Source organism: Hydractinia symbiolongicarpus, chromosome 2 (genome assembly GCF_029227915.1).
Source record: "Hydractinia symbiolongicarpus strain clone_291-10 chromosome 2, HSymV2.1, whole genome shotgun sequence".
Classification (NCBI taxonomy): domain Eukaryota; kingdom Metazoa; phylum Cnidaria; class Hydrozoa; order Anthoathecata; family Hydractiniidae; genus Hydractinia; species Hydractinia symbiolongicarpus.
In genome coordinates, this window is record NC_079876.1 from 21,443,934 (window position 1) to 21,732,291 (window position 288,358).

General features: G+C 37.4%; 6 protein-coding genes and 3 long non-coding RNA genes across 18 annotated transcripts in view; 5 read left to right on the forward strand and 4 right to left on the reverse strand.

Moving 5' to 3' along the window:
* The window catches only part of LOC130630177 (uncharacterized), a 5,003-nt gene extending 4,988 nt beyond the window's left edge, over positions 1 to 15 (forward strand). Inside the window, exon 2 of the mRNA XM_057443576.1 lies at positions 1 to 15. This exon is cut by the window's left edge and continues 688 nt beyond it. The gene's annotated coding sequence lies outside the window, so the exon portion shown is untranslated.
* A 9,915-nt stretch (positions 16 to 9,930) lies between these two features.
* On the reverse strand, positions 9,931 to 22,494 carry LOC130630175 (uncharacterized). 5 transcript variants are annotated; one of them, XR_008982041.1, is made up of 12 exons: positions 21,290 to 21,539; positions 17,666 to 17,719; positions 17,275 to 17,352; positions 17,117 to 17,197; positions 16,962 to 17,039; positions 16,806 to 16,883; positions 16,494 to 16,571; positions 16,352 to 16,420; positions 16,124 to 16,224; positions 15,898 to 16,044; positions 12,734 to 15,808; positions 9,931 to 12,628 (listed from the first exon to the last, which is right to left on the reverse strand). XR_008982041.1 is itself a non-coding variant. In XM_057443569.1 (12 exons), the coding sequence occupies exons 2-12, from the start codon at positions 21,313 to 21,315 to the stop codon at positions 14,169 to 14,171; spliced, it is 2,430 nt and encodes an 809-aa protein (XP_057299552.1). In that variant the 5' UTR covers positions 21,316 to 21,361; positions 21,558 to 22,494; the 3' UTR covers positions 9,931 to 14,168. The 5 variants fall into 5 exon arrangements, 4 of the variants coding, with proteins under 4 accessions (XP_057299552.1, XP_057299551.1, XP_057299550.1 ...); XM_057443569.1 differs by adding an exon at positions 21,558 to 22,494 and having other exon boundaries at positions 9,931 to 15,808; positions 21,290 to 21,361; XM_057443568.1 differs by lacking the exon at positions 16,806 to 16,883 and adding an exon at positions 16,650 to 16,727 and having other exon boundaries at positions 9,931 to 15,808.
* LOC130630178 (uncharacterized) lies at positions 18,170 to 19,831 on the forward strand. The gene is made up of 2 exons (XR_008982042.1): positions 18,170 to 19,378; positions 19,623 to 19,831. It is a non-coding gene; the product is annotated as an uncharacterized LOC130630178 (long non-coding RNA).
* A 51-nt stretch (positions 22,495 to 22,545) lies between the features above and the next one.
* On the forward strand, positions 22,546 to 146,234 carry LOC130630176 (tetratricopeptide repeat protein 39B-like). 5 transcript variants are annotated; one of them, XM_057443572.1, is made up of 19 exons: positions 22,563 to 26,288; positions 28,634 to 28,709; positions 61,626 to 61,681; positions 67,739 to 67,815; positions 76,723 to 76,790; positions 76,912 to 76,976; positions 86,413 to 86,518; positions 90,043 to 90,108; positions 90,303 to 90,411; positions 90,494 to 90,561; positions 110,070 to 110,129; positions 124,215 to 124,306; positions 126,650 to 126,719; positions 127,361 to 127,485; positions 142,780 to 142,894; positions 143,420 to 143,531; positions 143,640 to 143,754; positions 144,153 to 144,278; positions 144,807 to 146,234. In XM_057443572.1, exons 1-19 carry the CDS (start codon positions 26,185 to 26,187, stop codon positions 145,369 to 145,371), a joined length of 2,175 nt encoding a protein of 724 aa, XP_057299555.1. In that variant the 5' UTR covers positions 22,563 to 26,184; the 3' UTR covers positions 145,372 to 146,234. The 5 variants fall into 5 exon arrangements, with proteins under 5 accessions (XP_057299558.1, XP_057299555.1, XP_057299554.1 ...); XM_057443571.1 differs by having other exon boundaries at positions 22,566 to 26,288; positions 143,637 to 143,754; XM_057443575.1 differs by lacking the exons at positions 144,153 to 144,278; positions 144,807 to 146,234 and adding an exon at positions 143,977 to 144,146 and having other exon boundaries at positions 22,546 to 26,288; positions 143,637 to 143,754.
* On the forward strand, positions 67,823 to 73,578 carry LOC130630179 (uncharacterized). The gene is made up of 2 exons (XR_008982043.1): positions 67,823 to 68,525; positions 69,525 to 73,578. It is a non-coding gene; the product is annotated as an uncharacterized LOC130630179 (long non-coding RNA).
* LOC130630174 (metabotropic glutamate receptor 3-like) lies at positions 117,214 to 122,049 on the reverse strand. The gene is made up of 3 exons (XM_057443566.1): positions 121,865 to 122,049; positions 120,771 to 121,228; positions 117,214 to 120,688 (listed from the first exon to the last, which is right to left on the reverse strand). Exons 1-3 carry the CDS (start codon positions 121,936 to 121,938, stop codon positions 118,029 to 118,031), a joined length of 3,192 nt encoding a protein of 1,063 aa, XP_057299549.1. The 5' UTR covers positions 121,939 to 122,049; the 3' UTR covers positions 117,214 to 118,028.
* Positions 146,235 to 174,185: 27,951 nt separating the features above from the next.
* LOC130630180 (uncharacterized) lies at positions 174,186 to 176,821 on the reverse strand. Its single transcript, XM_057443577.1, has 2 exons — positions 176,111 to 176,821; positions 174,186 to 175,958 (listed from the first exon to the last, which is right to left on the reverse strand). Exons 1-2 carry the CDS (start codon positions 176,638 to 176,640, stop codon positions 175,313 to 175,315), a joined length of 1,176 nt encoding a protein of 391 aa, XP_057299560.1. The 5' UTR covers positions 176,641 to 176,821; the 3' UTR covers positions 174,186 to 175,312.
* A 528-nt stretch (positions 176,822 to 177,349) lies between these two features.
* LOC130630181 (delta(3,5)-Delta(2,4)-dienoyl-CoA isomerase, mitochondrial-like) lies at positions 177,350 to 202,807 on the forward strand. 2 transcript variants are annotated; one of them, XM_057443578.1, is made up of 8 exons: positions 177,350 to 177,496; positions 187,898 to 188,027; positions 194,032 to 194,120; positions 199,154 to 199,392; positions 199,570 to 199,640; positions 199,821 to 199,892; positions 200,294 to 200,444; positions 201,593 to 202,807. In XM_057443578.1, exons 1-8 carry the CDS (start codon positions 177,430 to 177,432, stop codon positions 201,698 to 201,700), a joined length of 927 nt encoding a protein of 308 aa, XP_057299561.1. In that variant the 5' UTR covers positions 177,350 to 177,429; the 3' UTR covers positions 201,701 to 202,807. The 2 variants fall into 2 exon arrangements, with proteins under 2 accessions (XP_057299561.1, XP_057299562.1); XM_057443579.1 differs by lacking the exon at positions 177,350 to 177,496 and adding an exon at positions 186,097 to 186,759.
* A 45,569-nt stretch (positions 202,808 to 248,376) lies between these two features.
* On the reverse strand, positions 248,377 to 255,354 carry LOC130630182 (uncharacterized). The gene is made up of 4 exons (XR_008982044.1): positions 254,953 to 255,354; positions 251,129 to 254,770; positions 248,763 to 250,946; positions 248,377 to 248,580 (listed from the first exon to the last, which is right to left on the reverse strand). It is a non-coding gene; the product is annotated as an uncharacterized LOC130630182 (long non-coding RNA).
* Positions 255,355 to 288,358: the final 33,004 nt, after the last annotated feature.

Consider the following 288,358-nt stretch of genomic DNA (forward strand, 5'->3'; position numbering starts at 1 on the left):
CTATTTACAATGCAATTTGTGTTGTTGTTGTTGCTTATTTCTCTATCTTTCTCCTTTTTGATGTGATTAAATGTTTCAAATAGAATAAATATCAAAAGTTTTATTAGTAATAGATACCGTTTTGCATGTCTTTTACAGAATATAGTTTCTCCAAATTTATAGCCTGAATATTGCCCAAAAACAATTATATGCACCAATAACTTGCGAAAACAAGCCTGCAAATATTTTTTGAATGTGGAAAAAAGTTTTTCTGGCTAGCTAAGTATAGTGTATTATAAGATTAAAAAGGGAAAACACGAGGCCAAATTTTCACGCAGATACAATTCACTATATACAGGTTGGAGCAGGATCGTATCATGATCGTCTATCGCGGTGAATGAACATAAACAACACTATACATAACATAACGAGTTATCATAATGGCAACCTGGCTACAAGGTTGGCATTACTTGTATAAAAGCCATAATGGCTCTAGGGAAGATGCTTTATCCAAAATGCCATTCCGTGGTTTTAAATTATTATTAGAATTACGTCATTCAAATATGACGTATTGTTGCGTAATACCAAAATGCATTGGGTGCGCATTTAGCAGAGTTCGCGGAAAAAGCCTGGAGGCACACGCACGTGTTTTTGAGATTTTGTATACCGTTAAAGTTTTCAACTAAAATAAAACCTTTCGAACTGTAATCATCGTTCAATAATGGAAATAAATAAAACGAATAATGAAAATCTAGATGGTAAGTTGTCAAAGTTTTTTTTTTATTATTTTGGATATTATAAAGAAAAAATAAAAGCTAAAAATAAATCAAAATCGAAATTTTTTTTCCACTGGATACTTTGTAGATTGTAAAGAGAAACAGAAATATATATTCGAATCCATGGAAGATGTCGATGCAGCAGTTAGAAATCTCGAGATAAAATCATTATCCCATTTCTCTGTTTATCAAAAAGATAAATCATTCGGAGTTGCTGGTGAGTTTTAAGTTATAATAAAAAAGATTGATCTTTTGACCAAGAGAAACAAAAAGCAGTAGTCTTCTTTAAAAAAGAAAATCTTTGTGTGTGTTACCAACTTAATTTTTTAGATATTAATTTAAAAAATCACAAGATTCTCTTCGAAGATATCAAAAACAAGGAGTCACCCCAACAAATCCTTTGGTACGGAACTCCTTTTGTGGTTGTTGGAAAAAAGTCGCTAGATTGCACGCACGGCGTAGATCATGGCATATCAAAAAAGAAGAAAAGACAGGATGAAAAAGTCAAAGGAAAAGTATGTTTTACCTTTGCTTTAAAATCTGAATAGGAAAAAGAAAGCAAAAATAATAACCTTTTTCTTATCTATAGGATTCTCAAACACATCGCAAAGATTTGATATTCTACAGAGGGTACGGTGAAGTTGTAGACAAAAACGATAGTAAGCATGATATTCTCCTTCACGACGAAGAAAATGTGGAAGAAGTAAATGTAAGTGCGCTAAGCCGTTGAATACGAAGGAAAAATAGAACAGATCAACTCATTCCACTATTCAAATGTATCTTGTCATAGGTAAAGCGATTGGCGACACGGCAACAGCTCCTGTTTGTCCATCAAAATCCATTTCAAAGACGCTTATTGAATCGTTATGGCAACGAAATATGTCTGTTGGATGCTACATACAAGACCACTAAGTACGCTATACCGCTCTTCTTCTTGGCTATCAAGACAAATGTGGACTATCAAGTTGTTGGATCGTTTGCACTGCAAGATGAAACAACTGAAGCAATTTCGGAGGCCATCTCTATCCTTAGTAAATGGAACGATTTCTGGAGACCTAAGCTATTCATGGTCGACAATTGCGAAGAAAAAATCAACGCCATCGAAAAAAATTTTCCTGGTATGTTCTTAATAAACTATATATGAAACCTTGCTTTCTTACGACAAAATTTCATGTTACATTTTCATTTACTTTTCATTTTAATATTTCTTTTAGATTGCAAGGTAATATTGTGCGACTTCCATCGAGAGCAAGCGTAACAAGCCATACAAGTTTACAAAGCATTGTATCGATAGGCTTAGTTCAGCGTCTTCAATACAAAAGGATTGGATAAAAATCGCTGATGATGTGAAAAAAACCTTTTTGGTACGAAGTTCTGTCCCGGTTGATAACTACACGGTTTGTTTGGGTGACGAAAACAACTATACGTCATGTACTTGCTTGGATTGTCGTAAAATCTTGTTGCCCTGTAAGCACATCCTATCCGTCATTAGTGGCAATGTCGCAGATGTATCCTGTAAATCTTTATCGTCGCGATACACTTTATCTCCTTTTTTCATTTTGGATCATGAAGTTGTTGTTAGCAAAGAGGTTACTTTAGAAGATAACCAAATGAAGAACGATTTTATTGACATTAATGATGTCGAAACCGAGTCCGTTTTATTGGATTCTATTCCTAAAAAATGTTTTCCAAATAGGTCCAAGGCCTCGTCTTGCAGAGAAATTTTAAACCAAATCAAGAGCTTGTCATTCATAGTGTATGATAATGATGCACTAGACCACCTTCATGAAACCTTGACTCAGGCTTTAAATGATCTATCATTTCATGCTCCCAAGGAAGAATTTGGTTGTTGAAAGAAAAGTTATAGGATCAACATATTTAAGTAAAAAATTCCAACCTCTCCCAACACTAAAACCAAAAAAATCGGCGTTTTCGGGAAGAGTCGGTTTGGCTGCTGAAAAAAAAAAGTTTTCATCCATAATCAACATTGTCTCTAAAAAAGAAGAAAATCATGCGACGTCTGTGGTTGAAGAGTTCCCTGAATACGATCCATCTGTCATTTATGATGTACCAATGGAGCAGGAGCAGTTTAATGACACTGGTGCTCAACTACCACAGGACGAAGACACTCCTGAAGATGACGAAGTGATGATAACACATGTGTCTGAGTGTGACACTACTTTGCCGAAAAGAAGGAAGTTACTTTTCTCTAAAGAAGAAAGAAGCGCCATTGTTAACAAACAAATGTTAACTGACGAGTCAATAAACATCGCACAGAGTCTTTTGGTGTCGCAATTCCCAACCATAGGAGGATTTCAAGACACGGTTGTTGGGAAGGCGCAAAGTTTTGACATCGTGAAATACGAAGAAAATTACATCCAGTTGCTTCATGCTGGTTCTTTGCACTGGATATGCGTGGCAAATGTCAACAACAACAAAATTGACAACAGCTATTGCCAAATTTTTGATAGCTTGACAAGTGGAAACGTTTCCGTAGATGTTGCAAATCAAATTGCCGCCTTTTCTTACTGCCAATCAGAAGAACTTGTTATCGATGTTATGCCTGTTCAGCAACAGAAAAATGAAGTTGACTGCGGCCTGTTTTCGATTGCTTTTGCTACATCATTAGCATTCGGGGAAAACCCATGCGATAAGATATATGACAATGATTCTCTTCGTCCACACCTTCTGTCATGTCTAGATGCTGGTCAAATGACTCCCTTTCCAAGTAAGCTACGCGCAAGAAAGAGAACTCTAAGGCCGAAAAAAACAAATATGGTAGAAATATATTGCGATTGCCGTATGCCATACAATACGGACGATGAAATGGTGGAATGTTCAAAGTGCATGGAGTGGTTTCACGATAAATGTGCAAACATTGCGAATGTCCAAGCTTTGTCACGAAGGAAATGGTTTTGTAAAAAATGTAAATAAATTTCTTCCAAAAAAACACATCATTATTCAACATTTCTTTCCTGTTTTACCCAAATATCTACTTCCGCAATAAAATCTGGGTAAATCGGGGATCTGGGTAATAAGTGCGACTAAAGGAAGCCATATTTAATGCCGAAGTATTTTTAATAAGAGTTAATTTTAAACCACGGAATGGCATTTTGGATAAAGCATCTTCCTGGCTCTAGGGTGGTTAAAAAGTGACAGTTTCTGGGCTCCTAACATGATATAATATATAAAATGAAACAAACCGACCTGGCTACATGCAATATCTGTCCTGCAGAAATATCTGAAGGTTTCTCCTGATACCAGGGGTACATGATCCAAAATTTGCTAGAGTCATTGGTTGTCATTGGATGCGCTGCCATTAGCTATAGTAATTGAAGCCAAAAGATGGAGTTGATGATATTAGTAGGTTGCAGTGATAGATGCTTCTTGAAAACGTGGAGCTAGCTTAAAATTATTTCAGTTAAGGAAGTTATTGCTACTACTGGTGAGAAGCTAAATCAGAGTGACTCCCTCCTATTTATAGGGCCCCTGGATTGTTGATTGGCTAATAGAACCTCCTAATATGGACATACTATACCCAAACCTTTAGTCCCCAACTCTAAAGTATCAACAACAAGAAAGTTGCTTCAAGTTATGACACATAGCTTTGATTTGCTTAATTGGGATAAAGATGCCTTGGGTGAGCAAGACAACCTTGTCTACCCTTAATGATGCATCTGCATAGCAACTATCAAGTATTGGGAACTGCAATTAACATGAGCTAAACTGTGTTTAGCTCCATGATAAAATTGAGAGTGGCGAGAATGAAGATCTACTTGATTTGAACATTGTTCCTGTACCTGATATCGAACAGAACAAGCAAGTTTTTTCAATCAGTTATTTAGTGATGAAAAATCGTGCTGCAATATCACAATTTGGAGAAGGACTAAAAAGTATATGTCCAGAATTTATGTTACAATCCAATTGTCACACTATGAAAGCTTTTTTATTGCCAGATGAAAAGATCTTAACTCTTGATGAGCTTCTTGTTATTCTATGCTTTCACAACGAAGAAATTGGTTCTAATTTACACCGTGATATTTCCAATGCCATTTGTGACTGTGAGCTGTTTTTAGCTGATGTTGCTAATGGAAACTATGATGAGATATCTCTTAAAGACATACTGTTTTTATTCACTGGAATGGATAAAATTCCCAGAAAGGGTGTGGATAAAAACATTGATATTTTTTTTAACTGTGATTTCAACTTTCCAAAAATTTCTACATGTGGACTTAATGCCACTCTACCAACAAAAAAAGTTGAGCATAATCTGAAGATTGCTGCTAAATTCGGAGGGACTGGATTTGGTGTTGTTTAAAATATTCATGTTTTGTATCATATATTATTGAAAAAATGTTTTTAGTCTTTTTTTAAATGAAAATTTTGTTATCAAGTTTTTTGGTAATCACTTTTTTTAGGACTCTTTAGGATTCTTTAGGACTTTTTAGTGTAACCTTATAACCCCCAAGAGATCTCAGTTCTTCATATACGTTTCATTGAAATTTTTTTGAATTTGTTAAAGTGCTCCCAGTGAAAACGAGCGAATTTCGCCTCTTTTATGATATTGGAAAATTTATTGATTGTTATTCTCATGATTTATATGTGATATTTTGTTTGGATATGTTATGTTTCATCAAAGAGACTTAGTATATAAATGTTTCTTTTTGTTTAGCTTGTTAAACTATAAACCCGTCATTCCTTAAGAATCCTAGTAATTGCACATATGTTTCCAATGATTGTTGTGCGTCCATGGGTGCTTGCAAGTGATGTATCCCCATATAACAAATCAATAAATCATGCAAATCTTTATTTTTGAAAACTGGATGATGAACAATTCCCATAACATTTTCAGCGACAGATATTTCAGTGCTATCCACAAGCATCCCTTGATTTAAATAGCCACTTGCTGACGGAATATGAAACAATAGTTCTGGACGACCTCCTGGCGCGCTTGATGACTGGCGTACGTTTCTTGAATTCCATGTGATGATAAAATCATTAAATTCTCTCTGTAAAACGGGAATATAACAAAGAAATAAGGCTTCTCTATGGGTTGGTAATTCGGGGTCATATACGAGTGTTGATGTGAGATGTTTGAAATAATTTATCCACCAATTAAGTTTGTACAACTTGAGGCGAGACCAAAATGCTTCTATTCTCTGGTTTCCCGTTGAACGACCGTACTTAAAACTATCGCTGTTACCAGTGAAAAATTCTTGTAAATCCGCACAATAAATAATTTCCGTCCCTCGGTCCATTCTCAGTATACGCGGACATACACCGTATCTCTTCACGCATTGCAAAAACAAATTTCTGATTACAAGTGGATCATTATTTGTTGTTGAAACAACCAGCCATAGTAATTTACGGCTGAAACCATCAATACCACCGTGTATTGCCAATCCCAATCTTTTTAATTTGTCATTTCCATCTATATGATATATGTCACAAGGACCTTTGGTATCATATATACGTCGTGTAATCACTTTTCCAAGCCTTTTTTCTACTCCTGACGGATCCGCCTCCTTCAATATAGTTCGCACAGTCTCCTTAGCAACAATCACGTCAAACTTCAATGCTATCAATTCTGTCATTTGCCGGTAACCGAAACTTGAAGATGACACTTGCAACTCATTCTTAAAAATATCTACCAGGATACTGCGAGAAACATTGCTAGTTCGACGTAAGCCCAATCTTGTGCATATTGATTGACACTTTCTCATAGATAATGACTTGTGATGACGTTTGTTAACCACCATACATATTTCCAAATACTTCAACTTAGGTCGTAGGCTATGATAATATGCCACTAAATCTTCCAATGACACATCGACACCGACTGGCATAGCATCCATCTTGCACTACGAGTAAACACGTTTTCGCCATTGAACGGTGGTAACTCTCAGGACCACATCGAATCACATCTCAAGGAAAACTGCCCGGCCGCGTCATTTACCGCCTGTTTTACCTTGAAATTAGCGGCAAAATCAGCGGCAAAAAGCGCGGCCGCGTATTTTAGCACCTGTTTTAACTTTGACATTCTGCAGACCAGATTTAGAAACTGGCGGTAAAACTGGCGGTAAAACACGCGCCCGCTCCTAAAAACACGCGGCTGCGCTTTGAAAAACGCGGCCGCGCATAATTTTACGCGGCCGCGTCTTTATACTGTGCGCCTATATTAAATGAAAACAAAACGTTGTAATCAGCCACGGTATCTAAGGAAGCAAAAATTGAAATATAAATAAATTAATAACAAGAAAGCAAGAGATGCCACTTATAAAAAATTGATTTTTAGATCTTTTATACATAACGTTTTCTGGACATAAAAAGAAACAAAATAATGATTATTACAGATTGTCCGCAACAACGATGTACCGAAGATTCCTTTCTCATGTTTTATAATTTTATTATCCATTTTCATCTTACCAATCATAGTGTGTATAATAAAATGATTAACAGTAATGGAGAGGACAAAGTTTTATGTGCCTTATTAATTGTATTTTTTAATTTTTTTTACATTTTTTGTGGCCACCTGTTGTTCGAAAGTAACGAATAGAAAAAAAGGAAAGAAAGAAAAATATCATTCAAACTTAATTTTAACATATTTTACTATTTCTAACAGCATTTATCAATTTAGTCCTGGGTACTAGGTTGTGAAATATATACATGTCAGTAACACCTAAAATTGATACCTGCCATACTATTACCAGAAGCAAATCATTTCAATATGCTCAATGTGATTGAAAAGATATAAATAGATTAGAATAACAATCAACATAACAGAAAAATTGATTTCCAGAATTTTGTTTTAGAGAGAGTGAGAAAATCGTTGTTGAGAGAAAAAAATAAAGCACGTAAATAAAGCGAGGTCATTGAGTATTGGGTTTTTTAAAAAAACTTCGTTCAGATTAAATTTTAAATGTGTGTTATTTGGACAAAACTTCCAATAGATTTCCGTCTTGGTCGGACATTTCCATTTGTTTAGATCTCAGAATTATTGAATAGTTCTAGTCCTTCTAATCCACGAGCAAGCCTATTCATAGCCAGCCTGACCATCTTAGCTAATTCACTGACTGCTGACTTAGTTAAAAGAACGACGTAGACATGAATCCCTAATGCCTGGCCCCTTCGCTGGACAAAATGACAGGTTAAAATTGTTTGGATCAGGTAGTCTGCTGTTTAGAGCTTAAAGTAATGTACATATAGTTCGTTTACTTTCATTATTTACTTCATCAAATTTGTCATACAATCTAGGTAATTATTAACATTTAACAATAATATAGGATAATAGCATGTATCTGTAGACCTTAGTTGCTTAATTTTGATAGCTATCTGTTTGTCTAAATTGGTGATATATTGGCATATATATACTTCCAGTAATTAAGTGTAACTTATTCTTCAAACAACATTTGTAAAAATAACAATAAGTAGGATATCACTAACAATGATTTTAAAATAATAGTTGGCCTATTGTGAGGGATGTATTGTTCCGGCGAAAATGGGAGGCCTTGGTTTGATAAATGTTGTTGAGATCTCGAAAATGGAATATGAATTTTCAAAACTTGTCACTTACGAACTTACGAAAGAGATAAAGCATCAAAATTTGATGATGACAACAACTGCTTTGACGAGCAAACAAATTAAGTCAAAGGTTTCCAGGGAAAAGAATTGTATTCTATGTAAATAAGCTAAAAGATGTGACGACACGATTATCCCAAGATGAAGCAAAATTTAACGAAATTGCAAGGTCGACTGGTGCTTCTAGCTGGTTAACAACTCTACCATCAAAAGACCATGGATTTTGCCTGAATAAGCGTGAATTTGTCGACAGCGTTTTTCTACGTTATGGATGGAGTATTAAAGGATTGCCACTAATTTGTGCATGTGGCAAACAAAATTCGATTGGGCATGCATTGTCATGTCATGTTGGAGGTTTTGTGAATATTCGTCACAACGAACTACGTGATTTGATGGCTACTTTACTGCAGGAGGTATGCAGAGATATACGATGTGAACCATCCCTGATTCCCCTGACCACTGAAAAAACTGATTTTCCAAGTTCAGCATTTACAGACGCTGAAGCAAGAGCAGATATAAGTGTACGAAGTTGTTGGCAGAGAGGACAACGAGCTTTTTTAGATGTAAGGTTTTTAATCCCATCGCTCCAAGTTAACGACGCCAAACAATCATTATTTGCGTCATCATTATTTGCTTCTCAAGAAAAAGAGAAAAAAGATCTTATAACAGACGCATTATAGGTGTCGAACAAGGGACGTTTACACCTTTGATATTTAGCATCAACGGGGTTAGGAGTCGAGAAACAAGTGTTTTTATATTCAGACTAGCCGACATGATGGCGGAAAAAAGAGATGAAACAAAGGGAGAACTTGTAGCGTGGCTGAGACGCAAAATTTCGTTTAGTTTGGTGCGTTCGGCAATTGTATGTCTGCGTGGTTCCAAAAGTTATTCTATCCGTAGTGCGACGACAACGTGCTGATTAAAAATGAGTTGGCAATTATCCGAGAAAATTGAACTGTTAAATCGATATTTTAGTTTATGTAATGTCAACTAATGTTTTGTTATCTTTCCACGTTTAACGTCTACGTCCTTTAGTGTTATATTGCAAAAAAATAAAAATAGTTAGTTAATAAATATCATGGTTTAAAGAAAAACTCGTACCTTAAAACCTAGAGCTCAGTTTAGTTGAACAAAATCCGCCTCGTTAAAAACATAACTGGAAATGAAAATTTAAAGGAACATCTAGCATAGCTCATTAAATAATATTAAAGTACCAGTCTATTACAATATGTTTGATCAAATTCGTAACGCGGTCTTTATTCATTCCCAATTTTACGAATTATAAAATACGCACACAGACTGGCGTAGAGCTAGGACGCGGGGCCAATTTGGACTTTGAAAGTCGTGACGTTACGGCAATCCGTTAAAAAATCGGTCGAAGAAAACGGAGAAGAAAAAGACCGCCAATTTTGATAAGATCTCGGATATAATCCGAAATCTTAATTAGAATAAACTTACTATGTTGTAGCGAAGTTCTTAAAAGAACTGTTAATAATAAAATTTACTTGATGAATAACTTATATATAAGCTTTATTAACTCTTTTCAGGGGCGGATACAGGATTTTTTTCTCCTTAGGTGGATTTGCGAAGCGAAGCCCACGCGAAATTTTTGCGTAGCAAAAATTGCGCGTGATAAAACAGCTGGGGGTCTGGGGCGAAGCCCCAGAAGCTTTAGCTTATTTATCTATTTCAGCACTCAAAAATGCAGCAGACAGGACCTTCACATGTCCATTTCTTATATGTTATTGGAAAAAAAAACAACCATAAAATTCATAAATAAAAGCCAAATAATGTTTTCAGAAAAATTAAGGCTAAAATTAGCCAGCCAGCAAAATTTCTTCTTTCTTCCAGATTCACATCCAGATAAATGAAATCCAAAAATAACATTTTTTAAAGATTAGAGGATTAAATTAATAATCCAGTAAAAATCTTCTTTCTTCATTCAAAATCTTCTTTCTTCTTTCTTCCAGCTTGCACATCAGGTAATATAACCAACCATGAACAAAATGAATCTGTCATGAAATGAGTCAAATTGATCAATTGTCAAAACCAGTACATCTTTTCGAGATGTATGTAGCATTCTTACTGGCAGATTGTAAATGTTCTTTTAATACATTGTCTCCTGCACGTACCCTAAAGTTTAAAATTTCACGAAAATTTCCAGCCCCCCCTTGCGAGTATTCCCCTATTTTTGGTTGTGAATCAGGACCATCTCTGTGGCCACGCAAAGCTATGCCAATTCGCCCACACAAAATAATTGTATCAATGATTGGAATCAGTTTTTGCCTGTTATCGTTAATACTTTTCTGTAAATTTTGGTCAATCAATGTGTCAATTGATGGCCTTGCCCCAGACATATTATCAATAAAAGAATTGAAGAGAAGAGAAGTATTTACATGTAAACCCTGCTTAGACGAACAATGACGTTTAAAAGAAGGTACTGCATCTGGCCAATGTTTTTGAGGTTCAGAAAAAAGTTTGGTGACCTTATAAGATTTACTGGGAAATCTGTCTCCAAATAGGACACAAGGAAGACAAAATGCACCATCCATAGTAGGCGAATATGCCAGCCATGAAAAATCAGAAAGCCATTTATACTGAAATTTCCTGTTACTGACAGGGAAATTGTAAGTGTTATCTGGAATGAATAAATTTGTAATAAGTTTACGAATATCACTTTCCTTTAATTTAGCAACTTTTTTTCAAAAAGATCCAACATCATTTTCACAAACATAAACCATTTCAGGTTCTGTACTATCAACAGTGGAACAATTTTTGGAAATTGTGCTAATACTGGAAGTTATAGCAGGTGATTCATATGTTTTAACTATAGGTTTTGTTAAGAAATTAAGTTTTGTCTGTAATTTACCACCTACACACATATTACCGTCAGTAAATACTTTTTTAGGAAAACATAATTTAAGTGATTGATCAGTCTTTCGTTTTAAAGAAGAATGAACGAGAGGCACGAAATGGTTGGACTGAAATTTTGAAGATAACATAAGGCCTTCATAACAAAACATTATGTGTAGATCAGCCTTCATTGAAACATGCTTACGGGGAATTATTTTTTGGTTCATACAAACCTTAAACTTTTCCTCTCCAATATCAGGGTAATATGAGAATATAATTCTCCCTGTAACTGGGGACAAAGCTAAAAGGCAAAGGAAACTTGACCAGTTTTTGTCATTTAAATTTAAGACAGCTTCCTCTTTTATAAGCTCTTCCCCCTCTTTATTGCTGTCACAAGCAACATGGGAAACACAGAAAAATAGAATATTTTTCAGAGAACTGAAAGAACCTCTCTGCTCTTGAAAGATGGAAGAAAATAGAGGATGATTGGAATAAAAATTTGGGAAGAGAAAAAGTTCCAACGATACCAGAAGTCGTAGCAAGTCCACCAACATATTGTTACTTCACAAACACAAGAATGCTGAACTGTATAAACAATTTCCAGAAGCTTCAGATCTACAAAAGTGAACATAAAAAATTTGTTCACTTCACTCTACTGCAAATCTACAACAAGAATAACAGCTGGCTCTATTATTGTCATTAAATAGTCTCGATGACCCAAATAGAAACTTTTTGTTTATTGTAGTGAACCCCCTTTTGTTTATTGTTTAAAAGCTTAATAGCGCTTTGTCACCACAATACAATTAATTTATTTTTAAACATTCCTTAGGGATTATCAACAAAAGTAAAAATAGATAGTTATCTCAAAGCGACGAATGCTTTCTCTTTTGCATACCCAGGAATAAAATGTTCAACACTGAAATTTCTGCTTAACAACTTTTTCTCAATCTTTCTCCAATGATCTAATGTTCCAAAATCAGGAAACTCTGTTATTTTATCTTTCAATATCTTATAAAGACTTTTACATTCGCAAATATCATTGCTTTTTACAGCAAGCACAACCCGATCCCGCAAGCTCCCATCAGAAGACATGTTGGATCAGAAAGAACTTCAGAATTGCAGTTGGCCGAAGCTGGCCGAACCCATTAAACAGACCGGCTACCGCGAGGCAATAACAATAGGAAGAGTAAATTATTCCTACGCACCCATCCCCTAATATCAATCTTTCTTTCACCGTAAATTTCGACTAAAAAGAGTCCAAAAGTCCACACTTCGGCGAGATTCTTTTTATATCTGCCCGTACACGACTTGGAATACCATAATTAAGAGCACCTGTCAAGAAATCGTTAAAAGCTGATGTAGCTAGATTATCAGTGTTAATAGTGAGATATGGTATCAGTCTTGAATACCCATCAATGCAGCCATCAATTACAAAGTTCCAACTGTAAAAAGTATAAAAATTTATATTTAACTTTAAAGCAATTCAAAAAAGGGTATCATTTATTTTTAATTAGAATATAAAACAATTGTAAAATAGTGTTACTTACATAATAAGCGCATGGCATGTATCAATATGCCAAAGTGAATTTGGAGTCGGAACACTATACTTTCTTCTAGAAATTGTCTGTGCCCATCTTCTGGCAGTGCCAACTGAATCAATTTTGGACAGAAGTTCTGTAACTCTTCTTCTCTGAACAATGACAGGGGGATCTTCAGACCTCAAGAGAGCTAACATTTCCTGAACACCAGAATTAGGAAATCGGGAAGACAAATCATGCAACTTTGAAGACAAATCATCATCAGTTATGTCAGAGTAATGTTGTCTTGGTGTCTGTATATGGTTGTTACGGATGAAGTTATGCAAGGTGTTTGGATGCACTTTTCCACCAAGTAGTCCCTTCTCTGCAATTGACTTTACGGTAAAACCAAGTGACAAAAAATGGATAACATTTTCCTTTTTAATGTCACAAAATGCATTGCCCTTTTTTTTGTTATTTTTTTTCTGGGCATTTTTTCAACTTCTTTTGAATTGTTACCTTGTATGCTCTTTAAATCCACTTTATGTCTCACAACTTCTATTTCTGATGATATTTGCAAGTATACATCGTTGCTAATGACAGAATTTAATCTTGTTAGATTTCTTTGTATGTCATCAAGGTGTTTTCGACTTGCGTTTGCATTAGCATCTGTAATATTTTCATCATCTGTAATCCTTTTTATCTGTTGAAGTCCATTATGAATAAATTCCAATACATTTTGAACAGATGCAACCCCAGATCTCTCTAAACGATTTTGCATAATGTATATACTTAAATATAATCTAAAAAAATAAAAGCAGATTGTAACCATCTAATTTTAATACAAAAACCTTATTCTTAGAGAATAAAATTGTATTTCAGAAAAAGCTGTTTCAATCTAACACTAAATAAATTTTGTGCTAAATCTTTCTTTAAAACTAATGTGTTGGTATTTCTCATAACTTTATTTCATAATTTTGTGAAAACCTTCACTTTTTGACAATAAAGTACATTTTACATAAAGCAACTCTATTTCTCAAATCAGCTGTTGACTTGACCAAAAAAAAAAAAAAAAAATTCAAATACATTATTATGTTTTGCAATAAAAAATATACAGAATGTTTGTAAAAATACGTTCTTAAAAAATTTACAAAATGCAATAAAAAAAACAAAATCTTTTTATAAAAATATATACAAAATGCAACAAAAAATAGACAAGATCTTTTTAAATATATATATATATATATATATATACTATAAAAAATAGACAAAATCTTTTAAAAATATGTACAAAAAGAAGTCTGAAATAGGTAAAGATTAAACCTCTTTTAGTACTATAAGCCCTGAATTTAACTATTCGTTGAGCTTGGAGAATCAAATGAGTACTACTATTTTGGTACTGTTAAAGTTTTCTAGTGAAATAACTGAATAATATTAAACTTTAAAAACAAATTAAACTATACAGCTAAATCATAGAAAACCCCCAGCTAATCTGGCTTCCTAAAGCAAGTTCCATTGCCTCTACAAAGCTTTCATAACATAAAAAAAATCTTGATAAATGCAATATCGAGGTGCATGTGTGTGCAGTAGGAATCATTTTATGCAAACTTTCTTCTCCATTAAAATCGACATACATTGTATCGTACACCACCTCAAAACCAGTCACAAACTTCAAGAAATGACCAGCTTTAGTGGAATCCAAGGTTTCCACATACATGTGTAAAAAATCAAATACAGTTTCTTCCTGTAATTTTAAATCGTCATCATCACTATATCGTGGTGACAACTTAGATAGAATAGCCGCACCAGATGGAATCAATTTTTCACGGTACTGCAACAAGAGGTCTTCAGTTAAATTGGTTAGGAACTCTTTCACTTCTCCCGTTAACCCTAAACTCATCTTTTGCAATGCGAAGTATGGCTTTTTAACCATCATATACTTAGAAATATTTTTGATACAATTATCAATTGTGCTGGGGGAAGGTAAATACGTACTTTCGTACATTAAGAGTAGTCTAACCAGAGACATCTCTAGTGAGTTATCATAGCAACTCATTTGCTTTGCCTTTAAAATGAGCTGTTTGTTTGTTTCACCTATAACAGACAAGAATGATGTTGCCATGGATTCAGATGATGGTTCTTTGCCAGACAAGATAATGAACAACTGACTATTGTTAATCATCAATGGCAAATATCCTGTCAACAAAAAGCCATGCACAAGAATCATGCCAACTGCCTTTAGCTGAGCATCTGTTAGCACAGGTTCGGGTTGAACAGTAAAATACTTTTGATTTTCTCCTTTTAAGTATTGTTCTGAAAATTTTATCCAAAATGAGGAAAAAAATTCTTTAGTCAAGCCATCAAGGTCATGACCTTCTTCATCCAAAAATTTTATGAAAACTTTACAGTCTAAAATAGAAGTATCTTGGTATTGCTCAAATGCATCTGCAACAAGGTTAGACCTGTCTATTAAGAGCTGTTGTTCTGAATCCAGCGAGAGTAGGAGAGTTTTTCTGTCAACCTCAAATTGGTTTAAGTTATTTCTTGAAAAACTTGGTAAAAGTTGAGACAAAGGGTTTTCTTGAATTGGACCATTTAACCTTGGTGCAATAACTGTTTCAAGTTCTTGTGAAGTCCTTAAATTAGTTTGACTTGTAAGTATTGGGCTGATTGCATTAGTACTAACAGTTGACCTTGAAACATTAGTAGTTAAAGCTGATGTTGAAGGCTGAGTTGCACGATAAGTCAAAACAGACTGTAAAGGTTGAAGTGCATAATCAGAAGACAGTGTAGTGGTATTGAACCTCCTATAAGATTCCTGCAGTGTGCGAGTTTCAATAGTACTGGCTCCATGTTCTGGAAACTCATTAGCATTGGCCACAATAAGGGTTCCCGTGTATTTTATGGTTTTAATATCCGATGGCTTAGTGATATTAGCCTTTCGGTACACTCCACCAGTTGAAAGTGTAAAAAATCCATAATTTTGTGCTAAATGAGGAAACAGCTCGTGTAACAATTCATCAAATTGTTCTTCATTTAAGTGAATACTAATTGACATCTTTTTAATTTTTCTTGTAACAATGTCATAACATGGTCTGGCAAATCCTATAACAAATAAAAAGGAAGGTAGTAAAGTTTCCAAATACGTGTCTATATGCATTTAATTACACAAAAAATATTAAAATAAAAAATACCATATCCACTGTCAAAATGTCTTTTTACTAGGTCGCTGTTTCCTTTACCATATTTTGGTTTGGCAGACGCGCAGGGAAGATGATATAACTTAATATAGATTGATGACACTTCAGGACCTGGTTTTGCTGTTCTTTTTCTCTTTGTACCTAAAACAAATTGGATTTTACATTCTTCTGGATATTTAGAATAAGTCACTAAAAATGTTTGTTAATTTACAAAAATTACTTTTGTGCTGGTATGTAAAATTTCTTAAATTTTGAATTTCTCTTTCAGCAGTTGCAACTTCGACCAATTCATCAAAATTTGGTGGTAAGATATTATCCAATCTTGTTATAAAAATAAAAATGTCTGAATCAAATGCATAAGCCTAAAAAATATGTTACTTAGGTGGAAATTTAAGTTTTTCCCTAACAACATTCGCAGGCCATTTATATATCATTACAAGACACTTACATGGTTAAACTAGATTGAGAAGTAGAAGTTGTGGTAGCAGGTGAAGAGATGTGTCTTGCCATTGCTTGTCTAAGAAAGAAAGACATTTTTAATAAACCACACTTGCACACAGCCTGTTGTGAGCTAACAATATTATAATTACCTAGGTAAAACAACAGATGAATTGGTTGTAATTGTTGAAGATTGTACAGATCTTGATATACTTGACCTTGTAGGTTGTCTAAAACAAATGTAAGTGGTAAAAAGCTGCCACATTTCACAAACTTTGCATGTTGTGAGCCTACAATATTATAATTACCTAGGTAGAACAACAGATGAATTGGTTGTAACTGTTGAAGATTGTACAGATCTTGATATACTTGACCTTGTAGGTTGTCTAAAACAAATGTAAGTGGTAAAAAGCTGCCACATTTCACAAACTTTGCATGTTGTGAGCCTACAATATTATAATTACCTAGGTAGAACAACAGATGAATTGGTTGTAACTGTTGAAGATTGTACAGATCTTGATATACTTGACCTTGTAGGTTGTCTAAAACAAATGTAAGTGGTAAAAAGCTGCCACATTTCACAAACTTTGCATGTTGTGAGCCCACAATATTATAATTACCTAGGTAAACCAACAGATGAATTGGTTGTAACTGTTGAAGATTGTACAGATCTTGATATACTTGACCTTGTAGGTTGTCTAAAACAAATGTAAGTGGTAAAAAATTGCCACACTTTACAAACCTTACATATTTAAGGCTAAAATATTATAATTACCTAGGTAAAACAACAGATGAATTAGTTGTGAATGCTGAAGATTGTACGAATCTTGTGCTTGTGTTTGATCTTATAGGTTGTCTAAAACGAATGTAAGTGGTATAAATTGCCACATTTTACAAATCTAGCATGCTACAAGTCTAAATCAATATAACCACCTAGCCGAGCCAACTGATGAAATTGATGTAACTCTGGAATATGGTACATATCTTGATGTTGTTGTTTCTGTAGTTCTCCTGTAAGAAAATGCATAACTAATGCTTTACACAAGCTGTCATAACCTAATACAGCATTCACTATGTCCACTCGCACAATGCAATGCAAAAAAAGAAACATTAACTGACAGACATAACTGCAGGGGATGGTAAGGACTTGCAAAAATCTCTGTTGTTTATGAATAAATTCCAAATAACTTTTTGGCATCAAATTAAACCAGAATAAATATTTTTGTTGTACTAAGATATACTAAGCATGGGTGTAATACAACAATTTAATTGCATATGCCTGACGTCTTAAAAAGCTCATAAAAGATATAAAATAAATTATTACCTTGGTATCATGGGTGGAAACATCAGTGTAGTCTCAGACGTTGACACAACAGGACTATAAGAAATAAAAACATATCAACTAATGTTAGCAGTTGGCAAACATAAGGTGCTTTTTAATAAAACATCCTTGCCAGAAGCTTGCAACACATTTAGGATCTGAACATGCACAAAATATAATAAAGATAAAGAATATATTGGAACATATATATTGTTGATGGGTATAACTTTATTAGAATGGTTAAACACACAGAAAACAGAAGAACATCAACACACATGGTAAATATTTTTCCTTTTTTCGAGTCAAGAAAAAACAAATACACATTTTTTTTTATAAGAAACAAGTTTATAAGAAACCTACATGTAGAATCTTCAAAAATTAAGAAACTTTTACTGCTACATTCTATGTCTATTTCTTAAGTAAGAAACTTGTTTCTAACTAATTCTTACAATTAATTGAAGATGTGTTACAATCATCACTTTGAGACTTTGAAATGAAAAATGCTTTATTTTTTATTTTAAAACCAACTAGTCCAAAAATTAAAGAAACTTTTAGAGCTAGCCATTTATTTGATATAAGAAACCCTTATTTCACTGGGAAAATTAAGAAACTAAATAAGAAACTTTTGGAACTAAAACATGGAATTTCAGCCTACAAATAAGAAACTTTTAAAACTAGGCCAGGTTTCTTATAAAAAAAAACATGTACTAAGAGAATCACAAGTCATGACTGGTGGGATTGTGGTAAAGTGCTCACTTCCAGTGCAAAAGGGCTTTGGTCCAAACTCCTGCCAAGTGGTGCTGCAGATTAGTGGTTATAGCTCTCGTACTCTGTGCAGGAGACCGGGGTTCGATTCCTCTTGACGGCGATTCAACATGGGCGAGTGAACGTTATCATAGCCCCGGATTAACCCAAGCCATGTGAGGGAAATTGGGGAGATGGCTCCATGTGTGGGCCGTTGGATGTTGCAGGGAATTGTGTAGTAGAGCGCCACAGCTGTTTCGCTACGGTCAAACCGCGGACAAAATTAAAATGGCTTCCACAATTTTTTTTGAAATTTTGTATTTTTATCATTTTTTAAGTTTTTGAAACTTTTTTTGTATTGTTTTAATTTTACTGAAATAAAAAGTATTAAAACGACCTACTTTTCTTCTTTTTTAATATATAAATATGTTATACATTTGTGTTATGGATTTCGAGTTATTTCGTCGAATAAAACACACAAAATTAAAAAAAACATTATTTTTGGCGAAAGTATACCATCTTTCCAACCTCGTGGCAACGCCGCGCTACTAGCTACGGACTTGAAAATTGGTATGGGGGGCCTGGAAACATGGTTCTATTGGCCGGTACCGTGCACCGTTCGTCTCGCAAACTATAAACTACTTAAATTTTAAGTTAAAGTCTTCTTTAGGCGCTAAAAAAGAGGAGAAAAAGTTGCCAAAGTGGTGCACGGCGATTTGATGTAGTGTGATCCCTTTTCTGTCTAATTAAATAATTATCTAAACTTCTAAGAGAGTCATAGCGATGCCATTTAATGTTTTGTTAGGTATGGTTTTTCTCAAAAAAATTACGGCGGCGTGGTGTTTACCTTGGACTTGATTGCTCGACCCGGGAATCCTGGTTCGAAACCGGAATTTTTCGAAAATGTTGGAATAAGCGAGACAACGGTGTCTTTGCAATTTTTTAGCTAGCTAAAGTTTGGCAGAGCACGAGGTAAGGGACAAAACAGGAAACTACTTTATTTTGCAGGGATTTTATTATTATTTTTGTGCTATTAGAGCACCCTTAAGTTTAAGAAATTGTTTTACAGCTTGTAAAACTTTAAGCGTGGATAATTGTTATCTTTTTTAATCTTGCTTCTCCTGTTTTATATTTTTCTGTAAAGAGTAGCTATTTTTTGGTCCTACAGTTTTGCATTTTGTAGCTAAGTAACTTAATACTTCTTTTTTTTATTTAGTTAAGACTTTGGTGGGCTTTCTCAAGATGAAATTGTTAAAATCAAAGATGTTTTTAGCTACCTAGCTAGCTAATCTTGGCTTTAACACAAGATTGGGTGCTATTTTATACAGTTTATAAAGAAACACAAAATGATTGCTTTGTATATATATAATAAATAAAATATTTATGCACAACTTGAGGTATTTTCTTCTAGCATGATAAACTAAAATGTTGAAACCGTCGACTCTGAATGATGTTTTATTTAATATATAGATGTCACATATTTGGCCCGAAAAACCTTAGGACCAAAAGTGACCCTTTGGACAATTTCGGACAGTTTAATATTTCATCTACATCATCTTTAATGGCCTCAGAATCCAAAGTAATGTTTTTTATTTAGTTAATAAACAAACTTTAAGCATACATTAAGGCTCCATAGGCTGTTTTTCACATATTTCACACATTTGGCCCAAAAATAACCCTTTGGACAATTTCGGACAGACTAATATTTCATCTACATCATCCTTAATGGTCTTAGAATCCAAAGCAATGTTTTTTATTCAGTTAATAAATAAACTTTAAGCATATATTAAGGCTCTTAAGGCCGTTTTTCACATAGTTCTCACATTTGGCCCAAATATAACCCTTTGGACAATTTCGGACAGTAATAAAATTAAGTAATTTTCATTCCAGATATTTAACCTAACCTGTGGACCATAAAAAACATGTTTTTTTAACTTTATTCCAGAAATTTTGTGGAAGACATTTATCTAAATGATAATTTTTAAGTCATTTTTAGACATTTTGGCCTAAATTTACCAATTTCGGACAGGTGTCCAAAAAAAAATTTCTTTTAATAATATGGACAATTTATCTAAGATTATTATTCTTTTTACAGAATATAAAAATCTTATTTTGTTCTTGAGATATCCTATTTTAACTGAGAGGGTAAATCGAATTATTTTTTCGTAGCATTTTTGTCCGCTTCGAAACAGCTGTGGCGCGGGCCCTAATTGGGTCTGCGTAGCTCAAAACGAGCATTAAATACTCTAGGACTCTTCATCTAAGCCATGGCCCCTCCTGGAAATAATATATCCCTCAATATTAGTGAGGCTACCCATGTAAAATATGCACATCTATCTATTTAAGTTATACTAGAGACTAAAAGTGTGAATCTATTCTTTCAACTTATCGCTGAGAATAAGATTGATATCTCGCACGACGTTGCTCAAATGGAAGCTTTAAATGCCTTAGCACCCCCTTCGCACAACCCTCATTGATAGCAGTACCAATAGGGACTGAAGACGCTATCCTGGGTAAATAATAAATAAATAATAATAGGTAAGATTCATCAAAAAAAAAATGAAGTTCTTCTACAAAATCAAAATTCAATACAACTTGACATGAAATCAACTCTTTTTGACAAAAAAAAGTTTGGCATGTTTCCAAACACATTCAATTTAAGCTTTAGCTACCTCACACAAAAAAATAAGTTGCTTTTATGGACATTTAAAGTTCTTGTTGGACATACTTGACACTATGGCTCAAAGTCAAAACGTGTCTCAGCTAGCTTTTTAAGGCAATTCGATGAGAATGTTTCCAAGAAACAGCTTTAGCTAGGTATATAGCTAGCTAGCTAGCTTAGCTACATCAATGAAGTTAATAAAAAAATTAGAAACAACTTACTCCAAATTCATTAACCTATCTATCATAGCAGATGTATCAGATAAAGCAGGAAGCACGATTTCGTCGGACGAACTGTTCATAAAAAAGGAAGACATATTTTAAAAAATAACTAACGAGCAGCATAGGCAGTACTTTTATTTACTTGTTACTGTTTTTGTCTTGTTTTGCACGTGCTTACTACAAAGCCACGAGGTTCCTTGTTAAGGTCTGGACATATGTACCAGGTAATCGTTAATTCTCTAGAAATTAACCAAGCTGGGCAACATACCGTACTTCCCGCGTGTTTAAGTTTAAAACGCGTTTTTGTTTCGCATAGTTCTTGAGTAATCTCCAGTTTTCTCGTAATCTTAAGATAACTTTAGTTATCTTAAGATAACTTTAGTTAACTTAAGATAGCGCTAACATCAAAGGTAGAAAAGTCGTTAATGTTACCATGATCAAGAAATCTTACAATATTTTCTCTGATAATTTGTTATCTTAAGATTACTCGAGTTATCTTACAATCAGAACATTAATGTGAATATGCACGCATTCCAAAGTCACATTAATAGAGTTATCTTAAGATAACATTTGTTATCTTAAGATAACTGTATTAATGTGACTGGAGTGCCATAGGCAGCCGCCGAAGTCGACTGTTTTTACGGCAGAAAACAAAGGAATCGAGAGAAACAAAGTCAGCGAAATGCGGCAAAATGTAGTTCGACTACCGTAAGAACCATAGTACTTCGGCAAAGCACATCGAAGGAGAGTCGAGCCTCGGCAAACACTCCTGAGTGGAGATAAGAATATTACCTCGGATCCTGGGCGCAAAGGAATTTTATTAAACGCTTATAATAAAAATTATGCGTTGCTTTAAATCAATTTCTATATTTAGATACACATGATTTTCTCATTGGCAAAATTTCTCCTTAGGCGAGTGCCGAAGTGGCCGAAGTCTAAATCCGCCCCTGCTTTTCTCTTCAAGCGCCTTCTTCAAACTGTCGTCCGCATGGTACAACGAATTGCATTTCGGGAATGCTCCGGGCGAGTTCGGGAAAGTGCAGGCGGTTTCGGAGGACAACCGCCAATTTAATTCGAAAAGTCGCCCGAACTCGCCTTTTGCGGCTTATCGGGACCCTCCTCTTAGAATTTTCAATGCTATGGACATAGGAAAATTCTCAGACAACCCTGGCCAAAATATTATGGGAATTTTGAAAAATTCATATGCCACTATCCCCCATCCCCCAATTTTAATGTTGAGTTGTATCCCTGGCAAACTTTGATAATAAAAATAAACCAAATACAAACCACAACATTGAAGTGGGGGAGAGGGGGTAAAAAATGATATTGTCATTTTCCCCAAAATTTATGACCAGGGTTGTAGCTAGAGTTGTTGTTATTAGGTTAGTTTTTCGATGAACAAGATGTTTCTGCACGTAACGAAGCTAGTATTCTTGAGTATCCAATAGTGCTCTATCTCTCTCTCCATTATCTACTATACTAGAGCCCCTGAGAGGTGACATACTGAGCAACTATTTGGTTCTATTATAATTAGCTTAGCTAGCTATACTGACGCCACTTCATTAAGATCAGTTGGAGACAGAAAAAAGGAAACAGGCTTTACCTCACCTTTGATACCTTTGATAATCATTCAGTCTTCTAGACTTCGTCTACGTCGATGACGCCGGCGACTTCTGTCTGTCTGTCTGTCTGTCTGTCTGTCTGTCTCTCTGTCTCTCTGTCTAACTATCTATTAAAAGGTAGAGCACGAGAAGCAGCAAAGACATGCTGCATCTGTTGAATAATATTTCTTTATGCTTTAATATATTTCTAACTTGAAAAATGAACAACTGTAAAAGTTTACAATCAGCTTATAGTTTATATATGGAACATGCTAGAAAGTACTAGTAAACAAGCTATAGAAGTTTCAAGAAAGTTCAAAATGATGTTCATAATACATGCATGATGTCATGTTTATGCATGTGTAAATGTTCTGGAATAATCCACTATGTTCTAGTATATGGATAGAGTGTATAATTTCAATAACATGTCAACTATGCTGTTAGTATCAGCCACTCCATTTAGAGGCCACATCATAATAGATATTATTACTATTATTATATTAAGGGAGATAGGATGAGAAATGTTTGTAGACTTGACAGAAATAATAGAGTTAATGCCTTTCCAAACCTTGCGAATAGACTGGGTATATTAATAACCCCCTTCCAATCTGATTCACACTGTTAGATCTAAACTCAAATTCCTATGCATCAAGTCTGTCCCAATTATATACCTTTATTTTTGGTCTACATATATATACTAGTTGATAAAGACCCGTGCAAAAATCCACTTAGGCAATAGAACATTGAAAAAGTTGGTTGTTTAAGACGTTTTGCTGAAAAAAAAAATTGCCAAAATTTAGTTTATTTGTTGCCTGTAACATGTAGAGGTTGAAACGCTGATCGAAATAATGTATAGGATCATATCTTTTCTACGAACGACTAAAGACATATAAGGGTTTAAAAATTTTGCTGACATCAGCAATGGCCCGTTAATAATAATAATAATAATATATTTTTTACCAACAATCTACAGTTACAAGTATCCAGTAAATATATAAAGCCTAGAAATATTAATTCATTTTTATATATACTATATGTTAAAGCTTACCTCCTGAGAAAAATCAAGTTGACCTAAATCGATTCATAACATCTTCAGAAAAAACAATTTAACGTTTATTTTGTTAAAATCACTATTGTATTCAAGAAACCAGACAATGTTTACCTCATGTTTTTAAGCCTTCACCTCACTTGTTCGCCATTTTGCAAGTGAGCATTTAAGAGTATAATTATGCGCCTGACGTCACTAGTTAGATGCTCACATTCGGACCCCCGGGATGAGAGGCGAAACTTTGCGGATGTGATGTGATGTGATTTGTAAAAAAAAGTTCAACACGTTGATGAATAAGGACAAATCCTTTTTTTAAATAGTAATATGGCTTCTTGCCCACTTACCTAGTTGTCTTAACCACCAAAAGAAACAAGGTGTATTTTTTTCAACTTTCCCAAAGATCCAAAACAACGAACTATATGGATCAAACTGATCAGGAGAGAGGATACACTTCCAAAGAATTTTAAGATCTGCGAAGCTCATTTTACTTCCGAGTTCTTTGACTTTAGAAAGAAAAAAACAAAAAGGTTAGTAGATTTTTTCATTTTTATCGTCATTCATCGAACTCATGCGCTATTATCTAATTCGAATACGTTTACATATCAAAACTCACTGATCAAATTAAAAATATTTGCGGATTCTAACTCACAATAGCAACGACACTCCGCTTCGCTCGTCATTATCTTACACTTTCCACACTTGCACCACGTCCTTACAGCAACAGCAACACGTGAAGCGACTTCTTCTTGAATAGTATCCTCATCACAGCTCTCCCATCTGAAATCCAAGTCAGTGCTTGGTCTAGTATTTCGCCTGCTCAAATTGAAATTCTACAACATTTTCCCTGTCGCTCTTTTTTTTTTTTTGCATTGTATTGCAATTGAATGATGATTTCTCAACCGAAGTTAGTATTCATTTTCAAAGTTTCCTGATATTTTCACGGGGGTAAACATACTCATTACCAATGAATTTCACTAGTAAAGTTTGAGTAAATAATTCCAATGCGGAAGATGATTTACGATCTACTAACAGGTGACGTCAGAGCACTCAAGGTGAAGAAATTTATAAAACAGCATTGCGGATGTTTTACCTCGTGTCGGAGGTGAATTTTTGAATCTTTGAATAGGCATTATTAACTTATAAGTGCGAATTAAGGAAAATAAACTTTATATTCGTAAATCACGTATGAATATGAGCCAATTTAGGTCAACCTAATTTTTCTCGGGAGGTAAGCTTTAACTATATCTGAGTATATGTTGGAGGGACAGGCCTAGGGAAACGCTAGGTTACACAGACAAACAAATACAAAAAAAATAAATCTAGAACCATGTAGAGTGTGGTACAAAAACGCGAAAATTTTTTTTCATAAATTTATATCCTGTTACCTTCATCATAGACCTTGAAACGATGATCAAGAAAATGTATAGGATCATGTACTTTTGACAAACGGTTGCAGAGATGGGGTTTAAAGGTTTTTTGATGACGTCATCAGCCCATCTATTCCAAAACGGATTGGGAAACCAGGTTTTGGAAAATTACCCAAATTGGTCCTAGGTGCTCACTAGTTACCTACGCGGTGAAAAATCATTGACGTCACCACTTCGTTTCCAAGTTATTTGACCTCTAAGTTTTAGGTGCAATGTAATGGCTTCATTAATTTAAAATAGGATATTGACGTTAAAGTAGTGTTATTGACGTCGCACTGTAACATCAGAAAATCTAACATATTAGACATAAGTCTTTCGGTGAACTCAAAGGAAAATGACGATATCCACTTTGCCTGTTACAAACAGACACAGTCTCTGTATTATTATAAGAGATACAGATTCGTTAAAGCATTCACTTTTCGTAGTGGATAGGAGTTAGAAGTAGTAAAGTCAGGCTCAGTGTTATGTTGTTCCTAGGCACTTCAGTTTCTAATGGTGGATTTGTATGCCATTCATTCTTGCCAACAGATTTTTTGTTGGATTTCAGTAAAGTCTTCAGTGTTCTGCTACCATTGTTAAATAAATTATGCCTTTATGCTGTATAAGAAAGGCTTCACCTGTCTTGTATATTTATTCTATGCTACTATAACAAAACAACAGCATTAGCAACATTTATTTCAAATGTTTCAGTTCTTACAAAAGTATATGTGTGCTGACTTCCTTGCTCTATTTATTGCATCTGTGTGACTAATTTTCTATGCAATTAATCATAGTTCCATAATATTTTAGAAAATAAAAAAAAAAAAGGCTTTCAAAGACATGGGATCTTTAACACTTTCTAAAAGTATCGAAAATGCAGAAAAAGCCCTGGCACTGTGCATGTGCAACAAATTTTTTGAAGCTGAAAGTTTTCTAGAACCATTGTAAGTAATCTTCCTTGTTTACATAATTCATCTTTTCCAGTCTAATATTAGTGCCCCACGCAAACATTTTTCAGTAAATAGGGATTATATTGGTTACTTATAAAGATACAGTACTGGAATCAAGACACCTAACATTGTGAGTGTGCGTCATGCTATTATTTTAAAATTGTGATAATCACAATAGTTCACAATGTTCATGTTGAATCTTAATGTTCATGATACATTCTAATGATCTATAACTTGTAAAGCCAACTTTGTGAATTTTAAAATATGGGTCGTCAAAATTATCAAAAGAGAAATAAATCTTCAAAACTTTTTGAGCGATAGTTGAACGCAATGCAATATTTTGTATTTTTATAATGTTAATTTTAATGGTTAAAAAGTTGTTTCATTTGTTTACTGCCTTTTTTAAACGGTAGGCGATTAAAGTTTAAATTTCCGACAACAAACATTCTTCTTACTTAAAATAATTTTTTATATATTTGTTTCTTTATCTATTTTGCTAACTGCTTTTGTTTTTATTAATTTACTAAAAATGAACAAAATTATAAAGATCGTGAAGGTCACAAAGGTAACAATAATACATGGTGACTACGGTCCTGAAAAATCCTGGGAAAATTAACTTGTCCTGGAAGTTCCTGGAAAATCCTGGGAAAATTAACTTGTCCTGGAAGTTCCTGGAAAATCCTGGAATTTGACAAAAAATTGAAGATGTCCTGGAATTGTCCTGGAAAGTAATTATGTTTGCAATTCCAAATATTTAAATCTTTTTACAAATGTTACAGAAAGGATTTTCTCAAGTAGTAGTTAAAACTTTTTAGCTAGAGGTTTCTTAAACCTCTTTATTTTACATCATTGATCATAATTTTTTAATAATTTTTTATAGGTATCCCATAGTCAATGAATGCAATGTTGTTAAGATTCTAAGTTCTTAGAGACCAATATATTTTAAGTAAGCTTCCAGAACTTCCTCTTTTTAGCTTTGGGTGAAAAAAAATTGATTTTTAATTTTTTTTTCCATTAAGTTTTTCTTTTAGTTCTGAAATTTCCCAGAATTAACATCATAGCATTGCAATTTTGTTGAGATAAATGAAAGGTCACAATGTTTTTCTTTTACATGTGCCTGAAAATGAAGTTCGCATTGTGTAGCCATCAACTTCAACATTTTTTTCGTATAATATTTGTTCCAAACCAATCATAATGGTTAAAATACTTTCCCACATGGTAAGAAGTTTGTTTACAAGGCCAAAATGATAAAAAAACTACTTTAAGTACAATATGCTCTAGACCTAATTTACTGGAGGACCATAAGATTATTTTTCAATGAATTGTTTTCTAAAAATATGAATATAGTGCTAACTCCTCAAAATTTAATACCTGCGAAAACTAATCCTCCAGACGAGGAGTAAAATATTGTATTGAGTTTTAGAGCGAAAGCACATTAGTGAGAAACATTAGTGAGAGAAAAATATTGTAGATCTTGGTGAGGTAAAGTTAGTCCAGTTATACACTCACTGTAACCTCAAAAATAAATTGGCTATATTCCCAGAAAGAAAAATGATAATTTTTGACGTTGCTGCTTCAAGGTAACAAAGCAAGAAAACTACTAAACAATCTTTTGAAACATGGTCCTTTTGTTACTAATTATTTTAGTGTATTTTTTTGTCATCCACAAAATGTCACATGATCTTTTATGTTCCCCAGGAACCATGGATGAAGCTTCAATACCCTCTATTCATCGCTACTTCTCTAACTAAGGCTAATTTATTTTTATTGGATTCTAGCATGAAATCAATTATATTTTTCAAATGGGAAAATGAATCACCTTCTTTGGAAATATTTGGGCAAAATTCAAGGCCTGCACATCAGGGACACAGAGAACCGCTGTACGGGCCACAAGGGTGACAGGGTTAGTTAAAAACAAGGTTTGTAAAATGCTGTGCAGCACAACATATTTGGCTTCCAGTGGTCCACAAATACTTCTAGTTTTCATTGTGTCAAGGCTTGTGATTTTAAGGTTAACAATTTCTCCTGAAATTGTCCTGAAATATCAAAAATTTGTCCAAGAATGTCCTGGAATTTACAATTTAATTTTCTGTGGTCACCATGCAGTAATGTTGTTAAGATCGCAATATATTGTTCATGGTCTAATGTTTATAGTGCTTAAAAATTGCGACAGCATCGTAGATCGTGCGTGTCGACAATGATTACGCTGACCAGGATGTTAGGGCCTGATTCCTGTACTGTATCTTAGAGTACTGTAGATAGGTGAAAAGGCTGAAAAACTTTAATAGATAAGGACCTTTAACAAATGTAAGGTACTAACTGATCTGGTTTACATTCAGGGATGAAAGCTGTATGTATCACACAATTTCAAAGGCAACAATATCATATTTACAAGCACTTCTAACCTATGAACAGGTATATTTATAGTGTGTTTGTTATTGCCAAAATTCTGCAGCAGATCAAAGTATTCCAAAAACTTCCAAACCATATTGGTTTAGTTGCGATTATTATGTTGTAATTTTTATGAGTTGAATTTCTAAAGTGTTTACTCTAGGCGAGTATGAACTGGAGGCAGCTTATGCTCAGATCTATATCCAGACCATTTCGTGAAAGGCGTACTCACTCACAAGCCCCCACACACGCGCAGATTTGTTTACACGTGGGATTGATCGCATGTGCAAATTTTTGTTTTCTTATGTGTGTGATAGCTTTCTGAAATTATTGTAATTACAAAACAGCGAAATATGAAGTTAGAGAATAATTTAAGATGGCTTTGCAACCCTTATCGTTAACTTAAATCTTTTTCATGTACAAAGAAAACTGCGTAGTTAAAAATACATATTTTTATAAATTTGTTAATTCTTTTAATTTAAAGAGATCTAAGGAAGCAAAAATTGAAAAATAAATAAATTAATAACAAAAAAGCAAGAGATGCCACTTATAAAAAATTGATTTTACATCTTTTATACATAACGTTTTCTGGACATAAAAAGAAACAAAATAATGATTATTACAGATTGTCCGCAACAACGATGTACCGAAGATTCCTTTCTCATGTTTTATAATTTTATTATCCATTTTCATCTTACCAATCATAATGTGTATAATATAATGATTAACAGTAATGGAGAGGACAAAGTTTTATGTGCCTTATTAATTGTATTTTTTAATTTTTTTTACATTTTTTGTGGCCACCTGTTGTTTGAAAGTAACGAATAGAAAAAAAGGAAAGAAAGAAAAATATCATTCAAACTTAATTTTAACATATTTTACTATTTCTAACAGCATTTATCAATTTAGTCCTGGGTACTAGGTTGTGAAATATGTACATGTCAGTAACACCTAAAATTGATACCTGCCATACTATTACCAGAAGCAAATCATTTCAATATGCTCAATGTGATTGAAAAGATATAAATAGATTAGAATAACAATCAACATAACAGAAAAATTGATTTCCAGAATCTTGTTTTAGAGTGAGTGAGAAAATCGTTGTTGAGAGAAAAAAATAAAGCACGTAAATAAAGCGAGGTCATTAAGTATTGGGTTTTTTAAAAAAACTTCGTTCAGATTAAATTTTAAATGTGTGTTATTTGGACAAAACTTCCAATAGATTTCCGTCTTGGTCGGACATTTCCATTTGTTTAGATCTCAGAATTATTGAATAGTTCTAGTCCTTCTAATCCACGAGCAAGCCTATTCATAGCCAGCCTGACCATCTTAGCTAATTCACTGACTGCTGACTTAGTTAAAAGAACGACGTAGACATGAATCCCTAATGCCTGGCCCCTTCGCTGGACAAAATGACAGGTTAAAATTGTTTGGATCAGGTAGTCTGCTGTTTAGAGCTTAAAGTAATGTACATATAGTTCGTTTACTTTCATTATTTACTTCATCAAATTTGTCATACAATCTAGGTAATTATTAACATTTAACAATAATATAGGATAATAGCATGTATCTGTAGACCTTAGTTGCTTAATTTTAATAGCTAGCTGTTTGTCTAAATTGGTGATATATTGGCATATATATACTTCCAGTAATTAAGTGTAACTTATTCTTCAAACAACATTTGTAAAAATAACAATAAGTAGGATTTCACTAACAATGATTTTAAAATAATAGTTGACCTATTGTGAGGGATGTATTGTCCCATCTATTTTTTCCAAGTGGGACAACAATGGTATTTTAGCAGTATTTAAAACTCAGGTTTCACACACTTTTGATTTCAGAACTAGGATACTATAATTTGACTTTCTTTTATTATTATTATTATTATTAATCATATTTATACAGGTTTACATCTTCAGTATGATATAATATATCTGCACTGTTATGAACGAGTGACCTGTTAAAACAAAAATAAACAAAGTAAACAAAGAGCCAAAAATTGTTTTTTGTTTTTAAATAATATATATAAAATTATGAGAATGTTGGAAAGAAAGAAAGAAAATAAAATAAGAATCAAATAGCAGACTATGAACAGAAAAATTAGCAAAAATGGGAATTAGAAAAAATTTGAGTTTAGGATTCAAACTTCACAACATTAGAAATCAGAGAAACAATAGCGTATCTCCGAGACACCCTGTAACGTATAGGATCAAGCTAAGGTAAGTTGCCAAAGTCGAATTTGAAAAATAGGATTCTAAAATTCACAAAGCCTTGTAGCTACAGGGTATCTCAGCAAAAAATTAATCAAGCTAAGGTAATAGACCTAGAACTCACTTTGTTTCAAAAACTTTTTAAAATTTATCATACTCTTTTCTTCCCTGATATTAGAGGGGAGACTATTAAAAACTAAAGCTCCTTGATAATACGTAAGCTTCCGACCAGCTTCCGTCTTGATGATAGGTAAGACTAATTTAGATCTATTTCCTCTGGTGTTAATCGAATGGCTAACCAATTTGTAATTGCTTTCAACAGTAATATCGTTAACGGCTTTGAACACATCAATTGCTACTTTCTGTTTTCTTTGAGTGACGAATGTTGACCAATTCTTGCGGGTTTTGATGATGTGCTTAGCTCTTCTCAGCAAGGACTCAAATTTTCCAATCCATGTTTTATTCATTCCACCAAATATGTCGTAGCAGTAAAAGAACAGTGGATGGATCATTGAGTTAGAGATGGTTTCAGCAACATTTGGAGAAATTTTGTAATGTAATTTATATAAAAGTTTGATGCGTGAGGTTATACGCTTGTATGTTTTTTTAAGGTGATGGTTCATGTTAAGGTGAGTATCCAGTTGAATCCCAAGGTATTCGTAATAATCTGGTTGGTTTATATCATTTTGATCGATCACAATATTGACAGAGGCTTGTGGTTTTCGGGACGCAAAGACGACAAATTCTGTTTTGCCTTTTTTTGGATTAAGAATTAGGCAATTTTCCTTCATCCAATCGTGAATGATATTTGCATCCAAATTTATACAATATTCAATTTCATCCAACGACTTGCTTGATGAATATATGACTGTGTCATCAGCATACATCAATACTCGACAGTGTTTCAATTGGCACGGTAAGTCATTGATAAGAAGAATAAATAGCAATGGACCCAGAATGGAACCTTGGGGTACACCATGCGTCATATTTTCAGGATCTGAGTATGCTCCATCAATGAAAACAGTTTGACTTCGATTAAAAAGATAACTGCCTAATCAATCAATTTCAGTGCTAGTAATACCATAATAAGGCAGTTTCTGGAGAAGGCAGCCATGGTTTACGGTATCAAAGGCCTTTCTCAAATCCATGAATAGAGCTCCGGTTGTCTTACTTTTATCCATATTGTATCTTATATCGTCAACAAGTGATTTAACCGCTTCACGTGTAGATCTTTTTCGTCGAAAACCATGTGCTCACTCAATAGATCTTGATTTTCTAAATAATCAGCTAGCTGGTCGTAGACGATTCGTTCGATGACTTTAGACAACACATTTAGTACGGGAATGGGTCGGTAGTTATCTATGTTTGAGCGATCGCCAGATTTATACAATGGTGTTATTTTTGCAGATTTTTCACAGGTTGGAAATGTACCAGTTTCCAAACTCTTGTTTATCAAGAACATGACAGGTGCAGCTAGTTCGTTTGAGATGTCTTTAATTATCCTACCGAGGATAGTGTCAATAACAGCAGCTTTAGCCGTTTTAACCGATTTTAGTACTCTATTCACCTGATTAATTGTCACTGGTTGGAATTTAAATGATACATTCCTTTTATTAATCATGAGTTACGTATGTTGAACAGTTTCCAAGTAAAGTTGGTTATTGATGGTTTCATGAGACTTGAACCAACTTTGGTGAAAAAAGAGCAAAAATTGTTTGCAATTGATCGAATATTGAATGTCACTGTTCCATTGATTACGAATGTTTTGCTCGGACTTGACGAATCTTTAGTAGGGTAGCACGACTTAATTTGTTTCCAGAAATCTCTTGGATTTGCTGAAAATTCTTTCAGAACAGCACGAACGTGGTTTGCCTTTGCAACATGAATGCGATTGGTTACAGAGTTTCGGTAAGATTTATAACTTTCCCAACCTCCGGTAGAATTTGATCGTTTAAAACGGCGATGATGATAATCTCGCGTATTCATTAAGTTTCTGATTTCTCTGGTTATCCAGGGGTTGGATTTTCCACGTACAGTTTTTTCTTTAAGTGGCGCATGTTTATTGATTGCGGTTGATAAGTAGTATTTGAATAAGTTCCATGCTTGGTTTAAGTCGGTGACAGTTAAACAATTCTCCCATGGCACGTTGCGAGATCTTCTTTGTTGTATTTTGAGTAATCACGTGCTTTGATGTTCTTTTGAGGATATCATTTACAGTTTGCTTTTCGGCTGATTCCGATTAGGCAGAGATCGCTGAGAGAGTTAGTGTACACTAAAGAGTCGTTTATTTTTTATTTATCGGTTGTAAAAATTAAATCAATTAGTGTTCTACTTTCTTTTGAAATGCGTGTAGATGATTTAATGACCTGACTGTAGTTATACAGTTTAACCAGATCTTTTATGTTAGAGTGTACTCTTGGGAGATTGTAATCACAATTGAAATCACCACATATAATTGTTTCTTTATTTTCGACTGATATTGTATCCAACATATTATCAAACTTTGAGATGAAGTTTTTATCAAGAAACTTTGAGGAATCCGGGGGTCGATAAGCTGAGCAGAGTAACAAAGATTTTAATTTTGGAATAAATAATTCTATCCACAAAAACTCAATTCCATCGATCTCTAAATCACACCTTCTGCGATATTGTAAATCTTCCCGAATATAAAAAGAAACACCACCATCTCGACCATTCTTGCGATCCTTTCTCTCAAGTATATACCCCGGGACAAATAGCTCCGAATTCAATACAGTGTCGTTTGTGTGTGTCTCAGAGAAACTAACGATATGAAAACAGTTTTTCGCGTCGGATAAAAAAGATTTTATAATATCCAACTTTCCGCAGATCCCATTTATGTTTTGATGTAGAAATTTCATGCCTCTCCTTGCAATTAAGTCTGACATAACAGGATCAAAGGTATACAGAATTTTCGGTTAATCTGGTGGGATACATTCGCTGCAGTAAAATTTCTCTTTGTTTTGATCTATTCTGACTATACGCACGTCTGCCCGTGCTGCCATCTTTCCAGTTCGAATGTCAAAATTCTAAATAAAAGCAAAACATCCGATCTTCTAATGCAAATCGTACATTTCTAACAGTTTTGGGGGATGCAGTGCATGGCTGAAATTCTGGCATTCTTATGCAATAATTCTTATACATAAAATCTACAATATTTTAACTTTTTTGTCATACCACCACTACTAAAACCCTCTTTATAACTGTGTTAACAAGAATTTTATGAAATTCCCAGTTAAAAGCTGTGAAGTCAACATTTTGATGATACATTCTTCAAGCTATGCATTTCGCATGCGTAATTTGCAGAACTAAACGGATATGGAGATAGGTTTCTCTCTACTTTTTTTGGTCTAGAGTTTTCTAGTAATAACACAAGGGAATTCAAGTCAACAAAAATGGTTTTGTTCTTTCCTTAAATTTAAATATACATAAGATGCAAAAAATTATTATCGGTTTAATCTGTATATTAATACGAAAGTTGTGTCCGTCTGTGACCGCCAAAGTGGATATCTTCCTTTCCTTTGATATAGCCAAAAAAGTTATGTCCAATTTGTTAATTTTTCTGACGGTACAGCACAACGTCAATGCTTTTGGACTGACGTCAATGCATTACAGTTATGACTTTGAGGCCAAATAACTTGGAAACGAGGTGGTGACATCAGTCATTTTTTACCGCGTGGGGAACTAAGGACGACCTGAGACCAAATTGGGAAAGTTTCCCAAACTTGAATGCCCGAATCCATTTCAGAATGGACGGGTTGATAACGTCAAGTAGTATAGGACCTGGGGGTACGGGCGCATTTCCGAGAGCACTTTTGTGCGTTAGGAAATTTGCTCGGACACCCACATGTCCTGTACTACTTATCATATGACGTCATCAAGTGAGCTGGAACACCCATGTCCTACACTACTGTGATGTCGGTAACATCTGATGGTCAATGCGTTTAAGACTTAAAAAAATAAACTGTATGTATAGTATAGATAAATAAACTTACAGATAAATAAATCTTGGAGTTAGGTGATGAGGATTTACTTGATTATATAAGGTATCATATGGTTGATTATTGTGGTGATTCAGATCATAAAGATGATATAGATTGTGCTTGTGATGTGGAAAAGATAAAGAGATAACATCATCTACGCTAGTTTGTCTAAAATGTGGTGTAGTTGTGATATTCATGTTTATATATACCTTCATACAGTGTGTTTTGAACGTTGTACCTTTTTGGAAGAAGTGCATATACAAGACTTGAGGCTGTTAGGCCTCAATTGGGAATTTCGATTATGGTCTCCCGGAGGACGGCCCATGGTGGCGTAGGTACCATTTTGAAAATTTTGAAATTCCATGTTCTGAGATGCCTGGAAACAGCCTTTCCCAGCGCATTTTCTTCTAAAACATTGGTTGAATGGTAGCGTTTTTTACTCGCATGCTACCATTTTTAACTTTATATGAAATGCTAACATCACAAAGATTTTTGACTATACGATTTTCCGAAAACTCAGGACCTTCTGCCACTACACCAAATGAATCTTCGTGAGAGAACATTTGCTGTAAAGTCTTGAAGATTGGTACATAGTAAACAACATTTCCATGACAAGTTACTTCAGAATCATAAATGGCTATTTCCTCTGGAGAAATGTAATTGGGTTTAGCTGAAATGTTATTATTTAAGGTTTGACCATTTGAAAATCTTTGGCATTCTCGTTTGGAAGGACTTTTAAAGTTTAAAAGTGTGTTAGTTTCATAATCAATCACAAAATTTTGATGGTTTCTCATTAAGGATGACTTAACTGAGTGTTCAAGCTGTTTACGGTCAATGTCCAAAATGTGGGAAATTTTTTCACTTATAAAACCGACTGCTGTTTGTGACACATTAAAACTTTCACGTAGTTCCAACAATATATCTGCAACAATATCTGCATAATTTGGAAAATGATACATGAAATTGTTATTCAAACCATCACCATTGACATTGTCCATGTCTTCATCATCATTTCCATTTTCCATAATAATGTCATCAATTTCGACATCACTTTCACTACTGAGCTTATCCTGGGGAATTGAGGCTGATGTATTTCTCACCTGGAACGTAGATTCTGTCCCTCCAACAATTTTTTTCATATTGCCATGGTGAAATGATTTGTGTTTTGACTTGATATGGCGCAAAAAACTTCTTTCACTAGTAAATTTAGAATTGCAACCAGAAATGCTACACACAACACTAAAGTTAATCTCTAACGAATGATAAGACCACATATGTTGTATTAACCATCTGAAACAAACACTTCCATAAACACAATTACGAAATTGACATAAAAATTTCATCTCATCTCATCTCAAGTCTTCTGTTAATTTTTTTAAAACTTTTAAACTGGCTTAGCCGCACCTCGGCCCCAGTTTTTTCTTTAAGAGAATAAGTGAGATAACATTAGGGACTGAACAATAGGTAATATAGTTGTTGACTTCCTTCCTTACTGCGCTTAAGCAAAGATGATATTTTACTGATATTAATCAACCTCGCTTTAAACAAAACATGGTAGGTAAAGCTGTTTTACGCTGGCGCTGTGCCTGTGTGTATAGCTAGCCTTCCTTTATCATGGGTTTCTGTCATGTTTGTCAAACATATATACGTTCAGGCATGAAATTGCATGTTGAAAATCACCGTCGGGAATATTTATCTTGCCATCATCACAGATGTAGTTATTGTCACAAAAAATGCATTTCCAACCAAGGCTTAAAGGAGTCATATATGTGAAAAATGTGGTGATAATTGTATTACAAAAATTGGATTGTTGGATCATGATTGCAGTGTTCATGGAGGTCCCAATTTAATATGTGAAAAATGCCAAGGAACCTTTATTTACGCATCAAGTTTGACAAGACACAACAACTATTGTACTGGTACTTGCAGTAAAAGTATTGGAAATTTATTTCTTTGCAAATATTGTTTACCTGATTGTGTACGTTTTAAAGAGAATCGATATTTGCAGGTTAATATCAAGGCCATACATAATCAACTATCTGAGAAATTGGAATATAAATGTTGCTTTTGTATCAAGACGTTTAAATCGAGATCTGGTAAATATTATTGATACTTTTTTTTCACTTGGTAGAAGTTGTTTTTTTTGGTGACATGTCTGGACTTTACATAAGATATTAAAATGTATGGTTAACTTTATAAGATGTTTTGTGGAGTTTGAAAAATTGTATAATACACGTTGTTGTTGTTGTTTTTATAAGAAACCTGAGCATTTAGCTGGAGTTTCTTAAAATTTTGATAGTTTGAACCTCAAATGTTTCTTTATTTGACCCTAAAAAATCTTTTCTTTACAAAGCATTTTTTGAGGTTTGGACTATGGTTTTGGTATATATATATATATGAACAACATTTGCCATGTTTTTTCATATTTCTCCTGTTATGTACAAGTTTCTTAATGTTGGAGATCTCTCTGGTAAAGTTCCTTAAAAGTTTCTTAAAATTTGGCCTTTTGAGCCTAAGGTTTCTTATAAACTAGTTTCTTATAAACAATGTATTGGTAAAAGGCATGGTTTCTACACAGACCGTTTTTATTTTTATCCAAATTCTTGCCAACGTTTCTTGTGACTTAAAGACTTGATATATCGCTACCTTAGTTCTAAAGGGGCCTAAGTCCAGGTCCTCCCCAATTCTAAATGGGCCTAAGTCCAGGTCCCCAACAATTCTAAAGGGGCCTAAGTCCATTTTTATGAAAATTAAGAATTTTGATTTTTCTGAATCTCTGGATCACTGGCTTTCTTTTGATGTGTCTGAAGTATGGGTTTTGAGGTTAGAAAGTCTTGAAAATTGATCACAAACCTTTGATAAATAACATATTTAATTTTAAAAAGGCCTAAGTCCATTAAGGTTTTAGTGCATATGGGCCTAAGTCCATCTGGATGAAATGTTTCCGTTTTAAAAAGGCCTAAGTCCATGGGAAAGGGCCTAAGTCCATATTAAATTCAATTTAAATAAAAAAGGACCTAAGTCCATTTAGAACAGCCCAGCATTATGGTTGGTTGTAAGTAGATGAAAAAATTTAATATAGTGTATTAATGATCTAATGGTGATAAAAAAGAAAAGCAACAAAACCTGCATAGTGTGTTTTCAAATGTGGTTATTAGAAGAAGAATATTTTGGTTTGTATTAGAACTTTTTGGTTACTTTATTCATATTTTCAGCTTTAGTTGAATTCAACCAAGCGAAATTAAATGGGTGCATCTTTATTCCTTTCTAAATATTTCAATTACAGTAGCTGGGGATAAATAAATAAAGACTCCAGAATAAAAGCTCAGAAGACATAACATTAGATTGCAAGACAGACCCAGGATTATAAGTTTGTTCTAAGCTGGTGAATTGATGTGAATGATTCTGTCTGTCCAAAAAAAACTTAAAAAAACAGCTAGAGGGCTTAAAAATGATTGCATTTGGCTGAAACTGGTAAAACTTGAGTGAATATGTGGGGGAACTTTTTTTTTAGCCTCTGTAGTTTTTTTCTTTAAAAGTTTTTTTAGTTTCGTAAGCAAGCCAGTGTGGTTAGCATGTTAGACAATATATTGTTTTAGTTAGTAGAAAAGTAAAAATGGGCACCAGAAGTTGGAATTCTGAAGTAAAGTATAAAGTTGGAGAAAAGTGTCATGTTAGGGCTGGCTATTTTGACAAGAGTGAAGCAGCTGATAAATATAGTGACTTTTTTGTTCACAAAGAAGAGTCACTTCTTGAGGGGAGAATCCTCTCTGTCCACAAAACGTCAGTTAGAGTGAAATTCCTAATTGATGAATCAGTATCAACCATCAAGTTTGAACACATTGTGGCAATAACAGATCAAAAGCTACTCATAACTCAAGACTTGCAGAGATTGCTCTAAAAGTATCTTATCAGTAGATTCAATAATTTATTTTCATTTAGTTTTTTTCAATTTTGGTTTACATTACATTACAATATTGCCTCAAGTTGCCTCAGAGTAGCCTCTAGGCTGCAGTAACTTGCATTGCCTAGCTAAATGTCAATACGATCTAGTCTCAAAAACACTGGTGACACTAGTTACATATCGCTCACTGTCAAGGCTATGTTATAAAACTCTAAGCATACCTGATTAAGTGACTAATGACATAAAAGCACATAACAACTAATTTATTAAAGTTCTATTATATATTTCTTCAACACTGTTCCAGTCTTGTTGATAGCTGATATTGTTCTTGTTGATTAATATTTACTAGTCTAATAATTCCTGTATAATAAATATTAATAGTAAAATTCAAGGAATATTTAAAATATTTAGCTCATACTTCAAATAAAATGTACTTCTACCAGCACTTTTATCAGTCTTATTCAGTTACTCTATTCTAGTTCTCTTCAGGGCTTTAGGAAAAGCATAGAGTTAGGCCTTTTTTATGTTTAATACCTTTCGACCTTTTTTCTACTCAGAATGTGTTTGGACTGCTTTTAGAAATGTTTTGGACTTAGGCCTTTTCACAAAATTGAATTTTGAAGGTATGGACTTAGGCCCCTTTAGTGAAAACATTCATTATGGTGCTAAGTCCTTATAATTTAAAATTAGTAAGCATTAAAGAGGCCTAAGTCCTTTTTGTTGTTTTCACTTGGTGGCACATGATTTATTTACTTTGCCAATAACAGCTTTTGATCCAAGAAACAAAATCATAATCATGGCTTTCAGAAAAGTTTTACTTCCATACCTAAATATTAAAAATGACTTCAGAATCAAGTAAAAAATTAAATCGCAGTTTTCTCAAAATTAAGAAAATGGACTTAGGCCCCTTTAGAATTAAGGCTCTCAGGACTTAGGCCCTTTTAGAATTAAGGCACTTAGGACTTAGGCCCCTTTAGAACTAAGGTAGCGATATTTTCCTTTGTTTCTATGTTTTCATCAGGTTACTGAGTACTCAATTGCTGTATCTGGTCGCTTATAAGACATAGTTTGGTGTGATAATGGATCTAATTATAACATTTTGATTAATAAGCATTGTATATATATAATGCTTTGTAAAACATTTGACAATAAGTCAAGCATATTGAGTAACAAAAATTGTTTTGGATGCACTTAGAACATACAGATTAGGCTTCCATTTTGTACTTCTTCTGAAGTTAATACAACTTGTTTAAAATAAGCTATTATAATTCTACCTGTAAATTATACACCAAAAATATATAACAAAGTACTTCCTTTTGCTTTCAATCATTAATGGTCATCTGCGTGATTGTTGCGACCGCAACCTAAACAGGAAACGAAGTACATAACGAAATTCATAAAGGAACTTGCTAATCAATGTTGTCTGAAACTAAATTAAGAGAACCAAATTTTGTTACCATTTCATGAATAGTTGTGATTTTGTCTCATCTGTAAGACGAGGAATATGTAACAAAGGCCGGCAGTACGATCTAAAAATTATGCAATGATAACGTTTCCTCCCTTGGTTCAATCACATAATAATATGTCACACCTGCAATACAAGTATAAAGGTCATTCTCTCAATTCAGCCATATTGGTGCACTATTTTTGCCGATACTATAGTTGTGCGCATTTTTTTTTTTAAAAGAGCTTCATAAATATGCGTCAAAAAATATGTAGTGTTCGTCTGATGCTAAAAATACAATCAGTTTGCTCATGTATACACTTTTCTTCATATCAGACTCGAAAAGGTTACAGACATCTCGTAAACCAGGTTCCGAAGTATTAAAAGGCGCATTTCTATAATCTCTACCCAAAATGATTGTATCTGAGTGTATTTTCTTATAAAAAAGTCAAACATAGCAGAAATAATTAAGTGCGATATTCCTGATAAAACCTTTTGAGGAATCATATGAGCACACTACACAACAATCATTGAACGCACAACAATCATTGAGCGTAATAATGACTCCTTTCAAGGAGTCAAGCAAAGAATGAAACCCTAAAGGAGTCAAATGAGCACCTCAAAAGGGAGTCATTGTGGGTTGACTCCTTCTTGCGTCTCAATTTGACTCCTTTTTGACTCCCTAAGGGAGTCTTTGTAAAATGATAGCATTTAAGGTTTCATTTGACTCTTCTAAATTTATCAGTGTATTTATATCTGATGGATTAATATAAATGCACTTACTTATAAAAAACAAAATAGTACTTAAGAAAATAGACTTAAAGAGATACCACTTTATTAAAATATGAAATGAATCAAAAAATATCTAAATCTAATATAATGAATAAGAGTTATCTTGAAAAACTCCATAAATCAGAACTCATCAAATTGCTTTTAGGGAAAGAGAAAAAGGAGTCTGTTGAAACTATAAATGATAAACCAGGATATATTAAAAATCCAAAAATGAATAGGTGGAATAAGGTAAATGGACCTACATATAACAAAATCAGACCAATCCCGGCAGCAAGGAAACCAATGGTAGCACCAATAAGACCAGTACCAACACATAGAAAACCTGTTTTTAAACCAGTGTCGGAGCCAAGAAAGTATTTTCCTAAACCAGTACCAGCACCAAAAAAACCAATCCCTGCACCAAGAACTGATAAAGTGCAATTGCAAAAGGCTCTAAGGGATTCAACAAAGTCATTCGAGGTGGGAGTTGTAAATACTAAGGATCCATTAAAACAGCTAACAACTGTAAGAAGTAGTATTGTTCGTTGTCTTAATAGGAAGCTAATTGAACTAAATGGTTTCAAGTATGTTGAGACACTAAAAATTACATTCAAAAATCAACTTGATAAGGATGAAACAACTACCAAAACAGCCTACTTTAACAATAAGGTGATTACGATAATAAATGAAAATGAAATTAATACCGCAGTACATCTAGCATTGGAACAAATAATAAATACTATAGCCCAATGGATTTCTGAGGGATCTGGATGGACTATTGTTTCAGTTGATGCACATTATTTTAACATAACTAAATACAAGCCATTAAAGGGTTCCAGCTATATTAAACTACCAACGGAATTAACAAATAGATCAAATGGACTAATTAATCTTAAGAATCCAGATAATGAATGCTTTCGATGGTGTCATATTAGGCACCTAAACCCACAAAATAAGGATTCCCAATGAATAAAGAAATGTGACAAAGAGTACATTAATAAATTGGATAACTCTGGAATTGAATTCCCAGTAGCCATCAAACAGTATAATAAGATTGAAAAACAAAACAACATCAGAATAAATGTATTTCCTTATGAGAATAAACAACCATTCCCAATATATGTATCAAAAGAGAAATTTGAAGATTATATGGAACTATTGTTAATGACAAAGGGTGAAAACAAACATTATGTTCTTATCAAGGATTTTAATAGTTTCATGTGCAATCAATCAAAACATAAGGAAAGAAAACACTTCTGTATGTACTGTCTAAAATGTTTCTCATCCAATGATATATTAGTAAAACATACTGAAAACTGTATATTTAACAATGGTGAGCAAGCTATAAGAATGCCGGAAAAGGGTAAAAACATATTAAAATTCAAAAATTTTCAAAAAACAGTTGGAAGTACCATTTGTAGTATATGCTAATTTTGAAGGTAATACTGAGAGGTACATGGGTGTGAGCCCAATAATAAGAAATCATATATTGAAACATACCAAAAACATACAGATTGTGGTTATGGTTATAAGGTTGTATGTTGCTATGATGATAAGTACAGCAAGCCAGTGAATACATGTAGGGGTCCCAATGCTGTTAACAGATTCATGGAAGAAATGTTGGAAGAAGTCAAATATTGTAAGAACATCAAAAGTAAGCACTTCAATAAGGACATGGTAATGACTAACACTGATAAACAACAAACAACTGAACACTGATAACACGAACAAACTATGTGTAAACAATAAAACGTCGAAACATAAATCGAACTTCCAATTTGCAAATCGTACATCAAAGCATCGTGTCGGTTAATCTTATGATGTGAACATGAACTTTTTGTTGACCGCACAGTCTTCCTTGGAAGATGTTGATTTGTTGAATGTGGGAATTTTTTGTTAATTGACTGTGGCTGGTGCCTGACCGATAACAGTGTGGGGTGTGGTATGGTAATGAAAGAAGGAACTGGTCAAGGTGTTTTCTCCAGTCTTTGCCTTCCAGAGTTGCTGATTATGGGGACTGAAATGGTGCAATATTCAGACTTTTAAATTCAGACTTCAGACTCTATCATCTTTTCACACTTCAGACTTCAACATTCAGACTTCAGTGTGATTATTCAGACTTCAGACAAACACATTAAGACTTAAAATTAAAATTACCTTAAAACTCTTAAAATTAGCCTAAGATTTGCCGAAAATGCAAGACGAAAGTAATGACACACTAACTAGCAAAGAATCCACTTTAAATTTCTTTGGCAAATTATCATTATTAGTATCAGAACTGCAATTATTTTTTTAGAAAGAGTAGGTAAAGCATTGACGGAATTATACTTGTGCCAATTCAACTTTCCTAACAATTTAGCTATTAATGGTTTAATAGTACAGTTTCACATATTTCATCAAGAACTTGAAAAAGAAATAAGACAGAATGACTCTCGTATAGCTATTTTTCGATGTGAAGCCAAATTTGAGCAAACTGTTGGTGTGACATATCAGAAGAAACATTGATTTACTTTAAGAGCTTAGGTTGTACTTGGAAAGAGATTGCAAATTGGCTGGTAGTATCACATTGGACTATTCAGAGAAGAGTAGTTGAGCTCGGTTTAAATGGTGTACTTGGTTTTTCTATAATTAGTGATAGCGAATTGGACAATATAATATTGTCATATGGTGAGACCAATGGTTTAGCAACCTGAAGGTCAATAATTACTGGCCATTTGCGTTCTCTCGGAATTAGTGTGCAGCAGCATCGTGTAACCGCTTCCCTTCAACAAATTGATCCTGTTGGAAGTAGAATGCATTGGTCTCTCGTAATAAAAAGAAGAAAGTACAGTGTTTCAGTTCCAAATAGCCTGTGGCATTTAGACGACCATCATAGTTTGGTAAATTGGGGTTTCGTTATACACAAATGTATTAATGGATTCTCTAGATTAATAACTTATCTGCAATGTGAGACCAATGGTTTAGCAACCTGAAGGTCAATAATTACTGGCCATTTGCGTTCTCTCGGAATTAGTGTGCAGCAGCATCGTGTAACCGCTTCCCTTCAACAAATTGATCCTGTTGGAAGTAGAATGCATTGGTCTCTCGTAATAAAAAGAAGAAAGTACAGTGTTTCAGTTCCAAATAGCCTGTGGCATTTAGACGACCATCATAGTTTGGTAAATTGGGGTTTCGTTATACACAAATGTATTAATGGATTCTCTAGATTAATAACTTATCTGCAATGTACTACAAACAACTTAGCTACAACTGTGGATTCCTTATTCGTAAAAGCTATTAAAACCTTCTCGAGTTTGCACTGACAAGGGTGGAGAAAACGTTAGTTTGGGAAAAAATGACATTGTTAAGGGGAGAAAATCAAGGTAGTTACTTGCCTGGCTCATCGGTTCATAACCAGAGAATTGAATGTTTGTGGAGAGATGTATGGAGTTATGTCTGTAATAATTTTTACTATACGTTTCAAGCAATGGAATCTTAAGGTAAGAATATCAAGTGTTATTAGATTTTTTACAACGTTTTTTGTTGCAATGTTCCGATGCTTATTTGTACTTATATACGTTTTTTAAAGGCATTTTAGACGTTGATGACCAAGTCCAAAGGTTTATCCTGCATTAGATATATGTTCCAAGAATAAATCATGCTATTAAAAGTTTTATAACAGCATGGAATAATCACCTTTTCAGGACAGAGAAAAACTAGACGCCTGAGAGAATATGGGCAAATGGTATAATAGACATTAGAAACCGCACTATTGGTCACGTTGCTGAGATTCATGATGCAATAGAAGAATTACAGCATGAAGATCTTGAATGGTTTGGGATTGACTGGCATGCCCCAACTCCATACAACGATTGCCTATCTACAGTTGAAGTATTTGATGTTGACAATCCGCTAACTAATGAACAGTTATCTGCACTACGTCAGTCAGTTAACGCTTTATCAGAATCATCACAATACGGGATAGATTTGTTCCTTTTAGCTATTCAAATTATAACTCAAATTCCTGATTCATAAAGGCTATAGAACCGTTAAAAAGTCACATAATACACTTCTTGTACATGTTTTCGATGTATTTTTTTTCATTTTTAAAAACATAACATAATTTACTTTTATATATAAATAACCAAGCCTGGTTTAATACTCTTCAGACATCACTTTGCCCTAGTTTTTCCAAAATATACAACATAACATATAAATCACTGGTAAGACATTATAGCTAAAAATCAAATAACCAAAACCAAAAACATACAAAAAAACCTTTTAACTTTAATAAAGAAACCATTTATTGATCACAATTTTAAGACTACTGGAACTGCAAATCAAGTGAATACACTGTCAATTCAGTTAGTTTCTAATAAACAAAACCACGAAAATCAAGTATAATATTTCAAAATAAAAATAATTTTTTTGTTCTTTTATACTGCATTAAATGCAACAGGATGAGTTGCTAGTGCGCTCATAAACGAAAAGCATCAGGCCATTCCAATTTATTTTTTTTCCCGAGGAATGTACTCACCACCAGTTAAAAATATCACTACTTTTCTTCTTGTGTGTCTTCTTCGTCAATTACAAAGCGGATAATAAAATCTTTCAATAATGCTTTACTCAGTTCAGGAAATAAAGCATTCCAATAACCGACTCTGATGATATCTCTTGTGCAATGAGTAGTTTACTGTCTGGGTATTTTCTCATTTCAGTAAGAACATCCAATGCCTCCAAACTTTTTTTAAATTGGTTCAACGTCACTTTTGGTTTGTTGAATAGGAAATGAACCATAATGCCTTGAGTAATGAGAATTCGATTTTTATCCTGAAAAATCAAGAATTTTATTTACTAACCCTCATGTATATATAATATATATATATATATATATGTAAATAAAAAAAACCACAATTTGTTAATTTTATTTACATCAACAAAAGGTAAAATTGCTATGAATGCCATGTTAAAATGACCTTTCTTACTTTTAAAAGATAATCTTGTGCATGTTTATTTGGTACATCCTGTATCACCATGAAAGGCATTGCACCATGAATGTCTGACACCAAGTACTGGTAAATTGCTCTGAAAAGGTTTGCCATACCAATGCCAGTTTGAACAATGGAATGTGCCACAATTTTGCCAGCTGTTTCTAATAAATCACTGCCTACAATTACTGGATTATAGCATATTTCTTTGGCTGCGTTTTGACCAATAAACAAAGGTGTAAGCCCTTCTGCACCATCTTCAAAGGCACGGAATATTTCGGAATAAAATTGTCTCTTAACACCACCTGCATCTACTCCTGCTTGATTTTTATAAGTTACACATAGTGGATAATGAGCATCAAAGTCATGGTGTTTATAATATCCCAAAGCGTCAGTTAAAATCTATTCAGCTTCTACTGTCAACACTTTGGACAATCATTTAAAATTTTATTTTGCAATTTACTTAGTGATTCATTAAGGCTGCTGCAATGGTTATTATTCATGGCATCTTTTCTTCAGCATTAACCAAATCATTTACCAATTGTTCAAACTCATTTGTAGAAGAAAAATCCTCAGCACTATAAGAATTGCAATTTTCTTGAGGCTCAGCAGCTTCTGAGTCTCTAGAGCAACTGGGCATCATGCTATCAGTATCAAGAGCACTATAATTGCCAGTTAAAACTTCAATATTATCTTTAGTAGCTTGTTCTTCACTATTTTGTGGTCCAGTTCATCATCATGCATAACCAGGAAAGTAGCAGGAACAATGAGCTGAATATATAGTTTTCCTTGCCCTGAAAGTTTTTTTAAATGTTCATATTTTTATTCAAAAGTGTCTGGTACTCCTGGGCCTGTAAGTAAAGTTCTATTACACTTCATAAAATTGAACATATTTGGTGTTGTCAAGGGAAACTTTTTTCTAAATAACTTTTCATTTTTTCTCGAATAGCCATTTCATTATCTTCTGGATTAACATCCAAGTAAAAGTTTGCTAATATTAATTCCTCTCGTAATCTACTTTTATCAGATTTGTGCTCCTCTTCATCCAAAAGAACAACCCCGTAAGTCTTAGGCTTCACTAATTTTGTAGGTTTACTTTGCTTTTTTAGTCGATAAGGATGATTAGGTAAGCTCTAGGTAAACCCTTTTAGAAAATTGAATTGGTGGGGATAATGTGCTAGCTTCTGTAGCACCAGTGTGCCCTCCTGCCTTCTGTTCTGTGTTGTTGTTGCGAGAGTGAAAAAGTGCTGGTGTTGTTAAAGATGGTAGACTCAACTGTGACGTAGCGTGGCTGTTCTTTCATATATATTTGAAGTTCTTTGTTGCTGCTGGCATATACACTGAAAACATGTTGCTTTGATTGGATGCCATTTTGATAAAGATATTCATTAAGCAAAATAGTAAACAAAACCAGGACCCACGCCCTAAGTCTGAACAATGAGTCTAAAGTCTAAATTTGTGCGAAGTCTGAAGTCTGAATTTTTGTGAAGTCTGAAGTCTGAATTTTATAAGTCTGAATATTGCACCATTTGAGCCGCCATAGCTGATAGAATGAATCGATAAGCGTTCTGGTAAATCGTTCTACTTCCCATTTCGTTGCAGCATGTAAGGTAAAGTTGTCCGATGCTTGATGTTTCTGGCTTGAAGGTATTGTTGCAGTTTTTCGGAAACAAACTGTGGACTGTTATCAGTGATGATTTTATCAGGACTTCCAAATTGGGTGAATATGGAATCCAGGTGTCCGATAAGTTTGGTCAATGTGGTGTTCTTGAGTTTGATCACGATAGGATACTTCGATCTGTGATTGATAATCACGAAGAGGTACTCCCCTGTAGGGTACAGTCCTTGTAGATCAGGAGCAAGCACACTCCATGGTTTTTTTAGTTGCATCATGGTCAGTTCTGCATGGTTCATAGTTGCTGGTGACGTCGCTTGGCAAGACAATGGAATACAAGATTTTTGACATCTGTATTGATCGTGTGCGACCATACTTTTTCTCTGAGTAGAGCATTTGTCTGGATGATGCCTTGGAGTCGCTTCGGTATCTGGTTACCTTTTAGTACAATGCCATCATATACTGAAAGTTCATGACAAAACTGCTTAAATGGTTTAGTGACATGAGATTTGTTGCTGTTGATGGCTGAGATGACTGCTTGAAGATCTCTGTGGCGTTTTAAATGTTGACAATGGATACATTCTTTGGTACTGTGTCCATGATTAGGTGTTTGATGTATGCATCTTCGTTTTCTTTCCTGAATAGGTTTGAGCATGGTGATCTGCGGAAGTAATCTGCTGCATTGTTCACACAAGGTTGATAAACAAGAGTGCATTGGTAGGCTTGAAGTCGCAACATCCATCATTGGATCCTGGGTGGTGAACTTGATCGATTTGAGAGGACCTTCAACAGTGGTTTGTGATCTGTGTTGATCGTGAGTTCTTTGTCGTATACAAACTAGTGAAAGTGTTCACATCCGAATAAAACTGCTAGTGCTTTTCATTCTATCTGTGAATACTGTTGTTCTGTTTTGTTGAGCGATCTACTGCCAAATGCAACTGGAAGCATACTCCCATCTCCTTGTTTTGTGACTGAGTATAGCACCCATTTCTACTGGACAAGCATCTACAGTTACGGCCGTTTCAGCTGCTGTGTTGTAATAAGCTAGAACTGTTGCTGTCATGAGTACTTCCTTCAAGTGGTCGAAAGCACTTTGTTGTTCGGTTCCCCACTGAAATACAGAGTTCTTCTTAGTAAGGTTCCGTAGCGGAGCTGTGATGGAGCTGAAGTTGGGAATGAACTTGGAGCAGTAGTTGACTAAACCGAGGAAGCTGCGTACTTTCTTTGGATTTTGTGGAACTTTGAATGAACATACTTTCTTAACTTTCGGATTGTAGGGTAGGATACCTTTGTCAGTCAATGGATATCCAGAGAAAACAATCTCGCTCTTCCTGAATTCACATTTTGCTGGATTCAGACAAAGTCCTTCTTCTTCCAATTTGGTAAAGACATTATCTAGGTTTGAATTGTGTTTCTCGTCTGATGTACCAAGTATGAAGACGTCATCCGAAATGTTTGCAGCATCTGGGCAACCTGCAATCACTCTTTCAATATGTTTCTGGAACTGTTCGAATGCGTTAGATACGCCGTAGATGAGTCGGATATATCTGAATGCCCCTTTGTGAGTGATAAATGTTGTTATATCACAAGAGTCAGGATGTAATTCTATCTAGTGATAGCCATCTTGAAGATCACTTTTAAAGAACACTTTTACATAGTGAGTTGCGGCAGGATTTTGGAATCTGGTGTTTTTCACAGATGATCCCTTCATCTGGTCGTCACATGTCTACACACAATTGTATTTTGCCATTACTTTTCAGAACAGGTACAATTGGTGAGACCCATGTAGTTAGTCCTGTGGCTGGTTCGATGATGTTCAGGTCTAGATATCGATCTATTTCATCCAAAACCTTTTCTCGGGTGTGAAATGGCAATCTTCTTACTGGTTGTTACACTGGCTGTTTGGTACGATCAATGTCTAGTTGCATTTGAAAATCTTTCAATTTACCAATACCTTGAAAGAGCTTTTTGTGTTTATCCAGAACTGCTTGTGTTGAAGCTGGAATCTAAGACAAGTGGTTAATTTCTTTCGGTGGTGGACCAACTAGTAGCAAGTCTAAGGCGATAGCAGTGCTCTGACCAATGAGTGATCCACCTTTTTCTTTTATGACGAAAAACTTTGCATTTGATTGTTTGTCACCTGCTCTGATGATTTCTTGTAAGTTTCCCATGATTTGTAGCGGTTTTGTAGCATTGTATGGGAAGATACATGTAGAGCACGGATGATATGTTGGGTGCGGTTTCATATTTGTAGGTGTCTTCGTCGAGTATGTTTGCTGAACTGCCGGAGTCAATTAACATTTCAATGTTATTACCATGAATGTTCAGGGTATATTTACATGTATCATCTGGTGATAGCTGAAGGAGGTAGATTTCATCGTCATCATCATAAGATGGTTCTTCAACAATTTCCAAGTTGCGGGTCTTGTGGGCTCCCTTGATCCTGCACATTTTCATAAAATGTCAAACTTTCCCACATTCTGCATGTTTTCCTGCAGTCAGTACCTCGGTGTCCTTTGATACCACATCGGCTGCATTCAACTGCTGTATTTCTTTTGTTGTTGCTGTGAGATGATCCACCATTTCATCTTGTTTTTTAACCACCAGACTGGTAATGCCTGTTTTTTGTGAAGCATAGCTTTTTAATCTCACAAGTTAATTCATAAGTACCTTCTTGGGATGCGTCTATGTTTTTAGTCTGTTGGTTAGCCGATTCAATCAGTTGTTCTAGTTTTAAAACTTTCTTGAGAGTGAGATCCTGTTCCATTACCAAGCGTTTTCGAAATTTGTTGGATGTTGTTTTGGCTATCACGACATGTCTAATCAAGTTGTCCTTTTCTCCCTGAAAGTTGCCTGTAGCTGCCAGTGTTGTTAGCCTTACTATGAATTGGTTAATACTTTTGTTTGGTTTTTGATTATCTCTTGTACAATATATTCTTGGTAGTCAGACGTTAAGCCAAGAATGAAGATGAATGGTGAGTCTTAAAATGTCCCTCGAATTTATGAATAGCTGTGGCAAAGTCAGTATCGGTATCAGAGAATGTTTTGAATAATTCCTTACAATCTGGACCCATGAGGTGTAGTAAACAGTTACTGTTCCTTGTCAGTAATTCCACTGGTTAAGAGAAAATAGGTAAAGCTGGCTTTCCATCTCTTCCATCGCTGGGATATAGCGGTTGGTTCACAGGTTGGGTCGCAGTAAGCTGGAGCTGGGAGTTGGAGTGCGGTAGCCATGTTTGTTGACAAGCACACAATCAGGACACAAACCTAGGAGCAGGCTACTAGACATCCTGAGTTTGGAGAATAAAAAGAAAACCTAGAGGAGCAGCGTTTGCAAAATGGTTAGCGCTTGTAGACAGATTAACACACAAACAATATCAATAAACATGAAGTGAGTTCGTGAAGTTTCAAGTTATTTTCAAGTACCCCTTGTAGACTTTAACGTATGCCTTTGCACGAAATGAAGAAGCCAGATAAAATACTTGAAGACTTGTTGCCAATGTTGTGTTATATTATGCATTTCATATGAAGATAAGACCTGTTGTTAGTGACATACCTCAGACTCACTAGGCATCACAACAGCCATCTTTAATGCTTATCTGAACGAACCAGAGTTCCGTGGTTCCAAGGTATAGCCAATATAGTAAGATAAATGGTAGGGGAGCTGCAGCGCAATACTACATGACATACATGATCCTATACATTTTCTTGATCAGCGTTTTAAGATCATACCATGAAGGCAACAGGTATACAATTTTCTAAAAAAGATATTGGTGTTTTTGTGGGTCTTTGCTGACGTTGGCAAAAGTTTTAAACCCTTATATCTTCTTATGCGTTCGTCGAAAACATATGATCCTATACATTATTTTGATCAGCGTTTCAACCTCTGCGTATTACAGGAAACGGATAACTTGTAACTGCACTGCTGACGTCAGCAGAAAATCTAAAACAACCTATTTTTCCATTGTCCTTCTGCCTAAGTGGATTTCTCCACAGGCCTTGTCAACTAGTTGATTATTGATAAATGCTTTCATTATTTTGGAAAATAAAATGACTTTATTATTATTATTATTATTATTATTATTAAACAATATTTATACAGGATTTTTTACACTTCAGTAAAATGAACTACTGCTATCATTGTGTGTCCTGTCAGTAAAATATATAAAAGAAAGAAAAATATAAGCAAAAACTATTATCTACTAAATAACCACTCATAAGTTAGCTAAGAAATTAATATAAAACGCATGTACGTACCAAGAAAAAAGAAAAAGAGAAAAAAGAAAAATGTGAAACTAGAATGCGCAAAAGTTAGAAACAGAAGCTACTTAAATAATTACTAAAAACATATAAAACATGTTTTAAAAGCGAATATTTACATAAAATGTTGATAAACTAATTTTTTGAACTGAAATAAGTTATCGCAACAACGTATTTTTAATGGTAAGTCATTGTATAATGCTGCACCAAGATATTTGAAGGATCTTTTTCCGAACTCCAATTTTATACGTGGTAATTTCACTAACATATTTCGATTCCGTGTGTTAATTGAATGCTCGTTGATAACAAAATAATTATTGAAATTTTCGCAGACAGTGCTCGTCAGACAGCTTTTTACCAAAATGCATGCCCGTCCTTTCATCTTTTCTTCAATACTCCCAATCGTATTTTTTCCTTCAACTATTTGTCCGGCTCGATTTTCTATTGATTGTAACTTTTTTCATTGGGTCATCGTTAATTTTAAATTTAAAAGAGAACTATAAAACAAAATGGGTTCAATTACCATCTGATAGATTTTATATGCAGCTTCAAAACTCAGAAATGGTCGCATTTTTCTAAGAAGGTTCAATCTTCCGGCTGCTTTCTTACTTCTCAAAATTATCAACCAGGGTTAGTGACGAATCCAGTTCGTTTCCCAAATATATGTAAGACGTGGAATGATGAATAGGTTGACCCTGCATTGCCAATTGGATTGTATTTTTGGTATTTTTACGGGATAATCTTTTAGATGTTCCAAATAGCACAGTTTCTGTTTTTCCTTTCTTTAGATTCAGTATGAGTTCATTATCGTTCAAATAAGTGGATACGTTTTCTAATTCATCGTTCAATGTTGTTTCTATTATATAGGGGTCAGCATTTGCAACATAGATGACGGTATCGTCAGCAAATTGAATACACTTACTTTTCTCAAGGTGTTCCGAGAAGTCATTAAAAAATATCAAAAATAGTATAGGACCGAGTATCGATCCTTGCGGCACTCCACTTACAACGTTAAAACTTGCTGATGTTCGATTGCCAACTTCAACAACTTGTGATCGGTTAAAAAGATAATCTGTAAACTACAACAATTCTACATTGTCAACACCGTATGATGAAAGTTTTCTTAAGACTACATCGTGACTGATCGTATCGAACGCTTTACTTAAATCCAGGAACAGCGCTCCAACTAACTTTCCGTTCTCGGCAGCTTGTCTTACTTCGTCAACAAGTAGTGTTGTTGCAAGATGTGTTGAACAATTAGCTCTATAGCCAAATTGGGAGTCATTTAGTAATTTCTCATTTTCTAAAAATTCCATTAATTGTGTGTGTACTGCTTTTTCCACTAATTTAGAGAGTATTGGCAACACTGAAATTGGACGATAATTTTCAGGTTTGTTTGTGTCTCCTGATTTAAAAAGTGGGACGATTTTTGCTTGTTTCCATGCGTTCGGAACTGTACTGGAGCGTAAAGACTGGTTAATAATGTGATGTAACAGAACAATTAAATGTTGCGCATAATCTTTAAGCATTCCAGGAGGGAGTTCATCAAGCCCAGTGGATTTCTTTCTCTTTAATTTCTTTTTAAGAAAATCCTTAATAAAAACTTTAGACACATATTGAAAATTAAAAGATTTTCTAGTTTTGGAGCAAATGTGATTTGGCGGTTTCCAGGTAAAGTTCTTCAATTTAAATGCGGATGACTTCAGATTATTTACGTCTGTTGAAAAGTAATCACGGAAGGCATTGGCGCGAGTTTGATTATCTTTCTCGTTATTAGACGCATTTTTTATGTTAGCCTTTGTCGGAAATATAGTTTTCACTGCTTTCCAGAAAGCTTTGGGATTTGTGCGGTTTTTCGTCTATTAAGTTCTTGTGATGTTTAGCCTTAGCGTTTTTTTGCATATTGTTGCATTTATTTCTTAAGTCCTTATATTTCCTCCAATCAATTGCACTGTTGCTTTTTCTAGCCTTTCGTAAAAGTTGATCACGCTGGTTCATTATTGATTTGAAGTTTTCGTTAAGCCAAGCGCATGGGCGACCTTTCACTCTTTTTTGAATGATCGGCGCATGTTTGTCGAAAATATCTTTTACAATACCATTTAATGTGTTAACAGCGTCATTAACGTTTGATAAAGATAATACCGGCAACCAATTTACTTGTTCAAAATCACGATTCATATTATCAAAATTGTATTTGGCATAATTTCTGGTTTTGACTGTTTTTGACGTGTACTTTTTGTTGTTTAATTCTCGTACGCAACCTACTAAATCATGGTCACTGAGACTAGTAGGTATGACGTCTTGTTCAGCGATTGACCCAGGGTTGTTCGTTGCTATAATGTCGATTAAAGATTTTGTGTCCTGCGTTACACGCGTTGGTTTTTTAATTATTTGTGTTAAACCCTTCTGTTGAATAATTGCTTTAACTTCTCTATTATCTCGTGAATTTAAATAGTTAACATTCATATCTCCTATGAGTATAACATCTTTAGACTCCGCACAACAAAGTGATAATGATGTCTCTAATAACTCATTGTAATTACTCGGCAAGTGTTTTGTGCCGTTTGGAGGCCTATAATGTGTTGCTATAAGAATTTTTAACGACAATTTCTATAACAATGCTTTCGAGTTTACCAATCTCCAAATCTGTTCGCCTAACATAGTTTATGTTGTCATTTATATAAACTGCTACACCTCATCCTTTACCAGTATTACGATTTCTTTTTTCAAAATTATAACCTGGGATATCATACAACTGATCGACATCTTCGGCGGTTGAAATATGAGTTTCCGATAACGTAAACACATCTATGTTTGGATGCGATGAAAAAAGTGCCTGTAAACCACTAAAATTTGCTAATAAGCCACGAACATTTTGATGTAATACATTCAATCCTTTTCTCTTTAACAGTTCTAATAAATCATTCTTTCTTTCGTATTCAACAGTTTCAATATTTCCACAAAACAACAACAGGAATAATAGTAAAGCGTAGAACACGACTGTACTGGCTGCCATCATTGTCATCCTTTTCAAAAAAATAAAATGACTTAGAAGAAGTTGTCATTACTTTTTTTACAGAATCGTTTTAAGCCATCGTGTATACCAAGTAATATTAATTAATGTTTTCTTTATGTATGTTGCAGATCATTTTTTGCCTATTTGCCTTGATTCTAGGAAGTTTTTAAGGATCTGGTAAGTATAGGACCTAAGAATTTGACAGACCGTGTCTGATAGATCAATCACTTCTAACCTGGGTTGCTTATCAAATTGCTTATACTATTGTCACTACATGCAACAAAATAAATGGGTAATATCATATAGAAATAGTATATATTAAAAAACATGGGAAAGAAACAAAAACTATTTTTCGAATTACTACTAAAGTTCATGCTTTCGCAATCGTCAATTGAATAAAGGGACATGTAAACCTTAAACACAATTTTTTTTGTAATTAACTGTACTGTATTGATTGATTGATTTTTGTGTATTCTTGATAAGCATTTACTTTTTACTGGACCTTGTTTCTGGTCAATGCAATTACAATTTTTTTCAATTGCTGTATTCTGGTTATTGATGACTTTATTGTTGTGGATATTTATGTAGACTTTAAAAAGCTGTAAAAAGCTTTTATGTTGCTTGGATTAAATATTTTGTGAAGCCTATGTTGTTTCAGGAAGTGTTTGTCTATTAGAAGTAAGAACAATTTTTGATCTTTGTTGAACCATTTATATTGTAAGAGGGATCCAGGCCTCTGAATAAAGAAAATAGTACCCACAGGATGTAACAAGTACATTAATATAGCTGCGTACATGATCATGTACATACGTAACTTTACTTCACCTATGCAATTTATTTTTTTTCACACCATGAAATTGCTTCATATTTCTTTTGCATAGTAGTGCTCCTATTACAGTTTCCACACTCCCTTTATCACACAATCCAAGAGAACAGTTTTTCTTTTGTCTTATGCTATTCTAATCTATTTATATCTTCGCAATCTCATTGAGCACATTGAAATAATTTGATTCTGGTAATAGAGCAGTATAGTAGGTATCATTTCTAGGTGTTATTAATATGTATTTCACAATCTAGTTCCCAGGACTTAATTATTAATTGTTGTTGAAATTATTGAAAAACAATAAAATTAAATGTATAGATGATGATCTTCTTTTTTTTTTCCACTACATTCAAGCAACAAATGACCACTGAAAATATGAAACATATAATTAATAAGACACATGCAACTATCCTATTCCATTGCTACAATTCATTTTATCATACACATTGTGATTGCTGAGATATAAATGAAAGCTGGGGTAAGGGTAGCTATAGCTAGCTGGCCATAGAATGATCCTAAAAAATCTTCATTCCTAGCCAAAAATCCAAAAAATGGTGCGTTTACGATTTGTACATGGCTAAAAAACGTGACAATATATTTATTTTGACATGTAAGAACACATAGATAACATATATCACAAAATAAAAAGCTTTCAGAAGACAAAAAAGGTCAAACAGACCTTTAAACCCAGCACTGGCCATCACCACTTTCAGAACCAAATGGCCTTCATTATCATGTTCCTTCATTGGCATAGCCAGACCGCAAAAATCCTGGATTGATGTTTCAAAGAATTAGACGTTTTGATTGCCATACTATGTGCGAGCGGTCAAAAAAAAGTAATAAAACTGTCTGGAAAGCTGACCTATTTGTTTTCTGTGGCTCCCGAGCGGAATTGGTGATTGAGATCACAGGGGTAATTATTATTAAAAATGGCGTATTTAAATAATGCGTTCGCTTCAATCACCTAATTTATTTATTTAATTAAGGTTGGTAAATAAAAATAATTAAATTATTTAAGGAAATAAATTAATTTCTGGAATATATTTTAATCAATAATAACATTCTCGATTAAACCCCCTGGCTTTTAAAAATTGCGGAAAGATCAAAGTATTATTGGTAGACATTTTGCGTGATGGATAGACTTATACGGGTATTATAATATAGATAACAAAATTATATAAGTATTACAAAATTTTTTTTTGTATATCACTGTTATGGACAATCCATAATAATTATTATGTTGTTTATAGAATGTGTTAGATCTAAACTCAAAGTCTGTCCTTATTACCTCCTCAAGTCTCTACAATTTCTTACCCAATTATCCTCCTCCATTCTTTTCAAGTGTTCCAACTAACTCAATTTTCTTATCTGGATAACATCTTTAATGCTACGGATAGCTAGCCCGCTACTAGCTCATCTGAACTTTTTCTGTCTCTCTGACTGGCATTACACATCAACCTTACTATTCTCATATCATTCCTTTTTAACCATCAAGATCTTCCTGCTTCACTGTCCATGTCTCACTATCAATGCAACATAACACTTTTTACCAGGCCTCGTACAACCTACCTTTTACCTCAATTGACAAGACTCTGTTAGTCAACAAAGAAAGTAAGAACTTTCTCCAAGCAGAACCTATCCTGCAAGTAACACTTCTTCCAACACCACCTTCACTACCTAACATATCACCAAAGTAACAGAAGTTCTTAACTATCTTTAACAAGCCACTGTTGTACATCATTAAAACTGGAAATACTTCATTGTCTATAATCTCAACTTTGCAAGGCTTGCATACAAACTGAATGTAAGCTCTTAACCTTCCTCCAATACCACTGCACTTCTTATGTACCCAATATTTACAGGTCTGACAAAGATTGAGTTACTACTAACCCCTTGCCGAATGCTGGTTAAAGATCTAAAAATAGTGCGTTTTGAATTAGTTTGTAAAATTGAATAAAATTAATGCACAGGAAAAAACTTAAGAATAAAAAAGGTGAATTAAAAAACCCAGCAAATTTATCTAAATATCAATGTTTTTATTTACGGAATTATTTACAGCGTGCAGGGAAGTGTTTGTGTAGGTTTTATTAAGAGGCCTGCTGTTGAACCCTATCATATTAAGTTCTTACTTTTTATTTTCTGGAAATTCTTTATGTTTTTGATATTTTAGTTTAACATCATGTTCGTATTCCTGAAAGGCCTTCTCACATATAGGGGCAACTTCATTTTCGTTTGAGAAATGCTCAAATAGATGCTGCTCAATGTTGATTGGCGTTTATTTAATGATATTTGGTGGGTGTTTAAACTGAGAATGGATGTATTGAATTAGACTGTCTAGTTTACTGCATGGTTTAAAAGTTCCATTTTTGAGATTTAACATAGTATCTAAAAAATTCACAGTCTTTTTTGCACTCCATAATAATATTTTTAACCCCTTTCTTTAAAGACTGCCTGCATTCTCTTTCTTATGCGTTCCATTCCGTGTCCACTTGTATCTTTAAAAGCAACGAATCCATTGTCATGGTATAATCGGTTGTTTGGATAAATTACATCCATCTTGTTTAATATAAACAATCCAACAAGTTCACAAACTTCAGCACCATAATAAGGCCCATCACCAAGCATTTTCCCTCCCTTCTTTATCCACGTGTGGTTATGGGTGTGGTTTTTGCATAATGCAGAATAGTTTTTTATATTGTGCTCTTTTATCTGTATAATGTTGCCTGAATTGCGTCTGTTAGATAAGCAGTACTTATCTTTTTTACTTTTACCTTTGAACTAATCAATAACTTCTTGGTTGTTTTTCCTTTGGTTTACTTTTGGGATTATTTTACTTATGTGCCCCAGTTCGTTTTTCACTGAATTAAGTCTAAGTTTTGTGTCATTGTAGAAGTTCTCTTTATGATCATTGAGTGTGTTAAAACAGGAGTTACTACTTTTTTTAAAAATTCTGTCAGAAATTTTTTTTCTTATCACAATTTTCTTGATTTCCGCCTTTGCTGCGTTTGTAGAAGTTTACTATGTTAGTTAATTCAGCAAAAGTTAATGCTGAATTAGTACTATTAATTTTTAGTATATCATTTTTATTTGAAGCACCACAGAACTTTACTGTCTTTACGATGTTAAACAAATTCTTAAAATTAGCCAATTCTTGTATTTTGGATAGACCTTCTAATTATCATCACCAGCTATTTTGTTTCGGATGTAAAAATATGCCTTCCATCTTATTTGTTCTATCACAAGATTTTTTGTATTAATTGAATTCTATAACGTCTTTTCACTGGTACTGAAATGTTTTTACACGAGTATTCAAATTGTATTTTTTTTCATTTCAAATAAAACTTGAGTGAAGTGGTCAAAGACAACAGAGCATATATTTTATTCTTTATCTGTGTTTTTAAAATTATATGTGCATGACACATCTAGGTTCATGAACACATGAATACAGTAAATGGTGGAATAACAGCTGCATGTGACTAACAACAATTGTGGAAAACCTGTAATTAATCGGTAACCGGATAATTACAAACAGACTAATTAAGAGAATATACAAATAAAATTTTTTATGCACAGCCTTTTACAAAAAAAAAATGAAAATGTAGTTTATACCTTCATCATTTTGAGATTTATGCTACACTTATTTACGATTTTATGCTTCTTTATGATACGTCATAATTGTTGCAAATAAAAATTTCCTTCATTGAAAATAATACTATTGCAGAACAGAAAAAAGGCATAGTCAAATGTTGACAATTTTTTTTTTAATTTTTGTTGGAAATGTGTATTAAGAAATTTATACCGCTTAATTAATTGTACATTTAATGCTTAATTAATCAACAATCGCAAATTGAGCTAAGTAATGCTGGTTATAAGATTCTCGAAAAGTAAGACTATTAAGTCTGGTTAAGCGTCTCCTCACTTATTTAGGCTACAGTGATTTTTCAAGATGTCAGTTCAACCACTTGATCAATGCCACAGCACTAAATACATTATTTTATCTTTGATAAGCTGAGGAAAATTACATCACAGTTTCTTGTCTATCAGCTGCATGTTTGTGCGTCTGCGTAAAAAAAGTTCATTATTATAAAAAATTTTTTATTATTTTCAACATCTCACCCACAACTAAACCCTAGTCGGACTTTGCAGAATCCGTAACATGGTTTGCTAAGAGACCTTGGCAAATATATAGCAAATATATAGATACAAAAGCGAAGAGGGGGAGTGAGGGTGTTCTGACAAAAGCAGATATCCTTTAAAAGGAATTCTTTTTATGTATTTCCTATTGATTTCGTTTTTTTTTTTGGAGAGAAGAGAACATTAAATACAAGTCGTTTTATTATGCATTTACATTAAATGGAGAATTCTTACTAGTTTGTATCTAGGGAGTTTTTTTGCTAAAAATATCACAATTAGTGTCTGCACAGACATGGGGAGAGTGTTAAGAAGAAATCCTTCTCCAAATGGTTTGAACAATAAAGGTGCAGGAGGTCTAAGAAGACCTGGATACGAGGTCTTTTTCTTACATAATAAACACATTTATAAGGAACACAATGCTGCAGCTATATCCTCCTTTTAACTGTTAACTGACTATGTATTACGTTCTAAAAGGGTACCGTATTTCCTCTATTTAGCGCAGGGCTCTAATAAGCACTGCATCTATAATTTGGAATACAAAATAAGCGCCGCCCTCTATTAAGCGCCGCCCTCTATTAAGCGCCGCCCTCCTAAAAGCGCATCATCAAAGTGCGGCGCTTATTAGAAACACAAAAAAATGACAAAACAACGATTTTTATTCTAATTCTGTTTTTTTTATTCGTAAATTCTTCCACTTCTATCTCTAAATGTGAATATTTTTCTTTTTCATCAATTCCTTTCAATCATTTCAGCTTAAAATGTGAAATTTTTGAAAAAATTATTACACCAGAAACACCATGAACTGTGCGCACTTTACTACATACCATATACCTGTACTAAAGCGCTTTACCTGAATGTGTGGCACAGTTGACGGTTCTTATTCATCACTCATTCTGTTGTTCAACGCGGGGTAACACAGTTATATACTTGTGGCTTAACCCGGCGTTTAAACGGAGTGTATCCTGTGTCATGATTAATTTGTTAGCATTTATGGCAACTTATTCCGCAAAAAAAATAATATTGACTATTTTTTTTTGCTATGACGGGTAGCAACTGGTATTAAGCATAAACACATGTGCAGTGTTAACAACGGCTGTTTCCTGTGTTTCTGTTAAACCGAAGTTGCGAAAAAGTTTTTTTTGAAAAAGGTACTGTACCTACATGAATGTGCGACATTGTTTACCTGTACTAAGCAAGCTGGCCGGAGTAACATTCATTTTTGAACTTTCACCGACATATGTATACCTGTACTAGACTGCTCCACCTGAATGTGTGACACAATTTACGGTTCTTATTTATTGCGTCACAGAGTTTTTAAATGCTGGGTAACACTTTTACTTGTGGCTTACCTCGGCATGTGACGCCGGGTCTCCCGGCTAGCACATCAATATTGTTTTAACGTCAAAGTTTGGTAAATTATAGAACAACTTGTTTTATATATAATGCCCACAAGGAACAAGGTAATATTAACTTGTAGAACTGGCTTGTCATTAAAACAGATTTAAAAAACAAAATGATTAAAAAAATTATTCTATGACCAATGAAAACAGAACACAAAAGAAAACAGATTAAAATCAACAATTTTTCAATAACGTTACTTTCCACTTTAAATGATATTTCCTGTTTGCAGAAATTGTAGAATTTGGTGTTTCACTATTGTTGATGTTTCATACTTGTACAGTGTAATGAGATGAGAGTTTTTATGCAGCATCCACATCTTGTTTTATTTTAAGCTTGTGCTCCTTTATACATGCAATTATCCATATTTGTAGTTAAAATTTTTATTATTGTTTAGGAATATATCGAAAAAGCATATGAAAAAGTAAAGATAGCTTCACACTTATGTGACAGGTAAAGTGTTGACCAGTTTACAAATGGTTCTATTAAGCATGCCACAAAAATCTAACAGATAGAATTTAAAAGCAAAGCTCTTTAACACAAATTAAACTCTTTCTACAAAGTTCTTAACAGCTATCGTCTGAAGTAGTAATTTTGTATCGCTTTCATAACTTTGTATCTCTTAAAAATCCTAGATTTTGATTATTAGATATTCCAGTACACAAAAAGTTGCAGTATGTCACACTGGAAACAACATGACAGTGGGAGCAACTAAATGGATGAATGTAATAATCCGTTTGAGCTCATAAAAATTTACTTGCTAACATGATCAAAAAATGCTGAAAATTGAAAAGACGGAATTAAGAAAAATATGAAATGAAACAGCATGACCCTAAAAATCCAATAAAGTTAAATTTTGAATATGTTATAGCCGATTTATTTTAAGCAACCAGTGAAAATTTCAAACAAATAAGTTGTTCCAATCAAAAGTTATGATTGTGATGCTCCCTAGGAAAATCAGCCACTTCGAAATTAAATGTTAATAAAATGGACGTAAATCACGAAAAAGTGATTATGCAAGCACAAAATCTAAAATTCGTATTCTTAAAAATACGAATTTTGTATATTTATGGATATGACTCATTTTTAATAATACAAAATTTCTGTATTTCATATTTTATAAAATACAAATAACGAAGTGGTCGTTTGCCTGGACAGCATCACAAATATCATCTTTTGCTGATAAAAATTTAATGTAAATCAAACTTACAAGAAAAAAGGAAAATCCATCACAGAGCCATTGGGTCCTCATGCACCAATAATTTCCTTAGAAATTTCGTTTTGTCATACTGTGATCAAAATAATATACATGTTTTAATGAATGGTTATTAGGTTTAAAATATGTTTAACTAGTTGATAAGGCCCATGGAAAAGCCACTTAGGCAGAAGAACAATAGGAAAGATCTGTCATTTAAATTTTGATGACAACAGCAAATATTTCAGTATATTGAATACTGCCCTTTACCAAAAAAATTAAACTGAAAATGCAAAAAAGACCATTTTCAAAAAAGTTTAAAAAATCTAACGCAAAATGTCAAATGTCAAATCGCATGAAATCTTCCTAAGAAAACCTTACACAAAATATAAAAAACAACAGCTTGCAAGGTGTAAAATCTATTTGTTAGAAAGTTAAAACATCTACAGTCACAACACCAACTACAACAACACCAACAACTACAACGCGGATAATAAAAATAAAGTCAGGATTAACACATCTTTAAATATTTACATCTTATTAAGTGATTACGTTGAAAACCTTCAATATTTTAATCTAAAGTGTCAAAAAGCTTGCAACAGCAAGCACAAGTCATTTATTCAGTTGCATACCATCCTGTCCCCCAAAAATATATTACACAAAATGTAAAAATTAAACAGTTAACAACACAAAATTTTATTTTTTTTAATATGAAAAAGCAGTGATCAAGGAGTAAATTTGGAATCAACAAAGATCATTATTTTGGGAAACATTTTATACGGCCCTCCTCCCTAAAGTTTACACAAAATGTAAAACAGATCGGTTTTTAAGGAACACATCCAAATCAACAAAAATTAGTTCACTCAGCATGTTGTATATTGCCATGAACCATAAATATTCAACAAAAAGGTTGTGTAACACATCAAATTATAGAAAAATCAGCCATTTCAGTGCATACAGTCCTTGTCTGTTAGATTACAAAATATAAGAAACAAAAAAAGTTTCAGTCAGACATTTAGTAATTTTATTATTCCCACCAAACACTTATTCCTACAAAAATTTGCAAAATTCTCAACAAAAACAAAAACATAAAGCCATGAAATTTTCCTCCAGCAAAAATGACATCGCGTACAGTTATAGTTCTCCCAAGCAAAAGTTTATAATACTAAATATAAAAAGACGCTGGCTGACACAACAGCTTGCAACAAAAATTTGTTCTTTCAGTATATTGCACAAAAGTTTACACAAAATTTCAAAAAACAGCAGTTTGTAACACAAACAATATAAACATACAACCATATCATCCTCATATAAATTTTTTAACCCAAAGTCATAAACCCATGTAAATCTCCAATCAAATGTCAACAACCCCTGTAGAAATAACCTGGCATTATGTAGGCTGACAAAAGTTTAACAGGATGTCAGAAACAAAACAATAAAAAATTTGTTCCATTTGTCATGTTGCTTGTGGTTCCCTTGTAAAGTTTACAGGAAATGTGAAAAAAATATATTTTTCGGGCATAATGCATCACACTATCCTAAAAGTTTAAGAGGTCTTTGAAAGATTTTGTAGCTAGCTTGTTACATCATAATTTGTGCTCAAAAGAAGAGAAGTTTGACTACTAAGGTAGAACTAAGAGATGAAGGAGGAATAACAACATAACTCATACGTTAGAGCTAGCTATAGGATGGAGCCTTAAAGCTAACATTAGCTAGCTAACAGTAGCTAAGACACCCAGTTAAATATACTTAAACTGGGGATACTTAGCTAGGTCTATAGCAAGCTATTTATGCTTAGTAAAACACATATAAGAGAAAAATAGTAATGTAAAAATGATAACATCACAGTGAGTTCAACAAACCAAAGTTTTCCGTTTGGCTAGCAAATTTGTTTGTTAGCCAGTTAACAGCTTTATGTAGCATTTTGAATTTTAGGACAAATACATTAGTTATGCACCAGAGGATGCATTAATTATGCAAAAAATGTAAACAAATATGCTAGCTTTTTCATAAAAGCGCGGTAAAATATTAAACTTTAGGAATGTGAGACTTTTGTCTGCTTGACAACTTAAAGTATTCTACATAAAAAGTAGCTTACGTGTAACACGTAGCTCTAGCGACATAAAAATCGAACGTCTAAGTTCTTTTTTGTGAATTCAAATATACTTCAAACTCTTGAATTCAAATCCACTTCAAACTCTAGCCTTTACTGTCTACTTCTAACTTTACTTTACTACTTCTAGCTCCACTCTTCACTTCTGAAGTAACTTATCGTGGCTTCCAACTTCACTTTTCTACTTCTAATTCTTCAATTGGCCTTTTTTCATTTTCAAATATGCGTTTTTGAATCACGTTACCTGTTTTTACTTTTTGCACTTTTTTTAAGAGATAAAGGGATCGTTCTTTTGTTGTTTTTTGTGTCGAGAGTAACCATTTTTCAAAAGTTAGCCGTTAAATTTTTATGACAAATCAAATTAAGTTGTTTTCATCACGTGCCAATGTAAACCCACTGGCTAAATGGACATAGTTTTTTAGGCGACGTCAGAGAAAATTTTGGCGACTGCAAAGAAAAATGAACACATCCACTTTGCCTTTCACAGACAGACGCACACACTCCTGGTATCATTATAAGAGATGATGTCATAAACTCTTTTGGTTCTGAAACAGTTAGGTTGCCTCAGTTTTGATCAGAGTTAGTTCAGTTGTAATCCCAAGTTTGTTACCCAGGAGCATTGATTGAGACAATGTTATATTCAAAATGTTGATCAGCGGGACTTTGAAATTCAGTCTTGCATAATATTATTATTCTATTTGAAGTGTAGCCATCAACCACAATACTTTATGTAATTATGTTGAGGAAATATAAACCAATCAGAAAAAGGCAGTCAACTTTTGACTACAGGTTGAACATATTTCTCCTTTCTGCAAGAGCTAATGGGATTTTTTTTAATATAAGGAGAGACAGGTATCCTTTCTAATCACATAGGAGCAAAAACTAACTATCTGCACTATCTTACTATCTGCACTATTTGCTATAGAAAGTTAAACAATTGTCTGTAATAGCAATAAGGGTTTAAAGATAATTAGAAGTGTCCAATATTTAGAAACTCCATTTTTTTGTCTATTTTAGGCCTAAAAACGATCACTGGTTACTTTGAGCTATTAAAAGGGTTTGAGGCACTAGCTAGGTTGTTTACAGACAAATGAAATACACATATTTCTTACTTATAATAAAATCTTTAATTACAGATTGTTTCTTGTGCCGGATCGTCAAGCTTTCCATTTTTTCGCGAATGGCAAGTAAGGAATCTGAATCATCTTTACTCACTCACCCAAACTCAAATTAAACAATGATATAAAAAAGAAGTGTTTAAAATAAAGTAACGCATCTTTGTTTGTTTTGTGTTTGTTTTGTTTGTATTCTTTGTTTGTTTTTTACCCTGTCTGCTAATTAGAAAGAAATTTGAGGAAGAAAGTTCATTTCATGCCAATAAAATTAGCTGCTAATCAGAGTATCCGCTAATTGACTGTCCCTGTTAAAAAAGATTTGTGTGCAGTTTTGACCGTGTGACCTGTGCAAAAGAATTTGTCCGTTAATTGGAGGTGTCCACTAATTGGAGCGCCCGGTAATTGGAGAGTTGACTGTATTTTACATCTAAATCTTGGTATAGGTTACAGGAAATAGCAAAGCATGGTTTCTTTATTACATGGTGTCATTCGTTAAGAGTAAGCTAATGGCACAAATTTCTCAAATCGGTATTAACATGGAAATTCACTGGAGAATGTTTACAAAAAGAGTTCAACTTCGATGTTGTTTGTTGTTGTTATAGCTTAGCTACCCTACATTCAGGATTAAGCTAGTATTTATTAGTTTATACTAAGTGAAATGGGTCAAGTTAGAATATTAAACCTAGCTATAACTAGCTAGAGTAACTATAAAAGGACATTTTCACCATTTTTAGCTGCACCCAAAGTCAAAACTTAACTTTATAGCTACACATATTTGCCTTATATCTGCACATATTTGAGAAGTGTAGGAAGTTTCATTGTTTATCATGTTAACCTCATATGGGTAATACAGAAGATTTCTTTGTAAAAGAACTTGTACTTTCAAGGGAGATTTTTACAAGGATTACTTTCGCGGAATTAAATATTTTGCAAGATAAACTTTTGCGATTTTGCGATTTATAATTTTTCACATTTCTCGCTGAGAAAAAATTTAAGTCTGAAACTAATGTCCCACATAGTGTGGACATTTTTTAATAATAAGCTATGCAACCACTTTTCTTTTCTAAAAAATAAAAACACATTCCGAACCGATTAGTCTCTGCAGCCATTTTGGCGTAACCGTTAAATCACAAGTCAAAGTCCTATAAAGTCAGTAGAAAAATGAAATAATGACTTGAAACTTTTTTAGAAACGTTTTTAGACTGGTTTAATAAAATGAAGCCAAAAAGATTTTCTCACTGCCATTACAGTTCCTGTATTTAGCTATTCTCAGAGATGCCAACAAACTGTTTCTAACAGCATATCAATTTTCACAGGATACATGTGTAGAAAACATTAAAAGTGATTCTCATGATTAAAATAAGTCAAACAGATAAAATGTGTCCCAGGTTTAGGACAAAATAATGTGCTTCTAAAGTTAAGTGCCAAACATTCAATTTAAATTTATGCCGTATAAATGCAAAGTTGTGGGAAAGTTATTTTTATGGTCCACCCAGATCTGCAACACGGTTTATCTGCACTAATCGCTCAACCAGTGCCTCTCACAATTAATTTTTGAACATTCAGAGGAACTTATTATGTAAAATAGAAAATGCTGAACAACTCTATTTGCTTTCCTTAAGTAACAAATTCCTTTCAATGTTAGTTTTTGAAAAAGATTTGCACCCTTAATGCTTTAGTGCTTTAGTGCTATAAGCTCCCCATTAGATTTGTGTTAATGCTAAGTGCCCTACGTGTGACACAGTTTACCCTGTACTAAGTGTTCAACAGGGAGTGAGACTTAGTCTTTCAGCTGCAAAAACAATCAACAAAAATGCCTTATCATTGCAAGAATTTCATAGTGAATGTCACATCTTACTAAAGTTTCCCAAATTTTTAATTTCATTAAAGAAATCTAAAAATTTGCAGACATTTGTATATCAAAAATAGGTTTTTGTTCGCTGTGACAACATACAATACCTTGCATACCTAGCAAGCTAATGTAATGCGATTTTAGCCCTTGAGTGCTAATCCCAATACAGAGGAAAAGTTTTCTTTCACTAGCATTTTTGTGCATGTGTTTATTTTCTATTTTGTACCTTATGCAGGTATCGCAAACGACAGACATGGAGCGAAACTTTTTATAACTTTATGGGAAGACCATTCTTTGATGATTTTACAGAGCGTATGTAAAAAGTTTATATATATTATTGTCTATTACAATGTTTAAGAAACTTGCCTAAATTCTCTAATGCACTGTTTAAGGATACAGTAATCCTTTAAGAGTCAGGGTAATTTTTTTTTACAATATTTTTTTAAATTTTTATTCTTTGGGATATTTTCCTTGAATTTTTAAAGAGATTCAAAAATATTCATTGGTAAGAGAGGGAAAATGTGACGATTCCAGGGAATTTGATAACAAGCTATAATTATCGATAGCTATTTAGCGATAATTAGTTGAAAAAATAATAAAATTATCGCTAAAAGGAAATTGATTAGCCATAAAGCTATATAGCGATAATCAATGCTAAGCTATACTTATTGCTAACTTATTTTTTTTCTCTGCCGATATTGATAATAACGCAATATGGATGACGCATGCATTTTATTGCTAATTATGCAGAAAGCAAGTAGGACACCATTCTTTCAATGTTGCAAAAACGGTTTGCTTGATGTTTTCATAAATAGTATTAATACTCTTTTTAGAATTATGAATATATTTTGCTTGATCGCTGGAAAAAATAAAACATTAATTTAGTTAGTCTCGTTCTGCAAAATACCCCATGCTGTAAACATGCAGCACTGTCCAGAGCCCTTTATTTTAGATTATTCTTTTGCACGCAGTGGCTGCGCTGAAACAAAACTTCAATAAATTAGCTTACTACTTTATAACAAGTAAGAAACATTTTTCTTTTTGTATAAAAGTCTATGCCAATGATTTTACAACTTTTTTTATAACTAAAACAAGTCTGGTTCAGGGGAGCTAGCTAGCTAGCTTGGAATAATTTTAATTGTAATCATTTAATTTGCCAAACTTTCAGTCAGAAAAATTATATTATATCAGCAAATAAAATAAGAAAATACTGCTTAAATGCAAATTTACACAACCAAATTAAGGGGTGTTTTTTTGTGCCACTTAAAGCCCTGTTTACACAAACCACACAACATATAAAACATTACTGGAAAGTCCTGTTTTTAACCATGTTAGATTTTTTTCACTGCTTGCATTCCCAGGAGATTTCTTTATATTTCACAAAATTGCAGTATCAAAAATATCATTTTTAGACACTGGCACAATATAGCTAGTGTGTGGTCATTCTGTAACTAATTCTTCCCACACCTGTCGAATAACGTAACTTTTTGTTAATATTTTTTATGTTTCATGGCAGTGGAATCCTGTATCAGACATTTCATTTATGTGTGAGATGGTGCCGTCAGAAATTTGATATTTTGATACCCAATTTTTGGGTGAAAATTTGCATTGCATATTCCTTTAAATTTAGAATTATGGTGTTACATGGTGAAGAAGAGTTTTGTTTGCTACAGAAAGCTTGATGGTTCCTATGGTCCACTCCTGAATTATATATTTATAGTCGATAAAGCACGTGGAAAAATCCACTCAGGCAGGATAAAAATGAAAATGAAGCGTCATTTGAATTTTGATGACGTCAGCAACCCAACCACAAAAAATAAATAAATTAGAACCTTGTTTTCACGTTGTCTCTATTGCGTAGAGCTTAAACTGCTGATCAAGAAAATGTATATGATCATGTGCTTTTGATAAACAGTTAATGAGATATAAGGATTTAAAAATTTTGCTGACGTCAGCAATGGCCCGCCAAAACCCAAAACTTTTTTTTAGAAATTTGTATACATGTTGCCTTTATCGTATAGATCTTGGAACGCTGGTGAAGAAAATGTATAGGATCATGTACTTTTGACAAACGGTTGAAGAGATGTTGAGGTTAAAAGGTTTTTTGATGACGTCATCAACCCATCCATTCCGAAACGGATTTGGGGACCCAGGTTTGGGAAACTTACCCAAATTGCTCCCAGGTGGTCCCTAGTTACCCACGCGGTGAAAAAAGACTGACATCACCACCTCGTTTCCAAGTTATTTAGCCTCAGAGTTTTAAGTGCATTGTAATGACTTTACTGATCTTAATATACTTTCCTTTGACGTCAATATATTTTAACATCAAAGTTTGGTAATTTACAGAACAAATTTATAGGTGATGTTTTATAGACTTTATCAAAGAAAATTGTGAAGAATATAATCTACTTTGTAAAAGTCACACACAGACACACAGAAGCTTTGTATTATTATAAGAGATACTAATGTATTTTAACCAAAAAAATAAATTTAGCTGCTTCTTTTTGGTCACACAGGATAGTGAAGTTACCTATAAATTAGGGTCTGTCCATACGTCAAAGCTTCATCACGATTTTCTACTTTTTTGCACAAAGTTATTTATAAATAAATCTAGAAAGTAACATTTTTGGATTATGGAAAAAATCATAATTGCACCATTTTGGGCAAAAAAGGGTTTCTTGAGTACAGATCTACAAATTTTATTTGGTCTCGTATGCAGGAAAATTTGATCATTATTATTGTTCATTAGATTTTTTTCACCAAGTTACTTCTCAATAAGGGGAAAGTGACATTCTTGGATTTTTTAGAAAAAATCATAACAATGCTATTTTAAGCTAACAACCCAATATTTGGCACCTGTAAATCCAGCTACTTCGAGAGTAAACTAGTGTTACTGATGATTATTATTACTTTTTTCTATGAATGGTTTTAAACATTATTGCAGATCATTATCTACAAATTTTATTTGGTCACACATGTGGTCTCTGGTTTCAAAATTAGCTAAAAATATGGTTTTTCACATTTTCTTAAAATTGATAAAATATAATCAATCTTACCTGAGAACAAAAGATTATTTACAAATTTCAGTTAATTAATGTTTGAAAAAAAATATGCTACCACCCAAAAGGTTTTTATGTTTGTCTAAAAATTTCATTGTTTATTGTCATATTTGATAATCGAGTGTGGAAGTTAGGATGTAAACTTGTTTTACTGTACAGAAATATTTTTGATATGGTTTACATTTTTAGTAAGTAGCACAATTTAAATTTTAGAAAATTTGTCTTTATTTACGTATATATATATATATATTTTTTTTAATTTTGAGTGTTGTTAATTATAAATTATAATATATCACGAGGAGAGTATTTGCATCCCTAATTTTTGCTTTTTACTTTACATAATATTATGAAATGGAAATGTTTTTGTATTCATTTTAGTTTTACCATGTGTTACCAAATTATTTCCTTATGAGGATGGAATAATTTTTAATTTTATAAAGGAAGAAAGTGTTTGCAGGAGAAACTATGCAGTCAGGAGAAAGTATGCAGCCGTCAGGAAAGATAGAATAATTTAAAAAAAATCTTTCTGAGGAAACAGCAAGATGAAAGAATAATTTTCTGAGGAAACAATGCAAAAACATTTCTGAAAGAAAGACATAGACAATGCGAATTTAAAGGATAATTTTCGGAGTAAAGGTGCACAATTAAAACATAATTGTCTGAGAAAACAATGCAAAATTAAAGAAAACTTTTCAGGAGAAAAACAGCGAAATTAAAAAATAATTTTATGATAATTTTTATAGGTAACATTCATCTTCAATAAGGATGAAAGCATTTCTTTTATTTTTACTAATAGAGCCCTGAAAAATTATAATATAATTTTATTAATGTTCTTAGCACATGTTCAGTTAAAAGGACGTAAAGTGTCAGTATTGTATTCTTTATAAACATGTTTCTTAAATTAGAAAAACAACTATGTTGCCATGGGCTTCATAGCTAACATCCTCTTTCCATGTTCATCTTGATTTTCTCTTCCATCCGTGAAGCTTAGAAGAAAAATACCCTGGATAAAAAACAACCTAAAATATAAAACCCACTAAAATGTCCATTTAAAATGCTTCTCATGTAAGTTGAGAACAAAACGACTTGTATAAACCTCTATTCTCCCCCCAAAGACAACGAAATCAATAAAAAAAATACAAAGACCCTCTTTCCCCCCTCAAATTTGGACGTCGTTTAAGGATGACTCTATACATTATGAAAGAAAAATAGCCAGTGCCCCCTTTCCCAGCCTTGTTACAAAGTTTGTCTGGGATAGAAAGTGACACATTTTATTTATTTGTAACACGAAGTACATGAAACACGCGCCCTATTAAATTCCTTGGTTTACTAATTTTGTTACAAACATTTATCAATAATCCTCTTACTGTTAGCGATATAGCGATAAAGCACATCGATAAGTAAAAATTATCGTTATATGAGATCTTTTTTATCTTTCCCTTTTTTGATATATTTAATTTTTAATAAAATTTATTATTTTTAATAAAAGTTGTTAATTCTTCCACCATGCTTTTTGCAGGTAAATTTTGTTATGATAATTATATGTGACTGTCTAGGAGAATTTGATTTTCATATACCCATGTAGATGTCTCACCTTGAATGTTTATATTTTCTTCTTCACCAGTATCTTTCATTGCTAGTTACTAAAATAACAATTATAATGTCAAGATATTAACATTTGATAACCATCAAATTAGCATTTAATTTTAACGTTACGGCAAACAAAAGTTAAGTAACACTAAATAAAGTTAACTGTAGCATTAGAGCATTAAAATGAGATAACACTATAGTGTTAATTATAATTTCAAAATTGCGCCAATATACGCTAACTAGCCGGGACTCGGCATCGAAACACAGGGTTAAGCCAAAAGTAACTATGTTCACTGACTTTACATAAAAAATCAAATGCTAACACAAAGTCTTTGATAGAGTAACTTCTTAGAATTGCACCTTTTTGTAGAGACAAAAGCGTTAAAACATGGAAAAGTAAGGGATTTGAAAGTTAAACAAAAATACACGGCTGTAATAAAAAATAAACATAAAAAATTCAAATCATCTGAGACAGGTTTGGTCTTTCTTAAGTTTTATTAGTTTAGTGGTGAAATTCTTACAGCATCAAATTTGCCTGAAATTAGTTGAGGACGCACCACATTAGATTAAACAATGTTAAATTGACATATTTCTGTTGCATCCAAGGTCAAATGGCTGTCACAAACACATTATATTGCGTTTTTTTGTATATACAAAATTTGGTTATCACTTAGAAAGTTCTTTTTGGCTAAAATACAAAATTACAGTTGTTCTAAAATGCAGAAACCCATAAAACATATGGATGAAGATCTTGACTCCTTACTTAACAACATCGAATAAATTCACTTTAAGATAGACCACTTACCTAAAGTTGATCCAATGTAATGTAATGTAACCAAAAAAACGAAAAATGACAGAATATCTTTTTGGTGTTTGCAATGAAGTACTGTCAAATAATCCAAAAATGTATAAAGATTTTAGTATACAATGCAATAAATGTGACATCTGGTTTCACTTTCAATGTGCAAATATATTGAAATCTGCTAACTAAGACTAAAAAGAAGACTTGTACTGTCTCAAATGTTTGAAGTAACTTTAATAATAGCTGTATTCTGTTCAAAAGAGTTGTGCCGCAGATTTATTTTGGAAACTCTCGTGTGAAGTGGTGTAAGGTTTGTAGGTCTTCTTTTGACCTTTTTCTCTTTTAAATACTTTGTTTATATAGGAATATTTATTTTCTGTATGTTTATGTTTAAATCATCACGTTTTCTAGCCATGTAAGATTTTGGCTCTAAACGTAGATTTCCAGGTAGCAACCTCTATTCTCAATCTCTTGGTATATTAATGTTTATTTTTATGTTGGGGTTGTTGCTCTCTATCTAGCTTTTAATACCTCTGGTTAAAAAGTGAAAGTAGTAATTTTTAAATCAAGGAAACACAGTGTCTTTGTTTCCACATACTTCCATAGTAAACTTTAAACCTGAACTCGGTGTATTGACAAATGTAAAAAAAAATCATTCAAACGTTTCATGCCATTAACATACACAGTCGTCTATATACAAAATTTCATAAAAATCTGATCCATATACTCCATTATCTATAGAGGAAACAGCAATATTTGCATATAAGCAAGAGTTGGAGCACCTGTAGCCATACCATTTCTTTAGGAGATTATCCTTTCCAAATTTAGAGTTGTTGTTAAATAGACAAATTTCCAGTGCTTTAATCAGAAAATCAGTAGGTAGCTCTTTGTTTAGTATTAATCCATTGCGATTGTCTATGCTGAGATACATGTTAATGTTGTTAAAAGAAACTAAGGATTTACCATTAGGCATTCTATTTGTATTTAAACTGTCAATAATCTGAAGTAAATGATATTCTTTATTCTAATTTTCATCTTCTCAATTAGATATGCTCAAATGACTTTTACGGGCTAGATTTTTAATGGTTGTATCCTGTTTATGTGTTTTATACAAAGTAGCTTTCTTACCACCTCTGTAGGATCGTAGTTTAATTTTGTGAAAGAGCTATGTTCAATCTGTTCATTAGCTTTCATCATATCGACCTTTTTTTCTACAATTAAAAAACGATTGCCTTTATCTTGCTGATGTTTGATAGTTGTACTTTCAGGATTAAACAAATTTTCTTATCTCCACTAGTTAAGACATTTATGTTCATTCATGGAAAGGTTGTCTTTAACAATCTTTTTTTTAGTAACTCCAAATAACTCTCTTTCAACATTAGCTAGGAATGTTTCAATCTCAGAAGTCGTGGTTTTAGGTGCTCTCTATTCAGATGGTATTCTCAGTGATGGCTGTATACTATTCACAGTTGAAGCTGTAAAGCGATTGCTACTGCCAGCAATATCTTAGTTGTTAAAAATAAAGTGTTTTCCTCTTTTAAAATTTTAAAAAATTCAAAGGTATTTATCAATTTAGTAGCATAATCGTTTGCACGCACAATTCCGGCTTGTCACTTTACAGAATAGAAAACAATATTTTGTTGACCATCTGGTTCCATTGAAGGTTCAAGATAAGTAGCGCTGCTAAGGCTTGAGCGTAGACACAAAGTATACAAAAGTATACAGACATATGGGTTACCTTGGTAACTGGTTTGACTGCAGCCAATTGAAAGGAATATTTTGTCAAATTTATATACAGTATTATTAGAAAAAAAGGGGAACAACAACAACAAACAATGGTTACAATTTTGTTTTATTGTCTTTCTATTGCTGCTATGTACAATAAATAAATTCTACAAAGTAATTTAGTAATTACGTAATTTCAATGCAATTATAGACTATTATTTTATTACTATTGTCATTGCTACAGATAATCACATCTTTTTATTCCTATTCCTGTATTGAAAATTAAAAATTCGTTGTTGTAGAATTTTATTAAAATGTGAATATAGGAAAAATATATTATAAAACGTTTGACTTTGCCTTTGTTCATGGAATTTAATAATTGCGGGAAAAAAACCCACTTTCTTATTATAAGAACAAATTTGAACACAAACATTAGATTTTGCAGAGAAATACAAGCAGAAGCTGAAATCGTTGTTTTTAAAGCTAAGAACAACACATTTATGTTTAATAGTGTTGTAGCTGAAAGAAAAATTATTATAAAAAAATTAAATTTTTGACGGGTTGTGACTTATATAGGTTGCATTCCTATTGCAAAGATTACGAAAGATAATGACCTGCAAGTAAAAGCCAACCATACATTCTAGCAAGTTGTGAGGGAAAGGTCTTGGCTTTGTTTACATTATTTGACATGCACTGAAAATCAAGGCTTACCACAAAAAGTCAAAATGACGTAATCTAGCTTGGCCGAGTGCTTTTTAATGTTATAGCGTTATTTTCATGTTAATTGTTGTTATCGTCTTAGCGTTAATATTATTTCAACAAAATTATATTAGCGTTATTTATGTTAAATTTTAGGGCTAAAGCATTAATATTAGTGCTCAAAACACTAAATAATGCTATTTGTTTGTTATCAAGTTTCCCTGGACAATCACATATTTTGTGCTGCAGCACTTGGTTTTTTTAATGTAAAAAGTGAGAAGGCAAGGAGAGTTACTGCTATGTAATGCTTAACAATAGATAAATCAGTCAAAATAACTATTTGACACAAAGTTATAGGTTTGAAAAAGCGAGTTGTTTTTGAAATTAAGCTAAGTTTTTTAGAGATGAATAAGGAATTACATCATCATTATTCTAACGATAATTTATTTGGCTTTCAGAATATATTTATTACTACTATCAGTAGCAAAGGAGATATTTCAAATACTGAATATGCCTTTCAAAGACAGAACTTTAAGGAATTAGAACGAACTGGAAACCTTCACATAGTTATCCCCTCTCGCGTAAAAATAGGGGTGGTTAAAATTTTCCTAGTTAAAAGGGTGGGATAGGTTTTTTTAGACAACAACAACAACAAAATGTCTTGAATACGAGTTCAAATTAATAGGGTGTTTACGTTACATATCCATCACAGGAAGAAGATAATACCTTAACCTCAAAATAATAGAGGGGTTACTCTCAAAATAAGAAGGGTGGGGTTCTTAATAATAGGGGGCTGTTTTAAAAAAAGAGGGTTATGCTTTACCTTGTTATGCTTCAGAAGTAAATACTTTAAATGCTATTTCTGCGTAGTTTCAATTATGTATGAAAAATATGTATTTTTAGGACCCAGTGACATAACATCATTGAGTAGTTATAGACAAAAGTTCTCTTTTTATAAGTATGCGTACTAGTTATGACTGGATCAAAAATTTTTTACAACTATTTATGTTTTGTCATTCAAATTGCCAACTTTAACAGGGTTGAACACACTTTTTTTTGTTTAATTTTTGTTTTGCCAGATCTGAAAGAATTTAAATCTAAAATATAAGATATATTATAGTAATTATAAATGTTAACCAATCATTATTTTCAGTGCTAACAATAATTGAAATAATCACAATCAATTATTGGCAATGTAAAGCTGTGATTACTTTTAAAGATTTTTTCAGTTTTATGTAGGAGTTATGATAATAACAAAGAAACTCATAAATTTAGCTGGTAAGCTATCTTGTTAATTCCTCTTTTTCTGTGTGAAAATGTTTATATTAAATTTTTTGGTTTTAGTGGAGCTGCATGCTGAACTCTGTTATGCAGAATGTTTACTTGAGCGAGCGATGCTGACATTTATTCAGGTATGTATGAAAAGGATATTGAAGGCAAAGCTTGCCGAAATTATGTTGATACAAAGTTGTGTTTTAGAGTCCTATTGTGTTTGACCTTGGGACGAGGCTTACGTTGCAAATATCTATTTAGGATGAGAATTTGATCAGTTTCATAAAAGGAGGATTGAAAATTCGAAGTGCATACAATATGTACAGGTAAGCTATGAAATGCAAAAGATCCATGTTGTGATCCAAAATTTTTCAATTAACTTTAGAATATAGATTTTAAGTTAAGCTAGCATGGGTCAGACAGGGTAAATGACCTTCCAAAAAAGCTAAACTCAACTTAATGCGCCCCAAAAATTAAGGCGGGAAAGCCTTTATTATGGATCCGTGTTCTTAGATTTTGCAAATAACACTTGTACAAACACCACTGTCACTTCCCAACATTTCACCCAAATATCTGAAGTTTTCTTCCATCTCTAAACCACCATGTCTATTTCAAAACTTAACAAGAAACCGCGGTTGGTTTGAAATCACACTTATCAAAAAAACATTTCATAGTACTCATTCTGGCCAAGAATAGAAGAATGTGTCGCTAGGATACTAATCTGGATATTATTAGGGAAAAATAATTAACTGTATCCAGTTGCATCAGTCATACCAGTCAAACCAAATTGTTCATACAAATATTAAAACATGGTGTGTCAAAGGAGAAAGTAAAACTAGTTAAGAATACAAGCCAAACTCTGACATACATTGTGAATAAGATTTGTAAGAAAGCCTCGTTAACGAGGTCGTCAAACTTCTGCGTGCTTTAAAGTTTTTTTAACCGTTCTTATCACTCTGGACAGGTTCTTGTTTTCAAAAAAACACAATTTTTGTATGAGAGCTATTATCTTCTGTGCGTGCGTGAGAGTTTATTTCAAAAAAATATGCAGAAAGAAAAACTGAATATGAGTTGTGCTTTTGTAAAAGCACATGTAAAAAAATCAAATCAAAACGTGAACTTATATTTTTCACAAAATTTGAAACTTTATAATAATACAACATTAATACAACATTCTCCGGTTAAAACACAGGCTAGGTATCCGTAGCATTAAAATGCTATTCAGATAAGAAGATTGAGTTGGTTGGGACACTTGAAAAGAATGGATGAGGATAATTGGGTAAGAAAGTGTAGAGACTTGATAGTTCCTGCGGCAAAGGCCAGAGGCAGACCGAGAAAGACTTGGCAGGAGGTAATAAGGACAGACTTTGAGTTTAGATCTAACACATTCTAGATCAGATTGGAAGAGGGTCATTAATTAACCCTGTCCAACTCATGCTGTCATTGAAAACGGATGTTAAGTTGAGAATGATGATAATGATGAAGATTTACTTCCTTTTTGCTTGTAAAATTTCGGAAATTTAAAGATAGCACAGCAATAACAGCTTCTTTCTCCATCTTAACTAAGGAACGTGCTTCAATAAAAACAGCTAAAGATAAGATGTTCTTTCTTAACTTTATATCAGGAAAGCACAGCAACATCAGCCTTCCCTTTACGTGCGAAAATAGTAGAAAATTTTTGATCCGGTGAAATGAGCATTAACAATGACTCGAATCCAGTGTGATAAAAATGTCCTGAACTTCGCCGTCACCGTGATGAAAGGGTAAACCAACATATCACATTACTTCCTATGTGTTGTTTAATCAATCTCTCCTCTTCCTTATTTCTTTTTTCAAATCCATACCTTACTCCACACCTCCTTACATTTAGTGACTTCCTAAGATGTCCAATAAAGGCAGCATCTAAAATGACAAGCTTGCTGTCTCCAAACTTAAATGTCACTGCTATTAACTCATGTATTATCCCTGGGGATATTAATTGTTATTATTTAAAATAAAACGACCATTGAGATATAAAGTCGATCTTTGAAGGTTATAGTTTTAGAAATTAATAAAGAGTGCTACACAAATTGTGTTTAGTAATAATCTGCAGAGCAGTAGTGATACTGGGAGTGATCATGAACTAATTGGTTGCGTGCAAAAAATAAAGCATATTAAATACCAAGATCATACAATAAAGTGTCCGAATAATGCAAATTATGAGCAAAGAAATCTTTGCAGTCATCTTTTCCGCCGACTACTGTTCAATATAGCAAACCTTGTGTGTACATACAGCCTTCTAATCATTTATGAAAATAGTTACTGACGTATTTGTTAAATAATATGGTTAGCTGCGTACAACATAATGAAGTAATTATTTATGCTAATGGTAATGTTCTCTTCACAACATCTGATGACTTTACTATGATCGAAAACAAATTTAATAAAGATCTTAGCCACCTGAATACATGGTTATCAAGAAACGAATTACTTATCAATCTAAAGAAGGGAAAGACAGAAGTCATGCTCTTTGGTTCTGGAAATGGTTGAATAAAGTTGCTAATCGACATCTTAATGTATCAATTAACAATACTAAGATTACCAATAAAAATAGTTGGAAGCACCTTGGTGTTTCACTTGATTGGACACTAACATTCAACGGTCATTTTGATAACACGTCGAAGAAAGATTCTAGAGTGAACTTGATACAGAGGAAATGCTGTACTTTAATAAATGTGTGCTCTTATCATTTTATCATACTGTTCCATTAAACATTAAAGGAATTTGAAGATTGGAGAGAAGATGTAGAAGAATAGTAGAATAGTGTCATGACATCCTAATTTTTCTCTGAAAATTCCTATGATTTAAAAAATGATAAATAAACGAGTATGTATGATGGTTTTCGATAGTGTGGTGCAGAGAGGTTGCTAATGTAAAAGCATTAGGCACGGCAAGGAAGGGGCACAGCAAGGAAGGGGCACAGCAAAGGCAGGCAAAGAAACGGGAAGAGGAATCAGCAAGGCATGGGTAGGCAAGGCATGGGAGGCACAGGCAAGGGCAGAGTAGGCAGTCACCAGAAAAGACATAGGAAGGGTAGAAAATATTTTAGTGCAAATATTTCAAATTTAAAAGCTCAAAAAAAGGTCTCAAATTTATACCAGGTCAATATACAGTGAATCATGTTAGCAGAATTATGAGCTAATTCCAGTATTTAAACAATCGGTCATAACGCCCTTGGTTCCAATAACAACAACATTAAAATGTCAAGATATAGAAATAATCAGAGAAGTCCATGTGAAAAGCAAAATTTTTTAGTTAAAAAAGCAGGTTTATTGACACAAAACTTTTTAACAAAAAGTGATAGATCGATTACAAAAACAAAGCATCTTTGGGCTCTATAAATTAAAGTGATGAATGTATGCAACTCCCCCCTCTACGACTCAAAAATTGCTATTAAACTCAATATAGCTAATAGCATATACCTATGAATACCTGGTGCAAGATAATTATGTTTTTCCTAGCCGAGTGTCATAACCATTAGACCAACAGGGCATAAATATATATATATATAGATGAAAAACTTTACAGATGCATCTTATATATGCTTACGGATTTAAAGCACACATACTAACTAGACGGGGGAACCAGGTGTGAAAATGTCTGGTTAAGTTACAAGTAACTGTGACCGGACATTAAATATCTGGTCGATTTTTAGGAATTGTAAACTTTGCCACACATGAAGAGCACTTTAGTATAAGTATGCAGTATATCAATAATTTTGTGTAGCGCGCACAGCATTAAGGTGTATCAGGTGTAATATATATTTTTTAAAAAACAACTTTGCTGCAAAAATACAATTTACGTATGTTGTGCCCATTGTATCAAATTTTCTCAAAATGTTCCTGGCCATATTTTAAAAAGGATTTTTAATCCAGGGTGAGCACTTAGTGCAGGTAAACAATGCCGAACATCCACATAATAGCCTAACAAAAAAAAATTGTAGTGCAACTTTAGTTATATAGAAACACAGGTACCAGCCTGACGTTAACATAAGTCCAAGCGCTTAGTATATACAGGTATATTATGTCACCCATCTGTATCGGACAGGCGTAACACATTTTCCAAAAAAACTTATTGCAACTTTATTTAAATAAAAAACAGCAGAAACTCTCTGTCCAGCTAAAAATAAAACAGCAGTATATGTTTATTTTGCACAACAAGTTTTTATGACAGTAGGATTTAAAGCTATTTATAATAGCAATTAATTAGGCTAGCTTGGAACCTAGCTAAAGCTGGAGTTAAGCATGATATCCCACATTGGTGTAAAGATCATGTCAGGTTACAGAAACAGAAATTATTATGACATTATTTCTATACATATCGGGAAATGAAATAAGAGATATATATTTGAAGGTTTTCAAAACATGTTGACAATTGCATAAGAACGACTTGTCAGAATTTACAAAGCCTCTGTAACAGAAAATGTAGATGTTACTGCAAAAAACGTTTTTCGATATATAAATAATTTCTGTTTCTGCAACTTGGCAAACTGGTGCATGCAAAGTAGATTTTCTGACCTACAACATGGCAATGTTTACTACCCTGGGTCTTTTGTTACGTGCATCCAATATGGTTACAATCGTCCACAAAAATATGACTTTCCAATCCGCCTTCATGTCATTCAATGTTACGAAGTGACATTTGTGGCTGAGCAACGTAAACGATTATACGTGACCACATCAACCTTTATATTTAAACTGATCATGAGTGTGCAAAATATGTATAGCTGGCTACTTTTGCTGACTTTGGTAAACTTTTTGACTCTTATGTTTTTGGTATAAAATTGCCAAAGACAACAAATTGTATGGACAATTGTAGCTAGAACCAGCTATGTGTTGGGGCATTCCAACAGTTTAGAATTATCTCACTCACTGTGTAGTATATATAAAGCTACCTAGCTATAGCTAGAAAATCTGTCTGAAAGAATATTTCTATTAGGAAGCTATCTTAGTTCTAAAATAGCTAGCTATATGCTATCTTAAGTTCTGTTATTATTCCAGCTAGGTCGGTAGTGTTATGCTAGGAAGCTTTAGGTGTGAGTAAGACTAAGAAGGAATATGTTAAAAAAGTAATGATATATTAACTATATAAATTAACCTTTCTTCGTTTTCTTGAAAATGCCTTTCCGTCAGTTGCAATAAGGGCGATATTGAGTTTAAGGAGCTATGTACCCGAAAAAAAAATCACGTGATATTACTAAAAATGACCCATGGATCACGTGGCTAAAACTGTACACTGAGTTGCTCTTAACCGGACTCACTGCTAGGCCATCTTTAAAAAACAACAAAAACTGCATCGCCACACTAAAAACACATTGTCTTGCTCAATCAAAAGTTTATGCAAAAAAATGACCAGATTAAACTACTGGGCAACCCTGTCAAAATTTTACCAAAATAAAAAAAATTTATGTAAATCCTTTACACTCTCCTCCGTCCCGTATATTTGGCTTATTTAATGAGTTGTATTTTTGTGAGTTGTTTAAGTACTACTTTAAATTAATACGTCATAAAAAAAATACTTGGAACAATAGCTGTTTGCCCTGTTTATTTTGAAGGTGCCTAAATATTTAATGATTTAACATTATTAATTCGATCATAAAATGAGTGGTTCTTTTTTGACTGAACATGCTTGCTCGTTTTAATTCAATTTTTAATTTATGTACTTGCGTTGTTGTTTTTAATGCTCTTTTCAGTCGTTCCATGTGGGTCTTTTTTTCATGCTTTACATCATTTACGCTTGTCGGTCCATTTGTACCCTGTTTTATTTTGGATATTATATATATATACACACATTCATGTTATTGACTGAATCTTATTTTTTTTTAATATTGTACTAATTTTTTCTAATTTTTGGATACAGGACCCTTTGATAACTTTATTTTTATTTATTAATAGATATATCCTGTATAAAAATTCGATGTAATAATAATAATAATCATAAAACTTATCCTGATCTTTCTCACTGAGTCCACACTGGGGAGCATCAACCGAATCAAAAGTGACAATTGCCTTACTTCCTTCTACAAATCTCATTGAAACCCTTATCCACCTGACTTTCTAAACACAATAAATATAAAAAAATCTATGTTCCAACATCGTTTTATCTACCTTGGAATGTTAAAGGTAGGTCCTAAAGGCTACGTCCTTTAAAATCGTTAGAAATGTATGAATTGTAATTAGAAAATGGAAAACATCATTAGGTTGTTTAATGTTTTCGAAACGACGTCAATATTTCCGTTAGAAAAACAAAACAATCAAAATTTTTTCCAAAAAAATGAAACCAACTTTTTTATTTCGATTTGGCTTCGTTTATTTCAAAAAACAATTAATACATTGGATTTGTTTTGTTTTTATTGCTTGGTTTGTTAATACTCGATTTGGTTTCAGTTTTTTCGTTTTGTTTCACTAATCAAACGATTCTTTGCTTTTGTTAGAATTTTCACTTTAAAAGTTGCGGATCCTGTTCCATTTGTTTTGATTTCACTAAGTTTTGGTTATAAATTGGATTTCTATGCCGCAAATCTTTCATATGTGCACAATTTTAACGTTTTCATGAACACACAAAATTAAAAGGTTGTTTTCAGGTAGCTAAATGCTTGTCGTGATGAGAGTGTGTCAACCTCGTACCCAAGGCTTTGGTCTTTTTTCTATGGGACACTGCAAGACGAAAAAAGTTAGTTGAATTAGTTATTGAAAGGAATGTGTCCTATTTTTGTTTGGCCACCCTTTTATCAGAGAGGGGCAAAATGCCATAGGGCCAAGATTAAAGGGATTTTACTTGTGAATGTGTCAAGGGTGTTATGGGCGAAATATGTCACATTTAATGTAATTATTTTTACCCACCTCCTCCATGTTTTACATCATATAAATCTTCTCAGATGCTTCGATTTTCCCGAGGTCCTTCTTTCCACTTAATAATAGTTCAACAATATATTGGCACACATCCTTTATCTTGTGCATGCCATCTGGCATGACGTTTTCACATCTGAAATTTTTTTGTTTATTTTAAAAAAATTAACAAACTTTGAATATTTAGTAGTAAACTCCCACTTTAACATTTTAAAAGTGAAAATACCAAAAATACGACTTTTAAATTACCCTTTACCGTTCTCCAACCGCATAAACTGATATGTGCCTTTTATTCCGTGCACACTCGCGTAAATCTTCTTTTGATTTGCGATTAATTCTTTCACTAATGGTTTTTCAGAATTAGATGCCAATTCGACTCCACCAGGAAAGTGTACACAGTCGTGACACATAAAAGAATCTTTTTCAGGTACCTTCTCTTTGCAAGATAAACAGTCTTCTTCAAATTACCGTTATGCTGTCCTGGAATATCACACCAGAGACATGCTTTGATAGAACCAGTTGTTGGGACATGTAACACTTTCCCTAGCGCCGGAAAACCAAACACAAAATGAAGGAGTTCTATTTTCAATTCAAATTGGACAGCGGTGTATTTGTTTACTAAGGAACATCCAAATAGCTCAAGTAATTCATCAACCAAGATTCGGATGTATGGCTCCAAGGAATTGGATTTCTTTTACCCATTTCAGGTATGATACCAACCACAAGAAGCGAACCTATTGTTTTTCTGAATGTGGCTGGCTGATTAAGAATTTGGAGAACCATTGGCCACATGGACTGGTTGGATCTTATAGCTCTCCAAGGACAAAGACTGTCTGACGAAAAAGCTAATGCGACTCCGTTCTTGTCACCACTAAAGACGCCATTGTCGCCAAGGCATTCCCTTTTCCACTTGTTGGTGTCATGAATATCACTTAGGCTGTTATTGATGACTTCACTGCTACAATCATGCTGCAGGAGCTTCGCCAAATTAACAGAACGGAAATATCTGGCATCCTGTGACCAAGCGGATAGTATGTGAATGCTCGTTGAGGCTTGTTTCCTCTGATGTATCGTGGCTGATTAAATCTTGTACATACAGTTTAACTTGATGAATTAAAAATCATGCAGTCGTTAATACAAAGTGGTATTTCTCCAGACTCGCTAGGAAGGGTTTGATCAATTCTATAGCAGCGGCGAAAAAAGAAGGCATTTCATTGCCTCTCGGCAAAAATTCTTTATGATCAGTCCTCAAAATATCGGTCATTGCTTCTTTTGACATATACGGATGACACACGAAAGTTTTTAATTGTCTTGTTGGGGAACCCTCATATAACTTTGTGGTGGCTGCCCAGTGGATTTCGTAAAGCGTTTCATCAAAATTTTAAATCCCTCTTGGAACGAAAGTTTTTGTTAAACTCAGAACAACGGTTCTCCTGATCTTCTACCTGGTGTCTAAGGAACACCCTTTTGCATTTTTTATCCCTGCTACATCCACATGTGTTGCAAAAGATTGCGCTAAAAATAATACTGATCTCGTTATTAAGATAATTCTTGTGTTTAAGAACACAACTGTACTTTGCAAAATTATTACCTTATTTGAAAAGATGAAAAGGCTGGGAATAAAGTTGTTAAATAACTGCTGTAGCCGCAACTTAAGACGAATACAGAACTATTCCAATTTCCTAAGTTTTTGTTTAAACTTTTTTTTAATTAAATTACGCCGGATAACTCGATTACTGTTTAACTCATACTTATTTTAACTGAACCCCTATTTTTGCCTCCTGAGCCTATTTACGTCATTGCAAATAACATAATTCTTATGCTAATAATTCGTATGTTATTGTATGTAATTAGAATTACAATTTTTGGTAGCATACACATAAATATAAAATGTTTAAAATTTTTTTCATCATGTGTTGATCTAAATGTACTGTTTTACAAAGTTTTTATTGAACAAAAAATTGCCAAGAATTTATTCTTACTAAATCGTGTTCTAGTTTAAGTAAGTTCAGAAACAACAAGTTTACAAATGCTCTGCCATTTTTATTTCCAGAATTTGTTATTCGCATGCATATGATTAAATTTCTAAAGAATAATGTCATTTTTTTCGATGTGAAACTGACTTAAAATGGCCATATTTTGTTTTTTTCCTGCAGCTACTGTATTTTTTCTCCAATCCAAATAACGCAGAAGAAATAGCAATGTAACTAAAGCAAAAACGCATACAATTAAATTTTTAAATGATTACTGTACCATGTACCCGAAAAATTCAACTGTACAACAACTAAAATTCTTGTCATATAGAGAGTCATTAGGCTAGTTAAAGTCAAAAAAATTATACAATGACCTTCCACGAACTTCTGTGACACTGCAGACTTTTTAATTAAAAAAATTAAATGCTAACTTTTCTTAACTGAAGCATCTCGAACTACAACCTTTCGAATAATGGAGAATTCACTATAAAAACAATCAATAATTATTTTTATAACCTCTTTTCCTTGACTTCTTATTTAAAAACAAAGATTTTCGTCGTTTTGGCAAGATGATCTTGAACTGAAGTATGCACAGTTCATTTACGGCAGGAAATTAAGAAAACAAAAATGGAACTAATTAGCGCGTTTTAAAATGGAGGAGGATAACTGGGTAAGAAATTGTAGAAACTTAGTAGTTCCTTGGACAAAACCCAGACTTGGCAGGATGCAATAAAATCAGACTTGATGCAGAGGAATTCAAGTTTCGTTATAACACAGTCAGATCTGTTTGGAAGCAGGAAATGCTATCATGGAAAATGGATATTAAGCCGAAACTGATGAGACATGGTTTCATTTTTTGTATTTTTATTGTTATGGCAGGAAGATTTAATTTTGTTTTGTAGAAGTTGTATGCATGCATTAGAGCAGAAACCAAAAGCATTAGAAGATTCTGAAAATAAGATCGATTTTGAAAGCGGAGTTTACATGGGAATGGGATCTTTCAATGTGGTAAGTGAATACAAAGTCTCTAATTTAGTTTCCCTTTTTATTTTTTTATTTTAACACATGAGGTTTTCTATAAAGTCTAGGAAATGTTTGAGTTACAAAATTAGGGAGTTCGGAAGTTGCAGATTTTTTCGGAAGCCAATGTTTTTCATCTAGAAAAATTTTGAAAATATAAAATCTGGAAAAAACAAGAACACCATATTAGCTAACATGGCCTCACACTGATTAAAGCATGCTTGAAAAGCGAGCTTCTTCATTCTGGTGCAAAATCTTTGGATAAAGCTTGTTTTATTGCTTTATTGACTGCAGTTAGCTAGGTGGTACTAATATATAAAAGATAGTTTTATGCATGGTAAGCTTTGAGGGTAATGTTTTGTTTGTTTAGTAAAATCGATAAAAGTTGTCTAGTAAAGTTTGCAAGCTTAGCTTGCTGGTTAGCTAACGTTATAAAGCAAAAATAATTTTGAAGCGAGTTAGCTTGTGTATTTTTTGTGTATTGTAACTTCTTAATAACAAACTACATATTTACAATTAGTCAGGAAGAGCCGTTAATTTAGGGTAATGTTGTAGCTAGGGATAGCTTTACAGTTACAAATTTGGCTCATTTGGGTGTTATTTTGCCAATTCAGAATTAGAAAAATTGTTGAGTATGTCAATCAATCAATCAATTTTTAAAAAAGGGCTTTCTAATTCCTATTATGTGTTCTTTCTATCTACAATTAAATTGTGAGGGTCTAATATGCAAATGCTATAAATCCAAAAATTTATTTGAATCGCCAAAGTTTTTTTGAAATATAATGTTGGGGTGTATTTGTGAATTGATATAAATTTAATGATACCACAGAAATTTTAGTGTATATGGACTTTCATCACGTGGCATCTTTATGATTTATCAGCTTTTTGGGATAGATGAACTTTTATTTGATTTCAAATACAGTTTTGTTTCAAATTTGGGTACGTGCTTGCTTCATTAAACCAAATGCAAACTTATACAGCAAAACAGATTAGTGTGAAATCATGTTTGCAGCTTTCCATATATACAAAGATAAAAAATTATCTCTGTTGAAGAAATTTAAACTGAAATGTTCGGATTTACAGTTCCAATGGCTGGTTCATTCTATAACAAAATCCTAACTGTGTGTGTCTGTGACTTTTTGCAAAGATAATGTTTTTTCAGTCTGACAAAGTAGATATTTGTTGCAGGTCCTGATGTAAATAAGAACAAGCACCCTGTCTAAACACAGGAAGTGAAGAAACTCGCGCTTAGGGCCTTTTTATATGAAACTGGGAAACTCGTTCCACGAGATATCCCGCATGACTGAGATCTCAGATATTTGCGGAAAAACGCTGAAAATTTAAATCGTGTTTATATGATGCATATTCGTCTCGCCCCGGCTGAAACGGGAAACTCAGTCAACCGAGATCCCGGGCAAGTGACCAGGGATCCCGGTCAAACGGAATGGATATTTGTCCATGTAAACAGAATAACCTGGTGGCAAAGTGCAGGAAAAAGTTTATGGACGAAAAAACATGGCAGCTTCTCAGGAAGGACCTTGCCCCAAGAAACCAAAAAAGTCATTTCACTGGACAGAAAAAACGCATGATGCGATAATTAATTGCTTGCTAGAATGTAAATCGATATGTGAGTATAATGGTAATGATTTTAATGCTGACAAAGTCAAGCAATCTAAAACTAGCTAGATAAAGTCCATGTGACTGTTTATCATCATTATCACCTAGCTAACCAAGTCAGCCACACTAAGTCAGTAAAGCATCAGAGAGTTAAACAGCTGTAAATTCAATAATGCAAGGTAATAGATATTAAAAAAATACTACAGACAACAACACAGTGTTTTATGTGACATGCCAAACCACAGCAGGTTTGATGAAAGCCCGTCCCTGAGCTTTAGCCCTAGTTGATCTGATTAAAATAAATAACCTTATTAATAGGTTAACTGGAATACTCCTGTCTTAACCAAAATAAGGCTATAAATAATTTCATGAAGTATTAAATGTATCCAGCCAAATATTCAATTACTACAGCTCATGACACTATTTCTACAATGTTCATTTACAATTTCATGCATCTATGTGACTTCTATGCAGGGCTGGTAAACTGACGGATCAGGGCTAGGTCCGAAAATTAGTTCGCAACATTACAGCAGTCGATTGAAGACGTAGGAGGAGAAAAAGAAAACTGCAGCTAGTTTTAAAAAGATCTCTGATATGAAATACAATCTTAATTTTAGTGAAACTTTCTCTATAAGAGAAGAGAATATTTAAGAAGAAACAATTTTCAATGTCTTTTGGATTCTGTGTGCATTCCTGAAATACTATTAATTAGACCATTTAGCTAGCTGCTTTCCTGTTCATAAATTTTTGCAAAAATTTATCCAACTAATTTTTTGATAATTGTCTGTGAAAGGGTGTTTTGCCCAAATTTTAGCGATTCTTGGAACAAACAGTCCAGACAGCCATTAAAATTGCAAACAAACTTGGAAAATTAATTCCACAGACAATCCTGTTTATAAATTTTTGACAAAAATTGGGAAAACAGAATGTTCTGTTGAATGCTCTGCAGGCGAATGGCTTGCACTGTTCTTCTTTTACAGATGTGTAGGGTCTGTGCCGAGAGTTGAAAATGTGCTAGCCACAGCTTCTGCAATGTCCGCATCATGGAACAATTAATGCATTGGCCCGCAAAAGTCGAGAAAACAGAGAAAATAGGTCATGCTGATGTCAGATGCAAGAATTATTGCAATTTGAGGTATCAGATCTAACCAAATAACCTAACATCCTAAGTACTAAGTCTATTGTAAACATTGACAAGTTCAAAGTGTGTTGGTATAATAATGAGACACTCTAAACCATTGCTTGTGGGTATGATCTTCGAAATTAAGCACTTATTCCAATAATTTTTAAAGCATGATAGTACCTGCCACATGTCTTTTCCATTAATATTTCTCTCTTACTCAATTATTAAAATGCAGCTGCTAATTTAGATTTAGTTGTAAACAATTATACAAGCACTTTTAACAGTTAAACTGGCCATATTCACGCCTTTTAAAGGAACTCTCACTCTCCATAGCTAACAAATCACTCCTCAAGTTCTATACTATCTGATACTTGTTCAATTCTTCCTGTAAATGAACTATTATTAACATTTCCTTACCAATGTTTACAGTAAGTCACCTTTGCCTGAACTACTTCAGATACCTTAAGATTCCCATGCATTTCCAATTCATAATTTTGAAAATAGTAGCACTATCGGTAAAATGCTTCTCTTAAAGTAGTTTTTATTAACAAGGTTTTTTTCACATAGCCGACTTTTTTTGTTGTATTTCTGCCCCTGTATTATAATATGTGTCTCTTTTCTGCGTACCTAGCAGTCTGCCACATTGCAGTTAAACAGAACAGCTTTTATTACAGAGAGATTTTTTCCTATCATCCCTACGTTGAAACAGGTTTCTTTTTTATTATTTCCATTTTAAATTTGTTGTGCTCTGATGTTACTGTCTCATGTTTAGCTGCTATCATTGCTTCCCGCTAGAGTTCTCCGGCTGCTTGAATGGGTTGGCTTTTCTGGAAATAAGGTAAAAGGTAATCATCAAGATATTTTACCGCCTCTGATTTAGTCATTTTAAGTCGCGTACATAATCGGTCCTATCAACACAACAACATAAAACACAGGAAAAGTTTGAAAGTTAAGTTTAAACCTTTAAAAGAGGCTTGTATACATGGTGTAAAAAACGGCAGCATTATTTTTATATTATATCAAATATTTTAGGCTAATGGACTAAAATGGTTAAATGATGGTTACCGTTTGAAAGGACTTCGGTCACCAATATGTACAATTACATTACTTGGCTATCAAATAGTCATTTCACCAATTCTAGGCAAGTACCATTGTTCTTCACGATTGGCTTTCTTTGGCTAGATAAATTTCTTTAGAATAAATAACATGCTTTGCTGATGTAGGTATTGGAGATACAGACATACCATATTCACAATCAGTTTTAAATGTTTACCTTGAAAAGTTTCCGAAGGTACTAATAATTTTGTTACTGTTTTTTATTACCTAACCGTGTATTTCAAGCAATTGAATATGATGGAATGTCTATTATGTAAATACTGTTGTACCTTTTGTTTTAAATTATATTTTGTAATCATGAGGAAATTAGTAAGTTTAAAAAATTCATTAAACTAGTTATCAAAAGATCGAAATAAAACGGTTAACAGAATAGTATACAGTAAAAGCACGTCAGATCATCTTAATGGTATAATGGTATATAGTAATTTTACTCAATTTTGTGAGTTTAAAAAATTTTTGTCACCAAGATAATCAATATAGAAAGGGTTGCGGAGCGTGGGACAGTGTCCCCTAGGTTTGCAAACGAAAATTTTGAAGTGGCCCCTATTTAGAAAAGATTCCTTGAATTTTGAAAAGATTCCATGGCAAGACGAACAAGTATAACTGCCTTTCCTAAACATGGCATTTTTGTGATATATAAATGAAAGTGGTTGTTGTAGATGCAAAATAATTACCTTTTTGCTAGCCCTGTCCAGGATTTGAACCTGAATCTCTCATTTGCATGAGTGTCATAGCCTTAGACCAGCAGGGCATAAATTATATATATATATACGAAACTTTACAGGTGAATATTATATACACTTAGGAATTTACAGCGCAAATAGACTAATTAAAATGCAAGTATGAAGTATGTCATAAATGGAAGAAGCAAGTTATGGGGTCATCAGCAAAAAATTAAGATGCCTGGGACAAGCAAACGAGTGTCATTTTGGCAAAAAATTAATCGATTCATCTTTATAATGTCTATGCATTGATAAAGTTTGAATGCACATCCTTCTTTAACAGGTCTAAAATTACTGATGACAGAAAATGTCAAAAATTTGCTATTACTTAAATATGACATCATAATTTATGCAACATAATTAAATCTGAAATTCTTTAAATGTGAATTTCTTGAGAACGAAAAGATCTTTTTAAAAAATTTAAAAAGACTTGTTAGCCAACTTTTTAAGCTCTATAATATAATTCCAACATCATTTGTGACATGGTTTGCGATTTTCGACCGTTTCATTATTATAACGCCGTTATAACGCTGTTATAACGCCCTTATAATGCTTCTACTTCAGTGTTAATTTAACACTTTGATCTTAAATTTACAAGCGTTAAATGGTGATAAGACAACCAGCGTTATAACACGTTAATAACGCTTCTCAATTGTGCGCCGTTTTTAGCGTTATAACGCTTCCCCACTTTCGAATTTGGTTGAAAAAAATTCGATTATGAAACAATAACTTTGACTTAGCGTTCAACAAGTGTCTAATGATTATTTAAAAAGTCAACCTTAGATCAATAATCTTAGCTACTGTTTTATAATGTATTTTCTTATCAAGTTTCGACATTATCGTCTGTATTACCTAACATGCGATTACATTGTTATATAAAACGTTTATTTACATCAACGTGTAATTGTTCCGTTCATGTGTAAGCTTGTTCTGAAACATAGTAGCTACTAATGTTGTTTTTTTCATTAATAACGTTCTTGTCCAAAGGCTTGTTTGACAAATGTGATTAAAATGTGACCCGAAGCTGGCTATTGTTAAATACAAAAAGTATACTAGTTCTCCTGGCTATTCTCAGCCTGATTTGTTCTTATTTTGTTCTGAACACAACCTGAGACTTCAGCCTCATTTCATATTCAAAGAATTTGTGTTTTAGTATCTTGAAAATAATTTATTATGGGCTTTTTCTGCCTTGATATATTGAATTCTATGCACTTTTTAGCCTTAAAAATAGCGGAACTTCAAGAGCGAAAATGTTTACGAGACACACAGCTTTGAATTTTCTCACGCTTTAGAATTTTGAAACAAGGAAAAGAATTAATTTTTTTTATTTATACAGAACTATGCGGGATACTGATTGCGTCATAACGTGGCTGATTTCTAATAAATTATTCATAACTTAAAACAGTGGGCAATGTAAATATAGCGAAAATGACGAGAGAAAAAGAGTTCTAGCTAAACTTTTAAACAATAAATTCACAGGACTTTTATTTCTCAGCAATGACAAATTTCGGAAGTTAATTATTGTATAATTTGAAAGATCCATATGCATTTATAATAAGTCTGCAGCTGCTGTTATTATTCGTTCTATTTTTTGGCATAATCTGAGGCTCACACAAAAAGGTGTAAACAAAGTAAAACAAACAAACAAGTCTTAGTAAGATTTTCTGGTTTTTATAGAACATGTATCTAACAACTAAAACGCAAAAATGTTTAGATCTATAGAGATATTTTTACAATAAATTGTTGTTGCAATGACCAACCGCACATCTGCAAGAGTGTAGTTTTCCGCCATTGTTAAATCACTAATGAGCCTTAATTTTCAAAGCGCGTTTTTATTTACTAATTTCAAGCGTTATAACTGTCAGCGTTAACTGTCAGCGTTTTAGCGTTCGTTTGAGAAAGCGAACAGACCAAATATTCATACTGAAACTATTCAACTAAGTAACTAACAAACAAAAACTAAAATTTATTATAAATTTCCAATCTGCATGCTAATCGACTTGGTCCAGAGAAATAACAAAGCTAAAAGAAAAAAATATATATTAACAAATATTTAGGATTAAAAAAATCAACGGAAAAAGCTTTCAAGTATATGGCGTTAAAACGTCTGCCAAACACTTTAATGATTGGGGATCACTGTGAAGAAGCGTTTTAATGAGTTATAACGGATAGAAGCAGCTTTCAAGTATAGGGGCATTATAACGCCTGCATAACGCTTCAACAATCCATGGTCGCCGTGAAGAAACGTTATAACACGTTATAACGGTTACACAACGTTTATGGAACATCTGATTGAGCAGTGTTCGAAAGTTTTCTACGTTCGAAATTTCAAGAAATACGTAACGCTGTAATTAATGCGTTATAACGCTGCTATTGAAGAGCCAATCAGTTTAAAGAAGCAAGAGAAATTTTAACGCCGTTACAATTTTTACAGTAATAAACCTCAGCGTTATAACGCATATTTTACGCCGTTAAAATGTCAAATAAACTTAAAACCCGAACGGTTGATATTCGCAAACCATGTCACATTTTATACCTCGGGTTCCATTTTAGGTGTTTCGGGTGTATTACATTTTTTCAAAAAACCTAACTTTCCTGCAACTTTAGCTAAAATATAAATACAGTTTACATGTTAGTGCTCCTGTCATAGAAAACATTCGGCAAACCTTTTTTATTTTTCACGGAATCTTCCCGGCAGAACTTAGTACAGGTAAACAATGCTCCACATCCATATAGGTTTAATACCATTTCAAAAAAAAATTAGCGCAACTTCTGTTAAATAGAAACGCAGGTAACAGCTTGTCCTTAACACTGGGCTAAGTGATCAGTACAGGTATACTCTGTTGCACATACGTTTCAGCATAATACCCAGCATAATACCCATTTATCTTAACTTCAGTTTAAATAAACAAACAATTTGTTACCCTACGCAGCTAAACCAATCACTCAGCAATTTTATCTTATGGAAACGTTTTTGTAACATTTAAAAAATAAAAGCTCAGATTATAACCTGTTTTAACCCTCTTAAAAGCAAAAAGAATCCTGCAACATTTTATTGGAAAAGTTCCTGTGAAAGATCGAAAATTATTTGTAACATTCGATAGGCGTAGGACATTGTCCACAAAAACTTATTGCAACGATTTAAATAAAAACAGGGGAAACAGCCCTTTGTTACCCTGTTTAGCTAAAATTTAAATAGCAGTATATGTTTATTTTGTACAGCAATTTCATGAGCGACCTACAAAATCTGTCTGAAAGAATTTTTCTATGATAGCAGTTAGCTATCATGTAGCTAATTGCACGAGAACCACAAAGCCTTTATAACAAAAAATGTAGATGTTGATGTAAAAGTAGGTTATTTGATATAGAAATAATTTATGTTTCTGTAACTTGGCCAGAACTGGTGCATGCTACTGGTAGCTTTAAAAAATTCGACTTCCTGACCTACAACATGGCAATGTCTACTACCCTACTTCCTTTGTGACGTGCCGACAATATAGCTACGATCGTCCAGAAAAATATGTCTCTCAGTCTTTCTGTGGCATTTGATGTTAAAAAGTGCCCATGGGGTCTGAACAGGCAGGGTAAATGATTACACATAACTACGTCAATCTCTGTAAAACATTAATCGTGAGAGACAGGAGGTACTATCTGTACAATATGTAGCTAGCTATGTTCTTCTGCTGATTTTGCTAAACTTTTTGGTCCAAAATTGCCAGAGCCATCTTATTTTTGAAGACAATAGTAGCTTAGAATAAGCTATGTTATGGGAAATTTATACGGAGTAGAATTATCTCACTCATTGTTAAGTATATAGCTATAGCGACCTACAAAATCTGTCTGAAAGAATTTTTCTATGCTAGCAGTTAGCTATCATGTAGCTAATTGTATGCTAGCAAAAAATTGATAGATTTTTGCTAGCTAGCTTTAGGTGTGAGTAAGTGTAGGCTTGGTCTTATTCAGAAAGATTAAATCTGGTTTTCACAACATGTTTTCTAGTCTATCAACAACTGCCACTCCCAGTGTAGGGTCAGAGCTCAGAACCACACAGGGGACTGAGACTAGAGAGCTTTGAACTCCTGCACTGGGCCCCACAAAGCACAAATGAAGGAGAGCTGGGGGGCAAGATGGGGGAAGACACTAAGACAAATATGGCTGTCACTGTCCCATCTTGCCAAGGTCCCATCTTGCCAAGGTCACTACAAATATGTACAAGGTATCTATATATAACATGTATACACAACAGGATTAAAATAACTTCAATAAACAAGAACTCTTTAGCATGATAATTCTGTGCTGCCCACATTCGCTGCAACTTTAAAGATGACATCACTGTCGAACAATCGTCATGGCCAAATCCACTCCAAGTTCTAACCATATTTTCATACAGCAGTGGCACCAGTAAACGTCCACAATCCTCGTATTTTGAAATACAGTTTTTTTTAACGTTGTCACTATTCTCGAACATTGATCATGTTTATCCCTTAATTACGATTATGCTAAACATATACTAGCATGAGATTCTTCGTTATCGTCAACAAGTTGGATGTACTTGAGAGCTAGTTGTAGGTAACTTTCCGCACTTGTCTTCTACTTTCCGAGTTGAGCTTGTTGTTAAATCGTGCTCGTCTTTTTTACATAGTTGAGTTCTTAGAGCAGACAGGTTCTCCTTCATTCAGGTTCTCCTTCATTCAGGTGCCAAATGCATGCAGTTGTACTTTTCCTCCAGTGACTAACGTGCGTAGATTTGGACCCTAATAAGACGGGGTTTCGTCAACACTTAGACTATCCGACCGCCTCAGGCATCTATGTGCACAGTCACTGATTTATCCACAAGATTGTAATGCACCTCCTATTCCAGTTCCATTATAACAGCAAGCATATAATAGAAAAAAAGGGAGATTAAGTATGGTTCACAAGTATCACATTTCCTAAGAAAAGATTAATTTTTCTTATTTTATGGCTTATTTACTCTGCAATGTGGATTTATGGGGGCAAAGGCAAAACGGCTTAGATGAGTAGTACGTATTTCCCTTTTTATCATAGGTAAGCAGTTTTGGTATGGTTTTTTTTTCTAGTGGATTTTCTTGGTTCTGGTAAGGCGCTTTCCCATATATTTGCGTCTATTTAATGGTCATCCATTTCCTCTTCTTCTGTAGTTTCTTCTGCCTCTGTGTCCCTAGATCTGGTATTAGTTTCGTCTCGATCATCATCATCAGTTTCTACCGGATCATCTTCATCTGGTGAACTAACTTTTTCTGGGGTTTCTTTCATCTTTCTTCTCTCCCCTCTCCTCTTCTTTTTTTTTTTGATGGATGACAGTTTTCTCATCAGGTACATTATCTTTCTCTCTTGAATCAGAGTTCGAGGATGATGACGAATTTTCAGGGAGCTCATAGGGTTTTTTTCGATGGTCTCATTTTGATTGGACTAGCCTCTTCGCTTGGTTTTTTCATCAACTGTTCGCATTTCTGGAGAAGATTACGATGCAGTACTTTTATCCTTCCCATTCCATCTTCTTTTTTGATATGGTATACTGAATGTCAGGTTTCTCTTTTTCCACAACCTAAATATCTTTTTCCCAGTATGATCGGAGTTTCCCAGTGCCACCCCGTTCGGAAACATTTTTCATGAGCACTCTGTCACCCACTTGAATTACATTTCCAAATTTTCGTTTATCGTACCTCTGTTTGCCTGAAGCTGCTCTCCCTCGACTGTTTCTTTTAGCAATCTCGTATGCTTCTTCGAGTGACCTTTTCCAATTTGATACAAAGTCCTGATGGTCCAAATCCTTGACTTTTCTGGTCTCTTCATTATCAAAAATGGAATCAATCCGTAGACCCGAACATCAGGAAATGGGGTGAGTATCCAGTTGATCGATGTACAGTGTTGTATGCGAACATCAGATGTTTTACATGATCTTTCCAATTTTCTTTTTGGGTAGTTGTCACTGTCTTTAGCATATTGATTACCGTCCGGTTCATCCTTTCACAAACACCATTTCCCATTGGGTGATAAGGAGTAGTATTGGATGCCTTTATCCCAGTCAGAAAGTGAAGTTGTGTCCATAGCTTATTGTTAAATTCTCAACCATGATCATGATGAATTCTTTGTGGCTAGCCAAATACAAGAACGTACTCATCATCATCATCATCATTCTCGGCTTAACGTCCATTTTCCATGCTAGCATGGGTTGGACGGGGTATATTAATGACCCTCTTCCAATCTGATCTAGACTGTGTTAGATCTAAACTTAACTTCCTCTGTATCAAGTCTTTCTCAGTCTGCCTCTGGGCTTTGCCCCAGGAACTATCAAGTCTTTACACTTTCTTACCCAATTATCCTCCTCCATTCTTTCCAAGTGCCCCAGCCAGTTCAATCTTCTTATCTGGATAACATTTTTAATTCTACGGAGACTTAGCCTGCTTCTTAGCTCATCTGAACTCTTTCTGTCTCTCAGACTAGCGTTACACATTCACCTAACCATTTTCATATCATTCCTTTCTAAACGGTCAAGATCTTCCTGCTTCACTGCCCATGTCTCACTACCATACAACATAACACTTCTTACACAGGCCTCATACAAACTACCTTTTACCTCAATTGACAGGACTCTGCTAGTCAACAAAGGAAGTAACTCTCTGAAGTTTTTCCAAGCAGAACCTATCCTGCAAGTAACACTTCTTCCAACACCCCCTTCACTGCCCAACAAATCACCTAAGTAACAGAAGTTCTCAACTATCTCTAACGAGCCACTGTTGTACATCATTAAAGCTGGAAATACTTCATTCTCTATAATCTCACCTTTGCAACGCTTGCATACAAACTGTATGTCAGCTCTTAACCTTCCACTAATACTACTGCACTTCTTATGTACCCAATGCTTGCAAGTCTGACAAAAAATTGAGTTACTATTAACCCCTCTCCTGCAAACTCCACAAGGCCACTTTCCAACTACAAGGTCACACTTGGCTGCAATGCTACTAATCATGACTTAAGACTTTGCTGTGTTTACCTTTAGCCCTTTCTCTTCTAGTCCTTTCTTCCACTTCTTAAACTTTTTAACTAATTCTTCCATCGACTCTGCTATGAGAACCAAATCATCTGCATACAATAACTCCCATGGACAACCTGTTCTGAACTCCATCGACAGCGCTTCTAATTCTAGAATAAACAACAAAGGACTAAGTACAGAACCCTGATGTACACCAACATTTACACTAAATTCATCACTAAGTGAATCGTTTCTGGCCCTTCTACAACATCATCATCAGACAAATTATCCTCGTCCCAATCAAACTCAGTGTTAAGCAACCTCTGATAATGATTCTTCCAAGCTACCCTTTTCTCCTCCTCTGTGCTAGCCAAAACACCTTCATCATTACGTATACACTTCTCACCTACAATATCTTGATTAGTCTTCTTCATTTGCTTTGCTATCTTGAATACCTCATTGCGCTGGTCTTCCCTTCTTAACACATCTGCGAATCTGTTTCTCTCTGCTTCTGATTTTGCCTTATACACTGCTGTACGAGCGCGACGCTTAGCTTCTAAGTAAATATTTTTACTACCACCTGACTTCCACTCTTTCCAAAGTTTCCTCTTTTCCTTTATACACTGGTCAACCCCATTATTCCACCACCAGGTCTGTCTATGTCTAGCTGGTCCTTTCGTCCACCGACAGGTATCATCAGAAGCTTCTAAAAGACAATTCTTTAAAGTAGTCCAAGTACTTTCAACATTGTCACTATCACATTGACTATTGTAGGCTAACTGCTGAACTATTGCACTAAATTGTCTTGCTACAATCTCTTCCTTCAGCTTCCAGACTTTTCGACGGGGCTTGTACTTTCCCTTGGCTTCTTTAACACTCTTCAAGATAATATCACAAACCAGCAACCTATGCTGGGAAACACACTCTTCCCCCGATATAACTTTCATGTCCTTCACCACTTTCTTGTCTGACTTTCTAACCAGGAAGTAATCTATCTGTGTCTTACAACCACCTGACTCATATGTTATCAGCCTAGTCTGTCTCTTACTGAATGATGTGTTGCAAACCACCATGTCTGTTGCCATTCCAAACTCAAGCAATCTCTCCCCTTCCTTATTTCTGCTCCCAAATCCATAGCCTCCATGCACACCTCTATAACCTTCAGATGACTTCCCAACATGACCATTAAAGTCGCCGCCCACCATGACAAGTTCAGTGTCTCCAAACTTTGATGTGACTGCTATTAACTCATCATAAAACTTATCTTTATCTTCCTCACTGAGTCCACACTGTGGAGCATAAACTGACAGAAAAGTGACAATCCTATTACCTATCAAAAACTTTATCACTATAATACGACTAATAACACGCATAACATCTATTACTTTTTCTACCCACTTCTCTGCAATGAATATGCCAACTCCTCCATATCCATCACTATTACCAATCCAAAAAAGCTTATACCTTGCCCTCCTACCTTCCACAAATTTCACTGAAGCTCCTCTCCACCTGACTTCCTGAACACAACACATATCAACAGATCTACGTTCTAACATTTCAACTACTTCACCTGCTCTACCTCTCAGAGTACCAACATTTACACTAGCCATCCTCAAGCTAGTGTTATCTACCTTGTGATGTGGTAGTTGGGTAACGGTCTGACGATGCTCACACCTGACATCTGTCCTACCGTGCGCGACACCTTCACTCCTTAGAGTTCCAGCCCCGTTTACACAGTTTGTCTGATCAACTATTCTTACGGCCATTAATAAAGAGTTTTGGCATTGTTTTACAGCTGGATTCCCTTCCTAGCGCCAACCTTTCACAGACCGGACTGGGTGTTTTTTAAAGTGACACCATCACTATGTGGCATTTCATGGGACTTGCACAATCGCCCCTTTAAACTAAGGCATGGTGGAGAACGGTCAACTCCTCTCTTGTCTGCCGTTTTGCTGAGTTTGTTTTAGTTGGATATGCTTGCGCAAACTTTGTAAAGGGGTCTACGACCACCAAAAAATAATTAAAGTTTCCTCGACATTGGTCCAAGTGTAAATAATTAATGTATATTATTTCGAATGGTTCTGTTGTTTCACTGACTTTCAGTCGAGCCAATATCATCCCTATCCCTTTAAAACACATACTTTCTAAAAAGATTTTCCACTTCTTTTCTTTGTTTTGATGGTAGGTGATCTAAATCAACAGGTGGCAGCATAGTAGCTCTATTTATTTATTTATTTATTTATTTATTTATTTATTTATTTATTCATTCATTCATTCATTCATTCATTCATTCATTCATTCATTCATTCATTCATTCATTTATTTATTTATTTATTTATCAATATTTATACAGGATAAAACATTTCAGAAAAAATATCTGCTTTACAAATGTATCCTGTTTAAAAAAATGGCTAAAAATACTTAATATTTGATTAAAATTTGAATAAAAACGATATGGGAAAAACAGAAGAAAATGTGAAACAAAGGGCAGAGAAAATGATTGAGTGTGGACACAAACTAGTTCAATTTTACTACTACCAATTTCAGACAAATTATCATATCCACCATTCACACAACACACACACCAACCTCGTCACCATTTACACCACACATATCAACATAGCCACCATGCACACCATACATATCCCTAACTCCACCTATCCTATCAGCGACACTATCACCTCTATCACAACCGATCTCTTCAGCTACACCAACAACACTAACATAACCTACCAACATTTTTCCTTTGAGTGCAACACCTTTGGTGCCTATATTACGCACAGGAACCCTGATATGTTTGGTGTTCGATTGGGTAACTATCACTGGAAACTGGAGATCAGCAGTTATATTTGGGTCTGGCTGAAAGATCCAAGTGTAATTGTGGTTCTCTTTAGGTTTTTGTATGATGCATTTCACGTGCACTAAGGTATCTTGGGGTATGATGACCGATTCGGCTAAAGTGGTATTAAATTCCTTAAAGATGTTTTGGAGTGAACTCACTGTTGGGTCGATACTTTGGTTTGACATAGGAGATCCAGTTTCCAATATAATTGGTATTTCTTGTGGGTCAAATTTATGATTTAAAGCAAGCCTGGATAAGGTTAAATCCAATGATAGGGTGTGGTACTTTTTCCTTGGTGATCATAAACGTTGTGGTAACCACATAGTTTAATGAGGGTAAGGAAAGATTTAACATCACAACACCTTCTAAATCAAATTCTGATTTATTTGCGGCGTGTAGGCTAACAGCAACATTATTCTCAGAAAAAAATTCATCTACAGGGTAAATTTGAGCCTCAGGAAATTCAGTTTTCGGCCAATCAGAACTTATTAAGCTGACCATACTGCCTGTGTCATAAAGACCTTAAAAATTTTTGCCTTGTATGGAAAAATTTAACAGGGGCTTTTTTCCTACAAGCTTAGCTTCATTCGCATTAACGTTTTCAGAAAACAGTTTGATAGAACTAATCATGTCACAGACGATAGCTTTGTGAAATATAACATCAGGACAACGTGAATTAATGCTACAATTCTTAGAAGATACTTCCTTATTATTTTCGACATGTAATTGGTTAGATAAAACGGGAGTAGATACAACCTTAAAATCTAGATCAGAATGACAACAACCACTGTTCTAAAGGAACAAGACACAAACCTCAATTTTTGGGGTGAGCTCTGACATAGAGGCCCCATGTATTTTACTCAAAGAAAAACTAAATAACTGTCTAAAAGCTAAGTCTAATCCCAAGATGTTTTTTGGTAAAAAAAATTTTTAAATATATATTTTTATATACAGTTCAAGTCATTCTTCCCTCCTCGATCGTTTCTCGATATCAAAACAGAGTCCAAAATCATGCATCACATTCCAACTGCACCAGGATATTGATTGACCGCAAGTATTCATTTTCTCCAATCATAACACGGACCACTCGTACATGTCAATCAACACCAGGGAATACCTCTCGAGTCCTCCCAAGTTTCCAATAACCTCATTGATGATCAGGAGACATGACCAAGACAACTTCTCCAACCTTCAAGTCTGCTGTTGCATTCTTCCATTTCCGTGTGGAACTAATTGATGGTAGCCATTCCTTAACCCATCTTTGCCAAAAATGCCTGATCAATTCTTGCACCCTGGTGTTTTCTTTTTTCGACGTTTGCACTCATAACAAGCTCTTTTAACTTCCCTGATTACTTCTCTTGCTGATAAGACCCAATACGTTGCTGATAACTTTGACTATGTATGGTTGGTTCTAGTGTGGTGATCGTCGCTTTTATGTTGATGCTTAACAATTAGCTTGGTGACAATGTGATTTCTTGGTAGGATGATTGGATATCGAACAGCCAGCGGTAGATATTCTGCATTTCTAATTCTCATATTAGCCCGAAGTAACTCGTCTTCATCAATACTTGGCATCAAGCAGGACAATGGACTTTTTGATGTTACATTTTTTTTTCGTGCAATCAGCTTATATTCTTTAGTAAAAGAACTTATTTATGCACCAATAATGATCTTTTCTTCAGCATCTTTTATTTCAGTAGCCAACAGTTCCCCAGTTTGCTTTGTTGCTGCCCCCTGTCTGCAATTGAAGATAAATCTTCTCACCCATGCCAGCAATCTAACCAAGCGCATCCATCTTGAATGGCGTTGTGGATCCAATCTCTCAATACCTTTAATGCTACTACTTTCTACTAAGTATTGATGGTAACTTGTACCATACTTTGTGCGAAGTTCATCAGTCAGGTCTTTTTGGACAAATGGTGTCTCTGATATTTCTTTGTGCAGAAAATCTGGTCCATTCCACCACAATGTGCTTGCATTCCTCTCTGCTGATGTCATTCCATGTGTTAATAAATCTGCTGGGTTTCTTTTTGATAGAACATAATGCCACCTTGCTGGATTTGAGTGTTTTTATATTTCTGCTATACGGTTTCCCACAAATGATTTATAGCGTCTGCTTTTCCAACGAATCCAATGAAGTACACATTTACTATCCACCCAGTATTCAATCACTTCAGTATTCAACTTAAATTCCTCCGCAACATTTTTACCAAGTCGTACTATCAATACAGTTCCTATCAGCTCCATGCGAGGAATGCTTGTTGATGCCAGTGGAGCAACTCTTGTTTTAGAAGCTACAAGTCGTGTCACAATTTTGCCAGATTGATACTTGGTTGTGGCATATATAACAGCACTGTACGCTTTCTCTAAAGCATCACTGAATGAATGCAGAAAGAACTCTGTCATTTCTTCTGGCTGTGGTAAGCATATGCTTCTTTGGATAGAGACTTGCTTTAATTCGTCTAGTTGATCCAACCAGGCGTTAATTTCATTAGTCAATTCAAAGTTTACTGTGGTGTCCCAGTCCAATTCAGCTTCCCAAAATGATTGCATCAAGATTTTTGCTTGTACCACATACGGTGACAGGAATCCAAGTGGGTCGAAAGCAGAAGCCAGTCTTTTCAAGAAATTTCTTTTTGGACATGCCAGCTGTTTATTAATTTTTATTGGATTGTAACGTAACAAATCTTCCTCTGCTAACCACACCATTCCCAAGGTTTTTGCAGTCGGTAATTTTTCTTCATTTATGTTGATTGACGATGCTCGATCCTCTTCAGGGATTTTCTTGAGAACGTCTTGTGAGTTTGATATCCATTTTCTTGCTGCATACCACAACCTTTCAAAGCTCACTTAGCTGATGATACAGTGTGATTGCAGTGTGGTCATCAGGGATGGAATCCATTGTGTCATCCATATATGTAGACTCAAGCACTGATTCTGCGGCCAATGGTAAATCTACAGCACAACTTTCAGCTCGATGCTTCACAACAAATTGTCGTTCAAAGGGTGACGAGTTCGTGCCAAACACCAATCTTTTGAAATCATATCAATCAGGTAGTCTTGTAAGCTCCATATCCTTCCACAGGAACCTGAAAAAAGGTCTGTCAATGTTTTTCTCCTGGATCTGCAGATACATCTCGCTTACATCAATGACAACTGCAACTGGGTGTTTTCTGAAGCGTAACAGTACATTGAATAGATCATTTTGTAGTTTTTGACCTTGATAAATGATGTCATGATAAGTGACTTGTTGTTGTATTTAGCAGAACCATCGAACACTATTCTTGTTTTAGTTGTGACTTTATCTTGTCGCAAAACAGCAAAGTGGGGAAGGTACTAAGTTTTCTCTGGATCTTCTTCCTCGGATGGTAGTTTTCTTACGTATCCCTTGCGTACATATTCTTTGATGATTTTTCCATATTCATCAGCTGCACAAGCATCTTTTCCCAACTTCCTCTTTGTGCAACATAGTCTTTTTACTGCCATATTGTAGTTGGTTTTTATTTTTGAAGCTTCTTTTTTCCATGGGATACACACCTCATACCGATTGTTAGAAATCTTCAAGCTGTCAACCATGCAAAGTGCTTCTTTCTCTTCTAGACTCATCTGAGTTTTGTTTCTGGCAATCAACAGCTTTTAAACTTCCAGTAACTCTCTCTGTTGAACTTGCTGTAAATGGTATGGAAACTTGACTGTCCAAACTTTCAAGTGTCACATCCACTGGCATGGTATCAATTGTCTCTATCTGCCCATTCAATACTTTTACTTGAACTTTTCGAAGCATCCCAGATGGAGCTCCAATTTGTGCAGCAACGTCTCCATTTATGTAAGATTCTGTGCTGCCATCATTCAACAATGCATTCACCACCAGTTTTGATTCTTCGCATTTCAAAACAACAGGAATTGCCCTCAAAGACATCTCATTGTCTTTCCCAACCATCAATGTTGTTTTTTCATCCTTCTTTTGTTGCCTTTCTTTATCATCTTTATTTCTATTTGTTGTGTTGTGATTTACATTCACCAATGCCACAAACTCTTTTACGTGTACAGTCTTTGCTGAGATGATTCTCTCCAAGACAGCAGTAGCACAATTTTTTCTCCTTTGCCATGTTCCACCTTTGTGCAACTTCTAAAGTTTTGAAGACTTTACATGACCATGCTTTGTGAGATTCTCCACAGATCTTGCATCGTTTGTCAGATTCTTTTTCATTACTTTCAGTATGCAGACTTCTGTATCTGGTTTCTTTGTTTTTGTCTGCATCATGACCTTTACTCATGATGCCTTTGATTGTCTCAGCTGCTATAACCTGAAACTCTGCTTCTTTGTTTAACCAGTCACGAAGCTGCACAACGGATTCAAATTTGTCGTTTTCATATATCCAACGGTGGTAATTCGCTAACATTGCTTCTGTCATTTTCCTTTGTAGCTTGACATACAGAGAGCCTGTTCCAAGCTCTTCATATCTTCTACAGGCTTCTAAATTCAGCACAGCAACATCCAGTAAATCAGCAAACTTCTCAACATCCTTTGCATTGGCATGTCGGATTGGTATAAACTGTTCCAATTCTTCAATGTATAGTGCAATTCGTACCGTACTATACCAAATCAGACTATACAAAAGTCTGATGAAGACCTCCAATACGGAGGTCGAAATATTACCATAAAAATATATATGCTGAACGACCATGTATTTGTTTCTTTAAAGTAATTCAGCACTTGTTTGTATGAACACGCTTTTATTTTTAGTGAGCTCATACAGATCTGACAAGCTGTTGATGACCTCTGCCACTTCATCATGATGCTCCTCTAAAATCTGTTGATAATATGTAACATCTTGTGCTTGAACTTTGTCAGCTTGCTCTTCTTGGTTGATTTCGCTCTCTTCAATACAGTTTCTTTTAACTGGTCATCCATTTTGTGGCCAGCAACTACCCTCTGCTACCAAATTGTTCTGAAGGAACAAGACATAAACTTCAGTTTTTGGGGTGAGCTCTGACATGAGGCCCAATGTATTTTACTCAATTAAATATTATACATAAATTGCATCTTAAATAATTTTCTGAATATCCCTAGAGTTAAAAATGCTTTACAAACGAATCATGCCATGGTAAATTAAAGACATGCACAAAATGAATAAATATCATAAAACTAATCTCCTAAGGGACGTAATATACTTAAATCACAGTAATAAAAACTAATAGTCTTTTATTACTTGCATTGTAATCCCTCTGGGCTGTAAAAGTGCATGACTTTATCACCAAGAGAGATTACAATACAAAGAGAAGACAAAACAAGAAAAACTAAATAACTGAGTGTCTAAAAGCTATAAGTCTAATCCTAAGATGTTTTAGTAAACACAAATTTTTAAATATATATTTTTATATACAGTTCAAGTCAACCACAACTTTTGCAGACAAAATTCGCCATCTTTATTGATGTTTTGAAATATTCGCAATCAACTTTTACGGCTCCGATTTTCCCTGCTTCATAAACATTCAAATCCGATTTTTCGTCAAAACATAAACAGGTACTCTTTACAAAAGTTGGTTCCCCCCGTTTTCAGGGCCAATCATTACTCGTTTTTTTGTTTTCCTTTGTTAAATCTCTTTTTACAACCACTTTTAAAATGTTCGCTAGATCCTCAGTAACAACAATGATCGCAGTTTTTCAAATTTTTCTCTACACATGTTTTACATCCCATTTTCCGATTTTCATTCCGATAGTCGTTCCGGCGTTCCCCATGAATCTACTATCTACAAAATATCTAGCTAGCTATGTTCTTTTTTTGCTGACTTTCTAAACTTTGTGGATGATTGTAGCTAGAACAAACTATGTGATGGGACATTTCTAAAGAGTAGAATTATCTCACTCACGGTGTAGTATATGTATAGCTAGCTGGCTAGTTAGAAAATCTGTCCAAAAGAACTTTTCTATGCTGATATGTAGCTGATTTTATGCTAGCAAAAATAGCTAATTTTATGTTAGCTACATTGGTAGTTTTATCCCAGGTAAGTAGTTAATTTTATGCTAGCTGTGTAGCTAGTGTATTATGCTAGCTATATGGCACTGTTTGCTCTTTTTTATGCCAGCTAGTTAGCATAAAAAAGAGCAAACAAGAAGTACCTAGGTAGCTATATAGTTATATGCTAATTAAGTTCTATTATTATTCCAGCTAAGTCGGCAGTTTTATGCTAGCTAGCTTTAGGTGTGAGAAAGGCTAAGAAGGGGATCATTACATGTAACATAATAGTGATATATTAGCTAGCTAAACATACCCTTTCTTTGTTTTGTTGAAAATGACCTTCCGTCCATTACGACCAACAAGCCAATATGGCCATCAACGCAATTTTCATTTCCGGCGCTAAGTATCTTAGAGAAGGTCACGTGATATTAGTAAAAGTGACCGTGGCAAAAGCTCTATGCCGACCTGATCTCAACTGGAAACAGCGTGGTCTCGACCAATCAGATTTTCACGTAACATTTTGAAGAAATGACCATAAAAGAGAGTTGGGCAAGAGGGTCAAAAAAATGGGACGTTTTAAAATTTTGATGTACTGGGAAAAGTTTAAGATACCCATTTCGGTTGAATCGTATAAAACACAAAGTTCCACGTGCTTCTTGGTAATTGATCAAACGGTTTCATCTTCGCCAAAGCGAAAAAGGTTTAATTTGATGAAACATATCCTGGGGCTTTCTGCATTAACAGTACCGCAGTGTGTTCTGAATGCAATATTGCATGGGCCAGTGACATATTTTTTTTAGAACCTGATATATCTGAAAATACTAAAAAATGTTAAACGGAACAAGAATGGTGTCCGGCATCAGTGTACAGTTCGGGTCAAGTTACAAAAAACGGAAAAAAAATTCATGAATTATTTCAGGAATTATTTTCTGGTTTAGAAATTATGAGATTTCCAGATCAGGAAATTTTTTTCAATTTTCTGAAATTTATTCTGATTGAACCCAAAAAATGAATGAGAAATATTTTAAATATAAATATATTTAAATATAAATATATTTAAAGATCTTCAGTAGGTCTTGATAATTTCACGAGAACCGCATGTTAGAATTTATATAAAAGCCTCTTTCAAAACGAATGTAGACGTTGAAAAAGTTACCTGATATAATATATAGTGAAAGAATTTCTGTTTCTATAACCTCAGCCGCACTGGTGTATGCTCAGGGGCAGAGTTAAAAAAGTAGATTTCCACATCAACCTTTATATGTAAAACATTTATCGTTAACAAGAGAAGGGACGTACTATCTGCAAAATATGCAGCTAGCTATGTTCTTTTGCTGACATTGCTAAACTTTTTGGTTTTTGGTGTAAAATTGTCAGAGACAATTATAGCTAGAACAAGCTATGTGATGGGACATTCTTATAGAGTAGAAGTATCTCACTCAAAAAATAGCTAATTTTATGCTAGCCACGTTGATAGTTTCATCCCAGTTAAGTATTTAATTTTATGCCAGCTATGTTATCTGTCTGAAAGAATTTTTTAAGCTAGCTAGCTATTTTTATGCTACATTCAAGTTAAAATTGCCAAGGACCAACATATTTTGTGGAGACGGATGTAACTACCAAGCATATACGATAATTAGGAATGTGATGGACATTCCTAATTAGAGTAGAATTATGTCACTAACTGAGGGAGAATGTGGAACAGCTAGCTAACTCGAAAATCTGTCATAAAGAATTTTCTTATGATGCTAGCATAAGAGATAATTTTTAATAGGTAGTTTTATTCTAGCTCAATTGATAGTTTTATGCTAGCTTAGCTGCTACTATTGTGCTAGCTAGCTTTAGGTGTAAGTAAGGCTAAATAAGGGGTTCATAACATGTAAAAAATAGTGATATAATAGGTACAAAACCTCCACTTCTTTCTTGAAAAATCTCCTATCGTTTCTAGCTAGCTACGCTTAGCACCATCTTTAAAAAACAACAAAAACTCCATCTCCGTGCTAAAAAAATACGTTGTCTCGCTCAATATGAAACTTACGAGAAAAATTACCAGACAAAGTTACTGGGAAACACAGTCAAATTTGTCTGAAATTCGTAGTGGGGGGAGAGTGCTCGATATTTTTGATGTATAGGGGCGAGACGCGGAAATCCTATACAGCCTTATATTTGGCTTATAAATGAGGAAATAGGCTTCGCTGGCGCTCACTACGCTTTGCTCCGCAAAAATTAATACCTGAGAAAATTAGTACCTATTTTTTCTTGATTCAAATAAAGTACACATTTCTCCCTGTATGTTAAATAATTTTCTCTGACTAGAATAAGATAGATATCCAATAAATATAGTTTTCCTTAATGAGCTAAATTTTCTTACGGAAAAATTTTTGGACGTTAAAAATTAAGTCTGCGGAAACATGTAATTAATCGGTAGCTCGTTAATTTGATGATACAGACTGAATACAGGGTACAAACAGGTGACTGTTATAAACAGGAAACTAACTACCTACCAAGCCATGCCGTAAATCTCTGAAATGGTTAAAATTGTGGCTATACCATCGGCAACACAGTCAGTATAAGTGATGTCTAAAGGTTGTGGGTTTGATCTCCACATAAAACCAGGGTGGCCACTCCTCCTTAAATTCCTTAAATAACCTTAGAAAAAGAAAATGTCTTTAAAAGTACTTAAATATATATAAATATATAAGATTTTATAATAATGTATAAGATTTTATCTATTCTCCTTAATTTCTCCTTATTTCTTAATTTTTCTGATCCTAACTTTTTTGGAAATGTGTTCATGGATTGTTCATCACCAGTAAAATAGACATATTTCTCTGTTACCTGAATTCCTATATTTTCTATCTTTCAGGGCATAGTTTATATGTATATTTGTATAATATGTATAATTTTCTTATCATAGAACGTAATATTTAACATTAAAGATGAGAACTAAAATTGGTTTTCTCCTTAATTATCCTTATTTTTTTATTTTTTTTATTCTCGTTTGCAGCAAAATATCCTTAAAAATGTCAATTTGTCTCCTTAATATCCTTACTTTTGTTCTCATTTTATTAGTGGTCACTCTGAGAACCGTTGTCTATTTAAGGGTAGAAATTTCATAGATTTCTGTAGCTCAAATGTAATATTACCATTTTTTTTTTTTAGAGTTCCATATTTCTTTACTTTTCCGGCCGACTAAAACAAACACAAGGTCAACTGAATGAAGTAAGTTTTTGTGTGGATAAATCTGAGTAGATCACGTTTGGGCAAGAATAACTTTTCAATATATATGTTCCTATCCACAATATCAATTTGTGGTTGTTTGCATTCAGTTTCTTTAGAAAGTCTCCTGAAAGATTTGAATATTTGCTTTCTTTGGTTTTATTATTGATTGCTAAACAAACACAAAATGTCACACGTTTACCAGGATATGATTTGTCATAATTTCTGAACTTCGATAGATTTCAGGCCCATTTTTTTCTCCACATTTTTGCAGTTAGAAATCTCTTCACTTGTGTGAAGCAAAAATCCCTATAACGTGCTAATTCATATTGTATTGCCACGTATAAAGTCATAATTGTCCTGTAGCATCCTAGGATTTGGGACAACAAATATCGTAAAACCGATAAAAAATACCGTGTCAAATTTACCGTGTGGGATGTGTCTGTGTTTTCTGCTCTTACTAAGCATTATAATAATTTCTCAACAGTGGTTATGTAACAAGAATTTGTTGAAAAAGCAACAGCCTTTAAAAACTTAGGAAAAAAAGTGATAAAAATGTAACTATTTATAACAGATCATCAAATATATATTTTTAACATAACTTGAATGATCATTACATAACTCGCATTATGATTTCAGTGCGATGATAATAGAAAAACTATATTTTGGCGTATACCATTAATGAATTTTGTTCCGGAAAAGTCTAAGTAATTAAAATTTTAATTATATTTTATCTACTTCGACCTAGTCTGCACCACTTTATTAGGGCGCCAAACAGACAAACAAACGAGGTAGTTTTTACGCCTCTCAGGGCATTTCTTTTGTGAATGACGCCTACATTACAATTTGGAATCCGTCGAGCAAAAAACTCAAAGAGACCATTTTCTTACACTAAGTACTCATATGCGACATTCATTTTTAATAGCAAGTGAGACATTAATATTTAACTCGGCATTTCAGATTAATTTTAGGAAATACATTTTGTGTTTATCTTTAATATATTTATTTTGAGGTTTTTAGCTACCCATAACCCTGCCATAAGAAATAAGTACAGTAGCTATATACATTTATAAGATTTAGCAAACAGACTTTATGGTTAAAAGTGAAAGTATATATAACTACCTATAACTTTGACATATAAGACAAATAGTTTTGTGGCTCAGCTAGCTACAACCTTTGACGTAATACAATGGAGACAAAAATGTAATTTTAAACATTGTAACCGCAAGCAATTTAGAACGTTAATGTTCCCGGTCAAAAAGAAATTGTTCTCAGGAAAAATTTCTTTATAGTGCTCTAATACTTTGTAAATAAGAATTCTGTACGGATGCATAATTAACCATAACCATTTTATTGAAAAACTCTCCTTGTTTCTAACATATTTAAATATGTTAGTTCACCCATCCAGTTTTTGTGATGTTGCCGTCCCATGCTATAAAAATAATAAAAGTTAGCCAGGTTTCCTGAAATCATTTGTTTTTTCCTTATTTTTATTTCCAAAACTGATGTCGTTCTGCTGGTGTTTCTCTACGTTAATAAAGTATGAAACAGAACTAAGAGTTCCAGTACAGGATGGATACGTACATAGGAAAGAGTCTTGTTTTTTGTTTTCGTCTTTGTGTGCGTTCCTCGCAATACTTTACATAACTCTGCACCAAATTCCTTTCCCAGAAATAAGGATTTACTTTGTTTACGTTGTGTGATCAATTTTTATGCTCTTGTTTACATATGTAACCAGCCTTCAGGCGAGTAAAATATACGAGAACTAAACATGAAAAAAATATGACGTTAATTTTCCAGAAAAGTGTGCAAACTTGTTTCTCATATATACAAAGCATAAATTATTATAATTGCCGCCCCATAAGGGGTGGCTCTTAGTCCGCCAGGCGTAAATAAAAAGATTTTTTTGCTGAGGGTAATCTTGCGTTTCGTGCTATGCTACTTCATTTCGTGCAAACAAACTACTTAAGTAATACAGCTTCGAAGTAGCACAAACTTTAAAATAAACGAATAGAACCTAAGAAAATTTTAATTGTGAAGCTGTACTTAAAAGCCAGGTTTGGGCAATCAAACTCATGGCGGCGGCCATAGAAAGGTTTGAGTGAGTATCACTGTACCTGACACTGATGCGATGATGACGATCTGGAAGAATCTTTTAATGATGACAACTTTATACATTCTTGCATTACATAGCTGTGGAAAATACTTTGTTGATAATGTTGATAGCTAGCTAGATCAATTTCCATGCTGGACTCATTATTTGTGAACACTGCTTAAAAAACCTACAGCCTGGAGGTAGCTAGCTATATGTCTATGTAATGTAAGTAGCTTCAGTATTTTAATTGTTTTTTTTTTATGTAAAGTTCTGTAAAGTCCTGTAAAGTAGTCACCCCTGAAATTCAGCTGTGCAAAAAGAATGTGTAAGTTTGGATTTGGGAAAGAGAGAGCACTCGCATTTTTCCAAACGTCCAATTGACGTTCGGCTAAACTTCAGAAAATGTACCCAAAAAAATTTAATAAAATATAAACTGCAACACAGTTACGCACTTACTCACTTACTCACTGAGTCCACTTGGACTCTCATTCTTTGTGTGTAGTTAGAAGTGCGTATTTGCGTTTGCAGCTTTTATATGATAACCAAGATTTTTCTGCACAAATTCTACAGTTGCTCCTGGCGTTCTTCACGAAACCACCCACCCACCATGACAAACGTCCATTTAGCTTTGCAGCAACAAAGGTTTATGGGCTCGTTCACAGAAAGTAATTCAGCTAGCATGATCAAAGAAAAAGAGGCGGAGAGGTAGTCTAAAAGCGTATTAAAGTGTACAAGGGGAAGGGGGTCTTCGAAGGGCTTACATATCTATATACGCTTTAAAAAATTATTGCGGTTTTTTTAGGTATCTTTTCTGCAAAAAGTGCGTGGTTATTTCAACTTTAACACCTTAGACCTACCACAGTTACCAATTGTCCTTTTTTCAAGTAACGTGTTATAATTAATAGTCATTAAGTTGATTTTTCGGGGAGGGGTGATCTGTAACTCGGGAAAGGGGTAAGTCGAAAGCAACGCATACAATGGAGTATAAACGCATACAATGGAGTATTGTTAACAAATGATTTTTGTCTGTTTTACCCGCATGTGACTGGTTAATCCTTAAACTATAACTTCATTTTTGGATTGCTTATTTTATCAATTATATATTTTTTAGAGTCAAAAAAGGACAAATTTAATGGAGATCCTAACTGGAAATATAAAGGACGTACTTATAAATGATTAAAGGAAAATTCCTTCTGATACGTTACAACCAGTAAACCACAAGTTTTTTTGGCTTAAAGTTGTAGAAAAACTTGCCACCATTAACATACATATATCTATAGATTTTGTTTTTGCAGATTTTATAGATTATGCCTTTAAATTTTTTAACCTATAAATTCGATTTAAAAATATTTTTAAAGTAATCGTTGGCCTGTTTTTTTTTTTATATTTTTATGTTGTATGATATATACTTTTACATTTTTTATGCGTGTGTCTAAAAAAAGTGTTATTTTGTCCTAAAATCTTATTTTTTATTGGGATTTTTTAATTCCTTTTTTAAATAAATTTTTATAAAGTTTTATTTTAAATGCTTCACAGACTGCATTTTAAACATTTTGAAGTATCAATTGTGTATGCAAAACAGTATAAATATAATCCAATTTATAGTGAGGTAGAATTTAGCAAGAAATTCAGCCGTATATCACTGTATATAATACTGTGCAAAATAATTTTTTAAAAAACTTAACTGGAAATATTTTGTTATTCTTTCGGGATCCTAATAGTTATAGACTGTTTGCTGCTCTTGAAAAAATCCACTAGAAACAAAATCGAATGTGCATGTAACTTCCAGATTTAAACCTAGCATAAGAGCTTGCGGAGGTAGAATGTGCACACGTGATCAGATAAAACGCACTGAGTATCCTTTCATTGTGCACTTCGCGTGTTGGTGCAACCTCGACCTCAAAAGAGAACCAGCCCTGGGGTCAAGGTTGGTGTTGGGGCTAATCATCGCTTTGGAAAATAAGGGGTGTTTTTGTATCAGCTTTGAAAGAACAACTGTCGTATCACGGTAAATAAGGGCGGCAAGTAGTTTCAACTATATACTAGTTTTATATACTCAGCGGATGATCGTTTAATTTTGTTTTTTCAAAACAAGTAACCTTTATTACCAGCTTTAATATTAAGCAATCGAATTAGATGCAAAACTCCTTAAACATACTATAAATATATCCTAATCTATCTAAATAATTAGCTGTGGAACATACAGCTTCTAGTTTGGGTTTAAAGCTCGCACGAAATCCTGATCTTCTGGGATTTAATTGAAGATATGCGTGTCTCAGGCGCTGTTAGTAAATTTGACGGTTAATCTGCTATTTTAAAAGTTCCATAGCTCAGGTTTAGAAAAGATCTCTTTTTGACTGTTTTTTCCTGTAAATAGTTTGTATTTTTATACTTCTATATGCTAATAAATATAAATAAATGCGAATAAAAAATATTTAATCCTAGTGGTATAGACGAGTTTCAATGTTTACATTTTGACGGGATTCCTACGCCTGTGTATAAAAATCTGAAAAATCGACAGGCGATAAAATGCGGATTATAAAGGCGAAGAAACTTACGTTATGGTTAAAAAATCCGCTAGGCTAGTAGCATCTTTTCACTGATGCATGTTGTAAATCAAACTAGATTAACAGAGATGTCTCCACTCAAAAATAAAGTTTGTAATGGACTGGTCTACGGGTTACCGCATGCGTTATTTTGTTTGTCTATTTGTGTAGAAGGTCTGGGGAATGAATCTAGTCTTTACAATAATTGCTCCGGTTTGTAGAAATTTTTTGCAGATCATATACGAAAGGGCGTTCTATTGGATGTTAAGCATTATGTAAAAACTAGCTAACTAGCTAGGAAACTAAAAATCCATCACAGATATTCTCAGAATTCGCCCAATTAGCCGAAAACGCCTATATATATCAGAGCGAGCTCGGGGTATTTTTTGAATGAAATTCCCTCTTTTCGATAACTCCCGAACTCGCTTGGATTATTCCCAATTTCGCCAGAATTATTCCCGAACTGCAAAACATCGCTTTCAATTTCGTTGACTTAAGCATAAAAAGGCAACCTTTGAAGTATTGCAGAATTGTGTGATCAAATTGTAAGAAATGAAGCCCTGTTGAAAACTTTACGCCAACAAACTTTCTCGACAAACTTTTGGGATACAAGGTTCGATGTTTTGATGTTAATAAACTATTAATGAACACTCCTGTCACTATGAAAGGCATGTTTAGTTCACGTAATTCTTGATTTGATTGACGAAGTAATGTTCACATAAACTGTTTGTTTTTTTGACATAGTAAGTTCCCGTGGGGCTCTCAGATAAAGCATTAATACTTTACTACAACCAAAAAGTATGCTTTTTTAATTTTTAAAATAAACGCAGTCTTTTTCAGGCAAAATTTATGGGTGTTTTAAAAAATATTATTTTATTTGACCAGAAGTTACATGGGTGTTATTTTTTGAAAATAGCATTTCCTAACAGACTTCCCATCGGATGTGGAACACACGTACCTGTATCCTGATGGTAAATGTGGATTGTTATATTGACTGCTTGACCCATCATTGTTTAACATTAGTAACATTATAGGAAAACAAATTAAAGTGAAATAAAATTTGTCGTCTGACAGTTTTTACTATAACAGACCACTGTAAGATTTTCACTGGATGTGCAACAGCACATCTGTGCTACGCTATCCACACTGGTTGTGCAGCATGGTTTAACTGGGCTAAGTGATCAACCTGACCTGCAATGCTAACCTTTTGCTGCTTTAAAGAATTTTTTATCTTTTATGTATTGAGGTGTTTTCTCGATGCTGTATTTACTTTATTGACATCAAGTAGCTCTTATACAGGAATTTTTGTTGGATTAAAACATGCTTTTACTGGTACAACTTTTATTAGAAACCTTATTTACTCAAAAAATGATGTAATTTTTTATTCCATCATATTTCAGTCTTGCGTTTGTGAAAATTAATAAAAAGCAAATTTATTTAAATTAAGCCTAATGTTTAAAGAAAACAAAACAATGGATGGAAACCCGGAACATTCAGCCACTTCTTGATGTGGCCGAATGTTCGAGACACACACACATTCGATGTACATTTCGGTTAAAATAAACAGACAAGGACATGATCAAAGATATGAGGCTTCATTGTGAACAAAAATGATTTTGTCATAACTCACTCAATTTTTATTTTAGTCTAATAAAAATTTCTCAGATGATGGGTACAATTGTACTTTACAAGACTGCGTTGGAAAGAAATTAAAAAATATCTTTCCTACAGAATTGTGATAAAAAATTAACATTGTTAAGCTTTTATCATATTTGTGAAAATCTGGATCTAATTATAGAATCTTTTTAACTAAATTATCTTTCCATATAAATAAGAATTAGAAAAAATAGATATTTACAAAATCTATAAGAGCGTTGACAAAATATTGATAATTTAATAACATTCCTTCTAGTTGTTAGTTTTTTATCATTTATTTGATATAATTTCTATATTTTTATTTTTATTTGCTTTTCTTAAGATAGAAGTTTCAACTTACTAGTAATTTAAGTGATAAAATGGTCTACTGTGACAGTAAAATGATAAAACAATAACAAAAACTTCACATTTGTTAAAATATTATCATTTTGTCTCTGTTTACAAATTATCAGAGATTGTCTTCCTTTGTTTGAGCTTTGATTATGCAAAAAAATGAGGATATATAACCAAATCTTTCCAGTCAGGTCAAAACTCCAATGTAAAATAATATTAACACACAGGAATGCTGGAAATGATGAACGACTGCATTTGTAATTGAGTGATAAAATTATATTTATTTAAATTTTCGTCTGTCTACAACAGACTTCATCAGAAAATGACAATGATTGTCATTTTCTGATGAAGTCTGTTGTAGACAGACGAAAATTTAAATAAATATAATTTTATCACTCAATTACAAATGCAGTCGTTCATCATTTCCAGCATTCCTGTGTGTTAATATATATATATATATATATATATTTATGTGGTAGTTTTCTGAGGTGTACTAGTGTTTTGTGTTTTATTACTGTCAATGTAGCTCTATACACTAATAGCTCTATCATTTTAAAGGTTTACCTTTCAAATACACGATTGGTTCCACAAGAATATGTCAGGTGCCCACATATGTTTTTATGGCTCGCATTTCAACGTTAAAAATATCATATAAAGCCCGGGGGTGCTGGGAAAGGGAACGTTACTTTATGCTGGAACTGGAAAATTTTCACAAAAAATTTCCAATAAAAGCTCAAAAAACCCTTGTAGTATATTAAATAATTTATATCCATCTGCAAAACTAGATACAATTTTTACAAATTTATAAAAATGAGACCTAAAAGAAGGATATACGTTAAGGGCAAAGATTTTTCAGACAGAATATGTTGCATCATTACTTTTCGCAGGATTTTTTTATACAATTTGGACATAGCAATTCTGTGAAAGGCATTTAGTGGCTCAATTGCAAAGATTTTTTTGTTGCTGTTTTTGGTTTTTGTTTTCTCGTAACTGAATTTTATAGTAAAATGAAGTAATTCATACCCTTGACGCATAGGAGTGTTTTACTTTGTACTTAATTCTGTATTTTTTTTTTCTTCTCGCTAAATGTTTTCAAAAGATTCCATGAGGTGTGCGAGCATCGCGAAAATTTTATGAATCAGTTTCTTTCAGCGTCTCTTTTGTACGAATTTCTTTCTTGATTATCGTGTTTGTTTGTGTGTGTGTGTTAAATTTTTATTTCTAAATCGCAAACGTCCGTTTTTACTACTAACTTATTGTCTTTCATCTTTTTCAGTCAGGTCTTATTAAAGCGGCTAACGAGTTTTTACTTGTAGGACTAAATATTTCTTCCTTACTGTGAGCTACTTCATGGTCCAATTTTGAAGTAGATGCTAAACCGACATTCCTAGCCATGTTTTCAGAAGCCATGTGGTAAATATTATTTGAAGCGGTATTATATATGTTGTCTTCTTGCACTTGAGCTTCAATATTTTTCATGCTCAGTCGGTGAATTTTGATTTCATCAAGAGAAATGCTCCTTTGCATAGTTGCTGCTACTTTGTCTTTTGGTAATTGAAAAGTTTTGTGACGTTTGGCTTTGTGTTTTTTCATCGACTTTCTCTTGTTATTGTCGGATTTAGGCACTTCATTCTTGTTTTTATTTGTTGACGGAAAATGAAGGTTTGGTTTGCGAAGTTTAATTGTCAGTTTGCGCGCAGGCAAACTAAAGCTGTTTTGTTTCACCCTTGCTCGGTATTCTGTGAACATACCGTCAAAGTCGAAGCTAATCACAGATTGTTCTCTTGGTCTTTTCTCCCCCGCTACCGTGGTTTCATTTAAAAACGTCGTCACAGTCACATTTGCTGCCATTTTTCGGAAATGAGCTTGTGTATTCAGTTTTGGGTTGAAAAGAATAATTTTGATCTTGTAACCGTAAAGCAAGAGCAGGAGACAAAAATTACAAACCATGGTTATGCAGAGCAGTACTATTGCTTTCTTTGTTCTGTCTAGGCTTAGATACAGTGGAATGAATAGCAGCCAACACAAGCACGTGACAAACATTCCAAACCAAATAAATTGTGCTTCGTTAAAGTTTTCGGGTAAACTTCTTGCTTTAAATGCCATAAAACCACTTACTAAGGATAGAAAGAAAATATATCCTATGATAGCGTAGAGCAATATATCCTCATCTACACCACAGTAATATATGTAATTTTTATGAGCTTCATCTCGTAACAGTTCTTTCCGTGGCTTGTTTATTGTGTACCATACAGATATGGCTATTAATTCCAAAAGTACCAGCATAAAGGATATGAACACTTGGTAGCGATTCTGCAAATACTTGGACACCTTTGTAAAACTAGTTTGTCTAAACACGTATAAAAGACGGTATGTTTTGATGACAATGAAAGCTATTATTTGTGCGTACAGAGTTCCGAAGCATGTTGTCTGCAGCATACAGATGGGCGTGGATATGTCCATCATGAACAAGAGAGGTAAGCAAAACAACAACATTATCGAGGTTAGTTGTATTATGGACATCTCTCTACTCGATGATTTGACCACTGGTGTTTCCCAATATCTTAAGAAAGTGACGATCACAAACATTGTCAGGAATACTCCGATCAAGGAGATGGCGAACATGGTTTGGCCTTCATATTTGTGAATTGATAGGTTCTTATTCTGGAGGCTGACGCACTGTGTATGTTTTGTGTTCGAGATTTGTGTTTCTGCGCATTTCTGACATTTTAGCTGATTGTTTAAGGTGCTGATAGTGTCTTTTTGACATTCCAAACACTTCCAACAACATGAAACAGAACTGTGTATGATATAAGTTCCGGGTGGACATGGTAAACTGCATACTGCTTTGGCTACATTGTTGATTCTCCATGTGTCAAAGTATCGATAAAATTTAATTTTTCTTGTCGCACCATTCCATTCTCCTATGTTTCGAAACTGCTTAGTGATTTTTCCTCTGTCCATCACCTCTGTCACGACGGCAAACCTGTATGAGCTGGAATCTACGTCGCCATTTTCTGCAAATTTAAACGTGTCATTTGTAGTGGGAATGGAGAATCGAACCTGCTTAATGTTGTTCAGAAGAGATCTATAGTTAAATGACTTTTCTTTATCTGAACATGTATACTTTCCATTTCTTTTCTTGCAATTGAGAAGTTTGTGTAGACCGTGTCCTATTGCATAGACTGCAGCCATGACGTTATAATGTCCTGTCACAGGAAGTATAACGCCACTTGGTTTAAAATAGTCGTAGCAAGGAAATGTTGCTGATGTTTTGTTAATGGGACAAATACCAAGTGCTAACCAAAAGGGCTCTAACCATGGATTTGAAAATGGCGATTCTCTACCAAGGTTTTTTTTGTGTTTAAGAAAACCAGGTACGACTTTATCACTCATTGTTATCCCAATGACACTAAGATTTGATTTTTGAATCCTTAATACTCTGAAGTCAGTTCTACTTATTTCGGTTCCGATCCAGGTAATGTTAGTTAAACCTTCGTCGTACGCCTTTTCAATAATTTGTATCGCTTGCAACACTTGACACCATAAAACAACAACGCTAGATTTGTCTTGGTATTTTCTTATCTCAGACACAATATTATTCAAGTCGTTTCCTGGAAAACCTGGATCGAACGTTCGTTGCAGTGCCATGCACATATTCTTACTTTTCATTTCATAATTTAAGTTATCAAGGGCTTGTCTGCCATAATCATCGTCTGAAGCTAACACAGAAACGTACGACCAGTTAAATGTGTAAAGTAAGTCTGTGATGGCTCGTGTTTGGTATAGATCAGACGGTAGTGTTCGCAGAAAGCTTCGATAAATCGACTTGATGCCTAATGTTGGACTGGTGGAACGGTACGAGATCTGTGGCATGTAATCCGTACTAAGAAGATTCGACATTGCAGCAGACAAATGCGACGAATCTTCCCCTAGAAAAAAAATTATTTGCTAGTTACTTCTTTCGTACTTAGCATATTTTGCTGATCTACTTTTGTTGATTTAAAAACCTACCTACAACAGCTGCTACTGTCGTTTTGTTGCTGCATTCACAAATCGCATATTTCGCTGATTTGTTTTGCTTCTCTTCAACAAATGCTTTATCGATCATATAGTCTAGTGTGTAATTTATCACCAAATGCTCGTTGTTACAACTGTTTCGGATGTCGTAACCTAATCGCACTCCAGGTAGTAAATCTGACTGGCTGTTAATTTGATTGACTGCGTAAAGAAAACTTTCCGTCCACGTAATCGCCTGAGGACTTAATACGTATTTCTGCAAGTTGGAACGATATCCTTGTACGGGAAATATTCCGCCAATTATGAAGTCACCATCTAACTTCTTTGTTGCTATTTCGTAATCGCAACCTTTTTCTTTCATCGATAATAGTGACAATGTCTCAACATGACTCACTGTCAGTAACACAACCACCATTAAAGATGTCATTTTTTGAATAATTGACCACAGCTGTCTAAAAGCACATTTTCAATATTCGTTAAGGTTTTTTCTATGCTTAAAGTTTTGACAACTTTAAACAATTTTTAAAGTAAAAAATATGTAGTTGTAGTTACATCTTCGATTTCTTTTAAGCCCTCGAATTTATATACTTCGACCATACGTTTGTTAAATGAACAGCCTATCAAACACCTGTTTGTTTGGTCGGTGTGTTTGTGACAGTTCGAATTTGAAGGAGGAAACATATTTTAGTTAAAATGTTTGTTTTTTTGATTATATTTGTGTATTATAAACATTTTTTTGTCTTGAATCCTAAACATGTTTTAAAATGTACATTCACACAATAGCGTATATCAGGTGCAGAACCTCTAGACAGAAATTCGTTTTATTTATCTTTGTTCTTTTTATTCTGTTTGAGAAGGGAGTACGAAGGTTCGCATTTGATTCATAAGATTTTCATATACAAAATCATTTCAAGTTAAACGTTTTTCAAAGCGGCTTAAAAGTTTGACACCTATAGATTCCTATATTTTTTTCATAAAAAAATTAGTAAAATTCCATAATTGATTAAATATATAGTTTTTCGAAAAAAAAACTTATTAAAATGTTATGAAATGTTTCAAACAAATGAAAAAATCATTTGCGACGCTACCTGAGTTCTGTCTTATTGGTTAAAAACGGTCTGTTGCGGATTGACTTAAAATCTTTGCGTCTTGCTACAAGCATTTATCCCACCATAAAACATTTCGCATGACATTACACCCTCTCTCTGCGATATTAAAAATACTTTTTTGTTAAACCTCTTGCTCATCAGATTAACATTAAGTTTACTTTGAATATTTGTGCTTGATCGACGTGAAGTTGCAAACATACAAAAGCAATGTTTATTTATTAATCAAACATTAGATGGAGTGTCAAATGAGTTCTACTACTCGCCTAAACCATTGTTTGGTTTGTTGCCATTACCAAGAGTTACTTAGCATACTTTAGTGTTGTTAGGGGCAACACATTCTGACATCGTTACTCGTTAAAAGTAAAAATCAAAAGATTTTAACATGATTTTTTTAACAAAATTATTTAATGGATATAAAAGCAAATAAAATTGTCTAAAGGATAATATAAATGAAATTGAATTATTTTTTTGTTCAGGTAGCTTTAAATCCACATTTCACTAAAACGACCAAAACTTCCCTTCCTTATTCTTTTATTGCGTAATCTTTCTCAATCAGTTCATCACTACCATAGCAACAATGCTTTGCCCTATTTTTCTAAAAAAGCACGTTTTTTATTTAAAAATTAGTGAATTTTTTTTAATATACTGAATATGTGCCTAGACCATTACAGTATTCTTAAATGTTTAGTCAATCCTTCATTTCCAGTCACGTTTATGTGTTATTTTTTTATTATAATTTCCCTGTTCGAAACTAGTGGTTTAATATTTTCTTTCTCGATGTGACTGTTCGCTCTTTATTAATTTTTAACCTATTAATGTCACAACTTAACATTTTTTCATAAAAAAGGTTGTGGACATATCACATGTTATATGAGATTGTTGTTCTTCTCCTTAGATTTTCTTGTCAAACGTTCTTTTGAATTACCGTTTTAAAAAGTGTGGAGAAGATTTCTCCCGTTTCAACAATATGTTACATCCCGATGTTTACCGCCAATTTTATCAAATGTTTATTGCATGTTTTTTGCGACGATAGAAATAAGACGACAGAACAGAAAATGTTGTCGTGAAACATTGACATGTGACTATAAATAGCCGTTTTAAATTCCAAAATACCTACCAATACAAATTTTGAGAACAATTTTTCATAAGAAATATTCTATAAGAACACGAGTCTAAAATTTTGCAGAAAAAAGAAAACAAAGTGTGATGCTCTCTCGGAAAACCGAATACAAAATTCGTATTTCGTATTATTCATCGTATTTTTTAAAATGTGAAACTCGTATTTCCGTATTTTAAAGAATACGTAAACAATAGTTAGCGTGCTCACTTTTCCGTGATTTATTTGCGTTTTAATAACATTCAAATTTGGCATTTCTGAATATAGGAATGATTTTATTTCCATTGACTTCTTATTGCGGACTTCAAGAAACTGACACACAGTTTGTAGCAGTAAGTATTACCTCATTCAGGAAATTAACGAAGCACAAAAGTATTGCAAATTTGGAACATTCTTGTTTATTAAATGCCCCTTAAGTGTAATGTATATATCCAGGACGGTAAAAGAGTTACTAGTTAATTGAAAACCTTTAATAAGTTTCAAAATGCATCTTCGTTATCCTTTGTTTGATTACACGCAAAAAAATAAAACAGAATAAATATCGTCCTTATTCACCTAATGTGATTAGGGCAGACTGGAGGGCAATTGATTTTGTGGAAGTTTTGAAGAAAACAGAAGAAACTGGTTAGTGAACCCATTCTCAAAATAAACATAAATACGTCTCAGACTCAAATCATTGTTTTAAAAACTAGGGACAATCCGAATCTAAATTTTGCCATTAATAAGAACAATTTAGGATGTGACTTACCTTGCAACTCTGTCTCAAACCAGTAATTTTTTCTGCTTTTAATCCTTTTCTTTCACCTACTGTAACTGCGAAACAATATTTATGTTGTCGCAATTATTCATGAACACAATTGTTGAAAGCTCAAAAATAAGAAAAATAAGAAAGTAAGGCTCTCGGGTTAGTTTTTCTGGTTCTGTGCGTGTATTTCGTAATTCGAGCGTGCCAGATAGACAACTAGCAGATAAACGCTGTCCAACTATTGGTCATCTGACGTCATTTGACGTTTTCGCTCATATTGTGATTGTGGTTCAACACCTCATTGTTTTTAAAAATAACTTGTCTTCTTAAATGCGCAGCAATACTACCGAGTTTTAGGCATTATAGGTTCGGTTATAAAACAAAAAGTAAAGTTGTGTTGTGTTGTGTTGTGAAAGTAGTGTTGCAATGCCATCTTCGTACCAAGTATAACATGTAATTTTACTTAGGCTCTTGAATTATATGAAAAATCAGTATCGCTAAATATCGATTGGCAGCAAATGCATCATATCTGTTATTGGGAAATGATGTGGTGTCACAGGTACACAAAATTAACTTTTGTACTAGGTTTTGGACCATGTAACCAATAGACTTTGCCTGAATACTTTGTCTTTGATTAAAAAAATGTTGATTGTAATTAACAATTTTTGTAATGCTAGATTACATATTTCATACCTACACAATCAAATAATCAGCCTGTAATTTAGCAATCTTTTGCGATTTTGCGAATTAAGTTAATTATTCAAGGATACTAAATATATGATTCTAACACAAAAATAAATTAAGTTCATTGGTTAAGTGTCCCTAGAATACACGTTTTTTATAAGAACTTCTAAATTTTAGCTGGGGCTAGATGTGCTTGTTTTATACACTTTCGCAGCCTCAAAAGTTCTTATTTCCGGTCTAAAGATAGGAAAATATGTGGTCAGATTTACGGATGGTGATGAAGATTTTAAAGGATTAGATAACATAGATAGTGTTAAAGTTGTCTACTTACTGTAAAACATTTATACCTTAAGGGCAGAAACTAATTCGAGGATAAAAAAGTGCGGAATAAATTAGTGCGAATTAAGAGCCGAATTTTTAATATTAATGCGGAATTATTTAGTGCGAATCTAGGTAAATGGTTAAATGTGCGGAATTTATTAGTGCGATTTCGAAATTTTTATGAAATTTGCGGATTTAATTTATGCGATTCCGTACGTTTTTTACTTCGTAAGGAAGGTCCCAAAACGGTCCTATTTTCAAGACAACTTAGCTATCTGAAGACGTGTGGAAGTTCTAAGTTCATGGTGAGAGATCAGGGATAATGGGGACAGAAGAAAAAAAATCTGAATGTCTTGTGACAATATCTTATATATAATTTAAAGTTTTAGATTTCATCTTCCATCTTCATTCTCCAACTCGTCATCCGAATCTTAAAGTTTTAGAATTCATCTTCCATCTTCATTCTCCAACTCGTCATCCGAATCTTCTGACATATGCTTTTGTGTAAAGAAGCGAGAAATATCCTCTTCACTAGCTCGTATATCCCTTTCATCTGGAAGGAAATCATCCGTTTCTAAAGGATCCACAGAAGCAAACGGGTCGAGGCTTTCAATCCCCTTAGACCCTTTGACGAGTGCTTCAGTTATTCCCGAAGCCTGCCAACCATTTGATATTACTTCTGCTCCTTTAGATGAAGTGAGGTAGTCGTAAAGATCCACAAGCCAACGTGAGTGTAGAGGTTTTAGCATCTACGAATATTCATCTGCTGTGAGAGGGTATCATTTCTATCGCAACTATTGGCAGCCATTTTTGAGCAGGGAATCGATTGTATGCGCGAAAGGGACGGGTTGTCCTTTTCGACTTTTTTACCATAAAAGTCAGCAAAACTACGACAGGACAAACAGTTGGACATTTGCCAATGGAAAATTCTCCAGTGATGAAGTCTTTAATTGACCGTGGAGCAAAGTGGCGAGTCTGAGTTCTTCTAATTACTGTGTTGCATCACTGGTACAAGGTGGACTTGAAATTCCCTGTACAGTAACAATTTACATGCCCCGCACATTAAGAAACAAAAAAAAAATTATTAACATTTTTGAAACAGTGATACAGCCAAACATTTACCCACGTGATGAAGGCTTTGTTGCTGGATCTTATTTGGCATCTCAAGAGACGAAAGGAATGAAAAGAAAGGGGGGAAAAGAAATCTGAAGAAGAAAGATGATGTTTGACGAACAATAACGATACACAGAAAGATATCAGAGCTTTTTTTAATAAACCAGGAAGGATTCCAGTGGAGAAGAAACGTTTTGGAGAATCAGTAAAAAGTAAACCTATCGAAATAGATCTTGACTTATAAAAAATGCTTGTTTTATTATCTCTTGTCTTTCCCAACCTGTAGCCTTCTATTTTAAGGGGTTTCACGGAAATTTCTAATGTTGGCTAATTTTTTTACATTGGGCGGATTTTAATAGTGCGAATTGCTAATCTTTTTTGCGTTAGGCGGAATTTATTAGTGCGAATTGCAGAGCTCCATCAGAATTGGGCGGAATTTATTAGTGCGAAATACAGCTTAATTCGCACTAGTTAATTTCGCACTATTTTATTCCGCACTATTTTATCCTCGCCTTATGTTCTGCCCTTAAGGTATTAATAAAAAGAAGAAGAAAACTGTTCAAAAATTTATTAATTTTAAAGTATTATTTTTTCAGACTGAGATCGTTCGTAATATTTCAAAGAAATTAATTTTAATTTTCTTAAAAAATCTTGATCTCAACGATTTTATAAACCAGGTTCTTATAAAAAACTGGATATATTTTGTTTTTAAGTTTCAATATTTTGTGGTATGTCTTGTATATTTGCATCTATGCTTACCCCGTTGTTTCTATTCGTTTTTTAGCTTTCAGTCAAATTGGCTAAAAGCAGCTGAATATGCAGAGAAACTTTCTATTGAAAGCAAATGGTCAAAGGTATGAAACCCTTCGTTTACCAGTTACTCGTAGCTCAGTTAACGTCATTATAATGGCAGGTTTTAGCGACGGTTTTCGTAGCATAACCAATTATGTGACGTTGAAAGCTATCAAACGTGTTCGTGCCTAACCTCACTGCGTGTTTCTTGAAGGTGTGAAAGATTTTTTGCGTCTGCAACAAACAGTCTAACTTTCGGAAAGCCCTAGTCTATTTTATGATGGCGAATTCAAACAAACAATAAATTTAACGGACGACTAACAAAGCAGCCTTAAATATTGCCGCTATTCATATTTCAAGTAATAATTATAATATGTCTAATTCAGTCAAGTAGACCATGTTAACTTGCGTACGTATAAAATATGTTAATTTCAAAATCAATTGTGTGTTGGCAATTTACAAATTCGTCTATATTATGGTACCCGTATATGTCCGTCTGTCACGCAAAATGGTACCGCAAGTAGCGAGACGCCCGCAATGCGGTATAAAAAGGACGGGGCCACCGACTACTGTCATGAGTAGCTCGATTAGATTGTTTTGTCGTTATCGTTTCGTGCAGGCTATGGAATTGTATAAATTTCTTTCCTGTATTAATTAACCCACTGTTTACTAGCATCGTTGATTTCATCCTCAATGTTTTTAGAGCTCATATCTGTACATGCGAGCAGCTTTTTTGCTAATGCAGCAGTTTGAATTAATGTATTCTGGTAACGACAAAAAGAGAAAGAAGGCTCAGCAAATGACGTCACAAATAGAGGTTATTTTGGAGTACGTATCTCTTTCGTTTCTTATTGCTTAAAACGTACACAGTGTAGAAATTCCTGAAAAAAACACACTTAGTCTTGTAGTGTATGTAAATTTCCCGCTATTACTTGCGTGCTTGCTTTGAACTTTCAAAGAGTACGTACGTAAAAGGAGAGGCAAACAAAAAATTATTTTGTGGCAGCCAGAAAATAGATTTTAAAAGCATGAGAAAAAGAATTATAGATTTCTGAATTCTAAAATCAGGGGCGAATTAAGCTATGATTTGTCTCCGAAAAGATCAGGTGTATCTCGGTGAACTTTTTTTTTTGAATTTTACGCCCGAAGTCTCAACAAAGCAGGATGACACCCGTGCGCACGCCTTGAGCGTTGGTTTTCGGAGTCCCCACTCTCCGCGCCTGGTTATGATGGTCTTGTTTCTATCAGAAAATAAAAATCGCCGCTCTTTCGTCCTGTAAAGTATTTGATTTTCCCTGTCGGTGCCGGCTTCACTAATCACACCAGTTCTGCAGGTGTAAGTTGCCAATCTGCCTGGGCAAGAATTTCTTTGGTGTAGGCAACTGGTGTAAAATGCAAAATGTGCGGCAGAACGATCCAGGACTAACATGCAGGTGCGAATCGCGTAGACTTTAAAACAAAGCGACTTTTGTTGCCTCCATTAAAGAGAAGTGTAATCTTAGTGAAGTTTGTTAATCATTGTAGCAAACTGTTAAACGTGATTGGTATACGTTTGGTTACATTATTTTGAAATATTTTTTAATCATTTTTTATCGTAAGTCGGATTTTGTTGTTGGATGTTCCAAAGTGCATCTAGCTAGCTGTTGGTAGAACTAATATTAACCCTTTTCGGTCCGGGGGGGGGGGGCGGATTCCGCCCCCCCCCCCCCTGACGGTTTTTTTTTTAATAACTCCTGATTGCTTTCTTATATGGCTATGATACTTACTGAGATTCAACATTTATCTATTAGACACCTGCATGCTAAATTTTTAGGTCCCATACCTTTCAGAGGCTTTGATAATGGCCATTACTCGAAACTACCCCTAAAATCTCTATAAAATCCTTATAATGGGGAAAATATAATAACTCCTGTTAGGATTATCCTTAGAACTTGAAACTTGCAACACAACTTTGTTTCATCAAGAAGACTCATTTTGAATAATTTTGACCCGTGACTTATTCGATTTCCCGATTTTGTCGGATTTTACCCGAAAATCCGTAAAAAACGGATTTTTAGGGAAATTTTTGGCAATTTTTTATTCGATCCATTTAAAAACCGGAAGATATGTTTAAAAAAATTTATTTAGCTTTCAGAAACTTCAAGCAGAATGTAAAAATTCGCTCTAGAACAAAAGTAATTATATTTTAAGCAGATAGTGGCATTTTTAACAATTTTCAAGCTTCTGATGACGTCACAGAAAATGTGCTGGCGCAAGCAAAAATTTATTGCTGCCATTGTGTTCCTTTTATGACGTACTATAAGTGTGCCAAGTTTGATTCAATTTGAACAATCCTATGAAAAGTTATTGAGGGGGGGCGAAATCCATTTTTTCTTTCGAATATTTCCTTGCTCTTCTGTATGTTTGTGTTATGTTTACATAACTTCGGCACAATTGATAACGCGTTATAATTGGTTAATTTCAATAAAACACAACAGATTTATGCGATCATATATCATATATATGAAATTTGATTATCTCTTTAATAATAGCCGTATTTTGTCTGTCTGTCCGCGAAAACCGCGTCCTGTTACAGAAACACGAAATGCGATATATAAAGGACGGGCGACCCCGTGGATTTTTCCACGGGTTAACGGCTATCTCTATAATAATAGCCGTCGTCTGTCTGTCCCTGCGCGGACCCCCGCTAAGTTAGAAAATGATGTTACGGAAACACGAATATCAAATGCGATATATTCTTATCCACTTTGTTGCCACGGGTAAATTCAAAGGACGGGCGAACCCGTGGATTTTTCCACGGGCAACGACTAGTCTCTATTATAATAGCCGTATTCCGTCTGTCTGTCTCTGCGCGGACCCCCCGCTGAGTTAGAAAATGATGTTACGGAAACACGAATATCAAATGCGATATATTTTTATCCACTTTGTTGCGACGGGTAAATATAAAGGACGGGTGAACCCGTGGATTTTCCACGGGCTAACGACTAGTCTCTTTAATAATAGCCGTATTTTGTCTGTCTGTCCGCGAAAGTCGCCTCCCGTAACGGAAACACGAAATTTTGTAAATTACGCGCCGATACCAAATGCGATATATTTTTACCGACTTTGTTTTGACCGCTCGCGCGTGGAACACCATTCACAACGCCTGATTTTCTAAAAAAAAACCAAGATTTTCGCGACCAGAAAGTATCCAAGATCTTCGCGGAACGAAGGCCATTTTAATAATGGTCGTGTTTGTGGTCAGTGTGTGAGGTTTGTAGGCCTGTTTGACTTTTTTATCTTCTAAAAGCCTTATATATTTGTAATATTTGTTTTCTGTTTGTTTTCAATGTTAGGATAAATATATTGTCACGTTTTTTAGCCACGTACAGATCTTAAACGCACCAGTTTTAGGATGTTTGGCTAGGAACGAAGATTAGCTAGCTATAGCTACTAGCTAGCTAGAGCCTCACTTATTGCTATTCTGTATGGTATAAGAGCTTTTTATCCTTGCCAACATTTATTTTTATGTTGAGGCTGTGGCTATTTAGCTAGCTCCTTAAAAAGTGAAAGTATAAAAATGCAGTTTGGCTACAACAATATTCTTAAGCAATATATAATTTTTATGCTAAATGCAGTTAGCTAGCTAGGTATAGCTACATATTTTATTATTTTTCTGCAAACTTTTTCTGCAAATGAAATGGCTGAGCGATTGTTTTGGCTGGACGAGTAACGACAGGCTGTTCCCTGTGTTTTTATTTAAACCGAAGTTGCAATGAACATTTTTGGAAAAGGGTAATACGCCTTATGCGCCTGTTCAACTGTGTTTAACTGTACTAAGCGGTTAGCCCAGTGTTAAAAACAGACTGTTTTTTGTAAAAGGCTGTTACGCCTATGGGCATGTGCAACACCGTTTACCTGTATATACTAAGGTCAGCCCACCACTGTGACAATTAATTTTTAAACTTTCTTGGGAATCACGCCTGAACTAACCGCTCAGCCCTGTCTGCGAGAAAGTTTTTTTCAAAAGGGTATTATTACTATACGCTGTACAACACGGTTTAACTGTACTAAGCGCTCAGCCGAGTGTCACGATTAATTTTTTAACTTTTAAAAAGACTTTTTCACAAAATAAAGTAATATTGACCGATTGTTTTTGCTATGATGGAGTAACAACACTTTGTAAACTCTGTTTTTATATCAGTTATCGTTGCGGGAAAGTTATTTTTTGAAAAATATGTTACAGTCGCACACTATAATGTTGTATGCGCTTCAAATAATTAACGACATACTGTATACCTGTACTAAAGCGCTCCACCTGATCGTGTGGGACAGTTTACAGCTCTTATTAAGCGCTCCACAGAGTGTTCAATGCCGGATCACACCTTCACTTGTGGCTTAACCCGGCGTTTCGACGCCGGGTTTCCCGGCTAGTCTCTTTAATAATAGCCGTATTCTGTCTGTGTGTCCGCGAGAGCCGCGTCCCGTAACGGAAACACGAAATTTTTAAAATGCGCACCAATACCAAATGCGATAAATTTTTGTCCACTTTGTTTTGACCGCTCGCGCGTGGAATACCATTCACAACGCCTGATTCTTTAAAAAAAAACCAAGATTTTCGCGACCAGAAAGAATCCAAGATCTTCGCGGAACGAAGGCCATTTTGATAATGGTCGTGTTTGTGGTCAGTGTGTGAGGTTTGTAGGCCTGTTTGACTTTTTTATCTTCTAAAAGCCTTATATATTTGTAATATTTGTTTTCTGTTTGTTTTCAATGTTAGGATAAATATATTGTCACGTTTTTTAGCCACGTACAGATCTTAAACGCACCAGTTTTAGGATGTTTGGCTAGGAACGAAAATTAGCTAATTATAGCTACTAGCTAGCTAGAGCCTCACTTATTGCTATTCTGTTTGGTATAAGAGCTTTTTATCCTAGCCAAAATTTATTTTTATGTTGAGGCTGTGGCTATTTAGCTAGCTCCTTAAAAAGTGAAAGTATAAAAATGCAGTTTGGCCACAACAATATTCTTAAGCAATATATAATTTTTATGCTAAATGCAGTTAGCTAGCTAGGTATAGCTACATATTTTATTATTTTTCTGCAAACTTTTTCTGCAAATGAAATGGCTGAGCGATTGTTTTGGCTGGACGAGTAACTACAGGCTGTTCCCTGTGTTTTTATTTAAACCGAAGTTGCAATGAACATTTTTGGAAAAGGGTAATATGCCTATGCGCCTGTTCAACTGCGTTTAACTGTAAGCGGTTAGCCTAGTGTTAAAAACAGACTGTTTTTTGTAAAAGGCTGTTACGCCTATGGGCATGTGCAACACCGTTTACCTGTATATACTAAAGTCAGCCCACCACTGTGACAATTAATTTTTAAACTTTCTTGGGAATCACGCCTGGACTAACCGCTTAGCCTTGTGTCTGCGAGAAAGTTTTTTTCAAAAGGGTATTATTCCTATACGCTGTGCAACACGGTTTAACTGTACTAAGTGCTCAGCCCAGTGTCACGATTAATTTTTTAACTTTTAAAAAGACTTATTCCGCAAAATGAAATAAAATTGACGATTGTTTTTGCTATGATGGAGTAACAACGGTTTGTAAACTCTGTTTTCATATCAGCTATTGTTGCGGGAAAGTAATTTAAAATATTTTACAGTCGCACACTATAATGGTGTATGCGCTTAACTTGATTTACGCCTGTGCAACACGGTTTAACTGTACTAAGCGTTCAGCTCAGTGTCACGATAAATTTTTTAACTTGCGCAAAAAGTTATTCCGCAAAATGAAATAAAATTGACGAATGTTTTTGCTATGATGGAGTAACAACACTTTGTAAACTCTGTTTTTATATCAGTTATCGTTGCGGGAAAGTTATTTTTTGAAAAATATGTTACAGTCGCACACTATAATGGTGTATGCGCTTCAAATGATTAACGACATACTGTATACCTGTACTAAAGCGCTCCACCTGATCGTGTGGGACAGTTTACGGCTCTTATTAAGCGCTCCACAGAATGTTCAATGCTGGATCACACCTTTACTTGTGGCTTAACCCGGCGTGTTAAAAACAGACTGTTTTTTGTAAAAGGCTGTTACGCCTATGGGCATGTGCAACACCGTTTACCTGTATATACTAAAGTCAGCCCACCACTGTGACAATTAATTTTTAAACTTTCTTGGGAATCACGCCTGGACTAACCGCTTAGCCTTGTGTCTGCGAGAAAGTTTTTTTCAAAAGGGTATTATTCCTATACGCTGTACAACACGGTTTAACTGTACTAAGTGCTCAGCCCAGTGTCACAATTAATTTTTTAACTTTTAAAAAGACTTATTCCGCAAAATGAAATAAAATTGACGATTGTTTTTGCTATGATGGAGTAACAACACTTTGTAAACTCTGTTTTTATATCAGTTATCGTTGCGGGAAAGTTATTTTTTGAAAAATATGTTACAGTCGCACACTATAATGTTGTATGCGCTTCAAATGATTAACGACATACTGTATACCTGTACTAAAGCGCTCCACCTGATCGTGTGGGACAGTTTACAGCTCTTATTAAGCGCTCCACAGAGTGTTCAATGCCGGATCACACCTTTACTTGTGGCTTAACCTGGCGTTTCGACGCCGGGTTTCCCGGCTATCTCTTTTATAATAGCCGTATTTTGTCTGTCTCTGCGCGCACCCCCGCTGAGTTAGAAAATCGTGCTACGGAAACACGAATATCAAATGCAATATATTTTTATCCGCTTTGTTTCCAAGGGTAAATTTAAAGGGCGGGCAACCGCGTGGATTTTTCCACGGGTTAACGACTAGTCTCTTTAATAATAGCGGTATTCCGTCTGTCTGTGTGTCCGCGAAAGCCGCGTCCCGTAACAGAAACACGAAATTTTGTAAATTACGCGCCGATACCAAATGCGATATATTTTTACCGACTTTGTTTTGACCGCTCGCGCGTAGAATACCATTCACAATGCCTGATTCTTTAAAAAAAAAAAACAAGATTTTCGCGACCAGAAAGAATCCAAGATCTTCGCGGAACGAAGGCCATTTTGATAATGGTCGTGTTTGTGGTCAGTGTGTGAGGTTTATAGGCCTGTTTGACTTTTTTATCTTCTGAAAGCCTTATATATTTGTAATATTTGTTTTCTGTTTGTTTTCAATGTTAGGATAAATATATTGTCACGTTTTTTAGCCACGTACAGATCTTAAACGCACCAGTTTTAGGATGTTTGGCTAGGAACGAAGATTAGCTAGCTATAGCTACTAGCTAGCTAGAGCCTCACTTATTGCTATTCTGTTTGGTATAAGAGCTTTTTATCCTAGCCAACATTTATTTTTATGTTGAGGCTGTGGCTATTTAAAAAGTGAAAGTATAAAAATGCAGTTTGGCTACAACAATATTCTTAAGCAATACATAATTTTTATGCTAAATGCAGTTAGCTAGCTAGGTATAGCTACATATTTTATAATTTTTCTGCAAACTTTTTCTGCAAATGAAATGGCTGAGCGATTGTTTTGGCTGGACGAGTAACGACAGGCTGTTCCCTGTGTTTTTATTTAAACCGAAGTTGCAATGAACATTTTTGGAAAAGGGTAATACGCCTTATGCGCCTGTTCAACTGTGTTTAACTGTACTAAGCGGTTAGCCCAGTGTTAAAAACAGACTGTTTTTTGTAAAAGGCTGTTACGCCTATGGGCATGTGCAACACCGTTTACCTGTATATACTAAGGTCAGCCCACCACTGTGACAATTAATTTTTAAACTTTCTTGGGAATCACGCCTGGACTAACCGCTCAGCCCTGTGTCTGCGAGAAAGTTTTTTTCAAAAGGGTATTATTCCTATACGCTGTGCAACACGGTTTAACTGTACTAAGCGCTCAGCCCAGTGTCACGATTAATTTTTTAACTTGCACAAAAAGTTATTCTGCAAAATGAAATAAAATTGACGATTGTTTTTGCTATGATGGAGTAACAACACTTTGTAAACTCTGTTTTTGTATCAGTTATCGTTGCGGGAAAGTTATTTTTTGAAAAATATGTTACAGTCGCACACTATAATGGTGTATGCGCTTCAAAAGATTAACGACATACTGTATACCTGTACTAAAGCGCTCCACCTGATCGTGTGGGACAGTTTACGGCTCTTATTAAGCGCTCCACAAAGTGTTCAATGCCGGATCACACCTTTACTTGTGGCTTAACCCGGCGTTTCGACGCCGGGTTTCCCGGCTAGTCTCTATATTAATAGTCGTCGTCTGTCTGTCTCTGCGCAACATGGCGGAGCAAGTAGCGAGACTCGCCGAAAATCCCCGCGGCCCTGCAGCTTTATTTCGAATCCCCAGCAGACCCCGTTTTTTTACCGGCCTTGCTTTGCCGCTCATTGTAATAAATCAATCATGAGGCTCCATTTTCACTAATGACCAATCCAAGTGCTTCGCGGCCTCAACATGCCGACGGGAGGAAACATGCTACCCCTACGAAGGCCATTTTGGTTTGGAAGTGATGGTGTGAAGTTTGTAGGTTTCCTTTCAATCCTCCTTATTTCTTCTGAGTACTTTTTATCCTATAGGATTATTTAGTTTGTTTTCACATGTTAAGGTGAATATTTCATCACGTTTTCTAGCTACGTATAAATCTTAAACAAACCAATTTTAAGTTTTTGGCTAGCTACAAAACGTACATTTTGAGGCAGCTAGCTATAGCTATCTTTATTTATTCCTATTCTATTCTTTTAAAGTTTTTATTCAGTTTGGTATATTGTTCTTTATTTTTATGTTGAAGTTGGGTCTACCTATCTAGCTCCTTTTAGCTCTACCTCTGGCTAAAAAGTGAAAGTAGCTAAATGCAGTTATAGGCAGCTACCAATTTTATTACTGCTATGAAAGCTTATGCTGAAAAATAAAATTGCTGAGTATATATTTTTTTAACTGAACTTAATAACAACAGGCGGTTTCCTGATTTTTTTTAAACTGAAGTCGCGATAAAGTTTTTTTAAAAATGGTGTTATGCCCATACTCATGTGCGACACAGTCTAGCTGTACTAAGCGCTTAGTCCGGTGGTAACAACGGGCTGTTTCCTGTGTTTCTGTTTAACCTAAGTTGTGATAACGTTTTTTACAGAAAAAAAGTACACACTGTTTACCTATACTAAGCGCTCAGCTTAACATTTTTTTGAACTTTTCCCGGGAATATTCCCTGCAAAATAAAGAAGGTTGACCAGCTGCTTTCGCTATGACGGGGTAACATTGAAATGTAATCTGGGTTTTTATTTTACCTAAGTTGTCGAAAGTTATTTTTTGAATAGTATATTACAACGGAAACACCATAAAGTTGTGTGCACTTCACTTGATTTTCTACACACTATATGGCTGTACTAAAGCGCTTTACCTGAATGTGTGGCACAGTTGACGGTTCTTATTAATCACTCAATCTGGTGTTTAACGCTGGGTAACACAGCTACTTGTGGCTTAACCCGGCGTTTCAACAGAGTGTATTCTGTGTTTTGTAAACCAAAGCTTCAATAGTTTTTTTGAATAGGGTCTTAAGCCTAAACGCATGTGTCGCACGATTTACCTGTACTAAGTGCTCAGTCCAGTGTCACAATTAATTTGTTAACCTTTACTGAAACTTATTTCGCAAAATAAAATAAAATTGACCAATTGTTTTTCCTATGACGGGGTAACAAATGGTTGTAAATTGTGTTTTTATTTTGGCTAAAGTTACAGTAGAGTTATATTTTCAAAAATACACTACAGCCGAAACACTATAGTGTTGTGTGCGCTTTACTCGATTAACGACATACTGCGTACCTGTACTAAAGCGCTCCACCTGACCGTGTAGTACAGTTTACGGCTCTTATTAAGCGCTCCACATAATGTTTAATGGCGGGTCACACCTTGACTTGTGGCTTACCCCGGCGTTTCGACGCCGGATTTCCCGGCTAGTCTCTATAATAATAGCCGTCGTCTATCTGTCTCTGCGCAAGATGGCACCTCAAGTAGCGAGACATACGAAATGCGGTATACATAAAGGACGGGCACTCCGTGGATTTTTCCACGGGTTAACGACTAGTCTCTATAATAATAACCGTCGTCTGTCTGTCTCTGCGCGGACCCCCCGCTGAGTTAGAAAATGATGTTACGGAAACACGAATATCAAATGCGATATATTTTTATCCGCTTTGTTGCAACGGGTAAATATAAAGGACGGGCGAACCCATGGATTTTTCCACGGGCTAACGACTAGTCTCTATAATAATAGCCGTCATCTATCTGTCTGTTCAAAAGGGTTATCGATATTCCTTTGATCTTTTCGCGAATTTTTAGAAAACAGGGGGTTGTTTAATGAAAAACTTTATAATTAATTGAACTAAACTCAAGAAATTAATTTATTACCTTAATTAATTTAATTACTTTAATTTATTACCATAAGTAAGAAAAATAAATTTAGTGATAAATATGAATGCATTATTTTAGTACGCCATTTTTAATAATAATTACCCCCGTGACCTCAATCGCCGTTTTCGCTCAGAAGCTACAGAAAACAAATGGGACAGTTTACTGATAGTTTTACTGACTTTGTTTTGACCGCTCGCACATAATACACTAATCAAAACGCTTAATTGTTTAAAAAACCAATCCAAGACTTTCGCGGCCTGGGCATGCCAACGAAGAAACATGAGGACTGAAACATGATGGCCAATTTAGTTATTAAAGTAATGGTGGTCAGTGCTGTTTGTAAGTCTGTTTCGTCTTCTATAAGCTTTTATTTTCGTAATATTGTTTTTTTGTATGTTCTAAAAAATGTTAAGATAAATATATTAAGTCAGAAACATTGTGGTTCCATGTAATATTGAAATCAAAATGACCAACAATGATTATATTTATTAAACAATATATTTCGGAAATTTATTCCATCAAATGACTTTAGAGGCTCTTTTCATCAATCAATTAAAACCATCTTTGAATACAAAGGATGAATAAGTCATAATGACTTTAGAGGCTCTTTTCATCAATCAATTAAAACCATCTTTGAATACAAAGGATGAATATAGATTCAGGCCGCTGGTGATTAAATTTTAAATTTTAATTATGACGTGGATAATTATGATTTAATTACCATCAGCTTTTTTTCTGATTTGTGTACAGTGTATGATGCTATGTATGATATGTATGATAAAAAAACTTTATTATTTTAATGTTTTTAACAGTTTTTACTGAATATGTTTTTTATATTTTAGACCTGAAGATGGAATAAATTTCCGAAATATATTGTTTAATAAATATAATCATTGTTGGTCATTTTTATTTCGATAAATATATTGTCACGTTTTTAGTCACGTACACATCTTAAACGCAACAGTTTTAGGATTTTTGGCTAGGAACGAAGATTTTGGAGGCTAGCTAGCTAGAACCTTACTTATTACTATTCTGTATGGTATAACATCTTTTTATCCTACCCACCATTTATTTTTGTGTTGTGACTGTAGCCATTTAGTTAGCTCCTATCTTTGGCAAAAAATTGAGAGTATAAAAATGCAGTTTGGCTACAACAATTCATAAACAAAAAGTGTTATGCTAAATGCAGTTAGCTAGGTAGCTACATCTTTTATTATTTTTTCCTGAAAGCTTTTTGTGTAAATAAAATGACTGACAGATTATTTTAGCTGAACCGGTAATGACAGGCTGTTCCCTGTGTTTTCATTAAAACCGAAGTTGCAATGAATTTTTTTTGGAAAAGGGGTATTACGCCTATACACCTGTTAGATAGATAGATAAATGTGCATATTTTACAAGGCTAGCCTCACAAATATCGAAGGATATACCCTGTCTATTATTTCCAGGAGGGGCCATGGCGTAGATGGAGAGTCCTAGAGTATTTAATGCTCATTTTGAGCTACGCAGACCCAATTAGAGCCCGCGCTCTACTAGACAACTCCCGGCAACATCCAACGGCCCACACAGTGTGCCATCTTCCCAATTTCCCTCACATGGCTTGGGTTAACCCGGGCTATGGTAACATTCACTCGCCCATGTTGAATCGCCGTCAAGAGGAATCAAACCCCGGTCTCCCGCTCAGAGTATGAGTATAAGAGCTATAACCACTAATCTACGGCGTCACCCAGTTTAACTATACTAAGCGGTTAGCCCAGTGTTAACAACAGACTGTTGTTTTTGGTAAAGGCTGTTACGCCTATGCACCATGTACAACGTGGTTTACCTGACTTAATTAGTTAAGGAGACGTTCGAGTAGTAGAGGTTTTCAAGTTTTTTCAAAATTTTTCCCTTATTTGCCTACCAGATGAACAAAAACAGTATATTAAGTACGTAGTCTTACTTATTGGGGGTTCTGGGTTGGCGAAACACAAAGAGCCTTGCTTTTTGCTCAAATTCTTTGAAAAAATCAGTTATAATTGATTGTTTACAAGTATCATCATAATCTTTGCAAAATAACAATTACTGGAAAGTCATTAAATGCTGGTGATGGTTTGGGGATGAAAGTTCCATGCAATTTATCCTTCATCTCAGAAAAAAAGTATTGATATTTTGCAAAGACAACTAACAAAGCTATAGTAATATTCATAAGATTTAAATAAATTTAAATATAAAAGTATGTTTAACCAACCTGGTTTTCCATTTAGCTAGCCACCCTTGTGAAGCTTAAAAAGACTCAACACCCAGTTCTTCTGCGAACTCAAGAGCTTTCTCCTTCAGAATCACTCCACTTATCGGAATATTTTCGCTTCTCATCACAAGTAGCCACTTATGAACAGCCTTGTTCACATCTTCAAATTTTTCAGGTTTTGATCTCTTAGAGATTAACCCTTTGTTAAACTGTTTAAAGATTTTTTTCTTATTTTTTTTTTCCACGTCGACAATGTGCTTGAAGGAATATTGAAAGCTTTTGCAACATCCTTTGGAGCAGTTCCTTTTTCAAGCTCTTTAAGTGGAGTGTATTTTATTTTACAGGACTTATTATCGGCTCTACTTCTTTTTGACACTGCCACAGACGCCATTGTCAGATTGCTATGAAATTCTGTTTTTGAAAATTCAACATTCGAATCATGCATTCGAACAATATAAGGCCCACAACACACATAAACATTAAAATATGAAAATGATAAAGAGTTAAATGATCAGGAAAACTTATCAATTTTTTTCAAAATGCCACAAAATTCGAGTTATGGAGTCAAAAACCTTCAAGGGACAAAATAATCTGTTCGACTTAAGGGAACATTCGAGTTATGGAGGTTCGAGTAGTAGAGGTTTTTTATAAGAGTTTATTAGAAAATTTTCACGGTGCCAACGAATTCGTTCGAGTTAAGGAGACGTTCGAGTAATAAAGGTTCGAGTTACGGAGACTACTGTATCCTGTTCCCCAAAAATATACACAAAATGTAAAAATTAACCGGTAAAGAATACTAAATTTTTTTTTAGTATGATGATGATCTGTACTGACCTTTACCAACCATTTTAAACGTAAATGTCAAAAAAGAATAAGAAGTAAATTTTGAATGAACAAAGATATTATTTTTGGAATATATACGGTCCGTCCTCATAAAAGTTTACACAAAATGTAAAACAGATTGGTTTTTGAGGAGCACGTGCAAATCAACAAAAATCAGCTCATTTAACATGTCCTGTATTGCCATTGCCCATAAATTTTCCAGAAAAAGGTTATGAAACATCAAATTATAGAAAAATCAGGAATTTCATACAATATAAAAAACAAAAAAGTTTTGTCAGAACAATTACACCAAACACAGTTATTACTACAATTTTAAAGTTCTTAACAAAAACGTGAATTTGATCTTTCAGTATATTGCATGTGGTCTTTTCCCACAAAAGTTTACACAAAATTTTAAAAAACAGCAGTTTGCAACATAAACAAAAATACGAACAACCATACCATCCTCTCATAAATTAAAATAAAGTCATAAACCCACGTAAATTACAAATCAAATGTCTACAACCCCCTGTAAAAATAACCTGGCATTTTACATGTAGGCTGACAAAAGTTTAACAGGATGTCAGAGACAAAACAATAAAAAATAACTTAATATGTACGCTTTAAATTCTGGAAAAAATTATTTCACTTGTCATATTGCACGTGGTCCTCTTGTAAAGTTTACAGGAAATGTGAAAATAATTGAACTCTTAGGCATCCTACTATCCTGCAAAAGTTCAAGTCTTTGAAAGTTTTTGTAGGTAGCTAGCTATAGCTTGTTATATCATAATTCGTGCTCATAAAAGAAGAGAAGTTTGGAAACTAAGGTAGCTAGCTATAGATAATTAAAAAAGAGGAATAACAACAGAAGTCATAGGTTAGAGAGCTAGCCATGGGATGGGGAGCTGGACTTGGAGGCTAACTTTAGCTAGCTAACAGTAGCTAAGGCACCCAGTTAAATATACTTAAACTGGGAACACTTAGCTAAAACTAAAGCTAGCTATTTATGCTTAGTAAAACACATATAAAGAGAAGGAATAGTAATGTAAACTTAATAACATTACAGTTAAACAAACCAAAGTTCTCCGTTTGTTAGTCAGCTAACAGCTTTATGTAGCATTTTGAATTTTAGGACAATACATTAGTTACGCGGCCAGGGCATCATTAATTAGGCAACAAAACGTAAACAAATATGGCTACATACGCGGCAAATTATAAAACTTTAAGAACTAGAGGCTTTTAAGTGGCTTTTCCTGGAAATGCGAGTCTGCTTGCTCCACCGACATAAAAACAAAACGTCTAAAAATATCAAAGTTCTTACTATTTGTGATTTCAAATCCGCTTTAAACTCTAGCCTTTGTTTTCTACTTCTAACTTTACTTTACATCTAGCTCCACTTCTCACTTCACTTTTCTACTTCTTCACTTGGTCTCTTTTCTTTTTAAATACATAGCTATGCTTTTTTAAACCACTTTTTTCCCTTTTTTTCAAGGTAAAGGGATCGTTCTTCTGTGCTTTTTTTGGTGGCCTTTATTTTCTACTTCTAAATTTACTTTATTTCTAGCTCCACGTAGCTCCACTTTCACTTTCAACTTCACTTTTCTACTTCTTCACTTGGACTTTTTTCTTTTTAAATATGCTTTTTTGAACCACTTATTTTTCTTTTTTTAAGATCTTTTTTTGGTCGTGAGATGACACCATTTTTCGAAAGTTAGCCGTTAAATTTATTTCAGCAAATCAAATTGAGTCGTTTTCATCACGTGATGTAAACAAAGTAAACCTGCTAGCAAAATGGACATAATTTTTCGGCGACCTTAAAGAGAATTTCGGAAACATCAAAGGAAAATGACGATATCAACTTTGCCTGTCACAGACAGACGGAACTGGCGTATTATTATAGAGATGTTGTAATGAAATAATATAAATGTGGTAATGAAATGTTGTAAAAATGTTCTAACGAAATGGTATAAATGTTAAAATGAGCTGGTTATACCCAACGCTTGTAACGAAACTGTTTATCCTAAAAGAATCTTAATTCTATCATGTTTGAATTATCCCAGCAATAGTCATGCATACCTTAAGTGGCTAAATTTTAGCGAGGATTAAATTCGGCGAATTTGGCGAATTTTGGCAAAACTTGCCAAATTAAATACCCGCCAAAATTTTGATAACTGACTATTCGCCAAATTAAGTACTCGCAAAATTTAACATAATTTACCGTTCGCCAAATTAAATCCCCGCGAAATTTAAAAAAAATACGTTTTAATACGAAAAATGTTTTTTTCCCACAAGAGCTGTTTTTTATATTTACAACAAGTTTTATAATACAAGTGTAAAGAGGATTGTTACAGGTAAATCTTGTGTTTATATATACGTTTATTCTTATTTTTTATAAAAAATTTCAAGACATAAAAATTCATCTCTTTGTGTCATTCGCCAAAATAAATCCCCGCCAAAATAAACATTTTTTTGTATTCGCCAAAGTAAATCCTCGCCAAATTTTATAAAATTTATCATTCGCCAAATTAAATCCCCGCCAAATATTCCATTTTGGCCATTCGCCAAATTCAATACTCGCCAAAATTTATCCACTTTAATTATATTATTACGTTGTTGTTTAGCATATTGAATGCTGGTATACGCGGTGAAGTCAACAAAATTCATTGTGCTGACTTTTTATTACTTTAGCGATGTGGGAAAATACAAACAACGAATTGCTGGAAAGTCAATTCCTTTCGAGAAATTTGCTGTGCGTAGGGTTGAGAAGTATAAGGACGCAAAGAAGCTTATTCTACCTGGTTTAGTAAGAAAATGCAGACTTTTTATAAGTTCATGTTTTATTAACGCTGCAATTTATGTCAAGTACATGTTGTTGTTTCTTTTAAGCATGACATTTCTCAGCATCCGGAGCTTAAATTAAGTCATCTTTAAGCCTATGCTAAACATTATGTAAAGCCTAAGATAATATTGTGAAGTTTTTATGTTTTTTGTTTCGTGAGCAGTTTTTCTTTTTATTCCTCATGTCTGAATTAACCAGTATGTAGTGAGATTTAAGTTGTAGTTACTCATGTTCAAAATTCAAATGCATTATTATTTTTTCAAATAAGCATATTTTGAGCCTGATCATGTGTTTTTCATAAGCATATTCCGGTAAATCTTTTTGCCATTAAGCCTAACCTAAGCATATTTTAAGCCTGAAAAAGAATTTTTTAAAAGCATCCTTAAGCCTCGTTTTGAAATTTCAATTGCTTGCATGTAATACGATATCCAGTGTCTCTTTTGACATGTATGTTAATATCATTGAGTCATTCTAATTCTTTTTAATCAGGAAATCATCCATATTTGGAATGGCTTTACGATGTTTACTGATCACACAGAGACACTTCGTCACTTTCTGCATTTGTGTGAAGTAGCTTTAGAAGAAGTGTTGCGACAACCAGGTTTTTTTTTTATCCCAGTTTTCCCTGCAGCATACACGATGTAATTTACTGAGATGATGAATATGCCAATTCTATCTGCGTATTTGTATTGTTTCTTTTTTGTAGCAGCCTCGAAAGAACGGAACGACGATGTCTGTCTATGTAATTTATTACAAGGAATTTGTTTGCGTTATTTGGGAGAAATTAAAAAGGCGGAAAAGGTTTTCAATGCAGTGACTGCCAGGTACCGTTGGATAATATTTTATTTTTTCCCACTCACGTTACATTTTATTTCGATGAGTTTACTGATTATTTTTTTGTAACTTGCATGAGTTAATTTTGAGAGCCAATCATAAAATAAAGTATTGGCCAAAAGTGTGATTGACGAAATTTTTTTTAGCCAAAATTACTAAGAATTCCATCATAGATTCTTGTCGTTTTTAACAGTTCTTGTCTTTCCGTGAAGGCATCGCCCTACGTTGAAATGGAGGAATTAATTTCGGGTATGGGGCAGCAAATCCAACGCAACATGACTGAAATTGTCAGATTATTTTAGATCTAAGTAAATTCTTCCAAGAAATTTGTATGCGCGAAAATCAACACACCAAAGATTCTACAAATAATTATTCTTATTCATATTAGTCCACTATCTTGTCACTCGAGTAAAATGGATAGTTATTTTCCTCCATACGCGTCATGCGAACTGGGTTTTATGTATCGTGACGTCGGCGAGAATGACAGAGCTCTTCACCAGCTACAACATACGCTGTAAGTTCAATTTCGTGACACTTTTTTTTTATTTATATATGTCGGCGAAATCATACTTTGGGCAAATAAATAAGCACGTCCAGTCTTGTCAACAAGTTGCTGGAGTTTTTACATTTGTTCGAAAACTACTTCTTGAGTAAAAAAACGACATGTACTTCCCGTATCGTGTATAATTGCGGAATCATGTAGAGTTTTCTAGACATAGTTACAAGTTTACTAGGTCGGAGGCTACATTAAATAATAAGACATTGCCGGTTTATGTGGGTTTATACATTGATTTAATAAATATGCTATATGTTACTGGAAAACCATTCCCCTTTATTTATAAACGAAAATTAGAAAAATATTTTATTAACAAAGGCAAGGACGTTGGACAATGATGACTCGTCTGCTTTATTGTATACTCGTTGTAGCCAAATCGCTACTTTGTACTGAGGGAGACGTGTGACGGGTGATAATCTAAGGGCCAGATTATTACGACAGGCTAATCCGTGGATTTTTCATCGTTTTTTCTCTCACGTTTTTTAGGAAACACTATTCGAAGTATGGGTTGGAAAGTCGTTTACACTTTCGAATTCACAGTGGTATCGAGTCTTTAAAATCATTGAACATTGGACCTACCGCACCTACCGCAAAAACCGTTGAAGAAAGTGAAGCTGATTTTTTTGATGTTGATGAGTACGCTGGGGAGACAGGTTATGGTGCTTCGGCTGTCGAGAAAAACAAGTTACAACATGGTCATCTAGACTGCAAGAATGAAATGGCGCAGAATTATTCACAGCAAAGCAAAGAAGAATTGTTAAACTGGGTAAAACCAAAGAGTACTTCCTTTAGCTTGTCCACTACTCAACCGGCCAACTTCGAAGAGAGTGCTATTACTAATTTAATCGTTGATTCAAAAATATCGTCTAATTCCAAGCAAGGAAAAAAGACCAAACCTGTAGAGGGGCTCATTTCCAGAGAGGCGTCACCTTTTCATACACCGTGTGACTCGCCCACGTTATCTGAAGCTTCCTCGACAATATCGCCTACTCATAGCAATTTAATGAAGAATGGCAAAGGACGGTTGGAAGTAAGAGTAACATCCTTATAACAATGTCCACTTTTCCTTAACCACGTCTTTCTACAACTAGCAACATTGTAAGAAGTTTGACTAAAAGTTATTAATTATGCAAAGCATATTTGTTGTTGAGCTTCAAATGTGTCTCATGCTTCGCACACTTGTGCACTAATATAAATTTCTCTAAATTTACCTGAAAACGTAAACGCATTATCTTTGAAATATTTTAGCATCAAATTAAGTCTAAAACTGCCTGAAAGTTTTGTAGGAAGTACCTTTTTTCACAAATAACTTCCTAATTAAATTTCGCAGATCAAAATTAAATGCGCACAAAAAGATTCAAAATTGACCGTCCGCGAAATTTTTCAATGTCCAGCATACTCCAATTTATAATTGTGACTAATTGTGAAATTGAATGCCTACGAAAGTTAATTAAATGTCCTATCCTAGCTCCCTTTTTTTGTAATCTTCCACGACAAATTTGAACTTCGAATTGTACGAGTCGAACTGGTCCGTTTTTTTTAAAACTCCTTGAATAACCAATTCAGCGCTCGGTTCTTTAAAAATACTTTTTTCTTTTTTTACATGCATAAAATTCATTATATATTTTATTTTTTTAACATTTTAATAAAGTCATATAGTCCAAATTTGCTGCAGCACACGAATGGTAACTTGGGAATTTGATATTAATCTAGATCAAATGTGTGATACTTGCTCATCGAAACTATTTTTTATCGAGTCCTAATAAATTTGTTTTATGGCCGCTATGACAACCATTAAATGATTATACGATTTTTCTGCATTGATTTTAGTTCGAAAATTTGGTTAGATTTAATTTTGAATTGTATGTAACACTTATTTATATTTGATTTTAGTAGTAAACAAAGATGTAATTATTTGATGCTTAATTTGTCACATTCCAATGTTTGAGGTACACTTACAGTTTTCGGGTAAATATTTTGCTCAAGATTTTGATGTGCCAAATACAGTCAAAATCTTTTCTAACTTTGATTGCTCTTTGCGAGATATCTTTCTAAACCCAATAAAACACAATGCTTTAACTCGTTTCCCTCGGTTCCAGGTTTATTGAATGCCAGCAACCCAGTGCGCAGGCTTCCAAAGACTAATATAGCCTGTTTACGCCTTAAAACTGTCGGTCCCATACCTCTACAGGGCCGACTACCAAATACACTGTCCTCAAAAGTTGTGATAAGGCACGTTACCGTACATAAAAACCCGTAAATAACGTCAACGTATTCAGACAGGCTAGAATGAGTCTTGCCCTCCAAGTATTACAGGAAACGATCTTGATAAAAAGTGGAACGATTGTCTCCCATTCAAAATTTAATTATTAGAGTTAGAGCAGTTTGTGGAGTTTTACAAGATTCTAGTCTCCTTCATTGTGTCCAAGAATTAATCCAACTTTGTTTGCGGCTATTTGTTTTATACAGAACATAAGAAACATTTCTTTCGATAAATATCAGAACTTATGCAATGAACATCCTTGCATTTACCAAGTGGTTTTGTTATTAGACTTCTGACTTTATTATGTTTATTTTTATGTCTAAACACCAATTCTAATTACTGTCATCCTGACGGCTGTATTGTTAAGAAATTTGCCGGTGTTTACCAAGCTCTTACTTTTTCTGCGCGGTTTGCTTTTAAGAAAATTCTGCATTGCTATTGACAACACACATCGAATGACACGCCTTTAACGAAATTAGTAGAGCCAACACTACTCTATTCGCTTAAAATTCAGCCAATTACACGACTTTTACACGACAATTTAGAGATTAAAAATCCTTCCCGCACGGAGAAATAGTACACGGAGACTAGGATTTCGTAGATAGCGAATATACGCTCTTGGATCTGTGGTAGTAAAGGCCGTTTTCCATTGGCGTAATGTTAAGGCTGGCGAAATACTTGTAAAGGGAAGTTGTGCGTGTATTCGTCAAACTGAATTTCTCAACGCTCGTGTGGCCTATCTATACGGCACGCTGCAGATGATTCGATCACTGACTTCTTCCCAGTGCCTCGTGTCGTTTTTGTGAAATTGTTCTAGAAAAAAACGCTGAGCGATGGTGCACGTGGAACGCACCTGGTAAAATTCCGTGCGAAATAGTTTACGTATATTATGTCTTGTTATTTCATAGTACTAGCTTGTATATTCTGTAAATATGACTTATGAAACTCGCGTTGTTACTTCTGCTTGAAAATACACCATAAAGCTGGCTAACAAACAAATTTGCTGGATAAACGGAAAACTTTGGTTTGTTAAACTCACTGTTATCATTTTTACGTTACTATTATTTCTCTTTATAGCTATGTGTTTTACTATGCATAAATAGCTATCTATAGACCTAGCTAAGTGCCCCCTTTTTTGTTTTGTTTCTGACATCCTATTAAACCTTTGTCAGCCGACATGTAAAATGCCAGGTTATTTTACAGGGTTTTTTGACATTTGATTGAAAATTTTACGTGCGTAAATGACTGGGTTAAAAAAAATTATGAGGGAATGGTATGGTTTTTTGAAATTTTGTGGAAATGCACCACATAAAATATACTGCAAAAACAAATTTTTGTAGAATTAAACTCCACTGTAAGCAGTTGTGTAAGCTGGTGTCTTTATAATTGGTATTATAAACTTTTGTTGGTGAGAACTAACCGTATGTGATATTATTTTTGCTAGAAGAAAATTCCTCGGTTTCACGTTCTTGTTTTCGTTGAGAATTTCCAAAATTTAAGGAAAAAGTGTTTGGTGATGATAAAAAAATTACTAAATGTTCTGACTGAAACTGTTTTTGTTTTTTATATTTTGTAATCTATAATTTTCTTTTGATATTGCCGAAAAATGCATGTCTCAAATGTTAAATTTTCTGACGTTACGGCGCAACGTCAATAACACTACTTTAACGTCAATATCCTATATGAACTTAATGAAGTCATTACAGTGCTGTGCATATATTTACTATCTCGCCTGCAAGGATAGTATTGGATATTTCATTTGACCATCTAACGGCTGGCAAATTAACACAAAATGATTTATTGATGCAAAATACGTTTTTAAAAAAATTTTTACGAAATGATTCCTCTCAATAAAATAAAGTTGCGCTGTGACTTTTAAGTCAGAGCTGGAAAAATCCACTAAGGCAGAAGAACAATGGAAAAATAGGTTCCTTTAGATTTTTTGCTGACATCAGCAGTGCATACACAGAAGGAAAATTGGTGAAATTTAGTCATTCGTTGTCTGTAATGTGTAGAGTTGAAACGCTGGTCAAAATAATGCATAGTACCGTATGTTTTTGACAAACGCCTAAGAAGATATAAGGGCTTAAAAACTTTGCTGACGTCAGCGAAGTCCCTACCAAAAGTTCCAAAAAAACTTTCTTTACAAATTCGTACACCCGTTGCATTCATCGTATAGATCTTGAAATGCTGATCAAGAAAATGTATAGGAACGTGCACTTTTGACAAACGGTTGCAGAGATATTGGGTTTTGAAGGTTTTGTGATGACGTCATCAACCCGTTCATTCCGAAACGGATTCAGGGACCAAGGTTTGGGAAACTTACCCAAATTGGTCCCAGGTGGTCCCTAGTTACCAACGCGGTGAAAAATCATTGACGTCACCACCTCATTTCCAAGTTATTTGGCCTCAAAGTTTTAAGTGCACTGTAACGGCTTCATTAATTTAATATAAGATATTGACGTTAAAGTAGTGTTATTGACGTCGCGCCGTAACGTCAGAAAATATAACATATTAGACATGCATTTTTTGGTTACTTCAAAGAAAATTTCGGTAAGATCAAAGGAAAATGAACACATTCTCTTTGCCTGTCACAGAGACACGGAACTGGCGTATTATTATATAGACTAGTCGATAAAGACCCGTGGAGAAATCCACTTAGGCAATAGGACATTGAAAATGTTGGTTTGCTGTCGTCAGCATTGAAAATCCAAAAAAAAAAAATAAAATTGGCGAAATTTAGTTTATTCGTTGCCTGTAACGTGTAGAGGTTGAAACGCTGATCAAAATAATATAGGATCATAACTTTTCTACGAACAACAAAAGACATAAAAGGGTTTTAAAATTTTGCTGACGTCAGCAATGGCCCGTTAAAACGCAAAAAAAAATTTTCAGAAATTTATATCCCTGTTACCTTCATCGTATAGACCTTGAAACGATGATCAAGAAAATCTATAGGATCATATATCTTTGACAAACGGTTGCAGAGATATTAGGGTTTAAAGATTTTTTGATGACGTCATCAACCCGTCCATTCCAAAACGGATTCGGGGAAACAGGTTTGAGAAACTTACCCAAATTGGTCCAAGGTGGTCCCTAGTTACCCACGCGGTGAAAAATCATTGACGTCACCAACTCGTTTCCAAGTTATTTAGCCTCAAAGTTTTAGGTGCAATGTAATGGCTTTATTAATTTAATATATAGGATATTGACGTTAAAGTGGTGTTATTGACGTCGCGCCATAATGTCTGAATATTTACTATATTAGACATGCATTTTTCGGCAATATCAAAGGAAAATGAAGACATCCACTTTGCCTGTCACAGAGACACGGAACTGGCGTATTATTATATAGACTAGTCGATAAAGCCCGTGGAAAAATCCACTAAGGCAGAAGAACAATGGAAAAATAGGTTGCTTTAGATTTTTTGCTGACATCAGCAGTGCATATACAGAAGGAAAATTAGTGAAATTTAGTCATTCGTTGTCTGTAATGTGTAGAGTTGAAACGCTGGTCAAAATAATGCATAGTATCGTATGTTTTTGACAAACGCCTAAGAAGATATAAGGGCTTAAAAACTTTGCTGACGTCAGCGAAGTCCCTACCAAAAGTTCCAAAAAAACTTTCTTCACAAATTCGTACACCCGTTGCATTCATCGTATAGATCTTGAAATGCTGATCAAGAAAATGTATAGAAACATGAACTTTTGACAAACAGTTGCAGAGATATTGGGGTTTGAAGGTTTTGTGATGACGTCATCAACCCGTCCATTCCGAAATGGATTCAGGGACCAAGGTTTGGGAAACTTACCCAAATTGGTCCCAGGTGGTCCCTAGTTACCCACGCGGTGAAAAATCATTGACGTCACCACCTCGTTTCCAAGTTATTTGGCCTCAAAGTTTTAAGTGCACTGTAACGGCTTCATAATTTAATATAAGATATTGACGTTAAAGTAGTGTTATTGACGTCGCGCCGTAACGTCAGAAAATATAACATATTAGACATGCATTTTTCGGCAACATCAAAGGAAAATGACGATATCAACTTTGCCTGTTACAGACACACGGAACTGGCTTATTATTATAGAGACTAGTCGATAAAGCCCGTGGAAAAATCCACTGAGGCAGAATAAAAATTTTGATGACGTCAGCAACCCATCCACAAAAAAAAATTAGAACTGTGCTTCCACGTTGCCTCTATTGTGTAGAGCTTAAACTGCTGATCAAGAAAATGTATATGATCATGTGCTTTTGATAAGCGGTTAATGAGATATAAGGGTTTTAAAACTTTGCTGACGTCAGCAATGGCCAGTCAAACCCCCAAAACTTTTATTTAGAAATTTGTATACCTGTTGCCTTCATCGTATAGATCTTGAAACACTGATCAAGAAAATGTATAGTATCCTATGTTTTTGACAAACGCCTAAGGAGATTTAACGGCTTTAAAATTTTGCTGACGTCAGCAAAGTCCCTATCAAAAGATCCAAAAAAAAATTCTTCACAAATTCGTACACCCGTTGCATTCATCGTATAGATCTTGAAACGCTGATCAAGAAAATGTATAGTGTTCTATGTTTTTGACAAACGCCTAAGGAGATTTAAGGGCTTTAAAATTTTGCTGACGTCAGCAAAGTCCCAATCAAAAGTTCCAAAAAAAATATCTTCACAAATTCGTACACCCGTTGCATTCATCATATAGATCTTGAAATGCTGATCAAGAAAATGTATAGGAACGTGCACTTTTGACAAACGGTTGCAGAAATATTGGGATTTGAAGGTTTTGTGATGACGTCATCAACCCGTCCATTCCGAAACGGATTCGGGGATCCAGGTTTGGGAAACTTACCCAAATTGGTCCCAGGTGGTCCCTAGTTACCCACGCAGTGAAAAATCATTGACGTCACCACCTCGTTTCCAAGTTATTTGGCCTCACAGTTTTAAGTGCACTGTAACGGCTTCATTAATTTAATATAGGATATTGACGTTAAAGTGGTGTTATTGACGTCGCGCCGTACCGTCAGAAAATTTAGCATATTAGACATGCATTTTTCGGTTACTTCAAAGAAAATTTCGGTAAGATTAAAGGAAAATGAACATATCCACTTTGCCTGTTACAGACACACGGAACTGGCGTATTATTATAGAGATTGTTGCAGTGATGTGTAATTAACATTGACACGCGAGATAGTTTATGCAGCTCCTGCAATTTGTGCCAATTTGAGACAGGTCTATTTTGTAAGTTGTTCCCATATCTCTTTGTTTTTTGCTATTTCAAGTGCTTCTGTGATGTTAATGTTCAGCGTGTCTTTCAGTTGCAACCTCGTCCCCAGGACTATTTGCTTCTCAACGGCGCTGCGCTTTCTGATAGTTCTAGCGAAATAGGTGCTGGGGTCGAGCTTGTCTCAGTTGCTGATCCATCGTTTTTAACTAAAACTTTGAGGCCAAATAACTTGGAAACGAGGTGGTGACGTCAATGATTTTTCATGGCGTGGGTATTAGGGACAAACTGGGACCAAATTGGGTAATTTTCCCAAACCTGGGTCCCCAAATCCGTTACGGAATGGACGGGTTGGTGACGTCATCAAAACACCTTTAAACCCCAATATCTCTGCAACCGTTTGTCAAAGATACATGATCCTATACATTTTCTTTATCATAGTTTCAAGATCTATACGATCAAGGCAACAAGTATACAAATTTCCAAAAAAATAATATTTTTATTTTTTGGCGGATCTGATGCTGACGTCATCAAAATTTTTAAACGTATATAATTTCCTTATCTGTTGTAGTCTCTATCATAATACAGGGAGTGTGCGTTTCTGTGACAGGCCTCGACTTTTAGTTCACAATTAGCATATTTATAGAGCTACATTCTTACACGAAATATTTGTCAGTTTTAGCTTAGGATTCTGAGTATTGAATGATTTTGGCAATAACATTTATATTCACATCAGAGGTCAATTTTCTTTCGTACCTCCAACATAAATTACACATTTATCAGCAGAGATTTTAATCACAAAAGAAAATTTCCGCAGTTTGGATGAAAAAGTTCTAGTTGCAAAAATAAGTTAGGAAAAAGTTTCTTCCCTAAGGTATATTACTTTGACACAGATAGATAGATAGATAGAATAAATGTTTATGATAAGTGTTGATTTTAAAGACCAGACTGATTGGCTTGCTTGCCTTCTCCATAAACTCTAACTATAAACCATACATCATTTTGTTTACATTTCTGTGAGTGTTGAATTATTTATAATTGAATATTTTTACGCATTTGTCAAACGGGTGGCTAAATTATAAAACAATGGGGTATATTTCTCTCTTTATTGTGAAGTCACGGGGTCAATGTACACAAAGTGATTTAATAAGAAAAAGTTGAAGATCAAAATGGCAAAAATGTTGAACAACATGTAAAGAACATAATTTTATTATTTTGTACTACTTAACTTGCGAATAAAATAGCGAGTAAAGATAAAGAAAGTAAAAAAGCAAAGAAAAAAGATGAAGCCACCATAGTACACGTTCGATTTGTTATTGGAGGTTTCCGGTCTGTATATTTATTCAAATTTGGCGCCGTCTCATGATAACAAACTTTATCGTTCGAAGTTGGTAGTATGCTGTGGAAAAGGGACACAAAACATGAAAAAATATTGTTGTTGATTATGACAGAGATATTTCTTTAGTTCAGAGAAGTTTAAACAAAGGTTATAAAAAGCTGTTACTACTATAGTACGTAAAATATTCTTGGTTATCTCAAGTAAAAGATGTTATTTTTGATGTTTACTAAAAAGTACAATTAAAACCTACTTATTTTCACCTCATACGGCCATGGAATTTCTGTAAAAATGTTGTTAGAAAGCTATATAGGTAGTTAGTCGTGAAATATAGTTTTTTATTTGGTATTATAGTTGTTATCTTAGCAGATTTTGAATTTAGAAATCTACATATACATTTCTCTCGCTTAAAATTTATTTTCTGGCTGCCACAAAATAGTTTTTTGTTCGCCTCTCCTTTAACATATATTTCTTAACACATATTTATTTGATTAAATAAGTTTCATAATATCGCGCCTTCTCTAAACACTGCTTTAGTTAGTTTGTGCTTATTACATTCTTTCTTTAAAAGAGTACGCGGGTGTTCATTGATATCATTCGCCTAATGAAGAAAGTAATAATAATAAATTAATAATTAATACCATTATTTGATTTGTGAAAATGGGAATTTAACTTAACAAACTGCTGGGATGTTAACCTATTTCAAAACTACCTACAGAACGAAAAAATCCATAAAGTCTTATATAATAATACGGAGTGTTTGTGACGGTCATTTTCCTTTAATGTCGCCGAAATTTTCTTTCAAGTCGCCGAAAAAGGTATGTCTCAAATGTTAAATTTTATGACGTTACGGCGCGACGTCAATAACACTACTTTAACGTCCTATAGTAAATTAATGAAGCCATTACAGTGCACTTAAAACTTTGAGGCCAAATAACTTGGAAACGAGGTGGTGACGTCAATGATTTTTTACCGCGTGGGTAACTAGGGACGACCTAGGACCAATTTGGGAATCACACCATTGATGTCAACGATAAGCAGCTCATTTCTCTACACATCACATTCTTCAGATTCTTCAAATACGACAAAGCAAGTGGCCTACGCTGAAGATCTAACCGGGGCTGGGAAGCTGAAAGAATCACGTCAATGGTGGGATCTGCTGGTTCTACATAATCCATCGATTGTTTATTATGTTAATGAGAACAAGACGTGGCTTATTGTAAAGTAGAATCACTTAGAGTCTGCGGGAATTATCTTCAAAGATATGGGAATAAAAATCACCAAAGAAGGTAGTAAATATCTCGGGGCAACCATTGGTACGCAGACATTCAAAAACAATTTTGTCAAGCCAAAAAATTAAGGATTTTTGGGTTGCAGAAATTAAAGTTCTTTCACGGATTGCAAGAGTGGACCCACAATCAGCGTTATGTGCGTTCACACATGGCGTACGTGGAAGATACACCTACATCATGAGAACTGTTCCTGAAATCGAATCCTTACTTCAGCCGCTAGAAGATTGCATTAGGACAATTTTCCTTCCAGTACTGATGGAAGGACACATTTGCAACGATCCTGAACAATTGTTGTTGTCTCTACCTCCGAAGTATGGTGGTACTGGTGTTATCAATCCTGTTTCACTCAGCAAAATAGAATACAAAAACTGGAGGATTCGTTGCAAGGCGACACAACGAATTGAGGGATATTACAGCTCAGCTATTGTCTGAAGTGTGCAAAGACGTTGAAACAAAGCCATGTCTCGAACCATTAACGGGTGAGCGGATTGCATCCAACAATCAACAAGACGAGGCGCGGGTTGACATTGCAGCCAGAGATTTCTGGTGCTATGGACAGAGAGCGTATTTCGATGTAAGGGTATTCAACCCACAAGCTCGATGTTATAGCAACATTTCTATGGAAAAAGCGTATGACACGATAGAAAAGTCGAAGAAAAGAGCATATAATGATAGAATCATACAAACTGACTCGTTTGCACCACTTGTTTTTAGCGCTACTGGAGGAATGGGACGGGAGTGTCGCAGATTTTGCGCTAAGTTAGCAGAGCATATATCGCTAAAGAAGAACAACGAATAGTGCAACTGTTACTTGTATACGAACAAGAGTTAATTACAATCTACTAAGATCGATGATTCTGTCCATCCATGGATCACGCACGCACAAAAAGAGGAGATTTATGGAGATGCCCAATATCGAACTGGTGCAAAGAGAAACAGATGCTCTCCGATAACTCAATCCTGATTATTTCTAGAACTGTAGTGTCAACTTTTAAATGTTTAATGTTATCTGTCCACGCTTAATGTCTCCTGTTTCTATATGTGTTTTTTTCATTGTAATGATATGATTCTTTTTGAAATTTAACGTTCTGGGGATTTGGGTAATTTTCTCAAACCTAGGTCCCCAAATCCGTTTCAGAATGGACGGGTTGATGACGTCATCAAAAAGCATTCAAACCCTAATATCTCTGCAACCGTTTGTCAAAGATACACGATCCTATACATTTTCTTGATCAGCGTTACAAGATCTATATGATGAAGGCAACAGGTATACAAATTTCTAAAAAAAAATTTTGTGCTTCCTACACAATAGAGGCAACGTGAAAACAAGTTCTAAATTTTTTTGTGCATGGTTTGCTGACGTCATCAAAATTCAAATGACCCTTCTTTTTAATTTTTTTCTGCCTCAGTGGATTTTTCCACAGGTTTTATCGACTAGTGTCTAACTAATAAGACAATACTCCTTTTCATATATTCGCGATGACGTACTCGCGTTAACACGAAAACTAAGTAGCCGTTGTGTACTTTTTTCATAATAAAAATCGTAATGGCGGATAGTGTGTCAATAAACGTAAACAAAGAACAAAAAGTCTTGGAAAGCAATGTGCAGCCTGGGGTTGTGAGAATACTGGTTTAGTAGAGTTTGAAGGTGAACGTATTTCAACAGCAACAAGTTTTTTCACGTTTCCAAAAAATGTTGGTGAGAGAAAAGTGTGGTGTAGTAGAATCAAACGTGTGGATGGAAAGGACAACTTTCGTGTAACTAACCACACTGTTCTGTGTGAAAAACACTTTTCTAAAACGGACATTATTCGACCTCCCGGCGGTACTTTGAAAAGTCTAAAGAAGAAGACCTGTACTTTTTGAGACAATGGTGAAAGATGATTCGAGTAGGTGAAAGCCACCAATTGACCGACCATCCACCATAGCTAACTAGCTAAAAATAATAGCTAGCTAGCTATTCAACTAGGTAGCTCTTTTTATTTCTTATATTGTGTGTTGTTGAATTTCCGCCCCCGAACGCGTAGGAAATTCTTTAAAACCGTCGTTTTTTTCTTTCGGAGTATTTTGTGAGAAAAAATCGACCCTGGGATTTCACGTTCCTCTGAGAGGAGGATAGTATGGTATAACTGACTAACTAACTAACCCTGTCCCAAATGGTCAATTGCAACGTCACAGATTTAAACTTCGTACCCAAGCTCCCTAAGTACTGGGAAGTCATCTAAATGACGTTTCAGGCCAAAATTGGTATTTGTTTTCGACAAAATTTGGCACAGTTAACAAAAAAAGTATGCTGAACATAATGGTGACATCAAAATTTTAATTTCTTGTTACCTAAATGTCATTTTAGGCCAAAATTGGTCCAAAAATAAAAACTACTTTATCTTTGACAAAATTTGGCACAGTTAACAAAAAAGTATGCTGAACATGATGGTGACATCAAAATTTTGGTTTTCTGCCACCTTAAATGTCATTTTAGGCCAAAATTGGTCCAAAAATTAAAACTACTTTATTTTCAACAAAATTTGGCACAGCAAACAAATAAAGTATGCTGAAAATAATGGTGAGATCAAAATTTTGATTTTTTGCCACCTTAAATGTCATTTTAGGCAAAAATTGGTCCAAAAATTAAAACTACTTCATTTTTAACAAAAATTGGCAAAGTTAACAAAAAAAGGATGCTGAACATAATGGTGACATCAAAATTTTGATTTATGTCACCTAAATGCATTTTAGGCCAAAATTGGTCCAAAAATTAAAACCACTTCTTTTTCGGCCAAATTTGGCACAGTTAACAAATAAACTATGCTGAAAATGATGATGATGATGCAAAAGTTGTTGTTACATAACCCTGGATCCGCGCCTGAAGCCAACAGTCGTACGTTTTTGCATAACCTGCCCAAGTAACTTTCAGCCTCTCCCCACTAATCTCTACGACTACAGCATTAAGCCAATGCCTAGTTTCGGGATCTAAGGCTTGGACTGAGGACTTTACTTTATACTCCATCTAAAAGAACACGTAGATAGGTATTTGTATCGTACATACTAAAAAGAGTAACAAGCTAGAACAAGCTAGAACGATCTAGAACAACCTACAGCAACCTGAGAACAAGCTAGAACAAGCTGGAACAACCTAAGAACAACCTAGAACATCTAAGAAATATTACAACCAAAAATATAAGACTATCTCTGTATCGATTCTGCAAATAAATCTGGGTTTTCAACAAGAATATTTCCGCCATGTTTCCCGCTCGCTAAGTTATGGGGGATTCCGTTAGTTTAGTACAACAACAGCATTAACCGTCCCCGTATTTTTACCCCTAAAAAAGGCTATTTGAATTTTACCATTTGATGTGAACCCCCGGTCTTACGACGATACAGTTCGCTGCATCAAGAAAATCGACTTCTTTTTCTCTCGCTACATCCGAAATGTTTGAAATGAGTGGAAAGAAGGAAAAATATTATTCAAATCAGTTTTCAGAACACAGAGCGCTTACGCTATTCCGCACAAAATCCCATTTCATTTGCTGCCGGTTCTCCGGTTGCTCTCTTCGCTTACTATCAGCTCTCTGATATGGACTATAACTGTCAAAAAGGCTATTTTTATAGCAGCACATTTCAAAAAAACATTATTTTGGATTTATGCTTGCATACATTGATTGTTCGGTAAGTAATTTTCAGTCTGAAGGAGAGAAAAAAATTTTTGCACACTTTTTATTACATCACTGAAAGAATATTTTGCCGAACGAAAATTTTCTGGTTTCAAAAATCTGCAAAATTCTTGCATTTTCAAGAGAAATTTATTGAAATGTGTTCGTAGATCCGATGAAAAAAAATTATATAAGAACCTTATTTCAAAAATTCAACAACAATAAAAATACGTATCACCTAACACATACCTACATATCTAGGCGATTAGACATTATACCATAAAAATCCTCCCAGTTCGACAGTATAAAGGGAACTGGGTCTTTGAATAATTTCCAACAAGGTGTGCAATTATTCTCTAGTCCTGCACTATAAAGAGGACTAGAAAATTTATAATGCAGTATTTTACCATTTTAATGTTTTCAAAACATTTGTAGCTATAAAAATAGCCGGTTTGACAGCTTTAGTCCATGTCCGGGACGGATTGTCGAGGTTCATTGTGTCTTTTTTTCGGTAATGGTGTATCATTAGTCAAGTTGAATCTGTCTTGCCCACGTACATGTCCAGCAATCGGTCTCACGGAATACTGTGTTTTGAATGTGTTGTCATTGTAACCGACATCCCTAACTGTTGAATTATTACGTCCTCGACCAATAGCACGTTGTCGACCAAAGTAATTTTCAAGATAATCTTGGCAAAATCATTCTGAGAGCACGTAACTGTAAAAAATTAGAATTCTTCATTGTATTCTGTTGAACTTAGGCTGCCTATTTTGATAAGAATAAGTTCACAAAAAGTTGTAAAGTATCAAATTTTTGTGAACCTTAAAGACTTTTCTCCATCAAAACTATCCATCAATGTACGCAAAAAATATTTAATCTATATTCAAATACATACCTGATTCCGTTTTGTAGTAAAAACTTCAGTACTTTAATGAATGAATAATTTGTTTTCGTGGACCTTCATAAGTTTGCCATGAGATGAACATATTTGATTTAGCTTGACCTGAAATATTACCAGGTCTGGTCTCAATAGACTCCTCCCTACTGATTCATATGGTCGTAAAAATGGTTTCCGTTTCAATGCATGCTCTGTTTATTTTTAACATTCAAACGATCGAAGAATTTATCCATTTTTAAACAATATTCTGCAGTGCCAGATGCCTCATTTGGACCAAATTGGTTCAAAACATTTCCAACAGTTTCACTCAATACTTGGGCTGCAAGTCGGAGTCTCATGACAGGATATGGTGTAAGATTAACATAATAACTTTTCCAATTTAGCACCAACTTCAAACCACTTTTTAAATCTTCCTAATATAAATTTGAAATGTGTGACCAAAGAATAAAACATTCCTTATTCCACATAAATCTTGATGCTCTACCTGAAGCAGAATTTGAAATACAGTTTCTAGTAAATGAAACGTTCTTCTTTGCTAAAAACATTTTTTGTGCGATAAACGACATCTTTACCTGTGTTTCCAGTTAAATGCTTGTGCATTCTAAAAAATTGATGTTGATGATCTGATGGATGATGTTAAGGTACTGCTAGAGCTAACACTTTTCTCATGAATGTTCAACGTTGGCAAAGCTCCTTCTTTCAATGCTTTTCGTGTTGGATCTAAACACACAGGAGAATATAGCAGGTTGAGTATAGCAAGCCCCAATTGTGCATTATTTGTGCATGCAAGTCTGTTGGCAGAAGACTCTTTTGCCTGCAGGGAAACCAAGGAACAGCAAAAAAAAAGAAAACAAAATAGTTCTGCTTACACACATAATAGTCGTCCTCCGTGAAGTGTCTTTACATATATACAACTTGCGACTTTGTATGCGATTGGTCTCTGTACTTTGTAATAACATTGATGAGATCAGCGCCCCACTTCTTGTTTACTTTGTTGTTAGCCGATAGAACTTTGAACAAACTAAGTGTATGTTTCCTGGACACAGAACAACCAGGAATTGCCACATTTTCTCCCTGCATAAAGAAAAAACTTCAAAAACCAAGCAAAACGTTTTTTTTTAGATTTTGATTGAATATACACTTATAAATTCTTCAAGCCTTCTTTTTGTGTCATTTCCTGTAATCATTACTTTTTAAATTAGGTTAAAATTCGTTCAAAAGACTTACCCATACATTTTGTGACTTTATAAATCTTGTCCGAAAAATTTTCCGCTGAAATAAAAAATTGTGTCTGAACGTTTTTCCGCCGAAAATTTTAGTTCTTAATGTATACCTATTACTTCAGGTGAATGCGACAGAAGTTTTACATGAGACGTCTAACAGATTATTACCGTAGATCCATGACATCAAGAAATTATTTCACAGGTAGGTGATGTACTTAATATCTTTGCTCAACTTACTACTAGAAGATTACAGTTAATATAAATTTACTGTTAAACTGTGCAATATAAATATATAAATATACAGTTGAACTCGTGTAATTCGAACTCCTATAATTCGAATAATCATATAAATCGAGCGAATTCTCCGGTCCCGTCCGAGTTTACACTAAAATCCTTATAAGAAAACTCCTATATTTCGAAAAATCATGCAAATCGAACAGTTTTCTTGGTCCCGTGAGCAAAGTTTGATTATTTAACTCAAATTTTGAAAATTTTCGTCTGTTCAAAGTTCTAAAACTCAAATTTTTTAACAATCGAACGTTTCAATGAAATTCGAACTTTTCCAATAATCGAACCATCTCGTGAAATTCGAACTTTTTAACAATAAAACGTTCCCAAAAATTCGAATTTTTCAATAATCGCACGTTTCATTAAAATAGAATGTTTTAAAAAAGCTTTTTGTTTTTCTGTTGATATTCACATCATTCCCAACAACAATGGCATCCAGGAGGAAACTCAATGAGGTGACTTTGGAAATAAAGTAAAGTGCTTTAAAGGATCTGGAAAAGGGGCGCTTGAACAAAGATGTAGCCAAGGAATACAATATTCCTAATAGCTCACTGGCAACCTGGAAGCAAAAAAGGAGAAAATAATCGAAATTTTTATAAATTCCTCCTTAAAACGCCAGATAAATACGACAAAATCAATGGTCCGATCAAAAAAGCACACAAATTTTCGAAAGCTTTTCAGTATGAAGACTTCACGCCATCAAATGGGTGGTTAAAAGGCTGGAAAGAGAGGTAAATTATATTCTATGTACCTTTACTGTATTTAATCACTCTCCCGAATGTATCTCGTCATGAAAAATGAGGAATGAGGAAGAACAATGAGGAATCTCAATCTTTTTATGGATATGGAATCACTTTCAAGGAGATATCTGGCGAATTAGAGAAAGTCACCAACGAGATGACAGCGTCATGAGAAGAAACAACCCTCCCAACTATTCTTGCCAGGTACGATTTAAAGGACATCTTCAAGGCGGATGAATTTGGTCTGTTTTACCAAGCACTGCCCTCCAAGTCTTTATATTTTCGTGGTAAACGTTGCGCAGGTAGAAAACATAGCAAAGTTCGCCTAACTGGTATGGCTGCTTCAAACGCTATTGGTGAAAAACTCCCGATGTTCGTGATAGGAAAGTCTGCAAAGCCGAGATGCTTCAAGAACGTGCACAACCTTCCCTGTCGATACCGATCTCAAAATAAATCATGGATGAGAGAGTACTTTTTAAAGAGTGGGTACGAGAGCTCGAATGCTAGCTCTGATGATGACAAGGATGACTGTCCTGACGACGATCCTTCTTAATTTATTTAACGTCGGAGAAATAACTATGTACATATAGCTTCCTGATATAAAAAAATAAATAAATACATACTTATAAATATACAGGAAACTAATCAAATCCGACAAAAATTTGTTTATAGTTTTATGAAAAATGTATAAAAGTTATGAAAAATTATTTATATGACCGAGTGACTGAAATCATACTCCTTTAGTTTCGTTTTAAATTTTTTAAGGCTGTTACAACTTTTCAATTCGGAAGGTAAAGTATTCCAAATTTTGGGCCCCAATGAGCGAAGACATTTTTCCCAAAAATTTTTAGTATTAAAGTTCAATGTTTTAAGATTATTTAAATATTGACTTCGTACTGGCCTGTTTGTTTCGCTGCGTTGAAAGATGTCTAACATAAATGGCGGATTTAAATTATTAAGAGATTTAAAAATCTCTATACATAGATTTCGTATTCGCATAATTTTCATGTAGTTACTTTTGTTCTTGCTAGAAATGTACTTTTCTTTTCTCTCTGAATATCCGCTATCTACAAATTTTAGGGCTCGCTTATGGAGTTTTTCGACCCTAGAAAGTGATTTTGAAGATGAGAAATTCCAAATAAGTGGACAGTAGTTAAAGTTTGAATACACAAAACTTTCTGCTAAGACACTCTTAGCTTTAAAAGGAAGTATGTTTTAAATCTATACAAAGCATTTAGTTGCGCAGATCTGGTGCGCTGTAGAAGTGTGCAGGATCAAGCTTGTAGTTCGTCAAGCACACGCCTCGAAATGTCTCGAAGACGTCAGCTAATAGCAGGACGTCCGTGCTGAGGTACACATCCTAGTAGTCCCCCATGGTGACGTTATCACCCTCTGGGGTGATGACATTCCATACCTTTTTTGCGTATTGATAATCTTCATCGCTGATACCCTTCATGTTCAGCTTGCTGTAAAAGGCCTCCTTGGAAGGTAACCAAATACCGAAGACCTTAAGTCTTAAGTCTAATTGATGGCGAAGAAACCCTGACGAGTTCACCTGGGAGGGTGGATCGTTAAGACAGCTTTCTGACTGCGTGTGGAACACCACATTTAATATTCATAACTGTCATATAATCTCTTAGGAGGCCCTAAAGTATCATCCAGCTTTTGCAAAGCATTAAACATCGACGGAGGGGCAAGAAAACTGTCTAAAAATGCGAAAATGGTTGCTATGGGCGTTGCTATGCACTTATTTTTGCGTTTGGTTGGAGAAAGTGCCAGATTGCGCAATAAAAACCGAAATTTGTCATAAGAACTACTTGCTACGGTATTTTAAGGTGAATTTGCTGTCAGAAAACAGGTAAAAGATAATTCTTCAAATGTAGACATTATTTGGTGGTGAACCACCTTAAAGGCGCGTAATCACCCTGTTGGCAAATTTTTTTGAGTTGCCTATTTTATTGCAAAAACTGAATGATATACATGAGTAAACACTATTCTGAAAATTTTATTGAAAACTGACAACCAGAACATGTTTAAATGTTTCATAGAAATTACAAACTCACCACAATTTCTATTCAACAACAATATTTCAAAATATTAAAGTACCATTATTTCTAGTTTTAGTAAGTTTTAGATACTCACACTTTCAGGAAAGTTATACTTTCCTTTGAAGTAAATCAGGGTGATTACGCGCCTTTTAGCCAATTAAGTATGCTGAATATGTTGGTGACATCAAAATGTTGATTTTTTGTCACCTAAATGTTATTTTGGGTCAAAATTGGTCCAAAAATTAAAAATACTCCATTTTCAACAAAATTTGGCACAGTTTAGTTAACAAAAAATCATGCTGAACATGATGGTGAGATCAAAATGTTGATTTTTTGACACCTAAATATCATTTTTGGCCAAAATTGGTCCTAAAAGTGCATCTTTTTGGACGAAATTTGGCACAGTTAATCATGCTGGTGAGATCAAAATGTTGATATTTTGACTCCTGAATGCTATTTTAGGCCAAAATTGGTCCAAAAATTAAAACTGCTTTGTTTTGGATAAAATGCGGCACAGTTAACAAAAAAGTATGCTGAACATGATGGTGACATCAAAATGTTGATTTTTTGTCACCTGAATGCCGTTTCAGGCTAAAATTGTTTTAAGAATTAAAACTTCGTTTTCGAAAAATAACGAGATAGTCTATTCAGCTGATGCTGCATCTTGTTACCACTTAGAGATGAGATGGGTCCTTCGCGGGGATTGAAAAATGACATCAGTTTTGACAAAAAAACAACATCAGGAAACAGGAGCATGAAAACAAGAACAGGGAAAGCATCGTAAAAGCAAATTTGATTATCCAAAATAAAAAAAACAAAACAACAAAAGTTGGCTCAAGGTACAGAAAATGTGATGTTGATCACATCAAAACACGGGTACCGTTAAAAAAATATCGCAACTTTTAGTCAATCGGAACTAAAATATATATAGAAGCCTCCTTATAGCAAGAGTCCGCTGTGTTTTATATTTATTAATATAAGTAGCTTCCCGTTGCCGTTAGGAAAAAACTTTTAGCAAAATAAACTTTTGTCCCAAATCACGAAAGTTAGACCTCGCAAAGTTTTTTGAAAAGAATCGCGAAAGTTTATGCCCTTCAAAATATGTTGAAATAGGCTATTCACGAAAGTTAATTCTTGCGAAATTTATTTTACTCTGTAATTCCTTTTGTGGGGGATAAACAAATTTCCCTTATATCACTTTCATCTTCATTCATTCGCGAAAGTTATTTCTCAATGGGTTTCCCTTGATTTCGCGTATTTTTTGGCTCACGAAAGTTTCCTTTTTAAAGTAGTGTTATATGTTGTTACTAATTACCGTCAATATGGTGGTATATAGCCGTCGTTGGTGGTATATAGCCGTCTATTGTAACAGAGTTCGTCGTATATAACTCACAATAAACGCCCAATACGGCGCCCTTACTCGAATAGTCAGTTGGGATAAAATTCCATTTCAAAATAGAGCAGAAGTTACATTTTTGCCTACAACAATAACATAGTGTTTCCCGATGTGACCTGTCACATCGGAAGAAAGCAAATCAGAAGAAGCAAATGAGAAGAAACATGTTGTATTATCGCAACAATCCTATTATAGGATGAGCAAAAGTTAATTAAAATTCTGTAGCGTGTAATTACACAAGCAGAGGTAAAGTAGAAAAATGGAGATAAAACCATTTTGAATTAGCAGAGAAATTTTTAACTGATTTTTAAACAATTTGACAGTTTTAGTTGTTGTAAAACACAGTATCGTTACCGATCATTATACGGTTTCAAATATTGAAATATCAAATAGACTTCGAAAATATGTCAAGAATTTTGAGCAAGAGAATTTAGTGTTTGTAAGTTAAAACGATATTTTATAAGTCTTGTCTTGTATACTTATGATTTTTAGTTGAGAATTGGTCTGAAAAGATCTTAGGTGTAACATTTAACTTTACAGATATGGATCAGTATTTTTAATATGTAAAACGCCAACGTTTAAATAAACGTCTGGCTTAAGATATTACAAACGAAAACCCCGGGTGCATTTGTTTTTAATAAGTAGTTATAATAAGGTATACATATAAACGACTATTAATCCTTAAGCGAAAAAAATACACAGATCAACTTATTTATATTTTTCTATATTTCTAATTTATCTTCTTTTATGGCGGAGAGGCTAAAAAAAGTTTCTGCGAAAGAAAGTCTCTTGCAGCAAAATTCAAATGTGTTTTACATTTTTGTTAGATTTCAATTCCTATTACAGACGTAGTAATATTAATTAATTAATTAATTAATTAATTAATTAATTAATTAATTAATTAATTAATTAATTAATTAATTAATTAATTAATTAATTAATTAATTAATTAATTAATTAATTAATTAATTAATTAATTAATTAATTAATATTACTACGTCTGTAATAGGAATTGAAATCTAACAAAAATGTAAAACACATTTGAATTTTGCTGCAAGAGACTTTCTTAATTAATTAATTAATTAATTAATTAATTAATTAATTAATTAATTAATTAATTAATTAATTAATTAATTAATTAATTAATTAATTAATTAATTAATTAAATTAGATTAATGCCTTCTGATTTATTTGAATTCATTTAAAGTCCTAAGAATGTTTTTGCGTGGAAAAATAGACTAACAATAACTTTGCTTTACCTAGTGCCCCTATCTTTTTTCCTGCCATGCAAATGCCAAAGCCGAAAGAGCTTACTGCTAAAAATGTAAACAACGGAATTCATAATGATGTTTACAATTATTAAACCTTCTAAGTCAAAATTCTTAAGAACTGATCAAGATTTTTAAAAATATAAAAAGATTCACAGACAACTTTTAAAGCTCTTTCATATAAAGCCACCTTGTTTACCTTAGCAGGAGGAAAGCTTTTAATTGAATTGTTAGCTAGTTAGCTGGCTAAGCTAGCTAGCTAGCTAGCTATTATTTTAAAATTGAATTTATATATATAGATATTAAATTTACTTTCTCCATCGCCACCATCAAACACATTAAGCTAAACAGCTATATTTGAATTTAGCCTGAGATTTACCTTTCCACTTGCCTCTTGACACAAAGTCTGTTACTCTTGATTTCAGATATGACCTCAGCGCAAGCATTGTTGAAACCGTTGAAAGCTCCCGTTTGACATGAGTGTGACGGAGTCTCGGGCATTTTTAAGTTATATCCCAATTAGGGCAAAACTATACAAAGTATATCATCGAGTAAAAGCAGTTTAATTGACGGAAAAAAGACCTTTGGCTTTTCGTAAATCCCAGACTTAGTCGGTACAGTTCAATGTATAGAAACAAAGTTATTAGTTCCTGGCACCGATGAAACACTAGATAACGCATTTGAATTATTTGACACACATTTCAACCCGAAAACGAACGTAAGCTATGAAATTTATATATATATATCAATGACACAGCGCGAAGAAGAAACCATCCAACAATATTTTATCAGACTGAAGAAACAAGCCCAAAAATGTGAATTTGGAGCAGCACTTGATACCGAGCTAAAACGTCAACTCGAACTCTCAACGACAAATAACAAACTGAGAAGATACTCATTCAGAAATCCTACCTTAACTCTAGCACAGTTCCTAGTATACGCAAAAACAATAGAAAACACAAACACCCAAGCTATTTTAGTGGAAAAAAGCGACCAAAAGGATATTACACAAATCAAACAGGAAGAACTCAACCGCATCGACCGATCAAAGAAAACCACACCGGATAAGAAAAACTTTAATCTGCTTCTTCAAAAATATGCTTTAACTGCGGTGGCGAATATCCACACCAAAATAAATGCCCAGCAACTAGTAAAACCTGTAATAATTGCCACAAAATCGGACATTTTGCGAAAGTGTGTCGTTCCACAAGCGCAAGCTCATACCGCAGCTATTCTAAGACGCAACCCGAGGCCACTAGACAACCTCGATGTCGATACGTCCGACGTAGAGCAAGTCGCGCGGTTGTTTTCAATCCACTCTCCTGTTTTTAGCATTGTCAAGTTCCATTGCCGTGTAAAAATCGAAAAATTTCCTGTCAGTGTTCTGATCGATTCCGGGTCTGCAATAAATGTTTTAAACATGACTACTTTCAACGCTATTAATAAACAGTTCAACGGAAAGTTGAGACTGAGAAAAACAGATACGAAAATTATCACATACGGTAAAGGTTGCCTCCGACGTTATAACAAGTTCATCTTAACCGAAAGAAACCATTAAAACATTATAGAAAAAAGTATTATTTAATGATTTACTTGCAAAATAAAAGCATAAACACGATTTACTTATTCCATGTTTTTATAAAACCTTGTGCTTCGACCGCCATTATTGCAGCATTAAAAACACGCTTCAAAATCTTGAAAAAACATCAGGATACCTCCTGACGTCACAAGAGCCAAAACCACACCGTCTTGCAGCATGAAAACGACGAAGCGAGATTTCTTTATGAAATTAATTATTAAGAAGTTGTTCCGCTATCACAATTCTAATTAGCTTTAAAAATATTTTCTTTTTCATATTGTAAACATGTTTTTTGATTGGGTGTCCCTACTCTCCAGTGGAGGATTCGAAGTATCGTATGTAGAGAAAGGATGTTGTGTGGGTGAAGGGATGACCTAAGAAACAAGGGCGACACACAGGCCTTGTTTCTTATACCGCTTTCTGCTCGGGTAGTGAAATTGATCCGTGATAGAATCAGAACAACCCGACCTGGCGTAAGCGGTCGGTAATTTTAAAGGGTCTGTTTATAAGGGCTACATCTATATATTTCTTTATCGATTTGTTTGTTGGCCATGCTTAACAGATTTGGTTAGTGATTGATAACAAACCACGAGAGATTATTAGCGAGGTGAAAAAGGAAAGGGAAAAAATGTGCTGTTTTGTTGCTAAAGAAGACTAAGTCACGTGATTTTATGGGTAAATATAGGTGAAAGGCACCTATAATTGCCGTCCGGGAAGAAAACGAGCCTTCATTATCCCTGCCCTGTAGAGAGGAAATTTTTGAAAACTCAATTAAATACTCACGAATGACATAATTTTGTTTTACTTTTTTTTATGTAATTTGTTCATATTATATTTTTATTTTTTTTATTTTTTTAATTAAGTTAAAAAACATTTTTTGCATCATGGAAAACACATTTTAACTCATTTTCAGGAACTACACGCCCTTCCATATATCCTGTGTACCCCGTCCGGCTCTGGCTAAGCATCACAAATTCTTGTCACTGCACATGACGGGATGACCCTTCGCACAGATTTGCCAAGTCTGTTGTGAACCCACCACGTGAACTGTCGGATAGCAATATGTTCTAAAAGAAAAATGTTAACCTTAAATATCAAACTTATGTTCTTATAACCCATATTTCTATAAACAGCGTGTTTTGACATCTACTTACTTATTGGGAACGTCATTTCTTGGAGGAAGATATGACGATTCTCTATCATACATTCCAACCAAAGCAGTCCAGAGATTTCCTTTCCTTAAAACAATCGGGTCGAAATCTTCGTGATTGACTATACAGTTTATTTCTAAAGAATATAGTTTTAATAACTTAATAATCAGCATATAATGTTTCGTATATCCCGCTAAAAAGTACACACCTTGTAGGTTATATATATATATGTCTTGATTCCAGTTTGTGACAGCAAAAACATTTAGTTTTAGTGCTCATTTGACGGCAATTGTTGCATTTACACCACGACGTAGCGTCAAGGTTAATCCTTAATTCTGCTATTTTCCCATCGCTATCACTGTCATATGTCACCCACGATGAGTCCGATAAATCCCCCCTACGTTTAGGTTTAAACTGGAAGCCAAGTACAACGTTAGAACATTTTGATTCCGACTCATCCGAAGATTACAGTACTTAACAAACGTGTTGCTTTTAAAAGAAAACAAATAATTCTGCATTAAGCAAACAACAAATTTTTTTTCTAGCGCTAATGATTCTTCTATATCTCATAAATATTTAATACTTCGAAACATATCAACAAGGCACGAATTAGTCAGTAGAATATATCACCGTGAGGCATCCTATAATTCTTTGGTCCTTGTGACGTCAATTATGCAGCCATTATGAATTTAAAAGTTCGAGAAGAAGCGGGAGCATGATAAAGCCGCATGAAGTGAGGTAGCTCAAAATTTGAAAGTTTATTTACAATTATTTGCTGTACTAAACATTTCTGTAAAAAACGAATGTTATTTTCTTAAATACTTATATGAATAGAACTTAATTAGGTAGCATCATTAAAAGGTCGAAAGGAACCTTTTATATCGCTAAAAGGGGTTGTCACGATGTTAGTGGAATCAGGTCGGAAATTTCTAACAACAGAATTTTATGTTGTTGACACTCATCACAGAAATTTATTATCAGGCGAAAGTACGCGTAATTTGCAGTTAATCCAGTTGCCACCCGTTGTAAACATCAAAGAAATTCAGCACATTTCAAAAGATCAAAAGCCACCTGAGATTGTACCGAAGCGCCTGCAATCTCTAGTACAGCAGTATCAGGACACGCTATTCAGCGGCAAAATAGGCCAACTCAAAGATCAAGAAGTGAAGTTTCACATTAACAAAAACATAGTCCCAGTCGCTCAGAGAAAAAGAAGAATTCCATTCGCCCTAAGATAGTTCAACAAGAAATTGAACGACTCGAAGAGTTAGACATCATAGAAGACGTAACTGGCAACCCCCCCCTCGTGTTTGAGCCAGTTAGTAGTAGTACCGAAAGCCAATACCATCGACATTAGGCTATGTCTAGATATGCGAAATGCTAATACCGCGATAACCCGCATAAGATACCCTACACCAACGGTCGATGATTTGCTCGTACAGCTTGAAGGAGCCACATGTTTTACCAAGCTAGACATGAATGCAGCGTTTCATCAGCTGACCTTAAATGAAAATACATCACCTCATTTTAAACAGAAGACAAAATCAAAAGATACAAACGACTCATGTTCGGCGCCAATTCAGTATCAGAAGAGCTTCAACATGCCTTGCGTACAATTCTATCTGACCTGAAAGGAGTCGCCAACATTGCTGATGACATCATCGTTTTCGGAACAAACATTGAAGAACACGACAGCAATTTAAAAGCCGTTCTAGATAGATTAACAGCTAAGGGTTTAACTTTAAACCTACAAAAATGATTTTTTTCGAAAGAAAACATTGAATTTTACGGCTTTATTTTTAATGCGAATGACATGAAGCCCAGTCCCTCTAAGGTAGATTCCCTTCAAAACTTAAGAAGACCCGAAAATCAAAAATCCGTACGCAGCTTTCTTGGATTATGCAATTACCTAAAACGTTATTTCCAAACTTTAGCACAAAAACTCACCCGCTAAGAAAATTGCTCAAACAACACGCCGAATTTATTTGGACCGAAGACTGCGAAAGCTCATTCCAGGCTCTCAAAAACGCCATCACAACCGACTCGTGTGTAACTTATTTCGATAACAAAAAAGAAACTATTATTTATTGCGATGCAAGCAAAGTGGGAGTTTTTAGCAATTTTATTACAAAAAACGCCTGGGCACAAAGATTCTAAAGTTATCAGCTACTCATCAAGATCACTTACGGAAACAAAACAAAAACATTCGCAAATAGAGCGCAATGTCTCAGTATCAAATATGCATGTGAACGCAATCGCCTTTACCTGCTGGGGAGAAAATTCGTTATCTACAACGATCATAAGCCGATTGTAACCTTACTACAAAAACCGCTGTCCACTCTACCACTACGCATCGAAAATATGCTTCTGAGTATCCAAGGTTACCATTTCGATTTAAAATACGTCAAGAGCGAAGACAACATCTCTGATTATTGTAGCCGTCACCCTGTCTCGAAAAGTCTTCCGTCCGAAAAAAATAAGAGATACGTAAACTTTATCTCTGATATATCCACACCCAACGCGATCACTCTGGATCTAATAAAAACCAAAACCAAGAAAGACGAATTCTTAGTTTTAGAAGGTAACTGGCATATTTTAAACGAAATTGATAAACATCCACATCTTAAAAACGTCAACTACACCCACCGTAAGTTGTTTAGCAAATTCAAACAACAACTGACAGTCACCGCTGACCGAAAGGTTATACTAAAGGGCTCCCGTATTGTACTGCCCGCTTATGACTTAGGTATGAGCCATCGACAAATAATTTTTATCTTTTTATTGACGTATGGACGATTGATACTCAACCCATTACCTTCTCCCCTGTTATCTTTTCGACAGCCCGTTGAAATAGGAAGCAAGAAGGATGAACAACATTATTTTACAGAACAATTTATGGCTTACATTTTTTTATTATTCTTTTTTTTTTTAGAAGAAGAAGATATCCTTAAGAATCACGTAGAGGAAAACAAGTCTATTGGCGCTTACACATGCGAGGAAAAAGAATAAGAATATGTATATGAAAATGACCACTTATTGACACTTAACACGTTTTGACGTACATTGTGGAAAAGCTAATTTTGCCTGATTCATGTTATTTGTTGGCATTAACACTTCAGTGTGCGTAAAGAACTTATTATGAAGGATTTCAGTTTTGCTGGTTTTTTTTTGCAAATATTTTTATTAAACCTTTGTTGTGGTTAACTATTTCGTCCATTTTGGTTTTGTTTCCCAGCAATTTAACGTAAATTTCTGATTAAGTGAGACAACATGAATTTGAGACGACTATGGGGGAGTTTTTGTTGTTATTTAAATATGGCGACGATGTGAGAAGGACCACGAGAATTTTACTGGAGAAAGACCACGAGAATTTTACCTTTTATATCTACAATCTCAGGTAGTTATATCCTTATTTAATTCCATTAGGTATACTTTATCTTATGTTATCACACACTGCGGTACTGCCAATGCAGAAACCCCATGTTTCCTCAAGGCGAAAATGAAACCGTTTGATCGACTGCCATAGAGCACGTGGGAACTTTGCTTTTTATACGATTCATTGTACAATTCAACCGAAAGTGGCATCTAAAATTTTTCGCTTGCGAACCTAGGGGACTCAGTCCCACGCTCCACAACACTTTCTATATTGTTCCTTTCTTGTGGACTTCTCTGATTATTTCTCATTCTTGACTTTTTGATGTTGTTGTCATGGAATCAAGTTAATTTTTAATCTCAGATTTATCAAAAAATGATAGTTTTTTCGGCGTTATGACCAATTGTTTAAATACTTGTATTGGCACATAATTCTGCTAACATGATTCACTTTATATTGACCTGATATAAATTTGAGACCTTTTTTATGAGCTATTGAATTTGAAATATTTGCACCTCGATATGTTCTATACTCCTGGCCTAATATGATACATATCTTAGACGTATTGAGTATACATAATTTGAGTTGTAGGGGGGAGATTTTCTATTAAGGTGCCTGCCCCTGCCGTTCCCTGGCCTTGTCAGCGCTGACCGTTCCTTTGCCTATACTTTCTATGCCTTTTTTGGTGCCTGCCTACTATGCTTTTGCCTTTCCTACCCTTGTCTTGCCTACCTCTGCCGTTCCTACCCCTGCCTTGCCTACCCCTGCCTTGCTGATTCCTCTTCCTGTTTCCTTGTCTGCCTTTGCCGTGCCCTTTCCTTGCCGTACTTAATGCCTTTGCCTTGGCAACCTCTCCGCAACACTTTCTATACTAGTTGCGGAGAGTAGCGGAGCCTATTTCCTCATTATATAAGCCAAATATAAGGGAAAAGAAGTACGATGGAGAGTATATAGCATTTCTATGCGATTTCGTCCCTATACATCCGAATTATAAAAATTCAAACAAAAAATCACAGTAATCCAGCAATTTAATGTGGTCATTCTTTAGTACAGTTTATAGTAAGCAAAACAACGTGTTTATCAAGGAGCAAATCGATGGAGTGTTTGTTGTTTTTTAAAGATGGTGCCAAGCGGAAAATGGGGACGAACTGATATTTTCAAGAAAACGAAAGAGGGAAGTATGAATAGCTAGCTAGTATATCACTATTTTTTACATGTAATGAACCTCTTCTCACCCACACCTAACTAGCAAATAACTACCAACATATGTGGCAAAATATACCAGCTTATTTTGCCACATATGTTGGTAGTTATTTGCTATGCCCTGTGGACGAGGTTGGGCAGTCCGCCCATTTTCATTTTCCGGCGATTGAACTGCTTTCACTCGGCATCTGATCAAAAAAGATACTATTTTTGAAAGTGCAAGTCTCGTGCATTCCAGTGGTATAAGCTGCATTTCAAAAATCGATAGAGAAATGATTTTACTCCCCCGAGTACCTTCTTTGTAATACATTGAACTATACCAACTAAACCGGGATTTACGGGAATTCACGAGTTTCACCTTTTCGGCAATAAAACTGCATTTACTTGGGGTTTGATCAAAAATGGTTTCATTTCTAAAACCTGCTGCATGTCAATCTCGTCCCCAGAGCTTCTTTTTCCCTTTCTAATATGCGTGCTGGCGCGAAAGAAGTAGCTCTGGGACTGGCTGGTTAAAGTTTGAATTTCATTGGCTCTTCAATTACGCGAGTTTTAAGACGAGTTGCTTCAAGGCGAGAACGTAACGGCCGTGAGTTAATTTAAAATGGCGGAAGATGATGTGCGGGATTTGTTATATTGCTGTTTGTTAATGGTTGAAGTTTGAAGATTTTTATTACATAAAGAATAAAATTTAAAAAAATATTATTTTGGTAATGCTTACGACCATGTTGAAAAGATACCTGTAAAAAGATATAATGCAAGGTACTTATAAATAGGTTTTTCTCACCTTTTGTTTAGCTAAATTTTTTTCACACTTTTTTTCTATGCTTTTTTACACCTGTTTATACCCTACAGCTGGCTTTAAATCTGACAAAAAGTTAATCATGATCTTATGTGTTCTTAAAAGGAAAGGTTATAGCTAGTAAGAAAAACTCAGGTAGTGAAAAAACTAGAGCTAGACTAGCTATATATTCTCATCAACAAATAAAATCAGTAAAAATATTGTACATCATATGGGACCAAACAAAACCTTTAGTTCTATTAGTAAAATATGCAAAGCAACAAGTGGGATTAAAGAAATAACTGAAAATTACGATAAAGAACTGGAGAAACATGCAAAATCTGTTCAACATGCAACTGCTAATAGTAAAAATGATGAGATCGAAATAATTGAAGAATTGCTGAGAGTAAAACCCTTCGATTCAATACCTGATAGATTTCATGCAAGCTTTTGCAATATAAAGAGTAATCCACTACGCTATTTAAATGTGAGTGACTTTCATAAATGGCTTGATAATCATAAAAATGAAATAGGTATTTATCAGTAAAATATTCTTACACACAATGTGTTATATATATATACATTATTAGAATGTGAATATGCATAAAAACATAAACTTTTTATTGCAAGCTGGACTTTAAAAAATATTGCTGATATAGGATGTCTAAAATATCTTTACAGATAAATGTTGTTTGACCCCATCAAAAATCTTATTTGATTATAAATTTGTTGCATAATCAAACTAGCTATCTAGAGTATATATATACACAATCTGCTTCACAAAAATTCTAATGGTCCAACCTTACCAATAAAAAATGTTTTCAACAAAATAAAAGAAGAAATAAAAACTATATATATTATTTATATACTTATAGATTCAAATATTTTCTGATGACATCAAAAATTTTTGTCGAATACCTTTCATCCCAAACATCAAATTTATGCAATAAATCACGTTCACAAGTTATTAAATGACAATTGTTGGAAATTTTTCCAATAACATCATGTGTCAAATTAAACTCAAATGTTAATAAATGAGAGTCTTCTTCCTTTTCAACATTAATCATTTCTAGCTCTAAACGTATTGATTCTCTATCAATATCTGACATTTGTATATGATGAACAGGAGAAAAATCTTCAGTTGTCGTAGGATTACAGTTTTCACAACAATTGTCTTGTGTTTCGCATTTAAAACTGAAGTATTTGAGCAATGATTTTCTGAGACAATCAGTCTCTTGACAATATTTTTTAATTGATTCATCCATTTTTAAATTATTTTTACTGATGTCAGAGTTGTTGTAATACAATATGGCATTTGATTGTGCACCATTTCTCCCTGCACGTCCAATTTCTTGTATGTAACTTTCCAGTTTTGATGGGGGAGAAATATGAAATGTTAGTAACCTGAGGTACATTAACACCCATACCAAAAGCAGTGGTTGCAAATACTACCCTTATTCGAGAGTTTAAGGATTTCAATTCTTCCAAAATATCTTCTTTCATACACGAAGTGGTTGATGCATGAAATTGAGCATACAATTTAGCTCTTGGAGTTATCTCGTTTTCACAGAAGGGATTTTCAATAACCATGTCAAAAAGTTTATATGCATATCCACAATATTTTAAACCCATATATATAATTGTGATAGGGTAATCTTGTCTTGTTTCGTTTAAATTTGTTGCTATTGGTAATAGAATTTGTTCATAACTTTTTACACCATAGTTGTTTGGAAGTCGTTTTTTTACACTTAGAAACACATTTCTACGATTTGGTGAGGCTTTTACAATTTTGCAGTTCTGTAGAGATAAATCTTTTATAATTTTGGAAATCATTTTATCTCCCGCAGTTGCGGTTAATGCAAGCATAGGGCGATCTTGAAAGATGGTGTTTAAGACAACCAAATCTTGAAAGCTTTTTCTAAATTCCAGTCCCCTGAAACGATATAAAAACATAATATATATATATACCTAAATATGTAAATTATAGTATATACATAGTAACAAAAAGAGTATATATATACATTTATATTTTTAGCTGATAGTTTTTGTACATTTTGTAGCTAGCTATATATAAAATTTACTTACCACAATTCCACACAATGTGCCTCGTCTACTACACATGCAACAACATTATCCTGATAAATTTTTGATTTTAGTAAATTTCTTCCTGTGTGTGACAAAAATGCTTCTGGATGTCCAAATAAAAAATCAATATCTCCATTTTTTATTTCATGTGAAACTTTGAAATTTGGTTCGACAGGATCTTCCGTATTCAAATGTGCAAAAAGATCTTCTGTACATTCTTCCCTTTCATAAGTAAGTGTAGCAACTTCTACACCTCTTTGGCTCAAAATTTTTTGTTGATCCTCAATGATAGCGTTGAGAGGGCTAACAACAATCACTATGTTTCTTTTCTTCTGTAAAGGCATTACAAAAGGAAGTAACTGGTACAAAATGGATTTCCCATATCCAGTAGGCAAAACCGCAAGAGTATCGTTTCCATTAATTAGTTGTTCAAAGCAAATGATTTGTTTGGGCTTTAACACAAAATTTGGGTCAAAACCTTTCTCTAGAGCAAGTCGAAGTTTGGAAAAAAGTTGTATTATATTTTCCATCTTGTTAGCCAGCTAACTAAATTTTTACTCGCCATATGCTTGTTTTTATGCTCAGTTACCTTCCTATATCCCTTCCGTAAAATCTGGACAAGCAAGACAAACGGCTCTTTCAAAAATACCCACTATAGGTGGGTATTTTGACCGGCCAGTCCCAGAGCTACTTCTTTCGCGCCAGCCACATATCAGAAAGAGAAAAAGAAGCCCTGGGAACGAGATTGGCTGCATGTCTCATCCTTTCCAGTGGTGAAAACAGCGTTATAAAAATTGGTCGGGATATAAGTTTACTCCCCCGGGAACTTTACATTGAATTATACCGGCCGTTTCCGGCGATTAAATAGCTCGGCCTACTTGAGTTTTTTTCTTCTAATTCTTCTTCTTCTGCAGTTTTCGAATTTTTCTACTTTTCGCGGCCCTGTACCGTGTACTCCCCGTAATGCCGAGAGCGTCAGGAACCCGGGCTAGCGATTAAACTGCTTTTACTCGCCGTCTGATCAAAAATGATACCATTTTAGAAAACTATAAGTTTCATACTTTCCAATGGTGGAAGCCGCATTTTGAAAATCAATTAAGAAATGAGTTTATGCCCCGAGTACTTTGTTTGTATACATTGAACTGTACCGACTAAGTCTGGGATTTACGAAAAGCCAGAAATTTTCTTTTTTCCGTCAATTAAACTGCTTTTACTCGCTGATATACTTTGTATAGTTTTGCCCTAATTGGGATATAACTTAAAAATGCCCGAGACCTCGTCACACTCATGTCAAACGGGAGCTTTCAACGGTTTCAACAATGCTTGCGCCGAGGTCATATCTGAAATCAAGAGTAACAGACTTTGTGGCAAGAGGCAAGTGGAAAGGTAAATCTCAGGCTAAATTCAAATATAGCTGTTTAGCTTAATGTGTTTGATGGTGGCGATGGAGAAAGTAAATTTAATATTTATATATATAAATTCAATTTTAAAATAATAGCTAGCTAGCTAGCTTAGCCAGCTAACTAGCTAGCAATTCAATTGATAGCTTTCCTCCTGCTAAGGTAAACAAGGTGGCTTTATATGAAAGAGCTTTAAAAGTTGTCTGTGAATCTTTTTATATTTTTAAAAATCTTGATCAGTTCTTAAGAATTTTGACTTAGAAGGTTTAATAATTGTGAACATCATTATGAATTCCGTTGTTTACATTTTTAGCAGTAAGCCCTTTCGGCTTTGGCATTTGCATGGCAGGAAAAAAGATAGGGGCACTAGGTAAAGCAAAGTTATTGTTAGTCTATTTTTCCACGCAAAAACATTCTTAGGACTTTAAATGAATTCAAATAAATCAGAAGGCATTAATCTACACCCGATAATAATTTATAACCTCCATGATGTTTCTGTGAAAAGAAATCCACAGTAGAAGACCTCTTTTCCCCAAATCCTAGCATCTTTTTTCCTGCTACGCAAATGCCAGAGCCAAAGAGCTTACCGCTGATAAGTAAACAAATGACGTCACGCTGGAATCCATTAGAAAAACTGAGATGCTGAAGTATTAAACAACTTTGGAAAACCCTAAAAAAACTGGTTCCTAATAAGTCCGGCAATACTACGTCAATAAAATGAGTAGTCCAAAACGATGGTACAAAAACATCTCACCCAAAAGAAATTTCAAACACATTTAATTCATTTTTTGTCAGTGTTTGTGCCAAACTAGCCTCAAAATTTTCTTCTGCCACTAAATGTTATTCCACCTGTTAGCAGACACAAAATTTGATGGACTCCTATTAAAGGCGCATAATCACCCTGTGGGCAAATTTTTTGAGGTGCCTATTTTATTGTAAAAATTGAAAGATATACATAAGAAAACATTACCCCGAAAATTTTTTTGAAAACTAACAACCAGAACATGTTCAAATGTTTCATAGAAATAACAAACTCACCCCAATTTCTCTTCGCCTACAGAACCGCCATTGCATTTCATTGCAGGAATCATGCCATAATAAACGCACGGCAAAATCGATCACATGGTTGCTGGATTCATGCCACTGCAAAACAAATAATGAATGAGGGAGAGTGTCTGTAGCTGTGTTTCCATCGTAATGCTTTTTTTAAATTTATCAACAAAGTTCCGAACATGATTAATCAGATGAATTAATCGAAGTTTCTGTGTTATATTCCTTACTATTTATATAAATGTTTTAACTTACTGAAATCAGACTTCTTTGCAACACTGACCACTTCTTGTTGTTGTTTCTGAAGACAGCTTCGCCTCGCTAGCTGTCTTATTTTTTGATTATTTTCCCTTGTTCAAACAGTTAGTCGTTTTCTTATGGAGACCTTATCAAATCTAGACAATTAGAATACCTAAATTTTCAGAATTTCCCCTTTCATGCTCTAAATTTATTTATCTTCATAGTGCTTCAACTATCTTCAACTATCACAATGAGCATTCTCCCCCGTTGGGTTTTTTGGCTTATTTTCAATTCAATTTATTTATTTGCTATAGAAAAGTTGAAATTACAGTAAGTATAATCCGTTATATAAATAGTTACATATAGTTATATTCAATGGCTGGGGACCAACACTATAGCGAAGCTAATAGTAACATGAAGGCCACCAAATGGGGGAGTAACAAGGGTAAAGTGTATAGGGAGGGAAAATACTATTCCATTTTCCCCATACAAACCAACGGGTAAAAATAATAATAATAATAGGACGAAGAAAATTGACACACACACACATATAATATGCAATAATCCCGGTCATGCTAATAAAAAAAGAAAGTGCGTGATAAGCATTAATTATCATAATTAAAATAACCATGAGGCAATGCTGGGATTTTTTCTTTCTGTTTTGTTTTGTCTGGTCTCCAAAAACAATGGCGAATAGAATAGAAGAAAATTAAATCTAAGTGAAGAAAGTGATACGGATGTTTTTACGCGCTGCCACTTTTTCAAAATGGAGCTAAATGAACATTTAGCTCATGTTAATTGTGGTGACTGCAGTAATGTCTCTGTTACCTCATACTTACTAATGTTCTTAGGGAACTTTATTTGAAACAATATTGGCCAATACAGGATAGGAGACTTGCCTCGCCTACCTGCTTTAAGATGCCTCACTTATTAGGACAGGCTAATAAATACCTGTACATTGTCCATTTTAAGTTTGGCTGTGTAAACAACCAGTTAAAGCTAAAGATTACTCTAAGCTTACAGTTAGATACCTACAAGTATCTACCTACTTAAAGCAACAATCTCAAGCAGCAGTTGGGAAGGCAAACCTATCTATCTAGTCATCATCCTTCTATCTATATTGGATTATATTGCACAAGGAGGCATCAGATGAAAAGGTTTGTATACTTCATCAAAAGAGACATTGCATGTAGCCAGGTTATTTTTATAATATTTACCACATATTTATGTTAGGAGAATTAAGGCAATGGCACTTTTAAAATATACAAGGCAAAGGCCATGTCTTGCAACTGTGGGCCCTAGGATAGCATTAATAGCACACTTCTTTCTGAATAATCTGATTAGCACAGTAAAACTTCGTCACTTAGTGCCTATAAATGTTCTTATTCTAGTTTACTATGCCATTTTTCATTCACATTTTCATTCAAATTTTGCTATTCGACTCATGTCTTTTGAATCTCAAAGAGCATCATCCTGTATGGTAATCTGAAGCTCCTCAAATTTCCTGATATTGTCCAATGTCACAATATTCTATTTTTACATAAACTATTTCATGAAAAATTGCCTGCTTTTATCCTTAATACATTTGCGGTTCACCCATGCTCAAGGCACTTGGGCAGAGAAGATTGGTTTGCTCAATCTCCCTACCTTTATACTGTTTATTTTGGTAAGAACTAAATTAGATTTAATGTCATTACTTCCTGGAATAAGTTGCAGTCTTTAATGACTAGAAAATTTGTTTCCCTTGATTATTTTAATCTTAGAAGTGATCTAAAAAAGTACTTTGTTTCCTCTTACTAATCCTTCCTGAATTGTCAGACTCGACCATTTGTTTCTCGCATGGTTGTTTATCATTTGACCCACTATTATGTGTGTGTTGTTTTGTGCGTCTCATATCGTTTACTGTACTTGTCCAAGGGTGGCCATACCCTTTGCCTTAGCTCCATGCTATTAGGTATGGTCTCCTTGAATAGCATTATATATTTTAATTTTGTTACCCTGACCAATTATTATATTTATTTTCTTTTTCTTTATATTTAATTTTTATTTTAATTGTATATAACTGCTATTGATAAATAAATAAAATATCTAAAAAATATCTAAGCAGGCCTATGAATAAGGGGAGAGCGATTGCTCTTGCTCACGCAAAGGCTCGCCCAATTCTGAGAAATGAGAAACTAGCTAAGCCAATAATTGCTCCCCCAATTCCAAAAAAAAGTTTTTTTTGGCTGAATAATATTAATTTTACTCACATAAAAATCAATGTTATTTTTCTTATTATTTACCATAAGAAAGAACCAAATATATAAAAAAAGATAAAATAAAATAAATAAAAAAGATTCGTGATAAAATATGCGTTTATAATCTTATTCTATTTATTCAGATTGCTCCCCCAGTTTAAATTATTGTAACCTTGGGGGAGCGATTTATTGCTCTGGTGTTATTTTCTTATTGATAGGCCTGTCTAAGGCATTTTGAAGTAGTAAGCTTAGTTATCCAAATTAGTTATGCAATTCTAGTAGCCATTATGGATTTTATGCAAGTAGGATAGGTTTAACTTTGGACCCTGTGTTTCTATTTAATCTTTTTACAATTGTTAATGCTAAGTAATAGTAGTAAGGACTACAAAGGCCAACATTGAGTCGCGATATGTAGGCAGGATTACTATTAGGTATTATTATTAGATCCTTATTTAACAGGCAAACTTATACGTTGTTGTGGCTCATTTTGGTTTATTTCTAGGTCGACACTTAGGTCTAGGTCAACTCTTATATTATACATTTATATAAGCATGACATTTATTAGTAAAGATACTTAGGTTCAAATTCAGCAAAACTTAGAAACATTTAAGAAACATTACCAGGCTGAATTGTTAAGGAACATAATTCTCAGAGAAATGAAACTTTCAACAAACATTCTTTTTAACTAAATAGCTTAAAATCAATTTAAGTATCTGCAAACAAGTCAAAGATGTTGCCATTATGATGGTTTCTCATGTCAAAAGCCTCTTAAAAAAAGGAGTTTAGCTCCCAAGATACTTAATCTAAACAATAATTAGAAATTTCAAGAAACATTTCAGGGAACATTAATAAACATCGATGCTGGATGCAAATTTTGTGTCCAATCAGGCTACTCTTGTGCCTATAAGTGCATGACTTTTTGTCAATTTAGAACAGATTTATTGAGTGTTTTAAAATCAGGAAATAAGCTTATTGACAGGGCCTTGAACGTTGAGTGTTTAGGGGTATGAAAATAGACAGGCCTTCCTTGTAATAATATTTGTATTAGCCAACATCTATGGTAGCAAGAAGGTTTCTTTAAAATTAAGGAAAATCATGTTAACTTTATTATGCTTTACCAAAATTTGTGTGATCTGGTCTTTCTTTTGCTAGACTTTATAGCGTTTACTCAATTGTGACAATAATAAATATAAATTTTGTTTTGCAATTATCACATAATTTTGTTATAATCATATAAATGTTGTGAGTGAAAATCAGGAAATAATTTTTAGACATGGTTTTAGATGCACAGTAATGGGGGTATAAATATGGTCAGACTTTCCATTTTCGGGAATTTTATTATCCATGTGAAAAGGGGTTCTCTAAAAGAAAGGAAATGTATGTTAAACATTTATCATGTTGACATTCCACCTTTGATGCTTCTTTTACCAAAATTGTTAGATTAGGCCATTCTTGTTCCATGACTTGTGACGTTCATTGTATTTTAAATATAGTATAGTAACTACAAATTTAATAAAATCTCACATTTATTTTAATTGATATATACATGTTGTGAACTACTCTAATGTCTAAATATTTTACATAAAGCTTGTAGTATATATATCAGTACAATGAAGACACAGAACCTAGATTTACAAACAATTTTACGTAAGTATTGATCATAAGTGATGTGACAAACAGTTAAAATGATATTGTTCGGCAATTTTTAAACTCTTGCTTGTAATTATTTTTGTTTATAAATCCCACACCACTTTATCCAGCAAAGTCAGAACTCTTACTGGTCAATTGAAATTTAACTCAGCACTTTTAGCAAACACCAGAATAACTTAATAGCTCTGGTTGCCGTGCAAACAAAAGAGTCTGCTATAATTGTCAACACCTTTATTTCCACTGCAGGAATTAACTTTTAACTCTTTGCTACCCACCTTGCGTCGATGACAAAATATAAAACCATTAAAGTCTATCTCGCTGGGGTCCAATATGAGAGTGTTATTAAGGGTCCTAACAAATATGAATAGACTATGTGTGGTATGCAAGAAAGTTTGATAAGGCTATGTGGCATTACTTAGAATTAATGGCATTTTTGGCCTATTGCGAGTATCAGAGTATATCTTTCCTACCAAACAGAAATGGTATATATTTTAGTTTAAAGGACAATAACATTCCTTACATTAACATCAAAAGTTCAACAATCAATCCACTTTGAGCCGGCTTTAAGATCCATTTAGCTAGGATTTGTGGACGCCTTTGTCCCATGAATGTATTTGCTCATTACTTGTCATTTTAAGGTCGCACCCTGGTCCCTGGTTTATTCTGCAAAGCAGTGAATTTGTAACCTGGAAATATTTCAGTGCCATGCTTAATTTATTTCTAAAATGCAGTGCTAAGGTTGTTCAAGCGGCTGTTATTGCAGATATATTCACATAAGTCACAAGTTTTTAGAAAATTGGTGTACTAATATTGCCAATGTTAATAAGATCAACAGGCCATGGAATGTAAGGGCTCTACAAAATTAGTAGCAATTCGTATCAAAAAAATTCGTATATGCTATACGAATTTTCTTTTGCCATAAAGTAATTAAATTCGTATGAAATTTTTCTAAAATCGTATAAAATTCGTATGAGTTTTTAATTAAATTCGTATGAGTTTTAATTAAGTTCGTATGAGTTTTAATTAAATTCGTATGAGTTTTAAATTCGTAAAAGGTAAATTCGTATGAGTTTTAAATTAAATTCGTATGAGTTTTAAATTAAATTCGTATGAGTTTTAATTAAATTCGTATGAGTTTTAAATTAAATTTGTATGAGTTTTAATTAAATTCGTATGAGTTTAAAAAAATTCGTATGAGATAAATTCGTATAAGTTTTAAATTATATTCGTATGAGTTAAATTCGTACGAGTTTAACAAAAAATTCGTATGAGATTTTAATTAGATGCGTATGGTTTTTAAAAAAAATCGTTTGACATTGTATTAAATTCGTATATGAGTTTTAAAATAAAATTCGTTTGAGTTTTTATAATTAGATGCGTATGGGTTTTTTTAAAAAATATCTTATATAGTACAGTCCAGATGTAAGCGTACGCGTACGCTCAAGCTTCACACCTTTTTCTTATTAATTATCTTGCGAGTCTTGTAAGTCATTAACTTGCGCGTAATAAACAAAGGATTATTGAAGAAAAAATAGCTTATTATAACTGTGCGTAACTATTGTTAAATAGTGTTAACATAACTATTCCCGATAGCATATTTGCAAATGTTATCAACTATATCAATGAGACACAGCGTGCCATTGTTTAATAGTTTTATTAAATAGAAGTTTTGCGTGGAAACTAAATAAACTAGCGAGAAGGCATTGTTGGTTGCGCGGGTTAAATAAAGCTTTTAAGTAATAGAAATTATTATATTTTAACAAAGATTGAAACTTTAATTTTGATAGAAAGTTTATGAACGAAAAACGGCGATAGAAATGTTTTTTTAGATCGCATTTTAAAAGTTTAAAAACGAAAAACGGCAATAGAAATGTTTTTTTAGATCACATTTTAAAGGTTTAAAAACGAAAAACCACTATAGAAAAGCTTTTTTAGATCGCATTTTAAAAGTTTAAAAACGAAAAACGGCGATGGAAATGTTTTTTTAGATCGCATTTTAAAAGTTTAAAAACAAAAAACGGCGATGGAAATGTTTTTTTAGATCGCATTTTAAAAGTTTAAAAACAAAAAACGGCGATAGAAATGTTTTTTAGGTCGTATTTTAAAAGTTTAAAAACGAAAAGCAGCGATAGAAATGTTTTTCTAGATCGCATTTTAAAAGTTTTAAAACGAAAATTCGTATAAAAGAGAATATAATTCGTATGACAATTCGTATAAATAAAAGAGTATAATTCGTATGAAAATTCGTATGAAAATTCATATAAAAGAGAATATAGTTCGTATGACAATTCGTATCAAAATCGTATAAAAGAGAATATAATTCGTATGACAATTCGTATCAAAATCGTATAAAATTCGTATTATTTAACACTATACGAATTGTATACGATTTTTATACGAATTAAAAGCAATTAAATTCGTATGTATTCGTATAAAATATCATACGAAATTTGTAGACGACCCCAGTGTGTTTGGTCTAATTTGTTCGCAAAATTAATTTGTCTTGATATTTTTTAACGTTAACAGTTTCTTCAAATTAACCCACAAGTGTTTATTGCAATTTTAATGACTGTACCTTCTGAAAGGTATGTAGAAATGGCTAGTTCTGTTTGCATATTTAGCCTTTTACGATTATTGGAGTATGTTTCTTCAAAAACAACATTTGCTCAAAAAACTCACCTATGTATCTCCATCTGATTTTTGCCTCTCTTCATGTAAAGGTACCCTTAACATAACAATTAAAAGTTCCAAGACTGACCCCTTTCGGAAAACATTTAAAATTCGTTTTGGGCGAATTGGCGGTAGCATGTGCCCAGTGGCAGCGTTCTCCCAGTATCTTGTGTACAGAGGTACCCATTGTGGTCCCTGGCTTGTCCTATCCACGATAAAATTCATCACAAGGAAATTGGTTTGTTCTTTTTTAAAAATTAGTGTTATTGACAGCCTTGACCTCAATACACATCGGCAGCAGCGTCCTGTGATAAACCAGAATCCACAATTAAGATTATAGGAAGATGGCCCAGTGATCGTTACCAGCGATATATACATCTCTAAGACAGAGTTCTTAAGAGTTGGTGTTTAAACATGGCTAACCTAAAAGACGTGCCTAAGTTTTGGGTTATATGTTCATATAACATTTATAACACTTAACATTTCGTAGTTGAGTTGCTCTTTTTGTGTATATATCGGTGTGGATTATATGGAAGCATCAAGATTTTCCTGTGTTATGCCTGTGCCAATTTGGGAACAATTTGGGGATGCGGGCTTCCTAAGTCAGCCAAAAATTTGGACAGATACATGTGTGTGGCCTGTTGATTATATTAATACTTGATATTATTACTGTATGCTATTATTAATTCATAATATTATTATTTATGTTGAAGAATAGAAGCGAATAATAAGATATACGAGGAAGTAATGCTGTGGGAGACATTCTCAATTGCAGTGCAGCCAAGATGTACATGTCATTGTGAGTGTGTCATACCATTAAAGTGCATTTTGACAAAGAGAATAATGAGATATGCCATGGGAGACATTCAACCTTGTCGTACCATTGAAGTGCATTATGATGAAATTATTATGAAATACCGTGGTAGACATTCAAGCTTGTCGTACCATTGAAGTACAGATGATGAAATTTCTGCACATGTATCTGTCTTTCCTGTTATTGTTTAATCTTATTGCCTGGCATCCCGATCCATGCCCAAAATATACAATTGCGTTCCAATGCGAAGGATGTTGTATAAATTTATTTCATAATACAATGTTGTCTACTATTATGATGTGTTATTACTGAGGAACCCGGACAATTAACAAAACCAAAATTTCATTCCACTTTTTGATGCCATGTTTTACAAAGAAAAACAAGCCAAAAAGAACAGCGTGAGCGTCATAATGGCGATTTTATCGAACTCCATCTCGGTGCTCATTTAAAAATAAAGCCGTTTGTTTACCTACGGTTTCACAGGAACATTTTGCGACAGCCCGCTTGTTAGACAAGAATAAGAGATCAACAAGATCGTTAAATATGGCGGATGGAAAAAACAAACAATAAATTCAAGATATTGAAGTACCATTATTTTCATTTCTAGTTGGTTTTATATCCTCAAATTTTCAGGAAAGTCATAACTCCGTCTGAACTTTGAAGTAAATATAAAAAATGTACATGTTAATTTTTTTCAATAAGGTCGATCACGCGGCTTTAAGACCAAAAGTGTCAAAAAAGTAATTAGTTCACTTAAACTTCATAAAGCTACAGGCTTGGACATAATTGTTTCGCGACTGCTAAAAGCAGGTTCGTTAGTTTTAAGTATTTATTTATTATATCTTTTAAACAAATCTTTTTTTACTGGTTATGTACCTAAAGTTGGAAGACTAAAAGGGTCTTGCCTATTTTTTAAACTGGTAATAAAACAAAACCTTATACTAATTACCGGCCTATTTCCATTCTGCCAATTCCTATAAAAATTTTTGAAAAGTTAGTGCATTAGCAAATTTCCCAGTTTATTTCTAAGCACAACTTCCTTAAATGACAGACAGTCCGGATTTTGAGAACTCTTTGCCACATAAACTGCTGTAGTCGATGTCTCTTATTTTTTTCTTACAGAGTTTGACCAACAAAACTTTGTTTGTGCTGTGCTCATTGACCTTAAAAAAGCTTTTGACACTGTTGATCATAAAATTTTTTAAAAAAGATACATGGTGTTTGGCGTCAAATATGCTGCCTATGACTGGTTTAAGTCCTACTTAACAGGCCGAATGCAGCTCAAAAGTTTAGATACTTATAGCCTTGTATATACGCATTTTTGACATCGCGCTAAAAAAGTTTTAATTATTCTCAGAAACATTTGTTTTTCTCATCGGGCTAAACAAAGTTTTGGTTTTTCTTGCAAGTGTTTTTTCTTATCGCTCTAAAAAACGTTTTGGTTTTTCTAGCAAGTGTATTTTACTGATGTAAGAAACATGTATGACAACGAAAATCTGATTACCCGCAAACCTGTGGATTTTTCACGGGCCCAGAACTAGTTTAAATATGTCAGGGATGACTCACCAATCAAAAACTAAGTGCTAAATGTCCGTCTGACGTTATCTTCTTGTCCTCCATTCTCTAAATTGTGTCTTCGACATATTACGGATCTTTGCATCTCTTTGATTGCAGTAATTGTGTAAAATTGTTTTTTATATTGTTATTATTATTTGTTTTTTAGCAAGACAAATGTCTGATATCTCTGCTTTTCAATTCGAAACATTGAGGGTTAGCAATCCAGTGGATCATGTTTTGCATGTAGAGATAAATCGTCCCGGGAAGAGAAATGCTATGAATCCTCAATTCTTTAAGTAAGTTAATAACACATTTCTCTATTTTATATTGTATGTTATGTTAATATTTTTGGTTTAAAGGAGAATTAAACCCAAATTTTTTTTACACTTAATTTTACACTCATTTCAATTTTTTGATCTCTCCTTATTTTTTAAAGTTGTTTACACAGTGTAAGCAAACGTACAGCGGATTTTTTGATGTTATCTTTGTTCCAAAAAGGATGCCTACTTGTAAAGCTTGTGGTTCTGGGAAAGGAGAGGTGAAGAAGTCTTTTTTTATGATTCCTCAACCAAACAGTAACGAAGAAACCTTGCGTTGTTTGAGATGGATAAACAACATAGGCCGTGCCGATGTGAACATCAATACGTTAAAATTTGGTAAAGACATTGTATTTTGCTAATCATTTTCACCCAGATTGTTTAAAAAAAGAAATAATATTGCCGGAACATTTTACGAAAAGAAACAACACAAGCTGGAAACACCACGCAACATCCTTTTCCAAGCCTTTCATAATACTGTACCCAGGCCATGTACTGTCGGTAACTGGTGTACCTTATTTTCCTACAACGGAATCAAAGCTTATGTTATATAGTGTAAATCAGGATAAAATATTCGAAAGAAATTATTTATTCATCAAAACTTCCTTAAAACAAATTATTTGAGGCACATGGGCTCTCCTCCTTTTTTATTTAATATTACATAAATGACATTATTTTTAATTTAATTAAATAATCTTCGATGGTTTGTATTTTCATAGTGCGTGGACCTGTAAGATTATAAAGTGAAAAGTGAGAGGATAAGAAGAACGTTTTATTTTTGTGTGACTATGAGAAACATGGTCTGTGCAAATATTTACGAGAAACATATTTTTTAAGGACTTACTTTTTAGTTATGTGGAGAGTTCATTATATTTTTTCTGGTATCGTCGATGTCATATGCTGGCTGTCTCTAACACTGTGCGGTTCAAACATAAAATTTCGAAATCCTTGTGCATCGTGATGCACTTGTTATCATTCAACTTGTCGTTCAATAAATTGGAAAATTCTTGGTAACACTTGCATTCCACAAGAGTGAAGGAATTGAAAATAACGCAACATTTACAGGTACACCAATGCAAATTTTCAAGTCTGCTTAAATTCAATTCGTCTTCTTCTTCGCTATCACTAGATTCATAAGTCACTTTTCAAGTTCTGCTTTTCTGTTTCTGACGTTTCACTAGAGTCACGTGAATATTCTACTTTTGAAATGGGAGAGTCAGAGCAGGAGCTTGAATTTTCCATATCTCGCTGCTTCCGCTCAGCGCAAGCTTATGCTTGTTCAGCATAACATACGTCACGATATCACCGTCTTCAAAATCAGCCGTGGCAAATTTAAACGGCGCTTACCGTTCGCTCATAGAAGGGGGTATATAACTTTTGCAGTAAAATCAATCCAAATAATTTTTTTTTTTTCAAAATTTTGACCAGAATTTGGAAAACGAACATAATGTTAACCGAAATAATGCTATTCAAGTTTGAGGCTTAATTCTCCTTTAAAGATTAAAAAAAATTATTTAGGGGGGAGGGGGATTATAGTGCACAATGTCCTTTTTAAGCTACATAAATGTATAAAAAGTAGAGGAGATGCAAACAACCAACAGTTTTAATAGAAAACAATGATAACATTAAAAATATATATAAAGAAATTAGGTGTGTAAGGAAATAACTTATTTGTCAGTCTTGTTTATTTATTGATGGTCCTTCAGTGTTGTTAGCCAGCCTTAAAAACTGAAAATAATTAATTTTAACTCAAACCGCCAGCCCTCAGGACTCTAATTATGTATATAGAGATGCGTAATTAAGTTGGTTCTAAAACAGGAGGAAATTTAAATGGGCTTGATAGCAGTGGAAAAATTTTGAGTGATATGAACGGTTTCTAGATTGAATATAGCTTCTCAAAGGTCAATATGATATCCATGATAATTTAAGGTGTTGTTTTTGTCCTCATACATATTCAGCGTGAGAAAAGCTAAGTAAAATGCAGAGAAAAATACTGAAAGTAACGGTCGAATCAATAAATTTAGTCACAAGTAACTGTGTTACCAGGCATTCAACACTCAGTAGAGCGATTAATTAGAACTGTAAACTGTGCCACACATTCAGGTAAAGCGCTTTAGTACAGATCTGCAGTATGTCTTCAATCGAGTGAGGTGACACATCATTATAGTGTTTCCGGTGTGATATATATGTTTCAAAAAGTAACTTTCCCACAGCTTCAGCTGAAATGAAAACACAGTTTACAACTCGTTGTTACAGCGTCAGCGAAAGCAGTTGTGAAGTTGTTTTTATTTTTCGGAAAATGTTTCAGTGAAAATTCAAAAATAACTGTTATACTCTGAGCTGAGCGCTAAGTACAAGTAAACAATGGTGCACATCCATATAGGTATAAATGTTACCATTTTCTGTGTTTCCAGTATTGACATTGACGATGAGATATCTGATTTTCTTCAAAGTGAGAAGTGTAAATCAACTACGACACAAGTACGCCTGTAAATAGATTAAATCGTTTCTTGACGTCTATGAAACAAAATGAAGTTACTGTTCGGATAAATTTCAGGAATTAAAGACACCGATCTTGATATATTGAGGGATTTTTCATGAATGGAAAACGTAAGGGAAGGGAAACAAATACAATGCAACTAGGCCATTGGAATCATCAGAGGTCGACGAACTTTTTAAAATATTATTTTTTTTGAATCCGTATACCAGTTAAGGCGGGGGCAAACCAGTCCAACACTTCATCCAACATTTTTTTCCCGTGTTGGATAAAAAAAGGCATGATGGATGAAGCAAAATTTCAGGTTTGTGGGACTGCTTTTATAAACATTCGAACGATAAAGAGTTTATTCATTCCTGAAAAACAAAAATGGCGGACAGAAGGGATTCTGCAGTGCTGCTTATATGTTGCTGAACCAACTCGTCGATTCAGACGATAAAAACCAACCCGCGGAAAAACAAGAGAGTGAATAAAGAGGAGGGAACAAAATGGATATTTTAGTAATATCATTAAAGAATTGAGATCGAAGACAGATTCGGATTTAGGGAAATTTTTCGGATGGATAATGATGATAATGTTTTTATTGGAACGCATCAAATTAAAAACATTCCATTCAAAAATTCAACGTTCGAAACTCGCGGGATTTTTATATGTTGGATGAAAAGTACCACCAAACCAATCCAACATGAAAATTCACGCAACTCAGTTAGAGACTTGCCGAAAATGTTGGATATGTTTGATGGCGATCAAACTTCATCCAAGATTGTCCAACATGATTTTTTTCTTCTTTTTTGAAAATTTTAATTTTTTTCAAAATTTTAAAGTGACTTAAACCAGCATGTTGGATGAAATGTTGGACTGGTTCGCCTTTACTTTACAAAGCACTTTTGGTTCAGGGCAAGATATTAGTCTCGTAAGTTGCTGTTTGGCAATTTAAATTTAGAAAAAGACGCAAACGGGTACTGTTTTCTTAAATGGCACAAGGAGAGGGGCACAAAAACCTGAATTGGGGGGAGCAGCTATTCCTACTAAGAAGTCGTTAATCCCAGAGGTTATGAAACAGGATGACATATAAATGCCCTGTTTACATATACCAACACATTATTACTCATCGACCCATTGAAAATACAAACAAAAACTGACCTATCTTTCAGGTTGTAAGGTATTTCAATTAAGAAAAAATAATGGTAAATTTATGACAGAAGAGTCAATACCCGTGAAATAAAAACCGCGTCGGCTTTTCAAGAGAGGAGGTCAAACATAGCAAGTTATTCAGCTAGGAAAACTTTCATTTCTCCGCTACTTAAAACGACCTGCATCCAATCCATGTGTCTTAACTAGGTTAACACCAAGAACTTAGAAAGTCTGAAGTCGTATCGTACTGCATCATACAAGCACCAACAAATGATGTCAGATGTTCTTGGCGTAACTGATAGTGGTAAAAACAATGTCAATATACATTGTCTTTAATTCCCATCCTCAAATTCATCAGTTAAACAACCCGCAACATAAGTCCCTCTCAATTCATTTAATTTTTGCAAACATTTTAAACTTCAAATTTGATTTTGCACACTTTCCTGTTCAAAAGGGATCATTCAAATGCAGCAAGATTTTGAATAGAAGTTTTTCATACCTTAATCGGACAAATTTTCGCGCGGATTTAATTTCGCGAGGTCAAATAAATCGTATTTCGCACGGATTTAATTTCGCGATTTGACTGTTCGCAAATATTTCGCGAGGATTTAATTTCGCGAATTTGGGCAAAATTCGCGAAAACCGCGAAAATTTCTCCGCGCGATAATTTGTCCGAATAAGGTATATTCTTTTGGGTCTGAGGTTCTTCAGTTATTGTCTTGCAGCTGCAAAAGTATATAATTGCAACAACTGAAAAAATTTAAACGTACAAAAATAACTTGAAAGCTCAGATAAAGAGTCGGACGATGACTCTCACAATTACATCCAATAGGGTTTATCACTGTAAGCACTCCAAATATGCGACACACCATATATCTATCCTAAAAGCCCCCACACAAATTTTCAACATGATCTGCCTGCAATTAAGTGCTCAACTTGATGTTCAACGCTAAGTCAACAAGCTGGTGTTATTATAAATGTAAGGACTAAAATAGGTAACCACCAGTCTTCACAGAACAAAACGAGCAGTCTGTACAGAACGACCAGAGAATTAAAGAAGAAAAGATCGAGTAATCGTTTGATTATAAAAGTATTTTAAAAAAAATTTGCTTCTTGGTTTGTTCTCATTTTATGCGAAAATACAGACTCGTATTTTTCAAGGTTATGAAACAATAATTTACTAATATAATAAATCTCTTACATTGTCTCGTACTTATCAAAGTTTTATATATACCTAAATTAATCACACAACACTTATTTTTAAACAAAATAATAAAATAAAGTTAATAACAACAAAGATGACGCGTAAAGTAAAAATAAACTCAGATCTTCATAACCCCACCCCGAAAGAAATTATGCAGCTTTAAAAGGTGTTCGGCATTTTTAGATGCAGAATAATATGCTAATGAGATTTCTTTCAAAACAAACAAAAGGCTATTGTGAGAAAAATATAAAAAACAAAAGTGTTCCGCACACTTTTCTGCTGATTTACCAAATTAAAAAATTAAGGAAATAACAAAGGAAATTCCTATAGATAACACACCGACCGAAAAATCCATCTGTTTAAACGGCTAAAAAAGGGTTACTGCCACCTTAACTAAAAACTTGCTTGATTGAATTTATGGAGTTTTCAATCGAAATAAAGTTTAGTACTTACTAAGAAAGACAACGAAAAGTCATAGGGAACAGATATATATGTATGTCTTTCAAAAAAATCTATGGGAATGGGAATGCTTCCTTAGAAGAAAATGACTATTCAAAAGCTTCCACCACCAGTAAATAATGTTTGGGGATATGAAGATTCGGCATTGGTACCAATGTTAACTGATAATTTACCAGCGCCATTGGCATTTATTGAAAGTCAAGCTGCTTCAATAATAGGTAAAAGTGTCAAAGAAATGGTTTAACATGTACCGACATGTGTAAATGCCTTAAATGTCGAAACAACAATGATAAAGAAAATGAAGTTAATGAAGATTTTGATATAACTGACCATTATTTGTAAGCTATTTATAAGAGCTCTTTGGATTTAAATAAATCAAAAGCCCTAAGATAAAGATTTTTCTACTTAACATGGGGTGAAATAACTTCAATAATGAGTATATAAGATTAGTTTTAACACTACAAATATTAATTTAAAAGACCTTTTTCCTTTCTTTTTTAAGTGGCGCTACTGACAAACAACCAATTAATAGGTCATCTCTAACGCAGGGATGCAATTTACCTAGTACCGGGATGCCTTTTTATATAATATTTCTACATACAGGTGGTTTCTTTAATAAAAACATTACCCTAATGTTAAGCAGGGTATAATTTTCTTAAGTTGTTAATAATTTCCATTTTCTCTTGCAGAGATATGCAAGCATGTTTCAAGAAAATTACTGATGACCCACATTCACGTTGCATTGTTTTGTCCGGTTCTGGAAAGCACTTTACATCAGGTTTGATTTTATTACAAGATTCTTTATTATGCATATATAATACAGCAACAATTACTTGTTAAACCACAACATTGCATATCCTGGTTTTCATGGTTTTCAGATATTTTTTGCATTGAATATTTCTTATGATAATTTATGATGTTTCACCAAAGACAAAGGATTGTAACATTGGAATAGGTAACATCAATTTCATTTACTTTTATTAACCTCTAAACTATCTATGCATTGATAAAGTTTGAATGCACACCCCTTAACAGGTCTAATATCAATGATGAAAGAAAATGTTTAATTTTGCTATTACTGAAATGTGACATCATAATTCATGCAGCATAATTAAATCTGAAATTCTTTAATTGTGAATATCTTGAGAACAAAAAGAGCTTTTTAAAAAATTTAAAAAGACTAGTTAGCTAACTTTTTAAGCTCTATAATATAAGTCGAACATCATTTTATGCCTCGGGTTCCCTTTAAGTAAATTTGTATACTGTATTCGATATGTTTTTGTTGATAAATTTAACTCTTTTAAAAGTTCATGTTTTTAGCAATTTGAATCGGTGTAACCATGCACACGAAAGTTTCAAGTGAAAAACTTTGTTTCATCATTTGACACATTGTTTAGTCTATGAAATACGTTATAACTTACCATTGTATTTTAAATAGCGTACAAATGGTAATTTTAAATTAAAGAAATGCAAGGAAGCTGTTTGTGAAAGTCACGATGTAAAAAAAAATAATGTTCCAAAGACAAGTTATATGTTGTTAGAGCATACGGTAATAATGCAAGTGTTTTAAATGGTAGTTTTTCCAAAAATAATATGTGTGCACTTTAGCGAGTAAGCTTCTACAAAAGCCAGTATAAGAATACAGAAAGTAAACCCAGGCAAAGCACGAATCGGTTTTGCGGATATATATGTAAGCTATTCTATATACGACCAGGTCTGTTGTCACTGTGACTCATTCGTTAACTCATCGACTAAAAAAAAACTATTCTTAAAATTTTCTCATTAACACTTCCAAAGTCATATTTTAGCCTTTCCATGCTTTTATGCTTCGATCTCTTTCCAAATGAGCTCTTTCCAGAAAAAAAGGAACTGAGGACATCAAAAAAGAGGTTTGCGTGTTGGTTTTCAAAAAGTGTTTTCCAGCAATTTTTTTACGAATATTGGCAATATAAGTCCTGCGTAATGTAACTCAACATTATTCTTAAAGGTAATCTTTACTCAGTAAAACAACGACCACCTTTTCTCTTGTCTTCTGCATGGGTTAAACTTTTCCAAAGGCCCAACCTTTAAGGGTAGGCTTTAGATCACACTTGCGTATTATGAGACTTGAAACACATTCAAATTTGATTCATACTTACATACCATACTTCTAAAAAGAAACCTTTGTAAAAAGATAAAGAGCATTGTGAATGGAAAATCAGTCAAGAAAATATGACCCAGTTGGAGCATGACAGTGAAACCAGACGATTTAGAAAGAACGTAAAATAATACAACTTACGCTTGTTGAATATCACATAAAAAAAATAAACAAACAAGTAGCACTTGCTCTAAATAAAAATGCACATACTTCATATTTATATTCAAACGGCTGTTTTTATAGCCATATAATACAAAAATTTACCTTATTTTATTTTAAACTTATAAATTTTTTTTTTTCGGTGTGAGCTCTAGAAAGTATTGTGCAGATATTTGTGGCTTTAAAAAAAGCCGTTTGAAGTATGCCATTTTTATTCATTGACCAGTTTCCATGAATGTATAATTTTTTACCACTTTCAACTCTTCTTTCTGGTAACACAGCTCTACAGTAAAAACAACGTAATTTCGGTAATACATCTGTCTATAAATTTTCTTCAAATTCAATGGATTTTATGTAAATCTGCATGTGCTCAGCAAACCAAACAAAGTCAACCCTATAACAGTTTGTGCAAAACACCTGACCTTGCCCTGGGTAATAGTATGGATGACTCCTTTTTAACATGACCTTTTGTCTTAGAGGGTCTCTGCTAAACTTTTACCATATTTCGACGAAGAACACTTTACCTCTTATCCCCAGGTACGATTATGAGTAACCCATTCCATCCAAGAATGAAATTTCGATTAAAAAACATTATTGACAGTGATATAAGGATGTTTTTCTGACATATTTTCCACTCTGATAAAGACTATGAAAGTTTATATGCATTTGACGACAACTACGACATAATCTTATTTTAAAGTTATGATGAATATTTACTGTGACAATTAACAAAAAACTGAACCTGAAATTATGAAAATTGACAAGGCAACTCAAAATCAAAGTCTTTCTGAATGTTAGTTCCATCACAGAAGAAACAAAATCACTGCTTCTAATTTCTATTCAGTTACTGTCGGGCAGATATGGAGCGGTATCAAGAAAAATGGTAGCTTAATATGTAAACAAGTTTAAAAAAGCATTGGAAATGATTATCTAACTCCTACAATACATTTATCGATAAAACTATTTCAAAGGAAAGAAACAACAGCAATATCAAGTTTTACTGTTAGGGTTACCCAGATTAACATCAATAAATTTGTCTGAAAGCTTCTTCAACATAGTAAGCTAACTAGCTAGCTAGCTAGCTACATTGTCCATAAAAAACGATGATGAGATATCTAGTTTTATCAAAAATACTAAACACAGGACAAAAAATTTATAAAAAATGTCTCCCCCTCATTTTCAGACTCGTTCCTTCAGCTTTTAGTTACTCAGTCAATAAAAAAAATTGTCAAATCCCGTGTCATTCTTGGCTAGCTAGTCGAAAAATTTACTTTAATAATCGCTATAACTAAAGTTTAGTTGCGCATTTAACTTTACACATTCTTCTGTGTCGAACATCGTAATGTTTGTTTACAAGGATTTTTATATATAGACTTTTTTCTTTTTCTGCTTTTGGACAGGTCTGTTTCGAATTTTTATCTTGAGTGATAACGAAAGTAGTGAAATATATTATTATAAGAACACTGAAGCGAACTCTTTTATTTTTTATCTTTTTCTAATTCAGTCATTGCACCAACCTCGCAAGCTCGGTCGGCACTTAGACCTCGGGCGATATTTTGCCGTACAGGCTGGGGTAATCGGTTATTATTGTATTAAGGTTGGTCAGAAGAAATATGCATCCATGTCATGGGAAAAAAACAGCCTTGTTTCACACATGAAGCCAAATTTGATTTCAAATTTAAAAGTCTATTTTTATTAACAGACCGATTCACCAGCGCACGTGGATCAGAAAAATTAATTTTTAGTGCAGAATTGTTGTTCTTGTTGTTTCCAAATTTGATTTTTCTAATAACTAATTTAGCAATAGGAGGAGCAGGTTCAGAAGATGACTCATTAGGAACATTCCATACTGCAAGTTTTGATATGCTAATAGGGGTTGTGGAAACTCCTATGTGCCTTTCCTATTGAAATCTTCAAGAGAAAATAAAACACCACCAACATAATTACATTTTCCTAAGGTGTTGGAGACACCTGTACCAGCAGGACAAAAACATGTAATAGATATTACGTCGCCTGTGCTTTTATTTAATTTAATGGAACGATATGTATTTCATTGATGCTTTCATGCGCATATTCAATAAACAAAATTCACCAGAAAATGTAACCTTAAACTTTTTAATGAAACTTCCATAAAAAACTGAAAAGCCTTCAACGTTTGTTAGAATGTACTTTTCAGTAAGATGCGTTTGTATTTTTGCTAGGATATTCATACAACTTGATGAAATGATCTAAGACTTGTGCTCCGTGGCAATATTCCACAACCAACCTTTTAACATCATGTCGTAAAATATAACGTCAGTATCCAAAGCCTCTGAGGAAGATAATTCTGTAACATCTGGAGCCAAGCATTTTAACAGAAAGCATATACTCTGAGAATAAGTCAACTTTAACACCTCATAATTTTTCCTTATAAGAAGACAGTATTTTCTTCAATTCTTTAAAGCTAAATCCACCCAGATCTTCCAAACAACTAACATGCTTTCCCTCGGGAAGTACAGACTTAAGTAGATCCATATTTTAATTAATAAATAGCTCCCAAAGTAAAGTCAATCAACTTTAATTTCTTTCCTCCAAACAAAATTCTCAATACAATCCAGACAAAATGCCGAATAATACTTGCCTCGTTTTCGAGAATACCGTCTCATTTTTATGTAAGGCAAAATTGATATGGTAAACGGGATATTGGTCAGAGTCATTCAATAGGCTGTAAAGCCAGCTTGCTTTGCGGTCACAGCCCAAGTAGCATAGACCATTTTGGTTTGTCCAGGTGTTAATTAAACAACAGAATTTGTGTTGCCATTTGGAATGTATTGTAGTTGCACCTTGTTTCACATTACCCAATAGAGGTCAAGACTTAAAAATATTTTTGTTAGTTGTGTTATGAACCAGTTGGCTCTTTTGCTTCAAACACACCTTTTTGATGGCAAGATGGATAATGTATGTTGTTTAATTTGATATATGTCACAATAAATTCTGTAGAAAAATTTCTTGACTGCGTTATAAACTTTTAATGTTCGTGGCTTTGCCTTATAAACTTTTCGTTACAACAGAATAGGAACAAAGTATCCTTCTTTTTTTTCGGGATTACTTTGTCTTTCCACTTTTTAAGTACCCTTACTATACTTTTCTTTATAACAACTCTGAATTATAACTGAGTAGTGATCTTTTTTCAAGGAAGAAGAGATAATTAGTAAATTTCAGCTTTGTCATTTTTCGTATGTTGTTCTTATTTGTCAGCCATTTCAGCCATTTTATTCTTATTAAATTGTTCGCATGAACAAGTACAAGCTTTCTTTAAAGACATCAAAATTCGTGGATACTTCTTAAGCAGCCTTCAAATTTTCTATTATTTGCCACTTCAAAAACTGATTTTTTTTATCACAATTGTATTTTGTGTAATTAAGTAGAACAATTTTAAAAGAGACCTACTGACTGACAAATAAAAACAATGACAAGAACAATGAAATTGTCCTGGTCCTGGTCCTGGTCCTCTCTACAATGTTGCTGCCTTTAAGGTTTGGACATTATGGAGTTTATGCCTATGTTGATGACAGAAAGTGATGAGGACGTTGGACGCAGATCTTTTCAGTTAAGACGATTGATCAGCGAATTGCAGGAATCTTTCACTGTTATTGAAAAATGCCCTAAACCAGTAATTGCGGCGATGCATTCTGCATGCATAGGTGGAGGTGTGGATTTGGCGTGTTCTTGTGATATGCGGTTGTGTACGTATGACAGTTGGTTTGAGATTAAAGTGAGTTTGCTTTTACCTTCATTTACATTCATTGCCTTCATGAATCATTGTCATTATTTTAGTACTGCCAACTTTACAAGAGCTATTTAAAGGAGTTGCTTTAACAATAACTAGCTTGACGTTTACTATTTACAAGTCAACGGATGCTTGCGTAAATTAATATTATTTCGATTTTAGGAGATTGACTTAGCATTGGCAGCAGATATTGGCACTTTGCAAAGGCTACCCAAAATCATTGGAAACCATAGGCTAGTTCTTTGTTTTTGTTTTTGCTGCTGTTGTTGCTGCCAAACAATATCAACATCCTCTCTCTGAAGTTTTTTGCTGTGTCGTATGTACAGCGGTTGAAATAATAGAACTGTTTGCGATTCATTGCTTTTCCTTTTTACCCAATTTATTGCATGTAAATACTTTTACTCACTATTCAGCTTAGTTCGAGAACTGGCATACACGGCCAGAAAGTTGTTCTCAGATGAAGCACTGACAGCTGGTTTTGTTAGGTAAGCAAACTTACAGGAACACTACATGACGTTATTTTGAGTAGATCCTTTTACTCCTTCATTGTTTATTTTTTGCCGGCTATGACACATAAATTAAAAAAATGTTTCCAATTCGATATGTAATACAGCGGAACCTCTCCTAAGCCAATAACAAGCCAACTATAACACTAAGACGGACAGTTTGATTTCCCACAGACTAATTCCTAAAAAAAACACTTTACATTACAGCCTCTCTACAGGGGACAAAAATGTTCTTTTCGCTGCTTAAGGGACGTTCCACTAAACATGATTTTTTGATAAGCAAACGAGTTCTAAGGTTTGCACTACGTTTATTAGGCACTAGAGAGTAACTAATTTCACTCGACGGATTCTTTTTTAGTTCTTAATGTTTTTTTTTTTAGCCGTGTTTATAATGACAAAAAGACAATGATACATCGTGCTGTAGAACTTGCTGTAGAAATTAGTTCTAAAAGTCCCGTTGCAATAGGAGCCACCAAGCTGCAACTAAATTACGCCCGTGATCACACTGTTGATGAAGGACTCGACTATATTGTAAGTTGGACTACCTTTTATGCTAGAGCGAGCAATTAACATACAATCTTTAAAATCAAAATCTTGCGTAGAATTTATTTAAGCGCATTATTGATATAGGTTGAAAAAAGAAAGCCTACTAAAAACCTGTCAAAACGATAAAAGACTAATAAAATGCTTACGGCTGTACAGATTCTTGGTTTCCGCTGTTTGTCAGAAAAGACCTATTGTCTTCAACTAATGCTATCTTGCTATCTTCAGTGTAAAATTAATTCTGAGAATTAACTTGTTTTAAAGCAAGGTGAAATGATTTTTTTCCTGGACTGAAATTCCGAATTTGAATCTAATGGTCACTAGGACAAAAAACAGAAAATCATATTAGTGAAACGCTTTTTTTTGTAAGATTAAGTTTTATCACAGTCCGTTTAATAATTCTCTATTTTAATAATTCCCCTCTGTTTTTCTTCAAAACATGACGCAATAAATGCGGTTGCATCGCTGATACCGCTAGATACGAGACTTTTTCTAGCGCTAAATTGATTTAGCAGCACAATATCGCGAAAATATCTTATACTTTGTCAAATACACCTTTTTTTATAAGAATATTGTTCTAAACAAATAAAAATAATGTCCAGCTGGTTGGGATTCTGACATACTTATAAAAAAAGCGTGTAGTCGATTAAAATCGCTGATGGCCTCTTGAGAAATTTTTTTTTAAAATATTAATTGGACCAACTAATTCGTCGCCTTATTCGTCACCTGAGATAGGATACAACATCAAAAGAGAGAAGAGCAATAATTTTTTATTAACGTTCAGTGATAAGGTGTTTTTTTTTTGTTTTTTTTGCTAAGTGAGTTTATCAAAGCGCAAGATTCATAGTCCATTTTTGTGTTTAGATTTTTTTGGGTCATTTTAGAATTTGAAAATAGTAAATAAAATCGCCTTTAACGTATCTGAAATTAAGTAATGTCTTTGTGTGCTTTAAGCAACCGAATGAGTCTGTATCAAATGAAACAACTCGGGGGAGTTATTCAGGTAATCTTCGAAACGAATATATCGCGAATATTACACATAAATGAAGCTTATGTGGACAGTTCTGGCAGTATTGGCCTTATTGCTTTAATATATTTTTTGTACTTCATTCCTTTTTTATTCTTTTATATTGTAGTGTTCGTGGAATATGGGACTGTTACAAAGTAAAGATTTATTAATTGCGGGCCAGAGTAGTCTGCAAAAGCAAACACCAAAGTTTGAAGACATGAAATCCAAGCTGTAGCAACCTAAGATGTTTTTTAATTATTTTCTCATTAGCGACTTTACGAAACAAGGACGGCGCCATCTGCGACAGAGAAAATACTATTATTAGTTCTTAAATAAGCGTGTGCCGATCAGGGTAAAAACCCTCGAAACAAACTTGCCGTTATCCCGTCGACTCGAAATAAACCATTTTCAGGTTGTGGGTAGCAGGGGCGTTAAAACGTCCTTAATCAAAATTTTTTGCGAAGCCGAATTTTTTTGGTCCCAATATTTCACAAGAATAAATTTAAAGAAAAAAATGAATCTGGCTATTTTTTTTTAAATTGAATTTAACATGAAATGGATCAAATTGATCAAATTGTCCAAACCAGCCAATGAATTAATAAAGGGAGATATCATATCTGACATTTTAAACAAAACATCCGGATTGACACGATAACAAAAAATTATATAAAAACAATTTAAAAAAAAATGTGCAAGAACCCACAACGGACTAATGTATGAGATTTGAAATTTAATGCAAGATTTTTATTGCTTTAGGGCTTTCAAACCGTTCTTTTTGAAATTTTGTGTAAAGCTTGGTGAAAAAAGCACCGTTGCAATATATCAAAAAAGGTTTTGATAATTTATTCTTGCAAACCATTTCTGTACATTTAAGATAAAAAGTTTAGAGGCACTATGCAATATTGAAAGTGTTGTTCACTGTTTATTCTTCACATTTTGCGTAAACCTTTGGCAGGGTGGACTGTGCAATGATATAACCAATTTTGATAGAGATTTGTGTTTGACATGTTGCTAACTGTGGTTGTTCAGAAATTAGTGATCAGCTTTTTTTTGTTTCACAGAATGAAATATTTTACAACATACATTTTTATTTGAATTTTATGGGTGGGATGTAGCTAACGTTTTTCTGAATAATTTTCGCATTGTAAAAGGAAGTAATTTTAGTAGCTTTATTGCTTAAATGTCACTAGTATACTACAGTTGTTGGACACCTTCAATTTTGTTTGCCACTTATATAATAATGCAGATTGTAAGATTCACACTGCTATATTGTTTGTTTTTTAATGCATGTATATCTATTACATGGATTAAAAGAGAAATGCAGTGATTTCTTTCACGGGTATGCAGCTAGTCTATATATCAATACGCCTTACGTTTGTGCGCACGGTGAGGCCAAGGACAAAAAATTACGGCTCACTTTCTTATGGCTTATGCATTGTGTCCCCAAAGCGTGGTGTTACGCTAAAATTAACGAAGTTAAAAAAATTGCTACACGGGGGTTTATTTGTTGTTTATTTTAAAAGCTGTACGGGGTCGTTATGGATAGAATAATTTAATTTTATCCCCGGTTTACCATGTGCGCGCCGTATTTCACGGAAACAAGTTGTTTATGCACGGTCGTTCAAAACCACGATTTTAAGGAAAAAAGTGTGCGCATGCGCCAAAAATTTTTTTTAAAACGCCTACGGTATAAGATTATGACGTCATCGATATTGACCTTGCTCTCTATTATCTTGTTTTAGTTGCCCAATAAAAGAAAATTTAACATTTTTTTTTTTAAAACTAAAGAAGGATGACCATAGACTACTATTTCGCCTTTGGTTGCTACCGGGGCAGCCTAAACAGACGGCAAGGTCCGCAAAACCCCGGATGGCTAGCTCACAATTTACCAGTACAGGAACACTCTTGTTCAACATTCTGACGCAAAGTTTTGCCTAAAAATTACTTTTCCCGTTTGCATGTATCCCTTATTGAGCATTCTATCGTATTAGGTAGTAGCTGCCGCTTTTTTTACTACTAAAATTTTGAGCTTTTCTACACCATACATTTCACTTTCGTTTTCACAAAAAAAAATGGTTGACAACTATTAGAAATGTACGCTAATATAGACGCTAATAAACAAAGAACAAACGATATTATATTTCTAAAATTAAATTTAACAAAAAAAAATATATATTTCATCTGATCTGTAACCTTAGCTAGCTCTAAGGTTGGTCTTGATTAGTTTTCTAGAAGCCTGCTGTAAATGTGAAAAAGCTAGCTTCACTCAGACTCAGTGGACCCCAATGGAAATAATCCACTAACAATAGGTTTTTGTAACTTTCTGGGCTAGAAACACTTTACATATTTATCATTATTGTTGTTGTTGTTGTTGTTGTAGTTAGACTAGCAACTGATTGCAAGTGAAAAAAAATTGTACAGTTATATATATGTTAAACGAAAAAGCTAACAATTTACACATTTTTAGACATTTCAGCCTAGACCATTCCCTAATCGTGAGATTTTTCACCACGAAAGTCAATCTGAATTATATAAAAATACTTTACAAATTAGGCTATTACAAGTATTTTTTATTTTAATTCATAATCTGTATTTAACGAATATATTCTTATTTCAAACGCATCCAACAAAAAGTGGTAATCGAGCAAATCAGCAAGCTATTCTGTTTCATCATTGTTCCATCTTTTTTTTAACCGCTTCTGTCAACAAATCTTCACATGCAAATCACGTTTGAATGAAGCTTGAAATTGTGAATTGTTGGGTAAAAATTACTTCAATGAAATCGTGCCAACATGTTTTGTATCATAGCACAATTTGGGATTGGTTCCCTAAAATGTAAAAAAAACAAGAAGTACAATATAAGCTACCAGAACCACCCAGAATCGCCCAGAACCACCCAAAACCACGAAGACGCATACGTGTCCAATGTGTGGCAGTCGTTTTCAATCTTTTATAATTCAATAATTTAACGGACCAGCCGTCAACGTTCAATGGACCCAGGGTGCAAACCTCGTACAGCCGACTTCCCGAAAACCAAAAAGTTTCTTTTTTTAAGTCTCAATTATAAAATGCAATTTCATGTACGAAAAAGTTTCATAATTCTCAACTTCTTACTAAATGTCCTCCTTTTCCATTTCTTAATGTTGGCTTGGAAGGTCTTCTACCTAACAGGAGTCTTTCCCTTTTAAAGTCTATGGAATACACGTTCGATACGGAGCCAATTATTAACGCACTATTTACACCAGCGTTTTTTCCCGGTTGTTTACCTTAATCAGACAAATTTTCGCGCGGAGAAATTTTCGCGAATTTGGGCAAAATTCGCGAAATTAAATCCTCGCGAAATATTTGCGAACAGTCAAATCGCGAAATTAAATCCGTGCGAAATTTTTAGAAAGCCTGAATTCGCGAAATTAAATCCTCCCGAATTTTTTTTTAATTTGTACCATCGCGAAAATTAATACTCGTGAAATGTTTTGTTCTCGATTATTTTTTTCTATGTAAAACTTACAACAAAATTCGTAAAAAAATACGGTAAATAATATTTTATCTCTTTTGAAAAAAGTTTCGGATGTCTTTGCTCCCTGCTGTTGGTTGTACTGTTTTTTTAACGCATTTGCGTTTTTTGCTCTGGCTGGTTCGGTACGGCCAACATTGTTCTCAAGAAACAAACCCATGATGACCTCATTCTTAGGTTGACAATATAATTCATCCACCATATCTTGATAGCGTCGAAGAATCATGTGCCCCTTGATACTTCCAGGCATCGAAACTGTTATTTCGCAGGCAATTTCAAGACCTCCTTGAAATAGAGGCAATCTTCTGTAGTGGGTGGCTGTCAGATTTGCCACAACCGTAGCCCCTCTATCCAAAAGATATTTGGTAGGGCGAGAAATTTCCCTTGGTAAATGACCAACTGTTTCATTATTATCGATGCGACATGTTTTGATCGCGAACATATCAAATATATTGTTTTTCTCAAAACGACATTCAAGCTCTTCATTTTCATAGGGATTCCAAACATCACGGTAAACGTGAAAGCCACGTACTGCCGATGAAAATACCAAGACCTTGTTCGTGTCCGCCATATTTCTGAAGTGTTGTTTAAACAAAGAAGGAATTCCATTGGAATTCGAATTTATCGTATGTACTAAACTATGACGTCAACAAGTGAAATTCCCCAACTTAAAAATGAAATTGAATAGCATTTTTTTATTTCTCAGCCGAAGGCTGAGATCTAAGATTATCGATAGAGGTAGAAGCATATACTTTTTGAGACAAAAAGGCAAAATTCTAGGCAATCATGTAGGAGTAAATACTTTGCCTAGAATTTTGCCTTTTTGTCTCAAAAAGTGACAATCATGTAGGAGTAAATCGTAGGCCGGCTGAGATGCTTCAGGCCTGCGTGGCTATTTCATAATTTTTTACTTTTTAGGCTGTACGCGGAAGAGGAGGAGGTATCACTTGGGGAATCGCCGAGTCAGTCGCAAAAGGATTAATAAAACGTCATCCCGAGATGAATCTCGATCATATTGATCTCAGCCATTCACACTGGGCACAAAGCTTGTTTCGAAGGATGGGCTTTGTCAAAAGATTCGGTACAACAGGGAAAGTCCCTATTCCTGAAGCAGTTCGAAAAGAGCTTGAAACTTCATATTTACATGGAATTGTCCGAAAGATCGAGGAAAACAATATCCCACCATCACTTGTTCTCAATCTGGATCAAACGCCTTCAAAATACGTACCCGTATCCAACAAAACGTTAGCACAAAAAGGATCAAAAACTGTTCCAATTAAAGGTTCGAGCGATAAAAGAATAATTACCGCGACCTTCACAATAACATTGGATGGTCAATTTTTGCCAATACAGTTGATATATGGAGGGAAAACACTACAAAGCCTCCCTAGAGTAAGCTTTCCATCGTCGTTTTTACTTAGTGCGAACCCCAAACATTATAGTAATGAAGAGGAATCAATTAGGCTGTTGAATGAAATAATTGTTCCGTACGTCAAGAAAGAGCGAGAGAGGCTGGGATTGGAGAAAGATCAGTCGGCTTTAATGATTATGGATGTCTTTAAAGGGCAAATGATCGGTCCTGTCTTGAAGGTATTGTCTGACAACCATGTATTGCTAGAGAGCCTGCCAATTTCACATACCTCTTCCAACCTCTTGACGTCCAAGGAGGCCCAAATGGCTATGTAAAACGCATGATGAAAAAGAAGTTTATCACCTGGTACGCAGATCAAATCACCCAAGCTATGGATAAAGGTCAAGAGCTCGAAACGATTAAAGTAGCACTAAAGCTTTCAATTGTCAAACCGTTACACGCGAAATGGCTTATTGAGATGTACAATGAAATGACGTCGGATGATGGGAAACAGGTGTGCTTGAAGGGTTGGCAGGTAGCAGGTATAAAGGATGCTGTAGCCAAGGGTATGTCCGGTTTACCAAGCCTTGATCCGTTTAACGACATCGACCCAATGTTAGACAAAGAACCTAATGTTCAAGCTGTCAATTCTTCTGGTTTGTCCACAGCTTCAAAATGCGTCAGTGATTACGGGAGCGAAGACGAAAGCGACGAAGAAGAATGGGTCGAAGAAAATGAAGAGGATGAAGATAGGAATTTTTTTGATGTTTTTGATGACGAAGATGATTTGTAAATAGATTTTGACATGTAACTCGGAAGAAAAAGCATGATTCTTGATACTGATGACAATAAATCATTTTCTTTCCTTTACAATTTTTACGATATTCAAATGTTTCGTGAAAATTTGTTTTAAGTTAAGACAGAATTCGCGAAATTAAATCCTCGCGTTATTTTTAGAAAGCCTGAATTCGCGAAATTAAATCCTCGCGAAATTTTTGAAAAGACTAAATTCGCGAAATTAAATCCTCGCGAAATACGATTTATTTGACCTCGCGAAATTAAATCCGCGCGAAAATTTGTCCGATTAAGGTATATTTTTTTCAAGTGACTGATTGGTTCGTGTTAATTCGGTCTATTCCTAGGTCACTCTGACTGATTCCAGCTGGTTCTGGGTGATTCTGGCTGGTTCTGGTGATTCTGGATAGTTCCAGTGTTTACCACAACCACAGTCTACATTATTTTTGGTTTGGAAAACAATGATTGAGCAGACGGCAGGGCCTACAAAAAGCTCCTATCTTTTAAAAAAATCTGAGGCTCTCATAAAAAAGCATGTAAAATGATAGCAAAGTGTGCCTGAAAAATGTACAGACATGTGAGTTAATGTTTAACATATTCCTGCGAAATCCCTGACTTTTTTCTGATAAAATTTTTTTTGGCGAGATAAACATAAATTATTCATGATTTATTAGACACAACAAACTCGGCAAAAGCCTCAATTATATAAGTCAAAAAAATTTTCCAGGGTACGAACAGATATGCTGTCCAAATAAATGCACAGGAGTGTCTCTGGTTTAGTGTTACTTGTTGTTTTGTTAATTATATACATATTATAGAACAATATCGATTTCTTTTTGTATGAGATTTTTCATTAACAAACAAACCTTCGCTACGAAAAATTATTTTTAGCAGAACTATTAATAAACCCTAACCCCTTTCGGGGAACTGTAAAACAGTCAGGGTAAACACCTTATTAGGCGACATGACTTAATTAGGCGAGTCGTTTAGTTAGGCGACATGATGTAGTTTAATTACGCTACCCGTAGTCTAACTAGGCGAACGAAAACTTTGTTGTAAATACGTCAAAATCATTGCGTTTCGCACTACAATTTTTATGTAAATCAAATCTGTCCACTTTGCAGACAATTTTGACCAATTATCGTCTTATTTGCATCGCGCATTGGTAACTTATGGCCCAAACCTTGTGTGGCAATTTTTGTTGTTTTAAATAATGGATTTCAGTCATCCACGCCACAGGGAAAAAATATGGCGGACGAAAACGTGGTATTGTTTGACTAAGATTTCAACGTTGCTAAAACAGGATGTGAATAAAAAGGAAACGTTCAAAACAAATTGTTACCACATCCATCTTATTCTGTGAAAGAATATCTTCATTAAATTATTGCGTATTTTTCTATCGTCACCTAAATAGGCAACACGTAATAACCTAATTAGGTTATATTTCATTTTAACATAATTCTTATATCGAGGCACGAGTGACAATTTTGGAATCATGGTTGCGTAGACTATCCACTCTGAACAAAGTGCTTTTGCGATTTTTCTTAGGAATGTGTGAAAAGTCATTAAATATTGTAATGTCTTAACTAGATTACATATGGTCTAACTCGGCTACAATGAGTCGCCTAAATAGGTGGTATGCCGACAAAGCAGACAACGGTGTGGCTGCGTACGCCGACGTTGTGAAAGTCCGTTTAAGACGCAGTGCTCACGCATCTGAAAAAAATGAACTAGAAACAGCTTTATCGGATTTTATGCGGTGGGAACGGTACACAGGAAAATTGCGCAATTGGTTTTCGAACACGTGGCGACCAGAGATCAAAAGTAGGCTGTTTACTACAGACCAATTGACTTAATGTTAACAAATACTAACAACGGGACAGAGAGATTGAATCGAGAACTGAAATCTGAACTGCTAAATAATTATAGAAAGTGTTCTTTAAGCAAAATGCTGACTGTCGTCATTGATGATTTCTTGCCAGATTTGTATAACCGATATGTGGAATTGAACGTACGCTACTCGAATAAACACTAAAAGTACGTTACTGGATTGCCGGCTTATTTAGAAAATCGGCCAAAGAATATCGTCAACCACATCTTGGCTCGTCAGGGGGCTGTGGATCAAGAAATGGTCGAATCAGTACGTCATGTAAGTAACAGCGTTTTTACGAAGCTCTGTTCAATATACTGTCAAGAAGAAAATCTATCGAGTAGATTTCGGTGACGAAAACACAACATGTAGCTGCACTTGTCCGGACTTCAAACGTAATCGCATGCTCTGCAAACATTTCTGCAGTGTTATAAAATCTGGTAAAAGACAATTCGAAGATTTATCACCACTCTTTTCCAAACATGTCTGGACAACCCTGGATGAAGAGTTATTTCAATGCACATCTACTATCACAATAACAACCAACTCTTCACCAACAGAAAACTCGCCGCTAACAACCAAATCGCCAACACCAATGGACAGTACCGAACATACAGACGTACCGCAGCAGGAGAATGCTAATAGTAGTAAAGTAAGTAAATTTGAGACCCCTGTGATTATTACAGCTAATCATAATATACACACATACAGAAACAGTCTCAAAGAAAGTCAAATAAGTTTGAGAGTAAAATTAAAAGAATTTTACGACTTAACATATCTTGTGAAGGACGAGGAGCTGTTGAGATCATACACCACTGAAATTACAGCATTATTGAATTCCGCAAAAACAACTCTTCAAACAGCACAAAAGGCAAATTTAATACAAAGTTTGCCTAATTTGAAAAGGAGAGCCAGTGCATCTATCTCCAGACCATCAATTGCTCCGAAAAAGTTTAAAAAGTCATTTTTGATAAACAAAAAACACCCATACTCACATAGAGTTGGTAAGAGGGCCGAGATGATGCGTCAACTTTACAGGGCAAAGATTTTCATCACAGATAAGAATACTGTCGGTGTAAAGCAGCATTTAGAGGTCTGTGCACGTAGTTGATGGTGTTGTAAGGCCATGGCTCGATGAAAAACGACTTTGGACGTCGTAGACCATTGAGAGTGGAAGGACTAGACTGATGGTAACCTGCGCTAACGCATAGAAGCACGTGTTTTACGTGCAACGACTTTATTGAGCGGCAAAAGGCCATAAAGCAGCATTTAGAGGTCTGTACACGTAGTTGACAGTGTTCTAAAGTCATGGCTCGATGGAAAACGAATTGGGACGTCGTAGTACATTGAGAGTGGAAGGACTAGTCACATCGTAACGTGCGCGGACACGTGGAACCACTTGATTTACGTGTAAGACCTTTTTTAGGCGTCCAAAGCCCATATAACGGCCTTTAAAGGCCTGTACACGTAGTTGACGGTGTTGTAAGTCTTTGGTGCAATGAAAAACGACTTTGGACGACGTAGACCATTGAGAGTGAAAGGACTAGACTGACGGTAACCTACACTAACGCAAGGGAGCACGTGTTTTACGTGTAAGGTCTTTATTAGGCTGCAAAAGCCCATATAACAGTATTTAGAGACCTGTACACGTAGTTGGCGGTGTTGTAAGTCTATGGCGCAATGAAAAAGGACTTGGGACGTCCTAGTCGATTGAGTGTGGAGGAATAGACCGATGGTAACGTGTGCGGGCACGTGGAACTATGTGATTCACACGTAGGACCTTTACTAGGCATCAAAAGGCCATTCAAAACAGCCTTTAGAGGCCTGTGCACGCAGTTGACGGCTTTGTAAGGCTATATCGCAATGACAAAGGACTTGGGACGTCGTAGTCTATTGAGTGTAGAAGGAATAGACCGATGGTTGTCTGTGCGAACTCATGCAACCACGTGTTTGATATCAAGGCTGAACTTCCAAAAATGCAAGCATGCCTGCCTGTATGTTTTACGTGTAAGGTCTTTATTAGGCCGCAAAAGCACAAATAACAGTATTTAGAGACCTGTACACGTAGTTGACGGTGTTGTAAGTCTATGGCGCAATGAAAAAGGACTTGGGATGTCTTAGTCCTTTGAGTGTGGGATGAATAGACCGATGATGGTAACCTGCGCTAACGCATGGAAGCACGTGTTTTACGTGCAAGGACTTTATTGAGCGGCAAAAGGCCATAAAGCAGCATTTAGAGGTCTGTACACGTAGTTGACAGTGTTCTAAAGTCATGGCTCGATGGAAAACGACTTGGGACGTCGTAGTCTATTGAGTGTAGAAGGAATAGACCGATGGTTGTTTGTGCGAACTCATAAAACTACGTGTTTAACGTTTAAGGCCTTTATTGGGCGGGAAAAGTCCATATAACAGCATTTAGAGATCTGTACACGTAGCTGATGGTGTTGTAGGGCCATGGGTCGATGGAAAACAACTTTGGACGACGTAGACCATTGAGAGTGGACGGAATAGACCGGTGGTAACCTGCGCAGGCACGTGGAACCACTTGATTTACGTGTAAGACCTTTTTTAACCGTCAAAAGGCCATATAACGGCCTTTAGAGGCTTGTACACGTAGTTGACGGTGTTGTAAGTCTATGGTGCATTGAAAAACGACTTTGGACGACGTAGACCATTGAGAGAGGAAGGACTAGACAGATGGTAACCTGCGCTAACGCATGAAAGCACGTGTTTTACGTGCAAGGACTTTATTGAGCGGCAAAAGGCCATAAAGCAGCATTTAGAGGCCTGTACACGTAGTTGACAGTGTTCTAAATTCATGGCTCGATGGAAAACGAATTGGGACGTCGTAGTACATTGAGAGTGGAAGGACTAGACCCATCGTAACGTGCGCGGGCACGTGGAACTATGTGATTGACATGTAAGACCTTTACTAGGCATCAAAGGCCATATAACAGCATTTAGAGGCCTGTACACGTAGTTGACGGTGTTGTAAGTCTTTGGTGCAATGAAAAACGACTTTGGACGACGTAGACCATTGAGAGTGAAAGGACTAGACTGACGGTAACCTACACTAACGCAAGGGAGCACGTGTTTTACGTGTAAGGTCTTTATTAGGCTGCAAAAGCCCATATAACAGTATTTAGAGACCTGTACACGTAGTTGGCGGTGTTGTAAGTCTATGGCGCAATGAAAAAGGACTTGGGACGTCCTAGTCGATTGAGTGTGGAGGAATAGACCGATGGTAACGTGTGCGGGCACGTGGAACTATGTGATTCACACGTAGGACCTTTACTAGGCATCAAAAGGCCATTCAAAACAGCCTTTAGAGGCCTGTGCACGCAGTTGACGGCTTTGTAAGGCTATATCGCAATGACAAAGGACTTGGGACGTCGTAGTCTATTGAGTGTAGAAGGAATAGACCGATAGTTGTCTGTGCGAACTCATGCAACCACGTGTTTGATATCAAGGCTGAACTTCCAAAAATGCAAGCATGCCTGCCTGTATGTTTTACGTGTAAGGTCTTTATTAGGCCGCAAAAGCACAAATAACAGTATTTAGAGACCTGTACACGTAGTTGACGGTGTTGTAAGTCTATGGCGCAATGAAAAAGGACTTGGGATGTCTTAGTCCTTTGAGTGTGGGATGAATAGACCGATGATGGTAACCTGCGCTAACGCATGGAAGCACGTGTTTTACGTGCAAGGACTTTATTGAGCGGCAAAAGGCCATAAAGCAGCATTTAGAGGTCTGTACACGTAGTTGACAGTGTTCTAAAGTCATGGCTCGATGGAAAACGACTTGGGACGTCGTAGTCTATTGAGTGTAGAAGGAATAGACCGATGGTTGTTTGTGCGAACTCATAAAACTACGTGTTTAACGTTTAAGGCCTTTATTGGGCGGGAAAAGTCCATATAACAGCATTTAGAGATCTGTACACGTAGCTGATGGTGTTGTAGGGCCATGGGTCGATGGAAAACAACTTTGGACGACGTAGACCATTGAGAGTGGACGGAATAGACCGGTGGTAACCTGCGCAGGCACGTGGAACCACTTGATTTACGTGTAAGACCTTTTTTAACCGTCAAAAGTCCATATAACGGCCTTTAGAGGCTTGTACACGTAGTTGACGGTGTTGTAAGTCTATGGTGCATTGAAAAACGACTTTGGACGACGTAGACCATTGAGAGAGGAAGGACTAGACAGATGGTAACCTGCGCTAACGCATGAAAGCACGTGTTTTACGTGCAAGGACTTTATTGAGCGGCAAAAGGCCATAAAGCAGCATTTAGAGGCCTGTACACGTAGTTGACAGTGTTCTAAATTCATGGCTCGATGGAAAACGAATTGGGACGTCGTAGTACATTGAGAGTGGAAGGACTAGACCCATCGTAACGTGCGCGGGCACGTGGAACTATGTGATTGACATGTAAGACCTTTACTAGGCATCAAAGGCCATATAACAGCCTTTAGAGGCCTGTACACGTAGTTGACGGTGTTGTAAGTCTACGGCGCAACGAAAAACGACTTCAGACGACGTAGACCATTGATGGTGGAAGGACTAGACCGATGGTAACCTGCGCTAACGCATGGAAGCACGTGTTTTACGTGTATGGCCTTTATTGAGACACAAAAACTCTTATAACAGCATTTAGAGACCTGTACACGTAGTTGACGGTGTTGTAAGGCCATGGCTCAATGGAAAACGACTTGCTTTAGAGGCCTGTGCACGCAGTTGACGGTTTTGTAAGTCTATAGCGCAATGACAAAGGACTTGGGACGTCGTAGTCTATTGAGTGTAGAAGGAATAGACCGATGGTTGTCTGTGCGAACTCATGCAACCACGTGTTTAACGTATAAGGCCTTTATTGGGCGGGAAAAGTCCATATAACAGCATTTAGAGATCTGTACACGTAGTTGATGGTGTTGTAAGGCCATGGCTCGATGGAAAACGACTTTGGACGACGTAGACCATTGAGAGTGGACGGAATAGACCGGTGGTAACCAGCGCAGGAACGTGGAACCACTTGATTTACGTGTAAGACCTTTTTTAGGCGTCAAAAGCCCATATAACGGTCTTTAGAGGTCTGTACACGTAGTTGATGGTGTTGTAAGGCCATGGCTCGATGGAAAACGACTTTGGACGTCGTAGTCTATTGAGTGTAGATGGAATAGACCGATGGTTGTCTGTGCGAACTCATAAAACCACGTGTTTAACGTTTAAGGCCTTTATTCGGCGGGAAAAGACCATATAACAGCATTTAGAGATCTGTACACGTAGTTGATTGTGTTGTAAGGCCATGGCTCGATGAAAAACAACTTTGGACGACGTAGACCATTGAGAGTGGACGGAATAGACCGGTGGTAACCTGCGCAGGCACGTGGAACCACTTGATTTACGTGTAAGACCTTTTCTAACAGTCAAAAGGCCATATAACGGCCTTTAGAGGCATGTGCACGCAGTTGACGGTTTTGTAAGGCTATAGCGCAATGAAAAAGGACTTGGGACGTCCTAGTCCATTGAGTGTGGGAGGAATAGACCGATGGTAACCTACACTAACGCAAGGGAGCACGTGTTTTACGTGTAAGGTCTTTATTAGGCCGCAAAAGCCCAAATAACAGTATTTAGAGACCTGTACACGTAGTTGACGGTGTTGTAAGTCTATGACGCAATGAAAAAGGACTTGGGATGTCTTAGTCCTTTGAGTGTGGGATGAATAGACCGATGATGGTAACCTGCGCTAACCCATGGAAGCACGTGTTTTGCGTGCAAGGACTTTATTGAGCGGCAAAAGGCCATAAAGCAGCATTTAGAGGTCTGTACACGTAGTTGACATTGTTCTAAAGTCATGGCTCGATGGAAAACGACTTGGGACGTCGTAGCCTATTGAGTGTAGAAGGAATAGACCGATGGTTGTCTGTGTGAACTCATAAAACTACGTGTTTAACGTTTAAGGCCTTTATTGGGCGGGAAAAGTCCATATAACAGCATTTAGAGATCTGTACACGTAGCTGATGGTGTTGTAAGGCCATGGGTCGATGGAAAACAACTTTGGACGACGTAGACCATTGAGAGTGGACGGAATAGACCGGTGGTAACCTGCGCAGGCACGTGGAACCACTTGATTTACGTGTATGACCTTTTTTAACCGTCAAAAGGCCATATAACGGCCTTTAGAGGCTTGTACACGTAGTTGATGGTGTTGTAAGGCCATGGCTCGATGGAAAACGACTTTGGACGTCGTAGTCTATTGAGTGTAGAAGGAATAGACCGATGATTGTCTGTGCTAACTCAAGCAACTACGTGTTTAACGTATAAGACCTTTATTGGGCGGGAAAAGTCCATAAAACAGCATTGAGAGACCTGTACACGTAGTTGTCGGTGTTGTAAGGCCATGGCTCGATGGAAAAAGACTTTGGACGACGTAGACCATTGAGAGAGGAAGGAATAGACCGATGGTAACCTGCGCAGGCACGTGGAACCGCATGATTTACGTGTAAGACCTTTTTTAGGCGTCAAAAGGCCATATAACAGCTTTTAGAGGCCTGTACACGTTGTTGACGGTCTTGTAAGTCTATGGCGCAACGAAAAACGACTTCGGACGAGGTAAACCATTGAGGGTGGAAGGACTAGACCGACGGTAACCTGCGCTAACGCATGGAAGCACGTGTTTTACGTTTATGGTCTTTATTGAGACACAAAAGGCCATATAACAGCATTTAGAGACGTGTACACGTAGTTGTCGGTGTTGTAAGGCCATGGCTCGATGGAAAAAGACTTTGGACGACGTAGACCATTGAGAGTGGAAGGAATAGACCGATGGTAACCTGCGCAGGCACGTGGAACCGCATGATTTACGTGTAAGACCTTTTTTAGGCGTCAAAAGGCCATATAACAGCTTTTAGAGGCCTGTACACGTTGTTGACGGTCTTGTAAGTCTATGGCGCAACGAAAAACGACTTCGGACGAGGTAAACCATTGAGGGTGGAAGGACTAGACCGACGGTAACCTGCGCTAACGCATGGAAGCACGTGTTTTACGTTTATGGTCTTTATTGAGACACAAAAGGCCATATAACAGCATTTAGAGACGTGTACACGTAGTTGTCGGTGTTGTAAGGCCATGGCTCGATGGAAAAAGACTTTGGACGACGTAGACCATTGAGAGTGGAAGGAATAGACCGATGGTAACCTGCGCAGGCACGTGGAACCGCATGATTTACGTGTAAGACCTTTTTTAGGCGTCAAAAGGCCATATAACAGCTTTTAGAGGCCTGTACACGTTGTTGACGGTCTTGTAAGTCTATGGCGCAACGAAAAACGACTTCGGACGAGGTAAACCATTGAGGGTGGAAGGACTAGACCGACGGTAACCTGCGTTAACGCATGGAAGCACGTGTTTTACGTTTATGGTCTTTATTGAGACACAAAAGGCCATATAACAGCATTTAGAGACGTGTACACGTAGTTGACGGCGTGGTAAGGCCATGGCTCGATGGAAAAAGACTTTGGACGACGTAGACCATTAAGAGTTGAAGGAATAGACCGATGGTAACCTGCACGGGGACGTGCAACAACTTGATTTACGTGTAAGACCTTTTTTATGCGTCAAAAGCCATATAACGGCCTTTAGAGGTCTGTACACGTTGTTGACGGTCTTGTAAGTCTATGGCGCAACGAAAAACGACTTCGGACGAGGTAAACCATTGAGGGTGGAAGGACTAGACCGACGGTAACCTGCGCTAACGCATGGAAGCACGTGTTTTACGTGTATGGCTTTATTGAGAGGCAAAAGGCCATATAACAGCATTTAGAGGCCTGTACACGTAGTTGACGGTGTTGTAAGTCTACGGCGCAACGAAAAACGACTTCGGACGACGTAGACCATTGATGGTGGAAGGACTAGACCGATGGTAACCTGCGCTAACGCATGGAAGCACGTGTTTTACGTGCATGGCCTTTATTGAGACACAAAAACTCTTATAACAGCATTTAGAGACCTGTACACGTAGTTGACGGTGTTGTAAGGCCATGGCTCAATGGAAAACGACTTGCTTTAGAGGCCTGTGCACGCAGTTGACGGTTTTGTAAGTCTATAGCGCAATGACAAAGGACTTGGGACGTCGTAGTCTATTGAGTGTAGAAGGAATAGACCGATGGTTGTCTGTGCTAACTCATGCAACCACGTGTTTAATGTATAAGGCCTTTATTGGGCGGGAAAAGTCCATATAACAGCATTGAGAGGCCTGTACATGTAGTTGACGGTGTTGTAAGGCCATGGCTCGATGGAAAATGACTTTGGACGACGTAGACCATTGAGTGTAGACGGAATAGACCGGTGGTACCCTGCACAGGCACGTGGAACCGCATGATTTACGTGTAAGACCTTTTTTAGGCGTCAAAAGGCCATATAACAGCCTTTAGAGGACTGTACACGTAGTTGTCGGTGTTGTAAGGCCATGGCTCGATGGAAAAAGACTTTGGACGACGTAGACCATTGAGAGTGGAAGGAATAGACCGATGGTAACCTGCGCAGGCACGTGGAACCGCATGATTTACGTGTAAGACCTTTTTTAGGCGTCAAAAGGCCATATAACAGCTTTTAGAGGCCTGTACACGTTGTTGACGGTCTTGTAAGTCTATGGCGCAATGAAAAAGGACTTGGGATGTCTTAGTCCTTTGAGTGTGGGATGAATAGACCGATGATGGTAACCTGCGCTAACGCATGGAAGCACGTGTTTTACGTGCAAGGACTTTATTGAGCGGCAAAAGGCCATAAAGCAGCATTTAGAGGTCTGTACACGTAGTTGACAGTGTTCTAAAGTCATGGCTCGATGGAAAACGACTTGGGACGTCGTAGTCTATTGAGTGTAGAAGGAATAGACCGATGGTTGTTTGTGCGAACTCATAAAACTACGTGTTTAACGTTTAAGGCCTTTATTGGGCGGGAAAAGTCCATATAACAGCATTTAGAGATCTGTACACGTAGCTGATGGTGTTGTAGGGCCATGGGTCGATGGAAAACAACTTTGGACGACGTAGACCATTGAGAGTGGACGGAATAGACCGGTGGTAACCTGCGCAGGCACGTGGAACCACTTGATTTACGTGTAAGACCTTTTTTAACCGTCAAAAGGCCATATAACGGCCTTTAGAGGCTTGTACACGTAGTTGACGGTGTTGTAAGTCTATGGTGCATTGAAAAACGACTTTGGACGACGTAGACCATTGAGAGAGGAAGGACTAGACAGATGGTAACCTGCGCTAACGCATGGAAGCACGTGTTTTACGTGTATGGCCTTTATTGAGACACAAAAACTCTTATAACAGCATTTAGAGACCTGTACACGTAGTTGACGGTGTTGTAAGGCCATGGCTCAATGGAAAACGACTTGCTTTAGAGGCCTGTGCACGCAGTTGACGGTTTTGTAAGTCTATAGCGCAATGACAAAGGACTTGGGACGTCGTAGTCTATTGAGTGTAGAAGGAATAGACCGATGGTTGTCTGTGCGAACTCATGCAACCACGTGTTTAACGTATAAGGCCTTTATTGGGCGGGAAAAGTCCATATAACAGCATTTAGAGATCTGTACACGTAGTTGATGGTGTTGTAAGGCCATGGCTCGATGGAAAACGACTTTGGACGACGTAGACCATTGAGAGTGGACGGAATAGACCGGTGGTAACCAGCGCAGGAACGTGGAACCACTTGATTTACGTGTAAGACCTTTTTTAGGCGTCAAAAGCCCATATAACGGTCTTTAGAGGTCTGTACACGTAGTTGATGGTGTTGTAAGGCCATGGCTCGATGGAAAACGACTTTGGACGTCGTAGTCTATTGAGTGTAGATGGAATAGACCGATGGTTGTCTGTGCGAACTCATAAAACCACGTGTTTAACGTTTAAGGCCTTTATTCGGCGGGAAAAGACCATATAACAGCATTTAGAGATCTGTACACGTAGTTGATTGTGTTGTAAGGCCATGGCTCGATGAAAAACAACTTTGGACGACGTAGACCATTGAGAGTGGACGGAATAGACCGGTGGTAACCTGCGCAGGCACGTGGAACCACTTGATTTACGTGTAAGACCTTTTCTAACAGTCAAAAGGCCATATAACGGCCTTTAGAGGCATGTGCACGCAGTTGACGGTTTTGTAAGGCTATAGCGCAATGAAAAAGGACTTGGGACGTCCTAGTCCATTGAGTGTGGGAGGAATAGACCGATGGTAACCTACACTAACGCAAGGGAGCACGTGTTTTACGTGTAAGGTCTTTATTAGGCCGCAAAAGCCCAAATAACAGTATTTAGAGACCTGTACACGTAGTTGACGGTGTTGTAAGTCTATGACGCAATGAAAAAGGACTTGGGATGTCTTAGTCCTTTGAGTGTGGGATGAATAGACCGATGATGGTAACCTGCGCTAACGCATGGAAGCACGTGTTTTGCGTGCAAGGACTTTATTGAGCGGCAAAAGGCCATAAAGCAGCATTTAGAGGTCTGTACACGTAGTTGACATTGTTCTAAAGTCATGGCTCGATGGAAAACGACTTGGGACGTCGTAGCCTATTGAGTGTAGAAGGAATAGACCGATGGTTGTCTGTGTGAACTCATAAAACTACGTGTTTAACGTTTAAGGCCTTTATTGGACGGGAAAAGTCCATATAACAGCATTTAGAGATCTGTACACGTAGCTGATGGTGTTGTAAGGCCATGGGTCGATGGAAAACAACTTTGGACGACGTAGACCATTGAGAGTGGACGGAATAGACCGGTGGTAACCTGCGCAGGCACGTGGAACCACTTGATTTACGTGTATGACCTTTTTTAACCGTCAAAAGGCCATATAACGGCCTTTAGAGGCTTGTACACGTAGTTGATGGTGTTGTAAGGCCATGGCTCGATGGAAAACGACTTTGGACGTCGTAGTCTATTGAGTGTAGAAGGAATAGACCGATGATTGTCTGTGCTAACTCAAGCAACTACGTGTTTAACGTATAAGACCTTTATTGGGCGGGAAAAGTCCATAAAACAGCATTGAGAGACCTGTACACGTAGTTGTCGGTGTTGTAAGGCCATGGCTCGATGGAAAAAGACTTTGGACGACGTAGACCATTGAGAGAGGAAGGAATAGACCGATGGTAACCTGCGCAGGCACGTGGAACCGCATGATTTACGTGTAAGACCTTTTTTAGGCGTCAAAAGGCCATATAACAGCTTTTAGAGGCCTGTACACGTTGTTGACGGTCTTGTAAGTCTATGGCGCAACGAAAAACGACTTCGGACGAGGTAAACCATTGAGGGTGGAAGGACTAGACCGACGGTAACCTGCGCTAACGCATGGAAGCACGTGTTTTACGTTTATGGTCTTTATTGAGACACAAAAGGCCATATAACAGCATTTAGAGACGTGTACACGTAGTTGTCGGTGTTGTAAGGCCATGGCTCGATGGAAAAAGACTTTGGACGACGTAGACCATTGAGAGTGGAAGGAATAGACCGATGGTAACCTGCGCAGGCACGTGGAACCGCATGATTTACGTGTAAGACCTTTTTTAGGCGTCAAAAGGCCATATAACAGCTTTTAGAGGCCTGTACACGTTGTTGACGGTCTTGTAAGTCTATGGCGCAACGAAAAACGACTTCGGACGAGGTAAACCATTGAGGGTGGAAGGACTAGACCGACGGTAACCTGCGTTAACGCATGGAAGCACGTGTTTTACGTTTATGGTCTTTATTGAGACACAAAAGGCCATATAACAGCATTTAGAGACGTGTACACGTAGTTGACGGCGTGGTAAGGCCATGGCTCGATGGAAAAAGACTTTGGACGACGTAGACCATTAAGAGTTGAAGGAATAGACCGATGGTAACCTGCACGGGGACGTGCAACAACTTGATTTACGTGTAAGACCTTTTTTATGCGTCAAAAGCCATATAACGGCCTTTAGAGGTCTGTACACGTTGTTGACGGTCTTGTAAGTCTATGGCGCAACGAAAAACGACTTCGGACGAGGTAAACCATTGAGGGTGGAAGGACTAGACCGACGGTAACCTGCGCTAACGCATGGAAGCACGTGTTTTACGTGTATGGCTTTATTGAGAGGCAAAAGGCCATATAACAGCATTTAGAGGCCTGTACACGTAGTTGACGGTGTTGTAAGTCTACGGCGCAACGAAAAACGACTTCGGACGACGTAGACCATTGATGGTGGAAGGACTAGACCGATGGTAACCTGCGCTAACGCATGGAAGCACGTGTTTTACGTGCATGGCCTTTATTGAGACACAAAAACTCTTATAACAGCATTTAGAGACCTGTACACGTAGTTGACGGTGTTGTAAGGCCATGGCTCAATGGAAAACGACTTGCTTTAGAGGCCTGTGCACGCAGTTGACGGTTTTGTAAGTCTATAGCGCAATGACAAAGGACTTGGGACGTCGTAGTCTATTGAGTGTAGAAGGAATAGACCGATGGTTGTCTGTGCTAACTCATGCAACCACGTGTTTAATGTATAAGGCCTTTATTGGGCGGGAAAAGTCCATATAACAGCATTGAGAGGCCTGTACATGTAGTTGACGGTGTTGTAAGGCCATGGCTCGATGGAAAATGACTTTGGACGACGTAGACCATTGAGTGTAGACGGAATAGACCGGTGGTACCCTGCACAGGCACGTGGAACCGCATGATTTACGTGTAAGACCTTTTTTAGGCGTCAAAAGGCCATATAACAGCTTTTAGAGGCCTGTACACGTTGTTGACGGTCTTGTAAGTCTATGGCGCAACGAAAAACGACTTCGGACGAGGTAAACCATTGAGGGTGGAAGGACTAGACCGACGGTAACCTGCGCTAACGCATGGAAGCACGTGTTTTACGTTTATGGTCTTTATTGAGACACAAAAGGCCATATAACAGCATTTAGAGACGTGTACACGTAGTTGACGGCGTGGTAAGGCCATGGCTCGATGGAAAAAGACTTTGGACGACGTAGACCATTAAGAGTTGAAGGAATAGACCGATGGTAACCTGCACGGGCACGTGCAACAACTTGATTTACGTGTAAGACCTTTTTTATGCGTCAAAAGCCATATAACGGCCTTTAGAGGTCTGTACACGTTGTTGACGGTCTTGTAAGTCTATGGCGCAACGAAAAACGACTTCGGACGAGGTAAACTATTGAGGGTGGAAGGACTAGACCGACGGTAACCTGCGCTAACGCATGGAAGCACGTGTTTTACGTGTATGGCTTTATTGAGAGGCAAAAGGCCATATAACAGCATTTAGAGGCCTGTATACGTAGTTGACGGTGTTGTAAGTCTACGGCGCAACAAAAAACGACTTCGGACGACGTAGACCATTGATGGTGGAAGGACTAGACCGATGGTAACCTGCGCTAACGCATGGAAGCACGTGTTTTACGTGCATGGCCTTTATTGAGACACAAAAACTCTTATAACAGCATTTAGAGACCTGTACACGTAGTTGACGGTGTTGTAAGGCCATGGCTCAATGGAAAACGACTTGCTTTAGAGGCCTGTGCACGCAGTTGACGGTTTTGTAAATCTATAGCGCAAGGACAAAGGACTTGGGACGTCGTAGTCTATTGAGTGTAGAAGGAATAGACCGATGGTTGTCTGTGCTAACTCATGCAACCACGTGTTTAATGTATAAGGCCTTTATTGGGCGGGAAAAGTCCATATAACAGCATTGAGAGGCCTGTACATGTAGTTGACGGTGTTGTAAGGCCATGGCTCGATGGAAAATGACTTTGGACGACGTAGACCATTGAGTGTAGACGGAATAGACCGGTGGTACCCTGCACAGGCACGTGGAACCGCATGATTTACGTGTAAGACCTTTTTTAGGCGTCAAAAGGCCATATAACAGCCTTTAGAGGACTGTACACGTTGTTGACGGTGTTGTAAGTCTATGGCGCAATGAAAAACGACTTCGGACGACGTAGACCATTGAGAGTGGAAGGAATAGACCGATGGTAACCTGCGCAGGCATGTGCAACAACTTGATTTACGTGTAAGACCTTTCTTAGGCGTCAAAAGGCCATATAACAGCCTTTAGAGGCCTGTACACGTTGTTGACGGTGTTGTAAGTCTATGGCGCAATGAAAAACGACTTCGAACGACGTAGACAATTGAGGGTGGAAGGACTAGACCGATGGTAACCTGCGCTAACGCATGGAAGCACGTGTTTTACGTGTCAGGCCTTTATTGAGAGACAAAGGCCATGTAAAAACTTTTAGAGGCCTGTACACGTAGTTGACGGTGTTGTAAGGCCATGGCTTGATGGAAAACGAATTAGGACGTCGTAGTACATTGAGAGTGGAAGGACTAGACCCATCGTAACGGGCCCGGGCACGTGGAACTATGTGATTCACATGTAAGACCTTTACTAAGCATCAAAATGCCATATAACAGCCTTTAGAGGCCTGCGCACGAAGTTGACGGTTTTGTAAGGCTAAAGCGCAATGACAAAGGACTTGGGACGTCGTAGTCTATTGAGTGTAGAAGTAATAGACCGATGGTTGTCTGTGCTAACTCATGCAACCACGTGTTTAACGTATAGGGCCTTTATTGGGCGGGAAAAGTCCATATAACAGCATTGAGAGACCTGTACATGTAGTTGACGGTGTTGTAAGGCCATGGCTCGATGGAAAATGACGTTGGACGACGTAGACCATTGAGAGTAGACGGAATAGACCGGTGGTACCCTGCGCAGGCACGTGGAAACGCATGATTTACGTGTAAGACCTTTTTTAGGCGTCAAAAGGCCATATAACAGCCTTTAGAGGCCTGTACACGTTGTTGACGGTGTTGTAAGTCTATGGCGCAATGAAAAACGACTTCGGACGACGTAGACAATTGAGGGAGGAAGGACTAGACCGATGGTAACCTGCGCTAACGCATGGAAGCACATGTTTTACGTGTCAGGCCTTTATTGAGAGACAAAGGCCATGTAAAAGCTTTTTGAGGCCTGTACACGTAGTTGACGGTGTTGTAAGTCTATGTCGCAATGAAAAACGACTTTGGACGACGTAGACCATTGAGTGTGGAAGGAATGGACCGACGGTAACCTGCGCTAACGCATGGGAGCACGTGTTTTACGTGCAAGGCCTTTGTTGGTCGGCAAAAGCCCATATAACAGTATTTAGAGACCTGTACACGTAGTAGACGGTGTTCTAAAGTCATGGCTCGTTGGAAAAAGACTTTGGACGACGTAGACCATTGAGAGGGGAAGGAATAGAGCGATGGTAACCTATGCAGGCACGTGCAACTACTTGATTTACGTGTAAGACATTTTTAGGCGTCAAAAGGCCATATAACGGCCTTTAGAGGTCTGTACACGTTGTTGACGGTGTTGTAAGGCCATGACTCGATGGAAAACCGCTTGGGACGTCGTAGTCCATTGAGGGTGGAAGGACTAGACCCATCATTCGACGTGCGCGGGCACGTTTAACTATGTGATTCACATGTAAGACTTTTACTAGGCTTCAATAGGCCATACAACAGCATTTAGAGGCCTGTGCACGCAGTTGACAGTTTTGTAAGGCTATAGCGCAATGACAAAGGACTTGGGACGTCGTAGTCTATTGAGTGTAGAAGGAATAGACCGATGGTTGTCTGTGCGAACTCGTGCAACCACGTGTTTAACGTATAAGGCCTTTATTGGGCGGGAAAAGTTCATATAACAGCATTTAGAGATCTGTACACTTAGTTGATGGTGTTGTAAGGCCATGGCTCGGTGAAAAACGACTTTGGACGACGTAGGCCATTGAGAGTGGACGGAATAGACCGGTGGTAACCAGCGCAGGCACGTGGAACCACTTGATTTACGTGTAAGACCTTTTTAGGCGTCAAAAGCCCATATAACGGCCTTTAGAGGTCTGTACACGTTGTTGACGGTGTTGTAAGTCTATGGCGCAATGAAAAACGACTTCGGACGACGCAGACAATTGAGGGTGGAAGGACTAGACCGATGGTAACCTGCGCTAACGCATGGGAGCACGTGTTTTACGTGCAAGGCCTTTGTTGGTCGGCAAAAGCCCATATAACAGTATTTAGAGACCTGTACACGTAGTAGACGGTGTTCTAAAGTCATGGCTCGTTGGAAAAAGACTTTGGACGACGTAGACCATTGAGAGGGGAAGGAATAGAGCGATGGTAACCTATGCAGGCACGTGCAATTACTTGATTTACGTGTAAGACATTTTTAGGCGTCAAAAGGCCATATAACGGCCTTTAGAGGCCTGTACACGTTGTTGACGGTGTTGTAAGGCCATGGCTCGATGGAAAACGGCTTGGGACGTCGTAGTCCATTGAGGGTGGAAGGACTAGACCCATCATTCGACGTGCGCGGGCACGTGGAACTATATGATTCACATGTAAGACTTTTACTAGGCTTCAATAGGCCATACAACAGCATTTAGAGGCCTGTGCACGCAGTTGACAGTTTTGTAAGGCTATAGCGCAATGACAAAGGACTTGGGACGTCGTAGTCTATTGATTGTAGAAGGAATAGACCGATGGTTGTCTGTGCGAACTCGTGCAACCGCGTGTTTAACGTATAAGGCCTTTATTGGGCGGGAAAAGTTCATATAACAGCATTTAGAGATCTGTACACGTAGTTGATGGTGTTGTAAGGCCATGGCTCGGTGAAAAACGACTTTGGACGACGTAGGCCATTGAGAGTGGACGGAATAGACCGGTGGTAACCAGCGCAGGCACGTGGAACCACTTGATTTACGTGTAAGACCTTTTTTAGGCGTCAAAAGCCCATATAACGGCCTTTAGAGGTCTGTACACGTAGTTGATGGTGTTGTAAGGACATGGCTCGATGGAAAACGACTTTGGACGTCGTAGTCCATTAAGTGTAGAAGGAATAGACCGATGGTTGTCTGTGCGAACTCATAAAACCACGTGTTTAACGTTTAAGGTCTTTATTCGGCGGGAAAAGACCATATAACAGCATTTAGAGATCTGTACACGTAGTTGATGGTGTTGTAAGGCCATGGCTCGATGAAAAACCACTTTGGACAACGTAGACCATTGAGAGTGGACGGATTAGACCGGTGGTAACCTGCGCGGGCACGTGGAACCGCTTGATTTACGTGTAAGACCTTTTTTAGGCGTCAAAAGGCGATATAACGGCCTTTAGAGGCGTGTACAGGTAATTGACGGTGTTGTAAGTTTATGGCGCAATGAAAAACTACTTTGGACAACGTAGAATATTGAGTGTGGAAGGAATTGACCGACGGTAACCTGCGCTGACGCATGGAAGCACGTGTTTTACGTGTCAGGCCTTTATTGAGAGACAAAGGCCATGTAAAAGCTTTTTGAGGCCTGTACACGTAGTTGACGGTTTTGTAAGTCTATGTCGCAATGAAAAACGACTTTGGACGACGTAGACCATTGAGTGTGGAAGGAATGGACCGACGGTAACCTGCGCTAACGCATGGGAGCACGTGTTTTACGTGCAAGGCCTTTGTTGGTCGGCAAAAGCCCATATAACAGTATTTAGAGACCTGTACACGTAGTAGACGGTGTTCTAAAGTCATGGCTCGTTGGAAAAAGACTTTGGACGACGTAGACCATTGAGAGGGGAAGGAATAGAGCGATGGTAACCTATGCAGGCACGTGCAATTACTTGATTTACGTGTAAGACATTTTTAGGCGTCAAAAGGCCATATAACGGCCTTTAGAGGCCTGTACACGTTGTTGACGGTGTTGTAAGGCCATGGCTCGATGGAAAACGGCTTGGGACGTCGTAGTCCATTGAGGGTGGAAGGACTAGACCCATCATTCGACGTGCGCGGGCACGTGGAACTATATGATTCACATGTAAGACTTTTACTAGGCTTCAATAGGCCATACAACAGCATTTAGAGGCCTGTGCACGCAGTTGACAGTTTTGTAAGGCTATAGCGCAATGACAAAGGACTTGGGACGTCGTAGTCTATTGAGTGTAGAAGGAATAGACCGATGGTTGTCTGTGCGAACTCGTGCAACCGCGTGTTTAACGTATAAGGCCTTTATTGGGCGGGAAAAGTTCATATAACAGCATTTAGAGATCTGTACACGTAGTTGATGGTGTTGTAAGGCCATGGCTCGGTGAAAAACGACTTTGGACGACGTAGGCCATTGAGAGTGGACGGAATAGACCGGTGGTAACCAGCGCAGGCACGTGGAACCACTTGATTTACGTGTAAGACCTTTTTTAGGCGTCAAAAGCCCATATAACGGCCTTTAGAGGTCTGTACACGTAGTTGATGGTGTTGTAAGGACATGGCTCGATGGAAAACGACTTTGGACGTCGTAGTCTATTGAGTGTAGAAGGAATAGACCGATGGTTGTCTGTGCGAACTCATAAAACCACGTGTTTAACGTTTAAGGTCTTTATTCGGCGGGAAAAGACCATATAACAGCATTTAGAGATCTGTACACGTAGTTGATGGTGTTGTAAGGCCATGGCTCGATGAAAAACCACTTTGGACAACGTAGACCATTGAGAGTGGACGGATTAGACCGGTGGTAACCTGCGCGGGCACGTGGAACCGCTTGATTTACGTGTAAGACCTTTTTTAGGCGTCAAAAGGCGATATAACGGCCTTTAGAGGCGTGTACAGGTAATTGACGGTGTTGTAAGTTTATGGCGCAATGAAAAACTACTTTGGACAACGTAGAATATTGAGTGTGGAAGGAATTGACCGACGGTAACCTGCGCTGACGCATGGGAGCACGTGATTTACGTGTAAGACCTTTTCTAACAGTCAAAAGGCCATATAACGGCCTTTAGAGGCATGTGCACACAGTTGACGGTTTTGTAAGGCTATAGCGCAATGAAGAAGGACTTGGGACGTCCTAGTCCATTGAACGTGGGAGGAATAGACCGATGGTAACCTACACTAACGCAATGGAGCACGTGTTTTACGTGTAAAGTCTTTATTAGGCCGCAAAAGCCCAAATAACAGTATTTAGAGACCTGTACACGTAGTTGACGGTTTTGTAAGGCTATAGCGCAATGAAGAAGGACTTGGGACGTCTTAGTCCTTTGAGTGTGGGAGGAATAGACCGATGATGGTAACCTGCCCTAACGCATGGAAGCACGTGTTTTACGTGGAAGGACTTTATTGGGTGGCAAAAGGTCATAAAGCAGCATTTGAGGTCTGTACACGTAAGTGACAGTGTTCTAAAGTCATGGCTCTATGGAAAACGAGTTGGGACGTCGTAGTACATTGAGAGTGGAAGGACTAGACCCATCGTAACGTGCGCGGGCACGTGGAACAATGTGATTCACATGTAAGACCTTTACTAGGCATCAATAGGCCATACAACAGCGTTTAGACGCCTGTGCACGCAGTTGACGGTTTTGTAAGGCTATAGCGCAATAACAAAGGACTTGGGACGTCGTAGTCTATTGAGTGTAGAAGGAATAGACCGATGGTTCTCTGCGCGAACTCATGCAACCACGTGTTTAACGTATAAGGCCTTTATTGGGCGGGAAAAGTTCATATAACAGCATTTAGAGATCTGTACACGTAGTTGATGGTGTTGTAAGGCCATGGCTCGATGGAAAACGACTTTGGACGACGTAGGCCATTGAGAGTGGACGGAATAGACCGGTGGTAACCAGCGCAGGCACGTGGAACCACTTGATTTACGTGTAAGACCTTTTTTAGGCGTCAAAAGCCCATATAACGGCCTTTAGAGGTCTGTACACGTAGTTGATGGTGTTGTAAGGCCATGGCTCGATGAAAAACGACTTTGGACGACGTAGACCATTGAGAGTGGACGGAATAGACCGGTGGTAACCTGCGCAGGCACGTGGAACCGCTTGATTTACGTGTAAGACCTTTTCTAACAGTCAAAAGGCCGTATAACGGCCTTTAGAGGCATGTGCACACAGTTGACGGTTTTGTAAGGCTATAGCGCAATGAAGAAGGACTTGGGACGTCTTAGTCCTTTGAGTGTGGGAGGAATAGACCGATGATGGTAACCTGCCCTAACGCATGGAAGCACGTGTTTTACGTGCAAGGACTTTATTGGGTGGCAAAAGGCCATAAAGCAGCATTTGAGGTCTGTACACGTAGTTGACAGTGTTCTAAAGTCATGGCTCTATGGAAAACGAGTTGGGACGTCGTAGTACATTGAGAGTGGAAGGACTAGACCCATCGTAACGTGCGCGGCACGTGGAACAATGTGATTCACATGTAAGACCTTTTGCTAGGCATCAATAGGCCATACAACAGCGTTTAGACGCCTGTGCACGCAGTTGACGGTTTTGTAAGGCTATAGCGCAATGACAAAGGACTTGGGACGTCCTAGTCCATTGAACGTGGGAGGAATAGACCGATGGTAACCTACACTAACGCAAGGGAGCACGTGTTTTACGTGTAAAGTCTTTATTAGGCCGCAAAAGCCCAAATAACAGTATTTAGAGACCTGTACACGTAGTTGACGATGTTGTAAGTCTATGGCGCAATGAAAAAGGACTTGGGACGTCTTAGTCCTTTGAGTGTGGGAGGAATAGACTGATGATGGTAACCTGCCCTAACGAATGGAAGCAGGTGTTTTACGTGCAAGAACTTCATTGAGCGGCAAAAGGCCATTAAGAGCATTTAGAGGCATGTGCACGCAGTTGACGGTTTTGTAAGGCTATAGCGCAATGAAAAAGGACTTGGGACGTCCTAGTCCATTGAGTGTGGGAGGAATAGACCGATGGTAACCTACACTAACGCAAGGGAGCACGTGTTTTACGTGTAAGGTCTTTATTAGGCCGCAAAAGCCCAAATAACAGTATTTAGAGACCTGTAAACGTAGTTGGCGGTGTTGTAAGTCTATGGCGCAATGAAAAAGGACTTGGGACGTCTTAGTCCTTTGAGTGTGGGAGGAATAGACCGATGATGGTAACCTGCGCTAACGCATGGAAGCACGTTTTTTACGTGCAAGGACTTTATTGAGCGGCAAAAGGCCATAAAGCAGCATTTAGAGGTCTGTACACGTAGTTGACAGTGTTCTAAAGTCATGGTTGGATGGAAAACGACTTGGGACGTCGTAGTCTATTGAGTGTAGCAGGAATAGACCGATGGTTGTCTGTGCGAACTCATAAAACTACGTGTTTAACGTTTAAGGCCTTTATTGGGCGGGAAAAGTCCATATAACAGCATTTAGAGATCTGTACACGTAGTTAATGGTGTTGTAAGGCCATGGGTCGATGGAAAACAACTTTGGACGACGTAGACCATTGAGAGTGGACGGAATAGACCGGTGGTAACCTGCGCAGGCACGTGGAACCACTTGATTTACGTGTAAGACCTTTTTTAACCGTCAAAAGGCCATATAACGGCCTTTAGAGGCTTGTACACGTAGTTGACGGTGTTGTAAGTCTATGGTGCATTGAAAAACGACTTTGGACGACGTAGACCATTGATAGTGGAAGGACTAGACAAAAGGTAACCTGCGCTAACGCATGGAAGCACGTGTTTTTCGTGCAAGGACTTTATTGAGCGGCAAAAGGCCATAAAGCAGCATTTAGAGGTCTGTACACGTAGCTGACAGTGTTCTAAAGTCATGGCTCGATGGAAAACGAATTGGGACGTCGTAGTACGTTGAGAGTGGAAGGACTAGACCCATCGTAACGTGCGCGGGCACGTAAAGCTATGTGATTCACATGTAAGACCTTTCCTAGGCATCAAAGGCCATATAACTGCCTTTAGAGGCATGTGCACGCAGTTGACGGTTTTGTAAGGCTATAGCGCAATGAAAAAGGACTTGAGACGTCCTGGTCCATTGAGTGTGGGAGGAATAGACCGATGGTAACCTGCGCTAAAGCATGGAAGCACGTGTTTTCCGTGCAAGGACTTTATTGGGTTGCAAAATGCCATAAAGCAGCATTTAGAGGTCAGTACACGTAGTTGACAGTGTTTTAAAGTCATGGCTCTATAGAAAACGAGTTGGGACGTCGTAGTACATTGAGCGTGGAAGTACTAGACCCATCGTAACGTGCGCAGGCAGGTGGAACTATGTGATTCACATGTAAGACCTTTACTAGGCATCAAAGGCCATATAACAGCCTTTAGAGGCCTGTACACGTAGTTGACGGTGTTGTAAGTCTACGGCGCAACGAAAAACGACTTCGGACGACGTAGACCATTGAGGGTGGAAGGACTAGACCAATGGTAACCTGCGCTAACGCATGGAAGCACGTGTTTTACGTGTATGGCCTTTATTGAGACACAAAAAAACTTATAACAGCATTTAAAGACCTGTACACGTAGTTGACAGTGTTGTAAGGCCATGGCTCAATGGAAAACGACTTGCTTTAGAGGCCTGTGCACGCAGTTGACGGTTTTGTAAGTCTATAGCGCAATGACAAAGGACTTGGGACGTCGTAGTCTATTGAGTGTAGAAGGAATAGACCGATGGTTGTCTGTGCGAACTCATGCAACCACGTGTTTAACGTATAAGGCCTTTATTGGGCGGGAAAAGTCCATATAACAGCATTTAGAGATCTGTACACGTAGTTAATGGTGTTGTAAGGCCATGGGTCGATGGAAAACAACTTTGGACGACGTAGACCATTGAGAGTGGACGGAATAGACCGGTGGTAACCTGCGCAGGCACGTGGAACCACTTGATTTACGTGTAAGACCTTTTTTAACCGTCAAAAGGCCATATAACGGCCTTTAGAGGCTTGTACACGTAGTTGACGGTGTTGTAAGTCTATGGTGCATTGAAAAACGACTTTGGACGACGTAGACCATTGATAGTGGAAGGACTAGACAAAAGGTAACCTGCGCTAACGCATGGAAGCACGTGTTTTTCGTGCAAGGACTTTATTGAGCGGCAAAAGGCCATAAAGCAGCATTTAGAGGTCTGTACACGTAGCTGACAGTGTTCTAAAGTCATGGCTCGATGGAAAACGAATTGGGACGTCGTAGTACGTTGAGAGTGAAAGGACTAGACCCATCGTAACGTGCGCGGGCACGTAAAACTATGTGATTCACATGTAAGACCTTTCCTAGGCATCAAAGGCCATATAACTGCCTTTAGAGGCATGTGCACGCAGTTGACGGTTTTGTAAGGCTATAGCGCAATGAAAAAGGACTTGAGACGTCCTGGTCCATTGAGTGTGGGAGGAATAGACCAATGGCAACCTGCGCTAAAGCATGGAAGCACGTGTTTTCCGTGCAAGGACTTTATTGGGTGGCAAAATGCCATAAAGCAGCATTTAGAGGTCAGTACACGTAGTTGACAGTGTTTTAAAGTCATGGCTCTATAGAAAACGAGTTGGGACGTCGTAGTACATTGAGCGTGGAAGTACTAGACCCATCGTAACGTGCGCAGGCAGGTGGAACTATGTGATTCACATGTAAGACCTTTACTAGGCATCAAAGGCCATATAACAGCCTTTAGAGGCCTGTACACGTAGTTGACGGTGTTGTAAGTCTACGGCGCAACGAAAAACGACTTCGGACGACGTAGACCATTGAGGGTGGAAGGACTAGACCAATGGTAACCTGCGCTAACGCATGGAAGCACGTGTTTTACGTGTATGGCCTTTATTGAGACACAAAAGAACTTATAACAGCATTTAAAGACCTGTACACGTAGTTGACAGTGTTGTAAGGCCATGGCTCAATGGAAAACGACTTGCTTTAGAGGCCTGTGCACGCAGTTGACGGTTTTGTAAGTCTATAGCGCAATGACAAAGGACTTGGGACGTCGTAGTCTATTGAGTGTAGAAGGAATAGACCGATGGTTGTCTGTGCGAACTCATGCAACCACGTGTTTAACGTATAAGGCCTTTATTGGGCGGGAAAAGTCCATATAACAGCATTTAGAGATCTGTACACGTAGTTAATGGTGTTGTAAGGCCATGGGTCGATGGAAAACAACTTTGGACGACGTAGACCATTGAGAGTGGACGGAATAGACCGGTGGTAACCTGCGCAGGCACGTGGAACCACTTGATTTACGTGTAAGACCTTTTTTAACCGTCAAAAGGCCATATAACGGCCTTTAGAGGCTTGTACACGTAGTTGACGGTGTTGTAAGTCTATGGTGCATTGAAAAACGACTTTGGACGACGTAGACCATTGATAGTGGAAGGACTAGACAAAAGGTAACCTGCGCTAACGCATGGAAGCACGTGTTTTTCGTGCAAGGACTTTATTGAGCGGCAAAAGGCCATAAAGCAGCATTTAGAGGTCTGTACACGTAGCTGACAGTGTTCTAAAGTCATGGCTCGATGGAAAACGAATTGGGACGTCGTAGTACGTTGAGAGTGGAAGGACTAGACCCATCGTAACGTGCGCGGGCACGTAAAACTATGTGATTCACATGTAAGACCTTTCCTAGGCATCAAAGGCCATATAACTGCCTTTAGAGGCATGTGCACGCAGTTGACGGTTTTGTAAGGCTATAGCGCAATGAAAAAGGACTTGAGACGTCCTGGTCCATTGAGTGTGGGAGGAATAGACCGATGGTAACCTGTGGTAACGCATGGAAGCACGTGGTTTACGTGCAAGGACTTTATTGAGCGGCAAAAGGCCATAAAGCAGCATTTAGAGGTCTGTACACGTAGTTGACAGTATTTTAAAGTAATGGCTCGATGGAAAACGAATTGGGACGTCGTAGTACATGGAGAGTGGAAGGAGTAGACTCATCGTAACGTGCGCGGGCACATGGAACTATGTCATTCACATGCAAGACCTTTACTAGGCATCAAAAGGCCATATAAAAGACCTTACAGGCCTGTGCACGCAGTTGACGGTTTTGTAAGGCTATAGCGCAATGACAAAGGACTTGGGACCTCGTAGTCTATTGAGTGTAGAAGGAATAGACCGATGGTTGTCTGTGCCAACTCAGGCAACCACGTGTTTAACGTATATGGCCTTTATTGGGCGGGAAAAGTCCATATAACAGCCTGTAGAGGCCTGTACACGTAGTTGACGGTGTTGTAAGGGAATGACTCGATGGAAAACGACTTTGAACGTCGTAGTGCATTGACGGTGGAAGGACTAGACCCATCGTAACGTGCGCGGGCACGTGGAACTATGTCATTCACATGTAAGACCTTTACTAGGCATCAAAAGGCCATATAACAGACTTTAGAGGCCTGTGCACGCAGTTGACGGTTTTGTAAGGCTATAGCGCAATGACAAAGGACTTGGGACGTCGTAGTCTATTGAGTGTAGAAGGAATAGACCGATGGTTATCTGTGCAAACTCAGGCAACCACGTGTTTAACGTATCAGACCTTTATTGGGCGGGAAAAGTCCATATAACAGCATTTAGAGATCTGTACACGTAGTTGACGGTGTTGTAAGGCCATTGCTCGATGGAAAACGACTTTGGACGGCGTAGACCATTGAGAGTGGACGAAATAGACCGGTGGTAACCTGCGCAGGCACGTGGAACCACTTGATTTACGTGCAAGGCCTTTTTTAGGCGTCAAAAGGCCATATAACGGCCTTTAGAGGCCTGTACACGTAGTTGACGGTGTTGTAGGGCTATAGCGCAATGACAAAGGACTTGGGACGTCGTAGTCTATTGAGAGTGGAAGGACTAGACCGATGGTAACCTGCGCTAACGCATGGAAGCACGTGTTTTACGTGTAAGGCCTTTATTAGGCCGCAAAAGGCCATATAACAGCCTGTAGAGGCCTGTACTCGTAATTGACGGTTTTGTAAGGCTATAACGCAATGAAAAAGGACTTGGGACGTCCTAGTCTATTGAGTGTGGGAGGAATACACCGATGGTAACCTGCGCTAACGCATTTAAGCACGTGTTTTACGTGCAAGGACTTTATTGAGCGGCAAAAGGCCATAAAGCAGCATTTAGAGGTCTGTAAACGTAGTTGACAGTGTTCTAAAGTCATGGATCGATGGAAAACGAATTGGGACGTCTTAGTACATTGAGAGTGGAAGGACTAGACCCATCGTAACGTGCGCGGGCACGTGGAACTATGTGATTCACATGAAAGACTTTCACTAGGCATCAAAGGCCATATAACAGCCTTTAGAAGCCTGTGCACGCAGTTGACGGTTATGTAAGGCTATGGCGCAATGACAAAGGACTTGGGACGTCGTAGTCTATTGAGTGTAGAAGGAATAGACCGATGGTTGTCTGTGCGAACTCAGGCAACCACGTGTTTAACGTATAAGGCCTTTATTGGGCGGGAAAAGTCCATATAACAGCATTTAGAGATCTGTACACGTAGTTGATAGTGTTGTGAGGCCATGGCTCGATGGAAAACGACTTTGGACGGCGTAGACCATTGAGAGTGGACGAAATAGACCGGTGGTAACCTGCGCAGGCACGTGGAACCACTTGATTTACGTGTAAGAACTTTTTTAGCCGTCAAAAGGCCATATAACGGCCTTTAGAGGCCTGTACACGTAGTTGACGGTGTTGCAAGGGCATGGCTCGATGGAAAACGACTTGGGACGACGTAGGCCATTGAGAAAGGACGGAATCTACCGGTGGCAACCTGCGCTAACGCATGGAAGCACGTGTTTTACGTGTAAGGCCTTTATTAGGCCGCAAAAGGCCATATAACAGCCTTTAGAGGCCTGTACACGTAGTTGACGGTGTTGTAAGTGCATGGCACGATGGAAAACGACTTGGGACGACGTAGACCATTAAGAGTGGACGGAATCGACCGGTGGTAACCTGCGCAGGCACGTTGAACCACTTGATTTACGTGTAAGACCTTTTCTAGGCGTCAAAAGGCCATATAACGGCCTTTAGAGGCCTGTACACGTAGTTGACTGTGTTGTAAGTCTATGGCGCATTGAAAAACGACTTTAGACGACGTAGACCGTTGAGAGTGGAAGGCCTAGACCGATGGTAACCTGCGCTAACGCATGGAAGCACGTGTTTTACGTGTAAGGCCTTTATTGAGAGGCAAAAGGCCATGTAAAAGCATTTAGAGGCCTGTACTCGTAATTGACTCTTTTGTAAGGCTATAGCGCAACGAAAAAGGACTTGGGACGTTCTAGTTCATTGAGTGTGGGAGAAATAGACCGATGGTAACCTGCGCTAACGCATGGAAGCACGTATTTTACGTGCAAGGACTTCATTAAACGGCAATAGGCCATAAAGCAGCATTTAGAGGTCTGTAAACGTAGTTGACAGTGTTCTAAAGTCATGGATCGATGGAAATCGAATTGGGACGTCGCAGTACATTGAGAGTGGAAGGACTAGACCCATCGTAACGTGCGCGGGCACGTGGAACAATGTGATTCACATGAAAGACTTTCACTATGCATCAAAGGCCATATAACAGCCTTTAGAAGCCTGTGCACGCAGTTGACGGTTTTGTAAGGCTATAGGGCAATGACAAAGGACTTGGGACGTCGTAGTTTATTGAGTGTAGAAGGAATAGACCGATGGTTGTCTGTGCGAACTCAGGCAACCACGTGTTTAACGTATAAGGCCTTTATTGGGCGGGAAAAATCCATATAACAGCATTTAGAGATCTGTACACGTAGTTGATGGTGTTGTAAGGCCATGGCTCGATGGAAAACAACTTTGGGCGACGTAGACCATTGAGAGTGGAAGGAATAGACCGATGGTAACATGCGCTAACGCCTGCAAGCACGTGTTTTGCGTGTAAGGCCTTTATTAGGCCGCAAAAGGCCATATAACAGCCTTTAGAGGCCTGTACACGTAGTTGACGGTGTTGTAAGGGCATGGCACGATGGAAAACGACTTGGGACGACGTAGACCATTGAGAGTGGACGGAATCGACCGGTGGTAACCTGCGCAGGCACGTTGAACCACTTGATTTACGTGTAAGACCTTTTCTAGGCGTCAAAAGGCCATATAACAGCCTTTAGAGGCATGTGCACGCAGTTGACGGTGTTGTAAGGCTATAGCGCAATGACAAAGGACTTGGGACGTCGTAGTCTATTGAGAGTGGAAGGACTAGACCGATGGTAACCTGCGCTAACGCATGGAAGCACGTGTTTTACGTGTAAGGCCTTTATTAGGCCGCAAAAGGCCATATAACAGCCTTTAGAGGCCTGTACACGTAGTTGACGGTGTTGTAAGGGCATGGCACGATGGAAAACGACTTGGGACGACGTAGACCATTAAGAGTGGACGGAATCGACCGGTGGTAACCTGCGCAGGCACGTTGAACCACTTGATTTACGTGTAAGACCTTTTCTAGGCGTCAAAAGGCCATATAACGGCCTTTAGAGGCCTGTACACGTAGTTGACTGTGTTGTAAGTCTATGGCGCATTGAAAAACGACTTTAGACGACGTAGACCGTTGAGAGTGGAAGGCCTAGACCGATGGTAACCTGCGCTAACGCATGGAAGCACGTGTTTTACGTGTAAGGCCTTTATTGAGAGGCAAAAGGCCATGTAAAAGCATTTAGAGGCCTGTACTCGTAATTGACTCTTTTGTAAGGCTATAGCGCAACGAAAAAGGACTTGGGACGTTCTAGTTCATTGAGTGTGGGAGAAATAGACCGATGGTAACCTGCGCTAACGCATGGAAGCACGTATTTTACGTGCAAGGACTTCATTAAACGGCAATAGGCCATAAAGCAGCATTTAGAGGTCTGTAAACGTAGTTGACAGTGTTCTAAAGTCATGGATCGATGGAAATCGAATTGGGACGTCGCAGTACATTGAGAGTGGAAGGACTAGACCCATCGTAACGTGCGCGGGCACGTGGAACAATGTGATTCACATGAAAGACTTTCACTATGCATCAAAGGCCATATAACAGCCTTTAGAAGCCTGTGCACGCAGTTGACGGTTTTGTAAGGCTATAGGGCAATGACAAAGGACTTGGGACGTCGTAGTTTATTGAGTGTAGAAGGAATAGACCGATGGTTGTCTGTGCGAACTCAGGCAACCACGTGTTTAACGTATAAGGCCTTTATTGGGCGGGAAAAATCCATATAACAGCATTTAGAGATCTGTACACGTAGTTGATGGTGTTGTAAGGCCATGGCTCGATGGAAAACAACTTTGGGCGACGTAGACCATTGAGAGTGGAAGGAATAGACCGATGGTAACATGCGCTAACGCCTGCAAGCACGTGTTTTGCGTGTAAGGCCTTTATTAGGCCGCAAAAGGCCATATAACAGCCTTTAGAGGCCTGTACACGTAGTTGACGGTGTTGTAAGGGCATGGCACGATGGAAAACGACTTGGGACGACGTAGACCATTGAGAGTGGACGGAATCGACCGGTGGTAACCTGCGCAGGCACGTTGAACCACTTGATTTACGTGTAAGACCTTTTCTAGGCGTCAAAAGGCCATATAACGGCCTTTAGAGGCCTGTACACGTAGTTGACGGTGTTGTAAGTCTATGGCGCATTGAAAAACGACTTTAGACGACGTAGACCATTGAGAGTGGAAAGACTAGACCGATGGTAACCTGCGCTAACGCATGGAAGCACGTGTTTTACGTGTATGGCCTTTATTGAGAGGCAAAAGGCCATGTAAAAGCATTTAGAGGCCTGTACTCGTAATTGAGTCTTTTGAAAGGCTATAGCGCAATGAAAAAGGACTTGGGACGTTCTAGTGCATTGAGTGTGAGAGAAATAGACCGATGGTAACCTGCGCTAACGCATGGAAGCACGTATTTTACGTGCAAGGACTTTATTAAACGGCAATAGGCCATAAAGCAGCATTTAGAGGTCTGTAAACGTAGTTGACAGTGTTCTAAAGTCATGGATTGATGGAAAACGACTATGGACGGCGTAGATCATTGAGAGTGGACGAAATAGACCGGTGGTAACCTGTGCAGGCACGTGGAACAACTTGATTTACGTGTAAGAACTTTTTTAGGCGTCAAAAGGCCATATAACGGCCTTTAGAGGCCTGTACACGTAGTTGACGGTGTTGTAAGTCTATGGCGCATTGAAAAACAACTTTGAGCGACGTAGACCATTGAGAGTGGAAGGAATAGACCGATGGTAACATGTGCTAACGCATGGAAGCACGTGTTTTACGTGTAAGGCCTTTATTAGGCTGCAAAAGGCCATATAACAGCCTTTAGAGGCCTGTACACGTAGTTGACGGTGTTGTAAGGGCATGGCTCGATGGAAAACGACTTGGGACGACGTAGACCATTGAGAGTGGACGGAATCGACCGGTGGTAACCTGCGCAAGCACGTGGAACCACTTGATTTACGTGTAAGACCTTTTCTAGTCGTCAAAAGGCCATATAACGGCCTTTAGAGGCCTGTACACGTAGTTGACGGTGTTGTAAGTCTATGGCGCATTGAAAAACGACTTTAGACGACGTAGACCATTGAGAGTGGAAAGACTAGACCGATGGTAACCTGCGCTAACGCATGGAAGCACGTGTTTTACGTGTATGGCCTTTATTGAGAGGCAAAAGGCCATTTAAAAGCATTTAGAGGCCTGTACTCGTAATTGACTGTTTTGTAAGGCTATAGCGCGATGAAAAAAGACTTGGGACGTTCTAGTTCATTGAGTGTGGGAGAAATAGACCGATGGTAACCTGCGCTAACGCATGGAAGCACGTATTTTACGTGCAAGGACTTTATTAAACGGCAATAGGCCATAAAGCAGCATTTAGAGGTCTGTAAACGTAGTTGACAGTGTTCTAAAGTCATGGATCGATGGAAATCGAATTGGGACGTCGTAGTACATGGAGACTGGAAGGAGTAGACACATCGTAACGTGCGCGGGCACATGGAACTATGTGATTCACATGTAAGACCTTTACTAGGCATCAAAAGGCCATATAACAGACTTTAGTGGCCTGTGCACGCAGTTGACGGTTTTGTAAGGCTATAGCGCAATGACAAAGGACTTGGGACGTCTTGTTTATTGAGTGTAGAAGGAATAGACCGATGGTTGTCTGTGCGAACTCAGGCAACCACGTGTTTAACGTATAAGGCCTTTATTGGGCGTGAAAAATCCATATAACAGCATTTAGAGATCTGTACACGTAGTTGATGGTGTTGTAAGGCCATGGCTCGATGGAAAACGACTTTGGACGGCGTAGATCATAGAGAGTGGACGAAATAGACCGGTGGTAACCTGCGCAGGCACGTGGAACCACTTGATTTACGTGTAAGAACTTTTTTAGGCGTCAAAAGGCCATATAACGGCCTTTAGAGGCCTGTACACGTAGTTGACGGTGTTGTAAGTCTATGGCGCATTGAAAAACAACTTTGGGCGACGTAGACCATTGAGAGTGGAAGGAATAGACCGATGGTAACATGCACTAACGCCTGCAAGCACGTGTTTTACGTGTAAGGCCTTTATTAGGCCGCAAAAGGCCATATAACAGCCTTTAGAGGCCTGTACACGTAGTTGACGGTGTTGTAAGGGCATGGCACGATGGAAAACGACTTGGGACGACGTAGACCATTGAGAGTGGACGGAATCGACCGGTGGTAACCTGCGCAGGCACGTTGAACCACTTGATTTACGTGTAAGACCTTTTCTAGGCGTCAAAAGGCCATATAACGGCCTTTAGAGGCCTGTACACGTAGTTGACGGTGTTGTAAGTCTATGGCGCATTGAAAAACGACTTTAGACGACGTAGACCATTGAGAGTGGAAAGACTAGACCGATGGTAACTTGCGCTCACGAATGGAAGCACGTGTTTTACGTGTATGGCCTTTATTGAGAGGCAAAAGGCCATGTAAAAGCATTTAGAGGCCTGTACTCGTAATTGAGTCTTTTGAAAGGCTATAGCGCAATGAAAAAGGATTTGGGACGTTCTAGTTCATTGAGTGTGAGAGAAATAGACCGATGGTAACCTGCGCTAACGCATGGAAGCACGTATTTTACGTGCAAGGACTTTATTAAACGGCAATAGGCCATAAAGCAGCATTTAGAGGTCTGTAAACGTAGTTGACAGTGTTCTAAAGTCATGGATCGATGGAAAACGACTTTGGACGGCGTAGATCATTGAGAGTGGACGAAATAGACCGGTGGTAACCTGTGCAGGCACGTGGAACCACTTGATTTACGTGTAAGAACTTTTTTAGGCGTCAAAAGGCCATATAACGGCCTTTAGAGGCCTGTACACGTAGTTGACGGTGTTGTAAGTCTATGGCGCATTGAAAAACAACTTTGAGCGACGTAGACCATTGAGAGTGGAAGGAATAGACCGATGGTAACATGTGCTAACGCATGGAAGCACGTGTTTTACGTGTAAGGCCTTTATTAGGCCGCAAAAGGCCATATAACAGCCTTTAGAGGCCTGTACACGTAGTTGACGGTGTTGTAAGGGCATGGCTCGATGAAAAACGACTTGGGACGACGTAGACCATTGAGAGTGGACGGAATCGACCGGTGGTAACCTGCGTAGGCACGTGGAACCACTTGATTTACGTGTAAGACCTTTTCTAGGCGTCAAAAGGCCATATAACGGCCTTTAGAGGCCTGTACACGTAGTTGACGGTGTTGTAAGTCTATGGCGCATTGAAAAACGACTTTAGACGACGTAGACCATTGAGAGTGGAAGGCCTAGACCGAGGGTAACCTGCGCTAACGCATGGAAGCACGTGTTTTACGTGTATGGCCTTTATTGAGAGGCAAAAGGCCATGTAAAAGCATTTAGAGGCCTATACTCGTAGTTGACGGTGTTGTAAGTCTATGGCGCATTGAAAAACAACTTTGGACGACGTAGACCATTGAGAGTGGAAGGACTAGACCGATGGTAACCTGCGCTATAAAATGGAAGCACGTATTTTACGTGCAAGGACTTTATTGAACGGCAATAGGCCATAAAGCAGCATTTAGAGGTCTGTAAAGGTGGTTGACAGTTTTCTAACGTCATGGATCGATGGAAAACGAATTGGGACGTCGTAGTACATTGAGAGTGGAAGGAATAGACCCATCGTAACGTGCGCGGACACGTGGAACCACTTGATTTATGTGTAAGACCTTTGTTAGGCATCAAAAGGCCATATAACGGCCTTTAGAAGCCTGTACACGTAGTTGACGGTGTTGTAAGGGCTTGGCTCGATGGAAAACGACTTGGGACGACGTAGACCATTGAGAGTGGACGGAATCGACCGGTGGTAACCTGCGCAGGCACGTGGAACCACTTGATTTACGTGTAAGACCTTTTCTAGGCGTCAAAAGGCCATATAACGGCCTTTAGAGGCCTGTACACGTAGTTGACGGTGTTGTAAGTCTATGGTGCATTGAAAAACGACTTTAGACGACGTAGAGCATTGAGAGTGGAAGGACTAGACCGATGGTAACCTGCGCTAACGCATGGAAGCACGTGGTTTACGTGCAAGGACTTTATTGAGCGGCAAAAAGCCATAAAGCAGCATTTAGAGGTCTGTACACGTAGTTGACAGTGTTCTAAAGTCATGGCTCGATGGAAAACGAATTGACACGTCGTAGTACATGGAGAGTGGAAGGAGTAGACACATCGTAACGTGCGCGGGCACGTGGAACTATGTAATTCACATGTAAGACCTTTACTAGGCATCAAAAGGCCATATGACGGCCTTTACAGGCCTGTACGCGTAGTTGACGGTGTTGTAAGTCTATGGCGCATTAAAAAACGACTTTGGACGACGTAGACCATGGAGAGTGGAAGGACTAGACCGATGGTAACCTGCCCTAACGCATGGAAGCACGTGTTTTACGTGTAAGGCCTTATTAGGCCGCAAAAGGCTATATAACAGCCTGTAGAAGCCTGTACACGTAGTTGAAGGTGTTGTAAGGGCATGGCTCGATGGAAAACGACTTGGGACGACGTAGACCATTGAGAGTGGACGGAATCGACCGGTGGTAACCTGCGCAGGCACGTGGAACCACTTGATTTACGTGTAAGACCTTTTTAGGCGTCAAAAGGCCATATAACGGCCTTTAGAGGTCTGTACACGTAGTTGACGGTGTTGTAAGTCTATGGTGCATTGAAAAACGACTTTAGACGACGTAGACCATTGAGAGTGGAAGGCCTAGACCGATGGTAACCTGCGCTAACGCATGGAAGCACGTGTTTTACGTGTATGGCCTTTATTGAGAGGCAAAAGGCCATGTAAAAGTATTTAGAGGCCTGTACTCGTAATTGACGGTTTTGTAAGGCTATAGCGCAATGAAAAAGGACTTGGGACGTTCTAGTCCATTGAGTGTGGGAGGAATAGACCGATGGTAACCTGCGCTAACGCATGGAAGCACGTATTTCACGTGCAAGGTCTTTATTGAACGGCAATAGGCCATAAAGCAGCATTTAGAGGTCTGTAAACGTAGTTGACAGTGTTCTAAAGTCATGGATCGATGGAAAACAAATTGGGACGTCGTAGTACATTGAGAATGGAAGGACTAGACCCATCGTAACGTGCGCGGGCACGTGGAACTATGTGATTCACATGAAAGACTTTCACTAGGCATCAAAGGCCATATAACAGACTTTAGAGGCCTGTGCACGCAGTTGACGGTTTTGTATGGCTATAGCGCAATGAAAAAGGTCTTGGGACGTCCTAGTCCATTGAGTGTGGGAGGAATAGACCGATGGTAACCTGCGGTAACGCATGGAAGCACGTGGTTTACGTGCAAGGACTTTATTGAGCGGCAAAAAGCCATAAAGCAGCATTTAGAGGTCTGTACACGTAGTTGACAGTGTTCTAAAGTCATGGCTCGATGGAAAACGAATTGGGACGTCGTAGTACATGGAGAGTGGAAGGAGTAGACACATCGTAACGTGCGCGGGCATGTGGAACTATGTGATTCACATGTAAGACCTTTACTAGGCATCAAAAGGCCATATGACGGCCTTTACAGGCCTGTACGCGTAGTTGACGGTGTTGTAAGTCTATGGCGCATTAAAAAACGACTTTGGACGACGTAGACCATGGAGAGTGGAAGGACTAGACCGATGGTAACCTGCCCTAACGCATGGAAGCACGTGTTTTACGTGTAAGGCCTTTATTAGGCCACAAAAGGACATTAGTTGACGGTGTTGTAAGGGCATGGCTCGATAGAAAACGACTTGGAACGTCGTAGTCCATTGACGGTGGAAGGACTAGTCCCATCGTAACGTGCGCGGGCACGTGGAACTATGTCATTCACATGTAAGACCTTTACTAGGCATCAAAAGGCCATATAACAAACTTTAGAGGTCTGTGCACGCAGTTCACGGTTTTGTAAGGCTTTAGCGCAATGACAAAGTACTTGGGACGTCGTAGTCTATTGAGTGTAGAAGGAATAGACCGATGGTTGTCTGTGCGAGCTCATGCAACTACGTGTTTAACGTATGAGGCCTTTATTAGGCGGGAAAAGTCCATAAAACAGCATTGAGAGACCTGTACACGTAGTTGACGGTGTTGTAAGTCTATGGCGCATTGAAAAACGACTTTGGCGACGTAGACCATTGAGAGTGGAAGGACTAGACCGATGGTAACCTGCGCTAACGCATGGAAGCACGTGTTTTACGTGTAAGGCCTTTATTGAGCGGCAAAAAGCCATAAAGCAGCATTTAGAGGTCTGTACACGTAGTTGACAGTGTTCTAAAGTCATGGCTCGATGGAAAACGAATTGACACGTCGTAGTACATGGAGAGTGGAAGGAGTAGACACATCGTAACGTGCGCGGGCACGTGGAACTATGTAATTCACATGTAAGACCTTTACTAGGCATCAAAAGGCCATATGACGGCCTTTACAGGCCTGTACGCGTAGTTGACGGTGTTGTAAGTCTATGGCGCATTAAAAAACGACTTTGGACGACGTAGACCATGGAGAGTGGAAGGACTAGACCGATGGTAACCTGCCCTAACGCATGGAAGCACGTGTTTTACGTGTAAGGCCTTATTAGGCCGCAAAAGGCTATATAACAGCCTGTAGAAGCCTGTACACGTAGTTGAAGGTGTTGTAAGGGCATGGCTCGATGGAAAACGACTTGGGACGACGTAGACCATTGAGAGTGGACGGAATCGACCGGTGGTAACCTGCGCAGGCACGTGGAACCACTTGATTTACGTGTAAGACCTTTTTAGGCGTCAAAAGGCCATATAACGGCCTTTAGAGGTCTGTACACGTAGTTGACGGTGTTGTAAGTCTATGGTGCATTGAAAAACGACTTTAGACGACGTAGACCATTGAGAGTGGAAGGCCTAGACCGATGGTAACCTGCGCTAACGCATGGAAGCACGTGTTTTACGTGTATGGCCTTTATTGAGAGGCAAAAGGCCATGTAAAAGTATTTAGAGGCCTGTACTCGTAATTGACGGTTTTGTAAGGCTATAGCGCAATGAAAAAGGACTTGGGACGTTCTAGTCCATTGAGTGTGGGAGGAATAGACCGATGGTAACCTGCGCTAACGCATGGAAGCACGTATTTCACGTGCAAGGTCTTTATTGAACGGCAATAGGCCATAAAGCAGCATTTAGAGGTCTGTAAACGTAGTTGACAGTGTTCTAAAGTCATGGATCGATGGAAAACAAATTGGGACGTCGTAGTACATTGAGAATGGAAGGACTAGACCCATCGTAACGTGCGCGGGCACGTGGAACTATGTGATTCACATGAAAGACTTTCACTAGGCATCAAAGGCCATATAACAGACTTTAGAGGCCTGTGCACGCAGTTGACGGTTTTGTATGGCTATAGCGCAATGAAAAAGGTCTTGGGACGTCCTAGTCCATTGAGTGTGGGAGGAATAGACCGATGGTAACCTGCGGTAACGCATGGAAGCACGTGGTTTACGTGCAAGGACTTTATTGAGCGGCAAAAAGCCATAAAGCAGCATTTAGAGGTCTGTACACGTAGTTGACAGTGTTCTAAAGTCATGGCTCGATGGAAAACGAATTGGGACGTCGTAGTACATGGAGAGTGGAAGGAGTAGACACATCGTAACGTGCGCGGGCATGTGGAACTATGTGATTCACATGTAAGACCTTTACTAGGCATCAAAAGGCCATATGACGGCCTTTACAGGCCTGTACGCGTAGTTGACGGTGTTGTAAGTCTATGGCGCATTAAAAAACGACTTTGGACGACGTAGACCATGGAGAGTGGAAGGACTAGACCGATGGTAACCTGCCCTAACGCATGGAAGCACGTGTTTTACGTGTAAGGCCTTTATTAGGCCACAAAAGGACATTAGTTGACGGTGTTGTAAGGGCATGGCTCGATAGAAAACGACTTGGAACGTCGTAGTCCATTGACGGTGGAAGGACTAGTCCCATCGTAACGTGCGCGGGCACGTGGAACTATGTCATTCACATGTAAGACCTTTACTAGGCATCAAAAGGCCATATAACAAACTTTAGAGGTCTGTGCACGCAGTTCACGGTTTTGTAAGGCTTTAGCGCAATGACAAAGTACTTGGGACGTCGTAGTCTATTGAGTGTAGAAGGAATAGACCGATGGTTGTCTGTGCGAGCTCATGCAACTACGTGTTTAACGTATGAGGCCTTTATTAGGCGGGAAAAGTCCATAAAACAGCATTGAGAGACCTGTACACGTAGTTGACGGTGTTGTAAGTCTATGGCGCATTGAAAAACGACTTTGGCGACGTAGACCATTGAGAGTGGAAGGACTAGACCGATGGTAACCTGCGCTAACGCATGGAAGCACGTGTTTTACGTGTAAGGCCTTTATTAGGCCGGAAAAGGTCATATAACAGCCTGTAGAGGCCTGTACACGTAGTTGACGGTGTTGTAAGGGCATGGCTCGATGGAAAACGACTTAAGACGACGTGGACCATTGAGAGTGGACGGAATAGACCGGTGGTAACCTGCGCAGGCACGTGGAACCACTTGATTTACGTGTAAGATCTTTTTTAGGCGTCAAGAGGCCATATAACGGCCTTTAGAGGTCTGTACACGTAGTTGACGGTGTTGTAAGTCTATGGCGCTTTGAAAAACGACTTTTGACGACGTATACCATTGAGAGTGGAAAGATTAGACCGATGGTAGCCTGCGCTAACGCATGGAAGCACTTGTTTTACGTGTATGGCCTTTATTGAGAGGCAAAAGGCCATGTAAAAGCATTTAGAGGCCTGTACTCGTAATTGACGGCTTTGTAAGGCTATAGCGCAATGAAAAAGGACTTGGGACGTTCTAGTTCATTGAGTGTGGGAGGAATAGGCCGATGGTAACCTGCGCTAACACATTGAAGCACGTATTTTACGTGTAAGGACTTTATTGATCGGCAATAGGCCATAAAGCAGCATTTAGAGGTCTGTAAACGTAGTTGACAGTGTTCTAAACTCATGGATCGTTGGAAAACGAATTGGGACGTCGTAGTACATTGAGAGTGGAAGGACTAGACCAATCGTAACGTGCGCGGGCACATGGAACTATGTGATTCACATGAAAGACTTTCACTAGGCATCAAAGGCCATATAACAGCCTTTAGAAGCCTGTGCACGCAGTTGACGGTTTTGTAAGGCTATTGCGCAATGACAAAGGACTTGGGACGTTGTAGTCTATTGAGTGTAGAAGGAATAGACCGATGGTTGTCTGTGCGAACTCAGGAAACCACGTGTTTAACGTATAAGGCCTTTATTGTGCGGGAAAAGTCCATATAACAGCATTTAGAGATCTGTACACGTAGTTGATGATGTTGTAAGGCCATGACTCGATGGAAAACGACTTTGGACGTCGTAGTTTATTGAGTGTAGAAGGAATAAACCGATGCTTGTCTGTGCGAACTCATGCAACCACGTGTTTAACGTTTAAGGCCTCTATTGGGCGGGAAAAGACCAAATAACAGCATTTAGAGCTCTGTACACGTAGTTGATTGTGTTGTAAGGGCATGGCGCGATGGAAAACGACTTGGGACATCGTAGCCCATTGAGGGTGGAAGGACTAGACCCATTGTTCAACGTGCGCGGGCACGTGGAACTATGTGATTCACATGTAAGACCTTTATTAGGCATCAAAAGGCCATATAACAGCCTTTAGAGGCGTGTGCACGCAGTTAACGGTTTTGTAAGGCTATAGCGCAATGAAAAAGGACTTGGGACGTCCTAGTCCATTGAGTGTGGGAGGAATAGACCGATGGTAACCTGCGCTAACCCATGGAAGCACGAGTTTTACGTGCAAGGACTTTATTGAGCGGCAAAAGGCCATAAAGCAGCATTTAGAGGTCTGTAAACGTAGTTGATAGTGTTCTAAAGTCATGGATCGTTGGAAAACGAATTTGGACGTCGTAGTACATTGAGAGTGGAAGGACTAGACCAATCGTAACGTGCGCGGGCACGTGGAACTATGTGATTCACATGAAAGACTTTCACTAGGCATCAAAGGCCATATAACAGCTTTTAGAAGCCTGTGCACGCAGTTGACGGTTTTGTAAGGCTATAGCGCAATGACAAAGGACTTGGGACGTCGTAGTCTATTGAGTGTAGAAGGAATAGACCGATGGTTGTCTGTGCGAACTCATGCAACCACGTGTTTAACGTATAAGGCTTTTATTGGACGTGAAAAGTCCATATAACAGCATTTAGAGATCTGTACACGTAGTTGATGGTGTTGTAAGGCCATGGCGCATTGAAAAACGACTTTGGACGACGTAGACCATTGAGAGTGGACGGAATAGACCGCTGGTAACCTGCACAGGCACGTGGAACCACTTGATTTACGTGTAAGACCTTTTTTAGGCGTTAAAAGGCCATATAACAGCCTGAGGAGGCCTGTACACGTAGTTGACGGTGTTGTAAGGGCATTGCTCGATAGAAAACGACTTGGAACGTCGTAGTCCATTGACGGTGGAAGGACTAGACCCATCGTAACGTGCGCGGGCACGTGGAACTATGTCATTCACATGCAAGACTATTACTAGGCATCAAAAGGCCATATAACAGACTTTAGAGGGCTGTGCACGCAGTTGACGGTTTTGTAAGGCTATAGCGCAATGACAAAGGACTTGGGACGTCGTAGTCTATTGAGTGTAGAAGGAATAGACCGATGGTTGTCTGTGCGAACTCATGCAACCACGTGTTTAACGTATAAGGCTTTTATTGGACGTGAAAAGTCCATATAACAGCATTTAGAGATCTGTACACGTAGTTGATAGTGTTGTAAGGCCATGGCTCGATGAAAAACGACTTTGAACGACGTAGGCCATTAAGAGTGGACGGAATAGACCGGTGGTAACCTGCGCAGGCACGTGGAACCACTTGTTATACGTGTAAGACCTTTTTTAGTCGTCAAAAAGCCATATAAGGGCCTTTAGAGGCCTGAACACGTAGTTGACGGTGTTGTAAGGGCATGGCTCGATGGAAAATGACTTGGGACGACGTAGACCATTGAGAGTGGACGGAATCGACCGGTGGTAACCTGCGCAGGCACGTGGAACCACTTGATTTACGTGTAAGACCTTTTTTAGGCGTCAAAAGGCCATATAACAGCCTTTAGAGGCATGTGCACGCAGTTAACGGTTTTGTAAGGCTATAGCGCAATGAAAAAGGACTTGAGACGTTCTAGTTCTTTGAGTGTGGGAGAAATAGACCGATGGTAACCTGCGCTAACTCATGGAAGCACGTATTTTACGTGTAAGGACTTTATTGATCGGCAATAGGCCATAAAGCAGCATTTAGAGGTCTGTAAACGTAGTTGACAGTGTTCTAAACTCATGGATCGTTGGAAAACGAATTGGGACGTCGTAGTACATTGAGAGTGGAAGGACTAGACCAATCGTAACGTGCGCGGGCACATGGAACTATGTGATTCACATGAAAGACTTTCACTAGGCATCAAAGGCCATATAACAGCCTTTAGAAGCCTGTGCACGCAGTTGACGGTTTTGTAAGGCTATTGCGCAATGACAAAGGACTTGGGACGTTGTAGTCTATTGAGTGTAGAAGGAATAGACCGATGGTTGTCTGTGCGAACTCAGGCAACCACGTGTTTAACGTATAAGGCCTTTATTGTGCGGGAAAAGTCCATATAACAGCATTTAGAGATCTGTACACGTAGTTGATGATGTTGTAAGGCCATGACTCGATGGAAAACGACTTTGGACGTCGTAGTTTATTGAGTGTAGAAGGAATAAACCGATGCTTGTCTGTGCGAACTCATGCAACCACGTGTTTAACGTTTAAGGCCTCTATTGGGCGGGAAAAGACCAAATAACAGCATTTAGAGCTCTGTACACGTAGTTGATTGTGTTGTAAGGGCATGGCGCGATGGAAAACGACTTGGGACATCGTAGCCCATTGAGGGTGGAAGGACTAGACCCATTGTTCAACGTGCGCGGGCACGTGGAACTATGTGATTCACATGTAAGACCTTTATTAGGCATCAAAAGGCCATATAACAGCCTTTAGAGGCGTGTGCACGCAGTTAACGGTTTTGTAAGGCTATAGCGCAATGAAAAAGGACTTGGGACGTCCTAGTCCATTGAGTGTGGGAGGAATAGACCGATGGTAACCTGCGCTAACCCATGGAAGCACGAGTTTTACGTGCAAGGACTTTATTGAGCGGCAAAAGGCCATAAAGCAGCATTTAGAGGTCTGTAAACGTAGTTGATAGTGTTCTAAAGTCATGGATCGTTGGAAAACGAATTTGGACGTCGTAGTACATTGAGAGTGGAAGGACTAGACCAATCGTAACGTGCGCGGGCACGTGGAACTATGTGATTCACATGAAAGACTTTCACTAGGCATCAAAGGCCATATAACAGCTTTTAGAAGCCTGTGCACGCAGTTGACGGTTTTGTAAGGCTATAGCGCAATGACAAAGGACTTGGGTCGTCGTAGTCTATTGAGTGTAGAAGGAATAGACCGATGGTTGTCTGTGCGAACTCAGGCAACCACGTGTTTAACGTATAAGGCCTTTATTGGGCGGGAAAAGTCCATATAACAGCATTTAGAGATCTGTACACGTAGTTGATGGTGTTGTAATGCCATGGCGCATTGAAAAACGACTTTGGACGACGTAGACCATTGAGAGTGGACGGAATAGACCGCTGGTAACCTGCACAGGCACGTGGAACCACTTGATTTACGTGTAAGACCTTTTTTAGGCGTTAAAAGGCCATATAACAGCCTGAGGAGGCCTGTACACGTAGTTGACGGTGTTGTAAGGGCATTGCTCGATAGAAAACGACTTGGAACGTCGTAGTCCATTGACGGTGGAAGGACTAGACCCATCGTAACGTGCGCGGGCACGTGGAACTATGTCATTCACATGCAAGACTATTACTAGGCATCAAAAGGCCATATAACAGACTTTAGAGGGCTGTGCACGCAGTTGACGGTTTTGTAAGGCTATAGCGCAATGACAAAGGACTTGGGACGTCGTAGTCTATTGAGTGTAGAAGGAATAGACCGATGGTTGTCTGTGCGAACTCATGCAACCACGTGTTTAACGTATAAGGCTTTTATTGGACGTGAAAAGTCCATATAACAGCATTTAGAGATCTGTACACGTAGTTGATAGTGTTGTAAGGCCATGGCTCGATGAAAAACGACTTTGAACGACGTAGGCCATTAAGAGTGGACGGAATAGACCGGTGGTAACCTGCGCAGGCACGTGGAACCACTTGTTATACGTGTAAGACCTTTTTTAGTCGTCAAAAAGCCATATAAGGGCCTTTAGAGGCCTGAACACGTAGTTGACGGTGTTGTAAGGGCATGGCTCGATGGAAAATGACTTGGGACGACGTAGACCATTGAGAGTGGACGGAATCGACCGGTGGTAACCTGCGCAGGCACGTGGAACCACTTGATTTACGTGTAAGACCTTTTTTAGGCGTCAAAAGGCCATATAACAGCCTTTAGAGGCATGTGCACGCAGTTAACGGTTTTGTAAGGCTATAGCGCAATGAAAAAGGACTTGAGACGTTCTAGTTCTTTGAGTGTGGGAGAAATAGACCGATGGTAACCTGCGCTAACTCATGGAAGCACGTATTTTACGTGTAAGGACTTTATTGATCGGCAATAGGCCATAAAGCAGCATTTAGAGGTCTGTAAACGTAGTTGACAGTGTTCTAAACTCATGGATCGTTGGAAAACGAATTGGGACGTCGTAGTACATTGAGAGTGGAAGGACTAGACCAATCGTAACGTGCGCGGGCACATGGAACTATGTGATTCACATGAAAGACTTTCACTAGGCATCAAAGGCCATATAACAGCCTTTAGAAGCCTGTGCACGCAGTTGACGGTTTTGTAAGGCTATTGCGCAATGACAAAGGACTTGGGACGTTGTAGTCTATTGAGTGTAGAAGGAATAGACCGATGGTTGTCTGTGCGAACTCAGGCAACCACGTGTTTAACGTATAAGGCCTTTATTGTGCGGGAAAAGTCCATATAACAGCATTTAGAGATCTGTACACGTAGTTGATGATGTTGTAAGGCCATGACTCGATGGAAAACGACTTTGGACGTCGTAGTTTATTGAGTGTAGAAGGAATAAACCGATGCTTGTCTGTGCGAACTCATGCAACCACGTGTTTAACGTTTAAGGCCTCTATTGGGCGGGAAAAGACCAAATAACAGCATTTAGAGCTCTGTACACGTAGTTGATTGTGTTGTAAGGGCATGGCGCGATGGAAAACGACTTGGGACATCGTAGCCCATTGAGGGTGGAAGGACTAGACCCATTGTTCAACGTGCGCGGGCACGTGGAACTATGTGATTCACATGTAAGACCTTTATTAGGCATCAAAAGGCCATATAACAGCCTTTAGAGGCGTGTGCACGCAGTTAACGGTTTTGTAAGGCTATAGCGCAATGAAAAAGGACTTGGGACGTCCTAGTCCATTGAGTGTGGGAGGAATAGACCGATGGTAACCTGCGCTAACCCATGGAAGCACGAGTTTTACGTGCAAGGACCTTATTGAGCGGCAAAAGGCCATAAAGCAGCATTTAGAGGTCTGTAAACGTAGTTGATAGTGTTCTAAAGTCATGGATCGTTGGAAAACGAATTTGGACGTCGTAGTACATTGAGAGTGGAAGGACTAGACCAATCGTAACGTGCGCGGGCACGTGGAACTATGTGATTCACATGAAAGACTTTCACTAGGCATCAAAGGCCATATAACAGCTTTTAGAAGCCTGTGCACGCAGTTGACGGTTTTGTAAGGCTATAGCGCAATGACAAAGGACTTGGGTCGTCGTAGTCTATTGAGTGTAGAAGGAATATACCGATGGTTGTCTGTGCGAACTCAGGCAACCACGTGTTTAACGTATAAGGCCTTTATTGGGCGGGAAAAGTCCATATAACAGCATTTAGAGATCTGTACACGTAGTTGATGGTGTTGTAAGGCCATGGCGCATTGAAAAACGACTTTGGACGACGTAGACCATTGAGAGTGGACGGAATAGACCGCTGGTAACCTGCACAGGCACGTGGAACTACTTGATTTACGTGTAAGACCTTTTTTAGGCGTCAAAAGGCCATATAACAGCCTGAGGAGGCCTGTACACGTAGTTGACGGTGTTGTAAGGGCATTGCTCGATAGAAAACGACTTGGAACGTCGTAGTCCATTGACGGTGGAAGGACTAGACCCATCGTAACGTGCGCGGGCACGTGGAACTATGTCATTCACATGCAAGACTATTACTAGGCATCAAAAGGCCATATAACAGACTTTAGAGGGCTGTGCACGCAGTTGACGGTTTTGTAAGGCTATAGCGCAATGACAAAGGACTTGGGACGTCGTAGTCTATTGAGTGTAGAAGGAATAGACCGATGGTTGTCTGTGCGAACTCATGCAACCACGTGTTTAACGTATAAGGCTTTTATTGGACGTGAAAAGTCCATATAACAGCATTTAGAGATCTGTACACGTAGTTGATAGTGTTGTAAGGCCATGGCTCGATGAAAAACGACTTTGAACGACGTAGACCATTGAGAGTGGACGGAATAGACCGCTGGTAACCTGCACAGGCACGTGGAACCACTTGATTTACGTGTAAGACCTTTTTTAAGGCGTCAAAAGGCCATATAACGGCCTTTAGAGGTCTGTACATGTAGTTGACGGTGTTGTAAGTCTATGGCGCTTTGAAAAACGACTTTGGACGACGTAGACCATTGAGAGTGGAAGGACTAGACCGATGGTAACCTGCGCTAACGCATGGAAGCACGTGTTTTACGTGTATGGCCTTTATTGAGAGGCAAAAGGCCATGTAAAAGCATTTAGAGGCCTGTACTCGTAATTGACGGCTTTGTAAGGCTATAGCGCAATGAAAAAGGACTTGGGACGTTCTAGTTCATTGAGTGTGGGAGGAATAGACCGATGGTAACCTGCGCTAACACATTGAAGCACGTATTTTACGTGCAAGGACTTTATTGAACGGCAATAGGCCATAAAGCAGCCAGTAGAGGCCTGTACACGTAGTTGACGGTGTTGTTAGGGCTTGGCTCGATGGAAAATGACTTGGGACGACGTAGACTATTGAGAGTGGACGGAATCGACCGGTGGTAACCTGTGCAGGCACGTGGAACCACTTGATTTACGTGTAAGACCCTTTTTAGGCGTCAAAAGGCCATATAACAGCCTTTTAGAGGCATGTGCACGCAGTTGACGGTTTTGTAAGGCTATAGCGCAATGACAAAGGACTTGGGTCGTCGTAGTCTATTGAGTGTAGAAGGAATAGACCGATGGTTGTCTGTGCGAACTCAGGCAACCACGTGTTTAACGTATAAGGCCTTTATTGGGCGGGAAAAGTCCATATAACAGCATTTAGAGATCTGTACACGTAGTTGATGGTGTTGTAAGGCCATGGCGCATTGAAAAACGACTTTGGACGACGTAGACCATTGAGAGTGGACGGAATAGACCGCTGGTAACCTGCACAGGCACGTGGAACCACTTGATTTACGTGTAAGACCTTTTTTAGGCGTTAAAAGGCCATATAACAGCCTGAGGAGGCCTGTACACGTAGTTGACGGTGTTGTAAGGGCATTGCTCGATAGAAAACGACTTGGAACGTCGTAGTCCATTGACGGTGGAAGGACTAGACCCATCGTAACGTGCGCGGGCACGTGGAACTATGTCATTCACATGCAAGACTATTACTAGGCATCAAAAGGCCATATAACAGACTTTAGAGGGCTGTGCACGCAGTTGACGGTTTTGTAAGGCTATAGCGCAATGACAAAGGACTTGGGACGTCGTAGTCTATTGAGTGTAGAAGGAATAGACCGATGGTTGTCTGTGCGAACTCATGCAACCACGTGTTTAACGTATAAGGCTTTTATTGGACGTGAAAAGTCCATATAACAGCATTTAGAGATCTGTACACGTAGTTGATAGTGTTGTAAGGCCATGGCTCGATGAAAAACGACTTTGAACGACGTAGGCCATTAAGAGTGGACGGAATAGACCGGTGGTAACCTGCGCAGGCACGTGGAACCACTTGTTATACGTGTAAGACCTTTTTTAGGCGTCAAAAAGCCATATAAGGGCCTTTAGAGGCCAGAACACGTAGTTGACGGTGTTGTAAGAGCATGGCTCGATGGAAAATGACTTGGGACGACGTAGACCATTGAGAGTGGACGGAATCGACCGGTGGTAACCTGCGCAGGCACGTGGAACCACTTGATTTACGTGTAAGACCTTTTTTAGGCGTCAAAAGGCCATATAACAGCCTTTAGAGGCATGTGCACGCAGTTAACGGTTTTGTAAGGCTATAGCGCAATGAAAAAGGACTTGAGACGTTCTAGTTCTTTGAGTGTGGGAGAAATAGACCGATGGTAACCTGCGCTAACTCATGGAAGCACGTATTTTACGTGTAAGGACTTTATTGATCGGCAATAGGCCATAAAGCAGCATTTAGAGGTCTGTAAACGTAGTTGACAGTGTTCTAAACTCATGGATCGTTGGAAAACGAATTGGGACGTCGTAGTACATTGAGAGTGGAAGGACTAGACCAATCGTAACGTGCGCGGGCACATGGAACTATGTGATTCACATGAAAGACTTTCACTAGGCATCAAAGGCCATATAACAGCCTTCAGAAGCCTGTGCACGCAGTTGACGGTTTTGTAAGGCTATTGCGCAATGACAAAGGACTTGGGACGTTGTAGTCTATTGAGTGTAGAAGGAATAGACCGATGGTTGTCTGTGCGAACTCAGGCAACCACGTGTTTAACGTATAAGGCCTTTATTGTGCGGGAAAAGTCCATATAACAGCATTTAGAGATCTGTACACGTAGTTGATGATGTTGTAAGGCCATGACTCGATGGAAAACGACTTTGGACGTCGTAGTTTATTGAGTGTAGAAGGAATAAACCGATGCTTGTCTGTGCGAACTCATGCAACCACGTGTTTAACGTTTAAGGCCTCTATTGGGCGGGAAAAGGCCATAAAGCAGCATTTAGAGGTCTGTAAACGTAGTTGATAGTGTTCTAAAGTCATGGATCGTTGGAAAACGAATTTGGACGTCGTAGTACATTGAGAGTGGAAGGACTAGACCAATCGTAACGTGCGCAGGCACGTGGAACTATGTGATTCACATGAAAGACTTTCACTAGGCATCAAAGGCCATATAACAGCTTTTAGAAGCCTGTGCACGCAGTTGACGGTTTTGTAAGGCTATAGCGCAATGACAAAGGACTTGGGTCGTCGTAGTCTATTGAGTGTAGAAGGAATATACCGATGGTTGTCTGTGCGAACTCAGGCAACCACGTGTTTAACGTATAAGGCCTTTATTGGGCGGGAAAAGTCCATATAACAGCATTTAGAGATCTGTACACGTAGTTGATGGTGTTGTAAGGCCATGGCGCATTGAAAAACGACTTTGGACGACGTAGACCATTGAGAGTGGACGGAATAGACCGCTGGTAACCTGCACAGGCACGTGGAACTACTTGATTTACGTGTAAGACCTTTTTTAGGCGTCAAAAGGCCATATAACAGCCTGAGGAGGCCTGTACACGTAGTTGACGGTGTTGTAAGGGCATGGCTCGATGGAAAACGACTTGGGACGACGTAGGCCATTGAGAGTGGACGGAATCGACGGGTGGCAACCTGAGCAGGCCCGTGGAACCACTTGATTTACGTGTAAGACCTTTTTTAGGCGTCAAAAGGCCATATAACGGCCTTTAGAGGTCTGTACATGTAGTTGACGGTGTTGTAAGTCTATGGCGCTTTGAAAAACGACTTTGGACGACGAAGACCATTGAGAGTGGAAGGACTAGACCCATCGTAACGTGCGCGGGCACGTGGAACTATGTCATTCACATGTAAGACCTTTACTAGGCATCAAAAGGATATATAACAGACTTTACAGGCCTGTGCACGCAGTTGACGGTGTTGTAAGGGCATGGCTCGATATAAAATGACTTGGGACGACGTAGACCATTGAGAGTGGACGGAATCCACCGGTGGTAACCTGCGCAGGCACGTGGAACCACTTGATTTACGTGTAAGACCTTTTTTAGGCGTCAAAAGGCCATATAACAGCCTTTAGAGGCATGTGCACGCAGTTAACGGTTTTGTAAGGCTTTAGCGCAATGAAAAAGGACTTGAGACGTTCTAGTTCTTTGAGTGTGGGAGGAATAGACCGATGGTAACCTGCGCTAACTCATGGAAGCACGTATTTTACGTGTAAGGACTTTATTGATCGGCAATAGGCCATAAAGCAGCATTTAGAGGTCTGTAAACGTAGTTGACAGTGTTCTAAACTCATGGATCGATGGAAAACGAATTGGGACGTCGTAGTACATGGAGAGTGGAAGGAGTAGACACATCGTAACGTGCGCGGGCACATGGAACTATGTGATTCACATGTAAGACCTTTACTATGCATCAAAAGGCCATATAACAGACTTTACAGGCCTGTGCACGCAGTTGACGGTTTTGTAAGGCTATAGCGCAATGACAAAGAACTTGGGACGTCGTAGTCTATTGAGTGTAGAAGGAATAGACCGATGGTTGTCTGTGCGAACTCAGGCAACCACGTGTTTAACGTAGAAGGCCTTTATTGGACGGGAAAAGTCCATATAACAGCATTTAGAGATCTGTACACGTAGTTGACAGTGTTGTAAGGCCATGGCTCGATGGAAAACGCCTTTGGACGGCGTAGACCATTGAGATTGGACGAAATAGACCGGTGGTAACCTGCGCAGGCACGTGGAACCACTTGATTTACGTGTAAGAACTTTTTTAGGCGTCAAAAGGCCATATAACGGCCATTAGAGGACTGTACACGTACTTGACGGTGTTGTAAGTCTATGGCGCTTTGAAAAACGACTTTGGACGACGTAGAACATTGAGAGTGGAAGGACTAGACCGATGGTAACCTGCGCTAACGCATGGAAGCACGTGTTTTACAAGTATGGCCTTTATTGAGAGGCAAAAGGCCATGTAAAAGCATTTAGAGGCCTGTACTCGTAATTGACGGCTTTGTAAGGCTATAGCGCAATGAAAAAGGACTTGGGACGTTCTAGTTCATTGAGTGTGGGAGGAATAGACCGATGGTAACCTGCGCTAACACATTGAAGCACGTATTTTACGTGCAAGGAATTTATTGAACGGCAATAGGCCATAAAGCAGCATTTGGAGGTCCGTAAACGTAGTTGACAGTGTTCTAAAGTCATGGATCGATGGAAAACGAATTGGGACGTCGTAGTACGTTGAGAGTGGAAGGACTAGACCCATCGTAACGTGCGCGGGCACGTAAAGCTATGTGATTCACATGTAAGACCTTTCCTAGGCATCAAAGGCCATATAACTGCCTTTAGAGGCATGTGCACGCAGTTGACGGTTTTGTAAGGCTATAGCGCAATGAAAAAGGACTTGAGACGTCCTGGTCCATTGAGTGTAGAAGGAATAGACCGATGGTTGTCTGTGCGAACTCATGCAACCACGTGTTTAACGTATAAGGCCTTTATTGGTCGTGAAAGGTCCATATAACAGCATTTAGAGATCTGCACACGTAGTTGATGGTGTTGTAAGGCCATGGCTCGATGGAAAACGACTTTGAACAACGTAGGCCATTAAGAGTGGACGGAATAGACCGGTGGTTGTCTGTGGGAACTCATGCAACTACGTGGAAAAGTCCATATAACAGAATTTAGAGATCTGTACACGTAGTTGACGGTGTTGTAAGTCTATGGCGCTTTGAAAAACGACTTTAGACGACGTAGACCATTGAGAGTGGAAGGACTAGACCGATGGTAACCTGCGCTAACGCATGGAAACACGTGTTTTACGTGTATGGCCTTTATTGAGAGGCAAAAGGCCATGTAAAAGCATTTAGAGGCCTGTACTCGTAATTGAAAGTTTTGTAAGGCTATAGCGCAATGAAAAAGGACTTGGGACGTTCTAGTTCATTGAGTGTGGGAGGAATAGACCGATGGTAACCTGCGCTAACGCATGGAAGCACGTGTTTTACGTGCAAGGCCTTTACTGAGCGGCAAAAGGCCATAAAGCAGCATTTAGAGGTCTGTACACGTAGTTGACAGTGTTCTAAAGTCATTGCTCGATGGAAAACGAATTGGGACATCGTAGTACATTGAGAGTGGAAGGACTAGGACGATGGAAAACGACTTTGGACGTCGTAGTCTATTGAGTGTAGAAGGAATAGACCGATGCTTGTCTGTGCGAACTCATGCAACCACGTCTTTAACGTTTAAGGCCTTTATTGGGCGGGAAATGACCATATAACAGCATTTAGAGGTCTGTACACGTAGTTGACAGTGTTCTAAAGCCATGGCTCGATGGAAAACGAATTGGGACGTCGTAGTACTATGAGAGTGGAAGGATAGACCCATCGTAACGTGCGCGGACACGTGGAACCACTTGATTTACGTGTAAGACCTTTATTAGGCACCAAAAGGCCATATAACAGCCTTTAGAGGCCTGTACACGTAGTTGACGGTGTTGTAAGTCTATGGCGCATTGAAAAACGACTTTAGATGACGTAGACCATTAAGAGTGGAAGGACTAGACCGATGGTAACCTGCGCTAACGCATGGAAGCTCATGTTTTACGTGTAAGGCCTTTATTAGGCCGCAAAAGGCCATATAACAGCCTGTAGAGGCCTGTACACGCAGTTGACGGTGTTGTAAGGGCATGGCTCGATGGAAAACGACTTGGGACGTCGTAGTCCATTGACGGTGGAAGGACTAGACCCATCGTAACGTGCGCAGGCACGTGGAACTATGTCACTCACATGTAAGACCTTTACTAGGCATCAAAAGGCCATATAACAGACTTTAGAGGCCTGTGCACGACGTTGACGGTTTTGTAAGGCTATAGCGCAAAGACAAAGGACTTGGGACGTCGTAGTCTATTGAGTGTAGAAGGAATAGACCGATGGTTGTCTGTGGGAACTCATGCAACTACGTGGAAAAGTCCATATAACAGAATTTAGAGATCTGTACACGTAGTTGACGGTGTTGTAAGTCTATGGCGCTTTGAAAAACGACTTTAGACGACGTAGACCATTGAGAGTGGAAGGACTAGACCGATGGTAACCTGTGCGAACGCATGGAAACACGTGTTTTACGTGCAAGGCCTTTACTGAGCGGCAAAATGCCATAAAGCAGCATTTAGAGGTCTGTACACGTAGTTGACAGTGTTCTAAAGTCATTGCTCGATGGAAAACGAATTGGTACATCGTAGTACATTGAGAGTGGAAGGACTAGGACGATGGAAAACGACTTTGGACGTCGTAGTCTATTGAGTGTAGAAGGAATAGACCGATGCTTGTCTGTGCGAACTCATGCAACCACGTGTTTAATGTTTAAGGCCTTTATTGGGCGGGAAAGGACCATATAACAGCATTTAGAGGTCTGTACACGTAGTTGACAGTGTTGTAAGTCTATGGCGCTTTGAAAAACGACTTTGGACGACGGAAACCATTGAGAGTGGAAGGACTAGACCGATGGTAACCTGCACTAACGCATGGAAGCACGTGTTTTACGTGTATGGCCTTTATTGAGAAGCAAAAGGCCATGTAAAAGCATTTAGAGGCCTGTACTCGTAATTGACGGTTTTGTAAGGCTATAGCGCATTGAAAAAGGACTTGGGACGTTCTAGTTCATTGAGTGTGGGAGAAATAGACCGATGATAACCTGCGCTAACGCATGGAAGCACGTGTTTTACGTGCAAGGACTTTATTGAACGGCAATAGGCCATAAAGCAGCATTTAGAGGTCTGTACACGTAGTTGACAGTGTTCTAAAGTCATGGATCGATGGAAAACGAATTGGGACGTCGTAGTACATTGAGAGTGGAAGGACTGAACCCATCGTAACGTGCGCGGACACGTGGAACCACTTGATTTACGTGTAAGACCTTTTTTAGGCGTCAAAAGGCCATATAACGGTCTTTAGAGGCCTGTACACTTAGTTGACGGTGTTGTAAGTCAATGGCGCATTGAAAAACGACTTTGGACGACGTGGACCATTGAGTGGAGGGATTAGAGCGTTGGTAACCTGCGCTAACGCATGGAAGCACGTGTTTTACGTGTAATACCTTTATTAGGCCGCAAAAGGCCAAATAACAGCCTGTAGAGGCCTGTACACTTAGTTCACGGTGTTGTAAGGGCATGGCTCGATGCAAAACGACTTGGGACGACGCAGACCATTGACAGTGGACGGAATCGACCGGTGGTAACATGCGGAGGCACGTGGAACCGCTTGATTTACGTGTAAGACCTTTTTTAGGCGTCAACAGGCCATATAACGGCCTTTAGGGGCCTGTACACGTAGTTGACGGTGTTGTGAGTCAATGGCGCATTGAAAAACGACTTTGGACGACGTAGACCATTGAGAGTGGAAGGACTAGACCCATCGTAACGTGCGCAGCACGTGGAAGCACGCGTTTTACGTGCATGGCCTTTATTGAAAGGCAAAACGCCATGTAAATGCATTTAGAGGCCTGTACTCGTAATTGACGGTTTTGTAAGGCTATAGCGCAATGAAAAAGGACTTGGGACGTTCTTGTTCATTGAGTGTGGGAGGAACAGAGCGATGGTAACCTGTGCTAACGCATGGAAGCACGTGTTTTACGTGCAAGGACTTTATTGAACGGCAATAGGCCATAAACCAGCATTTAGAGGTCTGTACACGTAGTTGACAGTGTTCTAAAGTCATGGATCGATGGAAAACGAATTGGGACGTCGTAGTACGTTGAGAGTGGAAAGACTAGACCGGTAGTGACCTGCACAGGCACATGGAACAACTTGATTTACCTGTAAAACCTTTTGTAGGCGTCAAAAGGTCATATAACGGCCTTTAAAGGCCTGTACACGTAGTTGACGGTGTTGTAAGTCTATGGCGCAAAGAAAAACGACTTTGGACAACGTAGACCGTTGAGAATGGAAGGACTAGACCGATGGTAACCTGCACTAACGCATGAAAGCACGTGTTTTACGTGTAAGGACTTTGTTGGGCGGCAAAAGGCCATGTAACAGCCTATAGAGGCCTGTACATGCAGTTGACGGTGTTGCAAGAACATGGCTCGATGGAAAAGGACTTGGGACGTCGTATTCCATTGAGGGTGGAAGGACTAGACCGATGGTTGTGTGTGCGAACTCTTAAAACCACGTGTTTAACGTTTAAGGCCTTTATTGGGCGGGAAAATTCCATATAACAGCATTTAGAGATCTGTACACGTAGTTGATGGTGTTGTTAGGGCATGGCTCGATGGGAAACGACTTGGGACGTCGTAGTCCATTGAGGGTGGAAGGACTAGACCCATCGTAACGTGTGCTGGCACGTGGAACTATGTCATTCACATGTAAGACCTTTGCTAGTCATCAAAAGGCCATATAACAGACTTTAAAGGCCTGTGCACGCAGTTGACGGTTTTGTAAGGCTATAGCGCAATAACAAAGGACTTGGGACGTCGTAATCTATTAAGTGTAGAAGGAATAGACCGATGGTTGTCTGTGCGAACTCATGCAACCACGTGTTTAACGAGTAAGGCCTTTATAGGTCGTGAAAAGTCCATATAACAGCATTTAGAGATCTGTACACGTAGTTGATGGTGTTGTAAGGCCATGGCTCGATGGAAAACGACTTTGCACGACGTAGACCATTAAGAGTGGACGGAATAGACCGGTGGAAACCTGAGCAGGCACGTGGAACTACTTAATTTACGTGTAAGACCTTTTTAGGCGTCAAAAAGCCATATAACGGCCTTTAGAGGCCTGTACACGTAGTTGACGGTGTTGTAAGGGCATGGCTGGATGGAAAACAAACTGGGACGTCGTAGTACATTGAGAGTGGAAGGACTAGACCCATCGTAACGTGCGCGGGCATGTGGAACAATGTGATTCACATGTAAGACCTTCACTAGGCATTCAAGGGCCATATAACAGCCTTTAGAAGCCTGTACACGCAGTTGACGGTTTTGTAAGGCTATAGCGCAATAACAAAGGACTTGGGACGTCGTAATCTATTAAGTGTAGAAGGAATAGACCGATGGTTGTCTGTGCGAACTCATGCAACCACGTGTTTAACGAGTAAGGCCTTTATAGGTCGTGAAAAGTCAATATAACAGCATTTAGAGATCTGTACACGTAGTTGATGGTGTTGTAAGGCCATGGCTCGATGGAAAACGACTTTTAACGACATAGACCATTGAGAGTGGACGAAATAGACCGGTGGTAACCTGCGCAGGCACGTGGAACCACTTAATTTACGTGTAAGACCTTTTTTAGGCGTCTAAAGGACATATAACGGCCATTAGAGGCCTGTACACGTAGTTGACGGTGTTGTAAGTCTATGGCGCATTGAAAAACGACTTTGGACGACGTAGACCAGTGAGAGTGGAAGGACTAGACCGATGGTAACCTGCGGTAACGTATGGAAGCACGTGTTTTACGTGTAAGGCCTTTATTAAGAGGCAAAAGGCCATGTAAAAGCATTTAGAGGCCTGTACTCGTAATTGACGGCTTTGTAAGGCTATAGCGCAATGAAAAAGGACTTGGGACGTTCTAGTTCATTGAGTGTGGGAGGAATAGACCGATGGTAACCTGCGCTAACGCATGGAAGCACGTGTTTTACGTGCAAGACCTTTACTGAGCGGATTAAAGGCCATAAAGCAGCATTTAGAGGTCTGTACACGTAGTTGACAGTGTTCTAAAGTCATTGCTCGATGGAAAACGAATTGGGACATCGTAGTACATTGAGAGTGGAAGGACTAGGACGATGGATAACGACTTTGGACGTCGTAGTCTATTGAGTGTAGAAGGAATAGACCGATGCTTGTCTGTGCGTACTCATGCAACCACGTGTTTAACGTTTAAGGCCTTTATTGGGCGGGAAAGGACCATATAACAGCATTTAGAGGTCTGTACATGTAGTTGACAGTGTTCTAAAGCCATGGCTCGATGGAAAACGAATTGGGACGTCGTAGTACTATGAGAGTGGAAGGACTAGACCCATCGTAACGTGCGCGGACACGTGGAACCACTTGATTTACGTGTAAGACCTTTATTAGACACCAAAAGGCCATATAACAGCCTTTGGAGGCATGTGCACGCAGTTGACGGTTTTGTAAGGCTATAGCGCAATGACAAAGGACTTGGGACATCGTAGTCTATTGAGTGTAGAAGGAATAGACCGATGGTTGTTTTTGAGAACTCATGCAACCACGTGTTTAACGTATAAGGCCTTTATTGGGCGGGCAAAGTCCATATAACAGCTTTTAGAGATCTGTACACGTAGTTGATGATGTTGTAAGGCCATGACTCGATGGAAAACGACTTTGGCCGTCGTAGTCTATTGAGTGTAGAAAGAATAGACCGATGGTAACCTGCGCAGGCACGTGGAACCACTTGATTTACGTGTAAGACCTTTTTTAGGCGTCAAAAGGCCATATAACGGCCTTTAGAGGCCTGCACACGTAGTTGACAGTGTTGTAAGTCTATGGCGCATTGAAAAACGACTTTGGACGACGTAGACCATTGAGGGTGGAAGGACTAGACCCATCGTTCAACGTGCTCGGGCACGTGGAACTACGTGATTCATATGTAAGACCTTTATTAGGCATCAAAAGGCCATATAACAACCTTCAGAGGCGTGTGCACGCAGTTGACGGTTTTGTAAGGCTATAGCGCAATTAAGAAGGACTTGGGACGTCCTAGTCCATTGAGAGTGGAGGACAAGACCGATGGTAACTTGCGCTAACGCATGGAAGCACGTGTTTTACGTGCAAGGACTTTATTGAACGGCAATAGGCCATAAAGCAGCATTTAGAGGTCTGTACACGTAGTTGACAGTGTTCTAAAGTCATCGATCGATGGAAAACGAATTGGAACCTCGTAGTACATTGATAGTGGAAGGACTAGACCCATCGTAACGTGCGCGGGCACGTGGAACTATGTGATTCACATGTAAGACCTTCACTAGGCATCAAAGGCCATATAACAGCCTTTAGAAGCCTGTGCACGAAGTTGACGGTTTTGTAAGGCTATTGCGCAATGACAAAGGACTTAGGACGTCGTAGTCTATTGAGTGTAGAAGGAATAGATCGATGGTTGTCTGTGCGAACTCATGGAACCACGTGTTTAACGTATAAGGCCTTTATTGGTCGTGAAAAGTCCATATAACAGCATTTAGAGATCTGTACACGTAGTTGATGGTGTTGTAAGGCCATGGCTCGATGGAAAACGACTTAGAACGACGTAGACCATTGAGAGTGGACGGAATAGACCGGTGGTAATCTGCACAGGCACGTGGAACCACTTGATTTACGTGTAAGACCTTTTTTAGGCGTCAAAAGGCCATATAACGGCCATTAGAGGCCTGTGCACGCAGTTGACGGCTTTGTAAGGCTATAGCGCCATGACAAAGGACTTGGGACGTCGTAGTCTATTGAGTGTAGAAGGAATAGACCGATGGTTGTCTGTGCGAACTCATGCAACTACGTGTTTAAGGTATAAGGCCTTTATTGGGCGGGAAAAGTCCATATAACAGAATTGAGAGATCTGTACACGTAGTTGACAGTGTTGTAAGTCTATGGCGCTTTGAAAAACGACTTTGGACGACGGAAACCATTGAGAGTGGAAGGACTACACCGATGGTAACCTGCGCTAACGCATGGAAGCACGTGTTTTACGTATATAGCCTTTATTGAGAAGCAAAAGGCCATGTAAAAGCATTTAGAGGTCTGTAGTCGTAATTGACGGTTTTGTAAGGCTATAGCGCATTGAAAAAGGACTTGGGACGTTCTAGTTCATTGAGTGTGGGAGGAATAGACCGATGATAACCTGCGCTAACGCATGGAAGCACGTGTTTTACGTGCAAGGACTTTATTGAACGGCAATAGGCAATAAAGCAGCATTGAGAGACCTGTACACGTAGTTGACGGTGTTGCAAGTCTATGGCGCATTGAAAAACGACTTTAGACAACGTACACCATTGAGAGTGGAAGGACTAGACCGATGGTAACCTGCGGTAACGCATGGAAGCACGTGTTTTACGTGTAAGGCCTTTATTAGGTCGCAAAAGGCCATATAACAGCCTGTAGAGGCCTTTACACGTAGTTGACGGTGTTGTGAGGGCATGGCTCGATGGAAAACGACTTGGGACGTCGTAGTCTATTGACGGTGGAAGGACTAGACCCATCGTAACGTGCGCGGGCACGTGGAACTATGTCACTCACATGTAAGACCTTTACTAGGCATCAAAAGGACATATAACAGCCTTAAGAAGCCTGTGCACGCAGTTGACGGTTTTGTAAGGCTATAGCGCAATGACAAAGGACGTGGGACGTCGTAGTGAGTGTAGAAGGAATAGACTGGTTGTCTGTGCGAGCTCATGCAACTACGTGTTTAACGTATGAGGCCTTTATTGGGCGGGAAAAGTCCATAAAACAGCATTGAGAGACCTGTACACGTAGTTGACGGTGTTGTAAGTCTATGGCGCATTGAAAAACGACTTTAGACGACGTAGACCATTGAGAGTGGAAGGACTAGACCGATGGTAACCTGCGCTAACGCATGGAAGCACGTGTTTTACGTGTAAGGCCTTTATTAGGCCGCAAAAGTCCATATAACAGCCTGAAAAGGCCTGTACACGTAGTTGACGGTGTTGTAAGGGCATGGCTCGATGGAAAACGACTTAGGACGTCGTAGTCCATTGAAGGTGGAAGGACTAGACCCATCGTAACGTGCGCAGGCACGTGGAACTAAGTGATTCACATGTAAGACCTTCACTAGGCATTCAAGGGCCATATAACAGCCTTTAAAAGCCTCTGCACGCCGTTGACGGTTTTGTAAGGCTATAGCGCAATGACAAAGGACTTGGGACGTCGTAGTCTATTGAGTGTAGAAGGAATAGACCGATGGTTGTCTGTGCGCACTCATGCAACTACGTGTTTAACGTATAAGGCCTTTATTGGGCGGGAAAAGTCCATAAAACAGAATTTTGAGATCTGTACACGTAATTGATGGTGTTGTAAGGCCATGGCTCGATAGAAAACGACTTGGGACAACGTAGATCATTGAGAGTGGACGGAATAGACCGGTGGTAACCTGCGCAGGCACGTGGAACCACTTGATTTACGTGTAAGACCTTTTTTAGGCGTCAGGCCATATAACGGCCTGTAGAGGCCTGTACACGTAGTTGACGGTGTTGTAAGGGCATGGCTCGATGGAAAACGACTTGGGACGACGTAGACCATTGAGAGTGGACGGAATCGACCGGTGGTAACCTGCGCAGGCACGTGGAACCCCTTGATTTACGTGTAAGACCTTTTTTAGGCGTCAAAAGGCCATATAACGGCCTTTAGAGGCCTGTACACGTAGTTGACGGTGTTGTAAGTCTATGGCGCTTTGAAAAACGACTTTAGACGACGTAGACCATTGAGAGTGGAAGGACTAGACCGATGGTAACCTGCGCTAACGCATGGAAACACGTGTTTTACGTGTATGGCCTTTATTGAGAGGCAAAAGGCCATGTAAAAGCATTTAGAGGCCTGTACTCGTAATTGAAAGTTTTGTAAGGCTATAGCGCAATGAAAAAGGACTTGGGACGTTCTAGTTCATTGAGTGTGAGAGGAATAGACCGATGGTAACCTGCGCTAACGCATGGAAGCACGTGTTTTACGTGCAAGACCTTTACTGAGCGGCAAAAGGCCATAAAGCAGCATTTAGAGGTCTGTACACGTAGTTGACAGTGTTCTAAAGTCATTGCTCGATGGAAAACGAATTGGGACATCGTAGTACATTGAGAGTGGAAGGACTAGGACGATGGATAACGACTTTGGACGTCGTAGTCTATTGAGTGTAGAAGGACTAGACCCATCGTAACGTGTGCTGGCACGTGGAACTATGTCATTCACATGTAAGACATTTGCTAGTCATCAAAAGGCCATATAACAGACTTTAAAGGCCTGTGCACGCAGTTGACGGTTTTGTAAGGCTATAGCGCAATAACAAAGGACTTGGGACGTCGTAATCTATTAAGTGTAGAAGGAATAGACCGATGGTTGTCTGTGCGAACTCATGCAACCACGTGTTTAACGAGTAAGGCCTTTATAGGTCGTGAAAAGTCCATATAACAGCATTTAGAGATCTGTACACGTAGTTGATGGTGTTGTAAGGGCATGGCTGGATGGAAAACGACTTTGCACGACGTAGACCATTGAGAGTGGACGGAATAGACCGGTGGAAACCTGCGCAGGCACGTGGAACTACTTAATTTACGTGTAAGACCTTTTTAGGCGTCAAAAAGCCATATAACGGCCTTTAGAGGCCTGTACACGTAGTTGACGGTGTTGTAAGGGCATGGCTGGATGGAAAACAAACTGGGACGTCGTAGTACATTGAGAGTGGAAGGACTAGACCCATCGTAACGTGCGCGGGCATGTGGAACAATGTGATTCACATGTAAGACCTTCACTAGGCATTCAAGGGCCATATAACAGCCTTTAGAAGCCTGTACACGCAGTTGACGGTTTTGTAAGGCTATAGCGCAATAACAAAGGACTTGGGACGTCGTAATCTATTAAGTGTAGAAGGAATAGACCGATAGTTGTCTGTGCGAACTCATGCAACCACGTGTTTAACGAGTAAGGCCTTTATAGGTCGTGAAAAGTCAATATAACAGCATTTAGAGATCTGTACACGTAGTTGATGGTGTTGTAAGGCCATGGCTGGATGGAAAACGACTTTTAACGACATAGACCATTGAGAGTGGACGAAATAGACCGGTGGTAACCTGCGCAGGCACGTGGAACCACTTAATTTACGTGTAAGACCTTTTTTAGGCGTCTAAAGGACATATAACGGCCATTAGAGGCCTGTACACGTAGTTGACGGTGTTGTAAGTCTATGGCGCATTGAAAAACGACTTTGGACGACGTAGACCAGTGAGAGTGGAAGGACTAGACCGATGGTAACCTGCGGTAACGTATGGAAGCACGTGTTTTACGTGTAAGGCCTTTATTAAGAGGCAAAAGGCCATGTAAAAGCATTTAGAGGCCTGTACTCGTAATTGACGGCTTTGTAAGGCTATAGCGCAATGAAAAAGGACTTGGAACGTTCTAGTTCATTGAGTGTGGGAGGAATAGACCGATGGTAACCTGCGCTAACGCATGGAAGCACGTGTTTTACGTGTATGGCCTTTATTGGGCGTGAAAAGTCCATAAAACAGCATTGAGAGACCTGTACACGTAGTTGACGGTGTTGCAAGTCTATGGCGCATTGAAAAACGACTTTAGACAACGTACACCATTGAGAGTGGAAGGACTAGACCGATGGTAACCTGCGGTAACGCATGGAAGCACGTGTTTTACGTGTAAGGCCTTTATTAGGCCGCAAAAGGCCATATAACAGCCTGTAGAGGCCTTTACACGTAGTTGACGGTGTTGTGAGGGCATGGCTCGATGGAAAACGACTTGGGACGTCGTAGTCTATTGACGGTGGAAGGACTAGACCCATCGTAACGTGCGCGGGCACGTGGAACTATGTCACTCACATGTAAGACCTTTACTAGGCATCAAAAGGACATATAACAGCCTTTAGAAGCCTGTGCACGCAGTTGACGGTTTTGTAAGGCTATAGCGCAATGACAAAGGACGTGGGACGTCGTAGTGAGTGTAGAAGGAATAGACTGGTTGTCTGTGCGAGCTCATGCAACTACGTGTTTAACGTATGAGGCCTTTATTGGGCGGGAAAAGTCCATAAAACAGCATTGAGAGACCTGTACACGTAGTTGACGGTGTTGTAAGTCTATGGCGCATTGAAAAACGACTTTAGACGACGTAGACCATTGAGAGTGGAAGGACTAGACCGATGGTAACCTGCGCTAACGCATGGAAGCACGTGTTTTACGTGTAAGGCCTTTATTAGGCCGCAAAAGTCCATATAACAGCCTGAAAAGGCCTGCACACGTAGTTGACGGTGTTGTAAGGGCATGGCTCGATGGAAAACGACTTAGGACGTCGTAGTCCATTGAAGGTGGAAGGACTAGACCCATCGTAACGTGCGCGGGCACGTGGAACTAAGTGATTCACATGTAAGACCTTCACTAGGCATTCAAGGGCCATATAACAGCCTTTAAAAGCCTCTGCACGCCGTTGACGGTTTTGTAAGGCTATAGCGCAATGACAAAGGACTTGGGACGTCGTAGTCTATTGAGTGTAGAAGGAATAGACCGATGGTTGTCTGTGCGCACTCATGCAACTACGTGTTTAACGTATAAGGCCTTTATTGGGCGGGAAAAGTCCATAAAACAGAATTTTGAGATCTGTACACGTAATTGATGGTGTTGTAAGGCCATGGCTCGATAGAAAACGACTTGGGACAACGTAGATCATTGAGAGTGGACGGAATAGACCGGTGGTAACCTGCGCAGGCACGTGGAACCACTTGATTTACGTGTAAGACCTTTTTTAGGCGTCAAAAGGCCATATAACGGCCTTTAGAGGCCTGTACACGTAGTTGACGGTGTTGTAAGTCTATGGCGCTTTGAAAAACGACTTTAGACGACGTAGACCATTGAGAGTGGAAGGACTAGACCGATGGTAACCTGCGCTAACGCATGGAAACACGTGTTTTACGTGTATGGCCTTTATTGAGAGGCAAAAGGCCATGTAAAAGCATTTAGAGGCCTGTACTCGTAATTGAAAGTTTTGTAAGGGTATAGCGCAATGAAAAAGGACTTGGGACGTTCTAGTTCATTGAGTGTGAGAGGACTAGGACGATGGATAACGACTTTGGACGTCGTAGTCTATTGAGTGTAGAAGGAATAGACCGATGCTTGTCTGTGCGTACTCATGCAACCACGTGTTTAACGTTTAAGGCCTTTATTGGGCGGGAAAGGACCATATAACAGCATTTAGAGGTCTGTACACGTAGTTGACAGTGTTCTAAAGCCATGGCTCGATGGAAAACGAATTGGGACGTCGTAGTACTATGAGAGTGGAAGGACTAGACCCATCGTAACGTGCGCGGACACGTGGAACCACTTGATTTACGTGTAAGACCTTTATTAGACACCAAAAGGCCATATAACAGCCTTTGGAGGCATGTGCACGCAGTTGACGGTTTTGTAAGGCTATAGCGCAATGACAAAGGACTTGGGACATCGTTCTATTGAGTGTAGAAGGAATAGACCGATGGTTGTTTTTGAGAACTCATGCAACCACGTGTTTAACGTATAAGGCCTTTATTGGGCGGGCAAAGTCCATATAACAGCTTTTAGAGATCTGTACACGTAGTTGATGATGTTGTAAGGCCATGATTCGATGGAAAACGACTTTGGCCGTCGTAGTCTATTGAGTGTAGAAAGAATAGACCGATGGTAACCTGCGCAGGCACGTGGAACCACTTGATTTACGTGTAAGACCTTTTTTAGGCGTCAAAAGGCCATATAACGGCCTTTAGAGGCCTGCACACGTAGTTGACAGTGTTGTAAGTCTATGGCGCATTGAAAAACGACTTTGGACGACGTAGACCATTGAGGGTGGAAGGACTAGACCCATCGTTCAACGTGCTCGGGCACGTGGAACTACGTGATTTATATGTAAGACCTTTATTAGGCATCCTAAGGCCATATAACAGCCTTCAGAGGCGTGTGCACGCAGTTGACGGTTTTGTAAGGCTATAGCGCAATTAAGAAGGACTTGGGACGTCCTAGTCCATTGAGAGTGGAGGACTAGACCGATGGTAACTTGCGCTAACGCATGGAAGCACGTGTTTTACGTGCAAGGACTTTCTTGAACGGCAATAGGCCATAAAGCAGCATTTAGAGGTCTGTACACGTAGCTGACAGTGTTCTAAAGTCATCGATCGATGGAAAACGAATTAGAACCTCGTAGTACATTGATAGTGGAAGGACTAGACCCATTGTAACGTGCGCGGGCACGTGGAACTATGTGATTCACATGTAAGACCTTCACTAGGCATCAAAGGCCATATAACAGCCTTTAGAAGCCTGTGCACGAAGTTGACGGTTTTGTAAGGCTATTGCGCAATGACAAAGGACTTGGGACGTCGTAGTCTATTGAGTGTAGAAGGAATAGACCGATGGTTGTCTGTGCGAACTCATGCAACCACGTGTTTAACGTATAAGGCCTTTATTGGTCGTGAAAAGTCCATATAACAGCATTTAGAGATCTGTACACGTAGTTGATGGTGTTGTAAGGCCATGGCTCGATGGAAAACGACTTAGAACGACGTAGACCATTGAGAGTGGACGGAATAGACCGGTGGTAACCTGCGCAGGCACGTGGAACCACTTGATTTACGTGTAAGACCTTTTTTAGGCGTCAAAAGGCCATATAACGGCCATTAGAGGCCTGTGCACGCAGTTGACGGCTTTGTAAGGCTATAGCGCCATGACAAAGGACTTGGGACGTCGTAGTCTATTGAGTGTAGAAGGAATAGACCGATGGTTGTCTGTGCGAACTCATGCAACTACGTGTTTAAGGTATAAGGCCTTTATTGGGCGGGAAAAGTCCATATAACAGAATTGAGAGATCTGTACACGTAGTTGACAGTGTTGTAAGTCTATGGCGCTTTAAAAAACGACTTTGGACGACGGAAACCATTGAGAGTGGAAGGACTAGACCGATGGTAACCTGCGCTAACGCATGGAAGCACGTGTTTTACGTATATAGCCTTTATTGAGAAGCAAAAGGCCATGTAAAAGCATTTAGAGGCCTGTACTCGTAATTGACGGTTTTGTAAGGCTATAGCACATTGAAAAAGGACTTGGGACGTTCTAGTTCATTGAGTGTGGGAGGAATAGACCGATGATAACCTGCGCTAACGCATGGAAGCACGTGTTTTACGTGCAAGGACTTTATTGAACGGCAATAGGCCATAAAGCAGCATTTAGAGGTCTGTACAGGTAGTTGACAGTGTTCTAAAGTCATGGATCGATGGAAAACGAATTGGGACGTCGTAGTACGTTGAGAGTGGAAGGACTAGACCGGTAGTGACCTGCACAGGCACGTGGAACAACTTGATTTACGTGTAAAACCTTTTGTAGGCGTCAAAAGGCCATATAACGGCCTTTAAAGGCCTGTACACGTAGTTGACGGTGTTGTAAGTCTATGGCGCAATGAAAAACGACTTTGGACGACGTAGACCATTGAGAATGGAAGGACTAGACCGATGGTAACCTGCACTAACGCATGAAAGCACGTGTTTTACGTGTAAGGACTTTGTTGGGCGGCAAAAGGCCATGTAACAGCCTATAGAGGCCTGTACATGCAGTTGACGGTGTTGCAAGGACATGGCTCGATGGAAAACGACTTGGGACGTCGTATTCCATTGAGGGTGGAAGGACTAGACCGATGGTAACCTGCGCTAACGCATGGAAGAACGTGTTTTACGTGTAAGGACTTTATTGGGCGGCAAAACGCCATCTAACAGCCTTTAGAGGCCTGTACACGTAGTTGATGGTGTTGTGAGGGCATGGCTCGATGGAAAACGACTTGGGACGTCGTAGTCTATTGACGGTGGAAGGACTAGACCCATCGTAACGTGCATGGGCACGTGGAACTATGTCACTCACATGTAAGACCTTTACTAGGCATCAAATGGACATATAACAGCCTTTAGAGGCCTGTGCACGCAGTTGACGGTTTTGTAAGGCTATAGCGCAATGACAAAGGACTTGGGACGTCGTAGTCTATTGAGTGTAGAAGGAATAGACCGATGGTTGTCTGTGCTAACACATGCAACTACGTGTTTAACGTATAAGGCCTTTATTGGTCGGGAAAAGTCCATAAAACAGAATTTAGAGATCTGTACACGTAATTGATGGTGTTGTAAGGCCATGGCTCGATAGAAAACGACTTGGGACGACGTAGATCATTGAGAGTGGACGGAATAGACCGGTGGTAACCTGCGCAGGCACGTGGAACCACTTGATTTACGTGTAAGACCTTTTTTAGGCGTCAGGCCGTATAACGGCCTGTAGAGGCCTGTACACGTAGTTGACGGTGTTGTAAGTCTATGGCGCTTTGAAAAACGACTTTAGACGACGTAGACCATTGAGAGTGGAAGGACTAAACCGATGGTAACCTGCGCTAACGCATGGAAACATGTGTTGTTTTACGTGTATGGCCTTTATTGAGAGGCAAAAGGCCATGTAAAAGCGTTTAGAGGCCTGTACTCGTAATTGAAAGTTTTGTAAGGCTATAGCGCAATGAAAATGGACTTGGGACGTTCTAGTTCATTGAGTGTGGGAGGAATAGACCGATGGTAACCTGCGCTAACGCATGGAAGCACGTGTTTTACGTGCAAGGCTTTTAATGAGCGGCAAAAGGCCATAAAGCAGCATTTAGAGGTCTGTAAACGTAGTTGACAGTGTTCTAAAGTCATTGCTCGATGGAAAACGAATTGGGACATCGTAGTACATTGAGAGTGGAAGGACTAGGACGATGGAAAACGACTTTTGACGTCGTAGTCTATTGAGTGTAGAAGGAATAGACCGATGCTTGTCTGTGCGAACTCATGCAACCACGTGTTTAACGTTTAAGGCCTTTATTGGGCGGAAAGGACCATATAACAGCATTTAGAGGTCTGTACACGAAGTTGACAGTGTTCTAAAGCCATGGCTAGATGGAAAACGAATTGGGACGTCGTAGTACTATGAGAGTGGAAGGACTAGACCCATCGTAACGTGCGCTGACACGTGGAACCACTTGATTTACGTGTAAGACCTTTATTAGACACCAAAAGGCCATATAACAGCCTTTAGAGGCATGTGCACGCAGTTGACGGTTTTGTAAGGCTATTGCGCAATGACAAAGGACTTGGGACATCGTAGTCTATTGAGTGTAGAAGGAATAGACCGATGGTTGTCTGTGCGAACTCATGCAACCACGTGTTTAACGTATAAGGCCTTTATTGGTCGTGAAAAGTCCATATAACAGCATTTAGAGATCTGTACACGTAGTTGATGGTGTTGTAAGGCCATGGCTCGATGGAAAACGACTTAGAACGACGTAGACCATTGAGAGTGGACGGAATAGACCGGTGGTAACCTGCGCAGGCACGTGGAACCACTTGATTTACGTGTAAGACCTTTTTTAGGCGTCAAAAGGCCATATAACGGCCATTAGAAGCCTGTGCACGCAGTTGACGGCTTTGTAAGGCTATAGCGCCATGACAAAGGACTTGGGACGTCGTAGTCTATTGAGTGTAGAAGGAATAGACCGATGGTTGTCTGTGCGAACTCATGCAACTACGTGTTTAAGGTATAAGGCCTTTATTGGGCGGGAAAAGTCCATATAACAGAATTGAGAGATCTGTACACGTAGTTGACAGTGTTGTAAGTCTATGACGCTTTGAAAAACGACTTTGGACGACGGAAACCATTGAGAGTGGAAGGACTAGACCGATGGTAACCTGCGCTAACTTATGGAAGCACGTGTTTTACGTATATGGCCTTTATTGAGAAGCAAAAGGCCATGTAAAAGCATTTAGAGGCCTGTACTCGTAATTGACGGTTTTGTAAGGCTATAGCGCATTAAAAAAGGACTTGGGACGTTCTAGTTCATTGAGTGTGGGAGGAATAGACCGATGATAACCTGCGCTAACGCATGGAAGCACGTGTTTTACGTGCAAGGACTTTATTGAACGGCAATAGGCCATAAAGCAGCATTTAGAGGTCTGTACAGGTAGTTGACAGTGTTCTAAAGTCATGGATCGGTGGAAAACGAATTGGGACGTCGTAGTACGTTGAGAGTGGAAGGACTAGACCGGTAGTGACCTGCACAGGCACGTGGAACAACTTGATTTACGTGTAAAACCTTTTGTAGGCGTCAAAAGGCCATTTAACGGCCTTTAAAGGCCTGTACACGTAGTTGACGGTGTTGTAAGTCTATGGCGCATTGAAAAACGACTTTAGACGACGTAGACCATTGAGAGTGGAAGGACTAGACCGATGGTAACCTGCGCTAACGCATGAAAGCACGTGTTTTACGTGTAAGGCCTTTATTAGGCCGCAAAAGTCCATATAACAGCCTGAAGAGGCCTGTACACGTAGTTGACGGTGTTGTAAGGGCATGGCTCGATGGAAAACGACATGGGACGTCGTAGTCCATTGAAGGTGGAAGGACTAGACCCATCGTAACGTGCGCGGGCACGTGGAACTATGTGATTCACATGTAAGACCTTCACTAGGCATTCAAGGGCCATATAACAGCCTCTAGAAGCCTCTGCACGCAGTTGACGGTTTTGTAAGGCTATAGCGCAATGACAAGGGCTTGGGACGTCGTAGTCTATTGAGTGTAGAAGGAATAGACCGATGGTTGTCTGTGCGAACTCATGCAACTACGTGTTTAACGTATAAGGCCTTTATTGGGCGGGAAAAGTCCATAAAACAGAATTTAGAGATCTGTACACGTAATTGATGGTGTTGTAAGGCCATGGCTCGATAGAAAACGACTTGGGACGACGTAGATCATTGAGAGTGGACGGAATAGACCGGTGGTAACCTGCGCAGGCACGTGGAACCACTTGATTTACGTGTAAGACCTTTTTTAGGCGTCAGGCCATATAACGGCCTGTAGAGGCCTGTACACGTAGTCTATGGCGCTTTAAAAAACGACTTTAGACGACGTAGACCATTGAGAGTGGAAGGACTAGACCGATGGTAACCTGCGCTAACGCATGGAAACATGTGTTGTTTTACGTGTATGGCCTTTATTGAGAGGCAAAAGGCCATGTAAAAGCATTTAGAGGCCTGTACTAGTAATTGAAAGTTTTGTAAGGCTATAGCGCAATGAAAAAGGACTTGGGACGTTCTAGTTCATTGAGTGTGGGAGGAATAGACCGATGGTAACCTGCGCTAACGCATGGTAGCACGTGTTTTACGTGCAAGGCTTTTACTGAGCGGCAAAATGCCATAAAGCAGCATTTAAAGGTCTGTACACGTAGTTGACAGTGTTCTAAAGCCATGGCTCGATGGAAAACGAATTGGGACGTCGTAGTACTATGAGAGTGGAAGGACTAGACCCATCGTAACGTGCACGGACACGTGGAACCACTTGATTTACGTGTAAGACCTTTATTAGACACCAAAAGGCCATATAACAGCCTTTAGAGGCATGTGCACGCAGTTGACGGTTTTGTAAGGCTATAGCGCAATGACAAAGGACTTGGGACATCGTAGTCTATTGAGTGTAGAAGGAATAGACCGATGGTTGTCTTTGAGAACTCATGCAACCACGTGTTTAACGTATAAGGCCTTTATTGGGCGGGCAAAGTCCATATAACAGCTTTTAGAGATCTGTACACGTAGTTGATGATGTTGTAAGGCCATGACTCGATGTAAAACGACTTTGGCCGTCGTAGTCTATTGAGTGTAGAAAGAATAGACCGATGCTTGTCTGTGCGAACTCATGCAACCACGTGTTTAACGTATAAGGCCTTTATTGGTCGTGAAAAGTCCATATAACAGCATTTAGAGATCTGTACACGTAGTTGATGGTGTTGTAAGGCCATGGCTCGATGGAAAACGACTTAGAACGACGTAGACCATTGAGAGTGGACGGAATAGACCGGTGGTAACCTGCGCAGGCACGTGGAATCACTTGATTTACGTGTAAGACCTTTTTTAGGCGTCAAAAGGCCATATAACGGCCATTAGAGGCCTGTGCACGTAGTTGACGGCTTTGTAAGGCTATAGCGCCATGACAAAGGACTTGGGACGTCGTAGTCCATTGAGTGTAGAAGGAATAGACCGATGGTTGGCTGTGCGAACTCATGCAACTACGTGTTTAAGGTATAAGGCCTTTATTGGGCGGGAAAAGTCCATATAACAGAATTGAGAGATCTGTACACGTAGTTGACAGTGTTGTAAGTCTATGGCGCTTTGAAAAACGACTTTGGACGACGGAAACCATTGAGAGTGGAAGGACTAGACCGATGGTAACCTGCGCTAACGCATGGAAGCACGTGTTTTACGTGTATGGCCTTTATTGAGAAGCAAAAGGCCATGTAAAAGCAGTTAGAGGCCTGTACTCGTAATTGACGGTTTTGTAAGGCTATAGCGCATTGAAAAAGGACTTGGGACGTTCTAGTTCATTGAGTGTGGGAGGAATAGACCGATGATAACCTGCGCTAACGCACGGAAGCACGTAATTTACGTGCAAGGACTTTATTGAACGGCAATAGGCCATAAAGCAGCATTTAGAGGTCTGTACACGTAGTTGACAGTGTTCTAAAGTCATGGATTGATGGAAAACGAATTGGGACGTCGTAGTACGTTGAGAGTGGAAGGAATAGACCGGTAGTGACCTGCACAGGCACGTGGAACAACTTGATTTACGTGTAAAACCTTTTGTAGGCGTCAAAAGGCCATATAACGGCCTTTAAAGGCCTGTACACGTAGTTGACGGTGTTGTAAGTCTATGGCGCAATGAAAAACGACTTTGGACGATGTAGACCATTGAGAATGGAAGGACTAGACCGATGGTAACCTGCACTAACGCATGAAAGCGCGTGTTTTACGTGTAAGGACTTTGTTGGGCGGCAAAAGGCCATGTAACAGCCTATAGAGGCCTGTACATGCAGTTGACGGTGTTGCAAGGACATGGCTCGATGGAAAAGAACTTGGGACGTCGTAGTCCATTGAGGGTGGACGGAATAGACCGGTGGAAACCTGCGCAGGCGCGTGGAACTACTTAATTTACGTGTAAGACCTTTTTAGGCGTCAAAAAGCCATATAACGGCCTTTAGAGGCCTGTACACGTAGTTGACGGTGTTGTAAGGGCATGGCTGGATGGAAAACGAACTGGGACGTCGTAGTACATTGAGAGTGGAAGGACTAGACCCATCGTAACGTGCGCGGGCACGTGGAACAATGTCATTCACATGTAAGACCTTTACTAGGCATCAAAAGGCCATATAACAGACTTTAGAGGCCTGTGCACGCAGTTGACGGTTTTGTAAGGCTATAGCGCAATAACAAAGGACTTGGGACGTCGTAATCTATTAAGTGTAGAAGTAATAGACCGATGGTTGTCTGTGCGAACTCATGCAACCACGTGTTTAACGAATAAGGCCTTTATAGGTCGTGAAAAGTCCATATAACAGCATTTAGAGATCTGTACACGTAGTTGATGGTGTTGTAAGGCCATGGCTCGATGGAAAACGACTTTGAACGACGTAGACCATTGAGAGTGGACGGAATAGACCGGTGGAAACCTGCGCAGGCGCGTGGAACTACTTAATTTACGTGTAAGACCTTTTTAGGCGTCAAAAAGCCATATAACGGCCTTTAGAGGCCTGTACACGTAGTTGGCGGTGTTGTAAGGGCATGGCTGGATGGAAAACGAACTGGGACGTCGTAGTACATTGAGAGTGGAAGGACTAGACCCATCGTAACGTGCGCGGGCACGTGGAACAATGTGATTCATATGTAAGACCTTTATTAGGCATCAAAAGGCCATATAACAGCCTTCAGAGGCGTGTGCACGCAGTTGACGGATTTGTAAGGCTATAGCGCAATGAAGAAGGACTTGGGACGTCCTAGTCCATTGAGAGTGGAGGACTAGACCGATGGTAACTTGCGCTAACGCATGGAAGCACGTGTTTTACGTGCAAGGACTTTATTGAACGGCAATAGGCCATAAAGCAGCATTTAGAGGTCTGTACACGTAGTTGACAGTGTTCTAAAGTCATTGATCGATGGAAAACGAATTGGAACGTCGTAGTACATTGATAGTGGAAGGACTAGACCCATCGTAACGTGCGCGGGCACGTGGAACTATGTGATTCACATGTAAGACCTTCACTAGGCATCAAAGGCCATATAACAGCCTTTAGAAGCCTGTGCACGCAGTTGACGGTTTTGTAAGGCTATTGCGCAATGACAAAGGACTTGGGACGTCGTAGTCTATTAAGTGTAGAAGGAATAGACCGATGGTTGTCTGTGCAAACTCATGCAACCACGTGTTTAACGTATAAGGCCTTTATTGGTCGTGAAAAGTCCATATAACAGCATTTAGAGATCTGTACACGTAGTTGATGGTGTTGTAAGGCCATGGCTCGATTGAAAACGACTTAGAACGACGTAGACCATTGAGAGTGGACGGAATAGACCGGTGGTAACCTGCGCAGGCACGTGGAACCACTTGATTTACGTGTAAGACCTTTTTTAGGCGTCAAAAGGCCATATAACGGCCATTAGAGGCCTGTGCACGCAGTTGACGGCTTTGTAAGGCTATAGCGCCATGACAAAGGACTTGGGACGTCGTAGTCCATTGAGTGTAGAAGGAATAGACCGATGGTTGTCTGTGCGAACTCATGCAACTACGTGTTTAAGGTATAAGGCCTTTATTGGGCGGGAAAAGTCCATATAACAGAATTGAGAGATCTGTACACGTAGTTGACAGTGTTGTAAGTCTATGGCGCTTTGAAAAACGACTTTGGACGACGGAAACCATTCAGAGTGGAAGGACTAGACCGATGGTAACCTGCGCTAACGCATGGAAGCACGTGTTTTACGTGTATGGCCTTTATTGAGAAGCAAAAGGCCATGTAACAGCCTTCAGAGGCGTGTGCACGCAGTTGACGGTTTTGTAAGGCTATAGCGCAATGAAGAAGGACTTGGGACGTCCTAGTCCATTGAGAGTGGAGGACTAGACCGATGGTAACTTGCGCTAACGCATGGAAGCACGTGTTTTACGTGCAAGGACTTTATTGAACGGCAATAGGCCATAAAGCAGCATTTAGAGGTCTGTACACGTAGTTGACAGTGTTCTAAAGTCATCGATCGATGGAAAACGAATTGGAACCTCGTAGTACATTGATAGTGGAAGGACTAGACCCATCGTAACGTGCGCGGGCACGTGGAACTATGTGATTCACATGTAAGACCTTCACTAGGCATCAAAGGCCATATAACAGCCTTTAGAAGCCTGTGCACGAAGTTGACGGTTTTGTAAGGCTATTGCGCAATGACAAAGGACTTGGGACGTCGTAGTCTATTGAGTGTAGAAGGAATAGACCGATGGTTGTCTGTGCGAACTTATGCAACCACGTGTTTAACGTATAAGGCCTTTATTGGTCGTGAAAAGTCCATATCACAGCATTTAGAGATCTGTAACGCATGGAAACACGTGTTTTACGTGTATGGCCTTTATTGAGAAGCAAAAGGCCATGTAAAAGCATTTAGAGGCCTGTACTCGTAATTGACGGTTTTGTAAGGCTATAGCGCATTGAAAAAGGACTTGGGACGTTCTAGTTCATTGAGTGTGGGAGGAATAGACCGATGATAACCTGCGCTAACGCATGGAAGCACGTGTTTTACGTGCAAGGACTTTATTGAACGGCAATAGGCCATAAAGCAGCATTTAGAGGTCTGTACACGTAGTTGACAGTGTTCTAAAGTCATGGATCGATGGAAAACGACTTGAGACGTCGCAGTACATTGAGAGTGGAAGGACTAGACCCATCGTAACGTGCGCGGGCACGCTGAACAATGTGATTCATATGTAAGACCTTTATTAGGCATCAAAAGGCCATATAACAGCCTTCAGAGGCGTGTGCACGCAGTTGACGGATTTGTAAGGCTTTAGCGCAATGAAGAAGGACTTGGGACGTCCTAGTCCATTGAGAGTGGAGGACTAGACCGATGGTAACTTGCGCTAACGCATGGAAGCACGTGTTTTACGTGCAAGGACTTTATTGAACGGCAATAGGCCATAAAGCAGCATTTAGAGGTCTGTACACGTAGTTGACAGTGTTCTAAAGTCATCGATCGATGGAAAACGAATTGGAACGTCGTAGTACATTGATAGTGGAAGGACTAGACCCATCGTAACGTGTGCGGGCACGTGGAACTATGTGATTCACATGTAAGACCTTCACTAGGCATCAAAGGCCATATAACAGCCTTTAGAAGCCTGTGCACGCAGTTGACGGTTTTGTAAGGCTATTGCGCAATGACAAAGAACTTGGGACGTCGTAGTCTATTAAGTGTAGAAGGAATAGACCGATGGTTGTCTGTGCAAACTCATGCAACCACGTGTTTAACGTATAAGGCCTTTATTGGTCGTGAAAAGTCCATATAACAGCATTTAGAGATCTGTACACGTAGTTGATGGTGTTGTAAGGCCATGGCTCGATGGAAAACGACTTAGAACGACGTAGACCATTGAGAGTGGACGGAATAGACCGGTGGTAACCTGCGCAGGCACGTGGAACCACTTGATTTACGTGTAAGACCTTTTTTAGGCGTCAAAAGGCCATATAACGGCCATTAGAGGCCTGTGCACGCAGTTGACGGCTTTGTAAGGCTATAGCGCCATGACAAAGGACTTGGGACGTCGTAGTCCATTGAGTGTAGAAGGAATAGACCGATGGTTGTCTGTGCGAACTCATGCAACTACGTGTTTAAGGTATAAGGCCTTTATTGGGCGGGAAAAGTCCATATAACAGAATTGAGAGATCTGTACACGTAGTTGACAGTGTTGTAAGTCTATGGCGCTTTGAAAAACGACTTTGGACGACGGAAACCATTGAGAGTGGAAGGACTAGACCGATGGTAACCTGCGCTAACGCATGGAAGCACGTGTTTTACGTGTATGGCCTTTATTGAGAAGCAAAAGGCCATGTAACAGCCTTCAGAGGCGTGTGCACGCAGTTGACGGTTTTGTAAGGCTATAGCGCAATGAAGAAGGACTTGGGACGTCCTAGTCCATTGAGAGTGGAGGACTAGACCGATGGTAACTTGCGCTAACGCATGGAAGCACGTGTTTTACGTGCAAGGACTTTATTGAACGGCAATAGGCCATAAAGCAGCATTTAGAGGTCTGTACACGTAGTTGACAGTGTTCTAAAGTCATCGATCGATGGAAAACGAATTGGAACCTCGTAGTACATTGATAATGGAAGGACTAGACCCATCGTAACGTGCGCGGGCACGTGGAACTATGTGATTCACATGTAAGACCTTCACTAGGCATCAAAGGCCATATAACAGCCTTTAGAAGCCTGTGCACGAAGTTGACGGTTTTGTAAGGCTATAGCGCAATGACAAAGGACTTGGGACGTCGTAGTCTATTGAGTGTAGAATGAATAGACCGATGGTTGTCTGTACGAGCTCATGCAACTACGTGTTTAACGTATGAGGCCTTTATTGGGCGAGAAAAGTCCATAAAACAGCATTGAGAGACCTGTACACGTAGTTGACGGTGTTGTAAGTCTATGGCGCATTGAAAAACGACTTTAGACGACGTAGACCATTGAGAGTGGCAGGACTAGACCGATGGTAACCTGCGCTAACGCATGGAAGCACGTGTTTTACGTGTAAGGCCTTTATTGGGCCGCAAAAGGCCATATAACAGCCTGTAGAGGCCTATACACGTAGTTGACGGTGTTGTAAGGGCATGGCTCGATGGAAAACGACTTGGGACGTTGTAGTCCATTGACGGTGGAAGGACTAGACCAATCGTAACGTGTGCGGGCACGTGGAACTATGTCACTCACATGTAGGACCATTACTAGGCATCAAAAGGCCATATAACAGCCTTTAGAAGCCTGTGCACGCAGTTGACGGTTTTGTAAGGCTATAGCGCAATGACAAAGGACGTTGGACGTCGTAGTGAGTGTAGAAGGAATAGACCGATGGTTGTCTGTGCGAGCTCATGCAACTACGTGTTTAACGTATGAGGCCTTTAATGGGCGGGAAAAGTCCATAAAACAGAATTTAGAGATCTGTACACGTAGTTGATGGTGTTGTAAGGCCATGGCCCGATAGAAAACGACTTTGGACGACGTAGACCATTGAGAGTGGAAGGACTACACCGATGGTAACCTGCGGTAACGTATGGAAGCACGTGTTTTACGTGTAAGGCCTTTATTAGGCCGCAAAAGGTCATATAACACACTGTAGAGGGTTGTACACGTAGTTGACGGTGTGGTAAGGGCATGGCTCGATGGAAAACGACTTGGGACGACGTGGACCATTGAGAGTGGACGGAATAGACCGGTGGTAACCTGCCCAGGCACGTGGAACCACTTGATTTACGTGTAAGACCTTCTTTAGGCGTCAAGAGGCCATATAACGGCCTTTAGAGGCCTGTACACGTAGTTGAGGGTAATGTAAGTCTATGGCGCTTTAAAAAACGACTTTGGACGACGTAGACCATTGAGAGTGGAAGCACTAGACCGATGGCAACCTGCGCTAACGCATGGAAGCACGTGTTTTACGTGTATGGCCTTTATTAAGAGGCAAAAGGCCATTTAAAAGCATTTAGAGGCCTGTACTCGTAATTGACGGCTTTGTAAGGCTATAGCGCAATGAAAAAGGACTTGGGACGTTCTAGTTCATTGAGTGTGGGAGGAATAGACCGATGGTAACCTGCGCTAACGCATGGAAGCACGTATTTTACGTGCAAGGACTTTATTGAACAGCAATAGGCCATATAACAGCCTGTAGAGGCCTTTACACGTAGTTGACGGTGTTGTAAGGGCATGGCTCGATGGAAAACGACTTGGTACGTCGTAGTCTATTGACGGTGGAAAGACTAGACCCATCGTAACGTGCGCAGGCACGTGGAACTATGTCACTCACATGTAAGACCTTTACTAGGCATCAAAAGGACATATAACAGCCTTTAGAAGTCTGTGCACGCAGTTGACGGTTTTGTAATGCTATAGTGCAAAGACAAAGGACGTGGGACGTCGTAGTGAGTGTAGAAGGAATAGACAGATGGTTGTCTGTGCGAGCTCATGCAACTACGTGTTTAACGTATGAGGCCTTTATTGGGCGGGAAAAGTCCATAAAACAGCATTGAGAGACCTGTACAAGTAGTTGACGGTGTTGTAAGTCTATGGCGCATTGAAAAACGACTTTAGACGACGTAGACCATTGAGAGTGGAAGGACTAGACCGATGGTAACCTGCGCTAACGCATGGAAGCACGTGTTTTCCGTGTAAGGCCTTTATTAAGCCGTTAAAGTCCATATAACAGTCTGTAGAGGCCTGTACACGTAGTTGACGGTGTTGTAAGGGCATGGCTCGATGGAAAACGACTTGGGACGTCGTAGTCCATTGAAGGTGGAAGGACTAGACCCATCGTAACGTGCGCCGGCACGTGGAACTATGTGATTCACATGTAAGACCTTCACTAGGCATTCAAGGGCCATATAACAGCCTTTAGAAGCCTCTGCACGCAGTTGACGGTTTTGTAAGGCTATAGCGCAATGACAAAGGACTTGGGACGTCGTAGTCTATTGAGTGTAGAAGGAATAGACCGATGGTTGTCTGTGCGAACTCATGCAACTACGTGTTTAACGTATAAGGCCTTTATTGGGCGGGAAAAGTCCATAAAACAGAATTTAGAGATCTGTACACGTAATTAATTGTGTTGTAAGGGCATGGCTCGATGGAAAACGATTTGGGACGACGTAGACCATTGAGAGTGGACGGAATCGACCGGTGGTAACCTGCGAAGGCACGTGGAACCACTTGATTTACGTGTAAGACCTTTTTTAGGCGTCAAAAGGCCATATAACGGCCTTTAGAGGTCTGTACACGTAGTTGACGGTGTTGTAAGTCTATGGCGCAATGACAAAGGACTTGGGACGGCGTAGTCTATTGAGTGTAGAAGGAATAGACCGATGGTTGTCTGTGCGAGCTCATGCAACTACGTGTTTAACGTATGAGGCCTTTATTGGGCGGGAAAAGTCCATAAAACAGCATTGAGAGACCTGTACACGTAATTGACGGTGTTGTAAGTCAATGGCGCATTGAATAACGACTTTAGACAACGTACACCATTGAGAGTGGAAGGACTAGACCGATGGTAACCTGCGCTAACGCATGGAAGCACGTGTTTTACGTGTAAGATCTTTATTAGGCATCAAAAGGCCATATAACGGCCTTTAGAGGCCTGTGCACGCAGTTGACGACTTTGTAAGGCCAGGACTCTATGGAAAACGACTTGGGACGTCGTAGTCCATCGAGGGTGGAAGGACTAGACCCATCGTTCCACGTGCGCGGCACGTGGAACTACGTGATTCACATGTAAGATCTTTATTAGGCATCAAAAGGCCATATAACGGCCTTCAGAGGCCTGTGCAGGCAGTTGACGGCTTTGTAAGGCCATGGCTCGATGGAAAACAACTTTGGACGACGTAGACCATTGAGAGTGGACGGAATAGAGCGGTGGTAACCTGCGCAGGCACGTGGAGCCACTTGATTTACGTGTAAGACCCTTTTTAGGCGTCAAAAGGCCACATAACGGCCTTTAGAGGCCTGTTCACGTAGTTGACGGTGTTGTAAGTCTATGTCGCAATGAAAAACGACTTTGGACGACGTAGACCATTGAGTGTGGAAGGAATGGACCGACGATAACCTGCGCTAACGCATGGGAATACGTTTTTTACGTGCAAGGCCTTTATTGATCGGCAAACGCCCATATAACAGCATTTAGACACCTGTACACGTAGTTGACGGTGTTGTAAGTCTATGGCCCTTTGAAAAACGACTTTGAACGACGTAGACTATTGATTATGGGAGGAATAGACCGATGGTAACCTGCCCTAACGCATGGAACTACGTGATTCACATGTAAGACCTTTAGTAGGCCGCAAAAGGCCATATAACAGCCTTTAGAGGCGTGTACTCGTAATTGACGGTTTTGTAAGGCTATAGCGCAATGAAAAAGGACTTGGGACGTTCTAGTCCATTGAGTTTGGGAGGAATAGACCGATGGTAACCTGCGCTAACGCATGGAAGAACGTGTTTTACGTGCAAGGACTTTATTGGGTGGCAAACGGCCATAAAGCAGCATTTAGAGGTCTGTACACGTAGTTGATAGTGATCTAACGGCATGGCTCGATGGAAAACGACTTTGGATGACGAAGACCATTCAGAGTGGAAGGACTAGACCGATGGTAACCTGCGCTAACGCATGGAAACACGTGTTTTACGTGTAACGACTTTATTGGGCGGCAAAAGGCCATGTAACAGTATATAGAGGACTGTGCACGTAGTTGACGGTGTTGTAAGGGCATGGCTCGATGGAAAATGACTTGGGACGTCGTAGTCCATCGGGGTGGAAGGACTAGACCCATAATCGTTAAAATTTTACCAAAATAGATATTAGAGCTTTTTTGTGCTGGTGAAGTTCATTGTTCTCTAAAGAGTATTTTTTTGGCCATATATAGTCAATTAAATACCAATATAATCATCTGGAAGCTGGAGTAAACTATTTTTTTAAAGGACAATTAACCTCGTTTTCAGCATCTCCTGCACTTTTTACATTGAGGCATCCTAAATTTATTTGCCAATTTATTTGGCATTTTATACCGCGGGATAATAATTTTGACTTAATAAAACATTTAAAAACATGTAAGATTAATAAAACATTTAAAAACATGTAAGATCTTTATTAGGCATAAAAAGGCCATAAAACGGCCTTTAGCGGCCCTATCACGCAGTTGACGACTTTGTAAGGCCATGGCTCGATGGAAAACAACTTTGGACGACGTAGACCATTTAGAGTGGACAGAATAGAGCGGTGGTAAACTGCAGCCTTTAGAGGCATGTACACGTAATTGACAGTGTTGTAAGGCCATGGCTCGATGGAAAACAACTTGGGATGTCGTAGACCATTGAGAGTGGAACGACTAGACACATGGTAACGTTCGCTGGCACATGGAAGCACGTGTTTTACATGTAAGACCTTTATAACACTGAAAAAGGCCATAAAACAGCCATTAGAGGTCTGTACACGTAGTTGACGGTGTTGTAAGGCCATGGCTCGATGGAAAACGACTTGGGACGTCGTAGACCATTGAGAGTGGAAGGACTAGACCCATGCTAACGTGCGGGCGCACGTGGAAGTACGTGATTCACGTGAAAGATCTTTTTTAGGAGTCAAAAGGCCATAAAACAGCCGTTAGAGGCCTGTACAAGCAGTTGGCAGTATTGTATGGCTATGGCGTAATGGAAAACGACTTGGGACGTCGTAGTCCGTTGTGTGTGGAGAGAATAGACCGATGGTAACCTGCACTAGCGCATAGAAGAATGTGATTT

Coding starts and splice junctions, on each gene's coding strand:
- LOC130630180 (XM_057443577.1), bottom strand. CDS start 176,640: ATGGAAAATATAATACAACTTTTTTCCAAACTTCGACTTGCTCTAGAG. Junction 175,959..176,110: donor GCACATTGTGTGGAATTGTG/GTAAGTAAATTT, acceptor ATATCGTTTCAG/GGGACTGGAATTTAGAAAAA.
- LOC130630174 (XM_057443566.1), bottom strand. CDS start 121,938: ATGCTTGTAGCAAGACGCAAAGATTTTAAGTCAATCCGCAACAGACCG. Junction 121,229..121,864: donor ACCAATAAGACAGAACTCAG/GTAGCGTCGCAA, acceptor ATGTGCTTTTAG/ACAGCTGTGGTCAATTATTC. Junction 120,689..120,770: donor GACAGTAGCAGCTGTTGTAG/GTAGGTTTTTAA, acceptor TTTTTTTTCTAG/GGGAAGATTCGTCGCATTTG.
- LOC130630175 (XM_057443568.1), bottom strand. CDS start 21,384: ATGTCTTCCTTTTTTATGAACAGTTCGTCCGACGAAATCGTGCTTCCT. Junction 16,225..16,351: donor TCTCAATCTAGTTTAACCAT/GTAAGTGTCTTG, acceptor TTTTATAACAAG/ATTGGATAATATCTTACCAC. Junction 15,809..15,897: donor ACATTTTGACAGTGGATATG/GTATTTTTTATT, acceptor TATTTGTTATAG/GATTTGCCAGACCATGTTAT.
- LOC130630181 (XM_057443578.1), top strand. CDS start 177,430: ATGCTTGCGCCGAGGTCATATCTGAAATCAAGAGTAACAGACTTTGTG. Junction 188,028..194,031: donor ATGAATCCTCAATTCTTTAA/GTAAGTTAATAA, acceptor TTTCTCTTGCAG/AGATATGCAAGCATGTTTCA. Junction 199,641..199,820: donor AAAATCATTGGAAACCATAG/GCTAGTTCTTTG, acceptor CTCACTATTCAG/CTTAGTTCGAGAACTGGCAT.
- LOC130630176 (XM_057443571.1), top strand. CDS start 26,185: ATGGGATCTTTAACACTTTCTAAAAGTATCGAAAATGCAGAAAAAGCC. Junction 28,710..61,625: donor CACTTCTAACCTATGAACAG/GTATATTTATAG, acceptor ATTATTGTTTAG/GAATATATCGAAAAAGCATA. Junction 90,412..90,493: donor AGTCATTTCACCAATTCTAG/GCAAGTACCATT, acceptor TTGCTGATGTAG/GTATTGGAGATACAGACATA.